We start from the raw sequence: 288,358 nt of genomic DNA, 5'->3' as shown, positions 1-288,358 counted from the left end.
GTGTATTTAGTAACTTCATGGTTAAGTCTTGTTACCTCTGTTTCCTCATTCCTTAAATGTGGATAATAATAATAACACTTGCCTTTCCAGGCTGTAGTGAGGATAAAATACCATCCATAAAGTGTTTTGAACAACTAAAAGTAATATATAAATATATAAAAGTAATATAAAAATGCTGGTAATAGCTACTAATTATAATAATTAGTAATAGCTACTATTATTATTGTTATCATTACCAACATTATTAATATCATTCTATTCAGGAGTAACACATTCTTGGGTTTCCAGAAAGATATAATTTTTTTGTATATATTTAAGCTTATACTTATTTCTGTAAGTATGAATTTTTTGACAGAGGCCTTCTCTATTCATTATTTCTACTTCTTAATTAGATAATTAGCTCTGAAAGCTCATACAAGAAACTAAGAAAGCAGACAAAATATATTTGTTTAACTTGATTCAGTACTGTATTTTAAGGAAATAACTAAGCATACTACAGTCAGTTACCAAGTCACCAGCTTCATCTTTATCCCCTTTCAGAATTTTTTGTTTGTTTTGGACTTTGTCTGTGATGATTTTAATTGGAACATGCATTCTCATGAGAAAAAAAATGGCCAGTTAACCTTTATTAAGTTAACCTTTATTAGTCTCCCTTTGGGTTTAGCCACTATATAAAATATATTGTAAAAAAATAGCTTATACTTATTATTGTTATAATTTTAAATATTTAAATTTATTTTTATACTTATTTTATCTACTTTAAGTTATAGTGATTAATTTGAAGATTTTTGGTGGTTGATTTTTCTTTCTTATATCTTTTAATTTCTTTTTGTTTCAGTTGTCTTTGTGCTCTGCTCCAACTGAGATACTTGCTGAAAATGTATATGTCCTATGCATAGGGTTGGGGGAAAGGAAAAGGAAAGAAGTTACTAGACAACCATTGATCTCTCCCAACTATAGTATCTAAAGATGACAAACCTATTAGATCCTCTTATCTTTGCCTGAATCATTCAGCGGCTCTATGGTGGAATTTGCTATTGAATGGGCTGTTCTAATTTGTGAAACTCCCTTGGTATGGTCTCTATTCACTCTATTATTCTAGTATAGGTTCCTGTTTAACCTTGCATATGGGAACACAAAGAATTATAATTTGGAAATGGTATCTTGCTATACCAGTACAGGAGATTATAAACTGCCTTTATATATAAAAGAGAGCATCCTGGCTCTCTGCTGCATGGATAATGAGTGATAGATTGTAAAACTAGATGTTAATAGGCTAAGGAACAGCCAGTATCCAGAATGACTATTGAATACTCTCCCTCTTCCCACTCTATGACTATAATGCCCAAGGTCCAAAATTCACCCTGATTATATCTGTTCCTCATTGCAGCAACTCCAATGTACAACTCCACTCTGAGAGAGCCCATGGGCTTAAACCTTAAGCCTTTTCTTACATATACTGAAAAATGCACAATGAGGGCTATTCCTTGCGACATTCACTATCTTTCCTGACCCTTTTGTGAAAATCACCTTACTCTACACAATTTTTCTGGAATTAAATGGGGCAAATTCAAACTACAGTTGGTAAGAGGTAGGAAGATTATTATTACTTGAATTCATCTAAATACTATGTGATATATGAATGCTTGAATTTAACATTGTTCAAGTAAATTATTTTTTCAATTTAAAATGGGAAAAAAAAAAGAATTATCTATTGTTTGTTTTTGTGTTGGATGTGCTTGCATCCAGTAATTTGTACATTTATAAGAATTATTTTGCCTAGCCCAGATCAGAGTGTGATTGAAAAGGAAGGAAAATTTTACAGTTTGAATTTGAATTTTAAGTTGAGGTTTTCATTCTAAAAGAAAATCATTTGATTCAGTGATCATCCATCACTGAGACAATTATTTATACTTTTCTAATCTAGTCTCTTGTAGATTAAGATCCTTTCATTAGTTGGGCAAAATGTGTTATTACAGCCTTGCAAAGAAACAGAGACTTTTCCTGCTTCCAGAATCTCCTCTCTATAGGCAATTCATCCATTGATTCAGGTCTTAAATATTTAACATTTTCTCATAGTATGTGATATGTACCCATATCTTATGTACAAAAGATTATCCTCAGGAATAGATCTTTCACCTTGCTCTTCTGACAACCTCACTTGGTACCTGGTACATAGTAAACAAAGACTTGTTGGTTTATTCCAAGCCAGGAGAAAAAGCAATAGGCAGAAAGCACAAATGGAATCCCTAAGAAATTAAAAGAACATTGGCACATAGAACTAGGGATAAGACAGGACCTGTGATTCCACTGGTCCTGGAAACTTTTTGTATCAACGTTTTTGGTACCTCTACAACTCTTAGTCCTTAAGAGATGTTTAGAGCATTAATAAGTGAAATAATTTACCTAGTCATGCAATCACTATTTGCTACCAGGCAGGTTTGATGCCAGGTCAACCTGACTCACATTATGATTCACGGGTACTCTGTGCCAGATATTTCAGCAGTCACTAAATAAAACATATATATGTGTATAGACATATACATACAGAAATGCATATATATGTCTTATATATAGAGAGAGATATGTCATATTTAATGTATATTAATTAGTAATATATGTATATATACATACATATAAAACACATACAAACATACATATATAAATGCTTTCTATAATACTGAGCAAATTTCCTTTCTGCTCATACATGTTATAAATGATATTTCTCAAATCAGGAATGTGTTGGAGTCAGCTCATCCTAATTCATAAAAGCTAATTGTTAAATTTTCTTTATGATTATTGAAATTTTAGAAATCAGCATATAAATTAAGATTTGATTTATGGTTCTGTTCATTGTCTAAATCTAAGAAAGTAACAGAGATTATGGTAATGTAAATTAAATGTAAAATATGTTGGTCGTGTGTATATCCATGAGTGTCTGCATATTCATCTCTGTTTATATGCATATATGTTATGTGCCTACATTTGGAGAGCCAGCTGCTAAATTTTAAGCAGCACAACAACAGCATCACTGGTATTTTATTGCAGCCAGATTCCACCTCCACTGTATTTGCATTGCCTTTTAGGTCATTGCAATATTCATTTTTCCGAGATCATAATATTCAGTGATTTCCAGTCAGCAGCATCAAATAAATATGAGTACTAAAGAAATATATGTTTAGGGAAGGAAGCAACTTAGGATAATTAAAAGCACTTCCAGTTTCCGAAATAATATTCAGGCTAGGCTCCTCCAGTTCATTTTTGAGCCTATTCAATTCAATATATATTGATAGAGTAACTACATGTATATATTGATGGATTTACTCAATGGATTGCCCTCCAGCATTTTCTAAAGTCATTAGGCACATAAAATTTTATTTGTCCTATGAAATTTGAACTGGCCCAAGCCAATTCAGACAACTATATTACCCCTTCTTCCCATTTCTTTAGCTATCATCCAACTTTGTTCTATTGTTCCATTAACTACTGTGGTAAGTTATCACAAGCACTGGCCTGTGGCAAATATGTCCAGAAATCACCCACAAGCTCGGCTTTCATGAAAAAATAAAGAGAAAAGGGTAAAATGTATATAAAATTTCACATCCGACTTGCTGGATGATTGTCATTCAACTTTCTGACTGAATCTATCATTGTTCTGCTCTCTAATTTCTGGTGATGAAGACCTGTCCAAATTTTCATTAATTCCCTATCTCATTTAACAATCTATCATTAAAACCACTCTATACCTTTCTGTTTCTTTCTTTAGGTGAGATTGAACTGTTCTGACTCTGAATTCTGACCCCATTTCCAAGGCCAGCTATGTAGTTCATGAGCACAGCCAATCAACTCTACAGTAATGGAAAATTTGACATTTATGCAGAAAAATATTTCCTGTCAGCTTTTTATATGGCATTCTTCTTTCAGGGAATTTATTATTTTTTTTTATGACAGTATCCATTGTGGGTAGCCCTGTGATACAGAACTGTATGTACTCTGATATGATACATGGCCATAATGGAATTAATCACATGGGCTATTATAGCATCATTAGTAATATCCTTTGCTTTTGTCAGGTTAGGCCTTAATATTATTTAATATGGTTTTTATGTGCTTTGTATGTAAGGTTTGCTTTGTAATTGGAAATAATGCACTCTACCCTCATTATAAAGGTGCCTTTAAGAATCACACATTTTGATTGTAATAAGTAGTTTGTGTTATATTATAGATAATTACTAGAGATGAATTAACACATTTAGAAGACAATGAAAAAACAGAGGTCTTGTATAATTACCAGTGTTGTAAGAAGAGAATAGATGCTCTTTAATTGATAATACAACTTGTATTTCTTTAATCTTTGATAATGCAAAGCTACCAAAAGAATAGGAAAGTAAAATTTCTTGCTATCTTTCTAAAAATACTTCCTTTTTTATGTGTCACTTATAATGCAAATTTACACACAGATGGTAACAAATTCCTTTCTCAGTGTCTTATTTATTTAATTTTTGGGGTTTTGCAACCCATGCAATGGAAAGTATTTAGTTAATGTATAAAAATTTTATTTCTCTATCAAAACAATGCACCATTAAGAAGAGTGCCCTACTTAATCACAGAGGCATGTTCATGTTTTATTTCTCTGGTGTTTGTCTGGCAGAGCTATAGAAGTTACTGAAAATGATTAATCTCCTTTATTTTCTCCAATTGCTAAATGACCCTGAATATACAATAGCATTTACTATAGACTAACCAACAGAAAGATGGTGGCATTTCACCTATGGTAGTTCTTCATTAGGTCACATCTATTAGATTGAGTATTTCTAGAGAGCAGAGTTAATAACTTATGCAAAACTTGAGCTTTGGTTCAAGAGATAGGTCTGTTATAGCGTGCCTTTTTCTTTAGAATTTCTTGGCATTGTTCTAATAGGGAAGAAACAATCACCAGATTGACTCTGAAAGACCCAATGTGAGATTAAATAAGGAATTTTCTTCCTCAATTCTCTCTCAACCCTGCCAATATGTTCCCAATGGATCCATAAGTTAGATGGATCCAAGACACTGATTAAGTCTTTTTTTTTCTTTATCTTTTCAGGGTTCTTTAGGCATCCCTTACTATTCCTTCCTCCAAAAGATGTTTGGGGATTGATCATACCAGCAAGCTAAAATTTGCTTAATCTGTATTAGGGTCCTTTGCACAGATAACAAATGGGAGCTAATAATCAGACATCAAATATAGAGAAAGTCATTTATATTTGCAATGAGCACAATCTTGTGTTATTACTTTGTATTGTATTTGTCTATTTTTAGCACTCAGTAGGAACCATCCAGACATTTTAATTCTACTCCATTTTATCTCATAAGAACATTCACCATAATAATACAATCTGCATGACCAACAAACATGGTTAAAAATTAACAGGTATGGTTTTCTCTATACAAACTCAGTTTTTGCCTCTACTGCTTCCCCAAAAAGAAAATCCTAAGTAGACTGCAACACATAATCAGAACTTATACTAAAGACAAACTTTTTTGGGGAAATATAAATAGAAATTCATTTTTCCCTAAGATTTAATACTCTCAATTATATAGTGCATTCTGAGGAGCACAGTGCAATAGCCTGTTGTTACTATACCGCCAAAAGGTTCTAATAATAAAATAGAAAACTTAATTTTGGAGTATTTGCCATCTATATGCTTAATGATATTCTTAGTAGCAGAATCTGTCTCAACCCTATATGCAAATACACTCAAACACAGGCAAGAAATTCACCAACAATTTCTCACAAAGCTATGGTCCCACATAAATGCAGACTTCAATGAAGTTATCCAAGTCTGCTTTTTAAAGAATTTAACAAACATTACCAATAGGACATGGTATTGGGTGGAAAACAGAAAGAAGTCAAACTTTCAAGTTTTTATTCACTTGACTGTTTGAAAATGTGAGTAAGAAATTTTATATGGTAAACAAATGAAGTTTGTATTTCAAATAATTGAGAAGTCTCTATTTTCTGAGCAAAATAGTATATGACATTACTTTCAACAGATTTTAGGGAAATTTTACTACTATGTTAGAAAATGAACTTATGATGCTCAGATTTGAAAACTGAAATCATATTTAAAACAAAAAGGGAGAAAATAAATAACCAATTTATTAAAATACCTTCTTGTAAAAAATGTTCTAAATTTTTCAAAATTAACTCTCCCTTAGAGAGAATTATATTAGAGTCTAAGGAACTAATTTGTTTCTGTACAAATCAATTTAATACATGTTTATGAAGTTCCTACTATGGGCTAGAAAATCTTAAGTGCTAGGGATATAAAATGAAATAGTTCCTGCCCTTGAGGAGCTTGCAGAATGCTAGACAGAAGCAATATGTACACAATAAGTAAAAACAAAAGACATATCAAATGAATAAAATAATTTTGTGAGGTTAAAAAAATGACAAGGAGAATCATTAAAGGACACTTTAAAATATACTTAAAAAACATAATTTACAGCATATTTTTTCCATTGTGGTTACTTTGTCTCCTCCAAAAATAATGAACATTACTGCCAGGAGGACAGTCCAAAAGCTGGGATGAGATCCAGGATGGGGGGGGGGGATAAGAAGACAAGATGTAGGACAAATGTCTTCTTGGGTTAATGTCATTCCAAAAACCCTACAGAATTGCCTTTTGCATTCCCATGCATCTGAGCCAAACCCCTGAAGCTGAAACCTCCGTGTCTATAATTGTTATATAATGTACAGGAATAATATGGCACTGCTTTGATTTCTTAAATGGGATTTTTTCCAAAGAACTCTACATCAAGGTTCAGTTGAAACAGCTGTGCATGAACCAAAATAGAGGCAGACCTTTGAACATACACAAACTCCAGTCCTCCCTAGGCCCCTTTGAAATAAAAAGAAGTGCTTTCTTCCTGGTTGGAATCATGCCAAGTCCTTACAAGGTCATTTTCAATACAGCCATGAATCACGTTATAGAAGCCATTTTCCACCTTTTTCTTCATGATGTGAAGAATAAATGTTCTCATTCCCAAAGCAGAATAAGGGGAAAAAAATCTCATCCTGAATATATAAGCCACACCCAAGTAAGTGTACAACAGCCAATTATTGATTTTTTTTCATTAATGAAATATTCTTGGATTTCACTTTTATATGACAACAGTAAATATTTTTGCTGCTCAGAATTTTGTTATACCCCTGAGAGTCAGTTCACCTCTGAATGTCGTTTCTCGATGTGATAGTGGAAGGCTGACCATATTTGGAAGTTTGGGCTGCTGTGTGCTTTAATTCCTATTTCTTTGTGCCATGGGAATTTGGGAGCTGCTTGCATCTCAGTGTCTTTAGATGTGGCAGCCTATGGAGCATTTTTTCAAAAAACTCAGACAGGCCTGTTGACCCCAAAATATCTCCCCTATTCTCATGCAAGTTCCTATAATCACACCTTTAGTACTTTTTTCCCTTTAGTTTAAGGCTTTGATCCCTGTTGAAATGCATATAAAATCTTAGAACTGGAAAATATTTTAAGCCATCCTTGTCCATTTACAATCAATCACACACAGCTAACTGCACTCTGGCCATCTCCAGAGGGATGAGCCATTACTATTTCTGTCTCTGACTCTGCCTCTCTATCTCTGTCCCTCTCTGCCTCCCTTTGTTTTTGTCTCTCTCATCTCATATTTCTTTGTGTTTGTTTTCTTCTCCTTTTCTCTCTGTATCTCTCTGTCTTTTGGTATGTCTGTTGTTTTTTTTTTTTTCCTCTCTGTCCCTGTCTCTTTGTCTGTATCCACATATTTATGCACACACACACCCTTACTTCCACTGTATTTCTCTCTCCTCCTTCCTCAAAAAGAAGCCTAACTCTGCTTTCTAAAGCACATCTGACCATGTCACTCTACTGCTCAGAAATCTTCAGTTGCTCTTATTACATTCAGGGTAAACTACTCAGACAGGCATTTAAAGTCTACCACAAATTGGCAAACCTTTCCAGACTTACTTAACATTGTTTCCCTTTGTGTGCTTTATATTGCAGCCAAGTCAGCCCACTAGCTTTTCTTTGAATTTAGCATTCCATTTCCTATTCCTGTTCTTACTTAGAGACAGTCCTTCCTCTGTTTGGAAAGCTAGTATGCTGAAGGGTTCCGTCCAAATCCTACATTTTAACAGAATATGTTTTTCTGCCACTGATTTCTTTCTTCTTCCCCAAATTACTTCATATTTAAATGTATACATGGTATCTCCCCTATTAGAATATAATATGCTTGAGGGTAGGAATTATTTTCATTTTTGTCTTGATACAGACAATAACTGAACTGTGTCTCAAATGAAATAACTTCCTGGTGGCCTATGGCTATGTTAATTTGACTTTCTGGTCATCTAAAGGCACAATAAATCCCATCCATGTGGAGAAAGGGCCATTTTCAATTTGGTAGAAGTCTGAAAATCCTTATTACCTTACTAAGCACATATATTTCTATATGGTTTTATCAATGGAAGTTAAGTAACCTTGTTACTTTGGAACAAAGTTTATTTTTATAACTCTTCAATGACTTACAATTGCCTCATTATATTAGTGCATTTATGTATCTCTCTCTCTCTCTCTCTCTCTCTCTCTCTCTCTCTCTCTCTCTCTCTCTCTCTCTCTCTCTCTCTCTCTCTCCATCTCTCTCTCTCTCTTTTTTCTCCTCTCTTTCCCAACATCATCTCAATCTAATATCAAGCCTAAACAAACAGGCCAGGCATCATGGCTGCCCCTTTCAAGTTGCCTGTCCCTCTTGTATACAAACTATCTTTGACTCTACCCAACTCACTTAACTTCTCAGTGCCCTAAATAACTCTCTAAGACTCTAAATTTCAGAGGAAATGATAACCTACATTGGTAGAGGAAGCTTTCCCATTCAAGAATGCCCTGTAAAAATGAAATCACATTTCTAGTCTCTATTCCTATCCCCTAAACAGAGTACTTCACCTAAGGACTTATATATATATATATGTTCTTAAATATTTGTCGAATTCACACTTGAGTAATATGAATAACTCAATGTTATTGTGAGCAGTTTATGATTAGATATATAAGGAAAAAGGCTTGAGAACATTGAATGCCTAATGAATTTTCACTACACAATGAATACTTATAAGGTCTTCACTCAAGGAGAACAAGTATTTTCCTAGAGGCAACCATGCTTAGTTAAACAAAGAACTGACCAAGGGAGGATATTTTAGTTATACAAGGGGAATTTTTTTTTTCTGCTTCCTCTTTAATAGAGAACTTCACCAGCAAAATGCTCCCAAAGGAAAGAATATCAGGAGTGGGATTGGCAACCAGAGTTCATAAATTCCCTTTGAAGTCCCCACTTTAGTTATCCATGCTGCATTTTGCAAATCAAATTTTATTCCAAAGATTCAGGATCTGCCAGAACCAGCCAGAAAGGAACTCAGTCACCATCTATTTTAACCTACATTTAAAAAAGGGATCTCCTCTACTATATACCCCTAAGTGATGACACTGACCTTGCTTAAAGACCATACATATTAACAGTCATCTTCCTGCCAAACTCTCACTCCATATCCTACTCTGTGCTTACAGTCTGATCATCCAAGATCACATTGAAGGGGGAGGGGAACTGTTCCCTTTAGGGCTATCACTGTGAGATTGTGTCTCCTTTGATCAGGATCTCCCAAGCTCCAAGGAGTCCAATAGAGCCCAAACCTTTTAGGATAAGAGAATCAACTCCCACAGAAATTCTAATTTTTCATTCAATTGAGGAATCCTGATCTGATCTGTCCCAGTATCCATCTGGTCTGACCCTTGTCAACGCTAAAGATAACCAATATAATAGCTTCCCTCCACCAAGGTCTTTGCAGATGGACCTCTGTAGCTCACTCAGCTGCCAAGACCTTCTATCCACTGAGAAAGCATTCCCAGTACAAAATTCTATTTTCCCATAGATCTGCCACTATAGAAGTCAGACTCTTGGTAAACTGATTTCTATTCAACAATAAACTTTCATTTTGCAACTAATAATTTGGGAATGAGTGAATTCTTTCACTTCTAAAACCTGTGCCCAATTTAAAGGGGATTCTTAACAATTCTCTTATTGCCACTAACCTCTAGACCACCAGGAATTGAGAGCACTCAAACTGCATCAACATGAGTAACAAGAAGGTGGACTAGACATTTTCTCTGATCATTATGATCTCTCAGACTTCTATAAAATAGAAATTATGAGCCAAAGATAATAGTTGAGATGGTTTAGGATGCTCAGAATCAGAAAAAAAAAAAAAAAGTAAACAAAAACAAAAACATTCCCCTAAAGCCATGAACTTACCCTCATTGATCATGAGCTAATTCAGCACCCCTTCCTTACCTCCCAAAGCAAGCCCATCCATTTTTTTTATTTTATTTTCTGTACCATTTACCTCAGCAGAGTGACCAGACAAATAGGAATTGAGCAGCTTTGGCTTAACTCCATCACTATCCTTTGCATTGTGTTCCCTGTTTCCTTCTTTATTTGAATTTGAAAAGTTAAAAAAAAAAAAACAAAACCCTAAACCAATTCTGTAGTCCCTAATGTTCATAATCAATATTCATTCATTACCTCAGAGTTTTAAGTATTCCTGACAATATTTACATATGATGCTCTGTGTTTTATTCATCTTCTACTACCTCTTCTTTCTTCTGAATGTCTTTATATAACCAGTTCATTGGTTATTTCTCTACGAATCTCCATTGTCTCTTTTCATATTTCCTACCTTCCTGTTCACTGGTTTGTTTCCCTCTGTTTCTTCAGAACTGTATTACTCAGAACAGTTCACATATATTTCTTTTAAAACAACTCATCTGAAGAAGTATAGTCCATGGTATTCTAGTCCATCCTTTCTCTGAACCACTTGAAGTCTTTCTTCCCAAAATCTAAGATATATGCCATACTACTCCCAGGTTTCTTTTCCATCTCTATTACAAATTCCAAGATGGAAGGGTTATTTTCTCCCCCAAATTTCCATCATTTCAGTTTCAAACACTAGTACTTTCTTGTTGCGAGAATAAGATTAAGAATAACATTTTCCTTTTCAAAAGTAAAATTTCCCATTTTTCTCTACTCTTTAAAAGAAAGTCAAGAAATTATTTTCTATTTCATTTTGGCAGGAAAAACAATCTTCATCAGATATTTGGATAACTGAATTATCCTCCCCACCCTGCTGCTAGACTATTCCCTTTTTAATAAGCAGCTAGTGGCACAGTGGAGTAGAAAGGAAGCCTACTCTATAGAAAACCACAATTCCTAGCTATGTAACCTTAGTTGTATATAAGTGTAAGTCACTTAATCTCTATTTGTTTCAGTTTCCTCAACTGTAAAATGAGACTAATAATAGCATGCTAATAATAGCAACCTTGCAGGGTTGTGAGGATAAAAATGAGATAATAGTATAAAAAATATTTAGTATGGTACCTGGCACATAGAAGGTATTATATAAATTCTTATTTCATTGCCTCAGTTCCCTCATTTATGATTTTTTCATTCAAAGAGCTTATAAGTAGCTAGCAAAAAACTGTGGAAAGAAAAGTGGTCTATCCTTTAAAAAACTAGTTCCAATTTGTAACAGATACTGTCTTTCTTTTTATTACTAACATTCTATTAAAATAGCTTTTAAATGGCATTGGATACTATACCTCAAGAGGATATCTTAGCAATAGCTATATGATGGGAGATAAATATTTGAAAAATGATGATGGAAAGAGTAGAGTTTAGAGCACATTAAATGCTTTAGAGCATATGATTCAGGACACAGCAATTAAGATGCACACAGGGGACAAATTTTATAGTAACTGAAGAGGAAAAGAAGAGTTAGAATACTTTTAGGATGCAGATATGTGGGTATGTTCAATTCTATTTAATTCAATTCAACAAACATTTATCAATGCTATGCTTTGTATCAGTACTAGACTGATTGTTAGGGGAGAACCAAAGTTTAGATAAACATAAACCAAACTTCATAGACCTTGTAGAAGAAGAAAGAAGGGCACATTACACAGATAGAAGTAAGTATGATAACTAGATATAATATAAATGAATTGCTAAGTAAGATCCTATGTGAGTATCTATATGTGAGAAAGATAAGATCAATAGCAACTGGAAGTAATCCCGACAGCTTAATGGAGAGGATACCTTGAAAGGACACATGCAATTTAACAAACACGGAAGGGAAGAGAGCATTCTATACATAGGTTAAAGCAAGAGCAAAGGCACACAAGTGGAAAAGGACAGGGCCAATGGAAAGGATAGGGGATGTCAACATGAGACAAAAAAATAAAAACAACTAGAGAAACCTAAGGCATAATCTCTGAGTTTTCTCAGATTTCCCTAAGAGAGCAGTTTTTGACAAATATATTTTTGAATGTCTCCTTTGTTCATCTCTCCAATCATTTTTCAACCCTAAATCTTTGTATAGAAAAGTTGAAAGGAAGAACCTAAGTCAACCTGATGCTTTAGCCTAAGCTCCCGATGTCACTCCTAACTTCTAACTATTCCTAACTATTCTTTAAAAAGTAAGTCACATAATACTTATTCATTCAGTCACCTTACTTAATATTCAAAGGGACACATTAGAATGTTACTCTTAGCACTGCTCTGCAAAATTGCTCCTAAAGAGGAACAAGGAACACCAAGAGGTCAGCTTTCCTCAGGTTTTCAATATAATATAATTTCCTTGGGAACAGAGATTGTTTAATTTTTGCCTTTGTGTCTTAATCAGTCAGGTACTTAATAAGTGCTTGTGGATTGACTTATTTCAATGAACTTCGCTTCTGCTATCTGAAGTATAGAACAATGAAAAGTAATTTAAATCAGAGCTCCTTAAATTTTTTTTCACTTGTGATCCCTTTTCACCTGATAAATTTTTATGTGACCCCAGATGTTTAGTATAGAAAAATAGGTATACAAATCAAATATTTACTGATAATAAATCATAATTTCTTGACCCTCACATTTAGTTATAAGACCCCAGATGGGGTTGAGAACCACAATTTTAAAAGCTAGGATTAAATAATAACAAAATTAAATAAGAACAAAAGGTCAAGAATATCAAGGGAATTAATTTAACAAAATATGAAGGATGTTGGCTTACCAATATCATACCTAAAACTATATTATAGTAATGACAATAGTCATCCAAACTATTTGGTACTGGTTAAGAAATAAAGTGGGGAATCAATGGAATAGATTAGTATGTGTTTTTTACACACGATACAATAATCAAGGCCTATAGCAATCTAATATTTGATAAACCCCCAAATTCCAAATTCTGGAATAAAAACTCACTATTTGACAAAAATTGATGGAAAAATTAGGAAAAAATATGTTAAAAACTCAATATAGACCTACATCTTACACCCTATACCAAAATAAGGTCAAAATAGGCACATTTATATGTATATATATATATATATATATATATATATATATATATATATATATATATATATATATATATATATGTACATTTGTATTGCATAAAGAAGGATATCATAAACAAATTAGAAGAACAAAGGATAATTTACTAATAAGATCTTTGGAGAAGGGAGGAATGTATAACTAAAGAATAACTAGATAACATTATAAAAGGCAAAATAGCTTTGATTACATTAAATTAAAAATGGTTTACACAAACAAAACTGACAAAAACAAGATTAAAAAGGAAGTACAAAGAAGGGAAAAAATCTTTATGGCCAATGTTTCTGATAAAGATCTCATTTCTAAAATATATAAAGAATGATGTCAAATTTATAAAAATATAAATCATTCTCCAATTGATAAATGGTCAAAGGACATGGAACAGACAATTTTCAGATGAAGAAATTAAAGCCATCTATAATTATATGAAAAAATTCTCTGAGTCACTGTTGAGTAGACAAATACAAATTAAAACAACTATGAGTTACCAACCTATTCCTCTTAGATTTCTAGGCTAAAATGACAGGAAAAGATAATGATTAATGTTGAAGGGGATGTGGGAAAACTGAAACACTAATAAATTGTTGGTGGGATTGTGAAATGATCCAACCATTCTGGAGAGCAATTTGTCTATCAAATTGTGTATACCCTTTGACCCAGGAGTTCATAACCGGGTCCATATCCCAAGGAATGAATAAAGGAAGGAAAAGGATCCACATGTGCAAAAATATTTGTAGCAGCTCTTTTTGTGGTAGCAAAGAATTAGAAAATGAGCACATGCCCATCAATTGGTGAAAGGTTGAACAACTTGTGGTATATGAAGGTAATGGAATATTATTGTTCTATAAAAAATAGTGAATAAGCTGATTTTAGAAAGACTGGGAAAGATTTATATGAACTTATGCTGAGCATAACAAGTAGAACCAGGAATGCATTGTACACAATAACAGCAAAAATGTGATGATCATCTATGAAAGATTTGATTCGTCTCAGTGCTTAGTGATCCAAAGCAATCCCACTAGACTTTGGACAGAAAATGCCAGTCTCCTCCAGAAGACTCCAGAAGTGCTATGTCCATTTCGTTTTCTGAGTTGTTTTTTTGTTTTGTTTTGTTTTGTTTTTGTTTTTGTTTTTAATCTCTCTCATGGTTTTTCTCCTTTGCTCTGATTTTTCTTTTCACATGATTTCTGTCAACATGATTTATAAAGCAATATGTATTTTAAAAAATAAATTTTAAAAAATTTATAAAGAATAAGCTGGGATTTCAATGAAGGAAAACTGGGAGTCTCAGAAATTAATAAAAGATAAAATGAAATAAAAGAAAAAGAAAAGTTTCTAGAAAACTGAAGCATCTAAAATATCTATCTTATCCAAAAACAATAAACCCTCTTCCACCCAAAGGGCCTCTTATTCAAGCTTTCTTCATACCTTCTAAACTTTTCTCTTCCTAAACTATCTTCCAAGCTACTCCTTCTGCAGTCTTCCTAATTTATCACTTTATTATTTTCATCATTTAGTCATTTTCAGTTCTGTCTGACTCTTCATGATCCATTTTGGTTCTCTTAGCAAAGATACAGAAATGATTTGCCATTTCTTTCCCCACCTCATTTTATAGATGAGGAATTGAAGTAAACAAAGTTAAATGGCTTGGCCAAAGTCACACGACTAGTTAAGTATTGAGGTTGGATTAAATTTAGTAAGTTGAATTTACTGACATCAGATCCAAAATTCTATCTAATGAGGGAAAGGAAAGGGGGAACCTGGTTTCTTGGTGCATAGGTAATCCCATGAGGCTCAGTGTCCCCTGTAAACTAATTTACAGGCCCAAAAACCTAGATTGATAAATAAAAGGTTTATTGTAGGAATTTGGAAATAAAGTTCAGTTAGAAAGATGCCAGGGCCAGAGGTGGCCACTGGGCGGGCAGGAACCCTTACATGGCCAGAAGGATACCATGTGTTGGTGGGAGGGCTCCTGCAAAGAGAGAGCTCCGGTTCGTTTCTTTTATACTTAGAAGATGATGGGCGGTACCCCCAACTTCTTGGCAGGCTTTTCAGTTAGCTCAGATCAGGTGAGGGCTGGGGGAAGCTGAGCAGATAGTGGGGCTGGGCCCGGATATTCAAAGGGTGCTTTTGACCAGCATTTGTGAATCAAGGTCAGCCATGGGCAGTCAGAGAGGAATCTTAAAGGGACCTCAACCCCCATCATATCCACTGGGCTGGCCCACAATACCCAGTCTTTTTATTCCTCTACTACAATCATTCAATGGTTCTCTATTGCCCACTGCAAAAGCTATGACTTTCTTATTCTCCATTCTTATTCTTATGGAAGGTATTCAAGACCGTCCATAATTTTGTCCCAATCTATTTTGGGGGGAAGGAGATATATTGAACAACTATTTAACAATTCCCATTGTGAATGGGTTTTCATTGATTAAGATCAGCAATCCACATGTGACTAGTCTTACTTACCTTGAGGGATTGAAGTCTAAGGGATTTAGAGACCCAAATCATGAAACTATAGACATATATGAGAAGAAGTAGTTGAAACCAGATTATCTTGGCTTCAAATCAAGACTTCTAGCAAATAAAGTTTATCCACATGCCACAAGGCCTTTCTTTATAGATGTATTTCATGACACTTCAAAATTCCTCTTTAGAAATTCAAGGTTCAGACTTCTCTTCCCCCATTCTCATCCTGTTCTACCTCTTTATAATGAAAAAAAGCCTATTTTTAAAAAATGGAAAGGGAGTAATTTAAATATATAACATTTTACTTGTAATTACAGTAGCATATATAGTTCTTAGTTAAATTCCAAGATGGTGTTGTGCCTTCCAGAGGAAGGTAATTCAATGATTTGAATATTCAGAAGAGAGAGTGCGGAATGTTATACAACAATTCCCTTTTAAGGTCCTGACCCATTTTCCCAAATTGTCCTACCTCAGTTACTCTGCCCCAAGACCTCAGGCTATAATCATTCCCTCTTAAGGTTGGATAGGATAAAGGTCTTGTATCTGAGACATCATTAGGGAGCCTCTCTGGCACTTTCCTCTATTATGTCATCCTAAGTGCCTCCCCCCATTAGGTCATCCTCATTCCAGGTACCTCCCCCATTATGTCATTGTTCCTATTACTCTATAAAAGAATCTCCTATCTGACATTCACTACTGGATTCTTGGAAATCATAGTCTCATTTAGCTTTGGGACCAAACCATGGATCCATTTGGTCCCAGTAAATCTCTCCCTTTCAAATAAAATATTAAATATTCTCTGATCTCTATCTTGCCTCGGTTTCTCAGGCATTACAATGGAAGGGATACAAATGAAGCAGATAATTCATTTGAAGAATAAAGCAAGGAATACATTTGGCCTTTAAATGCTGTTACCTTAGGTCAATAGTGAGGGGTAGGAAGGGGTTTATATAGAAGTATAGATGAAAAGAATAATAAAGAAGAAAAAAGACTGAAACACAGAAAGAAAGCCTATTTTGGTCATATTATTTAAGTTATATCTCATATGTAAAATGTGTTTCTGGGAATCTGCTAGGTCAGAGAGAAAAGAGTGGGGATAAGTGTGCTCAAATTCTAATGGGACCACAGCATGCAGAACTCCAGGACTTTAAGGCACATGCAGGAAAACCCCAGTAAGTGTATATTTATAAACATTTTATCAGATATTAAAAAAAAAAATTCTCACTGAAATTTTGGATATGGGATAGTAAAAATAATAATAATAATAAAATTTTTCAAACCATTGTGACTGGGTAAGAAGTCAGATCTCAGGTACAATAGTTTGTAGACAATTAGGAAGGAATTCCTATTTAGTCCTACACTTTTGTGAACTATATTGAGGGGTAGACAATTCTGGAGATAGCCAATTTGTCTAGCCAGAAAAATTCATATTGACTAGGAATTAGTTAATAGCAAGGTAAAGAAGGGGGGGAAAAGTATTGGGAGGAGTAACAGGGAGGAAGAATAAGAAAAGGAGAGGAGAAAAAAAGAAGAAAACAAATTAGACAGAACACAGCATAGGCGATAAAGAATCAAGACTAAACTATAAGTGTTGTGCCACAGTTCCCTGTGTCCTGACCCAGTTTCCCTAACTGTACTATTCAGTTACTCTGCCTCAGGTTATAACGATTCCCTCTTAATGTTAGGATAAAGGTCTTGTATCAGCTTATAGTCATTCCCTCTTAATGTTTGATGGGATAAAGGTCTTTATCCATTTAGATATCATTAGAATATCCTCCCTCCATTGTGCCTGCCTCCATTATGTCATCCTCATTCTATGTTCCTCCCCCCATTATTTCATTCCCAACCAGGTACCTCCTTCATTATGTCACTGTTCTTTCTTGTCACCCTATAAAAAATCCTGTATCTGATGTTCAGGGATGGATTCATTGAGAGGATAGTCTCCTTCAGCCCTGGGACCAGCCATGGATCCATTTGGTCCCAATATATCTCTCCTATTTAATAAATTCTGTATTGAATACTCTAATCCCTATCTTGAGTTTGAAGTCATATGGTCTGGGCTCAAATTCAGCTCTGTCATTTTCTATCATTCTTATCTTAGGTACATCATTTCTTTGGATCTCAGCTTTCTTATCTGTAAAATGGTGTGATTATGACAAAATAGTTAAGGTTCCTATCTGCTCAGTTATCATTTATCATTTATGTACTGTATTTTTCTAACTCAACTTCTATTATTCTATGATGCTTTCCACAAGAGATGTGGACATTGGAGACCTTTGAAAATAAGAAGCTGCAACAAAGAGAAATTTCGAAGAGATGCCTGGGCTTGCTGGTGAAAGAAAAACTGATTACAGGTTGCTGGGATAGCAGCACACTTTTCTGTGATTTTGCTCAATCTTTCCTCTCTACCTGATATCAACTCCTAGGTATCTACTTGTGTGAGAAATAACTCCACTGGATTGGGAGGAATGATGTTAAAAGACTTTAATTACAAACTGCAGAAGTTGGTATCCTATAGAATAGGAACAATTGGGATCAATAGAAATGTCTTTTTTATACCCAAAATGCAAATCCCTTTCCTGATTCCCCATTTACTGAGTACCAGAGGTCACAACCTTTGAAAAATTCCTAATCTCTCCATATGAGTATGAATCTCCACCCCTAATTACATCATTTATTCTCCCTCTCCACCCCCCCACTTGAGTATAAGTCCTTAATTATATCTTCCCTTCAAGGAGTAAAGTCCCCACCCCTGATATATTTTACAACCAATTTTCTTATTCTAAGTCCCCATCCTGATAACTTTTTATATATATATATATATTAGCTTTGTTTCCATGTGCTAGCCTTCATTTCTTACATTTCACTTTTAAATTTCTGTGGAAATTAAACCCTCATCCAATTCTCACATCTCTACCTATTGAAACCCTAAAAGTGGGCACTGCCTTCTAGTTGAAATTTTCCTTGATCACCTCAGCAGGAAGAAATCCCTTCCAATTTCTCACTAACGTTTCCATTGTACTTATCACATAGTTCCTTGAACAATTGTTTGTGTCCACCTTTTAACCTCTTAGAAAACATGCCTCTTAGCATCTTCAGCATCCAACCCATTATTCTGAATACAAAAACTGCTTAACAAAGTATCTTGTCATAGCTGCAGAGCACTAGAATTGAAGTCAAGAAGAAGTGAATTCAAACTCTGTCTCAGACACTTGCTACTTTTATGACCTTGCAAACTGTACTTAATCTTTCTCCTCATCTGTAAAATAGACAGGGAATACCCAAGGATACATAATCATCAAATGAAAATTAAAAGAACTAATCTATGAAGAATGCTTAGCAAATTTTATAAATATGAGGTATTCATAAATATCAAGTCAACTGAATCCTTCCCATTTTTGCCATATAAAACTTCAATGATCAAGTAGATCCCAAGAAATTTTCTCCTCTCTAATCCTGAGTTGCAGATAGTGATCATATTTGCATGAATTCTTGTCATTTAAAAAAAAAATCTCAAATATGTGTCTCACTTTAAAAATGAGCTACCTCAAAATCCTCTTTCAGAAAACATTAAAATTACCTAGAAGGGAAATGGTTTTAAATGTTTAGGGTTTTATTTTCTTCTCAAAGGGGGAAAAATAAAAATAAAAAAGTAATCAGTATTACTTAAGACAAATAAAAGCTTCTTGCCAGGAAATTCACAAAGAGAATATTCTTTATGAGGTAAAATTATTTCAATATCGCAACAGAAAATCAGTAGGGATAAAAACAAATTATTTTCACTTAAAAAAATCACTTTCTTTTCCTTTTGTTTCTTCCCTTGGCTATATGAGCTCCTTAAGAAAAGGGGCTATCTAGCAATCTAATCTTTGACAAACCCAAAGATCCCAAATTTTGGGATAAGAATTCATTATTTGACAAAAACTGCTGGGAAAACTGGAAATTAGTATGGCAGAAACTAGGCATGGACCCACATTTAACACCACATACTAAGATTAGATCAAAATGGGTCCAAGATTTAGACATAAAGAACAAAATCATAAATAAATTGGAGGAACATGGGATGGTTTACCTCTCAGACTTGTGGAGGAGGAAGGAGTTTGTGTCCAAGGGAGAACTAGAGACCATTATTGATCACAAAATAGAACATTTTGATTACACCAAATTAAAAAGTTTCTGCACAAACAAAACTGATGCAAACAAGATTAGAAGGGAAGTAACTGTAGCGAGCTGTCATCTCCAGAAGCTGCCGGATGGCTCTCTGGGAAGAGATCTGCTGTGTCTACTCAAATCTCTCAGACAGATTCTTCTTCCTGTAGTGAACCGTTGTCTCCAGGTAGTTGCTGTTAACTCTTGTCCAAAGAAGAGACTTCCCTTCCTGCAGAGAGCCCCGTCAAGCCTGATGCAATTCAGAGTCTTCTTCTTTCTCTGAGAGTCCTCTCTTTTATTCTCCCAGAGAATGGGCGTGGGATAATGCAAGGGCTTCTGGGAAGAACCACCCCAGCCAATGAGCTTGCCCCCTCTATCAAGTCAACCTGAGTTCTCACCTTGTAATTGTCCAGAAAACCTGAATTCTCACCTTGTCACCATTCAGACAACCTCAGTTCTCACCTAGTAATCCCAACATCTCCCCCTTTCTTTTGATTTAGAACATAGGACAGTCATGACCTTGAAACATAAATCCATCAATATGGGAAGTATTGCAGATAATTACATAAATTACATAAACATATAGTAACATAGTAACATAACACATGCTAGAAGTATATAACATAATCATAAATTGAAAATTTATAAATGTCCATAAGTCCATTGTCCATTAGTCTCATCTTGTGTGAGGAAGTCCAATGATTCCTGCTGATTTTAAAGTTCTTTAACAGTCTTTTTATTATCCATGCTCTTTCGGTGTAAGATGTTTCTTAGATCTTCTCCTTTATTTTGAGGTCTTTCTCTTTTTCTGTCTCTCTCTGATGGACAAGCCGAATATGACTCGTTGGCACCCATCTGATTCCTTCTCCTGCTGAAGAAATACAAGCAAACCCTCTCTCCCAGGCAGTTAACCTATCTAATTTCCTTCTATTTACCACTTTCTAAATCTCTTCTCATCATCTGACAATTACATTGGAGTTGTTTGCACTGGGCACAGCCCTGTTGGTTTAAAAGGCCTGTATTCTCCCCAAGTGTAATCCATTTTTGCAATCTGATTGCCTTTTGACTGACTTATCAGGTAATCCCTTTCTGCCATGTGATTGCTTCTCTGCTGATTGATTAAATCAGAATCCTGGCCTTCTAAAGGTTCTTTGGGTGTAACATCAGCTGCCATCATGCCCCAAGTCTTTTTTGCCTGGGGCCCTGGACCTGGGCCCCTCATCCCATTTCCCTGAATTAATCTACACTCTGATGCCCAATGGAGTCCTCTGTTGCATTTTGGACATGGGGTTTTAGGTCTTCTCTCACCCTGTTTCCTCACTGTATCTCCATACCTACACTGAGCTCTTAGATGTCCAATTTTTCCACATTGAAAACATCGCCGAGTTTCTCTAGAAGGCCCTTGCCAGGAGGGACCCTGTCTTTCCACATTTATCATTGTCCGGGTGTAAAAAGCATTTGTTCCCACTGTAGCACAGCATCTTATGATCTCCTCTAAAGGAGCATCTTTGTCTAATCCCCATACAATTCTTTTGCAAATCTCATTGGCATTTTCCTTAGCCAGATGTCTGGTCATTATTTCTGTAGCTGAATTTTCTCCAATAGTTCTTTTGACAGCAGTTTGCAAACGTCCCACAAAATCTGCAAAAGGTTCATTGGGACCTTGCTGTATTTTAGTGAAAGCCTCTCCACGATCTTTCTGTCCAGGAAGGACACCCCAAGCTTTTATTGCAGCCTTAGCAATTTGTTCATATATTGTCATGGTATAATTAATCTGTTCCGAATTCTCTCCATACTGACCTTCACCAGCTAAGTGCTCAAAAGTGAATTGTGTGTTAACTCCTATTTCCAAATTGCATCTGACTTGAATTTTACATAATTCATGAAATTCCGAAAGCCATAATAAATTTTCTCCAGGTTCCAGGCATATCCTTGCTATGGATTTCCAATCATTCGGGGTTAGGACTTCATAAGACAAACCATCTAGTAACATTTTGACATAAGCTGATGTAGTCCCATAAAGGGTACAACCTTTTTTCAAATCCTTAATTTTATTCAAATCTAAAGGTGCATATCTTCTCCTTTTTTTACCTACAGAGTCAGTATTTTCAATCACAGGATATGCATGTATAAAATCACTTATATCCTGTCCTTCTCTCTTAGCTTTAACCAATGCTTTTTCTAATCTTGTCATAGGCTTAGGCTGCTTCACAGGCAATTCTGTTTGTGTTTCTGCCTCTTCCTCTCCTCCTTCTTGCTCCACCCATGAAGGGTTAATTGAGGGAGGAGATGGGAGGTGCTCCTGTTGCTGTTGCTCAGAATTGTACTTAACTTCATTGTTATCTGATTCATCCTTTTCACCTAGTTTAGTTGACACCTCCCCATTTTGCTCCTTCATCTCTTCCTTTAGAATAACATTTTTTAAAGCCATTTGGATTAAATTGTAGGTATGAATTGTATCTTTGGAAACTGAGTTTGGTCTGGAACCAAAGGGCAAAATGTCACAAAGGCAATTGTAGTGTTCACCTAATTGCTCTCCTACTAATTTCCACTCATCTGGATCCAATTCTTTTTCCAGAGAAAAAGAAGGACATATAACCTTCACAGTTCTTAAAAGTTCAGTAATCTCCTCTAAAATTATAATCAATCCTTGGCTTTTCATAACCTTGATGATGCTCTCCAAACATTTTCCTTGAACAGAAGGTGTTTGCCCCATTTCACTATAAGAGATTCCTGGTTTAGCCCTTAACAAGTTAAGTTCCTTATTTATCTATTAGCACACTCACTTAATCTTTAACAAAGTTTCCTCGTTACTCACGGTTCTGGGTCAGAGAGACTGAGATCTAGATCGGAAGCTTTTCCACTGGAATCAGGACTGTGTCTGTCCCTGTTCGGGCGCCAAATTGCGAAGGTCTGGTCTAGCTTCTCTTGTCAGGATAAGCAAAAGTCCTTGCCCCACGTTGGGCGCCAAATGTAGCGAGCTGTCGTCTCCAGAAGCTGCCGGATGGCTCTCTGGGAAGAGATCTGCTGTGTCTACTCAAATCTCTCAGACAGATTCTTCTTCCTGTAGTGAACCGTTGTCTCCAGGTAGTTGCTGTTAACTCTTGTCCAAAGAAGAGACTTCCCTTCCTGCAGAGAGCCCCGTCAAGCCTGATGCAATTCAGAGTCTTCTTCTTTCTCTGAGAGTCCTCTCTTTTATTCTCCCAGAGAATGGGCGTGGGATAATGCAAGGGCTTCTGGGAAGAACCACCCCAGCCAATGAGCTTGCCCCCTCTATCAAGTCAACCTGAGTTCTCACCTTGTAATTGTCCAGAAAACCTGAATTCTCACCTTGTCACCATTCAGACAACCTCAGTTCTCACCTAGTAATCCCAACAAGTAACAAATTGGGAAAAAATTTTTACAGTTAAAGGTTCTGATAAAGGCCTCATCTCCAAAATATACAGAGAATTGACTTTAATTTATAAGAAATCAAGCCATTCTCCAATTGATAAATGGTCAAAGGATATGAACAGACAATTTTCAGATGATGAAATTAAAACTATTTCCACTCATATGAAAGAGTGTTCCAAATCACTATTGATCAGAGAAATGCAAATTAAGACAACTCTGAGGTATCATTACACACCTGTCAGATTGGCTAAGATGACAGGAACAAATAACGATGAATGTTGGAGGGGCTGTGGGAAAACTGGGACACGGATGCATTGTTGGTGGAGTTGTGAAAGAATCCAACCATTCTGGAGAGCAATCCGGAATTATGCCCAAAAAGTTATCAAAATGTGCATACCCTTTGACCCAGCCATACTACTACTGGGCTTATACCCCAAGGAACTACTAAAGAAGGGAAAGGGACCTGTATGTGCCAAAATGTTTGTGGCAGCCCTTTTCATAGTGGCTAGAAGCTGGAAGATGAATGGATGTCCATCAGTTGGAGAATGGTTGGGTAAACTATGGTATATGAATGTTATGGAATATTATTGTTCTATAAGAAATGACCAACAGGAGAAATACAGAGAGGCTTGGAGAGACTTACATCAACTGATGCTGAGTGAAACGAGCAGAACCAGAAGATCATTATACACTTCAACAATGATACTGTACGAGGATGTATGCTGATGGAAGTGGATTTCTTCAACATAGAGAAGAGCTAATCCAATTCCAATTGATTAATGATGGACAGAACCAGCTACATCCAGAAAAGGAACACTGGGAAATGAATGTAAACTGTTATTTTTACCTTCTGAATCCAATTCTTCCTGTGCAACAAAAAATTCGGTTCTACACACATATATTGTATCTAAATTATACTGTAATATATTTAACATATATAAGACTGCTTGCCATCTGGGGGAGGGGGTTGGGGGAGGACGCGAAAAAATCTGAATAGAAGTAAGTACAAGGGATAATGTTGTAAAAAATTACCCATGCATATGTACTGTCAAAAAAATGTTATAATTATAAAATAAAATTAAAATTAAAAAAAAAAAAAAAAAAAAAAAGAATAGGGGCTATCCTCTACCTTTCTTTGCATCTCCAACACTTAGCACAGTGATGGAACATAGGAAGTGCTTAATAAATGCTTACTGGTTGCTATTTTATTTAAGAATTGTTCTATGGGGGGGGGGGTAGCTAGGTGGCTCAGTGGATAGAGCACCAGCCCTGAATTCAGGAGGACCTGAGTTCAAATCTGGTCTCAGACACTTAACACTTCCTAGCTGTGTGACACTGGGCAAGTCACTTAACCCCAGCCTCAGAAAAATAAATAAATAAATAAATAAATAAATAAATAAATAAATAAATAAATAAATAAATAAATAAGAATTGTTCTATAGGACAGAGAGCAGATTATCTAACCATTCCATTTTCTTTATTTGCATATTGTCAAAACTGTAACATCACAGAAGTTCTGTTAAAACAATTGACAAGGTATTTGGAAACTTTTTTCACTTAATGAGGAAATGATAAATGTAAAAGGAGCTCATGAACAGAAAAATAAATGGGAATGTTGGGGATGAGGGAAATGAATGTCTCTTCTTTCAGTATTTACATATATATGCAAATCATAGGCTTCTGTATATAAATTTATATAAATGCACTGTTCAGAATATTCTCTCCTCACACCATGTATTGGTAAAGCTATTATAAAATTTTTTCCAGTTATTACTGATGAGAGCATTTATACAGCTCTTTCAGATTTGAAAAATCTCATTACAACTATTATCACATTTTGTTCTCACAATAACCATGCAAGGAAGATGCAATTATTATCCTTATTGTAGATAAGGAAAGTCAGTCAGAGAAAAATTAAGTGATTTTGTAGTTGTTGTTTAGTCATCTTTCAGTTATATCTAATCTCATTTGGGTTTTTCTTGGCAAAGATAGTGCAGAGATTTGCTATTTTCTTCTCCAGCTTATTTTGCAGTTGGGGAAACTGAGGCAAGCAGAATTAAGTGATATTCCCAGGGAAACATACTCAGTAAGTGTTGGAAGTCAGCTTTGACCTTGGAGTCTTCTTGACTCCAGGCCGAGTATTGTGGACCCAGGTTCAAAAAGCAATGTTTGGAGGTGAACTTTGAATTCAGGTCTTGTTGATTCCAGGTCCAAGGTGCTATTTACTGTGGCATCTGCATGGGAGCAACATTGCTTTGCCTTGTGATCCCATTTGAACCTTAGTAGCAGCCTGACATGTTAAAGATGCATCAGAAGGAAATTCAGATGATAGAATATAACCCACTCAACTCCCAGAAAGCATTCCCTCTTGGTGATGGATCAGAAAGTTCTCTGTACACAATTTCATTCAATTCAGAAAAATCTACTGCTCTAAGTGCTAAGGATGAAAAGATCCAATCTGAAACAGGCCCTGAATATAAACTTCCTCCAAGGGTTTATATTCCACATTGCAAAGAATTTCAGTACTCAATAGAGGAAAACTCTTATTCTCTAAGTGCATTACTTTCAGTGGAATTGTGTTTCTCTATTGGAGGCCAACATCCTCAGCCATATATGTTTACATAAAGGATAGCATAAGAACTGAACTTGTAATTGTATTGACATAGTGACTTTTGGTATTAGGAAACTCCCTCTTTCAATGAAGGTGAATACCTTCTCTGCAATTTATAATCTTAAAGAATTGACTAAGACATTAGGAAGGTTTAATTACTGCCCAAATATTATTGAGTATGTGCCAGAACCACGATATGAGCATCCCAACCGAGTTCCTATGTTTCTTCTCAGGTTTTAATTGGAGGAAAACCAAAACCATATTGCCATTCCAACACTAGATATTAGATATTTCATGTATGTTCACTGGCTGTCTTTCCTTATCAGTAACTTCTAGCTTCCCTTGCTTCCTTTAAGACTCAGCTGAAAACATACTATGTGCAGGAATTTTTTCCAATTCTCTTAATTCTAGTGATTTCCTCCTATGAATATCTCCAATTTATCATGTATACATTTTGTTCTACATAGTTATTTGCATGTTGTTTCCCTCATTAGACTGTGAGTTCCTTGAGAGAAGCCACTGTTCTTCTCTACCTTTGAATCTCCAAGAGTACCTGACATTCTTGTTTATTTAATATAATTAATTTATCAAGCTGCCTTAATATTGGTTCATATTATTTTTACAGGTATAGAACCTCTAGTTATGGTTTCTTTCATTGTTCTTTATATATAAGATTGAAAGACATTGCAGGAAATGAATAGTTGAACTGGCAATTTGTATTGTTAAAAAGTTCCAAGAGACTGTTCTTCTTCATGTTATAGAAAACTATTTGGCAATCCATTCTTGTACTATAATTTTAATAAATGCACATAGTACCCTGTTGTCACTCTTCAATGTGTTTCTATTAAAATTTATCTCCCATTATGAGATATTAATCTCTATCCTCAGCAATGAAATAGGAGAGAGATGAATAATCTGAATTTTTAAGATGAAAATAGCAAGGAAAAAGCTATTCTATAAGATGTCATAATACACTACATACCTAAAGAAGAGCTCTTAAGAAACCCCTTTCATCACTGTAGCAGCTGTGATTATAATCATTTTTAAATGATTTGCTCAACTTAAAAGAGCTGAACATATACTTTATGTAAAGGTGCAGTCACTAAAAATTTCTACCTGTCTTGTTTTGTGATCAAAAGAATGAAGGCCAGTCTCATGCTATTTCATGTGGTTGTAAAAATCAGGGTACAGAGTCTAAGTAAGGGCATCCCAATCACTAGAGCTGAGTCTCTATCATTTAGCAGTGATTTTATGCTTCCTCATCCAGAATGACTTTGGATTAGTAGGAGTAGAAGGCAAATTAAGAAAAATAAATTAGCAGGTTTAATGATTTTCAATTCATAGTATTCTGCTCTATGGCTAATATCTATAAATTAAAGAGGTGTATTTAGTTTTCTCTGTCTTTCAAATATTTCCTAAAGAGTCACAAGTGTTCTTTAGACACAATCACTCTTCTCAAATATTTGAAGGGTTGTCAAGTAAAAGAGAGTTTAAGTTTATTCTACTTTGTCCCAGAGATGATACCTAGAACCAAGAGGTAGTATGGAGAGGCTAACTAAACTAACTAAACACAGAATGAGGTATGAATCCTTTCTTTCCTTCCCTTTCCCCCACCACCAATAAAAAAAATCACACTCAAGGAAGACAATAAGGTATATATAAATCCTGTCATCCCCAAAATAAACATACAGAAGATGAACTTACTCATCAATACTTTTGTTCAGTTATTTTACTTAGCTTTCCATTACTCTTGTGGTTCAGTCATAAGTCATGTCTAGTTCCATCAACTTTTTTTCCCAGAGGGTTTCTTAGCAAAGATATTGAAATGGTTTGCTATTTCCTTCTACAGATAAGGAAGGGAGGCAAATAAAGGATTAAGAGGCTTCCTCAAGGTCACCCAGCTAATAAATATCTGAGATCATATTTAAACTCAGAATTTCCATTATCTAAGTCTGGTAATCTATGCATGACCTAGCTGTTCTTCCATTAGTCCAATAATGATACTAAAATATATATAATAATAATATATTAAAGAATAACTGGTTCCAAACTCATGTTAGCTGAACATCATCCAAAAGCTTAGAAATGAAATTAATGCTAACATTAATCTCATGGTTATCAATTTTAAGAAACTTGAAAAAATTGCCAAGTGTTTTAGACATTTTCACAATAATTATGAGGTAGGTGCTATTATTTATAGGTGAGGAAATTTAAGCTCAAAGAAGTTAATTTTAATGAAAGGGCAAATGATATGATAAATATGAGATGTACCACCAAGATAGAAATACATATACATGCTACAGTGTGAGGTGTGTGTGTGTGTGTGTGTGTGTGTGTGTGTGTGAGTGTGAGTGTGTGTATGTATGTGTGTGTGTATGTTTATTAAGTTCTTATTCAGGTCCATTCCAATTGCCTTTAAAGCAGGACACATGCATATTGATCATGAATTTGTTAATTCATCAACAGGCTATGGCTGACTTCTTGATTAAATCTGTCAATCTGACCACCCAGACACAATACTCTAGTTCTTCTCCCAAGGTAGGCAATATATTCTCCTCCTCATTGACCCAGAATTCTAATATCTTCTCCTTATGTTTCTCATTATCTTCTCATCCTTAACACATCTTGTTCTTCTCTACTTAGCTTACTTTCTTTCTGCATTTATTCTATTCTTTTTGAAGACAAGGCTTTTTGAGGGGATGGCTAGTCAGTGCAAGAAATAGAGTATCAGATGCATAATAAGAATGCACTTAACTGCAGTTTGCCTCATCTGTATCATGGGAATAAAAATAATATCTACCTTCCAGGGTTGTTACAAGGATCAAATGTGATAATAATTATAAAACACTTAGCACAGTGTCTCATATATAGTTCTATAAAATGTGTTTATTTATTATTGTTGTTGCTGTTGCCATTACCGAATATCTATTAACATGTTTTTTAACATTTGCTATTGCTAATTATATGTCTCAAAAGATTTACACTGCTCTTTGGGTGTGTACCAATAACTATGGAGTAGCAGTGGATACCATAGTGACAGTTGTACAAATAATGAAATAGGCATATTTTATCAGAGGGGACAGACGATGCAATGGAGTGATCCATTTTTACTTGATTCATATACCAAATTCTGAGCTTATCATTTTTTATCACAGGATTTAGTATTGAGGGTGACTTTTGGTACTCTATAATGTAATATTTTCATTTTACCAGTGAAATAACTGAGAACCAAGGATAATGAGCAAGAAAGAAATAATAGTACTAGAATTCAACCTAGATTATCTGAATCATATGCATCTGAAGTTTAGTCAATGCTTTTATTATAATTACCATTCTTAATACAATATATTGCATATGTTATACAATATTTGGGATCTCCCATGCCAACTCTTACTCATAATAAGTAAATTAGAAAAAAAAAAAAATAGTAAGCAAAACTAACTGACAAAGTTATCACTTCTGATGACAACAGGACACAGAGATAGAAAAATTCTGTCTTCTCCAGGACCAAAAATGGTCATTTACATTTAAATTAGAATTAGTTTTAATTTATAATAATATGGTGACAAGAGGGTTAGATTTGGAGACAGAAGACAGTTAAAATAAAGTTCTGCTGTAATAGCCTTGGACACTTGATCACTTAATTTTTCTGGGTCCCAATTTCCACATTTTATAAAGGAAGAATACTGTTTAATTTTCTTCCAGCTCAGATCTATAAACTATTATATTGTTATTTTGGTTCTATTTTTGTTGTTTTGAAATTTACTATGCATCATTCATACATACCTTTCCAGGTTTCTCTGAAGTCCTTGTATTCATCATTTCTTAAAATATGATACTTTAAATAATACTCTAAAACATTCATATACCACAATTTATTCAAATTTTTCATTCATTATATTATTCACATTATTTATGATATTCCCAGAGTTGAATCTGGCATCACGAAGATCCAAGATAGAAAACAGTCTCAGACATTTATTGGCTGGGTAATTCTGACCCAGCTACCTATCTTAACCTCACTTTCCTTACATGTAAAATGGATATAATATTAACATCTACCTCCCAGAGTTAATATTGTGATCAAAGATTTTATTTCCAGAGTACTTAGCAAATCTTAAAATATACATACACATTTTATGTTACTGTTGGATATTCTATGGCTAACTTTTATAATTTTGCATACAAGAGTATGTTCATGATTGCTCTTTATAGAATTTGGGAAATAAGATTGAAATATGACCTCCTCTTGCTTTCATTTTTCATTTTCCTTTTGCTATCATTTTTTTCCCCAATGTAAAAGAAATAAAAGGTTTTCTGTAAATAAAGAGTTTTCTAGGCCCTTTTATTTGGGGTTCTTATAATGACTGTTTCATACCCGTCAAATATTTCTGGGAAATTATAACAGTTAAAGTCATTGTCTTGTCTTTAAACATTTTTTCTTTCCTCCTTCCTTCCTTCCTTTCTTTCTTTCCTCCTTCCCTCCTTCCCTCCTTTCCTTCCTTCCTTCCTTCCCTTCCTCCCTTCCTTCCTTCCTTCCCTTCCTCCCTTCCTTCCTTCCTTCCCTCCTTCCCTCCTTTCCTTCCTTCCTTCCTTCCCTTCCTTCCCTTCCTCCCTCCCTTCCTTCCTTCCTTCCTTCCTTCCTTCCTTCCTTCCTTCCTTCCTTCCTTCCTTCCTTCCTTCCTTCCTTCCTTCCTTCCTTCCTTCCTTCCTTCCTTCCTTTCTCTTTTTTTTCTTTTCTTTTCTTTTCTTTTTTATCTTTTTTTTTTTTTTTTTTTTTTTTTTTGGTGAGACAAATAGAGTTAAGTAATTTACCCAGGATCAATCACACAGCTAAGTATTGAGTGTCTGAGGCCAAATTTGAACTCAGGTCCTCCTGAATTCATGGTAGGTGCTCTATCCACTGAACTAAGCCATTTTTTTCTTCCCTATTTCCTGATTTTTTATAATTAAAAAAAATTAGAATTCTATTTGTATTCTGGACCATTAAAAAGATATCACGAAAAGGAAGTTAGCTATGAATACATTAAATGACTGTCAATCCTAAAAAGAAGGAATATTTCTACAATCTTGATTTCTTCATTATCTCTACACAATATTTCAAAGACTTCTCAAAATAAATGAAAACCCTGGAGTTATATTTGACCCCCTTCTTGTCTCATTTTTCAGTCACCACCAAACCCTGTGGATTATTTTTTTCTGTAATACCTCTCAGTGACACTTTTTAATAACAGTAGAATTTTAATTCATTGACAGTAGAGATTATTCATTTTTCTTTTTATATCTCCAGGTGTTTGGTGCCTGGAACATAGTAGGTGCTTAGTAAATATTAGTGGAATTGACCTAAATCAATTTCCTTTGCTAAACTAGCCCAGTGCTTCTCCCCTTAGGCTTTGTTTTTGTAATAATCTAGTAGATCACCCAAGTTTTTCACTTTCTGATCTAGCCTGTCTTACATACTTTTTTTCCCCAATGTAAAAGAAATAAAAGGTTTTCTGTAAATAAAGAGTTTTCTAGGCCCTTTTATTTGGGGTTCTTATAATGACTGTTTCATACCCGTCAAATATTTCTGGGAAATTATAACAGTTAAAGTCATTGTCTTGTCTTTAAACATTTTTTCTTTCCTCCTTCCTTCCTTCCTTTCTTTCTTTCCTCCTTCCCTCCTTCCCTCCTTTCCTTCCTTCCTTCCTTCCCTTCCTCCCTTCCTTCCTTCCTTCCCTCCTTCCCTCCTTTCCTTCCTTCCTTCCTTCCCTTCCTTCCCTTCCTCCCTCCCTTCCTTCCTTCCTTCCTTCCTTCCTTCCTTCCTTCCTTCCTTCCTTCCTTCCTTCCTTCCTTCCTTCCTTCCTTCCTTCCTTCCTTCCTTCCTTCCTTCCTTCCTTCCTTCCTTCCTTCCTTCCTTTCTTTAGACATTACAAATACTTAGTATTCTAAATTCCTGGGGGGGAGGGAGGGAAGCTGATTTCAAAATATTTATTAGAGAATCTTCCATGAAGATAAGAAAAATTAACAAACCGACTTTCATAGAAAATTCTATACAAAGGTTCATACCTTTAGTGCAATGTGCTTTTCCTTTAATCAGTATAGATTAAACACATTCATGGATTGTCATAGTATGTAATCTCTATTCATCTCCTTTAACAGAACTTCCATAAAAAGATCTATTCAATATTCTGAAGTTCTTTGTCATAGTTTTTATATTTCTTAGGTACAAAGGCAACATTCCAGTTTGTCCCTCTATTATCCTACACTCATGTTCTATGGTCAGCATAGCTCCAATATATATATATGAATTAATAGCTTTTAATAACCTTTTGGAGGTAAAAATATAATCTATGATTTTTTTTCCATCTTTTCTTTTTTATTTTGTTTCAACATTCCAATGTAATCAGTCTAATACTACTCCTGTATGCACCTTGATCAGCTGCCCTGCTCAGCTTATTTTTCTTAAATAAAATCCCTGCTTTTTTTCATAACTCACACTGGGCTCTGAAATATTTAAAATATTCTAGGTATGGTAGTTATGATGGCAGTAATAGTGGGAATATATCATTATGCAAATTTTAGCAAATATTTTCTATTTATCATCCAGCACTTTTTTCAATGAATACTCCTATGTTGAAATGTCTCACCTGCATCTCTCTCCTACCCGATTTTTGCAAGTATACTTGTCTTTACTTCTTGCTGTTACATAAGGGAATATTGCTCATAATCTTCTAGCATCCTCTTCTGTAGTGCTTTAGAAATTAGTTTGTATTCCAAATTGGTTCTGTCCTTGGCCCAGAGCAACCATGGTTGCAAATCATGATTACAAATCCTGAGACGCCATTACTGATGGTTACAAATCATAGAACAGCATGCCCTCAAAAGAATTAAAATTAAAAATAATTCAAAGAGTGCTACCTGCTGAGTGTAAACAAACTGAAGTATAATCCTCACAGTCTGCACTTGAGATACTCCATAAATAATGTTAACAAAAGTAATGTATGATTAGAAAAAAAAAAGTACACCAGTCATGTAATAAAAATTAGAGGCAATAGATGTAGAGTATGAATAGGGCTTTGTCTTACTTGTGATCCTAAAAGAACTTGAGAAAATTCTCCAGGAAACTGAGTTAAACATAACAAAGAGTAGAATAGAATCGCACAGAATGAGAAAACATAGAGAGGTTGTGTTCTTCATTGGCTGAGAGAATGCCCACACTGATAAAATTACAGATTAGACTATCCAGATGAAGCTCTCTACTTAAAGTCACCTGATTAAACCATGAATTTTCAACTTTCTGAAAAACAATAGTATGATTTTTTTTTTTTTTTGGTAATCAAATTTCAAATAATCTTAAAAGATATTTTTGAAATAATTTTAATTGAAATAAAGATTTGGGGTACATTTTTAACACTTTCACACCAACCTTTGTTGATGGTTTGTTTTTAATTCACTGAATTTTTAACTGACAAAAGTTTTGACTTCTGCTTTAGTCTTGCCCATCTCTATGTTTTTCAACTATAATCTAATCTGTCAAATAACCACAGGAAATTCATTTTCTCTGCTTAGGTGACGCAAATAAGTTTAGGAAACTTATTAGTTTGTCTTTTGCAGTACTCTGCTCTCCAAACCTTTTTCAACAAGTTCCACAGCTTCTGAAATGGAGGAATAAATAACAGAATACTGAATCCTAGGGGAATTGTTCTGCTGAATTGGTAGCCAGGCTAAAACCACAAAGAAAAAAAAAATTTCCTCAGAGAAGGATCTTGCTTATAAGTAGGGACTGGACTATAAAGGTCTACTAGTAACTGAGCTAACCACTATTATTCCTGCAATCATAGAATATCATTTTGAATGGTTGTGAGCATGAGAGATATACATGGGGAATGAGGAAGTTTAAAAGTTTTCCTGAATAGTTTAAATCTATTCTGTGTCCCCTTGAATGGTCCACTCAGACTGATCATGCTTCCAAAGCTCATTTCAGCATTTGTGTCCCACTTGTGTCAAAAATGATAGTCAAGAACTATCATTGATCTTTATTTGTCTATGAGGAAAGTTAAAGAACAAGGGAAAATAGAACATTAATATTCGCCAAGGGAATTCACTCACACATACTTAAATTGAAGCATACCTACACCTCTATGACAGTAGGTGCAATGGACTTTTAGGTTTCTTAAAACATATAGGAAAAATAATATTTTACTCAAGCATAAAATCACTTCATCAGATGGAAATATTTTTGCATTTTATTCTTTAAAACCCTGTCTTCCAACACCAACATTCCCTATAATTTGACTGCTTTAGCTGGAGTTCAGAATAATCATGTTTAAATAATATGCAATATTTTCTCTTTTTTGCAACAGGCTAATCTTTAGTTACTAGCAATGTGTTTAACTCATCACCTGTCCATACCTTAGAAATCGCCAAAGAGCATGGTTGGGGGTGGGGAGGAGGAGGGAGGAATCTTTGCTCTTTTCATACTTAACTGATAAAAAGTAGATTTGAATTCTTCAAAAATTATATTGCTACACTGACTCAGAGGTAGGATGTTTTCACTAGTTCTTCCTTCCTTCGGAACAAGGGACAATTTTTAACTTTCAGGATCTGATTTAAATTCTTCACATCCTCAAAATCACTATGGCTCCAATAAGCTCATTCTTCCACCACATGTTCACTTAAATATCAAATTTAGATTTTGTAATACTGCTTGGGAGAGTTATATGATCATTCATGAACAACTAAATCTTTTCTTAATAAATCCCAGAAAAATATTTTTAAACTCTTCAATCAGAATTATGCCAGGTTCTAATGTAGAAAATCTACAAAACTCTCTCAATGCCATCATCTGCCCCCTACCCCCAAGTATATTCTGATCACTATTAATGACTTCCCTCCAGAAAATGGGAATGCAGTCATTTAAAAAAGAGTCCTATACACCATCATTAGCAGTGGACATAGGGTAAAGAGGATGGGAAGAGAAGAGAAATGCAGCAGGAAAAGGTGACTGGAATCTCATTTAGGCCTTTTCCTACAATCCTCCAACCACTTTATTATAATTTGGTTTGCTGTTCCATTAATCATGACCCTTAACACTTTCCAAAGGGAACCTGGTTGATTCTTTAACACATTGTTCAGTTTCTTCCAAGCTTCAATGGCCATTGGACTAGCTTCTTTCTTTGATATGCTATCTTTCTGTCTAAATCCCTATTACTCTCAGGTTTCATGCTGTCATATCTCTTACGCCAAATGTTTTCCCTGTCTTAGGCTGAAGAAATGCCTTGGGTGTGGATGGAGGGGGAGATGGAGAAGAGAAATGTCATTATTTCAAAGGTACCTAGCTATTGTTTAAACATTTGTCCCAAAGAAATACAGTGAGGAGATATCCAATGACTTTTCTAAAAATATCAGTATCTCTTTCAGAAAACAGAACCTTTTTAAAAATTTGAACAATGTTCTTGAATAAAAAATTTTAACTGAATTTATTACAACATTATTATATTTTCTTTGACTACAGCTCATATTTCTATTTCCTCTTTGGGGAGATAACTTGGAAATAATTTGTATATTTCAGAGTGTTAGATGAGAGTAAAATTAGAAAAAAAGAATTTGTAAAAAATCAACAAGAATATATCGCTGAGCTGAATTTTGTCACAAAAGATGATTACTAAATGACTATAAAACATAGGGGTTTGAATTGCCTAATTTGAAAGTAAAAATGCCATTTGGAGAATTTGTGTTCTTCACCTCCCCCTTTTATGACTCATTTTGATATTTCTTTGGAAGAGGTAAACTCATATGGAACAAAATATAGGTAGAGAATTAAAAATAAAATCTATTCCTATTGTATTTAAAAATTGTTTTGATGGGTCCATATAGAGATTTCAATAGTCAATTATTGATATTGAAAATCCTATTTTATGACATATGGAAATGACACTTTCAAAACTAGTTATTTATTTAGCAGCATTTTGAGAGCAAAGGGATCAAAAAGTAATCTTTTCATTAATGCAGAGGTAATGTTATATAATAAAATAAACAGGTAGTTTGACTATATTATTTAAATTGAGTGAAATATAAACATAAACACACACACACACACAAACTCTTATATTCTATTCTATCATTAATCTTAAAGTTATGACTTTTATTCCTAGAGGAACTCAAGTTTTAGAACTGAATCACAGCAAATGATCCAATATTTTTTTTTCCCCCTCTTTTGGTCCAGAACTATGATTTAAGTACTATAGGAGCTTTCCAGTGTGAGAAGTTCTTCCAAGGATACAGAATGAAAGCTAGCTTTACTTTCTACTTTTAGAGGATAGACTAAGGTACTGAAAGATTAGTTAAGTAACTTACTTATTGTGTATAATAATATGTCGAGGCACTGGGTATTCCTGATTCCACAACCTGTCCTTGTAATATGCTTTTATTAGTAGTAAAATTAATGTGTATTACATTTACATAGTTGCTTAACATTATTATCATATATTACATGAAGGAGTTAGGAAATAGCCTTCAGATTCCAATATTGTGTCACTACTTGACTGCTTCACTGATAATAGCGATGATTATATGATGGAGACTCAGAGCTAAGATAGTAAAGTAAGGGCAGGAACTTGCCTGAGCTCTCCCTGAAACCTCTACAAATTCCTTTAAATAATGACTCTAACCATATTCTAGAGCAGCAGAACTCACAAAAAGAAGTACAACAATTTCCAGCCCAGGACAACTTGGAAGGTCAGCAAGAAAGGTCTGTCCTACAAGGGGAGAGGGGAACACAGGCCATACCAACTTGGTACCAATATCAACAAACCAAGATCAAATCTTGGAGTGATTGACTCGGGTAGCACTGGTGAATTCCAGATCTCTCAACCCACATATGTCAAAGGCAACTGAGAAGATTGGCAGAATCTCACACCAAGGTGAGAGTGAAATACAGGAGAAGGTAAACACACCTCTCCTTAGATCATTCTACCTTGGAAAAACTGAAAACTTTCATGTTGCTAAAAGTATCTCTGAAAACAGTTGCACAAAACTCCTGAAGGTTGGAACAGTGCAGAGCCCTACTTTAACAAACAGTTAAAAATCAAGTAATAGGCTGGGTAAATGAGCAAACAATAGGAAAAAAAAAAGAAAAAAAAAAAAGATTCTGACCAAAGAAAGTTACTATGCTGACAAGGAAGATCAAAGTACACAGAGGAGATAAGGTCAAACTCCTACATCTGAAGTCTCCAAAAAAATATGAATTGGTCTTAGGCCATGAAAAAATTCACAAAGGATTTTGTAAACCAAGTAAGAAAGGTAGAAAAAAAATTGGAAAGAGCTTATGATTATGGTGATGATGATGACGGTGGTGGTAATGGTAATGGTGATGGTGGTGGTGGTAAATATGATCATTGATAATATGATAATGTATGCTTTAAGACTTTTGTACATTGGTTATCTTGTTTCATCATCATAATGATCATGTGATATAAAGGATATTATTGCCATTTTGCAAGGAAGGAAATGGAGGATAGGGTGATAAAAGAAATAATCATTACCATCTAGATATCATGTTAAGATTTGCAAAGCATTTTACATGTCACCCCGTGCTCTTCACAATAACCTTGGGCAATATGAACTATTTTACAATAGTTTTACAAATGAAAAAAACTGCTCTTTGTATCCTGTCACATCCTCTCGGTTCTAATTCATTCAGTATTCTGTTTTGATAAACTCTTAATGCCCAGTTTTAGTCTCTGGAACTGTTTTTTTTTTGTTTTGTTTTGTTTTGTTTTGTTTTGCCTCTAGACTTTTGGACTGCATCAGTTTCCTTATTGCCAACCAACTAACTAAGACCTCTGCCATTCTGAGCCCCTGACCATCTGCCATCAGTTGATGTTCCTAGATAGATGATGTTGTTTGTTTAAGATATTATAGCTGCTACCCTGGACCACTTATGGTCTTCTATGAGCCAGATCTCTCAGCTGAACAGGACACAAGTGTCTGGGGTGTACCATGATTTAGCAATAATATCTTGGGTAAATAATTTCTTGAGAGAAGATTTGCTTATTGGTAAAATAATAAATTTATGCTCTAACTACCTCATAAGGCTTGTTGGGATGTCTGTTCCCAAAGTAACTTTATAATTCAAGGAAGTCATTCTTCCCACTACAATGAGAGCTTGAATTTTTATCAGTTCTAAATAAAAGAGGAAATTGAAACATTCAGAATACATGAGCAATTAAGAACTTGTGAATTGGACAATTAGGGAAAATAATTTTTACATAAGATGTCCATACCCTCTTGCAGGACAATCTCATGTCCCAAAGAAGTCAAAAAAGAAAAAGAAAAAAAAAAAAAAAATATATATATATATAGGATGAGCTGTGCTAGTAAATGTTTAAAAATTGGCTTTATGGGGAAAAAAATCCACAGATATGCACATGCATATATAGAGAGACATTCACATATATACAATACTAAATTATTAATATTTGCTCTATAACTTTAATCCTAGACAATAAACAAAAAAATAAATCAAGCTCTAATTTCTAATATCTGTTAATTTCTGAGATGCAATTAAAATTTAGCAATAAGCTCTCCAAACTAATCTGATCTGGTCTCAGAAACCTCAATTTTTTCCTTCTTCAGAATTGCAATTTCTGTGGCAACAAAAACCAGGAATAATGAAAGTGCAAATTTAATGAAAAATTATTGCACATATTAATAATACCAAAAAAATAGCTAGATTCAGAGTAATTGCAATGATTTGAGAGTAGATTATAAAATATAATCCTTTTAGATCAAAATGTCTCATATACTATGAGAAATGAACTATTGTCCTTGACTTAACTTTTCTCTTGCTGGAGTCCCTCATGGGGCACAGTTATAATTTACTTTCCCAAGGTGTTAAAGAATAATGGACTACATTGGAATCACCAAGCCATTCACTTTAGATATCCTCTGCCACAGGCTGAATCTAATTCAGTGATATCAAACTCAAATAAAAATAAAGACCATTTAAAAAGTACATAAGAATTTCTATGGACCACATATTACTTGGGAAAACTACATATGGGATTCCACTTCTGGAGGCCAAGATGTTGGAGTAGGCATTGAATTGCTGTAACTCTCATATTTACAACAAGCCAATGATAAATTAGTGCCCCAGGACAGATCCTGGAATAGAAGAACCAAAAAGAAGACAGAGTGAAACACTTTTTTAGTCCAAGAAACTGGGAGGATTGGCAGAAGGGGTCCATCTCAATCAGATAACAAACAGAGTCTTACTCCAAGACAGAAAGCTTGCAAGTGAGCCAGATCGCAAACCCCATCTCAACAAATCAGCAAGAGATCCTGAGCCTCAGTGTGGTGGAGTTGGTGAATGCTAACCCCAAGTGAAGTCTGTGGACTAATATCTCAATAAGCATATCACTGGAAATTCAAACATCAGTTTTGATCTTGCAATTTTTAGCAATTAGTTTTACAAGATTTTGAATTCCAAATTTCTCCCCTTCCTCCTTCTTCTCCCCTCTTCTGAAGATGATAGGCAATTTCGTATAGTTTATACATATACCAATATATAAAACATATTTCCATATTAGTCACAGTTATAAAAGAAGAAACAGAGCAAAAGAAAAAAAAATACTAGAAAGAATAAGATCCATGGGGAAAAAATGTTTTGATATGCATCCAAAGTCCATAAGTTCCTTATTTAGGATATGGATAGTATTTTCCTTTGTGAGACCTTTGTAAGTGTTTTGGATTATAGTGTTGCTGGGAAGGGCTGAGTCATTCATAGTTGAACATCACATAATGTTGCTGATGCAGTGTACAATGTTTTACAATGTTTTCCTGGTTCTGCCTATTACACTTTGGATCAGTTGGTACAAGTCTTTCCAAGTTTTTCTTTTCTTTCTTTCTTTTATTTTTTTTTATTTTTTTGCTGAGGCAGTTGGGGTTAAGTGACTTGCCCACAGTTACACAGCTAGAAAATGTTAAGTGTCTGAGGCTGGATTTGAACTCAGGTCCTCCTGATTTCAGAGCTGGTACTCTATCCACTTCACCACTTAGCTGTCACTGCCTCATTTCTTATTACACAATACTATTACATTTATATACTTATTAATACTATTACATTCATATACCACAGCTTGTGCAATCATTCCCATTGGATATTCCTTTGATCTCCAATTATTTTTCACTTTGAAAAAGGGTCCTATAAATATGTTTTGCCATGTAGGTCTTATCCCCTTTTTATTATGATTTCTTTGGGAGATATAACCAAGGATAAGATTCACTAGTGGTGTTGCTGTTATATAATATAGTTGGCTATGCCAACTTCCTTTGTATTTTTTTCCCCAATAATTCATTTGACACTATGGATCTTCTGTTTTTTCCAGATGAATTATTTTATTTTTTCCTATGCTTTCTATAATTTTTAATAGGAATGCGTATGGTGTTTTATCAAAAGCTTTTCCAGAATCTATTGAGATAATTATATGATTTCTGTTGGTTTTGTTATTGATATGATCAATTATGTTGATAGTTTTCCTAATGTTGCATGAACCAGGCATTCCTGGTATAAATCTCACTTAGTCTTTGTGTATATTTCTTGTGGTATGTTGCTGTGTCTTGCTAGTATATTGTTCAAATTTTTTACATCAATATTCATTATGGAAATCGACCTATAATTTTCTTTTTCTATTTTAACTCTGCCTGGTTTAGGTATCAACACCATGTTTGCCTTATAAAAGGAATTTCTTCTTTGCCTATTTTTTCAAGTGGTTTATATAGTATTGGGATTAATTGTTCTTTAAATGTTTGGTAGATTTCACTCATGAATCAATCTGGTCCTGGAGAGTTTTTTTTTTTCCCAAGAAAGAGTTCATTTTATGTATATAGTAGAATTGTGAATTGAATCCTTTAAAATTTTCTTGGATCATTGTGTCTACTTATGCTGTTGTTATTGCCATCACTTTGTGGGTAGGCATCAGACAAACCTCCAGGATATTTTTACTTTAGTGTTAGACCTCTCATAAAGTTATCTTAAGCCAGAAAAAAATACCACTCCAACTTTTGACTGGGTTTACCTCAAATAAAGTTGACTTGTGGTATTATTTTAAAGTTGTTTAAAAGGGAATATTAGGAATGTTCAGCTGAGTGGCTACACACAATCCTTCATTTTGGTTCCAATTCCTAGTATTGTTTTATGTCCATTAGAAATATCAAGGGATTAACTTGAGCTGTCCTTCAACTTCTCCAGCCTGTATCCATTTCACTTAGATACTTGGTAACCAAGGGTAAGATTCACTAGAACTGCCATGGAACAACTTCAGAATTCCCCCAATCATCCCATCTAGAACATATATTCTAGTTCAAAAACACATGTTTCTCTTCTTTGTGAAAAGCACATTCTAATTTGAATTCATCAAACACTAATTTGATGCCTACTGGGTCCAGATAATTGTACTAGGCTTAGACTCAATCTTTGTCCTCATATAGTTTACAATATAACAAACAATATGGCATATACAAAAATAACTAAATAAGAAAGTTTCTAATAGATACAAGAGAGAAGTGTAGTGCAAGCTCTATGAGAGATAAAAGGTCAACAATAGTGAAATTATAAGGGTTGATTCCACCAATAAGTGTAGCATTTAGCTCTTTACTTATGAAGATATAATTTAAAATATAGAAACAAGATTACTAAGTGTTTCAGTCTATGGTTAAATATGATTTCTTCATCTGTTAAATGACAGATGAAAACAGATAATTTCCAATACTATTTTCTGCCTTAAAAGTTTTAAAAATTAATTTTAATTATGTGTGCATCATATAAGCATATAGTTTACAATATAAAATTTTATAAATTTTTGATAACTTTTTATTTTTCAAAATACAAAGATAGTTGTTAGCATTCACTCTTGCAAAATCTTGTGTTCCATATTTTTCTCCCTCTTTTCCCTCCTCCCTCCTCCCCTACACAGCAAGTAATCCAATACAGGCTAAACATGTGCATTTATTCTAAACATATTTTCACATTTGGCACATTGCACAAGAAAAATCTGATTAATAAGGTTTAGGTTTTGGGGTTCCCTTTAAGGGAACCAAATGATGAGGTCTAGATTTAGGGAACCAAAATGAGATTAGGGGTCCTGGTAGTCAGGAAATTAAATGATATGGTCTAGTGACAAGTTTGGGGATTCAGGGAACCAAATGGAGAGGTTTGGCTCCCCTATATCCCCTTGGGATTCAGCACAAGGATAAGGAGTTTTGGGGACTCCCTTCTGGCAGTGCATAAGTTCTCTGTAAATAATTTACAAACCTGAAAACCTAGATTGATAAAAGAGGTTTATTATAGGGATTGGGAAGTAAAGTTAGAAATCCCAACAGAGAGGCATAAAGTCTTGTTAGGAAAATAGGTGAGGATAAAGAGAAGATAGAACTGGAAAAGAATATTATCCAGTAGGTAGAGGTCTACTTGGCATAGTAAGCATGACATAGCATGGCATGTCAGGACCTCTGCAAAGAAATGAGTTTTTAATTGCCATTTTTATAAGGAGGTCTTTGGCTGATATCCAGGCCTGCTCCCCCTCCCAACGAAGCTGGTGGGTGAAGTTGAATTGAACAGAAGCTCTTTAATTGAATGGGGTTGGAATTCTTTTAGCTCAGGACTGAACCAATCCCACCTAGATAACAGAATGAAGCTATCTTGTTTCCCTCTGGCAGGGTCCCTGGCAGAGTTGAAAGAGATTTTCTCCTTCAAGGAGTTTTTGAGTTTCGGGGTGTTTTTTCAAGATCAAAAAGTGGAAAAAAAATTACAGAAAAAAACAAGCAAACAAACAACAAAAGGTGAAAATACTATGTTGTAATCCACATTCAGCCCCCTTAGTCTTCTTTCTGGATGCAGAAGGCTGTTTCTATCACAAGTCTATTGGAATTGGCCTGAAACACCTCACAATATAAAAAGTTTAAAGCAATTTATATTTATTCATTTGTAATAATAATGACCAATTGGTCCCCCAATTGGGGGACTGGGCAGAATTATGACATAATTAACAAATGGGCTTAGAATCACCAACTATAAACCTTTCAGTAAGATGGTGAAGTGGTAAAATAGGTAAATAAATTTAAATTTGGGAAATCACAATTGTAAAAGATTATTATATAAAAACAGTATAAGAGACTCAATTATAATTCAATCAATCCAAAGAAAGCAAGTCAGATATCCATCCCAGGATACAAAGATTTTGCTATTCTATAGCAAATAGAAGTTTGGGAATTTTAACAGTTCACAAAAAGATACGTTCCCTGGTAGAACTCACAATTAATCAGGAGAAAAAAGCTATTAAAGGGAAGATGTCAAGAAGTAGGAGTATGTCATTGACTAGTATGGTAAATCCATAGAGAAGTTTAGCAGACTAATCCCAAAAAATGGGTTAGCAGGGGAAGGGATTACACTATTGACTGGTGGGCTAACTCTAAAAGGAATTTAGCACCTTAAAAGTTAGCTATAACAAGGAGAAAAATGCCATGAGGCAGATATACCTCATGGCAGAATAGTTGTAAGAAGTAGTTAGCAAAGATTTATGATCAGATGAACATGGACAGAACTTTTATAGAGGAAATACAGCCTCCAAGGTTTGATGTCATTACTTGGCTTTCTGACTGGATAAGTAAAGGTGAGGTTTCTAAGAACAAAAGACTCACTTAAGATTGAGATGATCCTATCAGTGCCCTTCCCAGCTTGCAGTCAGGGAGAATTATAATCCTATCAGTGCTTCAGTGTAATGCCAGAGAAACTGAGGCAAGATAGACATTAGAGAGTATTTAATAATTTATTTAAAAGGGAGAGATTTACTGGGACCAACTGAATCCATGGTTTGGTCCCAGGGCTGAATGAGACTATCATCTCCAATAATCCAGTAAACAGTGTGAGTTCTCAATGACTTATATACCTGTGGCTCAGACTCAGAGGGTAGACTAAGGCAGGGGTGGAGCAGTGTGCTGACAGGGTAGGGTGAGCCAAGAAGAAGAGAAGGACTTAATGCTGGGGGTCACCCTGAACACTGGGAGAGGCATCTTGATAAAATGGTAACTGATATTCTGATAACTTGGGATGGGGAGAGGCAATCTGATATTCTAAAATATAAGATCTTTTATCCTTATCAAATATTCTGATAAAGAAGGAGGGGAGGTTTTGCAGCATTGAGCAGAACAATTATAAACTGAGGCAGGACAATTTAGGAAAACTGAGTCAGGATAATAAAAGAGACTGTGGCACAACATCAGGATATTTCTGCTAATGCTGCTCTATCTACCCTGGACCTCATACATGGGGTACCATTAGGCCTTGCCATTTGCTCTGGCACTATGCCCTCAAAACGCCTAAGCAATGTGATTTGACCTGTAGGTGATCCCTACCTGGCTATCAACCCAAGCACAAACCATCAGACCTTTTAGTTCTTACTAGAACTTTTTACTTCACTTCTATATATGTGTTACCTTTTTGTAAAACTCTCCTCCCCATCCTAGTTCTCTTTTCTTTCCAACAATGTAGGTGATTTATTTATTTATTTTCTCTCTCTCTCTTTTTTTTTTAATTTTATAATTATGAATTTTTTTTGACAGTATATATGTATGAGTATTTTTTATAACCTTATCCCTTGTATTTATTTTTCCAAATTTTCCCCTCCCTCCCTCTACTCCCTTCCCTAGATGACAAGCAATCCCATACATTTTACATGTGTTACAGTATAACCTAGATACAATATATGTGTGTAAATCCAATTTTCTTGTTGCACGTTAAATATTAGATTCCAAAGGTATAAGTAACCTGGGTAGATAGACAGTAGTGCTAACAATTTACATTTACTTCCCAGTGTTCCTTCTCTGGGTGTAGTTGTTTCTGTCCATCATTGATCAACTGGAAGTGAGTTGGATCTTCTTTATGTTGAAGATTTCCACTTCCATCAGAATACATCTTCATACAGCATTGAAATGTACAGCGATCTTCTGGTTCTGCTCCGTTCACTCAGCATCAGTTGATGTAAGTCTCTCCAAGCCTCTCTGTATTCCTCCTGTTGATCATTTCTTACAGAGCAATAATATCCCATAACCTTCATATACCATAATTTACCCAACTATTCTCCAATTGATAGACATCCATTCATCTTCCAGTTTCTAGCCACTACAAAAAGGGCTGCCACAAACATTTTGGCACATACAGGTCCCTTTCCCCTCTTTAGTATTTCTTTGGGATATAAGCCCAGTAGTAGCACTGCTGGATCAAAGGGATTCTTTTACAGCTCTACCAACAATGTATTAGTGTCCCAGTTTTCCCACATCCCCTCCAACATTCATCATTATTTGTTCTTGTCATCTTAGCCAATCTGACAGGTATGTAGTGGTATCTCAGAGTTTTCTTAATTTGCATTTCTCTGATCAATAGTGATTTGGAACTCTCTTTTATATGAGTGGATATAATTTCAATTTTATCATCTGAGAATTGTCTGTTTATATCCTTTGACCATTTATCAATTGGAGAATAATGTAGGTGATTTATAAGAGCAAAGATTACCTTGTTTTGTTTTGTTTTGTTTTTCCTTTTTGTATTCTCCACATTTAACACACTGCTTGGCACTTAGTAAGGATTTAATAAATCCTTTTTCTTTTGTTCAGTCAATTACAAATTACATGAAAATAGTTAGTGGTCTGGCAGTATCTGAAATCCATGTTTCCTAGTAAAGTCCCAAGAGGTGGTCTAACTTGGCTTGGTCCTACATTTAGATTCAGCTGTATACTGCAGAGAATTCCTGCATTTCCTGTCAGTTCTCAGAAAACTAGCTACTACAGAAGACCCTTCTTTCTTTCTTTCATCTCTTCTCTTCTCTGTTCCTTTGTTGTTCATCTTTAACTCTCAACCTTATGAGCTCTTCATCATAGTCTAATCCAAATTCACACTGAGACATCTTCATCAATTGCTTTGCCCTGGCTGTGTATCCCTGAAGCTAGAATGTAACCAGAGCCTCTTCTGAACTGGAAAAAGTTGGGCATCCCTGTGTAGCTAGGTCCAGATTAGTGTGAATAATGAATTCCCTGAAGCAGTCGTTATTCAAATTCACTCTGCATATTTTCATTGGGCTAGAACAAATGACCATATTTTACATAATTATAACTTTGAATAGTATAAATTTGAATACATGCTACCACTTTTGGGGATTCATTGGGACCTAGAAAAAAAATAGCAATGCAAGGAATAAGAAGACTTAAGTTTGAATTCAGGATAGGACTACATGTGTGGCTTTGGGGAAGAAACTTATCCTTTTTAAATCTCAGTAACCTCATTTGTAAATAATCCTACTTGCACTACAATACAAAGTAGTAAACTGCAAAGCCCATTTAGATCTAAGTTATTAACATTCTACTTATTGGGATAGAGGAGAGAGGGAAGCTAAGTAGAAGTGACTAAAATAAGTTACAAGATCAGTAATCTTCTCTTATATATAACCTGGTCACAACAGTCTGCCCTTTGTGTCCTCTAAACTGAATTTCTGCAAGGAATTCTAATCAAGTAATTCTTTAAGAATCATTCTCCCTTGGTCAGAGCTACATTTTTTTAAAAGGAAAAAAAAAAAAGAAAGGCAGCAGCTCCCTGCTTAACTTTTCAGATTGCTAACAACCAAGATCCTTTGGGAACCCAGAGAGGTTCCTTCTTTGAAATATGCCTCCAGCTATGTAAACCTCTCAAGGTGTGTCATTTGATATTAATGCTTGAATTAAAACTTTTATTTACTGTAAATCCTCCTCTTAAAGATGGAGATAAAGTTAATCTTTGTAAAATATCTTATTTTACCTGAGGCCACTGTCAGTTTCAATTCACTATTCTTAGCAAATCAGGGTCAAGTCAGAAAGAAAAGAAAAAAAAAAATCAACTTAGTAATGGATTTCACAGGAGACTGTGAGCTCTCTTTGAAGGAATCTTGGGATAGGAGAAGAGTTCTTGTCGCCAGTGTTACTCTGCCACTAACCTTGTGCCTTTGGTCAATGAGCTTTCAGTCTTTGCTTATGACTCCCTGAGCTGGAAGATTTTGTGATTCCAATTTCAAAAGCTAAAAGTTTTTGCAAGTTCCTTCTTCCTATTGTTTGAGAATGAAATTAATTCTAAACACCAAAGTTTTTGAGATATATATATATAGAGAGAGAGATATAGATATATATACATATATTTATATCTATATATCTATATATCCATATTAAACAAAATAGCAATTATCCTTAAAAATTAAAAAAAAAAAAAAAAAAAAAAAGGAAAAAAGAAACCCTCTAAATGGCACATATAGTAGTACTGATGAGGTCCTGGGTAATAGGTGGGGTTGGCAAAGAAAGCCTAAAGTACTGATAATGATGAGAATTAGATAAGGAGTATCTAAACGAAATTAGGGTTAATTGAGATCTAGTGGCAGGTTTGGGCTACAAGGAGTCAAACAGCGCTTCCCTGCAACCCCTTTGGATGCAGTGCAAAGATACAGAGTTAATTGAGGTGTAGTAGCGGCGCAAGAGTTCTTTGTAAAGGAATTTACAGACCCAAAAACCTAGATTGATAAAAGAGGTTTATTGTGGGGTTTGGAAGTTTAGTTAGTAAAGTTGAGGGTAGAGATAAGAGGACACTGGAGCTACAAGTCCAGTGGGCAGAAACCCTTGACATGGCTGGGGTAAGGATGCCATTTTGGGATCTCTGCAAATAGTGGACTCCAGTTTTCCCCTTTTATAACAGGGGACTTTTGGTAATCTGAAGGGGCTCTTGGGTGGAGTCCCAGGTTGACCTCTGTTTTGAGCTTCAGCCAGGGTTAGAATCTGAATAGAATTCAATGGGTTTTTAGATAAGGAAGAAGCTATTTGTGCTTGGGGTGGGGGTTGGGAAACATGAGCAGATCATTAGAATGGGGGCTGGGACAGCCCAAGGGAGAGCCTGGATATCTCCCATTGGAATTCAAAAGGGTGCTTTTGACCAGGATTTGTGAATCAAAGATCAGTCATGGAGGTTGGGAATCAGAAAGGAATCTTAAAGGGGCTATAACCCACATCAATAAGATTACTCCTTGAAACAAGCAGGGAAAGACACTGATGGGGATCAGCTTTACCTTAAAGTCCCAACTCCTGGAGGTCCTGGTACTGTATCCAATAAGAAAGCCAAGTTATGTCAAATCCCTGGGGGTAAACTCCTTTATAAATCTCTTCCTGGCTCTTGCCACCTTGGCTCAGTCCCTTTTAGGGTAGCCCACCACATCCCTCATGGTATCTTTTTCCTAACCCCTCCCCCTCATAGTATTTTTCCTCTCACTGCCTCCCTCATGCCTCATGGTGTCTTTTCCCTTCTTATAGCTAACTATTTTAGGCTGCTAAACTCCTCTATGGATTCAGCCTGCCAATGGATGACATCCTCCTACCTCATGGAGTTTTTCCTGGTTAATTGTGAGTTTCAGTGGGGAATTTGTCTTTTCCATTGTTAATTGTTACACACTCTCCCAAATCGATTTCATATTTGCCTGTGTATCGTATCTCTTCATTTTTTTCTGTAAGCTCTTCTCCTAAATTAAACCTACCTTTTGCCAAAGAGAATGGTCATTGTGACTGCCTCACATGAGAAAACCCGAATATTTAGTGTCAAAATCCAACATTTGGTGCCAATTGCTCTCTTAAATCTCATTATTTGATTTGACTGAACATTAACCTCATCATTTGGTGCTGAATCTCAAACACATCAGTGCCAGTGGAATATTTTCATTTTGAAAGAATGTAATCTCATAGTTCACAAACTAATGCTATTGCACTTCCCTTCTGGTCCTTCCCATCTTTGTGCTAGGTCAAATCATTTAATCCTTCGCACTCCCAGTTTCCTCATCTGTACAATGGGGAAGAGCATAAATGTGAAGAGTGAATGAAAAGTCCCCCTGTAAGTCAGATAGAACTGGGGTGTACAAATCCCACTCTGATAATAATTAGGTACAAAACCAAAGGCAAGTCAGTCACAGACTCTAGGTGTTCAGGATAATTTTTATGACTAGAATTTGTAGACAATCAAAAACTGCCTACTAGTGTCAGCACAAAGGATTCCTTCAATGAGATTTCTCTCCATTGTTGAAACCACATGTCTAGAAAATAAAAATGGAAATAATTATACTTGTATCTAATTCAGGCTTGTATTGGTTCAATTGATCTATTCTATGTAAAGTACTTGGCACTCTAAAGGGCTTCTAGATTATTGATTATTATTATTAATTTTATTATAGTTGACATGTATAACTGTGTTTGTTTACTTTGTAAATTTCCATATATGTATATATTTGTCGTATATTAAATAGAATCCAATCTATAGTGATACTGTTCAGTGAAGGAAATAACAATTTATAATCAGAGAATATAAGCTCTGTGAGGGCAGATACTATTTCTGTTCTTATCAGGTTGTGTGGGTCCCCCTTCCCTAAATTAACCAGTCAGAGATATCTTCACCTGTGAAGCATCTCAGCTCCCAACAAGTACCTGATCTGACAAGCCGGAAACAGTACAGCTGGTGAAATAGCAAAAGACCCAAGTCTTTTCATTGGATAGACTAAAAGGAAGTAACCATCATTGACCAATAGTCACTTTGTTGTCTGCTTTCTGTGGCTCACATCCCTTCCTGTCACTTCCTGTCACTTCTTCTCACTTCCTGTAGTTGACTCAGGGTCTGATCTTTAGAGACTGCTAGGTCTAGAGGTCATGTGACTTCCTATGAGTTCAAGACCTGATCTTCCCATCATTGACCAATGGTCACAATGTTGTCTGTTTCCTATGGGTCATGTCATTTCCTGTCACTTCCTGTCACTTCCTATAGCTGACTCAGGGTCTGATCTTTAGAGACTGCTAGGTCTAGAGATCATGTGACTTCCTGTAACATGAGTCCAAGACCTGATCTTCCCAGCATTGACCAATGGTCACAATGTTGTCTGCTTCCTGTGGCTCACATCCCTTCCTGTCACTTCCTGTCACTTCCTGTCTCTTCCTGTCACTTCCTGTTACTTTCTGTAGCTAACTCAGGGTCTGATCTTTAGAGACTCCTAGGTTTAGAAATCATGTGATTTCCTGTAACATGAGTCCAAGACCTGATCTTCCCAGCATTGACCAATGGTCACAATGTTGTCTGCTTCCTGTGGCTCACATCTCTTCCTGTCACTTCCTGTAGCTGACTCAGGGTCTGATCTTTAGAGACTACTAGGTCTAGAGATCATGTGACTTCCTGTATCATGAATCCAAGACCTGATCTTCCTACTCTGTGACTTGGGCCTAGTCTGACCTACCTTATCTCATCAGACTTTTTGAGAAAGTTTCACCTGGTCTCACTCAAGGTTTCTGTGTCTAGCCTCAGATGTTTTACTGCCTTGAATTGAATTGATGAAACTGATCTTCACATTAGCCCTCCTAGATAGTAAGAAGAGATTAAGAATTAATAAAGTGCCTTCCTTTCTGTTTATTCAAGTTGCTGTAAGAAGAGAGTAGACAAACAAAGACATTAGTTCATTTCCAGCCCTCTTCACCCCCTCATTCTCATGCTGGACTGCTAACAAGAAGCTGTATTTCTGAATCTAGTTCCAGCTTCCTCACTTCCATAGCCCAACCTCATACTAATGAGCTGCACGAGGGCCAAATGGTCAGCAGCAGAAGGGAGGTGAAAAGAAACCAGGGACCTGGATAATGCACGATTTAGATAATTAGTCCCTGATTAATCAAGTCCTCTGTCTGTATGAAATGATCACCACTGACCCACAGCAGAAAGATGTCCACTTACCCCAAGGATGGGGCTCAAACTAACAAGTGCCTTATTTCTCCAGATTCAGTCATATAGAAACGTGTGAACCCGGTCAGAAAATGGCTCCTCCATGATTACTGGGCAGACCGCTGGCTAAATGAATAGTAACCTGTCTGCAGCAAGAGTTCTTGAACTTTGGGGGGTGGGGGGTCATGATCCTTTCTGACAGGCTGACAGACGCTTTCTCAGAATGATGTTACAAAATGCATAAAATGACCACAAAGGAAACTAATTATAATGAAATATACTTATCCAACTAGTTAAAAGTTCCAAGTTCAGGTATTCCAAGGATTTTCCTGTCCTTGGCTCTTTTGGTGGTAAACCCAGGTAAAGAATATCTAGTCTACATGAAATCCAAAATACTTGAAAGGGGAAATGGTTAGTAATAGAGATATCTAAAACATTTCCAGGGGAAAATTGGAGGAAAATTTGTCACATTCATAGAATGAGAGATTAATTTGGAAACACAGGACCTGGGTTAAAGTCCAGCGCTGTTATTAACCTGTAGGACTTTGGAGAAGTCATTTCAGATCTCTGGGCCTCAGCTTTCTCATCATAATTAGAGAAGATGTCCTTGGAGGTGACTTCATATTCTGAAACCAAACCCTCCACATTACCTTAGTTTCTTCTACTTGTTACCTGGCTGAGGCTGGGAAGGTTACCTAATCATGGTAAGAATTTGATTGGGACGATCATACTTCCTTTGTACTGTTTTTAAATCATGTTCAAACTATTGAATTAAACTTAATAAATGACTCTAAATAAATGAATTAAAATTAAAATTAAAAAAATAAAAAACAAATGACTTTATGTTGAAGTAGAGAGGACAATTGATTCAGAGAATCAAAGAGAATCATAGACATAGTCCCATAGCTGCAATGGGACCTCCGAGCTCATCCACTCAATCCCTGTCATCATAGGGGTACACAATGAATTTATCTTTTTATCTTAAAAAAACAAAACACAAAAAAAAACTCTGAAAAATGAAGTGATTTATATGAGGAGACAAAGAAACGTAAATGAAAAATATTCAAATACATTCATCAATGGAGTAAGGTCCATCTACCCAATACTACCACCATCCCAAAACACATCTATATCACTTGTCTCTGAAAATCTGGTGCCTTGTATTTTGATAGATGCCAAATAACTTTTTAAAATGGAACTTTGAATTAGTAGCTCTGTAAAGAAATCAGTAATTACTACCAATCTAATTAATTATTAAAACAATGGAATGGGTTAAAGTTAGATTCTGATTAATTACCAATAAATCATTGGTCATGGTATTTGATTTTGGCACTACATATTTCCATTAAGCTGGAACCAATATGCCATATTTCACATGATTATGATTTTAAATACTGTGAATTTGAATGCATGTGACCATTTGCATTAATGGGACCTAGCTATATTTATTTATTTTTAAACTTATAGACTTAGAACTCTAGTCATGCAAGGAACATATATAAGGAAATAAGGAAACAAAAACCGGAGAGTTTAAGAGCTTTCTAGAAGCAGAACTTTGCAAAGTAGAACGGACTGTTTTTGTAAGTTAGAAAGTTCCTTATCACACATTATTCAAGAAGAGTTTGAGTGATCATCATAGATATTACTTCAATGTAGAGGGGTTTAGGTCAGATAACCTCTAAGTTCATGTCCAAATTCAAGAGACTATGACTTGTCCAGAGGCCCAAAAGTTCACTTTTTTTGTTTTTCTGTTTTTCTGTAAAATAAGAGAATTGATGCCGTCTATCTCTAGATCATTCATAAATATGATAAGATACACTTCAAGGATTTGTGATTTCATTGATGTGGAAACTTCTTGCCAAGCTATCATAATCCTTCCATCCCTTAGTAAATTGTTTTAATGTGCTTTTGTGACGAAAAAACAAACAAACCCCATTTGTTATCTATCTATCTAGTAAGTACCATAACGTGAGCATCATTCTGGCTAGTCTAGGCTAGTGAGATAGAATCTATCACCTGCTCTTTCCTCAGACCTGTTCAGCCTATCAGGATTCAGTAGAACTTATACTATGCCTCTATAGCTTTAGAATGCCCAACATCACCATCAGGCTATGATAAGGGATTACAATAAGACTTTAGTAGAGAATAATAAGAAAAAAAATAAGCTAGTCACAATCTGGGTTACTTAGAGAATCAATCCATGGCAGGATGGTATAGTAGATAGAAAGTCGACTTAGAGACCAAGAAGTTCTAGGTTAGAGTAAGATATCAGGGAAAATTATTTAAACTATTTAACCTAATTAATCTTTCAGTTCAGAGGAAATTAAGATGGTAAATTTCTGAGAAAGTGCTGAATTGTATTCATAGAAGTAGTTTTCTTATTTGGAATTTTCTATTTATATTTCAGTGAAAGCACAGTTTTACTCCCTAACCTTTTATACTATACTAATAGTTTTTAAATTTTTTGGTCTCAAGACACCTTTATGCTCTTAAAAATTATTCAGGACACCAAAGATATTTTGTTAATATTGGTTTTATGTATTAGTGTTTACTGTAAAAATTAAGACAAATTTTATATACACATACACACATGTATTTCTAAAATAATCATAGCCCTATAATGTTAATACAATTAATATATTTATTTAAAAAACTATATTTCCCCCTCCAAATAAATGAGAAGAATGGCATTGCTTTACATATTTTTGCAAATCTTTTTTAATACCTGCTTTAAGGGAGATACTTAGATTCACATTATCTGCTTCAATATTCTAGATTTTTTTCTTTGTTTTAGTTGAAATCTTTACAAAGAAAATCTGTGCTCACATATATAATTCGGGGGAACAGGAGTATTTTAATAAGTGAATAACATATTAATATAATTTTAAAAGGGGGTTGACCTTTAAAATTGTTTTAAAAAGTCTTGGGGACTTCTAACAATTCATAGATGATATTCATAGAACCTATACCATAGCAGAAAACATTTTTTGAGTGATTGTACAAGAAGCTGGGGTTTCAATCAATTTTAAGCAGATATAATTCAAGATTTAAGGTTTAATTTCCTGAATCATTTCTTCTACATTTCAAAAAAACAAGTCTAATTTTCCTCCTAGTATCACAGATCTATAGCTGAAAAACACTTGAGTGGTTTTCATCATCTTCATCATCATCATCATCAATCAATCAACAAACATATTAAATTTCTATAATGTGTAATCATACTACTATAAAAACAATAAACATTTGCTGAATTTCTTCTATAGCTAAGGATTGAAAACAGGGATTTGAAATTTAGTTGGAGAGTCAGAAATAGAGGAGAAATCACTGGAAATTTTCCAGCAAAGGGACTTAAGTAAAAAAAAAAAAAAAAAATCTGCTATGGAAAGAATGATTTGGCTAGCAGGATGTAGGACATATAGGAAGAGCAGAAGCTAGATTTAGAGCTATCAGTGACCAGAAAATTTAAGTGGACAGCCCATGAAGAAGTAGCAGTAAGAAAAAAAAAAATGATGAGTGCCAGGACCATTAGTCACCAAGACTCCCTGTCTCCTTCCTTCTTTCCCCTCCCTCCTTCTTTCTCTCTCCCCCTCCTTCCTTCCCTTCCTTTCTTCCCTCCTTTTCTTTCCTTTCCTCTCTCTATCCCCATAGGGTATCATACTCTTACCTTCAGATGCTCTTAAAAGCATTCTTTTCTTTTCTTTTGCATTTCTGAACTCTCTCAAGATATTTTATGGTTTACTTGCTAGATTTCTTTCTTAAGCACCATGCCTCAAATCAAAACCGATCTGATTCTCATTGCCCACCAATAGGTGCTTGGCCAAGCCCCATTTGGGCATAGTTTGGGTCCTGATGGATTCAGATTAAATGTAAATAGAATCATTTTTGCTTTGGCCAGAGACACTGAGGGTCTTCCCCTCCCAGATTCATTTATTTGTTTGTTTATTTAGAATTTTTTTGGACTGGGTTAAAAAAGAGCTCCTTTGCCTCAATCATAGAATGAGTTGCCTCAGTCAAAATAAGACGTGTTGAGGACCTTAGCCTAGAAAAGGCCAAGCTCTCCCATTGCATCCAGGGCCATCTCCAATTATCCTAATCAGTATCTTTCCATTGGAACCAGATGGCTCTGGAGGGGAAAGTGAGACAGATGACCTTTCACAGAACTCACTTAAATCCAATTCACTTGCTTGTCATGGCATCTCCTCCCTAATGTCATGGTCCCCTTCAAAAAAAAAGGACAAACAACAAGAAGAATTAACAGGATTTGGTTACTGGCTGACTAGATAGGAGTTTGGGGGGAAAAGTTCTTGCTAAAATTCTTTTTATAACATCTTTTTTTCTATAATTTAATAAACTCTTAAAATTGGCAGGCTTTATAGATTCTTAGGAACCTTAGAGAACATCTATCAAATTGAGACTAAGATGAAAAAATCCAAATTTAGACTTAGAGAACTTGGGCTCAAAAAGCAGTTTTCCTAATCTAGATTCCAACATAATGGGATTTCTCCAATTAGGCCTCAGTTTTCTCATCTGTAAAATGATCAAGTAGCTTAGATAATTTCTAAAGTCCTTTTAAGCTCAGTTCTATGATTCTGTGATCCATTCCTTCCATTCACTCAAAAATGCTCTTTTTTTTTTTTTTTTTTGGTCTTTGTCATTACTGGGAAGGAAGATATTTCCTAAGAGAAGATTCATATATTCAAACTAACCTCTAAGGTCATCTTCAAGTTCTGAATCCTCTGATTCTACAATTTATGATTCTTCTCCACTGAGAAATTATTGTTATTGTTTTTGTTTTTGCCTTGTGACTGTTGAGAAGGAATGTACTTCCTTCAAATCATAAAACATGCATTCAAATCCTGCTTTGCCATGGTAGGCCAAACTATAATCTGCCTTCACTGACCTGAGGACCTTATGAAGTTTCAAGGTTATCATTAAATACATCAATTAGCTTTTTATTCCCATAAGTACTAGGAGTTAGAGCTGCTCAGTTACCCAATTGCTACAAAATGAAATGAGAGAGAGAGAGAGAGAGAGAGAGAGAGAGAGAGAGAGAGAGAGAGAGAGAGAGAGAGAGAGAGAGAGAGAGGTGACAGATATATTTCTTTATCATTGTATATTTGAAAGAAACTCCTACTTTTTCTACATACTTTATACATCTATTTTCTGTTCATAAATCTTGCACATTTACAAATGTTCATTATGAATTGTAAATAAAGACTGAAGAAGAGACAGGCAGAAGCATCTTGCAAGTTACAACAGATGGCATAAACCATGTGGGAATGCCCAAAACTCATCTGTAAGATGCAGAAAAATAAATCGCCCTATGGTGTAAGCTCCATCTTATGCAGACACTTGGCAGAATGGAAATCAGCTGTTCTATGAAGCAATTTTGAGCAAAAATACAGTGAAAAATATGTCCATTAAGAATTAGAGCAAAATGCAATATAGATGGAGAAAAACTGGTAAAAAATTAGGTATTTATTCCAGGTACAAGTAAATGACTAGGGTTTATTAAAATTTTCAACATCTAAATATTTCTAGTAATAAGTGAGAGAAAGCAATGTGACATTCATTATGTCAGCAATGCAATGTGGCAACCAAAACAACTAATGCAATTTTGAGCTGCCTAAAAAGAATTGTGAAAGCTAGAGAGAGGAAAGGGAGAGAGAAAGGCAGAGGGAGAAGGAGAGGGGAAGAGGGAGAGAGGAAGAAAAGGGGAGAGGGGAAGAGGAGGAGTAGCAGAGGGATAGAGGGGGAGAAGGAGAGAGTTGGAAAGAGGGAGAGGGAAAGGGGGAGAGAAGAACAAAGGGGAGAGGGGGAGAGAGAGAAGAGGAGAAGGGGAGAGCTAAAAAAGGAGAGGGGAAGAAGGAGAGAGGGGGAGAAGAGTGAAAGGGAAAGAGAAAGAGGAAGAGGGAGAGAGGGAGAGTGAGGGAGGAGAGGAGAAGTAGAGGGGCAGAAGAGAAGTAGAGAGGGGGAGAAAGGGAAAGGGGGAGGGGGCAGAGGAGGAGGAGGGGAGAATTGAGAGAGGGAAAGGGAGACAGAAAGGGGGAGGGAGAGGGAGAGGGGAAGAAGAGGGAAAGGGAAAGGAAAAGAGGGAGAGAGAGAGGGAGAGGAGGAAAGTAAGGGAGGAGAAGTAAAGGGTTAGAGGAGAAGTAGAGGGGTAGAGGAGAAGTAGAGAGGGGGAGAGAAGGAAAGGGGGAAGGGGGAAAAGGGGAAAAGAAGGAGAAAAGGGGAGAGAGGGAGAGGGAAAGAGGGAGAGGCTGAACCTTACATGGATGAATGAATATCTGAAGAATTTATCCCTAGATATGAAGGTTGGGCATGTGGAAGAATGATTTTCTTTTTACACTTGGCTTCAAATTATTGAATTATGACCACTGAATAAATATTCCAGGAACATAGAATTTCCTTCAACACAAACAAAAACTTTCTAATAATTGTTGTTGAGTAGTTTCAGTTATATCTGACTCTTTGTAATCTCATTTTCTTGGCAAAGATATTGGAATATTTTTCATTCCCTTCTCCAATCCATTTTACAGGTGAGGAAGCTGAAGCAAGCAGTGTTAAGTGACATACTTAAGGTCACATAACTAATAAATGTCTAACAAACAAATTTGTGCTCATGAAGATGAGTTTTTCTGATTCCAAGTTCAGTGCTCTATCCATTGCACTTACCTAGCACCCTCCTAATAATTAAAGCTACTCAAAATTTGAAGAAATTGCTTTATTACTGGAAATCCAGAAGTCTGAGAGTTCTAGTTCTATGACTATGATGTGATTTTATGGTTCTCAGAAAGATAAAGGTAAGTTTCCAAACAATAAAATAAGTGCAACTCTTGGGATACATATCAATTGAAATATATAATCTATCAGGGCAACCACTCTTGTGAATGGGCATGCAAAGTCATTGAAACAATCACTACCTTTCTTGGAACAAGAATTATATGTAGGCAGGCTACAAAAAGTGTCCCTTGCTTTTGGATTTCTGATCATGTTGTCTGAGCTGTAAATAGTGAGAGCTGACAGTGTCTTTGCTAATTGGAAAAATAAAGAAATATCCAGGGAAGTAAAGCTACAGGAATTTCAAAAATGCTTATGTAGAAATTTATGTTACTTTTCTGGAGAATGCAAAAATGCTCATTTAACACAGACCTGGAAGGTTCCTTTAGGGTGAACACTGGAAGATGACAGTCACCAAGAGCTACTCTATGAAAAGGCAGTTATCCTTGGCTACATCTTTTCATGAACTCATGTCACCTAAGCATATGGAAGCCTGATTCAAGATTCTGCAACAGGAGACAAAAATGGATCAACAAAAGGGCCATAGATAGATAACATAGAGGGCAGCTTCTAGATAGTAGGTACATCTTGGCACCATTCCCTGATTCAATTCAATTCATCTTGTTTGATAAGGAACTATTATATGTAAGGAACCATGCCAACTTTTAGATATTTCAAAAAGGAATATCAACAGTCTTTACCCTCAACTAGTTCAAAATCTCATAATAGGATTATGATAAAGACCCAATTAGTTATAATTCAAAATAAAATGTGATGTCAGGGAAATATCCAGATAAAATGTAATAAGGAATAAAGAGAGAGGTTATTTTCATCTGAAGAGATCTAGGAAGACTTTATACAGGAAATAGAACTGAGCTTCAGTCAATAAACATTTCCTAAACATGTAAGGAGGATAGGAAGAAAAGGAGAGGAGGAGAGGGAAAGAAAGAGGAGAGAGAGAAAGAGGAAGAGGGAAAAGGGGAGAGGGAAAAGGAGAGAGGCAAAGGGAGAGAAGAAAAGAGGGAGAAGGAAAAGGAAAGGGATAGGGGGAGAGGGAGAGAAAGACAAAAAGAAATAATAGTCTCTACCCACAAGGTACCAATAATTAAGGGGGTTAATTAATTAAGATTATTAATTAATTAAAATAATTAAGAGACAGAACAGAGACCAATTAGACTATTACAAAGGTCCAATTGAAGATAATGACTGAATAGCCTGAATAGCAATACAAATGGAAAGGAGATACATCGATATAATACTATGGATATAGATTTGTTAGGACTTTCCAACTGATTGAATGCTCTTCATCATTTATGCCAAGAAATTGGAAAGTTAGGGCCTTTGAGAAAGAACTGAAGAGAATCAAACTGAAGGGATTGCCAGGAAGCCCACAATTTTTAGTAGTCCTCAACATATGAAACAATAAGAATAGAGAATTTTAGGATTGAAAGAGGCCTTAGAGAGTTAAATAATCACCACTCTTGTAGATAAATGTAATTTAAAGCTAAAATCGTAAGTATTATTTACCCCCAAACTTCCATTTGTAGATTTTAAAAGATGGAGGTTTCAGGACATTAAATGAATTGTTCAAGGTTCTACAATGAATAGATGGCAGACCTGAAGTTAGAACAGAGGTCTTCCAGCTCCTTGTTCTCTGCTCACATTATCTATAAGGAGAGAATAAAACCATTTAGTTGGATACATGTTAATCCCTTCAAAGCCTACAATGTTATGTAGTGCCCAAAATGAGAGAATTTATAAAAAGTACTCTAGTGGCCTGAAAGTTAATGAACCTTCAAAATTAAACAATTTTCACCTGTCTTAATTAGAAAGATCAGACCTCTTGTGTTTTACCCTGATCCTCTTTATATAAAATTAATCAGACATTGCAAAGACACTTATCTGATATTAGAAACTGGACTATGTAGATGAAGTAATTGTGTAAGGAAGTGTTTTTAACTGAATCTTGAAAATATCATGAAATATATATATATTTTAAAATTTAAAAGAATTAAGAGTATAGTTTGAAATGAGATTAAATATCTCTTTAGTTATAGAACACTGGAGTTTGAAATTGGTGGTATGATGCCATGGAAAGAGTTTCATATTTGGAGTCTACTGACAAGAATGAAAATATTAGATCATACATTTGTGAGATGTGTGAGACCTTGACCAAGGTATTCAGCCTCTCCAGAACTCAACTTTCACGTTTGTAAAATGTGGGTTAGATAGCTTCTGAGTTGCTATAGGCACTAAATTTAAGATCTTCACAATTGCTACTGCTGACCATTCCATGCTACCCCTTCTCTTCAAACTTAATGGTTGAAGACATTTAATATCAGGACATTCCCTCCAGAATGTTGCAGTTGTCCTTATAAAACACTTCAAGCACTCTGCAAATATGAATGGGTTTGGGGTTTTTTTGGTTTTTTGCTTATTTGTTTTGCTATTGTTCAGATCTGTGCTTTGATTGATGTGAAGAACTCTTAAGAAACTCCTTTTAACAAGATCAGCAAATGTTTTGTACCTGAAAGTCTTAGACTTGCTCAATCATTCAGTCAGTATATGTCAGAGGTAAGAATAGAACACAAATCTCTTGTACTTCAAAAATGACTACATGTGAATTGTAGTAAGCTTCCTACTATACCTGTGTATCTCTGAGTGTACATATACATTGGTGTATATGTAAAACCATAAGTTCAAAGCTAACAAGTCTATGTGCAATGGGAGAGGGTAACTTTTAATGAAATTATCAAAAGAAAGGAAAATCATTGGTACATTAAAAATAAAATGCACTTAAGAGAATGAAATGAAGGACAGAGGAAGATAAACACAGCAGCTTTGAAAATTACATATTGAATTTATCATATATTTAGCAGGAAAAGCCAGTTGTTATGTAATATTTATAGTTTCATGTATTATTCTTTTTATGTTTTATTTTGTTGCCAGCAATGCTCTTATATTTCAGATGGCTACATTCAAAATTTAAAATAATTGTTGAATTAGGATATGAAGCAGAAAAAATTCGCTTTTTAGTTTGAAGTTATGATTTAGCCCAAATATCCCTTATCTTTGTTGATAATCTGTGCAAACCATGGTTAACATTATTAGGTATTTTCTCTGAACATCAATACCTCCAATCTTATAATTTCTGAATAATGTTGAGAAATATAGCTATCTGGAAAACAAAAATTATTCATAAAGAAATAGTCAAATTAATGCTCCTTTATAAAAATCAGTGAGTACTGTTAAATGTGTATCAAAATTTGTGGATTTTACATGTAAGCAACAATGTCAAATATCCAAAGAATTGGTCCTAAAATATATCAAGAACAACAAAAGTGGCAAAAATCCAAACCTAAGCATTGGGCTATCAAAGTAGAATGGAGCAAATGATGAGGACTTTAAACTAATAACTTGGAGAAAGGAATGGTAAACCACTTCATTACTTCTACCAAGAAAGCTGCAAATGATGTCACAAAGATTTGGACTTGATGGAAAAATAACTGAACAAAAAAGTAATACCTGCTTAAGAAGAAAGTCTATCTTGAACATAGAATCACATGTTAAAAGGGATCCAATTAGAATTAAGTCTAATTCATATGGGAAAAAGAATTTTTGCTGCAACAAGTACAAGTAGTTATCCAGGTTTTTATTGAAGTCCTTCAGTGTGGAAGAACCTGCTTCCTCCCAAGGTAACTCATGTTACTTTTGTATAAATATGATCAAACATAAATCTAATATTTACTCTTCTAAAGGAAGAAGCTCTAGCATGGTATCTAAAACAAGAGGTCTATAACTCAGCATGAAATTAACTTGTTTCAATCTTTGCTTCTGGAATTTTGGGCAATGAAAGTGATATTTTTCACATCTCACTCAGGGAATCATGGAACAAAACCCTCCACATTTTGTTGATCACTGGCAAAAGTTGTGAGTGGATAATAGGCTGAGTATTTTTTAATGCTTTCTCTCTTAGATAAGTAGAGAATCAATATCCTGAGTTAGATACAAAACTATACTAAAATAGGATACTAACGAATAAAATACTGCACTTAAATTTAGGTCAAGACTTAAGTTCAAATCCTTCCTCAAACATTTAATAGCTGTGTAACTTTGAATATTGTTTGTATTTTAGCTTATTTTACAATATAAAGAGGGAGTTGAACTCTTCTTGTTGGTCCGCTCTAGTCCTAATCTTGATGTTATAATACTACTGTTTTAATTTCAGATATGAAAAGAAAATCTTTTGTTCATAAAAGCTGAAGATATAGTGCCTTGAATTTTTAGAAAAAGCAGAGTCAAGATGACTGAGAGAAGGCAGAGATTCATCTGAGCTATTCCAAATTCTCCTTAAAATAACTTTAAATAATGCTTCAAAACAAATTCTAGAGTGGCAAAACCCACAAAATGGTGGGGTAAATAATTTTTCAGCCCAAGACAATTTATAAGGAAAGCAAGATAGGTAAATTACACTGGGATGAGGGTGAAATACAGACCAATGCAGGCTATGCCAACATAGACCACAGACCATAGCAAAATAAGACCAGCAAATCAGGTCTTTAGAGTAACTGGCAATGGTGCTTTCAGGACTCTCAGCCCACAGAAGGTAAGGAGATTATACAACTGAGAAGATGGAGATTATAGTAATCTCTTTGCTGGCACTAAAGACAGAACTCTTCTGCATTGTCCATTTTCACATCTGAGTTGTAAATCTCAATGGCAGTTCCAGAGAGCATAACTAAGCTTGGGGACTCAAGAGATCAAGGAACCTAGTTACAATACAGGTCAGAACAGAGAGCTTGTGGTCATTTATAAACCAGAGCACAGCCTAGGAGAATAGTAAATATACCTTTCCTTAGATCATATCAGAAGAACTGAAAATTTCCAGGTGATCAGAAGTATCTCTAAAAATAGAACCCCACACAGAACCCCAGAAGCTTGGAACAATGGACCCTCCAAACCAGAAGCTGAATCCCACTTTAGAAAAGAGTTAAAAGTGAAGAAATAGCTTGGGGAAAAATGAGCAGACAAAAGAAAAATATTCTGACTATAGAAAGTTACTATGATGACATGAAAAATCAAAACCTACTCAAAAAAGACAACAAAGTCAAACTTTCTGCATCCAAAGCCTCTAAGAAATATTACAAATTGGTCTCAAGCCATGGAAGGACTCAAAAAGACTTTAGAAATCTAGTAAGGGAAATAAAGGAAAATTTGGGAAGAGAAATAAAACCTATAAAAGTCAAGAACTTGGTATAAAAGCACACGCAAACACACACAAATACTAAAGAAAATAACACCTTAAAAAACAAAATAGGACAAATCATAAATAAGATACAAAAACCCAATGAGGGAAAAAGTACTTTGAAAAGCAGAACTGACCAAATGGACAAAGATGTGAAAATATTCAAGAGAAGAATTCTTTTAAAAGTACAAATGGTCAAATGGAAAAGGAGTTACCTAAAAGATCATTGAAAAAAATCCTTAAAAATTAGAATTGGACATCAAGAGGATTTTATGAGACATCAATAGATAATAAAACAAAATCAAAAGAATGAAAAAATAAAATAAAATATAAAATGTCCCATTGGGAGGAAAATTGACATGAAAAATAGATCCTGGAAAGATAATTTAAAAACTATTGGAATATCTGGAAGCCCTACTCAACAAAAAAAGAGCCTATATATAATCTTTGAAGAAATTATCAAGGAAAACTGATCTGATATTCTAGACTTAGAGGATAAAACAGAAATTGAAAGAATTCACTACTCACTTCCTGAAACAGATCCCCAAATGGAAACTCCCAAGAATATTATGCCCAAATTTCAGAGCTGCTAGGTTGAGGAAAAAATATTCTAAGCAGTCAGAAAGAAACAATTTAAGTATCAGGGAGTATAGTCAAGCTGACACAAGAATTAGCAGCTTCTACATTGAAGGGCTAAGGGGCTTGGAATATAATATTCTTAAGGGCAAAGAAGCTAGAATTACAACAAAGAATCACCTATCCAGCAAAACACAGTATAATCCTTTAGGAAGAAAGATGAATATTTCATGAAATACAGCACTTTCAAGTATTCTTTTTATATATTTTATTTTTAATACTTTTTTATTTTTCAAAAAAACATGCAAAGATAGTTTTCAATATTCACTTTTGCAAAACCTTGTGCTCCAAATTTTTCCCTCCCTGCCCTCCTCCACTAGACAGCAAGCAAGCAATCCAAAATAGGTTAAATACATGTAATTCTTCTAACTATATTTTCATATTCATCAAGCTATCCATAAAAAAAATTAGATCAAAATGGGGAAAAATAAAAGAAAGAAAGAAAAACAAACAAACAACAACAAAAAAGTAGAAAATAACATTCTGTGATCCACAGTTATCTGGACGAGGATGGCTTTTTCCACCACAAGTATATTGGAGTTGCTTTGAATCACCTTATTGTTGAAAAGTCCAGTCCATTACAGTTGATAATCACAAAGTTTAATTACTGTATACAATGTTCTCTTGGTTATGCTCAATTCACTTAGCATCAGTTATGTAAATATTTCCAGGCTTTTCTGAAATCAGTCTGTTCATCATTTCTTATAGGAAAATAATATTCCAATATATTTATATACCATAACTTATTTAGCTATTCCCCAATTGATGAGCATCCATTTAATTTCCAGTTTTTTGCCACTACAAAAAGGGCTGCTACAAATATTTTTGCACATGAGGGTCCTTTTCCTTTTTATATGATCTCTTTGGGACAGACAATGGTGGATAAAATGGTATGCACAGTTTTATAACCCTTTGGACATAATTCCATATTACTCTCCAGAATGATTGGATCAATTCATAACTGCAATGTATTAGTGTCCCAGTTTTCCCACATCCTCTCCAACATTCTTCATCATCTTTTCCTGTTATCTTGCCAATCTTAGAAGTGTGCCTTTCAAGAATTCTTAATGAAAAGATTATAGTTGAATTGAACTTTCAAATAGAAGACTCAAAAGGGAAACCCTAAAAGACTCAATAAAGTGACACTCTTTTTATTCCTACATGGGACGATGATACTTATAACTCATAAGAACTTTCTCATATTACCACAGTTAGAATGAGTATACATAAGCAAAAGGCATGGGAATGGTTTGAATATAATGGGCTGACAGCTAAAAAAATAAAATTGAGGAATGAAAAAGAGGAATGCATTTGGTAGAAATGGAGAGGTAGAACTAGGTAAATTATCTAATGATAGGTGACTATAAACTTTTACAATAAAGGGAGAGATGGAGAAGGTGACAGAGGATGCTTAAACTTTATTCTTATTTGAAATGGCTCAAAAAAAAGAATGATACACTCATGCAGCTGAATATAGAAATCTTTCTAACCCTACAGGAATTCTCCACATTTTTCAACTTAATGCTTTTTTCATCCTATGATGTAAATGGCAGCCTATCATCTTTCCCCATGATGGTACAAAGCTCACTATGACCTAGGAGCCCTTGTTGACCTATTCCAGAGTAGAGCCCCTAAAGATTTGAACTAGGGCCAAGACTCAGTCCTTCCAGCTATATGAGAAGAAAGAATTTGGACATTCACTAGACTGCTATGAAGTAAAACATCTAACTCCAGCTACATCTGTAGCAAATCCTTTAAAGCAAAGCTTGGACAAGTCCCTGCTTGGAGTGTAGCTAAGTTTCCTGGTACTCTGGTTCATTTGCTAACAAAACACAATGATTCAAATCTTCAGCTCAATAGGAACTGAAAAGGAGCAAATAATTCTCTATTGTCTTATTTGGACATAGGTGTTTGGGTAACTGGGAGTGTGTGCTTTGCTGGGCAAAAATGTTTAGAAATCATTACTAGGTGAAGATAAGAGGCTTGAGGAAATGCTATAGAAGACATAGTACAATCATAATATTATATACGAGTTAAATCAGCATTAATTGAGTACACAAATATTGATATTTAGGCATGAATCATAAAAGAGGGATAAGAACTGTAGGCCCAGGTCAGTGGGAGGTCAGCACATTATATATAAGATTAAAAAAGGAAGAACAGAAAGTTACTGGTGAGTAACAATTTGCCTCAAGTAAAGTCACTGAGGAGACAGAGCAATTTATTATTGTGACATACTAGTCAAATCCTTTCTAAGATTATTTGAATCTATATAAAGCTGAACCTGATCATTTGGAAACTTGCATAATTTTTAAGAGAAAGAACGGTTTACTCTGAAGAAAGATGTTTTTACTCATGTTTATCTTATAATAATCCTCTGATGTAAGACAACATCATTTTACAAATGAAGACACGTAAAGATGTCAAGTAATAATCATGAAATACTAAGGAATAACAAAGCAGAGATTAGAAACAATAGCTCTTAGCTCCCAGGTCTATTGCTTTTTCCTCTTAATTTATATTAAACTGTTCAGCGACCTAAAGCTCCAACTCAACCAATGAACTAAAGAACCTTTAAGACAACCCAGAATGCCACAGAAAAAAGCAAAGAATAGGCTCTTAAGAAATACTTCAAAGACCTTTTGCAACTTAATGGTATTTTACTGTGTTATCCCTGTTTTAATTCTGAGACTCATGCACTGAAACATCTAACACCTGCATAACAACCAGAACCTTCATTTTTAAAATAAGTATATTTATATTCTAATAATGCTGTTATCAGGAAGAGGAAACCCAATCTTTTGGTACTAATGCATCATTCAGATAGATGCACTACTACATCAGTGATTCATAGGGAACTCTCCCAAGTGCTGATGCTAATTACCATCCTCATATAATAAGATGAAAACTCCATTTCCTGCACTGACTTCCTCAGACTATGATGTTCCTAAACTTCAGTGCTCTGAATTGTATCCTTTATAAGTGACTATGAATCTGTATATGTCTTTTCTTTGATTTTGCTTATTCTCAATCACCACTCCCAGTTAAACAGGTCCTATTTATGGTGATTATACGCCCAGTTTCTACCAAGAATGTATAAGATTGTGCTCTTTTATTTAAAAACTCAACAGGCATTTATTTTATTTTACTTTATTTTTTTAAGCTTTTTATTTTCAAAATATATGCATGGATAATTTTTCAACATTGACCCTTGGACAGCCTTGTGTTTCAGATTTTCCCCTCCTTCCCTTCACCCCCCTCCCCTAGATGGCAAGCAATCCAATATATGTTATACATGTTAAAATATATGTTAAATCCAATATGTGTAAACATATTTATCCAATTCTCTTGTTATGTGCTAACTCAAGCGAAGATCAGATACAATATAATATATTTACTTCTTATTGAATGAACTCATAACCTTTCAATTTCCAGTTTTATTATTCTTAGCTGGCAATATTAGAATAGATGAAGGAAAAACAGAATTTGAATAATTCATTTAATTGGAGCAAAGAAAAAATTTATATAATGGAAAATATGAGGAAAAAATCGAGGCTTTCAATGCTCTTCACTAACCACTAGTCTCCACTACTACTTTTGTGAAGTTGCAGCATCTGATAATGTGGTCTATGAAAATACCCAGTGCACTCATTGAAAGAGAATTAGGCCCTACATTCATTTAATTTCCTTTAAAATTTATCATTGCCTATAAAGTATTTATTTTAATTTCCCATGCCATTTGAAAAATAGTGTCCTGACCATCATTGCTATAGCACTCCAATAGAGCTGTCTTTATATTATCACACTATGATAGCCCTATTATTGGGTCCACTTCATAGCTCTTCATCGTAGGAAAAAAAATGTGACTGGATTACACTCATAAAGGCACCGTGAGTGACAATCCTAAATTGCTGTGGCTCTATAAATAATTTGATTGTAACAGATTCTCTATCATTAAACCCCACCAGATGCTCAATCTTAGTCATCTATTGATATTGTGCATCTAACTAAAGAAATATAATGAACAACTTATTCTCTGTCTAGTTGTTTTCAAACACTACTTAAGCCTTGTAGCTGCTTATAGATATATGAGAACATTAGTTCATAGAAATGGTACTTCTCAGAGACTGTTCACTTTCATAATGAAATAAAAGCAAACTGCTTTTAAGTAAGAATTATTTTTAAAAAGGTTCTTAGCTATTTAAAGTTCTTAGTGAAGCAAAAGAACTTGTGGGTTCATATATGATTAATTTCTAACTAATATTTTTTCAATATTTCAATGTTCAACATTTCAATATCCAATATTTCTTATATCATTCAATAATAATGAATGTCAGGAATTTATATAACAATATGATTAATTACTTATATGGTAAAAGTTTTGTGATTACTGACAGAACTTCTGGCTTAACTTTATATTAGAGAAGAGACAAGAACTTAGAAGGTTATAGATGTTATGATATTCTGCTTGAAACATATGAACTCTTATATTGATAAGAATTTGGAACATTTTTTCACACAAAACTTCCTCAAGGACATACAGAACAGTGGGAAACATGAAGATACAAAGGAATAGCCACTCAAGAACATCAATTCATTTAAAATATATCAACTAAGACATTAAAAGTAAGAAACCACTAAATCCAAGTGGAGAGGAATTTTGGTTTTGGTTTAGGGAATACAGATTTTGCATGAAAGAGAAGAAAGCCTAATTATAGATCCTTATTAAGACACATATTGGTTACATGGCCCTGGACTACCTAACATACCTTGGGATTGCACATTTTTTAGTGTGCCTCAAAAAACCTGACTTTAAGTTGTAGTACACTATAGTAGTGCCACACTTTGTATTAGTAGAAGTTTTCCCACTAGGAATTTCTTACTAATGAAATCACAGATCCCATCCAAATAAATTTTAAAACTAGCAAACAAGTGAATACATAAATCAATTTAAAATGAATAAATAAATTTAGAGGAAGGAAGGGAGGGAGCAAGAAAAAGGAAGGGAATGAAGGAGGGAAAGATGAAGGGAAGAAGGGAAGGAAGGAGGGAGGAGAAAAGGAAAAGGAAGGGAGGGGAGAGATAAATAGAGGGGGAGTAAGGAAGGGAAGAAACAAGGAAGGGAAGAAGGAAAAGAAAAAGGCATTGTGTCCTTCCCTGAGTGTTCTTTATCAAGGAAAAAAGCAAATTTCAGCATTTACAAAAATGACAATAACACTAACAAGAACATCATTATACTTTAATAAGGCTTGAAAAATTCTTCAATTTTCTATTTTAGTTGATTCTTACAATGCTATGTGAAAATATTATAGTTGCTAATATCCCAAATTAACATGTTTATGGGAAGACACTAAACAAACCCTGGAGGAGGGCTTGATCTCTCCAAATTCAGAAGCATTTTAGAAGAAAGATGGCTTGATCTCTCCAAATTAAGTAAGCTTTTTAGAAGAAAGACAGACTAAGCCAAGAATGCAAAGAAGACCACTGAACTAGAGCTGATATAAATTTGAAGGCATTGGAGGATCAGTTTTCAAGATGTTTGAAAGGAGCTACACATATTCAATTATCATATCCATGTGGGTGATTTGCAAAAGGTCTCATTCAGTCTTAATCTCTTTCCTGATCTCCATATTCATATCTTCAATTGCTCATTGGACATTTCTAAGTTGGATAGGCATTTTCAACACAATATAATCCAAGTTGAACTTATCTTTTCCATAAAACTCTTCCATTTTCCTAACTTTACTTTCATTGTCCTCAAAGACACCACCATCCTCCCAGGCACCCAGGTTCTTAACTTAAGTAACATCTCCAAATTCTCACTTTATCTCATCTTTAATATGCAGTCTTCTGCCAAGACCTATTGATTCTATCTTTGTAATTTTCTGGGATATTTCTTCTCTCTTCTGGCACCTCATTCCTAGAGTATAATAATAATCTGTATAAAAATTGCCTGTTGTCTACCATATGCAATAGGATGGTCAACCCGTAGAGATGATCAATGAATGGAAGTTGAACACTTCAAATTAAAAGTAGTTTAATATAGGCATTTTTTGGTTATCTAAGATCCATGAACTTCAATAGGAAACAAATCATATCTTAATTTCAATATATTTAATTTCCTTTTAATCACATGAAATCTATTTTATATATTTAAAAATATTTTCAAGGGGGCAGCTAGGTGGCGCAGTGGATAGAGCACCAGCCCTGAATTCAGGAGGACCCGAGTTCAAATCTGGCCTCAGACACTTAACACTTCCTAGCTGTGTGACCCTGGGCAAGTCACTTAACCCCAGCCTCAGAGAAAAATAAATAAATAAATAATACAAATATTTTCAAAAGAGATCCAAAATCTTCATCAATCTGCCAAAGGGGTCAAGGGAATTAGAAATATCAGGAAATTTTAGAGTAGGGCAAACATTTCATACAATTATATTGTAACTGGATTGAATATTAAAATGAATTTATGTTGACTTTATTAAACTGGACCATGATTTAAATTACTCCTCAGTTTCTTCTTATTTTTGGTATTCTTCTATTGATACTGTGTGGCTGACTTAAAAATACTACATACTCCAAAGAATGAAAGTTATGGATTATCCAAAGGGCAAAGGCAAGTCCATGGTACACACTGTAGAATAGGATATAATTCCAATGAAGAATTAAAAAGGATAAACTGGCTAAAGTATAACATAAGAGAGATAGATAACTGGAAACAAAAGATAAGTTGGTTATGAACAGAAAGGCTAGGAAAATCAATGAACAATTTCTATTGAGAGATAGTGACTTTTTAAGTGCTTGTCTTTTGGAGGCCTTTTTTTTTCATTTAAAGCATTTTCTTTAAAAAAAAAAAAAAAGAAAGCTTTTGATTTTCAAAATATCTACATGGATAATTTTCAATATTCACCTTTACAAAACCTTGTGGTTCTTATTTTTTCCTTCCCTTCCTCTCACCCCCTCTGCAGAGGGCAAGTGATCCAATAGATGTTAAATATGTACAATTGTTCTATTCATATTTCCACAAATATCATGCTGTACAAGAAAAATCAGATTTAAAAGGGAAAAAATGAGAAAGAAAACAAAATGTAAGCAAGCTACAACAAAAAAGAGTGAAAATGCTATGTTATGGTCTACATTCAGTTCTCACCATCCTCTTTCTGGGTACAGATGGCTTTCTTCATCACAAGATCATTGGAACTGACCTGAATCATCTCACTGTTGACAAGAGCCAGGTCCATCAGAACTTATCATCATATAATATTGTTATTGCCATATGTAATGAAATCCTGGTCCTGCTCATTTCACTCAGCATCAGTTCATGTAAGTCTCTCCAGGCCTTTCTGATATCATCCCGTTGATCATTTCTTACAGAACAATAATATTCTATAGCATTCATACCATAACTTATTCAGCCATTTTCCAATTGATGGACATCCACTCAGTTTTCCAGTTTCTTTCCAGTACAATAAAGGGCTGCTATAAACATTTTTGCATATGTGGATCCCTTTCCCTTAGAGGCCTTTTAAGAGAAATTTTGAACAAGAAGGCATGAATGCCTTTGTCATAGACATGAATAACTAAATAAGAATAAAGATATATCAAAATATTTTCAGATGAGATATAAAAATGACAGTAACTCATTTGTATAGTAAAGTTTTGCAGTGAAATTTAGATTTCTCATCTTGTTTGGTCTTCATAAAAATACAGTGAGGTTATGCTTATAGCTCCATTTTATAGAAAATAATAAAGAGACTCAGAGAGGTGAAACAACTTGCCACATAAGTGACAGAACTGAGATTTGACACTAGCTTTCTTCTTATTCTAGTCCCCTTTCCTACTGTACCTTTCTAGATGTTAAATCTTGGTAAGTAATCATATTGACATATATTATATGTCTTCCAACAATAGGAAATATGTTATCATCTTAATATTCATTTGATAACATAATTCTTTTCTTTCTCTTAGCAAAATTTTCTTCTACTTCCTAACTCAAAAGTTGTGTTTTCCCTATTATGTTCAGGAAAATGTCAATAATGTGTCCTTTGGGTTGCAAAGCAAAGAGAAAACTTCCATCTCTTTCTAATTTCCTCCCTTCTAGGAAGGGTAAAGAATAGAAGAAAAAACACATCAAGAGGAGCCATGCTCTTGTACCAAAAGGCCAATTGTACGTTAGGCAGAATTATTGCCCATAGATATATGTTGGCTTTCCAGATTCCATCGCTGACCATTTTCTCCTTAGCAGTGTGAATTCATTGCAGCAAGGTACAGCACTAAAGCATCTATCCTAGGAGACTGGGGACCAATTCTCACCTCATTATTTCATTCCTTCAGCCATACCCACCACATAAAACTCAAACATGGATACTAAAGATGTTCCTGCATAGTTTTAAGGAAGTAGAGTTTCCAAGAAAATATGATTCTTTCTCTTAAATAATTACAAAATTTATACTAATCGAGTGTGAGAAAATAAAACATTTTATACTTTGAAAAATAATTTGTATAATGCATAAATGGATTTACTTTTTAAAAAAGTATTTGAAATGGACCATATTAAGCCTGATTCTCTGGTCAATAGTTCAAAGGTCAAATTGCGGTGAACTTAAAAAATTGTGTAAACTTATAGAGGCAGAAAGTATGATCAGTTTATAGATGAGAGAACCAAAATCCAGAGAAGCAAAATTATTTCTCCAACATTATTCAGAGAGTTTGTGGAGGAAATTGCATTAGAACTCAAGTTTCTTAATTTCCCATCTAGTGTGTATCTCATAACATACATGACATCAAAGATATAACCCTGCACTTGGAGTTCTAAAAAATCCAGACATAATGAAAAATATGCTGCCACTGGAGTAAAAGGATGTAGGTTTAAAAATCTGGCTATGCATCTCATAATAATAGTATTTTTACCTTGTCCGTACCTTGGGATATTTCCTCAAATGAGGATATTTATTAGATAACCTTGAAGTTGCTTCTTTCTATGTCTAAATAACTCAAACCCAGCTGGGCTACAGTTTGCAATTCACTTAAACTTTTTGAGCTATAGATTTCTCATCTGTAAAATAGTGATGATAATATATGTGACATTCACTTCACAATACTATTCTGGAGAACAAAGGAGATAATGGTATAAAGTACGTTGCAAATCCTCAAGAATTGTAGAAATATTGTTGCTTTTATTATATATATATATATATATATATATATATATATATATATATATATATTGTTGTTGATATTTGATATACATAAAAGAACAGGGCAGAGGATGTAGTGGATAGAGTGCCTATCAGGAAAACTCTTCCTGAATTCAAATTCAGTCTCAGACACTGACTACCCATGTGATCCCAGGCAAGTCATTTAACCCCGCTTGCCTCAGTTTCCTCATCTGTAAAAATGAACTGGAAAAGATGACAAAAATCTCCACTATTTTTACTAAGAAAACCCCAAAAGTAGCCCAGAAAATTACTACTGAAAAAACAACCGAACTGTTAGATTTGTTTTTCCAAGATTTATGTGGATATGGAAGGTAGAAGTGAATTATGAGAAATAGTTTTCCAAGGAGAAGATATTCTTTCTCTCTCTCTTTTTTTTTTTTTTTGTACTCTCCTCTAATTTCTAAGCTTCCCAGATTCCTATAGACACTATTGAGAGAAGAAGATGTTTTTAAATTGTCACTGAATTAGGAGTAAGCAATTTCAATTTGGTGCAAAATTTTCATGTCTAGATGGTCTACTTTGGCCTCAATGCATGGGCTATGAGTGCAAATGGTGCTGTCTATGATGGCTAAGACATCATGAGAATAATTATGCATATTTAATAAGGATTCCCAGAGTTATTTTCTTTATAAATTTCAGTGTACAGTTTGCCTGGAAGTCTTATCACCATTAACTTGTTGTGCTCCTGACATGTTTTTGTTTTTGTTTTTGTTTTTTTTTCTGTGAATAACAGTTGCTACACTAATTTAGGGTTCTGTCATAAAGCAAACACCCATTATTGCTAATAAGAGTTATAAAGTAAGAAGAGTAAGTTCCAAGGTCATATGGTTTTCTTTCATAAGCATAAAGCATAATCTCGAGATTGTAGACTCATTTTTGATGCTATGGAATTTCAATTTGACCCACATTTCTATAGGGCAAGTCTTTTATTTGTCTGTTTACTCTCTATCAGCCATCCTATAATGGCCCTTTTAAACCTTCTGTTCTCTGAAGACCCTTTCTCCAATCCTCTCCCATCACTCTTCACAAATGATCTCACTGCCTTCATTGTTACAAAGATAGAAAACATCCAGTCAGAATTCCTTCAACTCTGTTTTTCTCTTCCTCTAAAACTTTCTATGCCCTTATTTATATTCTCTTTAGTCTGTGATGGACAAGTGGGCCTCTTTTTTGATAAAACTAACCACTGCATACTTATATTTTATTTTTTCTTTTCATTTCTATGACATTGATTTATCTATCAATCCTTTTGTCAGATATCACACCAGTCTGTTTTTGACTGATCAGTCCTCTCAGTCTAAAAACATTTTTAAGTCTCTCCTAACCTAAAAATAACAACAAACTTTCTCATGATCCTACCAGTGCCTCAAGTTATTTTTTTTTTCCATTTCTCTCCAGTCACTTTTTTTTTCCTACTGGCCTTTTAGAATATTCTACATTTGTTATCTCCAGGTCCTCATCACCCACTTTTCTCCTCAATCACTTTTATTTTAGCTTCCATTGCTGAGACTCTACTGAAACAAAGTAAGCATTAAATACAAATATATTATTTCAGTTTTTATACTTTTTTGACTTTGTGAAATTTGAAATCCATTCAATTAATCACTACTTCCTTCTTCATCCCATTTCCTTATTCCATTTTTGTGACTTTGTACTTTAGTCTTCTCCCAAATCTCTGGCCTTCTTTATCTGATTCTTCTTTGGGTCCCTCATCTTTCTTATCATACTGTTAAGTCTGATTATCCCTGAAGAGTTCTTGGGTTTCTTTTTCTTTTTACTCTCATCCTCAGTGATCCATCCACTTAGATTCTTTTAATTACCACCTATTCAAAAGTATTTTATATGGATTACCTCAAAAGTTTTTGAAGCAGATCACCATAATTTAGTGCAATCATTACAAGTCAAAATGACATATTTTGGGCTTGGTGCTCGGGCCATGAATACAAATAGGTATTTTATACATAACAAGAAAGGAAACGTGTGTGAATGTATGAATGAATGAATACAAAGCTTTTCTCAACAAAAGAAAACATCTCTGTAAGTCCTTCTATATGATGAGCAGATATGATACAGTAGCACAGAGCTCATTTAGTAGCCTCTGAGCTGGGAAAGCTATGAAGTCTGGGCATAGATAAAATTTAGCTTTTGACAGTTAGTAAAAGAACTCTATTTACTAAGCACATTAGGGAATGCTGTTTAAGAAGAGCTTCTCCGAGAGGTTTTCAGAGTGTTTGTCTCTATGTTGACGTGCTTGTCAATCAGACTCACAGCTACCAGAGACTAGAAATGGAGTTTTATTTTCTAATAATGATGACAGTATGACCAAATCAAGTAACAAACTTGGTCAACACAAACCAGAGGGGAGAAAATGCACATATATACTAATTGCTTTAAATGTTGAAATTTTTACTGAAAATGCAAGGGTTTTATCCAGGTTGAAGCTAAACATTTTGTCCTGTTCTTACTATTTATAACCTAGTGAAGGGTGTTATCCCATACATGTGATAATATTATAGCTTTTGCTGTCTCTGACAACGTCTTCCTTGACTATTCATGGATAATGGCCTGGACTGATACAAATTTCTTCTCTTTCCTATGAAACTCTCACTTTGACTCCAACCTTACATCTCCATTGACTTTTTGGAGATTATATCATCCTTTCATAATTAACATTTTCAAAAACTAAATCGTCATTGTGGTCTCTAAACCACTTATCTCTCCTGTTATTGTCAGAGGCACTAATGTCCTTTCACTTGGGCATAAAACCAGTGGTTTCCTTTATTTATCACTTTATTGATCCTATTAATTAGCCATCAAGACCTATATCAATTTTCCTTTAAAATATATATGACAAAAGGCATATATATGACTTAGTGCAAGAAAAAAGTAGATTATGAATTGGAAGATCGATATGCTTTGTGTGAACACTTTATTTTACAAACTCTTGAAAAAGGTCAGCCTCTGGACTTCCAGACTTTTATTCCTATTCATTAGCCAAGCCTTTGCTTTTTTAGTGAACTATGTATTCTTCCTCATGCTGTCTGTAGCCTCATCCTATTGCTCAGCTTCTTGGCATTAAATGATATGATCACCACTGCTCAATTAAGTTTACATGATCACATGGACCAGTTTGTGAGACCTGTGACATATGACCTTAACACTTGGAGTAGCTCTACTAGGTGTGTAAATAAAAATGACTCCTGGATTTGCAATTCAAATTAACTGGATCATGTTGATTCAGATATAGTGGCAATGTCATAAAATGATGTTATCCTTCCAGAGGCATTTTGATAACAGCAGTATCTTTATCTTATATTTGGACAAGCAGTAGTTCAAAGCTGATAGACTTAGGAGGTAGCCTTTGACCACTTCAATAAGCACGATTTATTAAAAATCATCTATCCTTGTTTCAGAAGCCTGTTTACCCACCAAAATTAACTAATAGGATTTAGCAAAAATCAATCATTATGTCTTTAATACAATGAGAGTGAAATTTTTAAAACTGTATGTAAACTATGTAAAGGTGAAAACCTGAAGGGATTTCACAAACAACCTGGAGAAAATTAGGACTAGAAAAGAAAAGTGATTTGCCCTAAATTAAACATAAAAATGATAGGAAATGGCCATCTTCATGTCAGCTTAGTTTTTACCTCATATTATTTTGCCACGGTCTCAGTTAAAAGAAAAACCAAAAATAGGATTTGAATTATTTTTAATGAACCATATTTCATCTTACAAACTTTGAAATAAGCAGAGAATGGAAAAATCAGTTGGGCACAAAAGATGAACACAAAGGCTCACTTGCATCCAGGAGGTTAAGAGCAGATATTTAAACTAGTTTGACATACCTTTAATACTGGTGGATCCAGGTTTGACTGACCCAATTCTGGTATGCCTTACAGAGGGATGTATAAGACAATGAAGAATTAGCAAGAGGCAAAGAATCTACCAGTGACTTGTCTGTGGTCTGGTTTTTTCCGTCTTATCTTCCTCTTTATGTGGTCCTGAGTTTTGTATCTTTGAGGATGAAAAGCAATCATTTACTCATGTGCCGTGCCTTTCCATTCCCTAAAGGTCTTCAATAGGCCACATTTGGGTCCTATATTTTTAGTATTTGTCTATTATCCATCCATCTATCTATCTATCTATCAGATATATCCAAGAAATAAGATTAATGGTAATGATAAGCCTTATATTTTTAGCCCCAGTATTCATATATCATTTTCATGAATGTGCTCAATTGCCCATCATTGGGAAAGACTGCCTAGCGGAGTATGCCTTTGTGACTCATAAAAATAGTCACAACATTAAAAGAGTCAACTCTTCTCCCATACACTCTAGAAGAGGTAGTATAGGTGATAAACATGTTTTAAGAAATTTTGTCAGTACAAAAGTATAAGTGAAAAGAACAACAAAAACAACAAAGTGACCATGAATATTCTGTAAACATAATGGCCAACCTTGGATCCAAAAATTGGGGAGAAAAAGTTCATTTTCTTCCCTTCCTGGTACAAAGAATAAAACTGAAAGAGAAAGAAAATTAATTAAAGCAGAACTAACAAAGCAGCTATATATGAAAGAATTTATTATATTTATACCTATATTTCTCCACCTTTCAGAGAAGGAAAGGAAATGAACTATGTGAGAAGGGAATTTCTTTGTAAGTTAGCAATGATACCAAAATAAAAATAAATTTTAGTATCATAATAAATTTTGGCTGTAATCATGTGAAGGAAAATATTATCACCTTCATTTGGAATGTTAAATCAAGGGAATATACTAAATTGGGTACATACATACATACATATATTGGAGATTTTATCATATTTGGAAGAAGAATCAGCATTAATTGAAATTTCAGGAGAGGACCAAATGATAAACTCTAGGTTCAAAATGAAGACATACAGGACCACAGGATTTGATTTGATAATAAGATTTATCATAAATCTTAGTCAAACATGTATAACCTATATTGAAGTGCTTGGTATGAGGGAGGAGGGTGGAAGGAGGAAGAAAAAAATTGGAATTAAAAATTTTGAAGAGTGAATGTTGAAAACTATCTTTGCATGTATTTTGAAAAATAAAAAGCTATTATTATTATTAAAAAAAACTTAGTGGAAGACGGAAAGCATGAAAGAAGCTTTACAATTTTGACAGATGTCAAGATACAGGGAGAGAAAAAATTAGAAAAATCTAGTATAAGAAGACCATCCTACTTGCCCTTATTAATAAAATGTTGACAAAAGTGGGGGATTAAATATGTGTAATTCAAATCATTTTTTCTGAATAATGTAGGTCAAGTTCATGTGGGCATTTGAAACTACAAGAGGGATGAGAGAATAAATTCTGTAAGAATTAGATAAAACATCTTTGTATAGGGGAAAGAGCTCACCAGAAATGTAGTGGGGAACTTGGAAATCATTAGGAACTTGCTTGCCTCATTTAGATTTGAATTGAAAAGGCTTTATGGCCCTAGAATGAAACAGAAAAGAAAAGACAAGTTTTTAACAAACTTTGGGGCTCTGGACAGTTATATATTCTGCAGCTTATTGGAAAAACTGGGAGAGTCTCTCCACTAAAAGAGGAGTACCAAAATACTAATTAGCTATAGAGGACAGATCTTTGGCAATGCAGCCAGTATTGTATGAAAACATGTCCCTCCATGGGGAACAGATATCTGTATTGCTGGTAATCCTGGTAAATCACTCATTCAGGTAACTATAACAAAGATTAGGTTGCCCAGATTACAATACTTAAAACACCCTTCTCCTGAATAAGATATTTGTGACAGTTTCCCAGAACAAAGATCTCTCCAAATAGAGTCAGGAACCTCCTAAGGTTTTCTCCATGGTTGATATTTACAATTTAGAGCCAGGGACTAGAAACTATTGGAAAAGGAGAAACTTACTAGATAGATGGAAGTTGAGTAACATTATGCATAAATTGCTTGACTGAAAATTAGGATCTAATGTCAAATTTTGCTTCAGACATTGCCTTAACTATGGAATTTTTGGCCAGACATCTTATAGCTGCAGATTCCTCAAGGTTGTTTTTGAGATCAAGTTAAATAGCATAATTTCACAAATATTAACGTTCTATGTAAATCTTAGTTATAGTAATTAATAATGATAATAATAATTATTTTTATTTTTAAAGAGAGATAATGAAATATAATGCTTTAAACTCCTTTATCTTTGGGATTTATGTCCTAAATAAGTAAGAAAAGGAAATATATGTAGACACACACACACATATGTAAATAAAACCTGGCTCCAATACCTTTATTCAAATTCTAGAATGAATTATCTTTTCATTATACCATCACAAGAAAATTATTAAACTATGTTGAAAAATAAAGAAGTCCAGTGATGCTATTCATTCATTTCATGCATTTATTGTTCACTCAACATTTATTGTACTTAAGCATAAACTCACTAATAGGGGATCTAAGAGCTGGAAGGAAACTTAGAATCATTCATTAGTATCTGAGGATTTTTAAAAAGAAATTCAGGATTTTGAATATGGTTAAAAAGAGATCAAGGGGCAGGTAGGTGGTACAGTGGATAAAGCATCAGCTCTGAAGTCAAGAGAACCTGAGTTCAAATCTGATCTCACACACTTAACACTTCCTAGTTGTGTGACTCTGGGCAAGTCACTTAACCCCAATTGCCTCAGCAAAAAGAGAGAGAGAGAGAAAGAGACAGACAGAGACAGAGACAGAGAGAGATCAAGAACGTGAGACCTTAGCTTATGAAATATTTTCTCCAGTGTCACATAGGTAGCAAATGCACAGTAAGCCTAAAGCCCAAGCCCCCAACTGCTGATCTACTGGTCTACTCTACCATACTACATCCCCATACTACATCCACTGCTAATTCCATCAGGCGACACAAAAGTGAATAATATGCAAGCTCTCAAAGCATTGCAATTTACTAATGGGAAGGGGGAAGTAGATTTTGTTTTTAAAAAATCTTGTATAAATCAGCTATAGAACGAGCTTGCTGCAGGCATAACAAGTATAACAGCAATATTGTTTTAAAAACAATTTTGAGAGGCTAAATTATAATTTAGATATTATATCTCTATATATAATATAAAGATTATTTTATATTAAATATAACACCATATTTATATAATGTATAAATATAATACAAAATAAATAATAATAAATATAAGCATGTAATATAAATTAGATATTATAAATATTCAAATTAATTTAAAAAGATATATGAAAGAAAATGCTATCTACATCTAGACAAAGAACTGATAAATATAATTATTTTATGTGTACATATAACATATATTATACATATATGTTTTATATAAATATACATATATATATACACACATATACATGCAGACACACTCACATTTGTGTCTAATAGTAGTCTTCTTGGGAGGGAGGGTAGAAAAAACGGAAAGAAAAAATACATGATAACTTTATTATATATTTAGAAGGAATAATGAGTTGTTCATAATAGATTTGCAGTTTAATGTACAATCTTAAAATTTTTACAATCTTTTAAAAATTCTATTATTTTATGGAATTGCTAGTGTTATTTCATAAATTACAAATGAAATTTTTTAAAAAATTGAATTCATTTCAAGAATATTTAACTGAGAACCTACTATGAGCAATGCATAATCAATGTCTTGGGATTACAAAGGCAAAAGCAATATAAGCAAAATTACTCTGAAGTTTACATTTTATTGATGTACTAATTATCATGTAATCTGTCATGTCAAGAGAATTTAGTGAGGTCCATAATCAGTCAATTCATAAATATTTATGAACAAGCAAAGAAATATGAACAAATGGACTATATAGAGGTTATATAGGATAAATAGGACACAATCAAAGTAGCTAAATAGTGTAGTAGAGTCAGACAGACGAGTAATCTAGCCTCAAATATTTATTAGTTGTTTGATCATGAACATTATGTGTGTGTATCTGTGTGTGTGTATATATATATATATATATATATATATATATACACACACAGATACACACACATACATATATATATGTATATTTGTGTATGTTTACACACATACCCTTTGCCTATATTCTTTGACCCACAAATATCACTACTAGACCTTTTTCCAAAGATAATTACAGAACAATGAAGAAAACCTTGTTCTAACATATCTGTCACTGCTCACTTTGTGGTGGTCAAGAATTAGAAATTGTAGGGATCTCCATCAATTGAAAAATGAACAGTTATGATATATGATTGTTTTGGAATACTACTGTGTGATAAGAAATGACAAGTTCAATGATCTTGCATGAAATAATGAAGAGCATAATGAACAGAAGCAAGAGAACAATGTACACAGTAAAAGCTATAATATTTTAAGAACAACATTGAGTAACCAATTCATTTTGATTATTTTAAATATCCAAATTAACTATAAAGAACATTTGAAGACTCTATCTGCATACAGAGAAATAACTAACAAATAGAAGTTTGTATAAGTTTGTATAGAAGTGTGTAAAAAGATATACATATATATGTACAAACATTTGTTTCTAATAATAGACTTTTAGTATGAGAGAGGGAAATTAAAAAGAAATTTACATGATAATTTTATAATATTTTTAAAGAATAATAAGTTATATATAATAGATTTGCAGTTTCATATTTTATAATTATGTTAAAATGATATATTCATGTATATATCTGTATAATTGATAAATTTTGTTTTCCCGTTGTCTGAATTTCCCTTATATCCCTCCCTATTTCCATTCCAAGGGAGTAAGTCCACATAAATAAATCATAAGAACTAAATAAGAAAACAAAAAGGAAAGGGGAAGAAAGGGAATTAGAAAACAGAATATTTCATCAAAGAATTTGACAAAATATACAATTCTTTAATCCCATGTGCCACACACCTCTGTGATGGAATAGGGAAGGGTATTTTTTATCTCTCTTCTTTAGGGACAAAACTTGTTTTTTGTCATTTTGTAACATTTATTTTCATTTGTTTTGCCACCGTTCTTCCTGTTTGTCAGTCTTTATGCATTCTGTTTTCTTGGACCTGCTCATTTCATTTTGTGATAGTTCATATAGATCTTTCCATGCTTTTCTTGGTTCATTATTTTTTTACAAGTCTAATTATATTTTTGTATCACAGTTTTATGTGTATTTCTGTAACACTGTTTTTAACAATTCACCAGTCAATAGGTATCTATCTTGTTTCTAACTAATCTTTGCTATCCAAAACACACTTGCTTTAGATTTTAATAGAATAAATGAATGTGAGAAAAATATGGCAGATTACAAGCCATCTAAATACATTCCTGAAGATAGATTTCTCTGCCAGTCTATAAAGTGAATTAGGACAGCATTGGCATATATATATATATATATATATATATATATATATATATATATATATATATATATATATCTGAAGCTCAGAACAACTAATAGGGGCAGAAGTAGCACTCAAAACTTGGCCTTTCGATTCCAAATATATTGTTCCTCAGCCATTTTTTTTATATTTGATGCTCTGGTCCCATTTGTTTTTTGGGATTTTTGTTTTGGCAAAGATACTGGAGTGGTTTGACATTTCTTCCTCCAAACTATTTTACAGATGAAGAAACTGAGGCAGACAGGGTTAAATGAATTTGCCAGGGCCACATAGCTACTTGTATCTGAAGCAAAGCTTGAATTCACAGAGATAAGTCTTCATAATTTTAGGCAGGGAAGGAGAGAAGACCCAGAAGTCATGGGTCTTAAATCTCTACTTATTGCTACTATGTCAATTGTAAATGCTAGCAATCTTATTCAAAAAGTTTCTTATAGGGGCAGCTAGGTGGCGCAGTGGACAGAGCACCAGCCCTGAATTCAGGAGGACCTGAGTTCAAATCTGGTCTCAGACACTTAACACTTCCTAGCTGTGACCCTGGGCAAGTCACTTAACCCCAGCCTCAGGAAAAAAAAAAAAAAAAAAAAAAAAAAAAAAAAAAAAAAAAAAAAAAAGTTTCCTATGCATCAACATCAGCCTCATTAAACAACCCTTCTCTCCTCACTGAAATTGTCTTCCTCTGTATTTACATTTCTAGATCCAAACCTAGATTTGGACATTAGAGCAATAAATGACCAAACTAAATTTTTCCTTGGATCATAATTGAAAAAAAAAAAAAGTATGTTTCATTTGTATGATACTTTGCTGTTGGAAGATATACTTTTTTTTTCCCTTAAAGAAATGGAGTTAGAAATAAGTTAAGGGGTTTCAAGTTCTGCTCTTTGAGATTTCTCTTGTCAGCTGCTTCCATTGTGCAAGGGGATTTGATTTGATTTGATTTGATTTTTTTTAGTGGGCTGAGAAATGAGGACTTCATTTTAAGGTCAAAGTGTGAACTCTAGCTCCATTCTCTGTTTGACAGTGTATGTACGCACCTAACTTTTTCCCAACTGGGTTGGAGATTGAATGATATTTCAGTGCAATTATCAGACAATGGGAAAGGAAGTGTAACTGTCTGATTCAGCAATGAGACATATTGGAGAAAGTGAAAAGTGACATTTGGGATTTCCCCCATCAACTCTAGCTTTCTAGAGATGCTGCCTTACCTGAGACTGTGCAGTTCTTTTTTTTTTTTTTTTTTTTTTTTTTTTTTTTTTTTTTTTTTTTTTTTTTTTTTTTTTCTGTAAGCCACCAAATTACTGCAGAATAAGGGCTATATACATAATTAGAAAAACAAAATATGAAAGTAGAAAATTATGATTTAAATATCCCAGTGGTTCATGGTAGAAATGAGTTTAATTTATATTTTGCAGAGAACAGAAATGTATTTTCCCCACTTTTATTGAGATAACCTACCTTAATTAAAGTTTGAAACATATAATACTCCCCTAATTGCCATAAATTAGAACAAATTGTCTAAATTTTTCATGTGCTCAGCAAATACTTCTAAAGTGCTAATCTTATAGAAGTGACCCCAAATTGTAGTACATTAAGTTTGCTTTTTGCTCTCTTCATTATAATTGCAATTCTAATTGTCAGAAATAATAGAGTATGTGGTGGCAAAGAAGCATGTCTTGGTTAATGTTTAGATTACAAGAAACCTATCTTAAAAGTCTTTTTCACGGAGACTTTAGGTTTCAGAATTAGATACTGAAAGGTGTTTTCTACTTGACCCTTACAAGTCACCTAACAGTTGAATGGCATGTAAACCCAATACATTCTAATTTTAAGAAGATTCAAATCTTAATTCATTTCCAATCTCACAATTTCTTCTGTTTTGAGGGAAGGAGTGTAGTAATGAATTACAGGACTACACCGATGGAGGAATTAATTGATTCATATTAGCCAAGTTAACAAGGTGCTTTAAACTAGAATTCTATTTATTATTTTGCAAAGGAAAATATGCCTGGACAGATAATTAGGATAGTACCTGATCAGGTCACTCTCTTTCTGAATAGGGATCGAAACTCATTCAGGAAACAAAATTATATATTCAAAGATAACATGGTGATTATAATCAGAGAGAACAGCAGTTGAATGTTAAGGGATATTTCTATGATGCTTGATTAATTCTTTTTTACTCCAAATAAATCTTTTGTTTAAAAAAAAAACAAAATCAGAGTAAATGGATTATTTGGATATATAATAAGAAAGAAGTGCTGTATAATTTCTATTCCCTAGCTTTCTACTTTCTAGATTTTATGTTGAATCCTATGCATTTAAAAGGACTCGGCACAAATATAGGTAGGAGCCCACAGCTCAAAAACATATTAGAAAAGCTATTTTAGAAGAAAACCTCTCAAAAAAAGAAATTCTGAAGATACTTAGGGAGACAAGTTTAATGAGTAGGGAAGAGCTGTCTAAAGAGACTGATGTTGATGAATAGGAAACTCATTGAACAACAGTGTTTAAGATTGTTAACTAACCACTCACTGAGGAGTAGCAAGTCTGGGATCTCTTTTTCTGTGTGTCTCTGTTTCTGTCTCTGCTGCTCCTTGTCTCTGTTTCTCTCATCTGTTGTCTTTTAGTGTATGTCTCTGTTTCTCTTCTCTCTGTCTTTATTTCTTTGACTCTATCTTTGTATGTTTCTCTCTCTTTGTCTCTAACTCTGTCTCTGTCTTGCTGAATATGAATAATATGAAAATAGCAATGTACAGACAAAATATATATATATATATATATATATATATATATATATATATATGAAGATGATCTACAGAGAGGGAAGGTACAAGAATTCAGAGAGATCAAGATAGATTTTCATAGAAGGTGGGACATGAATCAAAAATTTTGCTTGATATTCCACTTGGCTTGATTTTTTTCAACTCATATTGACTTTATAAGGCCATCATTTTCCCTTTTGTCAAGGTGCCTTATAGTTTCTATTTAATAATACTGTCAAACATTTTTTTCTTTACTTTGTAGAATTCATTTTCCAGACATTCACATGTTCAGTGCCTAGATGATCTAGATGACACAGAACTCATAATGCTAGATTTTGCTTTAAGAGAATACAAAGTTATAAACCTCCTATGCCTTAGGGAAAGGAAGCTGAAATTTCATCAATGGCATTAGTAATAACTATTTATCTTTGTTTTAGAAATTTATTATTTCATGCATGTTATTTCAAGGATAAGAGAGAAAAGCACAGATTTTCCTTACCTGAATGGGGCAAAGCAACCATAACCATGGAAAGAAGATATAATTAAAAGAAGAAACCCCAGCTATTATGGGATGTTCTAATAGAGAATATGAAGTTGTTAGAGACTACTGGGTACATCAAAATGAAATCAGATATCTGGGGTTACATGTGACTTCTCTCGAGGAAGAGTGTCATAATGCATATTATGGGCACATGCATTTCAGTGTCATTGTTCACATTATTAAGTAAGGTAAATCCATAGAATAATAAAGTACTTATACTAATGTGGACAGCAAGGTTATCTTCAATGTATTTATTAGACTTATTGGTTTAACCAATAGTACAGGAAGGGTAAGGAAGGTTATATAATAACCCAAACTTTAAGAAACATTACACAATAGATACAATAAAGAGGAGAATATGAGCCTTTGTGGGCTGCTTGACTTAGGAGCAAATAAGGGAATAAGGCACTTAGGAGATTAAAGAAGATAAAATCCTAAATTTAAAAGAGATATAGGATTTGGTGTTTGTATGTATATATGGATTTTCAAAAAGACATTCAGATAAATCTTGCTTATTTCTATATTAATGCATGGCCCTTGTAAGGCCATTATGGAAGGGAATTTCCATGTTGCAAATGGATGTGGACAGATCAATGATAACAGCTTACAAAAAAGATAATTGCTCAGTTTTTGCATTGTTTATGTATACTCTATGAAGAGGACAATTTTTTAGATAGAAAAAAAGAACAAAAATAGGGAACTAAAACCCCAGCTACACAAGAAGATAGGGTGACAGCAATTAACTACAGTCAGAGAAGCCTGAATAAACTCTATTCCAGGTTTAAAAAAATAATAAGAAAATGTGATTGTTGAGGTCCTGTCAATGATGTCTAAAATATTATGGAGAAAAGACTGTAGAGCTATTTAAATAATAACAAATTTATAAAGAAAAACAACTCAGAAAGACCTGAAAATTCTGAACAATGAAATGTCCAAGTATTCCAGAAGATTGTAGATGAAGTATGCTATTGACCTTTTGAAAGAGAAGTAAAGAACTTAAGATGGGAAAATAGACATATTTTTGAAACATCAGTGTGGGAATTGTTTTGCTTAACTACATGAATTTTGCATAAGGGATTTGTTGTTTCTTCTTTTTTTTTTTTCTTTTTTCTCCAGGATGAGAGTGTAGAAGAATAAGATAGAAAAAGACAATGCAAAGAAATAAAAAAGAAAATAAGGTCAATAATGCATCTTTTTAATAAGATAGAAAATAATAAAAGGAAGACTAAAAAAGCAGGACAATGTTGAAAATTATGGGTTGGTCTCATCTACTTTAAAAGAAAAGGAAGCTATAATTAATTAGACACCTGCACTTTCATATATAATCTTTTTTTTCTTCTGCTATATACATTTAAATATCCCTTCTCTTTGATGCTAAATTTCATAACAAAAATGAATATTTATTTCCAGAAAAGAAAAAAGAGTATTTGCTCAAGTATAATTGGTGTAAAAAAATCACTGCTCCACAGTCTGTGACACATTCTCTCATCAGTGTGTATAGTGTTCAAAAGAACAGAGATCATGTATAAACAAAAAAGTGTAACTCATACATGAGATCTTTTTTACTGAGTTTAAGATGGGAGGTCTGAAAAAGTATCTAGTCTATCCTTATTTTTCAATGAGTAAATGTCCATCTGTTATTTCAAGGATTTTGTTAAAGACCCTAAGTTCTCTGGTAATGGTGGAATTGGGGAGGACTAAGGGCAATAACAAAATGCTATTTTCCTCCATGCAACTCCTTGGGAGAGGGATGGAAGCGTGAATATTCTCACTTGATTATTTAGTGGCAAAAATAACACTTTTTGGCTTTATACTGATCAACTTTATAGAAAATTACAGAACATCACTAAGTGTGTTAAAATAATATGACCACTTTTCCTGTACAAATTCCTCCATTTGACAGTTAGGTCTTAAGAAGAAAGACTATCTTTTGCCTTTCACCATCTGCCCAGTATTTAGCACAGTGCCTGGAACATGGTAGGCACTTAATAAATGTTAACTGATAGTTCGTCCAATGATTCCTCAGAGACATTTAAATTGATCATGGCCCTTTCGTATTAGTTGGAAAGTTGTTGATTGATTCGATACAATGAGACATTTTACCATCTGCTTAAAGCATCAGGGTGCAGTTTTTTGTCCATTGTTTTTAGGTGGTATAGAATTATTTGATTAATTTACTCAAACAATCCCATCCTTAAAACAGCAAGACATTTTAAGAAATCTTCATGACATTCTTGTACACAAGATAAAAATCTTTAGAGCTAATGGAACACAGTGTTATATGGTATCTCCCTTTGTGTTCTTCAGTCCCAGGCATCCGGTCTCAATGTCTTAACTTCAGAATGCATGTCTATATTACCTCCTTGAAAATATTATCTTGTCTTCAAATCATCTTTCTTCCTTTTCAGATCCATCCCAATATAGTTTGTCTGTTTCCTAGCAAAGTAAAGCTTGCCCTACAAAATGAATGAATAAAGAAAGCATTTATTTATCACTTAAAAAAAAATTTAGCAATGTGCTAAATGCTGGGACTCACAGTTAAGACAATCCCTAATTTTGAGGTGTTCACATTCTAATAGAAGATACAAAACATGAAAGGTTAGAGCTCAAAGTGAAATGGAAAATCCCCATGATCTTTATGATCTGTGGCAAAGTAGACAGTAACATGTTTTGTTTTGTTTTGCTTTAACTCCTTTGACAATATTTTCACTGAGAATGTCCTATTAGTTTTGAATATTAAACAATTTGACAATGCTAAGGACTTTGGGGATAAGAACATTCTTTTCTGGATCTTCAATAGTTATGACTGTAGTTTCACTTCTAGGAGCAGGTACCAGGCTGGCTCCAGAGGGAATACTTCACAGGATGATAGTTAAGGGTACCAGGCTGGCTCCAGAGGGAATACTTCACAGGATGATAGTTAAGGGTACCAGGCTGGAAGCATTGCTATTCCCAAGGCTTTGGGGTTTAGAGTCTTGGGCAGTATCTATTAGAATCTGAGGAGAAATGATGGTCAAGAGACACTTTGGTCATATACTGCTTCCTGTATTACCCTAAAGGTTCCTTGCTGCTTCAACTAGGCTGGTCTTTGATAAGTATAGCTGTTCCTTTCTCCACAGAAATTGCTTCCTTGGATAATGGTTTTGATAGCTGGGCTAGGCTGGAAGTAATACCAATTGTTGGACTGAAGAAGGGAAAATTAGGGATGGGGCTTTCATCCTCATGGCTCTTATGCTTATTTACCTGTTGGTATCATTCAGCAGATATTGCTAGTGATGGTAAAGAAAGTAGACCCCCTCTTTCACAATGATTTCTCCCTTCCATGATGGCTATGGGGACTGGACAAGTAACACAATATGAACATCTCACTTATCAGTTTTATGTTCTAACACTCCAACCACTCTAAGTTCTAGGCAAATTGAACATCCTTTGTTACCTTGCTTTTTTCTTTGCTAGTCCTATAGTCTATATCTAAATTATTTAGATATAGCTATAGATATTGTCTATATCTAATTATTTAAATTTTAATTTTTGTCTGCTAAATTCCTACAAAGCCATTAGAACTCAAGTACCACTTCACAAATTCTCAGACTGGTTACGATAACAGGAAAAGATAATGATAACTGTTGGAGAAGATGGGGGAAACTGGGATACTAATACATTCTTGGTAGAACTGTGAAATGATCCAACCATTCTGTAGAACATTTTGGAACTATGCCCAAAGAGCTATAAAATTATGTATACTCTTTGATCCAGCAGTTTTACTATTGCATTTCTATACTAAAGAGATTACAAAATGCAAAATAAACCACATGTGCAAAAATGTTAATAGCAACCCTTTTTTGTTGTGTCAAAGAACTAGAAATTGAGTGGATGTACATGAGTTGAGGAATGGCTGAGCAAATTATGGTGTCTGAATGTAATGGAATATTATTGTTTTGTTTTGTTTTATGCCATTTAATTTAATTTTAAAAAATTTTTATTAATTTTATAATTATAACATTTTGATAATACATATGCATACATATATGATTTTTACAACATTATCCCTTATACTCCCTTCTGTTCCGAATTATCCCCTCCTTCCTTCTACCCCTTTCCCTAGATGGCAGGCATTCCCATACTTATTAAATATGTTGGAATATTATTGTTTCATAAGAAATGATGAGCAGGCTGATTTCAGCAAAGCCTGGAAAAATTTACATGAACTAAAGCTGAATGAAGTGAGTCGAACCAAAAGAACACCATACATAGCAACAAAATTATATGATGATCAACTGTAATGGACTCGGCTCTTCTCAGCAAAGCAGTCATTCAAGGCAATTACAATAGGAAAATGTCTTTCCCATCTAGAGACAGAACTGTGGACACTAAATATATATCAAAGCATAGTATTTTCACTTTTTTTGTTTCTTTGATTTTTTTCTTTCTCATGGCTTTTTTTTCCTTTTGGTCTAATTTTTCCTGCACAACATGACAAATGTTAAAAAGAATTATACATATTTAACCTATATTAGATTACTTACATGCTTGGGGAGAGAGGAGGTAAGGGAAGTTGGGAGAACAATTTGGAACAAAAAGCATTACAAAAATGAAAGTTAAAAACTATTTTTGCATGTATTTGAAAAAATAGAATATTACTGAGGAATAAAAGAAAAATTCAAATGCTACCTTTTTCACAAAGTCATCATTGATCTTATCCTCCTAACAAAAGCAGTTTGTAGTACAATATATAGACTACTGGGCTTAGAATCAGAAGGTTTGAAATCACTTTTGGCTGCTGATCCTTACTTGTCATGTGACTCTGGGTAAGTAATTGAACTTCTATTTGCTTCAGTTTTCTAAAATATAAAATAGGCACAAAAATAGCATCTACCTTGCAGGGTAGCTATGAGGATCAAGTGAGATTATATTTGTAAAAAGGACTTAGGACAATGCCTGTAATATAGCAGTTTTTTCCTTCACTTCTGTCCCCATCCCCCACTGGTAACATTCTTCCCCTTTTCACCTTATATAGCACTTGATATAGAATATAGAAATATTATATAATATGAGAGTGATATATTTGAAATCAAAGGATCTGCATTTTAATATTCACTATCTGTGTGACTTCAGATAAAAATGCAATCATAAAGTTTTTTGATGCTAGTGATCTTGAGACTAGTTATTTTGGTTTGAAGGAATTCAAAGAGACTACATAACACCATTATATAGTATATAACTAATTTAAAGAGGTCATGGAGCCTTGGGGACTCCTGAGATCATGATGTAAATTGGGATCCTTCTGGCATATTGCCATGTGTGGGTTGATAAGATATTTATGCTTACTTTCTGTAGGACTCAAATGGGGTTGGTTGTATCTCAATATATTCAAACAAAACAGGTACTATTGGTCTTACTTATTAATGTAGAAGGAGCAAGTTAAACTCTTGATCCAGTCTTGGCAAGGTCATAACCAAAATTACACTTTGATGATATCTAGTTCTGGGTTCTGGTGATAATTAGAGAAACAGAACTGTAAGAGTTTCTATTCTATTGTAGTTAAAGTATAGTGTTGAGCAAGAATGGTTTTCTTTGATAATGGATAAATTGCCCTGTATTTATAATGTGGAGAGACTTTTTTTTTCCTGTATGATAGTAAGTACCCAGTCTCCTGTTGCATAAATCAGAATCTGGAAAGTAAACAGCATTTTTCCTACATGACTGACCTCCTGAATTTCATGATCTCCATAAAATCATTCTGCAAGATAAACCCAATTCTGAAATTTATACTTCTGGAGAACTCCCAGATACCCCTAGGATTCTTCCTTTGCTCTGTTTGAAGAAGATGAGTCTAGAAATTTGGGAGCTACTCAGTCCTCTCAGTTTGGGGAAAGCATCTAGGGCATTCACCTCATCATTTCCTATCCGATGAATCTTCAAGATTTTAGTAAATCCTTCTGAAAGTTCAGAAATTTCTTTCTACACGATGAATAAAACTTAGACATCTTCAGGTCATTTCTTATCTTAGTTACAGAACTATGTCATGTCGTTGGTGTGGGTAAACTACCTCCCTCTAATTTTCCTTTTTAACTTCTTTTTATATGTTATTTTCCCTCAGTAGATTATTTTTTTTCAGGTTAGGGATCATCTTCTGCCTTTCTTTATATCTCTAGTATAATGTCTGGCACATAGTAGGTGCTTAACAAAAAATTTGCTGACTGAAACATAAAATTGCCACTATCTCACCTCATATATCCCTCCTCTTTCCACCCAAAATTCTGGATAATTCTATTGTCACTATTTTTGTTGTTTGTTTTAGTACAGACCTGTAATTTCATTGGTGTAGAAATTTTCTAATTGACAAACTCCATATATGAGGACAGATTAGTAGGTTATAGGCAATTTAGACCTAAAGGATCCCAGGAAATTGTGGGTGTCAGTAACATGCCCAATGACCATATACTAAGCATATAGATCAAAAAACAAATTTGAACCTAGTTCTTTTTGACCCGGTAGCAGGCTTTTTAGCTATGAAATGATGCTCTTCCATTCTGAAATTACTATCATGAAACATCAGTGTTTCTCCCTTGCATCACAAATAATTGAATTAAGCAATACAGAATAAGATGTGTTTTGCAGTGAGGAAAATTAAAGCTGTAGGCTGAGAGACAATGAATAAATGAAGTGCTATAATAATAGAGAGAAATAAAACACACAGATCAATGCTGTCATTGCATCTAATGATGAGCTCTAAATTTCTTCCCATGTAAATATGTTTCTCAGCTTTATTTTCTATCTTTTTTTTTTTTTCCTTTGGGTTTAACAAGGATGTCTGGCATGCAACAGTAATTTGTATGCAATAACCTGAAATGTGTGTCAGGGCATCCCTGGAATTGTTATAAAATGGTCAGTGTTCCATGGTATTTATCCTATTTATTTTTTACTGCTATGAATTGTTTTCTCCAGAGTCATTTGGAAGGAGCCATTTTTCACAGCTGAACCTTAATGAAATCAAGGCAAAGGAAGAGTTCCCACTAAGAATTAATTCCACTGATCTTTATCCTCAGGAGAGAAAGTAGGTAGGAGTTACATTTGATTGGAGCATACACAGGAAAGGGAAAGGGATGGAAGGGATTTTCACATAGGTTAAAAAAAGATTGAAAATACAATAAAATCTATTAGATATGACCCTTGCATTTCCTTTTTTGAAAATTTATACCAACTGCCAAAGCCTTTTAAATCATTCTCTAATATTGTATTACTATTCAGCAACTCCTTTGTCCCTCTCTAGACTCCACTTTTAATTCTCTAGACTTCTTTCTCCACCCTCCCATTTTCTCCTCCCTCTCCCCATTTCAGCTATTATCCTGCTAGTTCCCTGCAGGCAAGAACCATCTTTTTGTTTGCTTATATTTGTAGGTTCAATGCTTGACAAAGAATCTAACACCAAAAATGTTACCAATTTTAGCATTGTCATAATAGAAATCAATATTCCTCCTTATTTAAAATATCAAGAAACTTACAAAACACTTAATATTGCAAAAGCAGAATGCCAATAATATTTAAGTAAAACGTATTTTACATAAGAAGTGAATTGTGAATATCTATTGAATGATTAGGTGAATTTAAATAAATCTCTGGACTTTCTTAAAACAGACAGTAGAAAACTGAATTTTTTTCTCAAAATTGCGTCAATGTTGATAAATAGCTGCTTTATCAGATGTGATTTCAGGGAGGAGAGGAAGGGTACTGGTGATGGGGGTTGAGGTCCCTTTAAGATTCCTTTCTAATTGCCCAACCCATGGCTGACCTTGATTTCCAAATCCTGGTCAAAAGCACCCTTTGAATAACTGGGCCCAGCCCCACTTTCAGCTCAGCTTCCCCCAGCCCTCACCTGATCTGAGCTAACTGAAAAACCTGCCAAGAACTTGGAACTGCCCACAATCCTTTGGGTATAAAAGAGGTGAGCCAGAACTCCCTCTTGGTAGGAGCCCTCCCAGCCAACACATGGTATCCTATCGACCATGTAAGGGTTCCTGCCTACTCAGCGGCCACCTTCGGCCCTGGCGTCTTTCTAACTTAACTTACTTCCAAATTCCTACAATAAAACTTTTATTTATCAATATAGGTTTTCAGGCCTGTAAATTCATTTTACGGGGGCACTGCACCTCATAGGATCTTTGCGCCGAGAAATGGGGTTCCCCCTTTCCTTTCCCTCATTACTAGTACAGAACACCAATTCCAGAATTTAGATGACTAAAACTGGATTTGAATGAAGTCTATGTCCTTTCCCCCCTGTCATTGGCAATGATACTCAGTTGTAAAAACCTTACAAGGAGCTTTGCATCCAGCATAAACTCTGAATTTGTTGTCAGAAAGCTTATCTTCTAATCCTGGTCCTGCTGTCACCTGGGGCAAGTCATTTAATTTCAATTAAGTGACTCATTTTCTTCACCTGCAAAACAAGGTTAATCATACTATTGTTTACCTATCTCTTGATCTTGTTTAAAAATGAGATTATATACACACACATACATATATACATATAAACACATGGGTCTTTTTCAGAGTGTCAAATAGATGTTACAATCATACACATAAACATTTATATACTTCTATATACTCATGTGAATGCATACTTAGAGAGGTTTTATATATGCATATAGATGATACATGGATCTATCTACATCTGTATGCTTTTCAACAACGTTGAATAAATTTGATTAAGCATCTCCAAAAAATTAAGCACTAATGCTGGAAAATACAAAGAAAAAAAAAAAAAGTCTGTCCTCAGGAAGCTTTCATTCTATTGGTAAGAAAATACATACATACAAAAGGAAATATAAAATAAATTCAATAGGACTCTAGAATGGAAGACACTAATAACTGGAAGAAATTGGAGATGATTTTTATTTCTTTTTATTCTAAATTTATCAAATATCAAATTTATTGGCTATTATCCTATAGAAAATAAAAAAGAAAAGAGAATTATATAAGAAACTGCTGGGTCTATTACATGCAACTTGAATTTCTTCTTCAAATAATAAATTTATCATATAACTCAGTCTCTAATTCTGTCTGACTAGCTTTCTGTTCTTTCCTCTGTGCATTAAAAGAAATGATTCTATGATATTTTCATTTAATTTCTTGTCTTTCTTTTTCTTTTTTTTTTTTTTTTTCTTGTTTGGATTTTTGGCTACTCTATCCACTTTCCTGTATGCTATTTCTCTTGAGAAAAAAAGAAACAAAAACAAAATTCTTGTAACAATTCAAAATTGATGAAAACAAATTCTCACATTAGATGTGAGGGAAAGTTCATATTGAATCCATCCTCCTTGTGAAGAAGTGAGTACAAACTTCATCATTTGTCCTCTGGAACCAGGGTTGTTCATTTTACTTATCTGAATTCTTGCTGCTGCTCTTGTTGTTTTTATATTATTATTATATAAATTGTTTTCCTGCTTATGTTCACCTTATTCTGCATCATAACCGCATAAGTCTTCCTAGCTTGTTTGAAAATTTCCCTTTATTTCTTAGCAAATACTCATGTATTGTTAATTTGCATGCCCTAATTTGTTAATCATTTCCACAATTGGTCTATCCCCCTTCCAATTCTAATTCTTAAATATAACTACAACAAAGAAAGTTGTTATAAAGAATTTAATACATATAGGAACTTTAACTCTTTCTTTGATCTTCTTAGGGTATTATTTCAGAAGTGGTACCTCTAGGTCAAAGTGTTTATATGGTTTATCATAGCTTCAACTTGCTTTCCAAAGTGACTAGACCAATTCAAAATTGCTTCCACTGGGTATTGCTATACTTGTTCTGGCCCAATCTTTCCAAAATGAAGGATTAGCAATTTAGAAAACCTTCTAAAAATCTTAAAAGAGAGATATTTATAGGTTCTATAAGTGGGTAATGAAGACAATGCATTACAAGTTTTTTAGAGAGGAGCCTGGTAAAAAGTATACTAATGGGAGATGGAATGTTTGTTACAAATGGATAAAAGTGAGTAGTCCAGTTTGGATGGGATGTAGAGGTCATGAAGGCATAGATAATCAGTATGTGTAAAGATAGGCTGGACCAAAATTATGAAAAAAAATTAAAAAGAAAGCAGGGGAGCTTTTATGTATGTTTTAGCAATATCAATTGGCCATGAGGAGGGAAGATAAGAAAGAAGAGAGATTGGTAGCAGGAGACAATTAAAATAGCTGTTTCAATAGTTCATGTAAGTGATGATGAATAACTCAACTAGAGGGATGATAAAAGTATTCTAAATTGTATGTATATCCACCTATATGATGGAGCTAAACTTTCACAATTTTAGCTTAAGTTCTTAAGTGCGATCTCAGACCCTTGCATTTTGGTGTCAGTCTTATAAATGAAATTTTTTTTTAAGATTGAGACAAATTTCTAAGAAATATGAAATGTCTTTATGAAAAAGTACAAAACTACAGAAGAAAAATAAACAAAAAAAACAAAAAACAAAAAACAAAAATAACCCTAAGCCCATAAATTGCTCAGTATGGAATCCAGTGAAGCCAGATCATTCAAAGGCTCTAAAAAATGAAAATGTAATTAACAAAATAGGAACAAGGAAGACATAAATTTACCACACTTTCTATAGAAATGGCAATAATTATATTTATAGAGTACTTCAAGGTTTTTAAAGTGGTTTAAATGTGGTTATCTCATTTGCTCCTCAAAACAAGCAAGTAAATTAGGAAGTATTATTTGCCTTCATGTTACAGATGAGGAAATTGAGTCTAAGAGAAGTTAAGTGACATGCCCAACATTAACCAACCAAGAAACCACCTAATCTAAAAGTTCAATATGTTTTTCAGACAAATACAATGTTTTATTTACTAATCTTTGCTTTGTCCTTTCATCAATGACAACGAAATCACCACATTTTAAAGGAAATGGACCTAACAATGGACCATGAAAGTGCAGTAAAGTGTGATTTGACTTGACAAAATACTCACAGATCTGTGCTAGGAATTTTATAATTTTGAAACAATTGAGATGAGTTAATCAGATTCTTTATTTTTTTAAAAAAATATTTCTTCCCTCACTTAATAGTGTTTTTCCCCAATTACTTATAAAAATTTTTTTCAACATTTACTTTCATAAGATTTTGATTTCCATTTCCTTCCTTTGCCTCCCTCCTGCTGGAGATAGAAAGCAATGTGATAAAGGTTATACATGTACAATCATATTAAACATTTTTCAACATTAGACATGTTGTGAAATAATCAAAACAAAAGGAAAAACCATGAGAAAGGGAAAAAAGTGAAAATAGTGCATTCAGCATCCTTAGTTCTTTCTCTGGATATGGGTAACATTTTCCTTCTGAGTCACTTGGAATTGTCTTAGATCATTGTATTGCTGAGAACTATCAAAGTAGGACATCGTACAACATCGTACAATGTTGATGTCCTGGTTTTCACTTCACTCAGCATTAGTTTATGTTTTTCCAAGTTTTTTTTTGACATCTGCCTGCTCATCATTTCTTAAAGAGTAATAGTATTCTATTACATTAATGTAACAATTTATTTAGCCATTCCCAAATTGATGATCATTCGCTCAGTTTCCAAACTTTGTCAGCACAAAGAGGGCTATTATAAGCATTTTTGCATATGTGTGCTTTTTCTCACTTTTTATGATTTCTTTGAGATACAAACATAGTTGTGGTATTTATAGCACTTTGAGCATAATTTCAAATTGCTCTCCAGAATGGTAAGACCAGTCCTCAATTCTACTAACAATGCATTAATGTCCCATTTTTCCCACATCTTTTCTAACATTTATTATTTTTCTATTAGCCAATATGATAGATGTGAGGTGATACATCACAGTTGTATAACCTTTATCACATTGCTTTCTATCTCCAGCAGGAGGGAGGCAAAGGAAGGAAATGGAAATCAAAATCTTATGAAAGTAAATGTTGAAAAGTATCTTTATAAATAATTGGGGAAAAAACACTATTAAGTGAGGGAAGAAATATTTTTTTAAAAAATAAAGAATCTGATTAACTCATCTCAATTGTTTTTAAAATTATAAAATTCCTAGCACAGATCTGTGAGTATTTTGTCAAGTCAAATCACACTTTACTGCACTTTCATGGTCCATTGTTAGGTCCATTTCCTTTGGTGTCAGTTGGTTTAATTTGCATTTCTTTAATCAATAGTGATTTAGATCATTCTTTTCTGATATGATTACAGATAGCTTTGATTTCTTCATCTGAAAACTATTTGGTCAGAGCATTTGACTATCTAATAATTGGGGAATGACTTATATTTTGACAAATTTGACTCAATTCTCTATAAATTTTAGAAATGAGATCTTTATCAGAAATACTGAATGTAAAAATTGTCTCCCAGCTTTCTGCTTCCTTTCTAATCTTGGTTCTATTGGCTTTGTTAGTGCAAAACTTTTTTTTATTTAATGTAATCAATAATATCCATTTTATATTTTATAATGTTTTCTATCTCCTATTTGGTCACAAATGCTTACCTTCTCCATAGAGCTGATAGGTAAACTATTCCTTGCTCTTCTTATTTGCTTATGGTATCATTCTTTATGTCTAAATCATGTACCTAGTTTGACCTTCTTTTGGTATATGTTCTGAAATGTTGCTCAGTGACTAATTTCCAGCATACTATTTTCCAGTTTTCCCAGAAGTTTTTGTCAAATAATGAATTCTTATCCTAGCAGCAGAAGTCTTTGGGTTTATCAAATAGTAGATTGTTACAGTCAATGACTATTATGTCTTGTGTATCTAAGCAATTCTACTGATCCACCTATATATTTATAAGCTAGTACCAATTATCTTTAATGATTGCTACTTTATAATATAATTTTAGATTTGGAATTGTTAGTCTCCTTCCTTTCCATTTTCCCCCATTCCTTTCCTTGATAACCTTGAACTTTTGTCCTTCCAGATGGATTTTGATATTGTTTTCTAAATTTATAAAATGATTTTTGGTAGTTTGATTGATATTGCATTGAATAAGCAAATTGATTATATATTTTAAAAAACCATATTAGCTCAGTCTACTAATGATCAATAGATATTTTTTTCCAATTTATATCTGACTCTGGAAAAAGTGTTTTGTAATTGTATTTGTATAGTTTCTAGGTTTGTCCTAGCAGATAGACTTCTAAATATGTTATATTGTCTATAGTTATTTCCAATGGAATTTTTCTTTTTATCTCTTGCTGCTGGGTTTTATTAGTAATATATAGAAATGCTTATGATTTATATGAGTTTATTTTATATCCTGCAACTTAAAATAAAGTTGTTAATTATTTCACGTAGCTTTTTTGTCAATTATCTAAGGTTCTCTAAGTATAACATTATATCATCTACATAGAGTGATAGTTTTATTTCTTCTTTGCTTATTCTAATTTATTTGATTTTTTTCTTTTCTTATTGCTATAGCTAACATTTGTAATACTATCTTGAAAAACACTACTGATGATGAACATCCTTTCTTCACCCCTGATCTTATTAGGAAGTCTTCTAGCTTATCACCTTATTGATGGTTTTAGACACATTCTGCTTATCATGTTAAGAAAAATTCCATTTATTCCTATGTTCTCTCATGCTTTTAATAGAACTAGATGCTTTATTTTGTCAAAGATTTTTCTGCACCCATTGAGATGATCATATGGTTTCTGCTAGTTTTGTTACTGATATGATCCATTATGCTAATTGTTTTCCTAATATGGAACCAGTCCTGCAGTCCTTGAATGAATCTGATGAGATTAAGTTTAAGCAATGCTTTTCTCCCTTCTCCCTGTCTCCCCCCCCCCCCCCCGCCCCGTAATAGGTCTTTTCTGTCTCTTCACATGATATAATTTACCTCATTTTGTCTCCTCTTTCTTCTTCTCCCATTACAGGTATTTTTCAACCCCTTATTTTCTTTTTCATGTTATCAAATCAAAGACAATTTATATTCACATGCTGTCTATGTAAGCCCTTCTAACTGCCTTAGTAAAGATACAGTTCTCAAGAGTTACAAGTATCATCTTCCCATATACAGATGTAAACAGTTTATCCTTTGAATAATATGTGGTTGGTCTTTCCCCCCCCCCCAATTTATATTTGGAGATCTAATTTTCTGTTTAGTTCTGATCTTTTAATCAGACATGACTGAAAGACTCCTATTTCATTGAATATATTTTCCCCTGAAAGATTATGCTTAATTTTTCTTAGTAGTTGATTCTTGGCTGTAATCCAAGCTCCTTTGCCTTCCAGAATATCATATTCCAGACCTTCTCATCCTTTAATGTAGATACTGATAAATCCCTTGTAATCCTGACTGTGATTCTTTGATATTTGAATTTTTTTTCAGGCTGCTTGCAAATTTTTCTCCTTGACCTGATGATTCTAAAATTTGGCTACAATATTCCTTGGAGTTTTCATTTGGGAACCTCTTTCAAGAAGTAATCAGTGGATTCTTTCAATTATTATTTTACTCCTTGATTCTAGGCTATCAGAGCAGTTTTCTTGGATGATTTCTTGAAAGATGCTTTCAAGACTCTTCTTCTGATCATAGCTTTCAGGTAGTCCAATAATCCATAAATTATCTGCCCTATATCTATTTTAAAGGACAGTTGTTTTTACAATGAGGTATTTTATGTTTTCTTTTTTCTTCTTTTGATTTTGTTTGACTGAATCTTGATGTGTCATAGACTCTTTAACTTCTATTTGCCTAATTCTAATGTTTAAAGAATGATTTTCTTCAGTTGGCATTTGTACCTCCTTTTCCATTGCCAAATTAGACTTTTAAAGTAGTTATTTCTTCCAGTGGATCTTTCCCCATTTGTTCAATTCTATTTTTAAAAAGAATTGTTTTCTTTAGTCAATTTTTGTCCTTTTCCAAGTTGTTGATTCTCTCTTGCATATCTCTCATTTAATTTCCCAGTTTTTCTTATATCTCTCTTGATTGACTTTTAAAATACTTTTTGAATTTTTCCAAGAAGTCTTTTTGTGCTTGGGATCAATTTATATCCCACTTTGAGGTTTGCATGTAGGTATTTTGTCCTCTTCTAAGATGGTGTTTTGATCTTCCCTGTCACCATAATACTTTTTAGGCTATAAATTCTTTTTTGTTTCTTATTCATTTTTTTTTGTTTTTTTGGTCTGTTTCTTGGCTTTTAAAATTGAGCTCAGCTTCTGGAGAAGAGAGGGTGCTATCCAAGTTTTGTGTGCTGGGGACCATTGGCAGGGTCACTTAATTTGAGTGCTAGATATTCTGGAGCTTGATGATTTGCTTGCTGTGTTGGGGTAGCTCAATCTTACAACTGTGACTGGTTTCTGTTACTGGCAATTTGCCTTTTGTATTGGGGCTACAAACTCCACAATTGGCATCCTATGCCACTGGCTTGTTAAGACAGGATAGAGTGACCTTGTCTGCTAGTTTGTGCTGAGGCTAATACTCTCCTGCTTCTTTACCCAGATATTGTCATTTCTGGCTTTTCTCCCTTTTTATCCAAATGATACTGATCTTTCCTGAAGTTCTTCCAATCTATCTTAAGGTGGAAAATTATTTCACTTCATCTCTTTGCAAGTTCTGTCACTCTAGAATCTATTCATATGCTTGATTTAACATCATTTCTAACAGAAACTGGGGAGACCTCAGACTTCTTGACTTCTCTCTGACAGCTTTGCTCTGCCCCTTACAAATTTTTATAAAGTAATTTTCTTTACTTTATGTGGGCTGGTGGTGCATTAACCATTCTGGGTCAGGAGTTCATATTAATGAACATGGTGGAGGGAAGGGGAGTCACCAGTTGTCTTGACCTATGTCTTGTCACTGGACTTTAATGACTCTGGAAGAGAGAGTAAGGCTGACAACTCTGAGCAGCTGTGCCTCACTTAAAATCCAATTCACTTGCAAGTCAACACATCACCCTCCTGATGTTATTAGTCTTCTTCCAAAAGGAAGGACAAACAACAATAATCCACATTGACATTGTCATGTGATCTATTTTTTATCTGGGTTGCTTTGTTCCTCTTTAGGCATCCTTTCACTCTAAGGGATTCACCTGAACTGTGAAAGCTACTAGATTTAGGTCCCTGGAGCTGAAGTCCAGAGCTCAAGAGATCTTCTTATCCCAGTCTCTATTGTTGCAGGGATAAATTTGTGATATCCCATGCATTCAGATTCTTTCTTCAAAGTATGTTTTTGTGGAAAGTATGTGTGTTGTGGAGTAAGAAAGAATGACTGTACCATATGCTTAGAGAAAGTTGAGAATCAAAAAGAACTAAAAATGAAATAGCTGGGAATATGAATAAAAAGGCTATGTCTTCACCATGTTGATGCAGCAAAAATAATAGTTGGATAAGAATCTTATGCTTTATCATTTTTGAAACCTTGCATTAATTAATCTATTTTGCTCATATAACAACATTATAAGACAATTAGTACAAATAATAATATTGTACCCCTTTTAAAAGTGACCCAATTGAGGCAGAGAATGGAGTGAAGTTACTTATCATCACATATCTAGTGAATGAAAACATTGGGATTCTAATCTAAGTCTTTCAATACAAAGTCCAGTTTTATTTCTAAAACATGGAAGAAGAGGTGCTTCTTATTTACAATTTTGTCTAGCACTGGCCTTACGTGGAACTAATTATTGTGTTCCATAAATGTGTTTGTTCCTGGAATGAGGACTTTAAGAAATTGAAATAAACAAAAAATCTTACTAAGCCTGACACTGAATTTAGAATAGATTCCTAAATTACTTTTTCCCATTTGTTCCCATCATCTGAAAATATCTAAGGTAGCACAATTTCTTACAATTTAAAAACAAATGACTTTGATTCAGCTGGCTCATATTTTCTGCCTTTTAAAAAATTAACTGTTATCACACACAATGTGCCAAGTATCAACCTTATCAAATCCTCTAGTGCCCAAGCAATGAATGTAATTGCTTCCTCTCTATAATATTGTACATAATTGGCTTCCTATCACAAAGCAGCTGGAAAATATCCACAAATTCTGAAAGAAATTATATATTTACAAGTAGATCAAATGTTCTAAATGTGTTATTTCACTTGATAAGAAGTTGAACCAAAATTCTGAAACCCTGTTGGTACCAGGCACCTAACAAGAAAAACAAATACAAAAGGCTATCAAGATGATCCAAGGGCTTTCTTTTGTCTCTTCTCCTTTTCATTATTTTAAGAAGTGGCAATTCATCCAGAAACCCACTCATAAAATCTTGGCACTGGTATTCAGGCTCTCCTTTTTACTCTAGCAGAGTAATCACAAGAGCCAACAGAACAATCTCAAGAAACCAGATAAGATGTTTACAATGGCAAAAAAAAAAAAAAAAAAAAAAAAAAAGACTTTTGTTCAGGAAGATATTAAGGCAGTACATGTATGTTTAAATTCCAGTGCATGGAATTTGAATTCCTCTTCTCCAATAGAGGCCTGGATTTTCTCATCTCAGGAGAAACATATTTGTCTGCTCTCTCACCGTTAGACAATAAGGTGGTCACTAACTTTTTTTTTTTTTTTTTTCATATCTTTGCCAGTTTTTATCACCAGAGCAGAGACTGTCTTTCACCTTTCTTTGTAACCTCTGCATTTTGCATTGTGCTTGGCACATAATAGGTCTTCATTAATGTTTATTGACTATTTAATTACTTGACAAGATTAACTATGATGAGGTAAAAATTAGTGTTCTGGGTGATACTTTTAGGAATCAATTTAACTTAATAATTTCCTCAGTTAAGCAACGATTACAAGCCATAACAGCTAGGTAATATAATAGATAGATGGTCTGGTCCAGAATTCGGAAGAGATAAGTTCAAATCTTTCCTCAGACACTTACTAGCTGCGTGATGCTGGACAAGTCATTTGTGCATATATTCTTACATACATACATACAAACTTTTTGACAATCTGCTGAGTCCTCTATTTCTATACCCTTTAGAGTCTCATTATACCACCCCAAGGATTACACTTCTTCTGGGGAATAAATGTACATATATATGCATACACTCTAACCCTAAATTCAATTCCACTTTTTTCTTTTTTTTTCCCTAAGGAAAATAAAGATTTTGAAAAATTATTTATTTAATATTTTCCCAAGTTATATTCAAAACAAAAGTTTATACATTTTAAAGATATTTGAGTTCCTCTTTATCCTGGGGTAGCTGCGAAGAGTGGATGGATAGCCAAGAGAGGTAAGAAGCTTGATAGTGAACCCGTGGGGGTCTTCTGACCAGGTATTCACTAGGAAGTTAAGTCAGGGCATTATGTGAGCATATATAATAATGTCTTTAAGTCATTAAAAAAAAAAAAAAGATATTTGAGTTCTAGTTTCTCTCCCTTATCCCCACCCACAATTAAGAAATCACATGTGAAGTTATTCAAAACATTTCCATAAAAGTCAGGTTGTGAAAGAAAGCATAGCTTTCCTACCCTAATGAACATAAAAATCATCAAAAAAAAAAAATAAGTTAAAGATAGAGAGAGCAATAAAGAATGCTTTGGTCTCAGATTAGATCAATTCCTTCTTTGGGTATGAATAGGATTTTTAGAACAAGTTTTAGAACAATGGATGTTACTGAGAATAATAGTCATCCCAGAACATTGCTATTACTTTGTATACAGTATATTTCACTTTGTTCAAACTTTCCAGTTTTTTTTTTCCTGAGACATCCTGCTCATCATTTTCCGGAGAAAAATAACATTCCATCAGAGAAACTTGTTTCAAATTTTTTTAAACAATTATTATTGCTAATTGTATTTCCCCCTCCCATTTATTCTCTCCTTTTACTCTGGCCTTTCTCAAAACTGTTTTGATATTAACCATTCCCTCCCTCAATATGCCCTCCCTTTCATCATAGTCCCTCCACTTCTCATATCCCATTCCCCACCTATTTTTTTTTTTTTTTTGGATGTTAGATTTCTACTCTTCTCCAGTTATTTCCTAGTTGAGGAAATTCTGATGAGAGTAAGGTTCATTCACTTTCTTTCTCTTCCCTCTCTTTCCCTCCTCTTCCCCTCCACTATAAAAATTTCTCTTGCCTCTTTTTTGTTAAATGGCAGATAATTTTCACCATTCCATTTCTCCCTTTCCTTTTCTCCCAGTACATTCTCCTCGCCCTTCTTAATTTCATCATTTAAAAAAATGATATTATCCCTTTATATTCAATTGGCATTCATGCTCTCTGTCTATATATACTTCTAACTGCCATAATAATGATAATGTTCTAATGAGTTACAAGTATCATTCTCCCAAGTAGGAATGTAAACCTTATTAAGTCTCTTATGATATCACTTCCCTGATTACTTCCTTATTCTTCTTGAGAGTCTTGTATTTGAAAATCAAATTTTCCATTCAGCCTGGTCTTTTCATTACAGATGCTTGAGAATCCTCTGTTTCATGGGCACATTTTCCTTTTTATTATATAGGAGATTCTTTGTAGCAATACTAGCTCAATTGCTCTTTGGAATATCATATTTCAAGCCCTCTAGCCCCTTAATGTAGAAGCTGCTAATCTTATATTATCCTGATTGTGGCTATACTATATTTGAATTGTTTCTTTCTGGATTCTTGCAATATCTTCCCTTTTACCTGGAAGTTCCAGAATTTAGTTACAATATTCCTGAAAGTTTTTATTTTAGGATTTCTTTCAGGAGGTAATCAGGGGATTCTTTTAATTTCTATTTTACTCTCTGGTTCTATGATATCAGAACAATTTTCCTTGGTAATTTCTTGATAGCCATTTTTTTTTATCAAGACTTTAAAATAGATCAATAATTTTAAAATTATCTCTCTGGGTTCTATTTTCCAGGTCAGTTGTTTTTCCAATGAGATATTTCACATTGTTTCCTATTTTGTTTTCATTCTTTTGTATTTGCTTTATTGTATTTTGATTTCTCATAAAGTCATTAACTTCCATTTTCTCAAATCTAATTTTTAATGAATTATTTTCCTCAGTGAGCTTTTGTACCTCCTTTTTCATTTGACCAATTTTGCTTTTTAAGGCATTCTTCTCCTCATTAACTTTTTTATATTTCCTTTTGTACCTCTTTCAATTTTTTCCCTATTTTTTCTCTGTTTCTCTTACTTGATTTTCAAAGTCCCTTTTGAGTTCTTTCATGGCCTGAGTCCAGTTCTTATTTTTCTTGGAGGTTTTGGATGTAAGAGCTTCAATTTTGTTATCTTCTTCTGAGTGTGTGTTTTGATCTTCCTTATCACCATAATAACCTTCAATGTTCAGAAATGGGGGGGGGGGCGTTTGTTTGTTTTGTTTTGTTTTGTTTTTGTTTTTGTTTTTTGCTTTCTGCTCATTTCACTAGCCTATTATCAGGCTTTTAACTGCTTGTTAAACTAGGGCTCTGTTTCCAGGCTGGAGGATGTTCCAAACTTCAGGGGGTTTGTGCAGCTGTTTTCAGGGGTCCTTCTGGGAATCTGAGCACAGCACTCTTTTCTGCTATGAGGCTTGTCTCTGCTCCATTTATCAGAGTGTAGAGCTCTGCTGATCTGGGCTACTCTGGGACTGCACACCAGACCCTACCCCATTGCTACAGATCTTATCTACTGACTTTCCAGCTCTTCTTAGTTTCTCTGGGCTGAGAGGTCTGGAAGACCCCAGGACTGCTGCTGATTCAGAGGCTGGACCTGGGCTAGGGCTACATAGAAGCTCCCACCCTGGAATCACAGACCTTTTCTGCTGAGCTTCTAAGTTTCCTTTGACTGGAAATCATTCTATTCTGTCTTTCTGATGCTCTAAGAAATGTTTAGAGTCTTTATTTAAAGAAATTTGGAGAAGTTTTAGGGAGAGATTAGGCAAGTTTCTGCCTTTACTCTTACACATTGAATCTGCCCTCAAAATTTCATTTTAAAAAAATGAATGTCAAAAATTGTCTTTACATGTGATTAAAAAAATACAATGGCATATGAAAGGGAAAATGAAAGAATATTCAGGAAAAAATCTCACAAAGCTTACTCCAAGGCCATGAAAGTAGGCTTCCATTACTACAGGTAGCATATTCTCTCCCCTCCCCAATTTCTCATTACTCCCAATGTGGGTCATATCCCCATACAAGTATCAGAAGTGTCAAAGACATATTTGGAATAGGACAATTTATTTTTTATCTCAGAGGAAATTTAGCAGTTATAAAATTGTACTGGAAAAAAAGTATAATTGAGGCAGAATCTGTTAGGTTCTTACTAAGTGCTAATGGGATAATGAGATATTAGGTTCTTACTAAGTGCTAAGTCGGTACTTAACAATTCTCTAGTTCTGGCCTTTAGGGGAGTTTTACTCCTGTGAACTCCTGGGGAGGAGCTTGCATGCTTAGGAGGAGCAAGTTCATTGGTTGAAATAATTTTTCCCAGAAGCCCTTGCGTTATTCCACGCCCACTCTCTGGGAGGATAAAAGAGGGCAGCACTCCAGAGATTGGAAAGCAGAGCTATTGGACTCCTGGACCTCTATTTAAGGATTTTCAGTATTTTTTCTTTATTTCGCATAAGCTACCATGTTTTTTGGACTTCTTTGGACTTTTCTATCATATCTTCTTTCCCCCAGAAACCTATCATTAGGAAATCTCCTCCTTAATGTTAGTACCTTTCCTTAGACATTGGATCCAATTTATTATGGACATATTTTGCTTAGTGGTTTGCATGGTTTAGTAGTCTACCAAATGATAGTTACTTAATAGCATAAACTATTTTTGCCTTTCTTTATATTTCTAGTAGTTAGCATCATGCCTGGGACATAATAGATATTTAATAAATATCTATTGACTTAATTTGACATTAGAAAACCACACTGAATAAGTTAGAAAAATGTATAAATGAGAACAATCAGGTTGTTTAAGGTTTCATATTCACAGCATATGGGGATCAGTTGAAGGATACCTGTGATATTGAGAAAAAAGAAGGGGAGACTTGGAAGAAAAAATCATAGAAGTCTTTAAATATTTGAAAGGCTGGCCTACTTCGTCCATAAAGCACACTTGGAGTAATAAATGAAAGTTGCAAAGGGGCATATTTAAATTATCATTTAGATATCTCTAGATTTTATTATTCACTGAACATGAGGCAAAAGAATTCTTGTTTAAATATATTTTGATTTACATGGTCCCTGAGCTTTTTACAGCTCTAAGATTGTGATATTTTTGCCTTTAATCAAGATTTGAAGATTATGTTTCCCTACATTTAAGTATTCTGCTCCCCTGTGCATTACTGACAGTGACAACATTGAGTTTTCCCTACAACACAAGCAACTTGTCCTAATATTTGTGCATATGCACACACATATGTGTGGATATATTTATATACACATACACATGTGTGCATGTATGCATATTCCATATATGAACATGTAGAAATTTACAGCTACAAAATTTTATATTATTGTAAATTAATTTTTCAAAAGTATTGCATTCTAGATGATTGCTTGTTTTGTTCTATCACAATTCTGTCTTCTGCTTAATCCCATAAAAGATATAATAAAGGCTATTTTGGATATAAAGGATACTCAATAACTTTTGGCTAAAACTGTTTTTTATACAATTCCTTAAAGAAAAAATTATAACAAGATCATTATGAATTTTACTAATTATCTGGGGAAAATAGTCAAATCAATTTTATCTACACAGGAAAGAAAAAAGAAACAGTGATTTGAAGTTTAAAAAATATCAGAAGTATCTTGTCCAAATCACTAATTTTATAGATGTGAAAAGTGAGACTAAGAGGAAATTTTAAGACAGAGAACAAACAGAGGTGGTGGTATGGTGTGGTGATGTAGTTCTTAATTTAGAAATCATATTTAAATGAGTCCCCAGAAATAGAATGTTCATATAATCTTATGATTGGTGATCTTCAGTCTTTGACTTGATATGTCCTTCCCCTATAACCTATTAACTTTATTGAAAGTCCTTCATAAAACAGTGAAATTTAGAGTAATTGCTAATTAAATCTTTTAAATGGAAATCTCCCCATCAAATGACAAATTGATTGGAAACAAGTGTTTCACTGGAATATTTCATGGACAGATTTTGTTTCCTTGTTAAGAAACTAATACCACATCCATATGCAACAATTCATTACTTCACAATCAATAAAGTAAGTCAATAAGATGGATCAAATACTCACTTTTGCAAAATATTTTCCTAGAAATGATATAGATTTTTTTGTTTATTTGCTTCTTTTTTTAATGAAATTATTATTCCTTATTAGCTGGCAAAGTGGAAAGAATGATGGGTTTGAGCTCAGCAGAACTGGATTCAAAATTTAACTTTGTCACTTATTATATAAGAACTTGGATAAATCACTTAATTTTGCCCAACCTCAGTTTCCATACCTATAAAATGAGTAAGTTGGAATACATGGTTCCTAAAATCCTTTTCCACTCTACCTGATCATCAGGATTTTTAATATTTAATTGGAAAAGATAAAATAAAAAATGAAAATCTTTATAAAAATATACAAAAACTAAAAAGTTAATTAAGATATAAGTTGAGTTAATAAATATAAATGTATGTATTAATGTGCATATATACAGATAAAAACATTAAAAAATACATAAAGAAGTGAGCCAAAGCCAACATCATCCAAAAGGAAGATGACTATCTCTGGATCTAGATTCAAAGCCAACCTTTGATGCTTACTAGATATATGAGCTAAGATTAATCATAATCTTCTAAAGACTCAGATTTCTCATCTGTAAAATGTGACTGGATCCTAATATCCCTCTAGCTCTATATCTGTGATCTTATGAAGGAAGTTTTGAACTGCATTTTGAAAAGTACATAATTTGTCAGGAAAAGGGATAGGATATTTACAAGGAGGTCAAAAAAGATAATAGACAGGTTAATTGTGGTTGAAGTAGACAATGTACATAAAGTATAAAAAATTTGATTTGATATGATAGATGGTTTTGAGTACAAAGCTGAAGCATCTGCTTTTGATTTAATCATCTAGTTTAATTCAACAAAGTTACTAAATACCAATTAAGTTTGTGAAAAAATTATAAAAGTTTATGATGTTGCTTCATTCTTGAAAAGGATCATGGCACATGAAGGTGATGTCATAGCTTGCAAGTGAATTGGATTTAAGTGATATAGGGCTGTGCAAAGTCATCAGCCTCACTCAACAAATAGTTATTAAATAGTGCAGTTTAAAACGCTGGGCTGGGTACCATAAGTAAGGTAAGAGGAAAGAGATATGAACCCTTGCTAATAAAAATTTATACTCTAGAAGGAAATGGAAAGATAAGAAAAATTAACATGAAAAAGAATACTGTTTAGTATAGTAGAAAAAGAACATCACTTGAATCCTGTGTCTGCTATATACCTATGACTTCTGATAATTGATTTCTTTAAGTCACAATTTCTTCATCTTTCAAATGAGAATATAGGACTGGAAAACTTTAATGAAATATCTAGTTTTAAGTCATTAGTTCCACAGTAAGTGTCATGTGAGAAGTACAAAATCTCATCATAGGTATTCATAGAAGAGAGAGATCATGTCTAGTTGGAATGACAAAGTAAAGTTTAATGAAAATAGTGTCATTTGATGTGGTTCATAAATGAAGTATTGACTGGACAGGGAATACTGGTAAAGAGAAAGGCAAGAGCAAAGGCCAAGCAATAGTGATAACTGAAGTTTTGAGCCTGGATTATGATAAGATTGATTGTTCTGTGAAGAGACAAATTAGGAGAAACTGATTTTTGAGAGACATGATGATGTTAGTTTGCATCATCCACAATAATAATTTCTTAAAGTACCTTTTTATTGAGGATATCGTATGAAATAATGGAGAAATAGAGAGTTCTGGTACTGGCATAAAAATAAGACTTCTATTCATATAATAAGAGGGTCTCAATTTTGAACTTTTAAGATTCTATTTATTCAACTTCTAACCAAGTAGAAATACTTCCCCTACTGTTTAAGCTTCCCTGGTTAATCCTTTCACAGAAAGCCCATCTTACTCATAAATAGGTAAAATTGTTAGAAAGTTTCCATCATATTGAATCAGAATCTTTGCAATTTCTGACCACTGCTCTCAGTTTTGTCCTTGGTGACCTAACAGAATAAGAAGCATGATAAAATAGAAAAGACAATGGATTAAAATCTTGGTTAGAATCTTAGTTTTGTCATTTGTTACCTATGGGCCTTGATAGAAAACCAATTAAATTCTACGATCTGAATTCCTCATCTAAAAAAATAAGATAAGTGGACTAGATTATATCAGTGGCTTCTTTAAGCTCTATATCTATTAAATCCTATGATTCATGTATCAGTCCTTCAAATAATTAAATATAAAAAGATTCTAAATTTGAAGCAAGAAACTATTTTATCCAGTGTTTACAGATGAAAAAACTGAGACCCAGAGAGCTAAATTGACCTGCCTAAAGTTGCATAAGTAGCAAATGACAGGTTTGAATTTATGTCTCCTAACTCCAGAGATGCTCTTCTCTAGGCTAAATTTCTTCTGTCCCTATCCTAATCTGTAGAAGTGATTTCTACTAATATAGAGCTAACGTCATTTAACAATATTTTTCCTGAAATGTGTAATATGAAACTGAACATAGAATCTCAGATGTGGTGCAAATAGGGGCCAGAATACAACAGAACTCATCAGATCCTATGTGTCCATTAATGAAGCCTAAGATCACATTGACTTTCTTAGCTACCATGATACACAGTAGAATTACATTAAGTTCACAGTCCATTATAACGCTCAGATTTTTTTCTTTAGATGAACTGTCGCCAAAACTATTCTTCTCCAATCTTGTATTTTGTACAATTGCTTGATATTTAAACCCATCTTATATTTCTCCCAATTAAATTTTATCATATTAAATATAGTTCATAATTCTATAATATCAAAAGTTTCAAAATTCTAGATCTTAGGGACAGCTGGCCCTAGAGTCAGGAGGACCCGAGTTCAAATCCTATCTCAGGTACTTACTAGTTACTAGCTGTGTGACCCTGGACAAGTCACTTATCCCCAATTGTCACATGCTTGTGTGTGCTTGTGTGTGTGTGTGTGTGTGTGTGTGTGTGTGTGTGTGTGTGTGTATGTGTCTATGTAGAGGTGGACAGTCATCTATGTTAGACAATCATGGTTTTCTATTTTTTAATTTAATTTAATTTTAATTATTTAATTTTGATACTATCTATGGACTTTATCTATACTATAAGCAAAAGAAATGTTGACAATAACAGGACCAAGGACAGATCTCTACAGCACTTTAAAGAAGCTCTATGACCTTGATAAAAGTCGTTTAAATTCTTTAGCATTTAGGTTCCTCTTCTGTAGAATGGAAGAATTAGAGAGAACTTTTAAAAATGGATCAATCCGAGGGGCGGAGCCAAGATGGCGGAGAAGAAACACACGATTCAGTGAACGTCCTCACTCCCTCACAACCAATTAGATAAATTAAGTCTCAGAATTAGCTCAGGACTGATAGATACCACAAGGACTGGAAGCACGACTTACCAGCTGAAGAGAATCTGGAGTTTCAACAGGAAAGGTCAGTTCTCAGGGGAGGAATAAGAAAGACCAGCACAGACGGTGGGGTAGGGGCACACTGCGCCCATTGCGCTGGGAAGGGCTCTGGGATCAGAGAAGCCACTGAGGTAAAGGAATCTGGCACAGGCTGTTAGCTCTTCTCTGCTAATTATTTAGCAGTTCAGAAGAGAAAGCCAAAATATTTTAAAACTCAGATTAGATTTTCCCCGATCCTGGGGGGTGACTCAGCAGAGAATCGGCACCAGGGGGTGTGGCCTCAGCTACCTCCTGAGAATAGTTAAGAGACTGACAAGTGGTTGGATACAGCCCAAAGCAACACACACTGCCTAGCTTAGCTGGAGGGAGTGGAACTCAGCTCCAGGAAGTCCCAGAGAAGCGGAACCTTTGAACTAGGGACCACAGTTTCTGGCAGACACTTCCAGTTTGAGCGCAGGGGCTTCTCACGTCACCTGCTGCAGACATCCACTCCCCACCTGGACACATAGGCTGGGCTTCCTGCAGTCTTCACTATTCTACGCCCTCGAAGCACAGTAGTGCTAATCACCTCTGAGGCACTTCCAGGGAGGGGGTGGGGAACTCTCTCCCAGAGCTCTCTCTTAGCGCAGGCGCAGGGGCCGCTGCATCCATCCGGTCTGGGAGGAAGCTGGTAAAGAAGTAAATAATTTCCTACCCCAGGGACAGACCCCAAAACATTTTTTAAGTATGAGCAAAAAAGCTAGAAAAACTATAGATTCCTTCTATACAGAGAAAGAGCGGGTATCCAACCCCGAGGAAGTTAACAGCAAAGATTCAGAAGATAACAACCTAAAGGGGAACGATTCCTGCCCCCCATCACATAACTCTCTCCTAGAAGAAGCTCTTAAAAAATTGAGGGAGATCGAAGAAAAATGGGGAAAAGAAAGGGAAGTTATGATAGAGAATAACAACGTCCTGAAATTGGAGTTGGAAAAAATAAAGAATTCACAGGAGATGCAGGGAAACAAAATTAGTGAATTAGAAAAGGTTAAAAAAACACAGGAAAGTAGGATTTCTGAATTGGAAAAGATAAAAAAGTCTCAAGAAAATAGAATTTCTGAATTGGAAAAAGAAAATAATCTCTCAAAAAAAAAAAATTAGGGAAATGGAAAAAAATTCAATAGAGCAAAATAATTCATTTAAAAACGAAATTGGGCATTTACAAAAAGAACTAAAAACTGTGAAAGAAGAAAATAACTCCTTAAAAGTCAGGATGGAACAAATAGAAATGAATGATTCACAGAGAACCCAAGAATCAGTCAAACAAAACAAAAAAAATGAGAAGCTGGAGAACAACGTCAAATACTTACTGGGAAAATCTATAGACCTGGAAAATAGATCTAGGAGAGATAATCTGCGGATTATTGGACTTCCAGAAAACTATGACCAAAAAAAGAGCCTAGATTCTATTTTACAGGAAATTATCAAAGAGAACTGTCCAGAGATAATAGAAACAGAAGGGAAAGTAGATGTGGAAAGAATTCATCGAACTCCTTCTGAAATAGACCCTAAAAAAAGAACACCACGGAATATTGTGGCTAAGCTGCAGAATTACCACACAAAGGAGAAAATCCTGCAAGCAGCTAGAAAAAAACAATTTAAATACCAAGGTGCCACAATAAGGGTCACCCAAGATCTGGCTGCCTCCACATTAAAAGATAGAAGGGCCTGGAACCTGATATTCCATAAGGCAAAAGATCAAGGACTGCAACCAAGAATGAACTACCCAGCTAAGTTTAGCATCTTTTTCCATGGAAAAAGATGGTCATTCAATGAAACAGAGGAATTCTATATGTTTCTAAGAAAAAAACCAGACTTAAACAAAAAATTTGATCTACATCCACAAGACTGAAGAGAAACAGAAAAAGGTACACAGAACCCTTGAGAACTGTAACTCTGTTGTGGGTATATAAAAAATACTCAAGGATAATTTGATTTTACTGATATAAAAGAAAAAAAGGGGGGTGTATTAAAGGGAAGGAGGTCGGTTCAGAAAAAGGGGAAGGAGTGATAAAAAGAGGGAAACTACATCCCAGGAAGAGACATAGAAAATACACCATATCTGAGGGAACTTAGTGAGGGGGAGAATCATTGTGTGAATCTTACTCTCATCAGAAGAGGCTCAAAGAGTAAATAATTAACATATTTGTTTTTGAGAGAATTTTCTCTCACCTCATTAAAAGGGGGGAGAGGAAAAGGGAAAAGGAAAAGGAGAATAAGTGAAGGGACTTGGAGGGAGGGGGGAGGGATCCTAAAAAAAAAAAAAAAAAGAGGGAGGGTTGCGCGTCACAAGGGGGATCTGTAAATTAAATATCGGGGAGGGGGATCAGGGGGGTCAAGGGAAAAAAGCATAATCTGGGGATAATACGATGGCAGGAAATACAGAATTAGTAATTTTAACTGTAAATGTAAATGGGATGAACGATCCCATCAAATGGAGACGGATAGTAGATTGGATCAAAAAGCAGAACCCTACAATATGTTGCCTACAGGAAACACACTTAAAGCAGGGAGATACATACAGAGTAAAGTTAAAAGGTTGGAACAGAGCCTATTATGCTTCAGGTAAAGCCAAAAAAGCAGGGGTAGCTATCCTTATCTCAGATCAAGCAAAAGCAGAAGTAGATCTCATTAAAAAAGATAAGGAAGGAAACTATATCCTGCTGAAAGGTAGCATAAATAATGAAGCCATATCAATACTAAACATATATGCACCAAGTGGTATAGCATCTAACTTTCTAAAGGAAAAGTTAAGAGAACTGCAAGAAGAAATAGACAGTAAAACTATAATAGTGGGAGATCTCAACCTTGCACTCTCAGATTTAGACAAATCAAACCACAAAACAAACAAGAAAGAAATTAAAAAAGTAAATAGAACATTAGAAAAACTAGGTATGATAGACCTTTGGAGAAAACTGAATGGCAATAGGAAGGAATATACTTTCTTCTCAGCAGTTCATGGATCCTATACAAAAATTGACCATATACTAGGACATAAAGATCTCAAAATTAAATGTAGGAAGGCAGAAATAATAAATGCCTTCTTCTCAGATCACAATGCAATAAAAGCTACATTCAGTAAAAAGTTAGGGGTAAATAGACCAAAAAGTAATTGGAAACTGAATAATCTCATCTTAAAGAATGACTGGGTGAAAGAGCAAATTATAGAAACAATTAACAATTTCACCCAAGATAATGATAATGATGAGACATCATATCAAAATCTTTGGGATGCAGCTAAAGCGGTAATAAGGGGAAATTTTATATCTTTAGAGGCTTATTTGAAGAAAATTGAGAAAGAGAAGATTAACGAATTGGGCTTACAACTTAAAAGGCTAGAAAAAGACCAAATTATAAACCCCCAACCAAAAATTAAACTCGAAATACAAAAATTAAAAGGAGAAATCAATAAAATTGAAAGTAAAAAAACTATTGAATTAATAAATAAAACCAAGAGTTGGTTTTATGAAAAAGCCAATAAAATAGATAAACCTTTGGTAAATTTGATCAAAAAAAAAGAAAGAGGAAAATCAAATTGATAGTCTTACAAATGAAAAGGGGGATCTTTCCACCAATGAAGAGGAAATTAGAGAAATAATAAGGAGTTACTTTGCCCAACTTTATGCCAATAAATTTGATAACTTAAGTGAAATGGATGACTTCCTCCAAAAATATAGGCTCCCTAGATTAACAGAGGAGGAGATAAATTGCTTAAATAGTCCCATTTCAGAAAAAGAAATAGAACAAGCTATTAATCAACTCCCCAGGAAAAAATCCCCAGGGCCAGATGCATTCACATGTGAATTCTACCAAACATTTAAAGAACAATTAGCCCCAATGTTATATAAATTATTTGAAAAAATAGGGGATGAAGGAGTACTACCAAATTCCTTTTATGACACAGACATGGTACTGATACCTAAACCTGGTAGATCGAAAACTGAGAAAGAAAATTATAGACCAATCTCCTTAATGAATATTGATGCTAAAATCTTAAATAAGATATTAGCAAAAAGACTTCAGAAAATCATCTCCAAGATAATACACTATGATCAAGTAGGATTTATTCCAGGAATGCAGGGCTGGTTTAATATTAGGAAAACTATTAATATAATTGACCATATTAATAATCAAATTAATAAGAACCATATGATCATCTCAATAGATGCAGAAAAAGCATTTGACAAAATCCAACATCCATTCCTACTAAAAACTCTTGAGAGTATAGGAATAAATGGATTATTCCTTAGAATAATCAGGAGTATATATTTAAGACCGTCAGTAAGCATAATATGCAATAGAAATAAACTGCAACCTTTCCCAGTAAGATAAGGAGTGAAACAAGGTTGCCCACTATCACCATTACTATTCAATATAGTACTAGAAACGCTAGCCTCGGCAATAAGAGCCGAGAAAGAGATTCAAGGAATTAGAGTAGGAAATGAGGAAATTAAACTATCACTTTTTGCAGATGACATGATGGTATACTTAGAGAACCCCAAAGACTCTGCTAAAAAGCTACTAGAAATAATTCAAAATTTCAGCAAAGTGGCAGGATACAAAATAAATCCACATAAATCCTCGGCATTTTTATATATCACTAACAAAATGCAACAGCAAGAGATACAAAGAGAAATTCCATTCCAAACAAATGTTGAGAGTATAAAATATTTGGGAATCCATCTACCAAAGAAAAGTCAGGAATTATATGAGAAAAATTACAAAACACTTGCCACAAAAATAAAATCAGATTTAAATAATTGGAAAGACATTCAGTGCTCTTGGATAGGCCGAGCGAATATAATAAAGATGACAATACTCCCCAAACTAATCTATTTATTTAGTGCTATACCAATCAGACTCCCAAGAAACTATTTTAATGACCTAGAAAAAATAACAACAAAATTCATATGGAAGAATAAAAGGTCAAGAATTGCAAGGGAACTAATGAAAAAAAACTCAGAGGAAGGTGGTCTAAGTGTACCTGATCTAAAGCTATATTATATAGCAGCAGTCACCAAAACCATTTGGTATTGGCTAAGAAATAGACCGGTAGATCAGTGGAACAGATTAGATACAAAGGACAAAAAAGGGTACATCTATAGCAATCTAATCTTTGACAAACCCAAAGATTCCAACATTAGGGATAAAAATTCATTATTCGGAAAAAACTGTTGGGAAAACTGGAAATTAGTATGGCAGAAATTAGATATGGATCCACACTTAACACCATATACCAAGATAAGATCAAAATGGGTCCATGATTTAGGCATAAAGAGGGAGATAATAAATAGATTAGAGGAAGAGAGGATAATCTACCTCTCAGACTTGTGGAGGAGGAAGGAATTTATGACCAGAGGAGAACTAGAGATCATTATTGATCACAAAATAGAAGATTTTGATTACATCAAACTAAAAAGTTTCTGTACAAATAATACTAATGCAAACAAGATTAGAAGGGAAGTAACAAATTGGGAAAATATTTTTAAAAACAAAGGTTCTGACAAAGGTCTCATTTCCAAAATATATAGAGAACTGACCATAATTTATAAGAAACCGAACCATTCTCCAATTGATAAATGGTCAAAGGATATGAACAGACAATTCTCAGAGGAAGAAATTGAAACTATATCCACTCACATGAAAGAGTGTTCCAAATCACTACTGATCAGAGAAATGCAAATTAAGACCACTCTGAGATACCACTACACACCTGTCAGATTGGCTAAGATGACAGGAACAAATAATGACAAATGTTGGAGGGGATGTGGGGAAACTGGGACACTAATACATTGCTGGTGGAGTTGTGAAAGAATCCAGCCATTCTGGAGAGCAATCTGGAATTATGCCCAAAAAGTTATCAAACTGTGCATACCCTTTGACCCAGCAGCGCTACTACTGGGATTATATCCCAAAGAAATACTAAAGAGCGGAAAGAGACATATATGTGCCAAAATGTTTGTGGCAGCTCTTTTTGTTGTAGCTAGAAACTGGAGGATGAATGGATGTCCATCAGTTGGAGAATGGTTGGGTAAATTGTGGTATATGAAGGTTATGGAATATTATTGCTCGGTAAGAAATGACCAGCAGGAGGAATATAGAGAGGCCTGGAGAGACTTAAATCAACTGATGCTGAGTGAAATGAGCAGAACCAGAAGATCACTGTACACTTCAACAACAATGCTGTATGAGGATGTATTCTGATGGAAGTGGAAATCTTCAACATAAAGAAGATCCAACTCACTTCCAGTTGATCAATGATGGACAGAGGTAGCTACACCCAGAGAAGAAACACTGGGAGGGGAATGTAAATTGTTAGCACTAATATCTGTCTGCCCAGGTTGCATGTACCTTCGGATTCTAATGTTTATTGTGCAACAAGAAAATGATATTCACACACATGTATTGTACTTAGACTACATTGTAACACATGTAAAATGTATGGTATTGCCTGTCGTCGGGGGGAGGGAATAGAGGGAGGGGGGGTAATTTGGAAAAATGAATACAAGGGATAATATTATAAAATATATATATATATATATATAATAAAAAAAAAGGATCAATCCAATCTCCTCATTTTATATCTATAATAAATTCAAAATTCATAATTTGAGTTTAAAGATTAATGCATAGTAGATAGATCACTGGAATTGGAATCAAGAAGACTCATCTTCATGAGTTCAAATTTGGCCTCAGATACAAGTTGTGTGATCCTAAGCAAGTCACAACCCCATTTACCTCACAGTTCCTCATCTGTAGAATGAGTTAGATAAAGAAATAATAAACTGCTTTAGTTTTTCTGCAAAGCAAATCCTAAAATGGAGTCATACAGAGTTAGAAAACCCTCAAATGACTGAACAACAACAAGAGGGAATACAAAGTGGCAGATAAAAAGAACTTTATATAGCTAATAAAAAAATAATAGTTCAGACAATTACAGCTTTTATTAATAAACCTCATCAAATTCTCAGATATGGTTATAACCTTCCCTAGAACTTCACTTTCTAATTGAGAGGGTATTAAATGTCAATGATTAGTTTGATAGAGGGGTCAGTATTAGTCATAAGTATATTAGGTTGTAATGCTGAGAGAGAAGGAAGGAAGGAAGGAAGGAAGGAAGGAAGGAAGGAAGGAAGGAAGGAAGGAAGGAAGGAAGGAAGGAAGGAAGGAAGGAAGGAAGGAAGGAAGGAAGGAAGGAAGGAAGGAAAGAAGGAAGGAAGGGAGGAAGGGAGGGAGGGAGGGAGGGAGGGAGGGAGGAAGGAAGGAAGGAAGGGAGGGAGGGAGGGAGGAAGGAAGGAAGGAAGGAAGGAAGGAAGGAAGGAAGGAAGGAAGGAAGGAAGGAAGGAAGGAAGGAAGGGGAGAGGGGATTATTGAGATTAAGACAATAGTTAAAATTGCATTAATACATCATGAGGAAAACAGGATAAATCCCCAAATATTGAAAAAAAATTAAAAATTAAATAAAAATGTGTGTATTCAGTTTTGGAGAGTACAATCTTTATGTCATTTCCAAACTAGAGGAGCTTCAATAATGTCTGTCTGTCTGTCTGTCTCTGTCTCTTTGTCTCTTTTCTGAAAAATGCAAAAAGAAATTATTCTGAGAGTGATCACTGAAGAGAAAAAACAGGCCAGAGAATTGTTGCAGAAATTGAAGATGGTATGAGTTTAGAGCAGATTTTGTCCTGAAGGCAAAAGAGGAAGCTGTGGGAAGCTCTTCTACTCTGACCAAAGGGTTAGACTGAGTTGGACAGGAAAACATCAACTGAGGCACAGGAAAGTCCAAAAGAGAGCTTGGGACAAAGTAAAGCAGAAGTACTGAATGGGACCACTGGTGTTTGGAATTCTAAACAGAAACAAGGATCAGCAGGGCCTAGGGAAAGCACAGGACTAGAGTAGATGGAGTAGAAAGGGTCACTTGAGAAGGTTGGTGATGATATATTTATGTTATTGCAGAAGGTCCTTGGAGAGGCCACTTTATAAAGGTATGTCTGTACCAATAAAGGTGACTTACTACCTACCCTGCAGGGATAGAGCTATTGGAGTATCTATTTGCACTGACAGCTTCAAAACTCAAAGCTAAAACAACTTCTGTTTAAACAGCATGGCTACTGAAAGAGTCTGTGGATTCCTTTTATTAAACTAATTCTAGGATGTTACCTATTTCATACTCAAATTTTTACCTTCTAACGTTATTCGTTTCTGATTTAAAGATACACTGTATTTTCTGGCTCATCCATTCTGCATCTGCTACTTTACCTAATTTCAATTCCATGTAATAAGATATATAATAGTCAGTACCCTCTCTTCTCCTTCCTCCCACTATATCCTTGATCTTTCATATACTCTCTCTCCCAAAATACCATAAGCTTTTTGAAATCAAGAACTGTCTTTTTAAAAAAAATTAAATATACATATGTGTGTGTGTGTATATATATATATATATATATATATATATAAAAAAAATATATATATATATATATATAAATATTTAAATATATATATATATTCATATGTATAATATTAAAAAATTGTTTCCTTAGTGCTTGACATAATAAATGCTGATTTGGCTGGATTATTTGCTATAAGAGTATTGAGATGGTTTTTGATTAGAACTATGAATGCTAATTTGTACATAGTAATCCTTATCTTCCTCATCACCATGGATAGGACAAACTCGTCCTAGAGGGAAAAAAAATAAATTTCACTTCATTGTCTTCCCACCTCCCTGTTATAGTCTTTATTTCCCCAGAGTCTTATTCTTGCTCTCCGGGACCCACCACCCTAAGGCTGACATCTCCCTTATTCCTTTGCCAAATATTACCTCATATTATGATTGCTCACTATCTCCCCTAACATAAATTGCCTTCATATAATACTTTGTAGCTATCACATACATTTCATTGTGTGCTTCAGAACAACTCTGTAAAGTGAGCACTACAATTATCATTTTACAGGTGAGTCTGCATTGACAAATATTTTTTAATTCTCAAGTTTGTATCACTTTTAAAAATTCCACGTTACTTATTAAAACATTTCTGTGTCATTTAATTTCTCCAAGATTACAGATTTAGAACTAGAAGGAACCTTGGAGAGCATCTTGCTTGTGTGTGTGTGTGTGTGTGTGTGTGTGTTAGGATTACCAGGAGAGAACTCAGGTTGTCTGGACAGTGACAAGATGAACTCAGGTTGTCTGCACAATTACAAGGTGAGAACTCAGGTTGACTTGGCAGCTCTCTGGCTCAGACCTTTGGTTCAGGCCTTTAAAGAGAGTTTATATCTTAGGAATTCTAAGAGGAGTAAGTTCATTGGTGGAAGTTTTTCCCCATGCCCCACTGAGTTCTCACCTGCCTATTCTCTGGGAGGATAAAAGAAGGGCAGCATTGGGTCTGAGAGAATCGACTGTGGGATAGACTTTTGACGCCAGGCAGGCTGAAAGGAGACCAGTCTGATCTGAGGAAGGACAAGAGTTGGAGGAGATTCAGAGCTCCAAAGAAACCTGCGCACAGAGGAAAAGATTGTACAGATCTCCCAGAGGAGGATTATAATTGAGCAGATGACCAGTCTCTCACAATTCAAGAACATTACATATTGGCGTCCACAACGTGGGGCAAAGACTTATGCTTATCCTGACAAGGACTTATTCTGAGCCCTTCAGAGGAGCTAGACCGGACCATGGCAATTTGGCGCCCAAACAGGGAGTTGAGTTCTCACCTGGTAATCCTAACATCTTTGTGTTTTACAAATGAGAAAACTGACGTCAAAAGAAACAAAATAACTGGTTCAAGATCACAAAATTGGCAGTAATAGAACCTGGGTTTAACTATGTCTCTTTGATATGGTAGCCAGTGTTCTTGTTATTATATCCTAAAAAATGTGAATTAAGCAATTAATGAAAAGATGTGAATAGTAGATAGTAACTTCACAACTAGAATATTTATAGATTAATAGAAAATACCTGGAGAGATGATATTTTAATCTAAAATAATACTAGTTCTTGTGATGAAATTTCAGGGAGCAAACTTGGGAGTGGGAGGTTTTTATTGCTGCTGCCAGCCAGACCCAACACAAATTATTTTAAAAAGGATGATTCCTTTAAAAGTAAACATCCAACCTATAGTTCCCTAAAGGCATGGACTATCATTGTTACCAAGACATAATGTCTTGCATATAGTATATCCTTAATAATTGTTTAATTGAACTGACTTTTAAAAATTCCTTAAATTTCACTCACACAATATTAAAACAGAAATATTATGTTTTTCCACAAACTCGTATGATACTCTGTATGCAGCAGGTCTTTAATAAATGTAGACTTAATTTCAACCTTGAATGCTCAGACTTCCCCACTTGGAATAAGTGTTGAAGCCCAGTATGGTGCAAAAAAAAAAAAAAAAAAAAAAAAGAAAAAAAGAAAGCTATATCTATCAGTAAGGCTGTAAAAATAGATTGTTCATTGAAAGAGCTAGTGCTATCAGCTGGAAATGTTTCAACCATTGCAAAAATCTGCAGTTCTCTCCATCAACAGTGTAAATCTATTTGGGAAAAAGGCCTAGTTGAAGATGAATTTAAAGAGAAGGGAAGACTGGGAGGAAGAAGGCTATGGAAGAATTATATACTATTTCCCCCAAAAAAAAACATATACATCCCCGGTATACACTCACACAAACAGGATATCATTTAAACGGCTACTTCTTGAACATGAAGAGCAGTATAAAGCAAAAAATACTTGAGGGCAGGAAGAATGTATCATAAAAGGAGGAAAAGTCTTATCAAGTCACAGAATAAAATTATGGATTCTTTATGTCTGTGACTGGCTATTGTCCTAACTTAGAGCCCAGTATTAATGAAGCCAAAATCATTGCCTTCAATTCCCAGAAGGCCAGTTAATTTTACTCTTTCCTTAGCTACTGACTGCTTTCCTAACCCTGGGCAGTTATCACTCAAATGCATGCACTTGATTTGAAGGAGAGCCAGAAGAGGTGGTGGTTTTCATTTTTGTTTTGTTTTTATTTTTTAACTCAGGAAAAATAAATACATACTTCTTGTCAGAACAGTAAAACCATTATTTTTATATAAGAATTAAGAGACTGGTTTTGCAAGGGCTAATGTTGCAGAATTATCTATGCATATGTTTTGAAAAATAAAAAGTTTTAATTAAAAAAAATTAAAGGACCTTAGAGGAAGAGGAGGAGGAGGAGGAAGAAAAAAAGAAGAGTCAACTGATTCAAAACACTTGTTTATTTTTACTTAATTTTAGGTTTATAAGATACACATATACACACACACATATATGTTTGTATATATATATATATGCATATGCATATATACGTATTTGTAGATATATATGCATATGCATATATATGTATTGTGTATATATATATATATATACACACACACATATATACACACACACACATATACATATATATTTAAATCTCCAATTTAAGCAGCAAAAATCTTGAAGGACCAGAAACATTCTAGCCTTGAAAGTTAATTAAGAATATTCAGATAAGCTCATATAAATATCTATGACTATAAGAATCCTTCAAAGCATCTAAGATATTTGTAAAATAGGGTAATTTAGGTTTTGATTGAACTGTACAAAAGTTTTAGCACTTTATATGCATAGCTAAATTCATCCACCATCAAAGAAAGGACTCCAACAAAATCATATTGAAGTCTAGAAGTTTTAGATTTTAACCCTTATCCCCATTTCTGCCCGTTCTTTCTTCTTTCTTTTTTTTTAAATCTCAATTTTTTTAGACCAGTAGGGTCAAATTTGCATATGCTGTATTGTTTTATGACCTTTGGCATTACATTTATGTATTTTGTAATTAACAGCAAATAAATTGAAAAAGAGAGGTACTATCTGTTCAGTTTACTTTGTCCACACAGATCCCTTTCTCTGCCTTTCTTTTGTATGTATTTCTTATAGATCTATATGTGTACAGATTGTGCTTTCTTCCTCTAGCTTCTGCCCAAACCCTACCATGAATCACCTTGAGTCCATGAAAGTCTCATTTTTGCCCTTGCAGCACAAAGCCTAATTTATGGTGTCTACCACATGGTGTTCAATAAATGCTTGTTAGTTGACTGACTGGTTGGTTGGGCTTTGTTCCTTAAAACAAATTTTTCATGCCCTCTAAGTTAGCTGATGTTCTTGATGCAGCTGACAGGAGTTTGATAATCTTTCCACAAATATTTTTAGTTCCATATTTTTAAAATATGTAAATACTTTTACAATCACTTTAAATTGCTTTTTGGACTGCTGTGGGCTATTGAGACAGTTATTTAATTAGACAAACTCATCTCTCTTTGAAAGAGGAGTGAAATGCTAGGTCTTGAGATACAGAGCAACCACTATGAAGTTTGAAATCTAGGATGGACATTTCTCAGTGTTGCTAGGTATTATTTGACTGAGATTGATACAGAGCCAACTTCAGAGCCAAACAAAATGCCCTTGGACTCAGAGTTGCCTGACTTTCTTAATTCCCCATGCTAAGGTGGTTTTTTCTCTAAATGAACAACAAATAGAGTGCTCAATAAAATTAGCATAATAGAAGCCTGCAGACATCCATAAAACTGATATGAACATTGATAATTATGGGTTTGGGACTCAGGAGGAACATATGAATCTAAATATATTGGAATATATAAATGAAGTTAAAAATTTTAACCCTGAGAACGCAATGGCAGTTACTTTTGAGGTATTTCTTTTTGATACATTTTTTGGTTAAAATGTCTTCTGCCTTAAATAGTTAACCTTGTGCAATTATTAGACGAAAGAGAAGAACAATTTTTAAAGGCTAGTAGAGTCCCTTCAACCCAAACTGAGCATTTAATACAATTTAGTTCAAATGATTTATCCTATCTATTCTCTGAAGCATTAAATTCCAAATTGGGGGAGAGGGAGTAGAAAAGGAAGGTAGGAGAATGGAAAACTTTTGCACAGAGATTCACAAAGGTATGAAGGTTAGGGAAAATAAAGTTGTTACAAGAAGGCAAGCTGAGGGAGAATAGGTTTTCTGCTCTTCAAGGGTAGAGGAATAATGTAGTATCTATAAAAGAGAGAGGTGACAATAAGACATACTAGATTAAAAGCCAGACTATAGCTTTTATTTTATTTTATTTTGGTCTTGAATTGTTATTACATAGAAAGAGAAGAAACATTTATTAAGTACTTACTATGTGTCAGCCACTTTCCTTGGGAACTTAAAAAGTGAGCAAACTTCTTTTTTCCTATTGAGACTGGCAATTATTCTTAAATATATAGTTTCTGAGAGCTGCCTGGAGCACCAGAAATTAAATGCCATGTTGCCAGTGGGTCTTAGGGGACACTTGAACCCAGGACTTCCAGAGCCTTAGATAAGCTTTTTCTTCATTGTATCAGGTTGCTTCTTAAAGTTGTATATGCCCTCCAACAATTGAGAGGTAAAAGTATTCTCCCAGATCTCAGAGAAGTTGGGCAATCTTTCAGATATTTTTATTTAGGCAATTTTTTGTTATATCTTCCCTTCTATGGGACTTCCAGTGAACTCATCCTGGTTGATACACCAAAAAATATTTAGTGTGTAAGTACTTCTTAGGAAACTAGCCTTGACCTGATGAGAATTAGGCCTAAACAGTCCTAAAGGGCTTGGTGTTTTTCTTACTTTTGTCACTTTTTAAAATACATTTACTAAGAACTGGAGAAATTAGCCACAGCATCACCCATTTTACATATCAGATCATTCAGATCTAGGACTTGGGTCTTTCCCAAGGAAGAGAAAAAAGGCAAAACCTGGGATTTTCAGGCTTTGTTACTCAGTCATTCTTTCAAGGAGTTTTTATTTTGTTGGGTATTTTTTGTGACTTTTTTTGCTCCCTTTTTATTTCAGTTTTCCTTTTCCTCCTTCAGTTCAGTCCTCTAAAATTCAACCTAGTTACCATTCATTAAGTGCTTACTATGTCCCAGCGACTATGCAGATAACTGGGAATATGATTAATAAAAAGATAATCCCTTCCCTCAAGTAGCTTACACTCTAAAAGGGAAACAGCATACAAAATGAAGCAGAAAAGTGGGTAAAGATGGTACTTCTTGTTCAATAGAACTGAAGCCATACAGAGCAGATGTTGCCCTTGTCATTTTTCTTGCATCCCCAAGATCAGGATTGATCAGCTAAACCCAAAAATAATTTAAGAGATGGAAAGTCTTTTGCAAGGACCTGACAGCAAGGGATGGGATATGTTTAATGGGAGAAATACCCAGCCTCCCTTAAACTCATGCAACTTTTTTTTTTCTTCATAAAGGTAAAAAAATCATATTCTATTTAGAGACTTAATTGGTTTAGAGAACTATACGTTCAGATATCGTTTTCTTATTATCCTGATTACAAATCAGCATTAGGCACTTCAGTATCTCATAGACACTTGGCTAGTGAAAAACTATTAGCAATTCAGAAAAGGGGGAGATTTGCTCAGTTGAACCAATTTGTAGCAGCATTGTATGTCCTTATTTGATCAATAAACTTTTATTAAATTAAATTAAATGAATACTATGCTAATACCTAGGAATAAAAAAAAAAAGAAAATAATTGCTCTCAAAAAGCTTACACTTTAATGGGACAGGTAATGCAAACAAATATTTGCAAAACAAGCTATTGGTCCTATAGCTTAATAATTAACAGAGGGAAGGTACTAAAATTAAGAGGGGTTGGGGAAGCTTTCCCATAAAATATAGGATTTTAATTGGGATTAAATGAAGCCAGAAAGATCAGTAAGCAGAAGGAAGGATGGAAAGCATTCCAGACATAGGAGACAGCCAGAAAGAAGGCCCAGAAGTGAATGATGGAGAGTCTTATTAATGGAAGAGCCAGGAGACCAGTGTCACTGGATGGAAGAAAATGTACTGGGGAATAAGGTATAAGAAGACTGGAAAGGAAGGAAGGAAGGAAGGGATGAGGTTAAAATGGGTCATTTAATATCCTTTCCTGCCATAACTAGGAAAATCTCTCTTTGCTAAAAACTGAATAATATATGAGCTTCTCATATCATTCCAATAGTTGACTTAAACTACCAAATGATTGAGTCAGGCCCAGTCCACAACAAATGAGGATTTAGAAAATATGAGTTTTCAGTTCTAAACTTGACAATTATTATGGGGCCATAGAACATTTACCCAACCTCTCTCTGAGACTTATTTTCCTCATGTGTAAAAGGGAGATGAACACTTATTTTACAACTTCACAAGAATGTTTAATCACTTTGTAAATCTTAAAATGATATACAAATGTCAATAATTCCTGTATAATTGGGCAATGGAGATAGAGTCTGGACTTGTGATTTTAAAGGTATAAACCTGTGTTGGAATGAAGAAGTTTATTTTTACCAATGCAGGCTAATATCTTCTCATAGTCTTAGTGGATTGCTTAGATACTGATACATTAAATGACTTGCCCCAAACAGAGGCAAGATGTTTGCCAAAAAAGTCTTTTTAGCTTCACCCTGCTATATTTCCTTTAGATATTGGCTAATATTATTTTAAAATATTAACATTTTATTAATTAATATTAATTAAAATCCCTTGAAAAGTCTGTTCATTGTCATACAAATGTAGGTATGATCAGTTTCCTGAAACAGCTACATGTGAAAAAAGCCTGATATAGCATGCTTAGTCGCAAATGTGAGGATTGGGACTCCTACATGATACCAGCTTTCTGAAAGATACCAATTTTTGAATTTCTCCAAGAAATGTTCAACAGCACGTAAATGCTTAAATGATAATTTAATGCACTTTAAAATCCACAACCAAAATATCTATCACTAAATATACAGGATGGCATTATTGTGCGTCTTGAACTGAATAATCAGGGAGCGTTGATTCCCTGTGGCAAACTATAAAAGGTCAGTGACCATGTTCTGCTTTGAGTAGAAGGAATGTATGTGGTTTAGAAGTCAGCCATCAATGACTGACTTGATTTACATTCTCATGGGGTTGTCAATTAAACAAGATCAATACTGTTTTCCTAATATGCTAATGTAGCTGAATTACACATACTCCATAAGGAAGCATTTCTGGTAGGAAGAAGGATATGAATATGCCAATTGGAAATCATCATTAGAATGACTCATGCTTTGGGGATTTATCACCATTGACAGAAAACATTTCAGAAGTCAGAGGAAGACTGAGGGGGGTGGGAGGGTTATTTTTATACTTATAGGAGGACTATTAAATGTTGCCATTTTTTTAGGAAGTCATTTTTTTTAGCCTACAGTTGCATTGGATCCCTGAAATATGCTAATGTGCAAAAGATAAATAAAAGAGGATCAAGGGCTTAAGTATGTCTTTTAGAACCCCTGAATAATCTAATAATTACATCAAGTGATATTTATTCATTTAATAAATTTGGAGATTTTTTTGTTTGATTTTTAGGAGAGGAAGCTTATAGAGATGAGGTATAAGAAATATAGATTCATTAAAACAAGAATGCAAATGAGACACATATTTTCTTGAAAAAAATCTGGTATAAAAAAAAATTCTGGTATTCGGAGAGTAAAAGAATATAGAGAGGTTAGGGGGTATAATAGATAGGAAGACGAAAGGACCTGAGTTCAAATCTCAATTCAGATAATTATTAATTGTGAGATCCTGGGAAAATCATTTAACCTTGTTAGCCTCAGGTTTCTCATCTATAAAATAAGTAGAAAAAGAAATGGCAAATCATTCTAGTGTCTTTGCAAAGAAAACATTGATAGCGTCATGAAGTTAGACATGTCTGAAAATTATTGAACAGCACCAAAGTAGAATGTGATCATCTAATCCAAAATCCATTTTGATTTAAGTTCTGCACACTCCTTAGAAATATCAGTTTTTTAAAGCATAAAAAGTAAGTAACCTTACTTGCTTACAATCCTAGCAATAAATGCTTAGAAATAAAGGAAAAATATTACAAGCTTAAAAAAATAGAGCATTACACCAACTTATTTTTGTTTACCTCTAACTTAAATCTTTTGCAATTATTTCTAGAGTCACAATGTACTTCTAAGACTATCTTATATTCAATGATTAAAACAGATGATTTATGTAAAAAGTGGTTTAATTTTCACTAATTATGTTGTTTAATGTTTCACAGGTCAAAACTACTTGACAGAGACTAATGATTGCAGTCATATTGTGGTCTTTAAAATTATTTCACCATTTTGAGCCTTTGGAAACATTAACAGATCCCACCTCAAGCTGTCATAATATTCCTTTAAAACATTAAAGAAGGGATTCATGCTATTGCATTGAATGGATGTCTTCTAAATTTTTGAAGATACAAACAAATGTGAAATCTGATATTATTACTTCACATCAATTTTAGCTTTAAAGTTCAAAACTGTTTTTGCCTCTAAAATTTTAAATACCATCTTCTAAACCTGTAGAAAACATGATTGGAATATGTATGGTAGCACTTTTTTTTTAAATAGAAAATAATTGGAAACAAAGAAAATGACCACTGCTTGAGACGTAGCTCAATAAGGTGTATAATTGGCCATTGTTGCTACCAGGCAAGATTTGGAGGTTTAGGTGAAAATGAAAGTGAATGAAAGGATTCATTTTCCTCCCATTTGGTGGTCCAAGAGGCATAAATTTCCAAATGATCTATGCCTCTACTTATACAATATTTCAGAGACCAGAACTTCACCTTAACTCTTCTTTGCTTATTTAGAAATCCATCTTTTTATTCGTAAATGTAACAGCATATCCCTGTACTGGAAGAAATGAATAAAGAAAAGGATGGGAAGACATAATCTAATGATCCATATGAAGTAAGCAGAGTTAATAAAATAATATAAACAATGACTAAAACAAAATAAATGGAACTATAACATAACAGTCAAAATGAATACTATAAAAACATAATAACAGTTTGAATCCAAAGAAATGTAAGAAGTCCCTTCCCTATCCCTCATTTCTTCACAGAAGTAGGGGACTATGAATGTGGAACACTATATATGCCATCCTTAAAATGTTTATAATTAAACTTTCATCCCTTTTTTTTTTATTCTTCCTTATAAGCAGTGACTCTCTGGGAGGGCAAATAGAAAGAAATATATTGGGAAATGTAATTTTTAAAAAAATGTCAATAAAATATAAATTAAAATAAAAGCATTGTCATGAGTTAACTCTATGAGGCCATTCCAAATCCCCTTTATTCCTATCTCATATCTTGTATGGAATCTTCTCTTGGCTCTCCTCAAAATAAGCAATAATATGGTGCTTCACACTTTGATTCTGGAGTTTCCTTGGCATTTAGCAGTAGAAGTTGCAATGCTCAGCAGCAAAAAAGCATTCTTGGTAAGAGTTAGCCCATCTACCATTGATCAGGAAATGTCTTTTTGAAGAAAAAAAGGCAAGAGTGGCAAAAGTGCCCAAAGTTAATGCTGGTCTGGTCAATATCGATCTTTTTGACCTTGCAAAATTAGGGGAGACTTTCTTAACTAAATGACCTAGCATTTCAGACTATAGAAGAATAAAATGCACAATGATTTCATGTGAATAAAATCAAAGGAAGGACTATATTTATAGGTGTAATTTTGCTATGTAAGCTCTCAAGTTAGAAAGTATTGAAGATGAGTGAATTTCCCAGCTTTAATTATAGGAGGGATAAAGACTTTCACTGACGATTAAATAGCAACTAAGAGCTAGCATCCATATCTCTTCTGAAGTGATCCCTGGGGAGCTTACCACCTTAAAATTCATTTCAGTCACATTATGGAAGTCTAGGGCAGATTGGCTTCAGGTATATGTGAGACTGTCTTCTTCCTTCCATTCCCAAAATAGGGAAAAGGAGTGGGAGGAGAAGGAATGACCACTAAATGCAGCATAGATTGTCCCAGGCACTGTGTTAAACGTTTTCATAATTGTATTTAATTTATTCTTTTTTTCTGAGGCAATTGGAGTTAAGTGAATCTCATTTATTCTTTACAACTTCCCTGTGAAGTAGATACTATTATCTTCATTTTATAATTTGAGGAAACTGAGGGAAAAAGATGTTAAGTGGCTTCCTCAGATTGACAGGAGTAGTAAGTGTCTGAGGCCTGTTTTGATTTCAGGTCTTCTTGACTCCAGGAAACACTCAACATAAAACATATTTCTTGTACCTGCAGCTGCATGTCAGTCACCCACTACATGGACTGGACTAATTTTTTCCTTGCAAGTTATTGAACGGATCTTGGAAGTTAAATATGTTCAGAGAACTAAAGTCTTATGCCCTTAGTATCAATAACTGGACACCTAGTTAAAAAAAAAAAAAACAAAGTCATGGCAAGATTTAACTACTTTTGGGTGCTTGTTTGTTGAACCCACACAGAACAGGCAAGGAAAATATATTCAGCTGAATCAACAGAGAATGTCTTGGGTATCTTTATTCATATCTTTATTGAGTCTCCCATTCTGACTAATCAAGTCTTTGTTGTCATTGGCTTTTTAATGACTTATAGTATCATTTCGCTTGGATCTAAAAGATGAGGTAACCTCATTCAGTCAAGCAAGTTCTGAAGACAGGCCAGGTCTGCTCCCTGTGCCCTCCTGGAATATAAGATCCCCTAAGGAGGTGCTGTACTTGCTTAATCTCTGTCTTCTGATAAATGTCTCTAAGCAGGTCAAGCAAATTAACTTTGGAAAAGTCACTCAATCTCTCTGGGAGTCAGTTTCCTCATCTGTAAAATGAGGAGTTTAGATTAAATTAAATCTAAACCTCCTTCCATCAATCTCTCTATATAAGTGTGCTTGTCAAGCCTCTAAGCTAAATTTCTGAGAAAAAGATGTTTCTACAGCAAATTTCACTGGAATACTCTAGTCTGTAAAAAAAAAAAAAAAAGTGATAAAATATATGAGAATAGCCTTCAGCACTAACCCAAAAAATGAGAACATTTTAGATGTGTGAGTCACAGAATTTACATAACAATATATGATTCATCCTTCTAAAAACATACAAAGTGCGTACAAAAATAAAAGATAATGCTACACCTTAATTAGTAGCTAAGTGGCTTTTTGAAATAGCATTACATGAATGATCTGAGATGCTTTTTTTTGGTTTTTGTTTAAAAATATATCCTTTATATAAAAAAATAACTTTGGTGTAAATCTAGTTTCTTGGTTTACTTTAATTCATCAAATAATTAATTTCTCCTCTGGGAATATTTTATTATTTTGTTTAGATGTTGTCCAATATGATCTTGCATAGAATGCTAGACTTGCAGCTGGATTCAAATCCCATCTCTAATCTTTGTGGCTATGAGAAAGCTCTTTTTTAATCTAATCCCCTCCTAAACTTCCAGAATTCTTATAGCTTATAGCCCACCTTGGCATAGTTTTTGATCCAGTCATATCGGTTTGAGATATTTTTGCTGGCTATCATTCATGCTTATAACGCTTCCTTTCTTCATCTTGCCTTCCTAGCCCCTAAACTCAGATGATTATTTAAGAAAGAATATGACCATGCAGCTCTGACTCACTTAAATCCAATTCATGGGTAAGATAAGGCATCACCTTCATGGCATCTGTCATTGGTCCTCTTGGAGAATGAAGTATGAACAACATCAATAACTCCTTCTTAGCTTCCCTAACTTCCTTCAAGTTCTATCTAAAATTTTACCTTCTATAGGATACCTTTCCCAATATCTCTTAATTATAGTGCTTTCCTCTTTTGATTCTTTCTTATTTTCCTTCTAATAGTTTATTTGTACATACTCATATGGTGACTCCTCCACTAGAATGTGAACATCTTGAGGAAAAGTATGGTCTTTTTCCTTTCTTTGCATCCCTAAGGTGTATGTAGTAGGCTGATTGACTTATTTACCTTTTGAGAACACCTGTAATGTATTTTGTATCAATAATTAAAAGTAATGTTTTGGTGGAAGGAATTCTCATACCTAGGAAATTAAAGGTCCTTCACATTGTGGCATATGTTGATTTTTCTATAGGTTTATGTGGTAAAAGATATTTAGATATCATCTATTCTGATACTCTCATTTTACAAATGAGGAAAGTGAGTAAGTCATGTTATTTCTCCATGGATAACAAAAGAGCTACATGTCAAATTAGTTCCTCTATTCTATATTCCTTGTAACTTAAGCATCTATTTAAGGAAGTGGGGACAGACACACTACAAGAGACTATTATAGTTGTTACTACGTATGTAAAGGGATATTATGTAGGAAATGGATTAGACTTGTTCTGATTAATTCCAGAAGAAAAAAAACTAAAAAAAAAATTGTAGCAAAGTATCCAATCACTGTTATCCTAGCATATGAGCCTCAAGGATCCAAATTAGGGTAAAGTGCGTAGAAATGACAAGAAAGTACATTTTAATACAGCATAAGAAAGAGTTTTATAATAATTTGCTCTTTTAAAAGTTGTATTAGGGTACCTCATGAGATTCTAAGCATCTTACTCATTACTGAAGAACTTAAAGCAATCCTGAATAGCCACATGGCAAGGATTTTGAAGATAGTATTCATGACTTGGGTGGGATTAATATAGATCACCTTGAAGGACTTTTCCAATTTTTAATTCAACAATTCTTCTATCATGTATTGAGCATCTATTTTTATAAATAGTATTTTATTGTTTTGGGTGGATGGGAGAGCACAAAAAATATATAAAACATCACCACTTGGCCATTCAAAGCATAAAATCTTTTTTAAAAAATTTTAATAATTTTTATTTACCAGATATATGCATGGGTAATTTTACAACATTGACAATTGCCAAAACTTTTGTTCTAATTTTTCTTCTCTCCTCCCCCAGATGGCAGGTTGACCAATACATGTTCAATATGTTAAAGTACAAATTAAATACAATGTATGTATACATGTCCAACAGTTGTTTTGCTGTACAAAAAGAATCAGATTTTGAAATAGTATACAATTAATCTGTGAAGGAAATCCAAAATGCAGGTGGACAAAATTAGAGGGATTGGGAATTCTATGTAGTGGTTCATAGTCATCTCCCAGAGTTCTTTCGCTGGGTGTGGCTAGTTCAGTTCATTACTGCTCTATTGGAACTGATTTGGTTCATCTCATTGTTGAATAGGGCCTCATCCATCAGAATTGATCATCATAGAGTATTGTTGTTGAAGTGTACAATGATCTCCTGGTCCTGCTCATTTCACTCAGCATCAGCTCATGTAAGTCTCTCCAAACCTTTCTGAAATCATCCTGCTGGTCATTTCTTACAGAACAATAATATTCCATAACATTCATATACCACAATTTATTCAGACAATCTCCAATTGATGGACATCCACTCAGTTTCCAGTTTCTGGCCACTACAAAGAGGGCTGCCACAAACATTCTTGCACATACAGGTCCCTTTCCCTTCTTTAAGATCTCTTTGGAATATAAGCCCAGTAGTAACCCTTCTGGGTCAAAGGGTATGCACAGTTTGGTAATTTTTTGAGCATAGTTCCAAATTGAAAGCTTAAAATCTAATGAGACAGCAAGTAATTATGAAGCACTTATTTGTATTCCAAGAATTGTATTAAGTATTAGCAATACCAAGAAAGGTAAAAACAATTCCTGTACCTAAGGAGCTTATATTCTAAAGGGGGGAGGTGTAAAGGATATGTAAAAAACTATGTACAGAGAAGACAAATCATCGAATATCTTGCCAAACTTTTGAAAATACATTCTTAGTTTTAGCCCCTCATACTTGTATAGAAAGTCAATAAAAGAACACTAAGTAGCCTCAACAGAGGTGGATCCACGACTGTAGAGGTGGAAAAGTAGTTACCAATTTGGAGCCCAGCATGAATGAGACTACAGATTCCCATGTGACTATGACAGCCAAGTATAGTTAAACAGTGACTAAAGCAGATAAGTCATTTGAATCCATGTCTGTCTCATAGAATCTCATACATTTCAGGGATTCAATACAGGTCTATTTTCTCAGCCTTGCAGTTCTAGTACTCAAATAGTTTATCCTAGGGCAATAAGGCATACCTTTAATCTTACAGAAGAATAATTTACATCTGAAAGGAATCATATAAAACCAGCTAGCTCACCAGATATTTAAGATGGCTAGTATGTTCCCTTTTTTAGTGGAAAATTTGAAGATCACAGGTTTGCTCTGTGTATGTAGAATTAAAATAAAGGAAACTGAATGGCTTTAATTGCTATGTAACTTAGAGATCCACTTTTCTCCACTAAATATGTCTACATCTAAAGCATATGATATTCAGATTTAACAAATTCAGTTAACATATATTAGAAAAATTATTTACTCTAGGCAAACACTCTGAAAAGCAGTGGTGAAAGATGCAAAGTTAAAAAAAGGCAAGAATATTATCCTGAGGGAATTTGCAATCTTATAAATGTGAACTCTCTGTATAATCTCTGCATATATATATATATATATATACAGAGAGTTCACATTTATATAGCACTTCAAGATTTTCAAAGCATAATCCTAATCAATACAACAACTCTATGAAGTAGGTGCCATGCTTATTCCCATTTTTTTATTAGAAAACCGAGTCTCAACTCTATGGGCTTTAGGTAGTAGTAGTTATGGTAGTGGTGGTGGTGGTAATAGTAATAGTAGTAGCTGTTGTTGTTTGCTGCTGCTGCTGTTCAGTTGTGGCTAATCCTTCATGGCCCTATTTGGAGTTTTCTTGGTAAAATTACTGAAATTGTTTACTATTTCTTTAAGCTAATTTTCAGATGAGGAAGTAAAGTAAATTGAGCCAAACAACTTGTCCAGGATCACATATCTTGAGTCTGAAGTCAAATTTGAACTCACAAAGATGTCTTCCTCCCTTCAGATCCAGCTCTATCCACTGTACCATCTCTGCCCTAACAATCTCCTCTTAAGTGACTTGCCAATAATTATTCAATTAGTAAATATCTAAAGTGAGATTTTAATAAGACCACCTAACTTCAAATCCAGTGTCCTGTGCCTTTGCATAGCATCCCTCTGCCTTATATTTTTGCATCAAACAATAAAATCATTAAAGCAGAATTAGAATTAAGTGCTACTTGAAGTAGGGAATGAGAGTGGGTAATTACAGATAGAAGCTGTGGCAATGGAAGACTCGATAGCAAAGGGAGCTCTTCAGATGAGTTTTAAATGGATAAGGACTGTAAGGTAAATAGAGTGGGAAAGATATTCCAGACTTAATGCAGATGTGAGAAAAGGCACAATTGTTGGGACAGAGAAATAAGGATAAGGGTAAGAATGTAGTTAGTTTTGAATAGAGAATAAAGTGTGCAGCAAGCAATATCATGAGATCAATCCATCAAAATCACATGAACTTTTAGAGTTTGGCCAAGCATAAGCATGCAAAAATTCGAGGCCATCCCTATACCTAATTCCTAGTATCCTACTCTTAAGAAAAAGGATTATGGAAATAGCACAAGGCTAGTGCACAAGGAAGTTGTCAATAGGGGAGGGGGTGTTCTTAAATGTCAACACTGGCATCCAATCTAGTGAGAGTGACCTCTCTAGTCACTCTAGTGAGGTCACTCTCTGTCCTGGTTAGAGTTGAAAGCACATTTATTTATAACTTTTCACTCCTCAACTCTCCTTTTTTCAATATCACTGTCTCCTTATTTCAACAGAGCACTCATATACTTGTGATTCCAAGATTACAGATTATCTTTTATTAATTATTGATCTGATTTGGCTAGGGAGTTAGGGGAAAGAAATACTTCATTCTCAATAGATGTACCTACCCATAAATTATTGATACAGAAACAGAGGATTCAGTAAAATGCATGTGTCTATTACAAGTGTAAGTCACTACTGGGTCCTAGTCACCGACCTGATTATAGGATGAGCTGGAAGTGCTTGATCAGTATACTAACCCCAGTGACTTCAAACACTGCAATATTTGGCACTCAGCATAAGCTACTCAGAAATGTCTTATAAACATACCAGCCTAAGGCATCCAAATCCATCATATTAGATTAAAAATTCATACCTAGGTTGGCACAATTTCTTCCATGCCTTATAATTACATGTATGACTTCACCAGTATTTTTGTCTATTTCTGTCCACATTGACCTCCTCCTTGGTAAGTAGAAGAGAGTGATTATGGGTACAAATATGACTAGCCAGCTTTTTCCTTATTTTTTTATTTATTGAAAATCTTCAAAATTTCACTATAAGAAAAGAAGACTCCCAACAAGCAGCCAAATACATTAAAGCTATAGACTCCTCTGAGTTTTTCTTCCCCTCCCCCAGCTTTTCCCTCCCTCTTTATGCCATTCTTAAGAATCTATAGACCTTATCCCAAATCCATTAGTCTAAATACCTTACTATGTTCCATCTTCTATTCCATTTTTTCTCTCCCTCTTTATCCCTTCTCATTACTCTACACACCTTATTCCACTGCCATAAATCTACATGCCCTTCTATATCCCATTTTATCCTACCCCCCTCCCCAATTTTTTTTCCTGAGGCAATTAGGGTTAAATGACTTGCCCAGGGTCACACAGCTAGGAAGTGTTAAGTGTCTGACATCAAATTTGAACTCAGATCCTGACTTAAAGGCTGGTGCTCTATCTACTGCATTACGTAGCTGCCTCCCCTTCCTTCCTCCCTCCCTTCCTTCCTTCCTTCCTTCCTTCCTTCCTTCCTTCCTTCCTTCCTTCCTTCCTTCCTTCCTTCCTTCCTTCCTTCCTTCCTTCCTTCCTTCCTTCCTTCCTTCCTTCCTTCCTTCCTTCCTTCCTTCCTTCCTTCCTTCCTTTCTTTCTTTCTTTTTTTTAAATAGCTTTTTATTGATAGAACATGTGCATGGACAATTTTTCAACATTGACCCTTGAAAACACTTCTGTTCCAACTTTTTTCCTTCCTTCACTCCACCCTCTCCCCTAGATGGCATGCAATCCAATTAAACATGGTAAAGTATATGTTAATACAATATATATATACATATTTATACAGTTCTCTTCTTGTACAAGAAAAATCACATTTAGAAAGGTAACTATAACCTGAGAAGGAAAACAAAAATGCAAGCAACAACAACAGAAAAAGTGCAAATGGTATGTTCCCCATATTATTTCTTTACAGATTTTTGAGGATGTTATACCCTTCATGATATTGTTTTTTATTTAATCGATTCCCCGTGTGAGTATGCTTTCAGAATTACCCATCCTTCCCCCCTCCTCTAATTCCTATGTGTCCGTTTTTTCTTCTGTACCTCATTCATATAGCATAATTACTAGTTTTACTTTTTTCTTAGACAATTTTGCTTTTTAGAGTCAGGTCACCCTTAAATCACCCTCAACTCTGCCCCAGTCTTTCTTTTGTATTATCCAATTAATGATGTCAATATTAGACATATGGTATAGATTTCTATCTTAAAAAAACAATTTGTCCTTATTAAGTGACTTGAAATTTATCTTTGATGTTGACTCTGATACATCAAATTTTCTATTAAGTTCAAGTTTGGTTAATATGGTCCTGAAAACTTACAAGTTCACTGAATGTCCATTTTTTTAATTTTAATTTTTTAAAATTAATTTTATAATTATAACTTTTTTATGACAGTACACATGCATGGGTAATTTTTTACAACATTATCCCTTGCACTCACTTCTGTTCCAAATTATCCTCTCCTTCCCTCCACCCCTTCCCCTAGATGGCAGGCAATCCCAAACATGTTAAATATGTTATAATATATACTAGATACAATATAAGTGTGCAGAACTGAATTTCTTGTTGTACAGGAAGAATTGGATTCAGAAAGTAAGAATAACCTGGGAAGAAAATCAAAAATGCAAACAGTTACACTCATTTCCCAGTGTTCCTTCTCTGGGTATAGCTGATTCTGTCCATCGTTGATCAATTGGAACTGAATTAGATCCTCTCTTTGTTAAAGATAACCACTTCCATCAGAATAGAATGTCCATTTTTTAAAATTCAATATTATGGCTGGTTTTGCTGGATGTTTTTGGTCACAGGACTAATTCCTTTGGTAGTCAATATATATAATATATTACTCCAGGACTTGAAGTCTTTTCTAGTAGCTGCTGATAAATCCTGTGCAATCCTATTCGCAGCTCCAGCACATTTGGGTTGGTTGGTTTGTTTCTTATAGACTTTTCTCTTTGATCTGGAGGTTTCAAAATTTGTGAATTATATCCCTGTTTTCCACTTAGGATCTCTTTGAGATGGTTGATGGGTGAATTTTTTCCATTTCTACTTTACCCTCATGTTCTATAATTCTAGGACAATTTTATTTGATTATTTCTTGCATTGTTGTATCAAAGTCCTTTTCTTGGTCATAGCTTTCAAGTAGACCAATTTTCTTATATTTTCTGTTCTTGATCTGTTCTCCAGATCTGTTGTGTTCTATTTTTTTTTCATTCTTTAATAGTCTCTTATAAATTAGCTTGCTTCTCCTTGCTTAATTCCAATCTTCAAAATTCTTTTAAACAAGTGTTTTTCAATGGTCTATGTTTTGCCTGAAGTGTAGCTTTGTTCTGTTTGTGGGGGAAGTCTGGAGAGCTTGAATTTTTCTCACTTACTCTGACATCCTCTCAGAATCCTCCCCTATTGTTTTGAGTTTTAATCATAAATGCTGTCACTTCTTCACTTCAATGGTTTATCCTGACCATCCTCCTACGTTTCAGGGCCTTTCTTTCTGTTGGGCATATTGTTTTAATCCTCTGCCTATAGTGAGTATTTTTCCATCTGGAATGAATGAATTACCTCTTTATTTAATCTGATCTGGGTTAGGGAAATTTAAAAACTCAATTTGGAGCTCAGATTATGGCCACATTGTCCCACTTAATCACTGTATGATGTCCACCAGATGTGAACTAAGAATCAAATAGTATGAAACAATGTTGTTAGAGAAATTGCACATGATTAGACTTGTTTTTTTCTCTATTTTCCCTTAAATACAATTTTACCTAGTTTTTCTTTCTACTGGGGAAACCCTAAAATTAATTTCTTTTCTTAGGCACCTGATAGTTTCTGCAGGAGGCCTATCTAATGCAGTAATTTGTATTCCTATTTTAAAACCACATATAACTGACACTTAGGTGATTTCTATTAATAGATGTTTCCAGGTGCAAGAACAAAGAGCTCATCCTTGCTTATTTGCAGAGCATACCTGTTGCTCTTAGGTTATTAAAACACTCATAGAAAGGCCCTACTACTTTGGATTCTTCCTCTCTGGAACACTTATGAAAAAATATGAACAAAAGATTCATGACACAGAAGGAGACACCCTTTTGTACATGGACAATGTGGGAATTTGTTTTACTTGACTTCATGTTTATTTGGTAGGTTTTCCTTTTTTTTTTTTTTTTTTTTTTTTTTTTGATATAGGGGAAGTGAGGTGGCAAAGAGAAGTAAACTCTTACAAATTTGAAAAAATAAAAAAAATTAAAGAAAAATAAAGTTCACAGATAAAAATCACGTAGAGTGTAGAAATATAGTTTGGATGTAATCAAACCTAGGGAACAAAGACTTTTAAGGGTAAGGCAATTGGTTTATATGACCTTCACCCCCATTTTCAGTAAATGATGCAGTGCCCATTAATATTGAAGTGGAAAATCACCTCAGATGGGACCATGAGAAAAATAATCTTGAAACACTGTAGTTAGAAGTTTGTTACTAGCTCTTCATGCCCTAATGTAGATAGTATTTTTATACCCCCAGATGCGCTGCCCTAAAAAACATAAGACCTTGACAACTTGATAAACATAAAGAAATACTTTCTTATTGCCTGTCTGGGAATGGCACCCTTAGTGGGACAATTGTTGCCTTCTGTCTAAAATAGAAATTCCTTTTATTATGAAAAATGTATCAATAAACATTTTGATGTCTCTATCTTCTTTCTATAAATATGTGGCCCTGAGACCACTCGTTCGCTGACTCCCCTGTTCTGGTGGGGTTCAGTTGCTAGCTAGTAATAAATGCTCTTAAATTTTCATTATTTTGCCTGCCCTATATTTTATCTCAATTAGGCACTTCAGTATCATTAGTAAGATTTAGAATAAAATGTAAATGTACTTAGAATAAATGTGAAAAAAAAAGTCTTGAAAGCCTTTTGATAATGAAATGATGTCATATAGGAAGTATGTTCCCAATGGTTGAGGAATTTCATCACATCAACAGTCAATTGTAAACATTTATTAAGCATCCACTACGTACTAAGCCCTGTGCTAATAATTGAAGATAAAGAGAAAGAAAAAAATATTCCCTTCTCTCAAAGAGCTCATATTCTAATGGAGGTATCGATATACTATTATTTATAGATTAGCAACATCCTGGATAAATTGTAAATAATCTCAAGTATTAGGGAAAGGTGTCACAGAGAAAAGATGATACCATTAAAAGGGATCAAGAAAGAATTATTTTAGATGGGGGTTTAGACTAAATTTGAAGGAAGTCAAGAGACAGCGATGAGAAAGGAGAAAATTACAGGAATCTGAAACAATCAAAATTCCAGAGTTTGGAGATAAGGTATGCTTGTGCCACTGGATTACACAGTACTTGGAAGGCAGTAAAGTGGGAAAAGATTGAACAAGTAGGAAGAAAGCAGGTTATGAAGGACTTTGAATGACAAACATAATATATTTAATCCTTTGAGGAAATAGGGAGTCATGAAGTTTATGGGATTTGGTAAAGGGGAGCAGACAGTGACATCATCAAACCTGTGCTTTGGGAAGAGTGATTTGAAGGTTGAATGGACCAATGAGCTGGAAATGAAGGAGACCTGGAGCAGGGAATCAAAATATTATTGCAATGATCCTGGTCCTATGAATCCTATGTAAAGCATCAAATTAACTTTAATCTAGGAATTCCAAAGTGATAAACCAAAACAATCCCAAGGAGTAAAATTGGATGGAAGGTGTGCAAGAAAAGGGAGTTACAAAGGGATATCAGAGTAGAAGATCTGGGTAGAGGGAAGTCCTGAGAAATTACTAACTCTAGAACTTCCCTTCTATATTTCTAATTCTCCAAACAACATAATCTAACCTGCTTTTTGATATTTAGTCACTCCTGCTTAAACTGTTTTTAATCAGTTACATAGAATCTAGTAGTTAGCTAGAAATAATATAAATAAAAATTTAGACATAAATGTGAGGAATTTTCCTTACTAGGATCAACTTTTGATCAAAAATAGTCTTCTCAAAGCTAAAAGGAGGAAACCATGGAGGCCTTAAGGACCAATATATTTCCTTAATTTTAAAATAAACTAATTACTATAATTGGTCACTAAATGTCCATGCTGAAGAGATCAAAGCCTCAGTGTAAGAAAACCAACTACTTCTTTCCCTATTCCTATACTTTTTCTCAGTTTACCTTTCCTTAGTTTTATTCTCTTAAACTGTCTGCTAGTTAAGCAGAAAAACCTGCAACTAAGTGTGGTATAGTAGAGAATTCAATGAATTTAGAGTTCAAAAATCTGGTGTACAAGCCCTATCTAAGAGAGATAGAGGCTTACTCTGTAACTTGGAATAAGCTACTTTAAAGCTCTGTGCCTTAGATGCCTTATCTTTGAAACGAGGGGGCTAGAATAAAGGGTTGCTAAGGCCCTTTTCAGCTCTAAATCTCTAATCCTATAAGTCTAATAAATAGCATGAATTTACTATTACCACAGTCAGCACATACTGTAGTCACCACAGAGAAAGGACACCTTCTGCCTCAAGACATCCCTGCCTATCATAATTCTGTCCTGTCTACACTATTCTAATGAACCCCTAGGGGCTGAGAGCCCCTCCTTTGGATATGGGGCTTAGCTATTTGGGACAAGATAGTCCTTGAGCAATATGTTGGCTTCTGGACAGTGTCTGAAACTTTGACAGTAACACACAGTGGCAGTTGATGCTGCTATTGCTGATACTGTTACTCTCCCCGCTTACTCTCAATCGCCATGGAGCAGGAAACATTTTCCCAAGTGGCATTGATCCTTTCAGGCAGTCTCAGTGCATGGAAACAGAAAAAATGTTGCTGTATAGCCTCTAATTAGAGTACAGTGTCATGGCTAGTGTTAATGAGCAGAAATATGCAATAAGTTTAATTTTTCCATTCATGGAAAAGGAGCAAGTGAGGCTAAGCAGAGGAATAGGAAATGCATGCTGCCTAGGATGTTTATTGCTATGAATTTTAATGAGCATTTGGCTTTTCAACTTAAACAGTTTTTTTTTTCTTTAAAGAGAGCAATTTTCTTGATTTATAAATCAAATGAAATGCTGCAAATTTGTTGGTAAGAAAACTGAAATTTGATGTGTCTCCCTTTGCCCCCCCAAGATAATTTCCTGCATAGCAGAACTCTTATAAGTCTACTTTTAACCAGTCTGTCTTAATTCTACTTCATCAAGGTTCAGAGTGAACTTCTTCCTCAGACTAATTGATATCAAGAGAAAAAACAAAAACAAAAACAAAAACAAAAAAACACATTTTTTTCTCCTTACTTCCCAAAATCATCAGTGATGGGAAATGACATTAAGGTCTTATAAAAAATCTAGGGAAGTTCATGTGGATTATTTTAATTTATCTATTGACTAGAGCATCAGTGATTGCCATACCAGCTAGCACACCAGCTACACACTTTAATACTTCTTTCTTCTGCCTTCAAGTTTGACTTAATTTTCTTCTGTGGTGCCTTGATTACAACCCCCAGGGATCTTCCCAGCAAATCTAGTATTTTTGTTTTCTTTACATTTCTTTTTACTAAAAACTTCCTGTATCTTCTATATTTCTGCATTCCCTGTCTCTCAATGCTCAAGCTTTCTTCTGAAATCTAGGCAGAGGGTTTTCAATCATTTGTAGTCTGTATCAGTCTCTATTCATTGGCTTTTCTCAATGGACACCTCCTCGGTGCAAGAACTTGGATCAGACATATTCTAATTGCTTCCACTTGATTTCTATGTTGCCCTGACATTCACTCTCTTGGGTATTCTGATGTTTTTTTTTTTTTTTTTTTTTTTTTTTTTTTTGTAAAACTGTTGTTGAACAGATCTGAACCTATCAAGGGTTTTTGTTTTGTTTTGTTTTGTTTTATTTTGTTTTTTTTATTTATTTTTTTTTTGTGGTATTTTCTTTAATCCAAAGACACAACAATACAACAATTACTACATATTGGATAGTTCTTCCTTTTCCTCCTTTTCTCATTTTATCTAAGTTGTACACTTCTGACCTTTGCTACTTTGCATCCACCTTCCCTATACCTCATAGAGCTCTTATTATAGGTTACCTAACTAAATATTCTCTGAACAGTTTGCTAAAAGAAGATATAAAGGTTAAAATACGCTGAACTCTGACATAGCATTTTTTTTCCCTCTGGAGGTTTTTCTTTAGCAGAATTCTACATTCAGAAAGGATATGAGAGCCAAATCTTTTCCTTTTATAGCTATGTAAACCAACCTCCAGAGATGTGACTTATTTAAGGTCATACAGCTATTTAATTTTAACTAGGAACTGAAGACTGAAACTAATACCAGAACTGAAGTACTATTCTGTTATTTACTAGGTTACTACTGAATTTTTTCATAATTTTTATTTATTCATAATATTTATTCATGACAGTATAGTGTAGCAAATAGAAAACTGACTTCAGAGTATGGAAAATCTGGGCTGAAGAACTGCTTTTGACATACTGTCTATATGACCCTGGGCAAGTTAATTAAATCTCTCAGGGCCCAGGCAATTCTCCAAGACTCTAAGGGTAGGATCTGAATTCCATTGGCAGAGGAAACAGTTCCCTGGCAATTCCCTGTAATAATAAAATCACATATCTAGTCCAAAAATTAGCCAAAATACACAAAAATGAAAATAGATGAACTGGAGTCCCAAGGTCATTCTCTGTTTTGTATTTTATTTTCTTTGACTAAAATGTAGACAGTAAAATGGTTTTCTGGTGATAATCTTTACACCAATTTTACTATACAACTTTTCATATGCTACAATATAATCATATTTGCCAATACTCATTGAGTGCCTTTTGAGTAATCCACAACATCAGTTTTTAGGAACCTGTGGCACTGAATAAGTTACAGTCATAAACAACTGGGAGGTTGTATCTTCTCTTCTCTTCTCCTGTTCTCTTCCCACTTTGAAGAAATCTTGAAGCTCAGACATGCTCTCCTGATTGATGATAGACTGCTTGCCAGGATTACTATTTCAGAAGAGGTTCTAGTTGTGCCTTGTTTCACTCATGACTCCATTATCTGGATTTCTTGTCCTGGGATCCCTTCCTCCTTATTAGATAGGATGAAGGATAGACTTTGAAGAAATCCTCCCAGAATCTCCAACATTTAAGTAGGGCACTCACTGAATTCACATGTCTAATTTCCCACTAGGCTGTTCTTCCATACTTTTATGATCTCCAGAAATTCATCATTCCGCAAAATGAAATAGCTCCATAACTCACACTTCCTCAGATCATTTTCCTCCCAGTTACAAGACTTTACCGTTCCCCCCTCCTCCAGCTTTTCAGCATCTTTTTTATGAGTTGTGTTCCCTCTTAGATTAATAGCTCCTTCAGGAGGGCACTATTACTTTTATTTGAATTCAACTGTGACTGATAAGACCAGTATGAGCTTGAAATGTACTGCCATAGGTTGGACAAAAAAATAGTTTCGATGAACATTTGGGATGGACTCTCCAACTTTGCATATTTCACATTTCTTTTGAGATAATTCAATTCTGCTTTGCTCATAGAACACAGCATCTTCTCTGATGAGAGCAGCATGCTGGGAGGTAAAATGCTAGTGTCTCCCATGTGATACAATTAGTTCTACAGTGCTTAAGAGAGACCTTGAGAATGTCTATGTATCACTTTTTCTGACTCCCTTGTGAGTACTTCCCCTGTGTGAGTTCTCCATGAAATAATCTTTTTGCCAAGAATACATTTGGCATTCAAACAATGTAGCCATCCCAAAAGAGTTGTGTTCTCTGCAACAGAGTTTGGATGCTTGGCAGGTTAGTTCAAGAAAGGACCTCAGTGTCTGGGATCTTCTCCTGTCAGGTGATCTTCAGAATCTTCCAAAGACAATTCAGATTAAAGAGATTCAATTTCCTAGCATGATGCTGGTTCACTGTCCAGCAGGCGTACAACAATGAAGTCAACACAACAGCTTTGAAGCCCTTCAGTTTGATAATCATTCGAATACCTCTCCTTTTCCACACTTTTTTTTGGAGCCTCTCAAATAATGAGCTAGCTCTGGCAATACATTGTCAATCTCGTTATCAATGTGGATGACCCTAGAAAGTATACTGGTAAGTTAATTTATCCATAGCACTCAAAATTTCATCATTTGCTCTTAACTGATGGTTCCACATGTGGATGGTGTGGTGCTGGCTGATAGAGGATTTTTGTTTTCTTGATGTTCATTGTTAGGTCAAAATTAACACAAGCAGAAGAAAATAGATTCATACTTGGTTGCATCTCAATTTTGAGGATGCACTGAATATACAATCATCTGCAAACAAAAAATCCTTCACCAACCCTCCCTCCACTTTAATTTTGGCTCATAACTTTTCAAATTGAAGAATCTATCCTCAGCATGGTAGCTGACTTTGATTCCATATTTGTCCTCATTGAAGGCATTTGACAACATGGCTAAGATCATCATTCTAAAAAGGATGGGAGAAAGCACACAGCTTTGTTTCACTCCATTTGTAACTGGCAAAGCTTGAGAACATTGTCCATTGTCCACAGTGGCTCGTGGGTAGATGATCTTTTACATCTACCTAAGTAGTAGGTAAGGTCACTTGAAAGTGTCTTTGTATAATTTTTTTTCTGATCACCTTGTGAGTACTTGCCCTGTGTGAGTTCTCACGAATGATCTTTTTGGGAAGCATACGTTTGGCATTCAAACTGTGGCCAATGTAGGGTCAGCCTATTAAGGAAGACTCTGGCAAGAATCTTATTAGCAAAATATATAATAGAGAGATCTCTAGCCTATCTTCCCCTACCCCATAATTGTCACAGAATAAGCTATTCAATTTGTTTTTATAATGTATAGTGGAAACATCCTTGAATTCTTGGGGTATAACCTCCTCTTGACATATAATCTAGAAAAGTTCACCCAGCTTTTGTATGAGAAATGGACTCCCAACCTTGTAAATCTCAGCTGGAATAGAATTAGCACCCAGTGCTTTACCTCAAAAAAGTAGCCTAATGGCATATTTTTGTACACATAGACCTTTTCATTTTTTTTAAAATCTCTTTGAGATACAGACCTAGTAGTGGAATTGCTTAGTCAAAGGATATATAGATATATCTATATCTATATCTATATATAGATATTTATAGCCCCTTAGGCATAGTTCCAAATTGCCCTACAGAATGTTTTAATAACTACACAACTTTACTAACAGTACATTAATGTTTTAATTTTCCCACATCCCCTCCACCATTTATTATTCTTCTATTCTGTCATATTAGTCTATCTGACGGGTGTGCGGTAGTAGCTTAGAGTTGTTTTAATTTGCATTTCTCTCATTAATAGTGATTGAGAACATTTTTATATGACTTTAGATGGTTTTGATTACTTTGTTTAAAAATTATTCACATCTTTTGAACATTTATTAATTGAGAAACATTTTTTTAATTCTAAAAAAAGACATTTTTCTATAGTTTGAGAGATGAAACTTACTGTAATTTTCACAGTAATGATTACCAAATATGTATTTCCTTCCATACTATTCCCCCCTATTTATCCTACTCTTTTTTATGCTAATGATTCTCAAAAACATTTTGTTTCTGTCATTTACCTTTCCAAACTTCCCTCTCTTGTATCATTTCTCCCTGACTCTTGTCTTATCCCCTTTCCTTCCTATTTTCCTGTATAGTAAAGTAAAGTAGATTTCTACACCCAAATATATGAAATTCCTCTTTGAGCCAATTTTGATAAGACACATCCCATTCATATGTAACACACCCTGCTTTCCCCATTTTCCCATCTGGTAAATTTAGGGCTCTTTTATGTCAGATAATTGATCCCATTCTTCCTCTCCCTTTCCCCTTCTCCTAGTGCATTCTTCTTTCTCATTCCTCAATTTTGTTCTTTAGATAATCATATCACATGCAACTCTTAATCTGCTTTCTGTCTAGACATATTCCTGTCTCAACAATGAGAAAGTTTTTAGGGGTTAGAAATATCATTTATTTATGTAGGGAATATAAAAAGTTTAACCTTATTGAATCACTTATTATTTCTTTTTCCTGTTTTACCTTTTTATGCTTCTTTTGAATCTTGTATTTGAAAGTAAAAAATTTTATTCAGCTCTGGTCTTTTCATGGAGAATACTTGGAAAATCTTTTATTTAACTAAATATCCATTTCCCCATGAAGGACTATATTCAGTTTTTCTAGATAGGTAATTCTTGGTTGTAATCATAGCTTTGTGCCCTCTCCCCCTGCAACCCTTCCCCCTCTATATCATATTCCAAGTTCTCTCATCCTTTAATGTTTAAGTTGCTATATCTTGTGTTTTCTCACTACAACAGTGATATTTTAATTGTGTTTTTTTTAGATGCTTGTAGTATTTGATTTAGGAGGTCTAGAATTTGGCTAAATATTCCTGGAAGTTTTCATTTTGGCATCTCTTTCAGAAGATGATCAATGGGATTTTTTTCCATTTCTATTTTACCTTCTGCTTCAGGGCAGTTTTCTTTGATGATTTCTTGAAAGATGATATCTAGGCTCTTTTTCTTTTCTTTTTTTTTCCCAAATCATGACTTTCAGTAATCTAATAATTCTTGAATTCTTTCTCCTAAAATGATTTTCCAGGTCAGTTTTTTTTTTCCAATGAGCTATTTCATATTTTGTTTTATTTTTTTTTTCATTCTTTTGATTTTATTTAATTGTTTCTTTATGTCTCACGCATTCATTAGCTTCCACTTACCCAATTCTAACTTTTAAGGATTTTTTCCCTTTAGGGAGATTTTGTACCTCCTTTTCCATTTGATCAGTTCTGCTTTTCAAGGCATTCTTCTCTTCATTGGATTCTTGTGTCTCTTATCATTGGATCTAATCTGTTATTTAAAGTGTTATTTTCTTCAATATTTTTTTTGCTTTCTTTATCAAACTATTGATTCTTTATTTTTCCCCAAAATGTTCTTGCATCACTTTTCATTTATCTTCCCAAATTTTGAAATATTTTTGAGTACTTTCATGGCCTGAGGACAATTCATATTTTTTGGAGGCTCTAGATGCAAGAATTTTAACTTTTAACTCATACTTTTCTGAGTATGTGTTTTTATCTTCCTTTTCACCATGAGTAACTTCTTATGGTTAGAATTTTTTTACTGTTTTTTTATTTTTTTTATTTTCCAGTCTATTTCTTGACTTTTAAATCTATGTCTCAATGAAATTTTGATTCCCAGGTTTAGAAGGAACTGACCCCAAGCTTCATTGGTTTTATGAAACTATTTTCAGAAGTTATTCTGGGCATTTGTAAGTTTTGGGTTCTTCCAAGGTGGTATGACTTAGGGAGAAATACATTTACTACTCTCCTGGCCTATATACTAATCTGTGAGTGACCACAAATATTCTTTTCAACCCTGGAATTGTGATCAGGTTCCAGCTCCCCTGTGGCCATTAGCTTTATGGTGCTAAAGCTTCTCCTTGTCCTGGAATTAAGACCAAAGACAGTGACCAAAAAATATAGTATAGTCATGAAACAGAGCCCTGAACCTGCAAAGGGCCCTACATATATCTTCTGATCCATTGTCCGAATTGTCTTGTTTCACTCCATCTTTTTGTGGGTTCTGCCAGTCAAGAAGTGGTTTAGAGTTATTATTTAAAGGTATTTGAAGAGGTTTGGAGGAGAGTTCAGAGAATCCTTGCATTTACTCTGCCAACTCCTCGTTTTTCAAGAAGCAACTGGACATCCATAGAAATACACTTGCCCAAAGTTGTATAGCTAACAGGAAGTATAAGTGGGATATAAACCCAGGTCCTTGATTCAGTTATATGCCATCTCACTACAGCAATTATATAATTGCAAATTCTCATGATAAAGGGGTTCAAGTGTTTCTCTGATCTAGTTCCAAGACCAGAATATTTCAAGGTAATGCAGACAACCTGACAGTTCTAATTTCCTCTGTTTTGCTGATTCCTGATATCTATTGAAATGTGTCTGGCATCATTTCATTACCTCTTAGCAACGCCTACATGGAACATAATCTTGAAAAGGTCAACAGCAATACATGCAAATAAGTGTCTTTATGATCATTCATCCCAACTAATAACAGGTTAAATATCACTTAAAGCATTAATTTTGCATATTATTAAGCAATTCACATTTATAGAGTATCAATTTTTTAAAGTGTTTGTCTTAACCCCATGAATAGTGCAGTGTAAACAACTCTATGTGTATGTGTGTTGCACCAAGTGAATTAAGACAAACTCTCACCAGTTAAATAAACTATACATCTTACTGTGGTAACCACCATTACCTTTATTATTTCAGGATATGCTTCTCTAATGCTTTCTACTAAATCCCCATTTTAAAGCTCTCAAGAGAGTCTAGATCATAAAGTCTAGGTCCTAAAGATATCCATTGATACTGAGGCAGAACATATAGAATATTGGAAAAAGCTTTAATTGCAAACCACAAAAGAAGTTGGGTTTCACATCATTATTATGTGATTGATTATTTGAGTGTCCTCACTCAAAAAATTAGTAATTAAGCTCAACAAAACCTTTTCACAAATCTACTCTCTTTTAAACACAGTGCTAGACTCAGAGGAGTGTAAAAATAGGAAAATAGCAAGTACTTGAATACTGCTTCCAGGAACCAAAATGGCAGTATAAGCTATGAATTGCTGTAGCTCTCCCATGTTCTCCTCCAGGCAACCATAAAATAGTATCACAAGGCAGAATCATTAAGGAAAGCATGTTAAATAATATTAGCCCTAGAAACTAGGAAGATTGGCAGGAGGGGTCTGTCTCAGTCAAGTAAAGAAGGGGGCATTGTCCAGAATAGCACAACAGCAGGAAATTCTGAACCCCTATGTAGTAGAGCTGGTAAAAGTCAACACTAGGACCCCACATATGTCTTAGCATAGCCCAGGGAGCCAGTAGACGCCAGCTCTGGGAACCATAACATTTTTTAGCATAGCTCTGGGCAAACAAGTATCCTCTAGCAGTCAGATTTCCACAAGCTTTAGGGTAGCCACAGGGAAATGTGAAAACAATCTATAAGTCCTCAGCAAATCTCAGACACCACCAGCTCAGTACCAGATAAACTGGCATATCATTATAGCTTCTAGCATTGTCAATTATCTCCCACCCCATGCTATGCCACAAATAAGTCTCCCCCTCACCCCCTCTACCAGAGCAATAGTAATACAACATTAGGAAAACAACCAGAGCCTTCAACTGGCACAAGAAGCATGGGAATAGTATTCCTTCCACCTGAAGAGCAGACCTTAAAAAAAAAGAAAAATGATTTCAAAAAGGGGGGCAAAAAAAGAAGCTGACCTTGGAAAGTTATTGTGGTGACAGGAAAAACCAAGGCACAAACTTAGAACAAAACAACAGTATCAAAATTCCTATGAGCAGAACTCCAAAGAAAAATGGAAAGTGTTCTCAGATGCAGAAAGAATTTATAGAAGAGATTAAAAAGAAGCTTTAACATGACATAAGAAAGGTAGAAGAAAATTGGATAAAGAAATGAAAGTAATGCAAGAGATTTTCAGAAAAGAGTCAACAGCTTAGAAAAAAGCTTTAAAAGTAGAACTGGCAATGGGGCAGCTAGGTTACACAGTGGATAGAGCACCAGCCCTGAAGTCAGGAGTACCTGAGTTCAAATCTGTCCTCAGACACTTAACACTTAACACTTACTAGCTGTGTGACCCTGGGCAAGTCACTTAACCCCAATTGCCTCAGGGGAAAAAAGTAGAACTGGCAAAATGGAAAAGAAAATACAAAAACTAATTGAGAGGGAAAATATCTTGAAAGGTAGAATTAGGCAAATGGGAACTATTGACTTTATAAGACTTCAAGAATCAATCAAAGAAATTCAAAATAATGAAAAAAAAGAAAGAAAGAAAGAAAAGAAAGCAAAAAATACATCTTGAGGAAAAACAACTGCCTTAAAAAAATAGATCCAGGAGAGACTTATTCGAATTAGACTACCTGAAAGTCATAATCTAAAGGAGGAGCTGGACAGTATCTTCCAAGAAATTATCTGGGAAAACTGCCCTTTCTTACTGGAATTAGAGGATTAAAAAAGCAACGAAAGAATTCACAGATCTCAGAAAAGAGATCGCAAATAAAAAATTCCAAGGAATGTTATAAACAAAGTTTAGAACTATCAGATCAAGGAAAAAATACAAAAATACAAGGAAAAAATGTCAGGGAATAATAATCAGGATTATATAGAACTTGACAGTTGCATTTAAAGATTATAGAACTGATATTCCAGAAGGAAAAGGAGTTAGGACTAGAACCAAAAATCATTTATATGGGACAATTAAGCATAATGCATCAAGAGGAAAAATGGACATTCAATGAAATAGAAAGATTTCACACTTTCATAAGAAGATTAAAAAATTGACCTATACTAAACACTCAAAAGAAATATGAAAAGGTAAAAAGGGGAAAGAAAACACAAGGGATTCAATAGAGCAAAATTATTTGCATCACTACATGGGAAGATAATATTTGGAATTCATAAAATTGTATCATTAATAGTGCAGCTAGAAGGAATATACATAAATAGAAGATATAGACATAAAATAAATTTGAGGAAATTATATTAAAAAAAACTAAGGGATAATAAAGAGAAAATATACTGGGTGCAAAATGAAGGAAGAAGTACAATGGGATAAATTACTTCACATGAAAAGATACGAAATATCTAATATAGTAGAGGGGAGATGGGAGAGTATGCAATGAGCATTGTTTGAAGATTACTCTCAGCAATATTGGCTCAAAAAGGAAATAATATACATAATCAATTGAATATAGAAACCTATCTTACCAGACAGGGAAGGAATAGAGAAAGAAATTAAGTAAAGAGAGTGAGGTGGGGACTGATAGAAGGGAGGGGAGGTCAAGGGAGAGAGGGAAAGAGTGAAAGGAGAAAGAGAGGATAAATAGGAGGAAGAATAGTTTGGAGAGCAATACATAGGTAGAAATTATAACTGTGAAAATGAAGCCGATGAATTCTCCCATGAAATTGAATTATATAACGCAATGATTGAAAATTTAAAATCCTATAAATGTTGTTTATAGGAAACACACTTGAAACAAGGTAAGACACTGGAGCAGAATCTATTATGCTTTAGCTGAAGTTTAAAAACAAAAGCAAGGGCAGCAACCCTGATTTAAAACAAAGTAAAAGCAGAAATAGACCTAATTAAAAGAGAAAAAGAAGGAAATTATGTTTTGCTCAAAACACCACAGCCAATGAATCAATAACAATACTAAACATATATGTACCAAGTGATATACCATGCAAATTCTTAAAGGTAAAGTTAGGTGAGTTACAAGAAGAAATAGGCAGATCCAGTTCAGGACTTCAACCATCCCCTCTCAGAACTTGATAAATTCAACCAAAAAATAAAAGAAATTTGAAAAAATTAGGCGGCAAATAGAATTATAGAAGAGTTAAGATGATAGACCTTTGGAGAAAAGTGAATGGGAACAAAAAAAGAATTTTTCATCAGCACATGCAACCTATATAAACATATACCATATAATAGGGTGATATAAATACAAATGTAAATCAAAAGCAAATATAAAAAAGCAAAAATATTAAATATGTTCTTTTCAGATTTCAGATAATAATGTAATAAAATTACATTCAATAAATGGCAGTGGAGAATTAAATGAATAAGAAACAAAATAATCAAATCATAAAAAAATAAGTGAGTCAAATAACAAATTGTAGAAAAACATCAATAACTTCTCTAAAGAGAAAAAGACAACAAAGACAATAATGAGATAATACATCATAATAATGAGATGCAGCTAAGCCAGTACATAGTGGAAAATGTATTTCTCTAAATTCTTACTCAACAAAATAGGAAAAGAACAGATCAAGGAATTGGGCAAACAACAATAAATATAACAAAATTGAAAAGTAATAAATTAAAAATGCCCAACTATCACCAAATTCGAACTCTTGAAAATGAAGATGAGATTAATAATATTGAAATAATTGTAAATAATATAAAATACTTAGGAGTCTATTTACAAAGACTATATAAACACAATTACAAAACACTTTTTATGAATGAAGTTATACCTAAACAACTGGAAAAATATCAACTGTTTATGGTAAGGTCGAGCTAATATAATAAAAAATATCAATTTTGCATAAGCTAATCTGCTTACTCAGTGTCATACTAATCAACCTGCCCAAAAATTATCTGATAGCATGAGAAAAAATAACAACAAAGTTCATCTGGAAGAAGCAATGGTCAACAGTATCAAGGGAATTAATGGGTGGGAAAATGGAAGGTGTCCTAGTAATACCAGATCTTAAACCATATTATAAAATAGTAATCATCAAAATCATTTGGTGTTAGCTAAGAAGCAAAGTGGTGGATCAGCTTAGTCTTGGTACAAAAGACACAGTAATCAATGCCAAAAGTAACCTAGTTTTTGATAAACCTAATAACTTCACCTTTTGGGATAAGTACTCACTATTTGACAAAAACTGCTGGGAAAACTGGAAAATAATAACACACATACTGGGTATAGATTAACATCTCTCATGTGTATCAAGGTAAGGTCAAAATAGACTTATGACTAGACAAAAAAGGATGACACTATGAACAATTTAGAAGAACAAGAATATACTACCTGTCAGATATATGAGGAGGAGCAGAATTCATGGACAAATAAGAGATAGGTAGCATTACAAAATGCAAAATAGATAATTTGGATTATATTAAATGAAAAAGGTTTTATATAAACAAAATCAATGTAACAAATATTATAAGGAAAGCAGAAAGCTATGGAAATATAAAAGTCTCATTTCTCAAATATATAAAATATTATCAGATTTATAGAAATATAAGCCATTCTCCAGTTGACAAGTGGTCAAAGGATTTGTATAGGAAGTTTTCAAGTGAAAAAATTTAAAGCTTTCTATAAGCAAATAAAGAAATACAAATTAAAATAACCCTGAGACACAACCAATACCAAATGATTTTGATGACTGCTGCTTTATAATATAGTTTTAGATCAAGTTCAGCTAGACCACCTTCATCTGAATTTTTTTTTTCATTAATTCCCTTGAAATTCTCGACCTTTTGTTCTTCCATATGAATTTTGTTGTTATTTTTTCTAGGTCATTAAAATAGTTTCTTGGAAGTCTGATTGGTATAGCACTAGATAAATAGATTAGTTTAGGGAGTATTGTCATCTTTATTATATTGCTCGGCCTATCCAAGAGCACTTAATATCTTTCCAATTATTTAAATCTGATTTTATTTTTGTGGCAAGTGTTTTGCAATTTTGTTCATATAATTCCTGACTTTTCTTTGGTAGATGGATTCCCAAATATTTTATACTCTCGACAGTTGTTTTGAATGGAATTTCTCTTTTTATCTCTTGTTGTTGCATTTTGTTGGTGATGTATAAAAATGCTGAGGATTTATGGGGATTTATTTTGTATCCAGCAACTTTGCTAAAGTTGTGAATTATTTCTAATAACTTTTTATTAGAATCTCTGGGTTCTCTAAGTATACCATCATATCATCTGCAAAGAGTGATAGTTTGATTTCTTCATTACCTACTCTTATTCCTTTAATCTCTTTCTCAACTCTTATTACCGAGGCTAACATTTCTAATACAATATTGAATAGTAATGGTGATAGTGAGCAACCTTGTTTCACACCTGATTTTACTGGGAAAGGTTCCAGTTTATCCCCATTACATATGATGCTTACTGATGATTTTAAAGATATGCTCCTGACTATTTTAAGGAATAATCCATTTATTCCTATACTCTCAAGCGTCTTTAATAGGAATGGATGTTGTATTTTATCAAATGCTTTTTCTGCATCTATTGAGATGATCATATGGTTTTTGTTAATTTGATTATTAATATGGTCAATTATACTAATCGTTTTCCTAATATTAAACCAGCCCTGCATTCCTGGTATAAATCCTACTTGATTGTAGTGTATTATTCTGGGGATGATTTTCTGACGTCTTTTTGCTAATACCTTATTTAAGATTTTAGCATCAATATTCATTAAGGAGATTGGTCTATAGTTTTCTTTCTCAGTTTTCAACCCACCTGGTTTAGGTATCAGTACCATGTCTGTGTCATAAAAGGAGTTTGGTAGGACTCCTTCATTCCCTATTTTTTCAAATAGTTTACAACTTTACATCTAATTTGCAAATATAGCAAAAAGGGAAAGTGATACATGTTGGAAGATATATGAGAAAATTGTATTATTGATGGAATTGTGAATTGCTCCAACCATTCTGGAGAAAATTTGGAACAAAACCCAAAGAACAACCAAACTGTGCATCCCTTTTGGTACAACAATACCATTACTAGCTATATCCCAAGGAGATATTTTTTTTTTTAAAAGAAAAGGACCTATATATGGAAAGATATTTATAGTAACCCTTTTTGTGGTGACAAAATAGGGATTTAGGGGATTTCTATCAATTGGTGAATGACTGAACTAACTAGTATATGAATGTAATGGAATACTATTGTGCAATAAAAAAATTATGAATAGGCAGATTTCAGAAAAACCTGGAAAAACTTATATGAATTTATACAAAGTAAAATGAACAGAGCCAGGAATATATTATATACTTTATCAGCAACACTATATGATTATTAACTATGAATGACTCAACTTTTCTTAGCAATCCAATGATTCAAGACAAGTAGAAAGGACTCATGAAGGAAAATGCTATTTATGTCCAAATAAAAAAGTGATAGACTCTCAATGCAAATCAAAGTATATTTTTTCACTTTCTTCTTTCTCATATTTTTTCCCTTTTGATCAGTTTTTCCTTTCCCAACTGTGACTAATATGAAAATGTGTTTTACATGAAAATACCTGCATATAGGAGGGGGAATTGAGTCAAGATATCAGAGTAAAGCCAGGAAGTTTTTTTTTTTGTTTTGTTTTGTTTTGTTTTGTTTTGTTTTGTTTTTTAACTTGCCCAGTTTCCTTCAAAAAAAAAGCCAAACTTCTGAACAGAGTCTGATTGAATGAAACCATTTCCAGCTCAAAATAGATTAGAAGGACTTCAAGAAAGGTCAGTCTCAGTGGGGTGAAAGGAATGCTCAGTCCAGCTTAGATGGCATCCAGGCAAGCCAGTGAAAGGATCTTAATCAGAGAATATCAGCACTGAGACCCTTGGTCTTGGGTTCAGTAGCAAAGCAAAACAATAGATCAGTCTCAAGTCCCAGTTCAGGAATCAAAGTGCCAGCATAGTGAACCAGGCTACTGCATGGAGAAACTAGGTAGAGTCACATCCTACTCTGAATAAGACACCAAACACAAAGGATCCCTGTGTTCAAAACCAAGGCTCAGAGAGACACAAGGAGTTTGGAATGATATCTCTTGTATTCCTGGGGCAGAACTAGGCACAAAAAAAGAAAAAAGGAATAAAGAAATTGAGCAAAAAAAGAAAAAAAGAATCTTAACTATAGATAGCTACTGTGGTGATGGGAAGACTCACAAAAGATTTTAAAAGACAAAAAAAAAAAAAAAAGGGCAGAAGAAAAATTGGGAAAAGAAAATGACCTGTAGGCAAAAGAGAATCCACAACTTGGAAAAAAAGGACAAAAACTGCATGGAAAAAAATTCTTAAATAATACAATTGGCCAAATTAAAAAAAATCCACTGAAGAAATCAATTCATTTAAAAAATACAATTGGCCAAATGAAAAAACAAATCCACTGAAGAAAACACCACCTTGAAAAATAGAATTAATCAAGTGGAAAAAATGAGATACAAAAGCTAACTGAGGAAAATCATACATTAAAAACTAGAACTGGGGAAATGAAAGCTCGTGACTCTTTGAGACATCAAGAATCAGTAAAAGAGCATAAAAAGAATGAAAAAAGTGAAAGAAAATATAAAATTCCTCATTAGGAAAATAGATGCAGGGGAAACAATTTATTTGTCTACCTGAAGGCTACAACTATAAAAAGAACCTAGATGGCATTCTTAAAGAGATCATCAGAAAACCCTCATGATGTATTAGAACCAGAGGGCAGAATGGTTTTGAAAGAGTTCAATGATTACCTCTAGAAAGAGATGCTACAAAAAGACCCCAAAAAACATTTTTATAAAACTCCAGAAGTATAATCTCAAGGGAAAAAAAATCGAGTATTAAGAAGTCACAGTCAGGATTACCCAGGATCTGGCACTTCTATAATAAATGACTGGGGGTCCTAGAACACCATACTCCAGTGGGCAAAGACCTGGGATTTCAAAGAAGAATCAACCCAGTGAAGCTGAGCATCATCTTTCAGGGAAGAAGATGGATCTTCAATGAAGTAAAGCTCTTTCAATCATTTCTATTGAAAAGACCAGAATTAAAAAGAAAATTTGGCCTTTAAATACAGGACACAAGAGAAGTATAGAAAGATAAGCAGGAAAGAAAAAAAATTATTTAAAAGTTAAACTATTTATATCCCTAGATAAAAAAATGGTACTTGTAACTGTATCTTTTATAAGAGCAATTATATAGATAGAAGATGTGGAAATAAATTGATTCTAATGTGATAATATTAAAGAAAAAACTTAAAGGGATTTAAAAAATGTACTGGGAGAAAAAGAACAGGGAGTAAAAATGAAATAAATTAAATCATATGAGCGCACAAAAGACCTATTACAATAAAGAAGGGAGATGAGGATGGCCTGAAGTTTAATCTCATCAGTATTGGTTCAAAGAGAGAATAACAAATTCACTCAGTGGGCATAGAAATGTATCTTACCTTATAAGGAAGTAGGAGGAGAAAGTAGAAAGTAAATGGAGGGACCACATATAAGGGAGGGCAGAAACATGGTGAAAATCATAAGAAAAGAGTGGAGGGGATGATAGAAGGAAAGGAATGTTGATCATGGAGTGGATCAGAAACAAACTACTAAGGAGGAGCAGGGAAAGAGAAAATAGAAGTATATACAGGGGAGAAAATAGGATGGAGGGAAATACACACTTAGTAATCTTTTAGTATCATAATGAAATAAAAATTACACATATAAGGGAAGGGAAAGATAGACTAAAAGCCAATTGGAAATTAAATAATTTAATTCTAAAGAGAGTGAATCAAACAACAAATTACAGAAATAATGTACAATTTCATTCAAGAAAATGACAATAAAGATACTATCAAAATCCATGGGATGCAATCAAAGCAGTTCTTAGGGGAAATTTTATATCCCTAAATAATTACATGCATAAAAAAGAGAAAGAGAAGATAAATGAATTGGACATGTAACTAAAAAAGATAGAAAAAGAATAAATTTTAAATTATCAATTAAATACCTTATTAGAAATTCTGAAAATGAAAAGACAGATTAATAAAATTGGAAGTAAGAAAAACTAATTAATAAATTAATACAACTAATTAATAAAAGTAAAAGTTAGTTTTATAAAGAAACCAACAAAATATAGATTAATCATTAGTTAATTTGATTAGAAAAAGAAAAGGAAGAAAAACAAATTACCAGAATTAAAAATGAAAAGAATGAATTTACCATCAATGAAGATGACATTAAAGCAATGATTAGAAGCTATTTTAGCCAACTGTATGTCAACAAATCTAACAATCTAATTGAATAGATAAATATTTACAAAAATATAAATTGCTCAGATTAACAGAAGAGAAAATAAATTGTGACTCCATTTTAGAAAAAAAAATAACCAAGCCATAAATGAACTCCCTAAGAAAAAAATCTCCAGGGAAAGATAAATTAATAAGTGAATTCTTATTCATTTTTAACATTTAAAAGAACAATTAATTCCAATACCACATAAACTATTTGGAAAAATAGGCAAAGAAGGATTTTCAAAAAATTCCTTTTATGACATAAATATGGTAGTGATACCTAAATCAGGAAGAACCCAAATAGAGAAAGAAAATTATAGACCAATCTCACTAATAAATATTTATGCAAGAATTTGAAATAAAACATTAACAAAGAGATTACAATAATTTACCAGCAAGATATACACTATAACCAAGTGTGATTTATAACAGGGATGCAATACTGTTTCCATATACAGAAAACTACTGGTATAATTGACCATATCAATAACAAAACTGAAAAATCATATGATAACCTCAATAGATAAAAAAAAGCTTTTGACAAAATACAGCACACATTTCTATTAAAAACACATAGCATAGGAACAAAAGAAGTTTGCCTTTAAATAATAAGTGGCATCTATCTAAAACCATTAGCAAGCATTATTTGTAAAGGGGAGAAGCTAGAAGCATTCCCAATAAGTTCAGTAGTGAAACAAGCATGCCCATTATCACCACTATTATTCAACATTATACTAGAAGTGTTGGCTTTTGCAATAAGAAAATAAAAGAAATTAGAGTCCTCAATGAAAATAAAACTCTCATTCTTTGCAGATAATATGATGATATACTTTGGGAATCCTAGAGAATCATCCAAAAACCTAATTAAAACAATTTAAAAGCTTTAGCAAAGTTGCAAGCCATAAAATAAACCCATACAATTCTTCAGCATTATGTTACTACCAATGTCCAGCAGCAAGAGATCCAAACATTAATTCCATTTTTAAAAATGTAGACAAAATAAGATTGACAAAGACAAGACAAGACAAAACCAGGAACCATATGAATACAATTACAAGCCATTTTTCCTACAAACAAAGACAGATCTAAACAATTGAAAAAAATATTAATTGCTTTTGGATAGGCCAATATAATAAAAAATGATAATTCCACCTAAATTAGTCTACCTATTCAGTGCCATACCAGTCAAACTATCAAAAAATTATTTTATAATCCTAGAAAAACTGATAAAATTCATTTGGAAGAAAAAAAAAAGGTAAGAATATAAGGGGAATTAATGAAAAAAAAATACAAAACATGGTAGTACCAGATTTTAAACTCTTTTATAAAGCAGCAGTCATCAAAATTATTTGGTACTGGCTAAGAAATAGAGTGGTAGATCAGTGGAATAGGTTTAATATACATGACACAATAATCAGTGAATACAGTAATCTCCTGTTTTATAAACCCAAAGACTCTAGTTTATATGATAAAAAAAAAATATTTGGCAGAAATTGCTGAAAAACCTGAAAAACGATGTGTCAGAAACTTGGTAGACACTTACATCTAAAACCATATACTAAAATAAAGTGAACATGAGTTCATGATATAGACATAAAATGTAATACTATAAGCAAATTATGATAGAAGAGAGGAATTTATGGCCAAAAAAGAACTAGAAAACATTACAAAATGCAAAATGGACAACTCTTTTTATATTAAATTAAAAGGGGGTTGCAAAAACAAAATCAATGCAGCCAAAATTAGAAAAGCAGAAAGCTAGGGATTTTTCTTTTACAACCAGTGTTTTTGATAAAAGTTTCATTTCTAAAATATATAAAGAACTGAGTCAAATTTATAAGAATATAAGTCATTCCCCAATTGATATATGGTCAAAGGATATGAGCAATTTTCAGATGAAGAAATTAAATCTAACTATAGTTTATGAAAAAATTCTCTAAATCTCTATTTATGACAGAAATGTAAATTAAAACAACTTTGAGGTACCACCTCATACCTCTCAGATTGGTTAAGATGAAAGGAAAAAATAATGATAAATGTTGGAGAGGATGTGGGGACAATAATGTTTTATTGGTGGAGTTGTGAAATGCTCCAACCATTCTGAGTATCAATTTGTAACTATGCCCAAAAGGCTATAAAACCATGTATACCCTTTGATCCAGCACTGACACTAATGGATCTACTGGGTATGTATCCCAAAAAAATCAGGAAAGAGGTAAAGAGATCCATTTGTACAAATATTTTTATAGGAGTTCTTTTGGTGGTAGCAAATAATTGAAAAATTATTAGATGCCTCTCAGTCAAGGAATGGCTGAATAAGTTATGGAACATGAAAGAATGCAATATTATTGTTGTACAAAAAATGACCAACAAGCTGATTTTAGAAAGGCCTGGAGAGATTAACATGAACTGATGCTGAGCAAAACAAGTAGAGCCAGAACAACATTGTACATAAGTACAGTAAGTTTGTGCAATGGTCAACTGACAGACTTGATTCTTCTCAGTGGTTCAATAATCCAAGGTAATCCCAATAATCTTTGGATGGAAAGTATAATTATTTTCCTCAGCCACCATCATTCTTGTTCTTTATCTAGAACTATTAATGCTGACAATTCCATTCTTCTTCACACTCGCAACTTCCTTGGCTTATCATATGAAATTGCTCTCTTATGGTTCTCCTTTCTATGCAATCTTTCTTCAGTGTCCTTCACTGGTTCATCTTCTTTGATATACCTACTTAGATATGTGTTGAGAGATCTTTTTCTGTCTTAACTCTTTCCTTTCATAGGCTTAACCATTCTCAAGTTTTTAATTATTTCCCTTTAGATGACTCCCCTTTCCAACCTTGACCTTTTTCTTAAATTCCAGTCATACATTTCCCATGGCCTGATGAATACATCTATCTGAATGTTTTCCAGGCACAACAAATTTTCAGGTTCCAAATACAGCTAAACACATTTGCCCCAAACCTGTGTTTTATGCAACTTATTTACTTTTCTTGGATGATGAGACTGTTCTTCCCATTCTTTGAATTTAATCCTTAGAATCATTTGTGACTTTTACCTATATCAAATCATTTAGCAAAATCCTTTTAATTCTACTTCCTTTACAACATTTCCTCCATTTATCTTTTATTTATTTATATAGTCACCACCTTGTATTCAGGGAGGAACTGGGAGAAGCAAGTATGTATTGTTTTTTGTTTTGTTTTGTTTTTAATTAAAATCTGACAGTTAAGAAATGGAGAGATATAATAATCATTTGATGTGATGCCATTATCAAGATATAAATCTCTGTCTGTATGTCTATCTCTCTTTCTCTCCTCTCTATCATTCCCTCCTTCCCTTCTTGTTCCCTCTCTCTGTCTCTGTGTGTCTCTATCTCCATCGCCCTGTCTCTTTCTCTTTGTCTTTGTCTCTGTTTCTCTCTCTATTTCTTTGTCTCATAAAAGATAGCAGAACTGAACTCATTCATATAGAGGGAAGAAAAGAACCAAGAAAGGATAGACTTAAAATGAATTAATGGGAGAGAAGGGAAAAACAATTGTTGGAGGAAGAATGTGATCAAGGATAATTGAAAGGGATTATGCTTAACAAGAAAGAATGTTATTGCATTTTCTAGGAATGACAGAGATGGGTGATAATCCAGAAATTTTACCTTGAATTAACGAAATCTTCTTATGATTATGATCTGATGGAAAATATTTGCACAGCTAAAAGTATGAATTATGAAAATCAAGATAAAATCACATGGAAAATTTTAGAAAAAATTACAAAAATACACATGGACCATTGTCCAGCTTTCTTTGTTCCTGCTTATTCTTAACTTCTTACATGATTTATTTGATCTCAGTTTTTTACTTAATTTTCCATAGCTACCTTACATATTCACAGTAAGCTTGGGATGAAGTTAGCATAAAATGAATATAAATACAAAATAGAATATATATGGATATGTACATATGCATAGATGAATTGTATATGATTTAGACTATTTAAGTGTGCAAGTTTTTATGCTAATATGCCTGAAAAAGCTTTCAGATATGAATCAGACCTAATTATACATATTACTTTGAACATGTAACCAAGAAATTTCCTTTGATCCATATCTAAATTGCCACATGTGTAAACAGCTCAGATTTATTTCTCATGCTATGGAGTTTGTCACAACTCCTTTCTAATCCCCCCAACTTCATCCTCCCACCACTTCTCATCTTTTTGAGGCCTATTTCTTTTAGTTGAGCCAAAATTTTTGTAAATAATACTTGTTCAGAATCTGTCTCTTTGCCTCTGTCTCTGTCTAAATATATCTGTATCTCTATCTATCTATCTATCTATCTATCTATCTATCTATCTATATGGGGGCATCTTTGTCCCTCTCTCTTTCTCCTAAACAGAAAAATACGTATTGTTTTAAGGGAAGTTACCTTTATCCCTATGTTCTCTCGTGTTTTTAATAGGAATGGATGCTGTATTTTGTCAAAAGTTCTTTCTGCATCTATTGAGATTATCATATGAATTCAGTTGGTTTTGTTACTGACATGGTTGATTATGAAAATAGTTTTCCTAATATTGAAACATCCCTGCATACTTGATAAAAATTCCACTTGGTCATAGTATACTATCCTGCTGATAAATTGCTATAATCTCTTTGTTAATATTTTATTTAAAATTTTTGCATTAAAATTCATTAGGAAGATTGGTCTGTAATTTTTTTCTCTGTTTTGGCTCTTCTTGATTTAGGGATCAGTACCATTTTTTTGTGTCAGAGAAGGAATTTTGCAATACTCCTTCTTTATCCATTTCCCCAAATAGTTTACATAGGATTGGAATTAATTGTTTGAATGTTCTTATGAATCTATCTGGCCTTGGAGATTTTTTCTTAAGGAGTTCATTAATTACTTGATCAAATTCTTTCTCTAAAATGGGAGTATTTAAGTATTGTATTTCCTCTTCTATTAACCTGAGCAATTTTTATTTTTGTAAATATTCATCCATTTCAGTTAGATTGTCAGACTTGCTGCCATACAGTTGGGCAAAATAGCTCCTATTTTTTGGCTTTAATTTGTTTGTCATTGGTGATAAGTTCATAGTTTTTGTTTATAGTGCTGGTGATTTAGTTTCTTTTTTTTTTAATTTTTCTGATCAAGTTAACCAAAGGTTTATCTAATTTGTTAAACCAACTCTTAGTTTTATTTATTAGTTCAATAGCTTTCTAATCCAAGTAGACAAAAAACTTCAAGAAAGGTCCATCTCATTGAGGTGAAAAGAGTGTTCAACCCAGGTCAGACAAACTCTGGGAAAGCCGGTGAGAAGGCCTTAAACACAAGAACTAACACCCTCAGTCCTAAGTTCAGTAAAGAAGCAAATTAGTGGGGCAGACCCTAGGAAACCAAGTTGTTTCCTGAAAAGAGTAGGCAAAGTTATGTCCTATAAACACAAGGTACCCCTGTGCATGAAGCCAAGGCTCAGAGCTGCAAAAAAAGCTTGGAACATCACTGGTTTATTCCAGAAGCAGAGGTAGGCCTTAAAAGTTTTTTAAAAAGAGGAAATAACAAAAGAAAAAAAAAAGAAAAAAAAAAGAAAATGAGCAAGAAACAGAGAAACACCTTAACCACAGAAAAATACCATGATAACAGGGCAGAGTAAAACACAAAACATGTCCACAGAAGAAATCTCAAAGAGTAATATGAATTGGTCTCAAGCCCAAAGAGGCTACAAAGAAATGCTCATAAAAGATTCCAAAAGCCAAATAAAAGAGATAGAAGAAAAAAAATAAGAAAGGAAATGAGAGGTAGGCATGAGAGAGTCAACAGACTGGAAAAGGAAGGAAAAATTGTCTGAAGAAAAAATATCTGAATTGTCTACTTAAACAGTAGAATAAGCCAAATGGAAATAGAAATACAAAAGATAATTGAAGAAAATCACACATTAAAAACTAAAACAGGGCAAATGGAACCTAATGACTTTGTGAGACAGCAAGAATGAATCTAACTAAAAGAATGAAAAAATGGAGGAAAATGTGAAATACCTCATTGGAAAAACAGCTGACATGGAAAATAGACCCACAAGAGACAATTTAAAAATTATTGGCCTACCTGAAAGCCATGACCAAAAAAAAGCACCTGGGTAGCATTCTACAAGAGATCATTAAGGAAAATTGCCTCAATATTCTAGAAACTGAGGGGGAAATATGCATTAAAAAATCCACCATCATCTTTGGAAAGACAACCTAAAAGGAAAACCCCAAGGAACATTGTTGTAAAACTCCATAACTACAAGCTCAAGGAAAAAAAAATACTGCAAGCTGCCAGATAAAAACAATTCAAATATCAAAGACCAACATTCAAGAATATCCAGAATCTGTCAGTTTCTACCATAAAGGATCAGAAGGTCTAGAATACCATATTCCATGAGGGCAAAGGACCTAGGATTACAACCAAAAATTAACTACCTAGGGAAACTCAGCATCATCATTCAGGAGAGGAGATGGAGCTTCAATGAAATAAGAGACTTTCCATCATTTCTATTGGGAAAAAAAAAAAACAACCAAAAACAGAACTAAATAGACATTTTAATCTTCAAATACAAGACTCAAGAGAACCATAGAAAGGTAAACAGGGGGAAAACATATTTAAAAGTTAAATTGTTTACATCCCTAAATGTGAAAATGACATCTGTAACTCTTGAGAACTGGATCTGTCACTAGGGCAGACAGAGTAGGGCATCATATAGACTGAAGGTGTGTTTGTGAATGGTCCCTGATGTGATGACATCAAAGAAAAAGACTTTGAGGGGAGGAAGATAAGAATTGGAAAATGAATCACTCCATAGTATAATTTATTTTTGTGGATGTAATATTTTTGTCACACCCCTAGCTTTTTTTAAAATTATTAATATATAGTATTATAAGACCAACTATTTTTTTATAGTAGCTGCTGATAAATCCTGTGAAATTCTTATTGTACTTCCAACATACCTGAATTATTTGTTGTTTTGGGGCAGTTGTTTTGTTTGATTTTACAATAAAATTTTCTTTTATCTGGCAGTTTCAAAATTTAGCAATGATATTTTTATATGTTTTCCTGTGTAGGATTTCTTTGAGGTGGTAATTGGTCTATTTCTACTTTCCCCTCCTGTTCTATCACACCAAAACAAGTTTCTTTAATTATTTCTTATATTATTGTATCATACTTCTTTTCTTGGTCATAGATTTCAGATAGTCCAATTACTCTTATATTTTCTCTTCTTGATCTGTTTTCCAGATCTATTATTTTTCTTATAAAATGTTTCATATTATCTTCTATTTTTTTTCAGTCTTCATATTTTGTTTTATTACTTCTTGGTCTCATAATTTTACCAGTCTCCCCTAGCCCAATTCTAAATTTCAGAGTTATTCTGTTTTGTAAAATCTTAGATCTCCTTTTCTAGTTGGTTGACTTTCTTTTTCATATTTTCTTTGTTATTGTTGTTGTTGTTGTTGTTTTTTAGTTTAGTTTAGTTTAGTTTTCAATTTCTCTCATTTGATTTGTAAAGTTTTTTTTTGGGGGGGAGTTCTAAAAATTATTTTTGAACAGGTCACTATTTAACACTACTCTTTATGTTAAGGGTACTTTTTAAAAAACTTCAATATCAATTGAAAATGAGCCCTTATTTACCCTATGTCCATAACAGCATTTTATAGTTAAGTTTTTTCTCCTAAAGAAAAAAAAAATCTTAATAGTGTAACCTCTTCTAATCCTGGGGTGGAGCAATGGTGCCTCTGGCTTCAGGTGTTCCTTCAGTTTTTCCCTCTGGCCTAGAATTCAGAACCAAGAACTCCACCCTCTTGTAAGTGCCCATAGTTAGCAATTACTTTGCCCTACTGCTTCTGTAGGCACCTGGTATGTGCTGGTTCTTTCTCACCCAGAGCCATGATTTAGCAGCCTAACTGGATATGACATTCCTTATCAGCAAAGGTTCCCTCAATCTATCTAGACTCAGACCCCTAATTTCTCACACTGTCTGGAGAGTAAAAGCCCATGTTATTTGGGCTGAACCCAGCTAGTCCATTCTGGAGTCTTTCTTTAGGTTCTTCTCAAGTTGTCCCAGAACAGGTGTTCTAATGTCCTAAGTCTACATTTTCCCTCAGATATAATTTTTTTTCATTTGTGGGGGGAATTTAGGGAGCTTGGAATTTTCTGACCTACTCTACCACCTTCCCGCAATTGTCCTTAATATAACAAACATGTTTCAAAAGCAAAAATGAGAAAAAATCATTAGCTAAAAAGAATCAAGTGGTTGACTAATTTAGATGACTGTGTTATGATAAAGAAATATTAGTTACTTTATCCCCTCAAATACTTATTTTGAATGCCACTGAATCAAGATCTTCTTCCTAATTAATATAAAGATCACAACCTATCCATTTCTACTCCTCCTATGTGAGTTTTATTCATTTTCATCTAAAATCCCAACATAGGGAGCTGACTCAATATAAAAAAAGTCTTCCTCAACTTCTCCTGTTGTTGCTAGGAATGTCCTCTCCCTACTCTGGCTGCCCATCCACTGTTCTTGTCTTATGGCCAGAGTGTCTTCCCTTCCTGTTATATAATCACATTATTCTTCTTTCCTTATTGTATACATACTTTGACCTACTTATATTCATGGTGCATCTTTTCGTTGCCCTCTGTTATGACATTTCTTAGTTCTTTGGATACAGTAATATTCCAGTTCTCATTGCTTAATAACAACACTAGAATAATATTAGTTTGAAAAGATGAACTTCTGTTTTCATGGAGAAATCGAAAGTTGGTTTTAAAAAAAAAAAGCTTTGTATTTTTTAATGAAGCAAGTCAGACAATTTACCTCATTTTTAACTCTGGACCCATGCATTGTCCAACTATACTGTTCTCCTAGATATACAAACTACTGGACACATTTTCTAGGGGATTTATTCAAAAGAAGGTTGAAAATTAGGCTTTATACATTTATCTTTATAATATTAAATATTTATTTTCTATAAAAGTTTCACGTTAAGGAAAGGCTTTAAATTTAAAAACTGATATCTTTATTTTCTTATATTTATAGAAATGTTAAAGTCTAGAATTTGTTTCCTCTCCTATTTAATAGTGTGTGCTGAAGATGTACTGGAAGCCAATGGGTATAGAAACCAAAAGAGGAGGGGAACCCCTAATTTAGATTTTATTCAGTTCTGGCGTTATGTTTCATAAAGAACAGTGATAAACTAGAAACTACCCAGGAGACAGAAACCATAAGGGTGAAGGACCTTGAAACAATGCCATGCAAGTATCAGTTTAAAGAATTGAGAATGATTTTTTCCAAGAAAAAGAATACAATAAAATCATGATAGCAGTCTTAAAATATTGGAAGCAAATAGAAGCAAGGCTTTTTTTTTTTTTTTTGTCTTGTATTCTAGGTTTATTATAGAGTGTTATAAAATGTTCATTGAATTGAAGATAGGAACAAGATATAGAAGTTACATTGATGTTGCATGATCCTTGATAAAAGAAATATATTCCAAACAATTTGAACTATCCAAAAGTGGATTGTGCTGTCTTAAATAGCATGTTCTCTCTCACAGGAATATTCACGGACAGTCTGGAAATCATGAGGAAGATAGGAGAGGAGAAAAGCTAGAATGAAAATAGATTCTTGTGGACACCTACATTGGATTTGATGTCTCTTTAGATTCTCTATGGAACAATCTGAACCAATAGTTTCAGATTTCAAAGTTGACTTAATTTTCCCTGGAGAAAAATGTGATTAGAAGTTATATTACCAGGTTACCACCATTATTAACTCTAGTTATATGCTATTTATGGCCTGATCTGTGTATTAGATCAGAGACTTTGATTCTAAATAGTGAGACAGTCTACAAGTATCTGATATGTGTTTACACAGCATACTTTATGTATGTATGCACATATATGCATGCATATATCTGTATACATACATATACATATATAGTTGTCTATCTAGAGAGAGATAAATTTGCCTGGCACAATGAGACATATAGACACATAAAAGGCAACAGCTACCACCCTGAAGGAAAATACACTAAACTAAAGAAATGAAAATTTTAATAGTGGCAAACTCCTTGGATAGTGAAGTGTCTCTTAACCTTTTCCATATGAAGTAATAAATATAATATCACAAAATTTCATATACCTTCATAAGATGGAATTTATACTATTAATGTCAATTTAGGAAACAGGAGTACAAAAAGCTATTCTGAATTTAATACTTTTGAATGAATATTATTTTATAAATCAAAATACCATCTACATGCCTTTAAAATAATAATACATATTTGAATGAAATATATTATTGATTCTACTTATAAGAAAGTATAACCCCAAATGGGAGTCAGTCCACTGTTTTGGAATTCTGTCCTGGTGCTAAACTATTCTTAATCCACTATATCTAGCCAAATAGGAAATCAGTACTTATTAATCACCTACTAGACCTAGACCATATCCCCTGATGACATATCCCCTGATGTCATCTACTAGAACACTAGGACTTTCTCAGTGTGTTCATCATGCCATTTGTCCCGCCACCATGTGAACATTTCCAAATCCTTCTTCAATCTCTTGTTCTGGGATCAATGATCAAATCAATTTTAGATTGCTACTAGAAAAGACATGTGACAATCTACTGTCTTCTATTTCCACTCCACATTACTTCCACTGTAATTACATCACTATCCCATGTAAGCTATTGCCATCTACTTGAAGATAAGATCTTGGACAGCAGGGTTGCTTAATTTGTGTTTGTAACTAGGTAACTAGGTAACTAGGTACCTTCCATAGTACCTAGTATATATTAGGCAATTAATGAATGCTTCAATGAATAAATCACTTATTATGTGCAAAGTTATATGCTAAGATCAGGGCTACAAATGAAAAAGTATGACAGTATATATATATATATATATATATATATATATATATATATATATATATATATATATATATATATATATATATATATATATATATATAAAAGGATACAATATACGGAAGGATGGAGTTGTGAGGAAGATGGAAAGGTCCCATTATCTTTAGAGTAAAGCAGCAAAGTAGGTGGCAATGCTTCTTCTTTAATGTTATTTATACAATTAAAATCAGATCAGTTTCTATTGAACCACTTAATAATACAAGAATTTTGGTGACAAAAGCTTTCTTACTATGTGTAGATTTATGCATAAATATTCAAAACCTTTACAATATATTTAGGTTCTCCTACAGATACACATGGCCAACAAAAAATCATGGGATTATTTCTTTCTTTTCTTATCATAAGACAACCAATGGCCATTTTGAGGAATGCTTCATTGAACTTACTGTTTATTTCAATACACTGCCTATTATTTTTATGTTGCACCAATACAATGTTATATGCTTTGTATGCTCTGCTTGTTTCAGCAAAAGTTTAAATAAGGTCTTCAATACCCCAGGGACATTTTAGAGCCAGATTTTTTTTTCTCAATAATAATCTGATATTCATACATTGTTCTATGGAACTCTATTTTATATACACATGTATATTTATATAAATATATACATATATATATGCACATATATACATATAAATATGTATGTACATGCACATATGCACATGTTGTATAAGAAATGTGAGATATACAAATTTAGAGACATTTCCTTCTCAAAAGTTATCATGATCTATTTGTGCCTGATCTGTGGTGGAGCTCCTGAGGTCATATTGGTTTAATCAGTCATACTCAAGCATTGCATCATAATGTCATTTTGGTCCTCTTTGATTATGAAAGATATCAAAAAATAAATGAATATCTATATGTAAATACATAACATTTTTCATTTTATGAAGCACTGTTATGAACATTTTTCTCATTTTTAAGCCCTATGAAATAAGAATGAATAATATTAATATTATTCTTATTTTACAGGTGAATAAACAGAAACTCAGAGAAAGTCAATAACTTACCCAGGATAGTGATAAAAGCAAGGTCCAAGATTTTTTACTCCAAGTCAAATTTTTAATCTACTAACACTGCCATTTTCAATAGAAAGTATTCCTTTTCAAGAAAGTCAGACCATGCACAGAAAGATTACATGTTACAGAAGAAAACTGAATGAATTTGTCATGAGGATTAGGATTCAATTCATAGCTTTTATATTTGCCAACTGTGTGATTATTCACATTTCTCTTGATGTCTCTGGTCCTCAATTTTTTCATTTGGAAAATAAAAGGATAGAACTAACTAACCTTTTGATTTCTTGCTTAGATAGGGTGCCCAACTCAAAGGTCTACTTTCCCCAACATATCCACTGAAGATTTTTTTCTGAAAGATGCCATTCAATTTTAATAAATCACCCATTTTAAAATCACTTACTCCCAAATTAACTTTCAAAGCTTATTACTACTTCTTTTACCAAAACTGACTGATCTAACTCCTAAGGGCATTACTTGTACCCAAAAGGAATAATTGATCGTCTCCTTTACTGATTTCTGGCAGAAATAATTTATCTTAACTGGTTGGCAAATAAATATTATAGGTGATCAGTTTCTCATTTAGTCCTCTTCTACCATAAAATCAATCTTTCTCTTAAAGACCATGAAACTTATTGTAAAAGCATGGTACTGTGGAAAGTATGTGAAATTTGGAGTTAAATTATCTCTATTCTAGCCCAAACTCTGCCACTTCCTTCATAAATGCAAATTTCTTACCTAGAATTCAGTTTTACATTTCTGTGTCCCACTTTTCTCATTTGTAAAATGAAAGTTAAAAAAAAAAGATAGCTTTGAATAATCCTTCCTTTTTTCCTTTAAAGTTAAGATCTTATGATCCCACAAATAAAGTTCTTTAAAGCTTCACTATGTAGTGGAATTAATCTAGCAAGATTTTGGCCATGGAATGTAAAATCTGTCTCAAACAATCTGGGTTTTGATAACTCAGCGTGGGCTTAAATAGCAATTATTTCTGTACTAGTCAAAAACTCTAAGGGTTTTCCCCTCCCAGATTAAATATTTTGGAAAGGTAAACTAAATCATCATTTCCCCTTAATTCTTACATATACATTAATCACTAAATGGGTGTTGTTTTGGACAAACTGAGACTTGGAAAAAACCTTAGTTTAAAAAGGTCATGGTCTTCCACTGAATGCGGGATTATTGTTAGTCATTTTGACCTGTGTTTTAGGATTGGGCTCCAGTGATGCTGTAGGAAAATATGAGATCGATGATTTTGCAAAGCCCTGCCTCACTTAAATCCAATTCACTTTTAAGTTAAAACATCATCCTCTCAATGACATTGGTCCTTTTTGAAAAGGAAGGACAAATAAAGTTCTGTTAATACCTTGAAAAGTGAAAGTCCAATAGGGCTACAATGAGTGTCCAAGTGACTGAGGAAGGTTAAGAGGTTCCATGTCCCAGGACTAGCTCCCAGAAGCTTTATTGTTTTGTCTACAGTAATTTATGAAAGTATCTTCTAAGGTATGTATAGGATATCATATGAGATAACTGAAGTATAAATACAGGGCAATCCCTCTGGAATGCTAACAGTAGGGTTAAATTCTTCTTTCTAGACTAACTGCTTCAGAATTTTTACCAAAGACATGCAGCTTTATTGGGGTGCACGACTAATCTTACTCCCTGGGCAATCTTAATCTTATTAATAAATTTGGACAGTGACAAAATGCCTTACAATTCTATTGTAATACTACTAAATTATAGTCAGAAACAAATGGGAAGCCTGTCATGGAAGGACCAATATCCATGTTACCTATGCTCCATTTCACTACAAATGAGGAGCTTTATGAACTAAATGCTCTGGAGAGTCTTCAAATTGGAATTTAATTAGAAAGCATTAGAGAAACCTATCTTGAAATAACAAAGGTAGTGGTGGTGACCACAACAAGATGTACAGTTCATTACACTGGTGAGAGCTGGTGTTAATCCAATCTGTATATTATAAAGAAGAATATGAGCAACAGTTTTCAATTCATTGTATTTTGTGGCATAAATTTTTCATTCCATAAGAAGTCTTGGAAGAGAATGCTAATATTATCCATGGAAAAATATTCATTTTCATTTTGAAAACTAATTTTTTTTACCAATTTTTAAAATTTGCATCTCCTAAATTTACCTCTACAGTCCTCTACCTTTTCTTTCTTAAAGAATGATCTCCTGTAATAAAAAAGTTCAAAACAAAAAGAAAATACTACTACTATCACTGTATAAAGGAAATGTGACAAAAAATCTAATACTTTTGTATGTGAAGCTTCCTAAAACTCTAGAAAAGGAATAGGGTAAGGTACATAATCATTTTTTCTCTTTGTATTCTAGGATATCCTTTATAATATTGCAACAATTAATTTCCAAGTTTTTCTAATTTTTCTTTCCATTCACAATGGTGTAGTCATTGTATATATTCTTTTCTTGGCTTGCTTACTTTTATCAGAATAGTTCATATATATATTTTCATCACATGTCATTTCTTGTAGGATAGTAATATTCTAATGCACTTATATAACACAATTTGTTCCAATCAACAGGCATATATTTTGCTTCCATTTCCTTGTTCCCACAATAAGTTCTGCTATAAATATTTTGTTACATATTTAGCAACAGAATCTCAGTGTCAAAGGATTATGAACATGCTAGTCATTTTATTTTAAAAATTTCAAATTGTAAAGATTTGTTTTCTTTCTTTAAAATTATTATTGTTTACTTTATCATTCTTTTTTTAAATTGAGTCACAGTTTCTTTCCCTCCCTCTAGACTCTTCCCATACATTGAGAAGGCAAGCAATTTAATATCGAAAGCCTGTTCTGATTCTTACCACTACCTCCCTTAATGTTCCATCCATCTTATTGCTCACTCCCTTTTTTTTTCTTATCTCCTTCCTATTTCTCTGTTGAGTAAGATAAGTTTTTATATCCAAATGAGTGTGTGTATATCTGAATTTGTGTGTGTGTTTACTCTTCCCTTTTTGAACCTGTTCAAAAGAGATGAAAATTGAAGCATTGTTCACCCTATTTATTTCATCCCTCAGCATAAAAATCTCTTTTTAGATTACCTCTTCTATGTGAGATAATTTTCCCCATGCTTCATATTTCTTCTTTCAATGTATCCTTATTTCTCATCTCTTCATTTTTGGGAGATTATTTCAATATAATCAACTAACTTTCATGTCCTCTGTCTATGTAGATTCTAACTGCCTTAAAAATTCTAATATTCTTTTTAAATTATTTATTTATTTAATATTTTCCCTTTATATTCAACAACAACAAAAAAATCTTCTTTACATTTGTTTCTAAAATTTCTGAGTTCCAGACTCTATGCCATCCCCACCTACAATCAAGAAACCATCATTTCCAAAAATCTCAAGCTGTGAAGAAAAACAAACAAACAAACAAAAAAAAACATAACTCTCCTACCCCAGTGAAAATTTTAAAAACCCAAGAAAAATCAAGTTTAAAAAAGGAGAGGGTAATGGAGACAAGGTAGTGGAGTAAAGCCAGAAAGTTGCATGACCTCTACAATTTCCCTCAAAAACCTCATGAAACTAAGCCTCTGAACAGTCTAACAAAAAGAAACTACTCTCCAGTTCAAGATAAATTGGAAAAACTTCAAGAAAAGTCAATGTCACTGGGGTGATAGAGGTGCTCAGAGTAGCTCAGTCAGACTCTGGGAAAGCTGGTGAAAGGGTTTTAGTCACAGCAAATCAGCCATTAAGACTTTCAGTCCTGGTTCAGTAGAGGAGCAAACCAGTTGGGCAACTTCTAATTACAGCTCAGAACACAGACTCTAAGGAAAATCAGGTTGTTTCCTGGAAAGAGCAGGCAAAATTATCCCTGCAAAGACAAGGTGTCCCTTGTGCTCGAAATCAAGGCTCAGAGCTGCATAGGAAGCTTGGAATAGCACCCTCTTTACCCCAAAAGCCTAGCTTAACCATAAAAGTAAAAAAGAGAAAATACCAAAAGGAAAGAAAATGATCAAGAAACAGAAAAGAACCTTGACCACAGAAAGCTACAAGGTGACAGGGTAGACCAAAATACAAACTCCGATTGTAATGCTGGAGAAACTGAGGCAAGATAGAGATTAGAAAGTTTTAAATATTTTATTTGAATTTCTGAGAGGGATAGATTGTCTGGGGGCAGAGTCAAATCCATTTTGCTCCAGGGCTGAATTTGTCTCAAAGAATCCAGCATTGAATGTGAAATTCCAAGGATTTTTATGGGGTTTTAGAGATCAGGAGACACAAAGGCATAGAATGAGGGAAGAGTGAGCATTGGTGAGTGGAAATTTCCAGGAATGGACCTTCAGTCTGGTTTTGACAAGTTGGAGGTGAGGACCATAAATTCTTGATAACTTAGGAGGACTTAGAAGCCAGAATGTCTGAAATAGAAGATCTCCTTATCTGAGATTAAACATTTACAGTTTATGAGCCTAGAGTAGCCAGTCCTAAATTATACCAATCCTAATAATCAGGAAGGGGGGATTGGAACCGGGTGGATTGAGGCAGAACAATTCAGGTAAACTGAGGCTTAACAATAAAAGGAAACTGTGGCACAACAAAATGAAGATAGAATATCCACAGAATTTCAAAAAAAATGATATGAATTGGTCTCAAGCCCCAAAAGGCTTCTTGAAAATCCTCATAAAAGATTTTAAAAGGCAAATAAGAGAAGTAGAAGAATAAATGAGAATGAAAATAATAGAGTCAACAGCTTGGAAAAGAAAGGAGAAAAATGACTGAAGCAAACAACTTCTTAAAAAATACTATTGGCTAAATGCAAAAAAAAAAAAAAAAAAGAAAAAGAAAAAGAAAAAGAAAAAAGAAAAAAGAAAACAACTTTCAAAAGTAGAATTAACCAAATGGGAAAAGAGATGCAAAAGCTAACTGAAGAAAATTACACAATAAAAACTAGAATGGGAAAATGGAAGCTAATGACTCTGTGAGAGAGCAAGAATAAATTCAAAAAATAGAATGAAAAAATGAAAGAAACTGTGAAATATCTCATTAAAAAAACAGTTGACCTAGAAAATATATCCAGAAGAGAGAATTTTAAAATGATTGGTCTACCTGAAGGAAATGATAAAAAAATAAATAAATAAAAAGAGCCTGGATAGCATTCTTCAAGAGATAATTAAGGAAAACTGACCCAATATTCTCGAAACAGAGAGAAAATATTCATTAAAATAATGCACTGATCACCTTTGGAAAGAGATCCCACAAACTTCACCCAAAGGGTTTTCAAATTGTACATACTTTTTGACCCAGCAGTGTTTCTACTGGGCTTATATTCCAAAGCTTTAATTAAAAGAAAGAAAGAGATCCCACAATGAAAATCCCAAGGAGCATTGTTGTTAAACTCCAGGACAATAATCTCAAGGAAAAAGTACTGCAAGCTGCTAGGCAAAAACAATTCCAATATCAAGAAGCAACAGTAAGGATTACCCAGGGTCTGGCAGCTTCTACAATAAAGGATTGGAGGGCCTTCTGGAAGGCAAAGGATTAACTAATCAACAAAACTCAGGATCATATTTCAGGAGAGTCAATGGATCTCTTGAAAAAAAAATAGAAGGAAATAGAAAATTTAATCTATAAGCACAAGACTCCATAACAGCATAGAAAGGTAAACAGGGGGAAAATATATATTATTTAAAGGTTACACTGTTTACATCCCTAGATGGGTAAATGATATCTATACTCTTTAGAACTATATCTGTTACTAGAGCAGACAGAGGGAGGCATCACATGGACTGATGGTGTGGTTGTGAATGGACTCTGATTGATGATATCAATGAAAAGACATTAAGGAATGGAAAAATTACATCTTATGAAAAGACACAAAAGACCTATTACAATAGAGAGAAAGAAGGAATAGTGATGAGCATTGCTTAAACTAGATCTCATCAGTATTGACTTTAAAAGGGAATAACTTAATCATTCAGTTGGGTATAGAAATTTATATAACTCAATAAAGAAAAAGGAAAGAAAAGTGAGGGCAAGTCAAAAAGGAGGGCAGAACACTAGGGAAAAAGGTAAGAGAGGGGGAAAAGGTGTGATAAAAGATAAGGTATTGGTTGGACTGGGTTAAAAAACTACTGTTAAGGAGAGGGTGGAAAGAGAGAATAAAAGTATACAGTGGGGGAAAAAGAAGATAGAGGGAATACACAGCTGATAATCATAACTGTGAATGTGAATGGGATGAACTAGCCCATAAAATGGCAGTGAATAGCAGAGCACATTAAAAAACATAATCCTATCATATGTTCTTTACAAGAAATATATTTGACACAGGGAGACACAGAGTAAAGGTAAAATGCCTTTTACATTCACATTATTTTTCTATTAGTTTGAAATATTTTCTCCTTGACCTGGGATTTCTGGAATTTGCCTATAATCCTGGAAGTTTTCATTTTGGAATCTATTTTAGGAAGTGATTGGTAGATTTTTTTACAATTTCTATTTTGCCCTCTGAACCTAGAATATCAGGACAGTTTTCCTTGATTATCTTTTCACTCTTTTCTTTTTTACAATTCTTCCAGGAATTCTTGTTGAAGTTGTGTTCTTTGAGGCTTTGTTTATAACTGTTTTTATGTTGTCTTCTGGGTTTGTGCTTTTTATCCTTCTTGCGATCATAATAACTTTTCCTGGTTACCATTTGTTGTTGGTGGTGTTTTTTATTCATTTTTCCAATCTATTTCTAGATTTTGAACTTTATGTTAAAGTTGGACTCTGTTCACCTAGGATAGGGAGGCATTATCTCAAACTTCACACTTTTTCTCACTAATTTTTTCAGGGGTAGTTCTTGGAGTTCACTAATTATCAGTACTTCCAAAGTGGTGTTATCCTGGGAGAAATATGGTCACTGCACTCCTGGTCTCTTCTCTTGTCTTTACCCTGTTCCTCTGCAGCCATGAGTGATAATGCTCCTCTCAGCCCTTGAACTGTGTATTCAGTATCCTTGTTCCTCCATAGCTGTAAGCACTAGTGCTCTTCTCAACCCTACCTGATTGGTCAGTTACCTGAGAATTTCCAAAGCTGCTCTTATTGTTATTATAGCTGTTTCCAGGCTCATTACTTGTTTTGCCACATGTTTCCGTGCTGGTCCCCAGCATGGTGTCACAGACATTTCCTTCCAACCACTTAATTTGTTTTGGGCTAGAAACTTGTCTAACCCTGATCTGTTGATGGTTCTGATAACCCAGAAATCACATGGATGAATTATTTCTAAGGTGATTGGGGTGAATGTTGGAAAAGTTTGAAAGTATTATGGACTCTATACTGGTAAACCTCCTTCTGTATTTTCAATATACTAAGTGACTTACATAAAGTCTACAATTAGTAAATATTTGTTGAACTGGATATCTTCAATGTATCATAACTTATCTGTCATTATAACAATAGTTGCTTACTTGGGATTGTCTTTAGAAAACAAGCAGTAAGAGGTATAATTAAAAAAAAATTTAAGGATAATTATATGGATTGAATCCACGATCTCATTGTTATAAGGAACTTTCAAGTGAGGAAACTACTTCTTCCAGTTCTATTTTATTGTCATTATTATTTTGTTCTAATTATTTTACATTGCCAGTATTTAATATCACTGTCAATTTGTTAAATGATTGATTAATTTTTCTCTTTAAAGAGAAGTTATATCATCTAAAGGGTTTTGTTTTTAATGGGGGAGTGTCTGATTTAACCCTATGATTTAATAAGTATAGAGAAAATCCAAGGTGGAAATCTTCCTCATCAAAACAGATTAGTAATTCAGTACTAATTTATAGTCTTAGAGACTTATAAGGCGGTTTGGGGATATTAAATGGCCAAGACTTGAACACAAACCTTGCTAATTCCCAAGCCAGAATTCTATCTACTGTACTAAATTACCTATTACAGATTTTAAAATAATAGCTCATCTTTATGCAATCTATGACCCAATCTATTAAAACTTGGAGTTCATATGAATTGGGTTTATTCTTGATATACTACCTAGTTTTATAATAGGTAAATGTCACTTTTAAGCTTGTTGCCTCCTGCTGAACTTTCGGTACAAAAGAAATCTTCAAGCTTAGATATAATTTGTGTTTAGGTTTCTCTAAATGTGCATAATAAGGTTCCCAAATTCTCACACCAGTGCTTAAAATATAATATACATGTTGGTTATGAGGCATCATTTATTTTACTCCTACAGAATATGCACAAAATGTAAACTACTTGCTAGGAATCCATACTCTGAAATGGAAACACATAAAGCATTTGAATAGTCTACCAATGGTCCTCAAACTTTTTAAATAGGGGGCCAGTTCACTGTCCCTCAGACTGTTGGAGGGCTGGACTATAGTGAAGACATCAACTCACACTCTGCCCATTTGCCATAATCCGGCAGGCAGTATAAACGATCTCAGCTAGCGGCATCTGGCCAGCAGGCCTTGGTTTGGGAACCCCTGGACTTTATGCAATTATGCATAAAAGGTAAATACAATTTGGGGGGATGCTAAGTACATGATGCTTGCTTCACATTGAAACTATATTGGCTAATCAACACATGGAAATAGTGAGAAGGGTTATAAAGGTTCAGATATTCTCCCACTTCCCTTTTCTGCTGTGACATGGTCTAGTCATCAAGATGTTGAGTCAGATAGGCAATTCTTTTCCTTTTCCAAAAAAAAGTGTATTATATATATTATATATATGTATATGTGTGTATTTTATAAATACATATATATGCATGTTTTTATATTATTTATGTATAAGTATTCTGTATGTGTGTATGTGTATATATAAAATATTTCTAAGAAAACTTCCCTTTAGGAGACTTATCCCTCAAACTTAGTATTATTCATGAGGTAGCCTCCCTGAAACTGGAAAAGTCCACTCTTAGGGTCTCTCCATTCAGACTGCATATAAATATATGTGTACTTTTATACCACATGTTTCTTTAGGAACATAGACAATATTTTTATTGCTTTGCTGGAGAAAATCCATTCACAGGAAATCTAGTCTCAAACCTGTGCTCAGAAAGCACAACACAAAGGCAATTGGCATAAAGAGGCCTTGACCAGTGCTTGTTAATCTAAAGCCTTTCCTCAAAGAAGATCTCTGATTTATCCTGTCTATATCTTATTTCTACAAAGTTGTTTCCGTTTTGTCTTCCTTATAATATGGTGAACTCCTCTTGGAGAATTAGAACTACTTGTTTGTTTTGTTTTGTTTTGGGTAGCGGTGATGGTTTTGTTAGGTTTTTTTTTCCATTTCTTTGTGTCCTTAGTGCTTAGTATAGTGCCTTTTACATAGTAGAGAAAATTGAGAGAAATCCTTTCCCCCCTCTAGAATGAAGATCTTTGTATTTGTGCTTGGCTCTATCCAAAACTAAGGAAGAGAGCATGGGAAAAGGTCAAGTTGAACTTTCAGCTCACATTTTTTACTTTTCTGTCAGGAGCAGATGTTCTAGCTAGAGTCTAGTTTCCTAAATTTCAATCAATCAATCAAGAAGGAACCCTAATCAGTCAGATGGTAGTAGAAAAGTATGATGAATGATCTCTTCCAAAACTCCCATTACTTTTATATAATACTTTACAAATTTTCACAGAATAATAAATTTTGCAGTAGTGGAAGGGATTTCTGGGATCATCTAGTCCAAATCATAGCTGAAAAATAATTCTGTTGAAAACATATTGGAGACATGGTCACCTAGAAGTTACATTAAGACCTATAAATTAATGAGAACCTATTACCTTGACAAGCAACTCATTGTGTCTGTGGATAGCTTTACTTAGCAATAAGCTTTTCCTTATACCAAGTTTAAGTTTATTTCTTTTCAATTACTCCCTTTTACTGCTGGTTCTAACCTCTAGGTAAATAGTCTGCAGTTTCATTTTATGTCTAAGAAAACTGAGGATCAGTGAGGATAATTGACCTGTCAAGGGTCACAGATGTAGTTATTTGTGGAGACAGATCAGGACCACAAATATTGTGGTGTTACTATACCAACCATCTATGATGACAAGAACTTTCTTATTGACATGTCAACCTTGTAATATCCCACATTAATAATTCTTGATGTATAAAAATTCTAACTGAACAACAGATACATTAAAAGGATGATTTTTTTTTATCAAAAACTGATTATCCTGTTTTAGAAATAGGTTCTTTTAAATAATTCTTCTAGTCCATCATCTAGTACATTAGGAAATTTATAATGAAGCTCAGGCCTTATTATTATTTTCAAAATATATCTATCATTAGACATATCTGTAAATTAAATTTATTACAATAAAGACAGATAGCTATATCATTTATGATGTATATACATGTCTGAACTTACAATTGTTGTCTAAGCTTGTTTAAATATTAAACCACATGATTTTCAAAATAAGCATTTTATTACTTGAAATGTTTAGGGATTAAAATAACTAGTAAAAGACAGTTATACACTCTGTCTACCATTAAATTCAACTGAACTGCACATATCACCTTTATGCACACATGTGTGTGCACATACACACACAGACACACACCTGTAGTTTTAGAAGCTTCTTTTTACTCAAATCTGAGGATATGTTATCCATATATAATTTATATTCCTCCATAGCAAGCAACAAAATTGCCCAGAACATTAGAAACTAACAAAACTTTTCTTTATTAAACAATAGTATTTCAAAACAATTTTTAAGCTCCAAAACTATCATCATTTGAGAAATGACATAAGTGAGACCAAGATCAGTTACTTTCACAGTTTCACTTAAAAACTGCCTTGAAGACATAATTGTCTCCCAGGCTTAAATACCAACATATATGAACCCAAGTATGTTTTTGCATTTATCTTACAGGATAACTGTTTTTATCCTTGTCCTTTAACTTTAAGGCTAGTACTGTATTTAGATACACTTTCTATAAAAATCATTAGAAATTCTTCAATCTCCCACTGTTTTAATTCTGTGATAGCCAAAAAAAGCACATTGCAAAACTCATTCAAGGACAGTGTAGATGGCATAAAACCTTGACAAAGATGAACAGAAATGACCTTGTTTCCTAGTTTTTAAAGCTATTGTTATCTGTTCTAACTGCAAAGATGGGTTAGAATCATCAGGGCTTTATTTTGTTTTTCTTTACTTTTTTTGAGGGGGTTGTAAAAATGGATACTTTTTTCACAAGAAAAGTAGTTTCTCAAAAGTCTCTCAAATTTGTAATGATATAGGAAGAAAGAGGGGGAAAAAAGAAGAAAGAAGAACTTTCAAGATATTCTTCTTTTAGGATATTAAAGGACAAAATCCACATTTGAAGCAAAAGATGACGTAAGGACACTATACTCTCATTTATTTTTATTGGTAGGAGAGCTTATAATAATTGAATTTGAAATTTTATAATTTATAAAATATAAATAACTTTTCTGATAATTCAGTGGCAAAGAAGATGTGGTTTTGTTTGTTTAGGTTTATGTGTGTTATACACACAATATTATGTACATATATGCATGTGTATATATATATATATATATATATATATATATATGTGTGTGTGTGTGTGTGTGTGTATGTGTGATACACACATGATAAATATTATACATGCCCAAATTATTTATATTTCTAATCATATGTACATTTAAAAGAAAATATTTAAAGCAACTCTTTTATGGCAGCAAAGAAATGGAAAACTAAGAAAAGGTTAAGGTATATGAATGTACTGGATTACTATTGTTCTATAAAAAACAAAACTTATTTGAAAGAAACCAGAGGGAAATTATGTAAACTGATGCTCAGTAAAGTGAGCAAAATCAGGAGAAATATTTATGCTATAACAAAACACCATAAAAGCAAACATTTGGAAATTTTTTAATCCATTCTAATAAAAAACTGATAAATTCAATGATTAATCATGATTGCAAAACCTTATGATAAAAATTATTATCCATTATCTAAAAGTATTGACAAATCGATATGTAAAAAATATACATTTTGGACAAGTCTAAACAGGAATTTTTTTATTATGATTATTTGTAACAGAGGCTTTATCTTTTTTTTTCTCATGGAGGGAGGAAATAGAAGAGAGAAAACAATTAATATTGAAATAATATGATTTGGTTTTTAAAATTAAAAAAAAGATTATGGTGATATTTTCATAAATCCTAAATTGTTTCTTGTATCTTTTCTCTTTCCTTTTCTGGAAGAGACAGATGTTATGACAAATAAATTTCTTTAAAGAAGAAAAAGGGAAGAGGAAAAAGTCAGGAATATAAAAAATAGAAAATACATTCAATAATTCATATTTTAGACCTTCTGTTTCTACAAAGGCATGAGGATGTGTCTTTTCATAGATCTTCATTAGAGACATATTCATTGCTTCTAAATTTGCAATAATCACTTTCAATTGTTTTATATATATAATTATTGAAAGAAAACCTATACAAGGACTGGAGTGTTTGTAATGAGTCTTACTCAATACTTGTTTACCTTTTGAGAACAATTTGGAAAAATTGCCTTCTAGAATATGGAAGACCTCAGAAAGTGTCTGAAAAATTATTTCAATTCTTTACTTAGGTAACTATAATGTTCAGCATGGATTTTCAAGGTAGATAGTACCATGTACCAATGGAAAAAAAGGAAATAATACAGCTTTCATCTTATCATCTGAATTTTGCCAATTTGAATTAATGATGGTTGACTGAAACAAAAATTAACTGGAAGTATTGGTCTATCTAAGAGATGTCATTCCTATTAGAAAGGCTTTAAAGAATGTAAAGACTAATGAAAGTATCAGATCCTCTAGAACTCATTCTGAAGCTGTCAGTTGGGAAGTGCCAATGCAAAGCCAAGCACACATCAAAAGTAGCAGAAAGTCTTCCTTCTAGCTCCTATGAGAAACTAAGGTCACTCTTCTTGCTCAATATGATGGGAAAATTAAGTGGGTAATTAGGAATTGATGGCATTGTCTTTTTTATTTTTTATTTTTTTTTATGGCATTGCCTTTTGTCTCTCTATCTGAGGTAAAGAGGAGATGGAGAAATGCAGATTCACAAACTACAAGTTTAAAGAAAGATTTCTTAGAGTTGTATGAAAGCATTTAAAATAGTTATTTTCCTGTTATCTATGTTAGAGGTCAATTTAAGTACATTGGTCCTTAAAATATTGTCATTACCACCCAAGCCCTGTGTATAAACTTCAGAATTCTGGGACTGGGATAAGATAGAATATAATGGAGGCTCATGAGTAATAGAATTCTATATAAAACTCTTTCCCATACATTAAATAAGTGGTCCCCTCTGAATATTCAGTCTCAGGCTCATCCAAAGCAGAAGGCAAATTTCCATTTCACAGTTGTTCAGCAAACAAAAAGCCCAAATATAGACATCCTATTGATTTCATGGGTGTTAGGAGAGGAAGAGATACTTGCCTATAACACAAATGGGCTAAATTTTATATTTGATTTATTTCTTAAATCCACAATTACCTTTCCTACATTCCTACAAAAAGATTCAAAAGTCACATTTTCTATTAAGCTCTGGTATTTTCATCAATAATGCTTGAAAGACTTCTATCTAACTAATTTTTTTTCCTGAAGAATTATACTTTTCTGGGTAAGTTATTCTTGGTTATAATACCAAGTTTTTTGCCTTCTAGAATATCATATTTCAAACCTCTACATTCCTTTAATATAGTAGCTAGAAAATCTTATGTGATCCTTATTGAGGCCCCTCAATATCTGAATCTTTCTGTCTGCTTTAAGTATGCTTCTCTTCAACCAGGAATTAAGCTACAATATTTTTGGAAGTTTTCATTTTAGGATCCCTTTTTGGAGTTAATTGGTGGATTCTTTGGATTTTTATTTTCCCCCTCTAGTTTGAAGATATAAGGATAGTTTTCTTGGATAATTTATTCAAATATGATGTCTGGGATCTTTCTTTGATTATGGCTTTCAGGTAATCCAATTATTCTTAAATTATCTTTCCCTTCTCTATTTTCTAGATAAGTTTCCCCCCCCATGAGATATTTCACATTTCCTGATATTTTATTTTTTATTGTTTCTTGATATTTAATAAAATCATTGCCTCCAATTTTAATTGCTCAATTTTAATATTTGAATAATTAATTTCTTTGGTGAACTTTTGTACCTCTTTTTCCTATTTTGTCAATTCTGATTTTTAATGTTTTGTTTTCTTCATTACCTTTGTGCTTCTTTTACTAAGCTAATAATTGTTTTTTTCATATTTTTCTTCCTTAGTTTTAATTCCTTTGCCTAATATTTTTACTACTACTGTTACTTGATTTTGAAGAGCATTTATTAGTTTTTTTTCTAAGAATTTTTCTTGGGCTCATGCCTTCAATCACAGTTTTCTTTGAGGCTTTGCTTGTAATTGTTTTTGATTTCATTGTCGTCTTCTGAATTTTTGTCTTGATCTTCCCTGTTACCATGGCAGCTTTATAAAGTCAACTTCTTTTATTGTGTTTGCTTATTTTTCCACCTCATTTCTTCATTTGGAACAATATGTTAATGTTCATCTCTTTCTAAAGTGTGTTTTGGGGAGGGGCACTGTTTCAAGCTTCTGGAATCTTTGCACTGGTGCTTTCAGAACAAGTTCTTGGGAGTTTCCAAGTTTTGGTGTTTCCATGTTTTTGATGTTTTCAAGGAGGTATGATCTGGGGAGAGGTGAGACCACTGTTTTCTTGGTCTACAATCTGTTCCTTACCCATTAAGAACTCCTGATCTCTTTGGATTATAATCAGCTCTGCTCTTCAAGGCTCCTATTTCCTTGGGGCCAGATATAATACTGATCATCAGAATCTTTAGTCCTTTGTAGCTTGAAGTAATACTCTATCCCTCAGGATTTCTTCTTTGAGAAGAGTGATCCTCGCTGTTCTAGAGAAGTGGGTATAGACAAATGGAGCTGACAAATAGCACCTGATACTATATTTAGTACAAGCATTGTCTGTAATTTCTTTCTGACCAGTTATCTGCTCCCTTTGCCATTTCTGACTTGAGACCTCCCAAAGCTGCTATCACTACTATTTTTCTTGCTGCCATCTAGTCCCAAGTATTTCACCCACATGGGCTCTGGGTAAATCTCTTTCCTGTGTTACAGATATCTTCTGACCCCCTGCGTTTTCTTGGGCTGAACGAATCTTTTAGTCTGGCCTTCACTGGCTCTGCTGCTTCACAATTCAACTTGAGTTTTCATTTTAAATTTGTTTGGAGGGGAGAGTCGGGAGAGCTCAGCTGAGCACTTTCCCTACTCTACCATCTTTTCCCATTGCACTGTTAAAAAGATCTAACTGGTACAAAGATTTTCCTTACAAATCTAAATTTGTCTTTGTGTAACATCAAACCATGATTCCTAGTTCTGACTTTGGGGACAAAGCAGAGAAAATTATTCCTTTTTTCCAGATAATAGTCCTTCAAATTCTTAAAAACAGATTTCCTAAATTATTTTAACTAGAGTATTTAACATTTTCTTCAGTCGTTTCTCTACTTATCTTAGTTATGAGCTCCCTCTTATTTTCATTCTATCTTTTCCAATGTAAAAAATCATTTTCTATGGCAGAGAAACTAAAAGCAAAATAAGCTTTATTTTTCTGTCTCCTTCATACACAACTTTATACTCTTTCCTAACAATGTACACATATGTGTATACCTACAGATATGCATACAAATGCAAACCCACACACATGCACAATTTCTTCAGATTGTCTCATTTTTCATCTTGAGACCTTATTTCTAACAATGACTTATGGATAGTGAAGCTTATTGAATTTGAAAAAAAAAAGGTTTATTGAATTTAAATGAGGGGGAGAGATAAGGAAACTAACCTGATAAAACCCAAATACCATGTTAAAAAATAATGGAAGCAATTTTTGAAGGCAAAAATGTGTCAAATAAATAGTAGGTTTTGAATGTCATACTGTGTAACTTCAAATCACTGATTCTCAAATTATGAAGTGAACTTCAAGTCAAATAAATGAAATCTTAACTGAGTAGGAGTTCCTTCAACAATATAGTTAAGAAGTTGATTGTTTTGCAGTCACAGAAAACTTGGTACCTTCTGAGGTAGTATCTTTCTGCCTTGGATCAGTGTGATCAATTTGAAAAGATTTCCTCCCTTATAACAAGTTAAAATCTGCCATCTCTGCAACTTCCATGAATTGCCTCTACTCAGCTAGAATTTAATCTATTAGATTAATAACCATAATGATAATAAAAATCAAAGTTATCTTAAAATTTGGAGCCGAAGAAATCATTTTCTAAGACAGTCAATATGCGCTGAGATAGCCTGAAGGACAGAGGACAACCTTTGGTGGGAAATACATTAGGAAATTGGGAAATTGTAATCTGAGTCTGGAAACAATGCCTGTAACAGGTTCCAATTCTATGATTTGCAAATACATGCATGCATGTGCAATGAACAGACTCCATACAAAGTATAATCTATAAAACAGGGGTTGGGAATGGAGTGGGAAATAGATTCAGACCTGTGATTTCATTAGGCTAGAAAATGTCTAGGTGAAGAAATCCCCTCAACAGGCACAGAGCAGAAACTTGTCTGCAATTTATAGTCTGAGAGGGTTGACAGTGGTACCGAGAAGTTGGTTTGACTTCGTCAGACACATAAACAGTGTCTACCAGAAGCAAAGCTTGACTCTAGTTCATTTTAACTATTCATTATGCAACACTACCTCTAGAATGTAATTTATTGTTACAATTTGTTAATTGGGTGGCAGTAATACTTTAATTCAGAGAAGTCACAACCTCAATTGACCTCAGTTTTTTCATTTGTAATAATAGTACTTATGTCACAAGATTGCCATGATGACAACATAAGCAACAAATATAAATCTCATTGTAAATCTTAAAGCACAATAGAAATGCAATTATTATTATTATTTATTGTTGTTGTTGTTGTTGTTGTTGTTTTTGTTATTCTTATTATAAAGCCCTATAATGATAGCAGTTTTGAAGACAAGAGTTTCAGACTCCATAGCACCTTTTCTGGCAAAGAATTACATTATCATGGATAGGGAGCATATATGTATCCCTGAAATACAGTCCAATCAAGGGCTTAGTGAGGTGTTTTATTTTGGGATGTTGCTATATGTCTTTCAGCATTTCCCCTAGGCAATCTTAATGTGCTCATGTGCTCCTATTAGAGCAAATCCTCAGAGATTTTTACTTTGTGCACTTCCCCAGATGCCTTCCTTTAGTGCTGTAATAAGAGATTCCATTTCCCCAAGCACTGCCAGTGAATTATACAAGCCTCATTCAAAGTGCACAGCCAGATATGGAATGTGTGAATCACACTGACACATCTTAATCATTCACTTTCCTAAATCATTATGAAGGTTAATAAATACTGCAACATAAATCCCAGCTAAACAATGGGCAATATTTAAACTAACAGCATGTAACTTAAAGTTCAGGATTTTTCTGTACTACAATTCATTTGTAAAAGAAACTAATTAAAGCTTTGTATTTGGATTTGCATGATTTAAAACTTTATCTTTTGAAATTCATGTGAATAGGAAATACACATGGGTAACTCAAAAGTAGATATATTTATGTATATATTTAATATTTATTATTAAATAACATTCATTTATATATTTATATATGATCATGCGTGCATATATGAACACATATACAATATACATACATGCACACATACATGCACATGTATTCTAAAAATCTTAAGCTTAAAACTTTTAGGATACCCTGAATAATATATGTAAACACACATTTATACATGTGTGTGATTTCACATATTTTATATATATATATATATATATTACATATATATATATGTGGTTTCATTTATACATAATGTATGCATATGTATATATCCACACATATGTATATGTGTGTATTTTGATCCAGGATATGTAAAGTAATATTGATCAGAGACCAATAAATATTTTTGCTTGAAGGGAGGATAGGCTATAATAATCTTCACCTCAGAAGGTTTAGCATACTTTAACTATCTAATGGCCCAAAGTGTTAGACATCACCAAAAGGCACTGTCACTGAGAACGACAAAGGCTAAAGAAAAACTTACATTTGTAAGTGCTTTGGAACACAAAGTAGTTTTGTCCTTGAAAGCCCCAGAAGACTAGGGACTCAATTCTGTGGCAGACTAACCTCGTTAGCTGCTTGATAGAGAGGTCACAATCCTTACCCAATCTACCATTAACTTTTGCTTTCACCATGACAACGCAACTCAGTGCTAGTTAACAGGGCTCAGAAGCCCTGTTAGCAGCAAATTAAGCTAATGAGTTCTTCATCTTCCATGTTGAAGTATTTCCTATTCAGTTCTTTCAACCATGACCACTCAATCATAATATAATTCTAAGATAGATTGGCCTCCTGCCTCACCAGCAAATGGGAGATCAAATGGGCCAGATCCATGTTTGGACCATTAATAACAATAAAAATAATACTGTTGCAATGCTTTGATGTTATAAAGCACCCTGTGCTAAGAAGCTCAGGGAACATTATAGCTATTACATCACTTATCCTTAGCAAATTATTCAGCAGTAACTACAAGGCCAATGCTGTCATCCCCAATTGGCAGATAAGAAGGTTAAGATAGATAGAACAGATAGAATTACCCTTTATCCATGAACTTTTTGTTTTCTGCATTACTTTGCAAACTTTGAAATGACATATAAATATTAACTATTATTAACACCATTATTTTCTTCTTTAATTTCTAGGTTCCATAAATCCATTCTCTTTTTCTATCATCTTGAATTTTTCCTCCACCTCTTTTATCACCATACAGCAATTTAACACAAGCTTTTTATTATAAGATAAAGCTAGTCATTGTTGATACAAAGACAGAAATGAACCCATCCCTGATTTGAAAGAGATTATTTCTCCTAGGGAGAGGAAGGAAATCAAGTAAATACATAGGTAGCTATTAAATATATACATAGTAGTACCAAATAAAACTAAAGTTAGAAAGGATGTCAATACTGGGAAAATGGGAAATAACTTATGTGGGAAATGCTTGCTGAGTTATGTTCTGAAAGAAGCTAAGGACTCTATGAGTAAAGGTAAGGAGAAATAGAGTCACGGACTGAAGATCTTCAATAACTTTCTTATAATTAAAGCTTTAATTTTATTCCCATAAGATAATACAGAGATGGGAAGTAAACAATAATTGAGATAAGAAAAATAAGATACCAAAATAAGAAGGATAAAAAGATAGGAAATTGATGAGGAAATATTAGAAGAGAATAAAGTTTTAAATTAGTTGAGTGAACCTCTTGCTCTTTTAAATATGTTTATTTTTATGAGTTGATCCCTCCAACCCTGGAAGTACATCCTTGAATTCTATGAATTTTTCTCCTTTATGGATCTTCCTTAATATTTTCCTTTCCACTTCCTACACATTACCCATTCTAAGTTAGAAATACTTGTTCTTCATCAGGAACAGAAATGTTGCTTTCCAGTCTTTTCCCCCTGGAGTTAATGGAGAAATGAGTTCCCCCTCAAGGTGCAAAAGCAAGGTAACCACTTTTTTAATATCTTCTGGTAAGGATTCTTTTTGATATATAATGGAAGTAACTAGCCATGTAGGTCTCTTCCAGTTCTAAAATACTGTTTTTCTGTGCTTTTAATGCCCATAAATTTTCAAGGTGCCAGATTTAGCAGATTATCCTATTTCCTTCACATCCTCTCTGACTTTATCCAGATCCCCTAAGTATTGCATTTCATCAGCCCAACACCTATTTCCCATTTCTCCCATCTTGGACTTACATACCTACCTCCTGAGAGTCCCATAACATGTCATTTCCGTCAGCTTTCTTAGCCTTCCTTTCAGATAATTCCCACTCTCTAGTGGTCATTAGGCCAGTGGCCATATCGATTTGGGGCTATTTCATCTTAGTTCTAAACATTTTTTTTCCTATTTCAAGTCTTGCTACTGTCAGGCAAGCAATCATTTCTCCAAAGAGACCTTTGGGGATAACCTTCTAAGGAATAATAAGAAAAGGGAAGAAGAAAAAGAAACAGGTCTACTGGTGTGGTTATGGATTGATGACTTCAACAATAATAGCAGCAAAAAACTTCCTATTTCAGGTGCTCTATACCACTTCCATGCTCTGAAGTAACAATTTACACATACATCTAGTCTCTCTCTAAATCTAAATATGATCCTAGGAATTTACACCTGAATATAAAACCCTTTTCACAGCTATTTATTTTTTAACATAAAGTAGGAGAGCACATGACTAAAAACTTCAGATATATTTACAGGCTACCTGCTAAACTAACAGTTGCCTTTGGCACAGACAATATGCTTTTTTTTTTTCTTAAATCAATGCACACATCATACATGTGCATATATTTGAATATGTGTATCTGTACATATATTTGCATGTGTGTATATGTATGTGTGTGTGAGAGAGAGAAAGAGAGACAGACAGACAGAACCAAGTAATAAATAATTCTTTCAAGACTCCTTTTAGAAGAGGCTCATAGATCAAAAGGTGGAAGGACCTCAAATGCCTTCTTATCCAGACTTCTCATATCACAGATGAGGAAACTGAGAACCATGGAGGCTAAATGACTTGTCTAAAGTATTCAAAAACTATTAAACATTAGAACTAGAGTTTATAACTTGATTTTCTAATGTTAAAAATATGCTCCATGTCTCCCACATTTAAGATATATTTTTAATTTAGTAAATACTGTTTTAGTTCACTGTTCTCTTCCCCTACCCCCTCATCACTCTCTCTTTTGGTTTCTATTTCTCTGTCTCTCTGTCTTTGTCTATATGTCTGTCTCTCTCTTTCATTTCCCCTCTAAGTTTCTATATAGTCACAATTAATTGAGAATCAACTTCTTTAAGGGGAAGTGGAGTATATCTGTCTCTGGAATGCAGATAAATATTTTGGTAGTCAGCATAAGCCAAATGGTTTTAATATACTAAATCACTGATACCCCATTAGCAATGTTCTAGATTTCAATTAAAGTAAAACTAGTTTAGAGCCAATTAAAGGATATTTAGTTGCTTAGAAAGCCTTATTATGAAACCAACTTTAGACAACATTTGAATGTAGCTTAATTTTGACTTTGTCATAATTATTTTCTACCCTCCTCATTCCATGCCTTTTCTCATCCTTGTTAGTTCTTATCTCTTTCCTCTGAATGCTGTCTCCTATTTCCTTTGCCAGTTCTTCTATCAATGCAACTTTAAAAAGCATTTAGCTATGCACAAGATGGGACTACCCACCTCTGACACATACTATGTTGACCATGAGCAGGTCTCAGTGCTTGAAGGAACAAAGTATTAGCCTACACTGCTACACGGAGTGTTTCTATCTGGGAATCTTTCTACCAATAAAAAAAAATTACAGTCACAGGTCCTGCCTCTATGTGTAAAGCATATTTCTAATTGCTGGGGATAACAAAACATAAAAGAAAGTTTGCTTTTTACATGATATAGCAGTTTAAATCCACTATAAAAACTAAACAGGAAAAAAATTACTTGAAGTTACTCTCTCTCCCCCCCATTTTTCTGACAAGCTGCTGCATTCCAACTGCCAGATGTCATCCAGAGGCCTATTTTACACACTATAATCATCTCCTGACATAGTACCAGTATTCTTTTAACATTAGGCAATAATTATTGACAGATTTTTCTTTTCAATCTTGATTGATTTCTCTTACCATCTTGTTTAAGAGGATCCTTTAAATATAGCCCAGACTCTCTAACTATTGTCTTTTAATTTCCAAGGAGTTTGTTATTTCTTGAGAGTGGCCATTCCATTTTTGGACAATTCAAACCAGTAGAAACTTTGTCTTCATTGAGTTAAAATTGACCATATAGACATAGTGGCCTTAGGTTCTTCTCACTTAGACCAAAGAAAACATATCTAAACCTCTTTGCAAATCATAGACCTTTACATAGCTCAAGAAGATTACTATGTCCATCCCAAGCCATTTTCTTTTCCCAGACTCTTTATTCAGTCATGGTTTCCTATGTCATGTTTCCAATACTCATTGTCTGGGTCACCCATCCACCTTATGGATGAGCTGCTTCTTAAAGCCCATTCTAAAATGGTGATGTCCATAATCGCCCATAACAGTGATATTAAACATAATATATCAAGCTATTGTCTGACAAGGTCAGAGAACAGTCTACCACATCCTTCACTGAAGATTTTATATAAATGCAATAAAGGTTGTGTTAATGTCCTGGGCTGCCATGTCACACAGTTAGTGTATTTTGACCTTGGAATTCATCCAAAATATTAGCTGTCTAAACACAATGTATATCTAAATGTCTAAAAGTTTCAGCCTTTCTATCTTCTCCATTTTTCCATGTCCACAGATCTGTAGCTCTAGAAAACAAAGTACATTTTGTTGAACTTCTCCATGCCAACCATGAAGGATGAATGATTCATTAAAGAATAGTCCAGGTATATAAATATGTCCAACCTTCAATCAGTCTAATTGTGTAGTTAACTAATTAGTTAATGAGCCATATTAATTGCTATTTGTCATGATGGCATAGAAGAACAACTTTTGCCCCTTTTTATTTTTTCAATATCTCTATTGCTTCCTTGAAGCTTATTACAGTTTCATGGCCATTTATAAGACTGGGGCTAAGTACCACAAAGATGATAACAATTAGAAATACAAGATAATATCAATATTTATTTTCTAACCCATAAAAACAGAAGGAGGTGTTGACCATGTGGCAGTCACACTCCTGTATCAAAGGCAGGAAAGAGATGAATGGAACTCAATTTCATGACTCAAGTAAAGTTGAGAACCTTCCACAAAGAAGTGGGAATCTATAAATCCTATAACTGCCTAAGCAATATTTTGGTGTAACATTAAAGCAGGAATATGAACCTAATAACAAGGTCAATTTGAGTTGACTAACCCCTAAGCATATTGGCCCTGGTATCTTACTCTAAACAAATGATCCTCTAAGCATCATCTGTAGCAACCGGAGGATGGCAGTTTAAAAAGATGTAGATTAACTTCATTTAAAGCAGAGATTGGATTATCATCAGATAGTAGCTACAGAAAGAAGGTGAAATACTAGAATTTTAGCAAAAATGGAAGTGGGATACACCACCACCAGTAAAGGGAGTTCTCAAACCATGCTGAATAACTTTGGGAGACAGAAACAGGAACTAAAATATATCTCCTCCCAGGTATTGAAATTATGTGGATTCAGGCAGGAAAAAAAGAAAGCATTCTGAAGGCCTTTCCTAAGAGAGCAGAGTAAGATCTCAAAGTTCTAGAGGTCACTTAGCCATTTAGTTAGGGATTCTCTTAAAGTACTCTTTGCTGTCAGGAGGGATTATACTCTAAATAAATATTTGTTTTTCCTTAGAAAAGCTTAAATGAAATCCAGGGTCAAGTTTCCTAAACATTAAATTTACACAAACCTAACCCCCATATCATAATCTCTGCTTCATTTTTCCTCAGTCAGTGTCATGTCTTGGATATCTCCAAATGTAGCTTGAATATATATCCACAGATGCAGATAAAACAGCTCCTAATCAAGCATTCTGAGAAACAATGTATATCAAGTATGGGTCAGCCTATATTTAATCCCATGAAATTAAAAATTAAAACCACATACATAAACATCTCCCAAATGCTAACACTGATTACTAAAGAAACTCACATTGGCCAGGAATATCCATTTTTCTCACTAGAAGTCTTATTCCCCACTCTCAAACTTGTGGTTGCCAGAGATATAACCTTAAAGAAGATAATGTTTGGAGACCAGGCATGGGGAAATAAGAGTAATGGTTTTAAAATCAATACATCTTAGTCCTATTCTTAGTTTTGCTATTTTCTACCTGTATGGCTTTGGGTAAATCACTGTCTTACTTTTAGTTTTCTAATCTATGAAATGAGAGGTTTGGATTTTATGGACTTCAATCCACTTTAGTTCTAAACTTCTGACACTATTATCCTATGAACCTTTTCTTGTTAGAGAAGGACTTCCAAAACTCTTTAGAACACTGATATCTAAGAAGTTCCCCTTTCTCTATTAAAAAGGGGGCTTGATTTCAAGAATTGAGAATCCAATGTATTTATTTCTTATGTCTTATAGGTGACACTACTTCAATCTATTCTTTAGATTCTCTTTTTCCAAGACATCCATAAATATTTCTATCACCTGGACTATACTCTAAAAATAAAGAAAATTCACCTTTATTATTAATCTCCAACCACTATATATGATCTCCTTTTTAAAGGTTAGTACTAAGTGTGGCCCCACTCAAATAATTCAAGATAATAAGTCCCTTTCCAAGTGATCAATAATAACCTAAGTGACAATTCTATTTTCAATTGATAAGGGCAATCAAAGTTCCAGACAAAGTTCTCAATACTCTTAACTCCTTACATAAAAAGTGTAGAAAAGATGGAAAGTTATATATGCTTTTTTAAAATTAAAATGTATTGTTACACATTTTGAATTCTCCCTGATAGTTTTCTGGGCACATAACAATATTTCTGCTTGTCTTCTTTTTCTGTCTTTTTTTTTTCTATTTTATTTGTTTTCTTATTTCCATTTGAGTTTTAAATAAATAAAAATTACATATGTATGTATACATACATATATGTGAAAAGAAAAAGTATATATATATATATACATATATATATATACAAATATGTATGTGTGCTTGTGTATGTAGACAAATACATATGAAAAGAAAACCAATGACAATAGGTAGGATGCTTGAGTTAGAATTAGAGAAAGAAAAACCCTTATTTTTTTCTTATAAAAGCTGTTACTGAAACTAGGCATTTGATACTGTTCTTCACCAAAATATTAGTGATTTTTTAAAGGTTAATCATAAAAGAGAAGGAGAATAAATCTTCAAGGCACCAGTCTCCTCTCTGCCTCTTTGTAACTGAGAGGCTACAAGCTTGATCCAGTCTAGCTTAAAGAAAAAAGTACTAGATTTGGAGTTAAAAAACCTGGGATCAAATCTCAATTCTCCTAATCACAGTCTTCAAAAACTGGACTAATTCACTGTCTCCTTGAAAGTTATTTTCCAATTTTTGTAAAATAAAAATGTTGAGCTACATCAGGTCTATTCTAAGACCCTTATACAAAAATAATTAAGTTTTTGGATATCAGAGGGTCATTATTACAATTGCTACAGAGGACATTGCGATATTTTTTTTTTGTAAAAAAAAAAAAAAGAAGCAAAAAAGAAGTAAAAGTTTTAAGTTATGACTCAGGAATATTTATAGAAAACTATTGCCTTTGTAGCTTTTCTATGGGCTATCCATAGACAGCAAACAGACAACATGCCAAATAGTGAGTTGATTCTTTCTATGAAACAGAAAGTATACTTCTCAGTGTATAGCTAAGACCCAGGAGTTGTGAAAAAAGAAAAAGGGATTTATTCTTCCTTATGTGACATGCTCTTTGATCTTCAAGTCCCAGAGTACCGTGAATGAAGAGAAGGGGAAAAAAAAACGCATAAACCAGAGACAATAACATTGGAAGTCACAATGTTGCTTTAACTATAGGGTTTGTGGGATCCAAAGTGAGCAGTGAATTAGGTCTGATGGTTTAAACATGGCAAGAAAAACTGAAACAGGAGGGATATGGGGTTAGTGCCTGGGGACAGGAAAGAACATAAAGAATGACAGAGTCAATCCCCACCCCACTTTCACCCACCCCAGTCTTAATCTGTTTCTATCTCCCTCTTTCTGTCTCTGCCTCTCTGACTTCATCCTCTCCTCCCCAATTTCTTTCTCCTGTTTTTCCTTCTATCTTTCCCCCATCTCAATGGTCTCCTTCTTTCTTCCCACAAATAAGTATACAAACCAAGTTCAAATCCAGGAAGCCATAAACCCAAGGCCAAGTGAAAGAAGCTAAGAAATAGAAGGCTAGCAATCAAGCTTCTATCTCCTCACATATGAATGGAATGTTGACTTCAGTAATCTCATTCTTTCATCACCACAAGTTGATCAGGCGACATCACCACTAACAGAAGAGCTCTTTAAGAATAAAATAAAATATTGAAAATTGTCAGTGTAACCTCTCTGGTTCATGATGCTTCAAAGGTGGCAACTTATGGACAAAGCAGAAACTGTATTCCTGTCACCAAAAGCATGTTCTACTTTGTGTCTGACTCTAGAAGAAATGCTATAATTAACAAACAAGTAGCTAATCTGAAAGATTTTTGAAGCTAAAACAGCTCATTATAACAAAATAAGTTTTAACATTAACTAAATAATATGTAAACTGAGAATACAAACTCCAAAGTTATATAAGAACAAAGATACAATTTCTGATTTTTTTTCCCCTCTTTTCAATTTTTTTTTTTTTTTTTTTTTTTTTTTTTTTGCTGAGGCAATTGGGGTTAAGTGACTTGCCCGGGTCACACATTTAGTAAGTGTTAAACTTCTGGGAACATATTTGAACTCAGGTCCTGCTGACTTCAGGGCTGGTGCTCTAATTACCACACCAATGGCTTCCCCACCTCTTTTCAATTTTTAAATTTTTTTAAGGTTAAGAATGAATGGCAAAATATATTGGGAAATTTGTGAGGGAAATTTCTTAAGTAATAACTTATAATATGAAATTTTAGAAGAAAAAATTTAATTAAATAGAAGCTCTGAAAATCTCTTCTTCCAGAAGAAAGGTGATAAGCTTAGGGTGAGGAATGTTTGATAATTTGCTTTAATAATTTTTCTTTGTTATAAGAAAAAATTCTGAGAGTATATTTGTTTTAAGAGTTGTTGGTATGAGGCAGTTATGTTTTTTTTAAAGCATTAATGAACTTTATTTTTTCAAAGAATAATAGTAATTCTACTTTCTACTTTGTTGACCTTCACAAGTGATATCATTTTTCTGGGGTTCAGTTTCTTAATCTGTAACAAAAGGAATAAATAAATGTCCCTTTTAATTTTGATTATTGATTTGATTAAAATTTATATAGGGCAAGACAAAAATGTTCTTTGGGTCTGGTTAATTTGTTGTACAAATATATTATAGTATCACATAAATGATAACTTGAGTACTAGTTATATGAATGGTTCTAAAGGTGCCAGATTAATTTTGAGAATTAATTTAGAGAAAATCCATAGTATTCTCAGGTAGCTCAGAACTCAACTTCCAAATCACAAAGGTTTTAGAAACAAGGAACCTATGGCCACCTATTTCCAGAAGTCTTGAAGACTAGAATTAATTAAAATAGAATTAATTAAAACTTAGAAAGGGATGGAAAAAAGGAAAAATGTTATTGTAGTTAAAGAATTCTCATGACTATTCTAGACCAAATTCAAACTCCGAGATTATCCTTTGAATCCCAAATCCACTTGGACCTCCAAATTGTAGGGCAGGTGGATCCAAAAATCAGATGTGCCAAGGAACTTACTTTGAGTATGGCTAAATTAATTGAGCACTTAAAAAAATCAGTGAGAAAGAATCATCTTTTTTTTTCCCCAGTCTTACACAACTTGTACATTATTATTGTTCATTTATATTACAAGAGGGGAAAAGGAGTACAGGTGATAAATGTTTAAGATTTTAAAGTGGAACCAGCTCCCTAGATATTAAATTTTTTGAGGTTACAAAGACAATTAATGGGCTCAACTTTGAGGATGAATCTAGACTAGTCAGTTAAAGTATACTGTGATTCATGTAGTAGTGCCTATTTTGCTCTGTGGCTATACGCTATTATTTTAGTGATGGCCATTTCCTCTGGAAATAAAACTACAAGTAATACTAAGGAACAGCACAGCTAAAACTCCTCTAGGAAAAGCAAAGCAACTTTTTCACATGGCCTTATAACTGCACTCCCATACAATACAATATAAATTGTGACCACCATGGACTACCAGTCTCCAACCTAGCCTCTTGCCTTATACCTTTATTTTATCGTTCCATTTGTTTTGTTAGAATCACTCTGCTGAAAAAAATGTTTGTGGCGGCCCTTTTTGTAGTGGCCAGAAACTGGAAACTGAGTGGATGCCCATCAATTGGATAATGGCCGAATAAGTTATAGTATATGAATGTTATGGAATATTATTGTTCTGTAAGAAATGACTAACAGGATGATTTCGGAGAGGCCTAGAGAGACTTACAGGAACTGATGCTGAGTGAAGTGAGCAGAACCAGGAGATCATGACACATTGCAACAGCAAGATTATATGATGAAAAATTCTAATACATGTGGCTCTTTTCAACAATGAAATGATTTAGGCCAGTTCCATGGTCTTATGATGGAGACAGCCATCTATATCCAGAGAAAGAACTGTGGGGATTGAGTGTGGATCACAACATAGAATTTTCACTTTTTGTTGTTGTTTGCTTGCATTTTATTTTCTTTTTCATTTTTTCTGGTTTAATTTGATTTTTCTTGTTCAGCAAGAGAATTGTATAAATATGTATACTTCTATTGGAATTAACAAGTATTTTAATCATGTTTAACATATATTGGACTACTCGCCAACTAGAGGAGGGAGTGTCGGAAGGGGAGTAAATTTGGAACACAAGGTCTTGCAAGGGTTAATATAGAAAAATTATCCATGCATATGCTTTGAAATTTTCTTTAAAAAAGCTTTAACTTAAAAAAAAAAAGAATTACTTTGCTGATTTAGATTAGAATTTACATATTTTATATGTGCCCCCTGATTTTCACCTTTACAACCTTAACATGGCTTAGCACTGTTCTTTGGAACAACATTCTTCTAGCTGTAGATCATCAGCTTAATGCTTGTGGTACTTCCTTGTATAAAAATCATGCAACTATAGTCTTTTCTAGCTTCCTGGCTCCAGAAATCTTAACTTGTATTATAGGAAACCAATATCCATAGATCATGTCCCTTTCCATATTGGGCAACCAGGGGTACTCAGAATACTAGGCCTGGGGTCAGAATACCTGAGCTCAAATTTGGCTTCAAAAACTCAATAGCTGTGTGAACCCAGGTAAGTAATTTCTGAGGTAGTTATCTATATCAGGGCTTCTTAAACTTTTTTCATTCATGACTTCTCTTCATCCAAGAAATATTTATGTGACTCTGGGTATATAGATATATCAAATAGGTATACAAATCAAACATTTACTGATAATAAATCATAATTTCTCAACCTACAACTGCAGATAAAAGACTCCATATGGGGTCATGAATCACAGTTTAAGAAGCTAGGATGCATACAGTGGAGATAATGGCACTTACCCTCACAGAGCTGCAGTGAGGATCAAAAGAACTCACATTTGTAAGATGCTTAGTACAATGCCTGTGATAATAAGAGCTGAATGATTTTTCTTCTCTTCCCTCCCTTTCTCTCTGTCTCTGTTGTTTCTTTTGCTCTAATGTTGAGTGGGAGAATTAATATTAAGATATTTTGTTTAAATGTTATATGGCAAGTACTTGTATTTTGATCATGTTTTTTAAAAAAATAGATATTTTCCCCCAATCACAAATTTTAAAAGTGTTTCTTACTTTGAAAATAAAACTAAACATACATCTAGCCATGACCTACAGGAAAGGAGGAAAAAATTGATTTTTGATGCCTGGAAGCTATATTGGTATGATTTGAGAAAGCAAAATAATGATTAAAAATGCTCTCTAAAAAACAGAATGATATTAAAATGGTTACCAAAGGGAAGCAAAGCTGCTAAATTATGAAAGAATAGTGCTAACATACTTATAAAAATTGTTTCAAGGAATGCACATTCAAGACACTCTTTAAGAATATAACACCTAAAGAGAAAATCAGATAAAGCCATAGTAAAATACAAAAAGATTGCAGGGAATAATCAAATGCTGCTAGAGAATAAAAAAAAATAACTACTGAGAACATTTCCTTTATCCTTACTCCCACCTACAAAGATCCATCAAAATGCCAATTCTTTGTCTTATTTTGTTAAATACTATAGCAGTAAAACCCCTTTCGAGTTTGGGAACACAGTCATTCAAACTCAAAATGTCCCTGCTGTAGCATACATAGGAAGGGCACTAAGGAACAATGTCTAATTGAAAATGTCTTGTCTTAGCCTCTGCTGCTTTTAAACAAATCAAAATCTTTACTGAGAGCAGAGTCCCTAATGGCAATGAGTCAGATTTGCTGATAATGCAGAACCAAAAGGGACTGAGGGAATCCAGAAATTATATGTGGAATTCATGAGGATTTGCATTTGTTCTAAAAATGGGCTGATGCGGCAAATCACATTTAACCCTGACAAGTGAAAAGCAATGGTAAAGCTGGTGAGAAAAACAAATAGATTCCCACAATCATTTCTGTACTTGATTAGAAGCTCTTGTGTGGAATAAACCACTTTGAGTAGTAGAGGTAGGGAAAAAGAAAGGATTTCCAAAGTTGAGAGAGAACCCTGGATGCACCACCTTCAAAACAATCTGTAATCTTCAATTAAAAATATGTTGCAGAAGTAATGCACAGTTATGTCCTCCTTCATAATTTTCTTTGACTACCTCTTCCAAAGTCATTCAGGAACACAGAAAGTTAACATCAATTACAAGGGATTTTAGCACTTATATTGATGCTATTCATGGTTTATTTCTAGTTGCTAAGGGAATGTGTACATATAATTTACAAGGCATGGTTAGAAAAATAATTATAAGCTGAAGATCATTCAGAGGAAAGCCACTACTGTGGGAAAGAGATCTAAGATCATGTCATTAGAGGATGAGCTAAAAGCATGGGGAATGTCTAACTAAGATATTTTAATGAAGACTTAGGAGACAAGTCAGCATAAGTGTTATGTGGAAGAATTAGACTTGTTCTTCTTGATAAAAGGAAGAACTAGAAATTGTTCCCATTTGAGTAGATTTTAAGATATTCATTAGCCACTAATTTAATAATATATTTTGGTAGACTAATTAAAGGATATGAAGAAGCAGTTTTTAGATGAAGAAATAGAAGCCATCCATAGACATAAGAAGTGCTCTAAATCACTTTTGATCACTTTATACCTTTCATATGACATATAATATGACAAAAAGGGAAAATGTTGGATAAATGTTGGAGAAGTTGTCAGGAAATTGAAATATTAGTGCACTGGTAGAGTCATGAACTGATCCAACCAATCTGGAGAGTTATTTGGAACTATACCACAGTACAACAATGCATACCCTTTTGTACAGTAATATCACTATTAGGTCTGTTCCCAAAGAAATCATAAAATGGGGGAATGAACCTATATGCACAAAAATATTTATAGATTTATAGCAGCCCTTTTCATGGAGCCAAAATATATCAATATAATGGAATATTATAGTATAATAAGAAATAATGAACAAGAAGATTTCAGAAAAACCTGGTAAGTCTTATATGAACTTATACAAAGTAAAATGAGCAAAACGCTAAAACATTGTACACAATATCAATAACATTGTGTGATGATAATTACAAATGACTTAGTTCTCAGCAACACTATGATCTAAGACAAGTACAAAGGACTCATGAAGGAAAATGTTATGCATATCTAGATAAAGAAGTAATGAACTTTTGAAGCAGATTAAAACAGTTTTGTTTTTTTTTACATATTTTATTCTTTCTCATTATTTTTCCCTTTTAAACTGTTTCTTTTTTCATAACTGTGACTAACATAGAAATATGTTTACATGATAGCACACGTATGATGGATATTAAACTGTCTACCATCTTTTGGAGAGTGGAGGGAGAAAAATTTGAAACTCAGAATCTTGTAAAAATGAATGCTAAAAATATTATATATTATGTATATGCTAAAAATACATATTCTTGATATGTAACTAAAGAAAAAATAAAGCAATATTAAAAATTCTAATAGTCCAAATGAGTTTATTATATCTAACAGATAAATCAATGTTTCAGTAATAGATTTTGCATTTTTTATGAAAATCAGGACATTTTATTTATCAGTTTTATGATACTTTTCCCATTTTCAATCAATATTCCAAAGATCATTGATAATGATTTAGCAACCACTTCTTTCAGTATTTAATCATTAAGTTCATTGCAGGAACATGCTCATAGAGGGTAGCTTGGTAACATCTTCCTATCTCCCTACTTATCCTAGATATTAATTATCAATTGGCCATGTTTGTTCTAGTTTCCATTCTAAAGATATTTTTCTTGGTAAAGAAAACATGTAATCTTTCATTATCAAAGTCCTGGTAACTCAAATCAGGAGTCCAATGCTTTCTTTATTCTCTTTTTTTCCTCAACATTGATTCTAGTTGTTGTTATTAAAACTTTCATTCCCTTTTTTTCTCATTGAGAGCTTTTGTACTAATAGGACCATATTGTTGTTCAGTTAATGTTATCTGACTCTCTGTGAATCCATGGACCATAGCACAAGAGGTCCTTCTATCCATACTATCTGTTCAAGCTTGTCCAAATTCATCTTCATTGTTTCCACTGTTATCTGTCTCATCCTCTGCTTTCCTCTTTTCCTTTTAACTTCAATTTTTTTTTCCAATACAAAAGTCATTTACATTGAGTTCTGTATTCTCATTATGTAGTTAAAATATTTAAGCTTCTGTTTTATCACTTGAACTTCCAGTGAACAGCCTGATCTATCTCTTTTTTCTTTTTTTTCTTTCTTTCTTTTTTCTTTTTTTTCTTTCCTTCTTTCTTTCCTTCTTTCTTTCTTCCTTTCCTTCTTTCTTGCTTTTTCTTTCTTTCTTTCTTTTTCTTTCTTTCTTTCTTTCTTTTTCTTTCTTCTTTTCTTTCTTTCTTTCTTTTTTCTCTTTCTTTCTTTCTTTCTTTCTTTCTTTCTTTCTTCCTTCCTTCCTTCCTTCCTTCCTTCCTTCCTTCCTTCCTTCCTTCCTTCCTTTCTTTCTTTCTTTCCTTCTTTCTTTCTTTCCTTCTTTCTTCCTTTCCTTCTTTCTTCCTTTCCTTCTTTCTTCCTTTCCTTCTTTCTTGCTTTCTTTCTTGCTTGCTTTCTTGCTTTCTTTCTTTCTTGGGTTTAATGACTTGTCCAGAGTTACACCACTAGGAAGTATTAAGTGACTAAGCACAAATTTGAACTCAGGTCCTCCTGACTTCAGGGCTGGTGCTCTATCCACTGTGCCACCTACCTGCCCCTGAATCTATTTTTTTAAATATAGATTTAATTTATCTCCCTATTGTCCAAGGGACTCTCAAAAGTCTTCTCTAGAGCCATTGGACCATATCATGTTTTCATAATTAATCTCCATTGCCTCTCCTTGTTCATATCTTCTCTGCACATCCTTTTGAAATTCTAAGTTGATAAATTAATTTCCTGTGCATCCACATTGTATCTTTAGAGATTCATGCTTTTTTCTTCTCTTATTTTTTTCATTTCTTCAAAATTCAATTCTTTAAAATGTCACATATTTTTGTACATGTAACCCTACCTGCTTTCATGTGAAGTCTTTAAAATCTGCTATTCCAAGGAGGGTACTTTCAAGATTATTTCTTACATGAAACTATCAATTAGAAATTCTATTATTTTATTGTTCCATTTTCAAACAATCTCAGTATTGTCCTGGAGACACAGATTAAACTTTAGAAAAGAAATAGGAAATCACTGATATACATATTTTATATGCCTCTGTCTTCTTCCTTGTGACCCAGGGCTTGATTATGTTGATCTTTTTTGACATAGTATCTGTTACTCTAAAATTTAATTTAGGAAAAAAAAAGTTTCATTACTTTGTAAGCAGCAACACACAAAATCCCAAAATCTTAGAGTTAGCAGAGATCTCCAAGGGTTTTATTGTTGTTTTTGTTTTAATATTTACCATTTACCATTATACTAAGATGGTATAATGTTAGGGACAACCATTAATATAATTAACCAAAAATGCCCAGAGCCATATGATATTGATTCATTCTGAAAAAACTCTTGGACAAAATACAACACTTTTATGCTTAAGGAAAAAAAATTACCCATAAAGGATAAGAATAGAAAGATCACGTATGTGCCAAAATGTTTGTGGCAGCCCTTTTTGTAGTGGCTAGAAACTGGAAAATGAATGGATGCCCATCAATTGGAGAATGGTTAGGTAAATTATAGTATATGAATGTTATGGAATATTATTGCCCTGTAAGAAATGACCAGCAGGATGATTTCAGAAAGACCTGTTGAGTGAAATGAGCAGGACCAGGAGATCATTGTACACTTCAACAACAATACTATATGAATGATCAATTCTGATGGATGAGGCCATTTTCAATAATCAGCATTATTAGGAATTTAAATGCACCAAAATTTCCTAATAAATATCAGTTATTGTTATATGATTTGACATCATTCTAAAAATGATTTTGATGTAATAAAAAGAGCTATATAGCTCTATCTATATATCTATATCTATATCTATATATCTTTAATATAAAGATAAGCAAAGAAATTGGAAGCCTAAGGAATTGGGAAGATAGTGTTGTCCTCTACAGTAAGAAGGAAGATAAGGAGTCTATGGGGAAAGATAATGAATTCTACATTAGAATTAACTGAAATTAAAATGGCTACTGAATATCCAGTCAAGATGTCTGAAAGTCAGTTGCAGTTGTGAGATTGGAGGTCAACAGAAACATAAGGGCAGGAAAGATAGATTTTAGAATCATTAACATAGAAATTATTATTCTATGTTTTCTGATGAGATCACCAAATGAAGTACCAATAGAGAGATAAGAGAAGAGACCTGGGGATAGACCCCTGAGGGACACTTATAATGATCTGAGGAAGATCTAAAAAAGAAGATGGACAAGGAGCAGTCAAATAGGTGGTAGGTAAGGCAGGAGAGAGTAATATCCCTACAAACAAAGGAGAAGAGAGTATCAAGAAGCAGAGAGTGACCAATGCTATAAAAAATGCAGAAAAGTCGAAGAGAATGAGGAATGAGAAAAGGCCATTAGATTTGGAAAATTTTGGAGAGAGCTGATCAATAGAGTGATTAATATAAGTTTGACTTGATTTCCAGGATGGTGAAAAAAAAATAAGTAATCAGTAGTACTCTAAGAAAGTTGAATAAGTCCTAAGTAGATGCCCAAAATTATCTTTCCCTCAAATCATAGTTGTCTGACTCTGAGGTCTAAAGTCCCATCTTTAGAGATTCAACTTTTTAGTCTATAAAGTTAACTTTACTTTGAATGATTTCTTTTACTTCTTCATTTTTATTTGAGTATGAAAATGCTATTCATTCTTTAAGACCCCACCCAGATCTTTTTTTTCCCCTAGATTCTTAGGATGTTGGAGCTAAGTGGACCAGCTAGATCCTTCAATTGGATACTTTTATTAAATGAAGAAAGAGGATCAATAAAATCAATTTTATAAAAGGTGCAAAATTAGCTTTTAAGCAGGTCTTGGCTGTCTACTATTGTAAAAATTGAAAACAACTTTGTTATGTTTTGTTTGTTGAATCTAACAGAAGGGAAATGGGCACTCAAAAGGGAAAAAAGAAGGATGTGAAGAGAATATTGTTGGACCACCCCAATTCAACAATCACTTTCACTACATGTTTTTTACTTTCAAAATTTTCATCTCAGTTTAAATTTCCTAGTTGTTGGTTACTGCAGGGAGATGTTTCCTTAGGTTATATTAGATTTATCACTTTGTTCCTCTTCCAAATTAAAAGACTTGAGCTATCGAGAAAAGTGATTTTTTTTTTCTTTTTTTAAGTCTTTGAAGCACAATACCAGACAATTTTACAAAAACCTGAATGAAAGTTTACAGAGAAAGGAAGGGCTGTGGGCCTTTAAGTTTGCTTATAACCTTGATAAGGTTTAATTAATTATCGCTTTCATTGTGATGATATGAGAATACAATAGAAGGTAATCCCTCTGAGGAAGCTAGGATTTACTTTTGGTAATTGTGCAATTGTGTATGTGGATATTTTTATGACACTTGTCATCTTGGCCTCTCCTTAAACAACAGTACCACATTAGCTTAAAGTAGGCAAAAAGAAAGAAATATATGATTATTCTTATCCAATCATCAGCAAACAATCAGAAGATTGCACTGTTATAAGGACTAAGGGAGATGCAAAAGTCTAGGCACAATTTTATCTCAGTACTCCTGACTTTTTATATCTTTTCCTTTAGATTCTTCCTTTAGGTATTCTCTCTAGGATCCTTACAAGGTGCTAAGTTGGTACTTAACAATTCTCTAGCTCAGAGTTCACACCTTTAAAGGAGTTCAAACCTTTAAAGGAGTTTAACCTTTAAAGGAGTTTGCTCATTGGTTCTGTAAGGAGTTCCCACAAGCCCAGGGAGTACCCACAAGCCCATTCTCTGGGAGGATATAAGGAGCCAACATTGAGTGGGGGAGTCTGTCTGATGTGAGTCAAGGAGAGAACTTCAGGGAAGGAAGGAGATTCAGAGCCAGGATTCAGTGGATTTGCAAGTCCAGCATATTTACAAGTCTAGAGGAAAAGCCTGCTCATGGACTTCCGGGAGATTCACATCTAGGATTGAATTCTGGGAAACCCACAATCCCACACTCTTGGAGGCAGAGTCTGATTTATTCCCACATCTATCTTCGTGCTGGCTGGAGGCTTTGGATTCAGAGGAAGCTAGAGATTGAAGCTGGCTGGAGACATTCTGACAGGAAAAGATTCAAGACTTTGAAGGACACAATATAGGATCTGGACTTTAACTCCTGGCTGCATTTTGGGATTATTAAACTGAAACTAAAACTAAGGCTGGCTCCAGAAGCTGCCAGAGAAGGATCATCATGATTTAAAGAAAAGAGAACATTACATTTTGGCACCCCACATTGGGCACCTTGACTCACATCAGAATGACTCCCCCACTCAATGTTGGCTCATTATATCCTCCCAGAGAATGGGCTTGTGGAAACTCCTTACAGAACCAATGAGCAAACTCCTTTAAAGGTTTAAACTCCTTTAAAGATGTGAACTCTGAGCTAGAGAATTGTTAAGTACCAACTTAGCACCTTGTAAGGATCCTAACACTCTACCACTTGCAAAATTTCTCAAAACCATCCCTTAGATAAATGCAAATAAGGATGTTAAGTATCATCTCTCCCATGTGTACTTGCTTTTTTAATACACATTACTTTATGAATCATGTTAGGAGGGAAAAATCAAAGCAAAAGGAAAAACCATGGAAGAGATGAAAAAACAGAAAAAAAGAAGTGAATTTAGCATTTGATTTACATTGAGTTGAGATTACAAATGAGTTGATTTACATTCAGTGTCCTTAGCTCTTTTTCTAATTGCAGATGGCATTTTCTGGCCAAAGTCTATTGGGATTATATTGGATCACTGAACCACTGAGAAGAACCAAGTCATTCATAGTTGATCATCTCACATTCTTGCTATTATTGTGTACAATATATTGCTGGTTCTGCTTATTTCCCTCAGTATCAGTTCACATAAATCTTTTTTTTTTTAAACAGTCACTTTATTTTAAAATTTTTTGACAGTATATGTGCATGAGTAATTTTTTTATATAACATTATCCCTTGTAATAATTTTTCCAAATTATCCCCTCCCTCCCTCCACTCCCTCCCCCCAATGGCAGGTAATCACATACATTTTACATGTGTTACAATATAACCTAGATACAATATATGTGTGTAAATACCATTTTCTTGTTGCACATTAAGTATTAGATTCCGAAGGTATAAGTAACCTGGGTAGTAGACAGTAGTGCTAACAATTTACATTCACTTCCCAGTATTCCTTCTCTGGGTGTAGTTGTTTCTGTCCATCATTGATCAACTGGAAGTGAGTTGGATTTTCTTTATCACATAAATCTTTCTAAGCATTTCTAAAATAATCTTATCATTTTTTATAGAACAGTCATACTCCATTATCTTCATACACCACAACTTGCTTACTCTTTCCCTAATTGATGGGCATTTACTCATTTTCCAATTCTTTACTACCACAAAAAGAGCTGCTACAAACATTTTTGTACATACCGGTCTTTTTCCCTCCTTTAAGATTTCCTAGGGATATAGACCTAGTAATGGCACTTCTGGGTTAAAGGATGTGCATAGTTTTATAGCCCTTTGGGCATGGTTCCAGATTGCTCTCCAAAATGGTTGGATCATTTCATAATTCCACCAACAATGCATTAGTGGTGTATTTCCTTTTGAAAAAGTAACATCTTTATTTTTGCTTTAAAGAAAGTTTTATTGTTGCTTTTCACCTTTATATGCAGTGATTTCTGTATATATACCTCCTCCCAAAATTACTTCAACTACTTGTTTTACAAAAGACAAAGGAATTTCTGTCATATTTATGGGTATACACATATACATATATTCTAAATGTAAACATTAGATCAAATGATCATTTCCATGACCAATAATGAAACATAATTACATGATAACATAATAATATGATAACATAATAACATGAGTCCCTGACTATACATCATAGTTCATCTAAGTATAAAACAAATTTAACGTTATTTTTATTTTCAAAGCTATCCTGCTTGTCTGTGCTTCAAAGCAAAGGAATTTCAATAGCTCTTATCTAATTCTTCCTTGATTATCAGAGCAGAGAGTATTCTTTTTACTGGCTAAAACTGACATCTAACTATATCCTTGGAGCAAAATTTCACTTTCTTTGACCTTTTTTTCCTGAATCAGTTTCTACCGTTCTGGTCTTCTCTTCCTAACAAGGATTCCCATTTGGGCTGCTCTTTTATATTCCAGGGATTGTGCTCATACTACCTCAGAGGGCTGCAGTTAACCCTTCTCTCAGTTCCAACATGACAGAATCAGCAACTTGATTTTTAAAAGGAATCCAGATTCCATGCATACTCAACAAATATATTCTAAAACATTAAGCTAACACGTAGTTGGTATAGGTTAAGCAAACAGATATCTTTAAACAAGGGATTATGATGCAATAATAATTATTGACACTTTATAATACCACAAGTTTACATAGTACTTAGGAGTTCTCAAGCCTTGGGCTATAACTTTTAAAAAATTACTATGTTAAATCTAAAGACATCCAGCTTTGCAAATTTAACTCAATGCAGGAAGGAATAGGAAGAATCTATTTCTAAAACACAGCTTTAGGATTAAGGACTGCATCTTCATTTACATGCTATCCTTAACTAATTTTTCTCCCCACCATTTAATATTGGCTAGAAGGCAAATTAATAGCAGTCTATATAAGTTTCAACCACTCTATCCCAGGTCCAAGCATACTATATAACAATAGCCACCTTTGGATATAATCAATATATTTATCCAAATGACCTTAAAGAGATCAAAATCCCATTCAACACCTAAAATTTTCAGAGACAAAGAATTCTAAAAACTTTTCTCATACTTTACTTCCGCCTCCCCTTTTATAAAAGCATAGATGGTGTTTATTAAGAATTATTGTAGCTTCAGAATTAATGCTAATTTCATTATTTTATTGAAAGACAAGATCATTTTTGGTCCTAAATTAAAGCTTCATCAATATAGCAAATTGTCAAGGAAAAAACCCTCTCTACCAATGCAGATCCATAACCATTATGAAATTTATAGTTTTTGAATTAGAGGGAAGAGGAAGGGGAGGGCTTTAAGGACTGCATATCCACTACCTACTTCCTATTTACTTTAATGACCCTTCTTGGATGATACTGAACAAGGTGGCACAGTGGATAAAGCATAGGCCCTGGGATCAGGAGGACCTAAGTTTAAATCCTACCTCAGAGACTTTCTAGTTACCTGACCCAAGTCAAGTCATTTAACCTGGCTGCCTCAGTTTCCTCAGCTGTAAAATGAGCTGGAGAAGGAAACACTAAATCACTCCACCATCTTTGTCAAGAAAATATCAAATGAAGTCAGGAAGAGTCAGACATAAATGAAATAACTAAACAGCAACAACAATCCCTTAATACATGGATTGTCAAAATAATCCCCATGTCTCTTCTCTGCCATCCAATTCATCCTACACATTCCTCTCAAATAAATCTTCTTAAAAACATACACACACACACACACACACACACACACACACACATTCGTATGTAAAGAACTTGTTTCTTTATTAAATTATAAGCCTTTTGAGAATGGGAACTCCATCACCTAGCCTCACATACACTATATCTATATCTATATATCTATATCTATATCTATATCTATATCTATCTATCTCTATATATCTATATTTATATAGATATAGATAGATAGATAGATATACACACATATATGTGTATGTGTGTATGTGTGTACAATGTAGACATACTACTGACTCAATATTGCTTTATGATGGTCATAATGCTTATGATAGAGATGGGAACAGTGACAACTATAAACAAACATGAACACAATGACAACTAGCAGCCTCAGTTAATTATTATTAACAGTTCAAGGCATAATTCAAACCTCTGACAATTTTTACATTGTCTAGACAAGCTCTCATCAGTGAAATGAAAGTTTTTAGACTCAGAAACATTCTTAGAAGCTTTCTTTGAATCTATTCACAGACTATTGGGTTAAGTGTTTTTCATATTGTTTTCTGTTCTCAACTTTTTCCTTCCATTTAATCTCTATCTTGTGTTAGTACTTAAAACTTAGTAATATCTTTTTATGTAAAGTTTTTTATTCTTAAAATGGTGCCATAATATGGAAAATTTCACATCCCTTTGCTTCAGTACTCTACAGGGGATGGATAGTTTTTTTCTCCATTTTAATGCTTAATTTATAAGAGAAAATAGGGAACATTCAAAATATCCATGGCTTGAGAAAGTTTGATAACCCAAGATTGAAGTCATTTATTATTCTTTTTCTGGGACATACTGAAATGCCTACTACAAGCTAACATGCAAACTTGACTCTTCTCAATGCATTCCAGCCCATACTTGCAGAATTCATTGATATTAATCATTTAATTTCAAATCATATTTCAGGCTGAAAAAAACTTATTGTGCCAACTCAAAATTCACAGTCCATTTAGAAGTAGTAGAATTGCATTTGGGCAATTCTCTCCTTAATTTGGGAGCATGATATTTTCAATGTAATAAATTCAGTGTAATTAAGATGCAATTCTTATTGAGAGTAAGCTGCCTGTGTTTTCATATATGCAACAGATCACAATGATCAATCTTATTTCTACTAATGAGGTAATGGGTAGAACTGGTCTTAATAATAGGGGAAAAGGACACAGATGTATTTTTATTTGAGGAGTGTTGGGAAAGACCTCTTAGTCCCAAATATTTTCTTCTCAAACACATATTTTAATCATTTCAGATTTATTCTTATTGATTTTTAAAAGCTTTTTTACATGTTTAAGAATCATCTTATAATTTATAAGCATTTTGAAAGAGATATAATTCAGTTAGACTTTACCCCTTATCCCCAAGAAGGGTAGTGGTAGTGGCCATGACATTTAAATCTATCAGAGTGACTGGTGATTTCCGAAAGGGAAAAGCAAAAAATAAGAGACCAAAGAAATTGTACCAAACCAGAAATGCATTTTATCTAGTTTATTTGTAATAGCTTCATTCATAAATGCCCTAGGGTCTTTTCACCCTAGGTGAGTACATCAGTAGAGGCATCTGAGTAGCTTGTTTACTTCATATGCCACGTCAAATCCCAAGAAAAAGCTCAATGCCTTGGGCCCAAGCTAACTGTGACCTAGAAGGCTACATGTCTTGGCATTTGTACTTGTTTTTACATCAACAAACTAAAGTTAGTTAAAATACCTTAAACCAAGTCATATCATGATTTTGCAATTAGAGGAACAAAAGGTTATTTCTTTTTAAGCCTCATTAGCCAATATTATCTAATATTATGGTCAAGATCAAAGTTCTAGTGGAATAAGTAGAGAGGAAAGGGGGAAAGAATGGAGAGGAACAGAATAAAGAAGTACTTGGAGATGAATAGGTCTTAGAAAAATTTTGGGGAGATAGCCAAGCCAAGCTTTGCCTAACTCAAACTTTGTTTAGTTTCAGTCACTGAAAAGGAATTGTAGTTTAGTTTAAAGTTAGACACAAATTTCCTGACACTAAAATTTATTTCTTAAGTGGACATATTTTAGGACATTATCATTAAAATATGATGATATGATGATATATTAAAAGGTATAATTACATTTTGAAGAGGGCTTGTATTATGTTGTCACCTTATTTAATTTTTCCTCTTTTTCTTGATTCAGTTCTATAAGTTAGAAAGGGTAGATGTTATCTTCCTTTAATAGATTGCAAAATCAGGATTAAGAAGTGGAAAAAGCAATGATTTTGCATTTAGAATTTGAATTCCACCTCCAACATTTGCTTGCTGTGTGAACTTAGAAAAGCCAGCTAAAGTTTGTTTCAGTTTCCCCAAAGTGCTAAATAGTGCCAATTAACATAAGAACTAACTCACAAAGTTATTATGATAATTGTGATTTACAAAAGATATTAATATACTAATGTATGTCATTATTTTTATAATTATAAAGAGATGTGAGCCAAATGATAATGTAATTCTGTAGGCTGAGAATTTGGAACTAGCTCCAAAGAGTAGTTATTAATGATTTTTTATCTAATTTTTGAAAGAGGTTTCTATTACAGTGCCACAGAGATATGTGCTCAGTATTGTGTGTGTGTTTAATTTATCAAAACCTTAGATATTTGTTACGGGCCAAAACTTTGAACTTGAAACAAAGGATTCTTACAAGGTGCTAAGTCAGTGGAATTGATAGAGACAATGGTTATCTAGTTTAGCATGGTTCAGTATGATTGATTTAATATTACAACAAAAAATGGTTTCCTAGTAATATAATGATTGATTTAGATTCAGTGTAAAACATATAAGGTAGGAGCCTTAGCCAGGATTCATTCAGAGAGATTCAGAGGGTAGAGAAGGCAAGCAAGAGCTCAAGCTCTCGGAAGCAAGGAGAGAGAAAGTTAACCGGGCCCCAGAAAAGGAGACAAGACTTTGAAAGAGATAAAGGATTTGGGCTTTAACCCCTGGCTACTTGTGTGGTGATTAGTGAACTGAAACAAAGGATGCCTCCAGAGACCCTAAGAAAACCAAAACAAGAGAACATTACAGATATTGGCATAGATGCATATTTATCATATTTTCAGATGACACAAAATAGGAATGATATATATATATATATGCATATATATAAGTTGAATGATATATTTAGGATCCCTAAAGTTATGAACAGAATATTAAAATGAATCTAATAAGATAAAATATAACCATAGCAAATGAGGGCATTCGTCATTATCTCACTGTGAAGATTGTTCAGCAATAAGTTACTGAAGCTTCTACATTGTTGACCAGAGCCAGCAGTGGCTATTTTCTGCATGGTCAATTCGGGGATAGATAAACCTTGTTTAATAAACATATGACCAGACAGGTACATCTTGCTACATAAATATATCTATACAGGTTTCTATGCACTTCCTCTATATGTTTTGTATTGTACTAAGAACTTTATAAATTCATTCATTTGATCTTCACAACCACTCTGGGAGATAGATGCTATTATTATCTTGATTTTACAGTTAAGGAAATTAAGGGAAACAGTGGTTACCTGACTTATCCAGAGTCACATATCTATCAAGTGTCTAAAGTTAAATTTGAACTGACTGCAAGCCCAGTGCTCTCTACCCACTATACAATCTAGGTACAGTGGGACAACAGAAGTGATGGAGTCCAACCCCTTATTTATACATATTAGAATACTGAAGTCTTAAAAAGTTAAATGGCATGTCCAAAGTCACAAAAAAATGTGGCAAATATGGAATTTCATTCTATAACTCTGATGTTATAACTTACATTTTCCCATTATACCACCATTCCTATTATTGAAAAGATCTTCTGTTATTGGAAAAGTCATCAATTTAGATACATCCTGAATGGATTCCAACTGTACTGCCACTGGTTTTTCTGCCTCCATTATTTCCCCGCTAAGATCCACATTCCCTAGAAATGGAAAAATAGTCTCCTGAATTCATTAGTCTGACCATGTCACTTGCCCACCAATAGCTATAATGTTTCCCTAATGCCTAGAGTAGAATGTCAAATCCAAATAGAAATGAAGGCCAGTAATGCATACAGAAGGATGCCTGTGGACTACAGATTGACTAGAAAACAACCTATTAATAGTAGATATGTTCTTTGGCATTTTCATTTATTTTGTTAAATATTTCCCAAATTCATTTAAATATGGTTCTGCCTGTATGACAGAGTGAGTATTTTGACTATGGATCTGACACTTCTAGCTTAAAGGATGAAGAATAACCTCCTCAAATAGACATTTAAATTAAATTCTCAATTCAAACTAATGTCATAATACTACCTTCTTTCTCAATGTCTTTCTTGAGAATAAAGACAAGAGAAACTTTAGAACCATATTCTAGGGGAAATTTCGTTAATTGTCCAACTCTGACACCAGTTATCAGGAGCACCTCTGACTTCTCTTAATATATCTAACTTCAGCCAGTTCTGAATTCTTTCCTACTGTCCATGAATTTCTCTTCTTCTAGGAACAAAGGGAGGATATACTTTGCTTGAGATGATATCGGATGGGTATAATCAAAAGAAAGCACACAAGGTTATCAAGGGATTAGAAACACTGGGAAGGGGGTCATATTTCTACATTTAATAAAGCCCCATGGGATGATCTAATCTGATTATACAGGCAGATGCTTTCACAGTAAAGTGCTTAAACTAAGGTCAGTAAGAATTTCTGTGTCCTTTGACCTTGAATGGACTACTTAATCTCTTTTGGATCATAGAATCAAGAGGTTTTAGAGAGATTAGCTCATCCTTTTCATTTAACAGTTGAGGTAACAGATTCAGCAAGAATAAATCATAAAATTAAGATTAGTTAATGGCAAAACTGGGATTTGAAGTCACTTCCTTTGGCTCTAAATATGACACTCCTCATCTGTGCAGTGAAGGGCTCCAATAGAAGGGCAAATTGATAGTGGATGGTGTGGGACTTTGAAACAAACAAAAAGAAATGAGTCTAAATCCTTCTTCATGCCCTTATTAATTGTAGAACTTGAGGTAATTCAGTCACCAAGTATTCATTAAGCATCTCACACTATCTGGGCACTATTCTAAGCTACTCTCTGTGAAATTTAGTTTATTTCTCTATAAAAGAAGAAGAATATCTGTTTCATAGGTGAGATTCAAATGCTGTCCATTTACTTCACATTCCCTAAACATCCTTCCTGGCTCTTATCTGAAGATCAGAGACATAGGTAAGATTAATCTTTTTAAGATTAATTTATCTCATAACTGAATAAGGACTGAACATCTCTCAAGTTTTCTGCTTGATTGGTTACTTTTATAGCGTCCCTCAATATTTCTCCTCTCCTTTTTTTCCTTTTTCCTGTCTCTCTTTTTATATCCCTTCCGTCCTTTTCACTTCTTCCTTTTCTTTCTCTTCTACTTCTTTTTCTCTCCCTCTTTTCATCTCATTCTTTCTCCCACCTATCCCTCTCTTTCCCCTTCTCTGTCCATTTTTTCTTTATCTCTCCTCATTTTAAGTGCATGAAAGTGACTGCTTCATATCTTTAAATTAGTCTGTATAGATTTGCTTATTTCCTGCCTAATGAGGAATGCAATGACATTTCTGCAAACTTCTTTAACATGTTAATATGTATATACAAATACCTTCGTTGATATGCCAAAGAAAGGTGGATTTGTAGAGTCTCCAGTTTTGGCCATTCTCTCCTTATGGATGCCATGAGTGAGTAGTTGTTGATAAATAGCAATAGTGGAAGGTAGATTGCACTCCCAGAAATCTTATTAGGTATTACCTTCTCAAAATTTAATAATAATAGCTGACATTTATGTGGTAAGTTCAGTGTTGACAGAGGACTTTGTAGAACACCATATCATTTGAGTTATGTGTTATGCAGATGGGATATTCTCATCCTCAATCCCAGATGAGAAAATTCCAGTTTAGAGAAGTATACCACTTATCTAGGATCATACAGCCAATAACCATCAGAGACAGAATTCAAACTGAGATATCCTTAAACTCCAGATCCAGCAGTGTTTCCCTAAATGGACCTACCTCCTAAAAGTCAGTGTTTCCTCATCTTCTTTTAGTGGGTTAATTTCTAAGTTATGTTTTTCTAGCCATGTTATGGAATGGAAAATAAGGAAAGTTACTTCTTTAAATAATTGCATTTTGTATGCATATCTCAAAGTAGAATCCTGTAACTTACATCACATAATAAATAATGGATATCCGGTTTTGCTACTGATATTAGATCTTTTTTTATGCTATTCCTCCAGGCTACAGATTTTCATTGACACCAGCTGTATCATTTCTATGTCACTAGAAATTATAGAAAGGACTGCGGAAATTCTAGTAAGTTGAGAGACATTTAAAACTTATCCCTAAGGCCTTACTAGGTACTATATAACTGCACTATTTTTGTCTCTTCTCATCAAAGGAATAAAATTTTGTTTGATCATATTCTTCAGATCCCATTATTTAGAAGATAATGCTCCAAGTCTAAAATGGTCATTATTGCGTGAGGGAGGGAAAAGCAGGAATTACATTGTAATTCCATACAGAGTGTCAGGTTTTAGATCAAAGACTAGTTTGTAGCAAAAATCTTAATTAGAAAAAATCTCTATTCATATGATGTAGGAAATTATTCATTTAAATTTACCAGATGAAACCCTTTCTCCTTATGTGTTAAGAAATATTTTCATTATTCTTTTTTTTAAAAATTACTCATTTGTGAAAAAAAGACTTCAAAAGTCTTTTTTGTTGTTATTCAGGTATGTCTCACCATGACCCCATTTTGAGTTTTCTTGGCAAAAGAAAAAAAATTCATTTTACAGATAAAGAAACTGAGAAAAAAGGGTTGTGATTTGCCAGGCTAGAAAATGACTGAGGCCAAATTTGCCTCCAGGGCCAGTGCTCTATCCACTGAACCTCATCAAAAACCTTAAATACTACATAATTGTTAGGACTATTATAATTCATAATCCTTTAATATTTTAAGATTCATTATTAGTTGCTGTGACCTTCCTCCATTGATGCTGAGTATAAACAATAGCTTGACAAGTAGTCATTCATTAATACTACTGTAGTCCAAACAGTTTTAATTCTAAAGTCCATTTGGTGATGCTGTTCTTTGAATGTAGATGGGATGACACAGAGGCTATGGCCAGGCCTGTGTATATAAAGTTTTTCCAGTTTTCACAGCCCTGTCGGGGAGCTTGTGTTCTTCTAGCCTGGGAGAGCTTTGAGAGCAGGAGTGCTCTTGTGTCTTTCTTTGTATCCCTAGCAATGTACACATACCTGACACATAATTGGCACTAAATAAAATACTAGCTGACTAAATACCAGCTGACTGGCAAACCTTTGAAAACTCAAGATGATCTCCATGCTGACCATGATGAGCTATCAGATTGGCAATTATTTACAGCAGCAGCAGCAATGGTTATTAATTAGTAATACTGTGTTCAATTACTTAGCTGCTTTTAAACTCTGACAAATAATCTCAGTTGACATTCAGTATGAAAGTAATTGCCCATAAGTAACTAAGATAGCTTTTTTCTATCCTATGGACAGAATGCTCAACTCCTCAAACTCAGATAACTATATTCATGTTGTTCTTATTTTTTTTAATTTGTTTTATTTTAAACAAAAGAATAATAAGACGAAAAACAGAATACCAATGTCAAACAAAACAACAAGAACCATGTCATCGTGATCAAATCGATCAGGGAAAATTCAAAATATATAACAACAAATTACTAGATATATATATATATATATATATATACATATATATAATTTATTTTTACTAATATATATATATATGTGTGTGTCTACCTCTCCTTTACATTCTTGTAAATTTTTTTTTGTTCTTTGTTACATATATTCTTTATTCTTTTTCCCCCTTTCATCCTCCCCACCACACCTAAGCAGGCTAGTTAAGAAAGGATGCTCTTATGTTTACATCTATAGATATATACATATACATACATAGATACACACATGCACATACATATGTTTCCTATTCCTGCTGATTATTTGCTTTAATTCTGCTCCTAACTTGCCTTTGCTATCCCCCACCCATTGATCCTTCCCTTGTTTCTTCCTTCACCCTTTGCTTCCCACTCTACCATTCCTCCCCCTTTATTTCTATTTAGTATTGGGAGGGTATTATCTGTTCTGAGTATATAATATGTATATATGATATAGATATATAGATATATAGATATAGATATAGATATAGATATATATAGATATATGTACATATATCTATATATATATGTATATGCAGTTTTGCCTATTTAACCCATTCCCAATGTGAGTAGGTTTTCAGAACTACAAGAACAACTTTATCCATCCTCTAATGTTTCTGTCTTCCTCTGCACCTCATTTGTATGACTTAATTACTATTTTTACCTTAACTCTCCCCCAATCTTTCTTTCAAGCTGTCATATTGTTAATGTCAATCTTAGAAATAAGCTATTAATTTTCCAAGGGAAAAAAATTATCCATGTTGAATTCCTTGAAATTGATCTTTGATATTGGCTCTCATATGTTAAATTTTCTATTAAGTTCAGGTTTGTGATAAAAGTACTGATAATCTGCAAGTTCTATGAATGTCCATTTTTCTTGTCCAATATTATAGATAATTTTGCTGGATATGATATTTTTGACTACTGATTGTTGGGATATATGATTTTAGGACCTGTGATCTTTTATTTTGGCTGTTGCTAAGTCCTATACAATTCTAATTATAGCTCTAGCATATTTTAATTGTTTTTCCTTGTTTCTTGAAAATTTTTTTCTTTAATCTGGGGGTTTCAAAAATTGGCAATTATGTCCCAATGTGTTTTCCACAAAGAATCTCTTGGAGGTAGTGATTGATGATTTTATTTTAATTTCAATTTTCCCCTCCTGTTGTATCACTTCAGGATAATTGTCTTGAATTATTTCTTGCATTATTCTTGTGTCAAGGTCCTTTTTTTGGTCACAACTTTCAGGCTATCCAATTATTCTTTCACTTTCTTTTGTTGATCTGTTCTCTATATCTATTTTTCCTATAAGATGTTTCACATTCTGTTCTATTTTTTCATTTTTTATGTTTTGTGATTTCTTGGTCTCTCATTATTTCACTGGCTTCCCCTTGCCCAATTCTAATTTTCAAAGAGTTATTTTCATATTTGAGACTCCATCTCCTTTTGTAGTTGGTTAACTTTCTTTTCACAATCTTGGTTTTTTTTGGATAGTTTCTGTTTGTTTGTTTTTAATTTTTTTTTTTGTTTGTTTTGTTTTTAGTTTTTCCTTAAGGTCTCTCATTTGATTTTTATAAATTTATTTTGGGCAGGGAGCCATTTCATGTTACTCTTTAGGGTAGACACTTTTTTTTTTACTTCAATATTCTCCTCTGAAGATGAACCCCAGTCTTCCCTGTTTCCATAGTATGTTTCTGAGGTGGGGTTCTTTCTTCTTTTCTGGTTAATTTTTTTTTAAATAAGAGGTATTAGTGTAAGCATCTCTCATTGTGGGGTGAGGAGATGGTGCCTCTCACTTCACTTAAGCTCTTCCCTCTGATCAGGAACAGCAAATTAAGAGTTCTCCCCTCCTGCAAGTGCCCACAGCCTTCATTGTCCCTGCCCCCCTGCCTCTGCATTCATGGGGGTGCTGGCTCTTTCTCACTCAGGGCTGTCTCTGCAGCACAGCTGGGCCTAACCTTCCTAATCAGCCAGGCTCAACAGTTTTCCAGGACTCAGACCCTACTCCACACAATGACAAGGTGGTGAAAGTTTCTGTGGTTCCTGCTGAGGCTCCAGCCAAACTCCAGGGTTTCCCCACTTGGTGATTCTGTGGAGCTAGCCCAGAGGTGTTTGCACTTCACACAGGTTAATCCCCAAACTTAGGTCTTTCAGATCTTCTAGGGTTGTATCAGGAGGACCACGTTCTGCCCCAAGTCTTCTTGATTTTTCCCCAGTCTATGTTCACCTTGAAGTACCAATTTGTTCTATTTGTAGGGGAAATTTGGGGAACTTGAAATTTACCAACTTACTTTATTTACCATCTCAAAATTGTGTTGTGCAATAGGAAGGTCAACTATGGGAGTCAGATAATTAATAGAAAGCAACTCCAAACTTTAATGTGAGGGGAAAGAAGTAATGGAAGCAGTATTGCCTTCATACAAATAACTTATTGATATATCAAAGAACTCTACACTATTAGAGCTGGAGGAATCTCTGAAATTATCCATATTATTCCTCCCATTTAGCAAATAAGGAAACTGAGGTCTCAGGGAGAGGGGAAATAAGCATTTATTAAGTATGGACTGTGTGCTAGGCACTGAGCTAAGAACTTTATAATCTCATTTGATCCTCTGGCTGGGCATCTTACTTTAGTCCCAGTGTTCAATGTTCTGAATTAACTAACTGGTCCTGGGCAGATACAAGGAGCTGAAGAGTAACACAGGCTCACATAGATTTTAAGTGACTGAGGCAGAATTTGAATTCAGGTCTTCCTGATTCTTAAATCCCACACTCTATTCAATACACTTATACATAAGTGCATTGAACCTAAGCAGATGAAATGAGTTCCATTTAATTAATAAGTCAATTAATTTCTTTAAGTTTTGTTATTCCTGTGCTTTAAAAATGCCAGTAGCAAAATCTTGCATAACAGTAGCCTGGTTTAAATATTATATTTAAATATTGATCTATTTATTCCTTGTGAATTCCCAAATTGAGAGATTTTTTTCTCTTATCAGTGTCCCATATTATAATAACTTTGTTACAAAAGAGCTATTTCTGAATTGATAGAAGTTTCCAATCTTAAATTTGTCCACGAAGATGAAATTACAAATCCAAATCCAATAAAAATGTTTAAAAGTCTGTGAACTTATATATCATACTTTGCTGTTTTATCCAAATAATACATAAAACACTGCCCTTGGTAGTAGAACTACTGATCCTAGGATTTTAAAAATAAATACAAATAAGGTCTAATAAGTAAGAATCTAACATTAATTTCCTCTCTTCCTGCTTTCTTTGGCCATACATAAGCCTATATAGGCTGTAGCCTGGAATAGAATAGTAAGTGGGGTTTAATTGAAGTATATAGAATCTTCAATGGTATCGACCATGTCCAAAGTTCTCATTTCAGGCCTCCCAGTAATACTAGGACAAAGCTACAGATGGAAATTAAAAAACAACAAAGCAAATGTGGGGGAAGCACTTTTTCATAAAAAGGATTAGAAATGCATAAAAAACCCAAACTACCAAGCAAGATAGTTAAACAAAATCACTAGAGCTATTCAGAAAACAATTATAGTAGATAGCATCCTGAGGGGACTGCAAAACTAAAAGAGAAATAAATTCCTATAGGCTAAATAATCCTCACATCTTAAGCCTTTTCGTGTTGCTACAAAGCTTCATTTATGCTAAGGTACTGGCTAGTGTGTGGCAATCTATAGATAAGGAAAAGAGATTTTTGATTGAGTTCTAAAAATAAAACAAAAACAACCATAAGTTACTGAGACAGAAGAATCAACTAATACATATCATGATTCAAAGAAAACCTTGATTACTCATAAGTACTTAAAAATCCAGAAAGGAGATTTGGTGTGATGGAAGTGATCTAGTCTATAATTTGGCACCATATCTTTGCTATGAAATGTCTGCCATCAATTTAATCATTTTACTATTTACTGATTTTACTACTTAATTGTAGCACTTTTATGGGGGTTTATTTTTTAGGTTTTTCCACTTTATCTCTATTTTAGTTCCTAAACATTGTACAATTCTTGAAGGTTATGCTGGTGAAACTTAATGGCTAAAAGATCTTGTCATGTGGGAAAATCTTTGATTATGCATACATCAACAGATATTGCTATCAAAAGACTTGTCTAGGTACACTAGGAGATGCCATTTCATAAGATTGAATGAAAGGTGATTTTTTTTTGTCAAAACAACATATGAGATAGTCTAACTAGTAGTTCTAGCAGGAGTAGAAAAGTGGAGAAATGCATTAGTGGATAAAATAGCTGCATAAGTAGGATCTTGGCATTTTAATAGGTCTGCAGGAGATGTCTATAACCCTGGGATGCTCAGCAAAAGCAACAGTAATAAGCTTTGTAATTAGCTACAATAATAGCACCAGGAATTTTAGGAGTTCTCAGCCTGGATATGGTATGGGATAGGACAACTGGTCAAAAAGAAATTATAAGGGATCTTTTTCTGTCATTCAATATAGCAGGCAATGATTGGAAGTTCTATTGTCCATAAGTTGCAGTTCTAAAGCAAAGAGGAACATTTGTGATTGGCCACAAGGGACCAGGGACTTGATTATGGTTTCAGGGCCAAAAAAAAAAAAAAATGTGCTAGCACTTTCAGCTGCAGGGGAAGAGGAAGCATTCCTGGCTAAAGAGCACAGCACAGACCAGGAGAGTAGTGACCATACCTGTTCCAGAATAAAAACTACTCTGAAAACACCAAAAGCTTAAAGACCTACAAAATTAGCTCTGAAAATATTAGTGGGAAAAAGTCTGAAGCTTAAAATAGTCTCACCCCAGACCCAGATAAAAAGAGTCCAATTTTAACATTTGTTGGGAGTAAACAATGAAAAAGAACTTAAGTTAAAAAGCTACTCTGATGGCAAAGATATAAACTCACAAGTAAAGAATGTGAAGCCATTTATAAGCAAAGATCCAAAGACAAATTCTAATTATACTCAAGGAAAGCAAGTATTTCTGGAAGAGTTTATGAAAGACATAAAAGTAATAGAGGGAATTTTTTAATAATAGATTTTTATTTTTCAAAATACATGCAAATATAATTTTCTACATTCACCCTTGCAAAAAATATGTTCCATATTTTTCCTCCTCCCTCACTCCTCTCATCCCTAGACAGCAAGTAATTCAAAACAGGTTAAAGATGTGCAATTCTTCTATATTTATATTTCTATATTTCTATATTTATCATGCTGCACAAGAAAAATCAAATCAAAAAGGTAAAAAGAGGAGAAAGAAAAAATAAACAAGCAAGCAAACAATAACTACAACAAAAGGTGCAAATACTATGTTGTAATCCGCATTTAGTCCTATAGACCTCTCTCTGGATGTGGATGACTCAGAATTGGTCTGAATCATCTAATTGTTGAAAAGATCCAAGTGTAGGGGAGGATTCTAGGAAGATGGTGGAGTAGGTTGGTAAATTTCAAACTCTACCAATTTCCCCCCAAACAGAACAAATTTGTGCCTCAGGGTGTATCATATCTACTGACAATCAAAAGAACTAGGCCTGTGGTCAGAAATATCATATCTAATAAAAATTATCTATAATATTAAAAGAGAAAAAATGGACATTCAATGAACTCGCTGATTTTCAGGACTGTCTATCAACTAAATTTGAACTTGATAGAAAATTTAACATATAAGATCCAAAATCAAAAATAAATTTCAAGGAACTCAACATGGACAAATTGTTTATGTTTTTTTTTTTTTTAATGTGGGAAATAAATACCATATGTTTGACAAGAACAATAGGGCAGCTGAAAAGAAAGTTTGGGGCAAAGTTAAGGTAAATATAGTAATTATGTTATATAAATGAGATGCAGAGGAAAAATACACCCGGGGCATTAGAGGATTCTAGAAAGATGGCAGAGTGGGTCAGAAAATTCCAAGCACTTCAGATTTTCCCCCACAAACAAAACAAAATTGTACCTCAGAGCAAACAGAGCAAACAGACTAAATAACACTTGGGAAAGAATATGGATCCTCCTGGGAGAATTTAAGAAGGCTGCAAACAAAACCCACCAACTGTTCTGGAGCTACATTTAGAATCACAAAGGATCTATCCACAGCTACAATAAACAATCACAGTTTCTGAAATACAATATATGAACAATCAAAAAAACTAGGGTCATGGGTGAAAAACTGTATATCCAATAAAATTAAATACAATATTGAATGAAAAAATGGACCTTCAACAAACTATCAGACTTTCAGTATTTTGTCTCAAACAAACCTGAAGTCAATAGAAAATTTTACATATAAGAGCCAATATCAAAGGCTAACTTCAAGGGATTCAAGAAGAATAAACTTTATATTCCATATGTGGAAATGTAAAACATATGTGTAAGATTTTCAACAGTAATTTGGTGGTTCAAAACAAAAATCGGGGTAGAATAGAGTATAATGTGATTCTAGGAAGTAAAACTATGTAGAAAAAACGGTTATGCTATATGAATGAATTGCAAGAACCATACAGAGGAATTAGATGGGAAGGAATAGAGAGGACTAATAATTCTGAAATCCTATTCACATTGATGAATGTGATGAAAGAATGTATATGTATATATATGTACATGTGTATATATGTATATATGTATGTATATATATATATATATATATACATATATATATATATATATAAAACCAAGTCTGTAATTGCATATTTCACTTCTTTCCTTGACTATCACCCCAAAAGCTCCCATTCTACTTTTATCAGAAACCAAGTCCAGTGTATGTAATAGTTTCTTGCTGGGAATATATACCTTGGGGTCTACTATCCTGATTAGTGATTGTGCGTTACTCATCAAGTACACCTTGTACTGATGTCCCATCTTGTCCCCACAGCCAGGATAAAAAAAAAATCCAAGATGCAAATCAATAACCTTTCTTGGCCTCATTTGCTCAATTTCAGATGAGATGGTTGGGTAAGATTATTTTTAAAGACTTTTTTCAGATCTCATGTGGTTAGCACTATATTAATTTGATTTATTATTATAATTATAAAATTAAAGTACATAAATTACTATTTAAGATAGTCTTTCCTGGGTTTTGAAGGCATGTGAATTATACAAATTTACAATATAATATCATAAATTAATCTCATAAGTGCCTTTGGACAAGATTATTGCCAAAATGTCCATTAAAAACAGCTATATGAACATATCTTTAATGTCAATATGTAATTTTTACTAACTCTGCCCCCTTCAGCTTATTCTTGTTTTTTCCCCTCTATTGGTCCTTGGACTCTCCAAGAGCAGAAAGAAATATCACTATCCTTTGTGCTAGGGACATCTGACTCATGCTTACTTAAAATAGCCCTGTTATCCACCTCTTGTCCGAGTCACAGAGAACACTGAAAAAGATGAACTTAACTGAAGAAACTAGAGGATAATTATGATATATGTATACCCAATGTGAGCAAAAGTTTTATGAGAGTAATAAGGATGTGGGACTTAAAGTAGGTAAAGTCAAGGGTATGGCCACAACATGGTTACCATCTTATTTATTTTAGAGAGATAAGGCAAATAAAGTGGAAACCTCCACTAATTGAAATAATATATCATTTACAGAAAAAAAAAATCACTTTTAAAGTATATCCTCTGGGTGACCTTTATTGGTCTTAAGGCAATGGTGAAAAAGGAATAGAGTAATATTCAAAGAGACAAGTCAGGAAGGACAAGACTGTAGACATACAGGGAAAGAAATTGGAGGGTTAAAAAAGTTATCTGAATAATTCCAATCAACCAATTTGATGCTGGAGGATAAGAAAAGGACAAATGACCTCACTTAATTTTCTTGATTGTCTGTCTGAATTAATCTGATTCACTGGATCTACTCTTCTCTTACCTTTGTCCATGCCAGAACAAACCTTATGTCCTGAGAAGATCTGTATTTTATAGATGCTGAAGGGGAGGGCTCTGGGTAATGTCTGCCCTGACCCTCATCCCACCAAATCTTAAAATGGAGTTGTGGTAAGGTATTTATTTTGCTCTAAGACTTTGTATTTTGAGATATTAAATTGTGTAAACATATCTTCAGGAAAATTTAAATAAGAGGCAAATAAGGAAACATGACATGTTTTAGACAGTGCCTGACAGAGTGGGTGCTTAATGTTTATTGATCAATTTATTGAAAACAGACAAATAAGTCAACTATAGAAAAAAAAAAACTTAGAAGTCATTCAGTTTAAAGTTTCATTATAAAGATAAGGAATAGATCTAGAGAAATGAAACAACTGCTTTGTAATTAGGCAGCCAGGGATAACATTGCAGCAAATTGAACTCAAGTCATCTGATGGCAATGCGATGTTATTAATCTTCAAATACATGAAAAAATTGAAACTAGTCAATTCTATTAAGCATCATGAAATAATTTTTGTTTACCTTTAATGAATATAGGTTCCTGTTCAATTCATTCACTCGTTGTTTTGAAAATAACTGGTTAAATACTGCTTAAGAGGCCACTAGCTAGTTCTCCATCAGCTGTTTTCAAAATAAATAATGGGATGAATGAATTCAACTGATTATTTTCAAATCAATTTACTTTGCTATTTCCAAAATACATGAATTAAAAAAAAAAACTTATCTGAGTTTTGTGGATATATGTTGGCACTATCTCATGCATTAGCATGTGCAAATGTAGAGTCCTAATCAAAATGCAAAATAAATGCAAAATAAATAACATCACTGGTTCCTTACTGCCTTCCTATAAACACAGATCCTTTCTAAATAAAAAGAAAAACAACTTTCAGTTTCCCCTAGTTATAATTTATTTCTTTCCCCATTCTATGCTAAACTCCAAGAAAAACCCATCTAACACTTGGTAGCTAAACTTCTAAACCTTCTGCAACCTGTATGTAACTACAGTGATCACAAGAAATCACTCCAAAATTGCAAATGATCTTTTTTCATTGCCAGATCTAGTGATTATTTTTTTTTTCTTTTCTCTTGATCTCTTTGCAACATTCAATGCTGCTGATAACATTTTTTTCCCCAGGATGCCTCTCTCTTCTCTGGATTTTCACCACCCAGAGTTCTCTTGGTTCTCTTACCAATTTACCTAACTTTGTTTCCTTTGGTCAGCCTTCTCGATCTTTATATCATTCTCACTACACATGAATATACCTCAAAGTTCTCTTTAGCATCTTTAGCACAGTGCTTTACCCATAGTGGGTGCTAATGAGTTTTTGTTCTCTTGACTCTTTTCTATCCATACTTGAGGTCACTTGGTGATCTCATTAAGCTCCAAGAATTCAGTTTCTATCCTTTGTAGAGAGCAGCTAGGACTTGAAGTTGGAACATTGTTGCCAAGTGTTGGCTATGACATTTAAGGACTGTGACATTAAAAAAGTCATTTAGCTCCTCGTAACACTAATTTCATACTACCCTATAAAATGGGAAAAATCTAAATATGCAGCTTTAGTATCACTCTTCTGAGGTACAGTTTCATAACACAAATTGTCTATTAGACATTTCTTATTTTACTTGTTAAATGCTCTTTTATATATATTTTAAAGACAAATTATTTTTTATTTAGACAAGCATTTATTTTCTTTTACTCCTATTCTTAAACACATAACTGAACAATTAAAAAAAAAAAACCTTCACAAAAAATATATGTAAATTTTGGGACATTTCAAGATTATTCTACAGAGCTTCAAACTCCACACTTTCAAAACACAAGTCATTATCCTTTACTTCAAATCCATTCTCTCTGACTCCTGAGGACACTTTCAGTCCAAGTTGCCAAGTTCGTAATCTCTTTGTTCATATAGATAATCAATTTCCAAATCTTTTGTTTTATATCTACCGCTACAATATTTTTCACATCTCTTATCTTCTCAATTAAACAGCCTCTAAACTCTAGTCTAGATTGTTGCAAGAATCTCCTGATCCCTAATTCAAAATATTTTTTCCAGTCCACCCGCCATTTAGCTACCAAAGCAAATCTCAAAAAGAATAAATCTGTTTTAGTTCTGTACTCAGCAAAATGCGATGGGCTCCTTATTACCTATAAGATCAAAAATTCTGAAAATTAAAGGTATTTACAACCTAGTCTTTTCCTATTTTAAAAATTTTCTCACATATTATTCCCCTCCATACTCTGAATGGTACAGCTATACTGCCATACTTGATGTTCCCATCACCAAGAGAACTCTGTCTTCATTTCAATACCTTGCTAGTATCTGGCCTTTATTACTGGAATGCTCTGCCTCTTCACCTCTCCATCTTAGAATCCAGTATTATTCCTCAAGAAGCAGTTTAAGTACCACATTCTGAAGATCTTTCCTGGTCCCATCAGCTGTTAGTACTTTCTCCTTAATTTGCAAGTATATTATATTTGTCTACAGTTGTTTATTCCATTTATGTACATTATTTATACACACATACATATGTATGTATGTGTGTATATACAGTCAATCAACATCAAGTGTTTAACTTTTGCAATGTTAAACATTCAAGTTATTACATTGGTAATTTCATTTTCCTTTTCCTTTTGCATTAGCAATATGCACATTCATCACAATGAATGATAGAGGGAAAAAAACAATAGGTATGATATATGCAAGTTTGTCAACTGCTGGTATCTTACTATCATATCATTTACTGGTCTTGTTTATCCTAACTTTATAAAGATCTTCTTATGCATTCACTGAATATCTTCTTTGCTTTTAAAACTCAAGTTTTGTGTTACAATTATATCTCCAAAGCATAGTGCAAGTCCTTTGTATTCTAGACACAAATATGCAAAGTCCATGATGGAGTTTAGTAAGAAAATATATGTTGGATAAACTTTTCACTGGAATGTCTGCAGCTTTAATGTTAACAAATCAACTATATATCATATCAACAAAAATAATGGAAGTATTTATGGTACTAAAGATTATACACATTAGAAAAAGTAAATGAAGTCTGTAATGAATGTGTTTTTATTGAGATGTTAGTGTAAAAGGTCACAAAATTCAAAAGAATTAGTCCAAGGAAAAATATTTTTCATGTTACCAATTTTATTTTGTGTTCTGCATTTCATGGTCCCTGTGTTAGAAAAAGTGCATATTATCAAAAAGAAAAGCTTTCTTATAAAGAATTGTATGCAAAAAAGTGAATTATCAGCAATTTATGGTGAAAGATTTGTTTTTGGTAGTCACAGGAATGTAACTCTCTATTTCCCATAGGTTCAGTGGTATCAATATTCATTTTTTTTGTTCTTATTTTTGTTTTAAATTTTGTGTCATTTTCTAGGAACATTACTCCTATAAAAGTTTAGGATTGACTGTACCTGCTTTCTTTTCTTGTTGGAATGTAAGCTCCTTGAGAGCAAGACTTGTTTTGCCTTTGTCTTTGTATTCTTTAGTGATTATCATCATCATTGGCACATAATAAAATTGAAATAAGTGCTTACTGACTGATGGACAAAATCCCTTGGGATAATTAAAATTGGATCATCCAAAGAGCAATAAGATTCTTAAAAATATATTCTTACTTTCAAATTATTGTACTATATGGGACCTTAAATAAATAAAACAAATCAGGACAGGGACATCTTGAGCCAAGGAATAAAAGGAAATTAAAGGAAAAGACAAGGGCAAATTTCCTCCTCTGCTAAGGAAAAAAGAAAGGGAATGTTTTCTCTGATCTCATTCTCAGTCATCTTTGGAAAAGAGCCTATATTTCTTAAGCTCTTTCTTTAAATTAACAACCATTCTACTCAAAATTAAATTCTGTAATTTACATGAAAATGAAGTATAGATTATTTTGTGAGTAAAAGGCAAAGTTTAATTGGGTTGAGGCTTTTAAAAAGAGGTACAAAATGTTGAGAAATTGGGAAAAATCTTGCAATGAAGTTCTCATATATCAGTTCAGATGTATTGGCAAGGCTTTCCAAATACCAAAACCAAGTAAGCATATTGATCAAAAAGTTTTACACTCTATAGATAATAAGATAGGCTGTGTTGATAAAACTTCATTTATAGCAGCATCACATACCATTGATGGTTTTAATATTCACACTATAAAATATTTATTAATAATGAAAGGATTCTGTAGAAATTTTGTTTTGTCTTATTTTTGGTGCAGAAGACAGTATTTTATCTTTGAGTTCATGAGTTTGGGGAACATCAAGTGTAAAGACTCCCTACTAAAACAGCCTGGGAAGTCTCATGAAAAATAATATTAAATATTAAATATAAAGAATTGCAATGAAAGTTTAAATGACTTTTGTGGTCATGGGATCATCAGTTTACAGTCAGAAGGATAGTTGGAGGGCATGGAAGTAATTGTGTCATTTTACAGATAAAGAGATTGAGTCATAAAGATGTTAATTGACTTGTATATGGTCATATAGCTAATAAGCACACAGCTTGAGATTTGAATCCAGGTGTTCTTTTTTTAATATAGTATTTTATTATTCCAAATATATGCAAAAAATTAGTTTGCCATGCTCATTTTTGCAAACCTTTGTATTCCAAATTTTTCTTTCTTTCTTCCCTCTTCCCTTGTCCCCAAGACAGCAAGCAATCTGATATGGTTTAAACATGTGCAATTCTTCTAAACATATTTCCATTTTCATCATAATGCACAAGAAAAATCAGATCAAAAGGGAAAAAACAAAGAAAAAAAAGAAGCAAACAACAATAAAAGGTGAAAATACTATCTTTTGATCTACATTCAGTCTCTATAGTTCTTTCTCTGGATGCAGATGTACCTATGTACTTTTTAATCCCAAGGCTACTCTTTTAAACCATGTTAAAGGAGCATATGCTAAGAAAGGGAAGATTAAAAAAACTGAAAGTTTAGGGCTATGTCTACATGTACAAACCAATCAATCTGGGGTTTTTTGGAGGTATTTAAATTTCAATTCAATAAAACATCCATCTGTTTTGGAAATAGTCCTTTATCAGACACTTAGAAAGAAATCTTTTAAAATTCCGATGAAAATTATTTTTAAGATTAAAAACAAAGCAAAAACAAAACAAAACTGAATTTAATTTAGAAGATCACGTGTTGGGAAAACAGATATTTTTCTCATAGAGGTGAGGGTTGTATTGTCCTTAGCACATAGTGGTCAATCACTTATTCAACAAATATTTACCAGGTGAAGATTGTGAATAAGATTGTGCCATGTATTGAAGTGCTGAGGCTACAAGAAATGGAAAAACAAACTGTCTCTCTTTTCAAGAGCCTCACTGTGTGTGTATGGGGAGAGACCACATGTCGACAATCATATTTGTACAAATAATAGACAAACAAATCACATGCAGGATAAACTAGAAATAATTAACAGAAGCATGATAAATGTGGAACTATGAAGAGAAGTGCAGATGTTTGACATAGATTACTTGCTGTCTAGGGGAAGGGGTGAAGGAAGAGAGGGAGAAAAATCTGGACACAAGGTTGTGCAAGAATAAATATTAAAAAGTATCTTTGCATGTATTTTGAAAATAAAAAGCTATTATTAAAAAAGAAGCATGATCCAAAATAATAATGGTAAATTAGCAGAAATATGGGATTATAATTAAGAGGGATTGGGAAAGACTTCTCGTAGAAGGTAGTATTTTAGCTATAACTTGAAAAAAGTCAGGAAGTAGGGAAAGACTTGCAGGCACAGAAGAGAATCAATGAAAATGCCTGACGATAGGAGATGGCGTGTCTTATTGAGGGAACAACAAGAAAACTAGTGTCATTACAGCATAGTATATATGGTGGGACTGTCTTTAAAAAAAATTCTTCCAGTGAAGAGATTTATAAAGGTAGTTTACATGCAAGGAGGCCTTATATAAGAAAAGTATTCTACTGCAAAATAAAGACCCAGTTGTAATCTTTGTAAATACTTTAAATTTTTATTTTTACTCTGAGACAATTAGCTAGTTAAGTTTTATTTTTAATTATAAAATTAAAATTTGAATTTTAAATTAAAGACAAATTTGATGCTTTAAATATATAAACAATTTCATTTGAAAGTGGTATGGATGAGAACATAATGAAACAGAAGAATGGAAATTTGGAGACTTAGATCATGTTTTTGGTTCTGCAATTATCTGTCACTAGATATTATATAAATCATTTCTCTTGGACTAATTGATTGATAAGATCTCACCTCTCATTTTCTAGAAATCTATGATTGAACTAGAATGTAATGTTACAAAAATTAAAAAAAAAAACACATACCATAGAATCTAAAGTTCATTTGGAAATATTCCCCATGAAGAATAAAATCAAACAGGGATTATAGAGAGGAGATTTGCCTTATACAAGTCTGAGCACAGTAACTTGCAAGGCATTCAATGATTCAATATCAGATATTCAATGGTTGTTTGTTAAATGAATAAATGAAGAGATAAAAGAATGAGCAAATGGTAAAATATTCAAAGATATATAACAAAAATACTTTAGAAAATCCAAAATAATAATTATGTTAAAATGTAAATGTTGCTTTCCAATCACTACCATATCCCAGAAAGATAAAGCTTGCTGAATCCAAAGGCATAAACAATACTTTTCATGCAGAATGACTTTAGAATGCTATAGTATAAATTTTGAACTCAGGTTGATTTTATGAAGTAATGCTTTTTAAAGCATTTATAATTAGATGATGTTTATGTACTTCTATAGATTTTTATCAGTGCATTCCCCTAAACCCACTCATGCCTTTATACTGTTTAATTCCCTCATAGACTATCTCAAACCATAAAATCCCTTCTTTCTCTGTCTCCTTCATATCCTATTAGTGGTCAAATATGATCATTTCTAGCTGTCTAACATCTCAGAGCAAAATTCCCTTTCTTACCTCTGAAACTATAAGCACTCTGGTTCAGCCTTTATCATTTCATGTATGGACTACTGCAGTAGTCCATGATCATAAAGTAGACCTGATTCAACTCTCTCCCCATTTCAGTTATTCCTCCACTTAGTTGTCAAACTGATACCCCAAAAGGGCAGATCTGACCATATTACATCCTTCACACACATACCATTCAATAAACTCCACTGCCTCCCTGTTATCTCCAGAATTAAATTAAAATTCTTTTTAGCATTCAAAAACTTTATAACTCAACTCCTTCCTCCTTTTCAATCTTATTCCTCTCCATGATCTTGTAACCCAGACCTCTTTGCTGTTCCTCACAATCAATATTACATTTCAGTACTTTGAACATTTCTACTAGTTGTCCCCCAATCACTAAATGCTCTACAACTCTCACATTCCCTGGCTTCTTCAAGTTTCAGCTAAAGCTTCATTATCTACAATATGCTCTTCCTTATCTTTACTCTTAGTGTCTTTCCTCTGATATTGTCTTCATCGTGTATGTGCATGGCAGTTTTCTATATTATACTTTGAATTACTTCAGAGCTGGGACTAGTTTTTGCTTTTCTATGTTTCCCCAGCACTTAGAATACCTAATAAATTTTAGCTGACTGATACTTGAATGATTGACATAAGACAATTGGAATATAGCAAGATTAAAAAGACAGGGGTAGGGGAGCCAAATGACAAAAGAAGTGAAAAGATAATTACAACTGTCATTTTAGCATTTAATATAACAATAGAAGTTTTGAAAAAGTGAAATGTTAGTAAATTCCTAACAAAAATGTTCTTTTAACATCTTCCTCAACAAATGTGTTTTGAGAACCCATTGTGTACTCACTTGACTGTGCCCAGTCACCTTTGTTGACTTCTTTTGGTCTTGGTTTCCTCAACTATGAAAGAGTTGGATTAATGATCTTTAAGATTTCTTCCATCTTTAAACTATATTATTATAGTCCTAAAATCCCTGTGAACTTGGTCAAATCACTTAACTTGACTGTACCTTCATTTCTTTCTCTGGAACACAAGGAAATTGGCATAGATTCCAGCTTCTTAAATCATGGGTCACCACTTCATATGCATGAATAGTAGTAACAAAATATTCTCTCAACTACACTTAATTTTATTTGGAAGACTAGGCAACCATGTAGAAGACTCTAAGTAGAGAATACTTAGGAAAGACATTGTATACAACAAATCTTGCCTTCTATCTTGCAGCACCCCAATGTATTTTATCTTCTTGGAGTACTCTTATACTGATCTGCATTAGGAATGATATCTGCTTAGTGAATTGCTTAGCCATTGGACTTGGACCTTTTCCTCTTCCCAGATGAAGTTTCAACTACCAGGGCTAGCTCCTGATAACCCAAGTGCACTATCCCAACTTACAATTGGACCTGCTGAATACTGTGAAAGGTAGGGGAGAAGAAGATTGAACTTTTCTGAATTTTGCTAGAAATGATTCTATGAAATGACTGATTCCACTGACTCCCTGATGAGGCCATAATTATTATTATCATTTTGGAGACTCCCCATTTCACCTTAAACTCAGACTTAAAATTCTGTGACCAGTTACAGATCTGATCCCACCACTGATCATTTTAGAGGCTTTGACCTGCTCCACTTCACACCCCTGCTTAGGAAAGATGGTCTCTTCCCTTTCTACAAAAGGGTTCAGTAGACCTCTGTTCATCTTTATTTCTATTATATCTCAGAACTGGCGAGCTCAAGAGACCCACCAATCTTAATCCTCACAGGAGCAGGAATTATGCATCACTGCAGTAATCAAGCATATTTCCTTTATAAAGAGCTGATCCTTTAGCAAGCAAGTAATTAGCTATCCTATAATTTCAATGAAATAGTTTATTGAAAAATTTCTTACTCCACCTACAAGGGTTTTAAAAAAGTATATATCTTTATATTTCCACCAAGATATTAACAATCATTTTCTGTTACTTTTCTCTTAAATGATATAATAGCTAGCATTTATATAGCATTTGAAGATTTGCAAATATTATCTAATTTTATCCTTAACACAATTCCATGACAAAATTGAGGAATCTCAGTCACACAATGGTATAATGACATCAAAAAATCAAACAGCCAGCTAGTGTTTCAGATTATATGTGGATTCAGGTCTTTCCTCATTCCAGGCCCATCACTCCTTCCATTATGATGTTTAGTATTCATCATATTCATCAAATTGACTGGGGAGGTGGATCCCCTAATTTACTCTTCCATCTTCATTGCACAACTGTCAAAAACCATCAGGTATCTACAACATGTCATGTAGGGTGCAAAGCACATACAAGCCATTTTACAAGTAAAATCAACATTGAGTATCAGAGTGGGATAGGATAGCTAAACTTTACAAATGTAAAAGGCAATCATGTGCAAAATAGATTAAATCTATTACACTTGACCTCAGAAGCAGAATTAAAAGTAATGGGCAGAAGAACATTTATATTTCATATAAAACAGCAGCAGCAACAATAACAACAATAGTTTCCTAATCATGAGAATCATTCAGTGAAGGAATGACATAGAACAAATTGGAATATAGCAAGATTAAAAAGATAGGGGTAGGGGAGCCAAATGACAGAAGAAGTGAAAAGATAATTGCAACTGTCATTTTAGCATTTAATATAACAATAGAAGTTTTTAAAAATTGAAATATTAGTAAATTCCTAACAAAAATGTTCTTTTAACATCTTCCTTAACATATGTGTTTTGAGAACCCATGTGTTCTCAATTGACTATGCTCAATCATCTGTAACCTTTTGATAAAGTCTATCTCAAAAACTGCATGATCTCTTCATGATGAGGGGAGATTTTATTCAAGTTTTAGATGGATTTGATTGCTAATTGTACTCCAACTCTGAAATTCTTTGATTTTATGAGTTAGGTTTCAAAAAGCAAAGGGCTAAATGGTAAGTATCGATATTTTATTTTTTAAAACAGAAGATAGTGTTGGATATATTTGATTTATTTATAGGGATTCATTTTGTTATGTTTTATTTTGAGTTGGTCTTTTTATGGATGCCTCTTCATGTTGCAATTTTGCCATCAACAAGAAGTAGTTAATTTTCTTAAGGGTTGGATTCTAAAAGGCTGTCATTCTCTAAATTATCTCCCACATATATTCATTATTTTTTTTTAGTTTTAGTAAACAATATTTTCCATTAAATATAAAGATGGTTTAAACATTCATTTTATAAGATTTTGAGTTTCAATTTTTTTCTTCTTCCTTCCCTCTTATCCTTCCAAGTCCAAGTCCAATGCCTTGTGGCAAACAATCTGATATATATATTCATGTAATTAGCCCTGTTGCAAAAGAATTAACAAAATGAAAGGGAAATGGTATCAAGTAAAAGTGAAAATAGGAGATTCAAGTGCATTCAGACTTCTTAATTCTTTCTTTGAATATGGAAAGCATTTTCCATCATAAGTCTCTTAGTATTGTCTTGGTTCATTGTATTGCTGATGAGAACTGAGTCTATCAAAATTTATCATCATACACTATTGCTGTTACAATGTATATGTTCTTCTGGTTCTGCTCATTTTATTCTGCTCCATTTCAAGTAAGTCTTTCCAGATTTTTCTGAAATTTTTCTATTTAGTATTTCTTGTAGCACAATGTATTCCAACATTTGTATATACTACAACTTGTTTAGCCATTCCCCAATTATGGTCATTGCCTCAATTTCCAATTCTTTGCTATCACAAAAAACACTGATAAAAATATTTTTGTACATGTGGGTCCTTTTCCTTTTTTATGATCTCTTTGGGATGCATACTTAGAAGTGCTGTTTCTGAATCAAAGGGTATGAATAGTGAAACATACTTTTAAGGCATCATTCCTAGGTATTTCTTGGAGCTTTAGAAACCACCAGCAAGCCCTGCCATTTGGAGTAATCACATTTTCCTCTTTGTTATTTTATCTCACAAATTGTGCGCTCTCTAGCTGCCATTCAAAGAAAAATACCCCAAATTTTAGATAAAACTAATCATTCTGTCAGGGCCTGTTCTGTGTCATAGTGGAGATGATGGTGACAGATGAAAATTCTCCCAAGGAATGATAACCTCTGTATATCAATCCAAATGCAGCTTGTTTTGCCTTGTCAGATAACAGTGCTGACTATGGCAATGAAAAAATAAACATGAACTGGGGCATCAGTGGAAAAGTCCATCACTCAATTTCTACCAATAATAAACAAATGGAGAAAAAATATATGTTCATTACATGGTTGAAAGACCAGAAGCCCATAACATTTAGAAATGCAATTTCAAAACATCCTCTGTATTTTTCCTCCACAAGCTCTAGCTGAATATCAATGGGATATTTTGCTCATCTCCCAAAGTCTTGATTTTTCAGGTTTTCCCCTTCACTGTGTTTTGGTCCAAGGTATTCTCTTTAAGATCCAGCCAAGTTTTCATTGAACTGTATCAAGGTTGTAGTTCAAAGAGAGAGCCCATGATTTTCAAGCCTATTTGGGAAAATCAGAAGGCAAAGGAACAGCTAGATTTGTCAGTGAACAATTGCTCTATCAGCAGTTTGGTCAAACAATTTTTAGATCTGCTGTGAAAAAAAGGAATTTTTATAATTCCTAACAGCAGTTTATACTTCTATCTTTCAAGGAACTATGACTTTTTTTTTTTTTTTTTTTTTTTTTTTTTTAGTCCCTCATACATTCTTTTGGAATTCTAGTGCCAAATAAAACATTTCCTAGATCTAGTCTTCTAGGGACAGGATTCTGAATGAGGACTCAGTTGAAACCATCCATTATTCATGAAGTTTCTACTCATACAAAGGAGTATACTGGATACCAGGGAACACACCAATAAAGAACAATCCTTGATCTTAAGGAATTTACACTTTATTATTTAACATTATGCTGGGTGGGTTGAATATAAGAATAAGTTTTTGGGGGGGGCTTTTGTTTTGTTTGGTTTCATTTTTGTTTAGAGATTTAGATTTCATTGGTATGGAGAATTCCTGGTATGAAAATTTTCCTTTGTTTATGATTATGATTAAAAATCAACATAATAATCATAAGTATAAGGAGAAGGAAAAATAAGGAAATTACTTAGATGGAAGCATCCTACTCTGAGGAAGAGTATCCATTCCAGTTCAATAAACATTAAATACCTACTATGGGTATTTCAACTATTTCAATTAATTGAAAGAAAGACAATCAAAGATCTCAAGGAGTTTACATTCTAATGGGTAGAGACAATACACAAAAGGAAAAAGGAAAGTGAGGGTGGGGGCAAAAGAGACTAAGGGCTATCCCTATAGTTGAGATAGAGAAAACAGCAAATGCCTAGGGCAGTGAGTTTAGCTTCTGCCTTCTATAAAGAAAGCCACTGGTATGAGTTTGGTAGACTGTTCTTTAGCCCTCTGATCAGAACAAAGAGGAGGCATAGTGAGATTCCTTAGTCTTCCTGGATCCACAGCCAGTCCTCTACATAATCAGCCACACTAGCACTCATGAGAAAATTACAAGGAAAATTGAAGAGGGAAAAGATATTGATAATTGATGGAATTTGGGAAGGATGAATTCAGAAGATTGCAGACATATCAGTGGAGACTATTTGAGATAATTTGATAGTATGCTGGGTGATTTGAATATAATAAGTTTGAGGAGTCTTTTATTTGGTTTGGTTTCATTTTTGCTTAGGGATTTAGATTTCATTGGCATGGAAAACTTCTGATATGGAAATTTTCCTTTATTTATGATTATGCTTAATAATCAGCATAATTATCATAAGTAGATGGAGGAGAAGAAATAAGGAAATTATTTATATGGAAGTATCCTACTCTAAGGAAGAATATCTATTCCAGTTCAATAAACATTAAAAATCAGATATGAACAGAGAGATCTGTCCATAAATCTGAATATTACTATTTGCATAACTACAGGAATATTTGGTTTAAGTTTCTGGATATCAGTTTTCTCTTTTATAAAAGTAAATTAATCAAAAACTAAGGTCTTTTTGGCTATGAATTGAATGACTAAATGAAACCAAAATGATTAACACACTCCTTTTCACTCTTAAAATTTCTTGTATATAGAGATATAACTTATAAAGGCACATAAGTCCACAACTACCACCATCCACTGGTTTGCATTAATCATAATCATTTTCCTCAGTACTAGAATCCTCTGTGAGATATCAAATTTCTTGAAAGTATTAACTAGTTTTTCTATGTTTGCTGGTTACTATTCTGGAGTCTGACTCTGTCACATCATACCACTAAAACAGAAATGGCAACAACTTAGTGCTGTAATTTGGCCTGCTACTCCATTTTCCTGAGGTGTAAAATATTATTTTAATCACAGATTAGACTCATATATGTATTAATTCTGTTGATTTTAAGGTACATTATAGCATAATAGAAAATAGAATATAAGAATTAAGTAAAAGTTCTCTCTCACTAGCTTGACTGGGTTTTAAATGAGGTAATTGGTTAACTTTAATGAGGAAGGAATTCTATTTCTCTAAGTGTTTTGAAAATAAAACATATACATTTTCTTTCTAAAATTTTGTTATTTGTTTTTACCATTCAATCTTTTAAAAATTTGAGTTCCAAAATTTGTCCCTCTCTGCTCCCCCTCACTGTGAAAATAAGAAATATATCATTCATACATGTGAAATCATGCAAAACATATTTCCATATCTGACATTTTATAAAATAAAAAAGTAAGAAAAATAAAGAAATTGAAAAAAATATATACTTCAATCTGCATTAAGACATTATCAATTCTTTCTCTGAAGTTGGATAGCATTTTTCATTAAAAATCCTTAAGAACTGTCTTACATTTCTTTGGGAAATAGTGAGGGCCATTTCTCTTTACTTTCTTACCTAATTCTAAAGTCCAGGACAGTGTCCTGCAAGTAGTATTTAATAAATACATGTTAAATTAGATAATGTCCAAGGTCAAAGAGGTAGTAAGAAGGAGAATTGGTAAATTATTTCAGATTAAATGATAGATCATTTTGATATGCTAATGAATGTTTAAGTCACTGATGTTTTCTTGTGCTTTTATTTTGAAAGCATACATTTGTCACATGATATTTGTCAAATTAACACTTGATCTTTGAATTTTATATTTGTACCTGTATCATGTTAATATCTATATAATAGCTCATTGAAAATAAAATTTAAGACTTATTTAAATTTCAAAAGAAATAAAATCAATTCCTGATTGGAAAATGAATAAGAAGAAGGGGAAAGGAGGAATGATTTGTTGAAGGTAACCCCTTCATGGGGTCACTGGACAATAGAAAAATAAGCAGGGATTATGACAAAAACTACTTTCAAAACTGCAGTAGTGAGAGTGCTTAGAACACAAAAGAGACAGAAAAAGGGCCACTGTATTCAAGAAAACTCAGTAAACTGGAGAAATCATTGACAATAAGCCCAAGACAGCAGCTCAGAATAAAAGAATAGCTCAATAACTATTATAAATAGCGCCTTGGAGAAAACAGTAGCTTGATCACAAAGATATCAAAAGTTTCTAGGAGAAATGAAGAAAGTAATAAAGAATGAAATTAAGGCTCTTAAAAGAAAAAAAAAAAAGTGGCTTAGAACGATATATTGAAAATCTTACCCAAATAATGGACTCTGAAAATAGAATAAAGCAAAATCAGTGATTCCATGAGACAATGGGAAATATTAGAACAATTTCATAAGAATGAATAACGTAAACAACATTTTTATTTACAATCCAAAACAATGGACACAGAAAACAGATTTAGGAGAGAACACTTTATCGAATTTCTTGAAAATCATGATCAAATGACAAATCTGGATGCCGTACTTCAAGAAATCATAAAACTGCTAGCAGACCTTGGGAAGTCAGAGCAAAATAGAAAGAGGCTCTACCATTAACCTCCTTATAGAAATTTTGAATGAAAAATATCTATGAATGTTATAGGCAAAATTCAAAACTTCTAGATAAAAGAAAATGGGGTGGGAGGGGAAACTTTTTATAAGTATAAAGATGACTGGAAACATACTTAATATCCATAAGAGATGAAGAATTTATAGCTGTAATTTACAGCTCTAAAGATTAGAATCATCTAATCTTATACTGTTATTTTACATGTGTAAAATCTGTGAACCTTAAAAGTTAAGTGATTGATCTGATACAGCAGCTGCTAAGGGATAAACTAAAGATTTTTGAATCATACTTCAGCCTTTTCCTACTACACAATTATGACTACTTAATTATTTGTATGCAAATACATTATGTTATGTACAAGACAAAGAATTATGCACATTATAGATAATAACAGTAATTGTAGTTATAGTGGTGGTGGTGGTGGTGATGGTAATAGGTGTCACTTTAAGGTTGACAAAGCACTTTTAAAAATATTATCTCATTTTATTCTCCCAATAGCCCTGGCAGTCAAGTCTTTATTATTAACCTTAACTTACAGATGAAGACATTCATGCAGACATTGTTTAAATGACTTGTTCAGATTCACACAGCAAAATGTTTGGAGTCAAAAGAGGATGCCAATTTTTCTGACTTCAGATTCAGTGCTCTATTCACTATACAACCTATCACATACATTCTTACAAGTATGTATATATGTATACAAACACATACAAATATATGCATGTATATGTATACATATGTACACATATGTATCTATACATACATGTACCTATACACATATGTATAGATATAAAGATACATATAGTATATAGATATATATTCATGGGACATAGGATACCCTTAGGCCATTTAAGTCAAGTTGCTCACTTTACAGATGAGATAACTGAGACCCCTTTAGTTTAAATAACATAGGAAAAGTGTAGATCAAGATTTGCACTTAAAACATATAATTCTAGAGCCAGTGGTCTTTCCAGTGTACCATACCATTTATAACTAAAAGGAATTTCAAGAATAGGTCTTAGAGTCTTACCTTTAGATGGGCAAAATATAATAATCCCTATTTGATAGCATCATATCTATTGCCATAGGAACACATTAATCTGTCTACCAGGCCAGAGAAATTGTGATTTGCATTCATGGAGAAGGCATCCAAACATAAAATCCCAGTTCCACAATTAGGATATCATATTTGTTCACTAAAGGACTCCAGGAAGTATGTCAGAATATTTTTTAACAGAAATTTTGTATTATTGGATAGACATGAAAATAGAAAAATTACATCCTTTATAAAAATAGTGTGTTTCTCAGAACTTGTCACTAATTTAGAATGTGCTAAACCTCAATTATAGCTGACATTTATAGAAGCTTTAAGGTTTGAGAAGTGGACTCTTGGGCCTTATCTCATTTGATCCTCAATTAGTCCAAGAAATTGGAGTTGGGCTTTTACATTACATTGTTATATGGTGCTGGTTTTCTTTCTTCCCTTAAGAAAAAAAAAAGCAAAGAAAAAAAGAAATATTACCTTTGGAACCTCACTTATGAAAGTGTATTATTATTGCTTTTTTTTTCCAGTTTTCTTTTTGAACTTGTATTTTTTTTCACTTCTCTTTTTGAACTGGTATGTGTTTTGTTGTTTGCTTTTTTGGTGGGAGAGGATATTTCTGTTTTTGTAAAGCAGAACAGAACATTTCCATATTTTCCTCGTGGAAATAAGGAACTTACTTTATTCAGGAATCAACATGTGCTAATCATGGGAATAAATAATTAAATAAGTTTAATCAGGCTTTTTTTTTTTTTCTTTAAACTAGGTGTGACCATAAAGTAACAAGACAATATTTGCATACCTGGTTTGGGATTGTATTACTCTATGGTCACACCTCATAAATTTATAGATTATCACAGTGCCCAAGAGGAGTAAACATTTGCATGGAAAACAATATCATTTTATCCTCTCAAAACAAATTGACTCAAAGAATTGAACAATAGAATATTTCATCATGCTCCCAGAGATCCTCTGGGAGAGGATCCTGTAAATTGAACTGGACTGAGTTTGAGCCATATAAGTTTTCTAAGAAAAAATTGGGGACCCTAATGGGGCAGCATCTGGGATTTTCCAAATAGTATTTCCTTCATTATCCTCTACACCAAATCAATTCATCTCCATCTTATCCATGTTAATGGAGCCCTAATAGAAAACAATGATTATCTGCCAGAGGCTCTTTTATCCAGTGAAGAGAAAAAGACATAGGAGGCAATCATTCAAAGAATCTGTAAGGTATAGGTACTGAATTCAGACATTTCCCAATCTGCTCTTTAATTCCTTCCTTCCAAATGGATCCCTTTCATAATGTATTATCTTGAAGCATCAAGAAATAATGGACTGGCTAAAATGACAGATTGAAAAGTGCTTAATTTTACTAAAGCAATTTTGCAAGAAAGGGGAGCATGGGGTAATGGCTGCTGGGAACTCACAGAAGGAGAATGGAAAGGAAAGAATTTGAAGGAATAGCAACAATATACCAGAGGGACAAAAGGCACTGACTTTAGAGCCATAGGATTATTGAAATTTGCTCTGAGTGACTCCATTGTTTCATTCTTTCTTTATCTTCCGGGTATATGTGTGTCAATCTATTGTGAGAAGTCCTATTTATTTTCATCTCATCCCATAGTACTATGATCCCATAGTAGTTCCAGCTAGTCAGCCCTGAGCCCCACACCTTCCATCCAATCTCCTTATTTTCAATCTCATTTCCTTATGATATTGCCATAAAGTAGGAGCTGGAAAACACTAGCCTATGTTTTTTTTAGAAAAGTTCACTGACCAGGATTGCCTTTCCCTTGTGAAATATCTATAAAAATAGTATACTTTGAGTTTGGTTTCTGGCAGCATTCAATACACATTTGTCTTGGGTGCTACAATTAACTTTAAATTTTCTCTTCCTGGATTTGGTTCATCACTGAGGAGAAGGCTCAAACAAAAATTTTATTTGAACAAGACATGGATTCAAATTCTAAAATCGTTGAACACTTTTGGTTTTCAAATTCCTCACCTTTAAAGTGAAGGAAGGGAATAGATTCTATTAAAGATAAATTTTTATGTGTCACAAATCCCCTTTGACAGTCTGGTGAAACCCATGGACCCTCTTCCCCTAAATTTTATTAGACACATACAAATATAAATCTACAAAGAAACCAAATGTTTTGAAACAGTTATCAGAATATTAAGACAGATATATAGAGTGAGTATAGTGAGTATATATAGATATAGTTATATATATATATATATATAGAGAGAGAGACGAGAGGAGCGAGAGAGACGAGAGAGAGAGAGAGAGAGAGAGAGAGAGAGAGAGAGACAAACAGTTGAACTATATCTGGTTCTCCTACATGGTTCTATACCTATGATACCCATCCAAATCATGATTCACACATGACTTCTTTATTGATCTTATACATAACCTATTTTTAAACTATTTCTCCATTCTACATCTTTTTAAAATCAATTTTATTTTAATTTCAACTCTGATTTATCTCCTTTCCTCTCCACTCCCTTCACTGAGAAGGCAAGAAAATACAAATTCATTACAAATATATAGTGAAAAAAATTTTCTGCATCAGCCATATCTCAAAACAACAAACCCAACTCAAACTGTACTAAGTACAACACTTCTATATCTGTAACCCTTTTTCTTTTTCTTTGTTGTCAATAATTCAAGTATTTCCCTGGAGGATCTTATGTACACTTCTCATCTTTGTTTCTAAGCTACCTGTTTAGGATAGTGGGGGTAGGGTGGGAGAGGAAGCAGAAAGGGAAGCATGTTCTAATGGCAACAACAATTGAGAAAGCTGGTACTGACAGGACCTTGTTTAAGTCACAATCTTTCTGTATCTATTGAGGGAAGCCTTTATGGCTAGTACTTTATTAACGCTATGACTCATCCCTTACAATAAAGAAATATTTGTAAATTGAGATTTTTCTGTGTGTATACATATATATGTGTATATGTATGTATACATATATATATGTTATTTATGCACACACATACATATGTGTGTATTCTTTGTCCCTTTAAACTTTTAGCTGTTTCTGCATTACCAGATGGCTTATTGCCTTTACCAAGTATGCGTAAGCCTGCTGTGTTAGCAAATTGCCCATACCACCATCCAAACTGCCTTAATGTCTGAAACTACAAAATGAGAAGAGGAAGGTTTTAATCCTCTTGTTGAATAGCTCCTTTGGGCTCTGATTCTCTTTGCCTGTTTTTCTTTTGAGAAGAGACACTTGTAACCGAAACATACATAACCTCACCTGATATGCAAACAAAGAGATAGAAGAAACACTATTGGACTAAGCCAGAAATCATATTAATTAAATGGAATATAGCCATTGAGAATCTATCTCATGTGGATTTAATGATAAATCTACTTGTGTCAAAATCTGTCAGTGAAAATGGCAAGTCATTTACTTTGTGATCCTGTTTAACTTATAAATATCTTCGGATAAATTTTCCAAGGAAGCTCTATCCACCATTTTGGCACCTTTCACTAGAACTCTTGACATTGTATGGATACCAGGGAAGATGTGAGCCATTCATATGAATTGTCAGCCAACAATCTGTTTTTCTTTCATTTCCCCCATAAGACATAGGGGGAAAGTAGTCTTGAGCATATATGATGGAGAGAGAGAAACTGAGATAATATTAAGATACTTCTTTACTGGCTTGTTCTTTAGTCACTCATTTCTGACTGTTCCTGACTCCAAAGACTATACTGTTCATGGAGTTTTCTTGGCAGAGTGATTTCCCATTTCTTTCTTTAGTGGTTTTAGGCAGAGATTAAATGACTTACCCAGAACCACAAAACTAGAAAGTGCCTTGAGGCCTGATTTGAATTTAGGACTTCCTATGTTCCTGACTCTGGATCCAGCAATTAATTGCTTTATTTTCTAGAGTGTTGTTAAACTGGATTCCTAACCAAATTTCTTCTTTGGTTCTTTGGGGTAGAGAGAGTAAAGTTAAAGTGAAGACTAAAAAGATTGGAGTAAGAAAGTATATAACCAGTAGACCATTCAAAATTGCAGTGAAAAATGATGGAATATATTAGCCAACCTTGGCCAGTTTAAAATATTTTTGAAATATAGTGGTGTTAGTGTATTATAAGCAAACTCTACTCACAATGAAATCTTGATCAGCAAATTTCCCCATTTTGGCTCTACTGAAGGGCAGCAATGGGCAAGACTAATAAAATAGAAATGAAAAAAATCTGGCCCTTGCATTACCATTGGAATCCTTAAGATAATTAGAAATAGTTAAAATCTATAAACTCTTTTCATGAAGTACAATAAAAATTTCTAAATACTATCTAAAATAGATACTATGTAGTGTTACCTAGTAGCACTATAATAAACTAATGCTACAAAGTAATTCATAAAATTATACATTTTATAGATTATCTTAAATCAATTTTAACCTTAGATAATTATAGTCTATCTATTCAAAGGAATTTTCTTTTGTTGTAATATGTTTTCTTGTTATTATCTAAATCACTGTAACACTGGTAGAACACATTTTATCTGTCTAACAACTGACCTCTAGGGAGTTCCACACACTATAGTACTATTTATAATTAATTCTCAAAAAAAAAAAACTCAGAAGTAGATAACATTATTAATTACATTTCTAAGATAGGGGATCCTAAGATTAAATTACTGGTCCACAATCACATAGAGGTTATAAAAAGTGATCATAGGTCATATAAGTCTCACTTCAGTTATGTCAGATCTGGATAATAAACTTGAATGTATAAAATCTTTATAATTTACTATTCTAAATTAGCATAATATCTCCTTTGAGCTAATTCTCCCATTTTCCATTCATTTTGTCAGATTGGGTCTCTAGAGACAAATAGCTGACTACTTGTCCCCTCAGGATTTGATTGTCAGGGTTATCTGACTTTTCCAACAAGCAAGTTTCAACAATTGCTGAATTTTGCAGAATTTTGAGAGATGGTTACTAATCTGAAACTTAACAGTACTCTGTAACAGCAAAAGCAAGACCATCAATGCTATAGAATTCTTAGACTTGACAGCTCACAAAAGAAGGGCCACTACCAGTGACTGAAGAAAACCAATGTTGAGTCAGGGTTACATGATGATTGAAGCCTGAGGGGTTAGGGATTTCTGCTACTATCACTCACAAGGCTCTCTCCAGTGTACTCTTAGAATATCAATTAACAATTGGTATCCCCTCAAAAATCACCCAGAAAGCAAACAAACAAATAAATAAATAACCTGACATCAATTAAGAAGGAAAGAAGGAGGGAAAGAAAGAAGGAAGAAATAAGAAAACAAGTGTATGTTAAATGCTTCATATGTGCCAAGCACTGTTAACACTTTATAAATTTAATACAACAGTGCAAAGAGATGGTGCAATTATCCCCATTCTACCATTGAGGAAACCAAAGAGAAAAAAGCAGTCAAATGACTTTTTCAGAGTCACAGAGTTTTGAAGTATCTGAGAGCCATATTTGAACAATGGTCTTTCTGATTCCAGGTTCAGTACAGTCGTTCCACTGTTGCCACCTTGGCATATACTGAGAAAGTATAGCAAAATCAAAAGTTATCCCCGCAAATTCCCTTAATTAATAATAAACTCTTCCCCCTTGGGAATATAAGTTCCTTGAGGAGAGAGTAGACTCAAACTTCAATATAAAGATACTAAGAAATACATTCAGGGAAGATAGAAAATTTCAAGGTACTCTGCAACTATTTTTCCATTTTCAAAATCTATACCAAGTTTTCTTTTGGATTTGTTAAGTATGGATGGTGGAGCTATTCCCATGTTCTGCTAAATCAGTTGTTACCAAGATTCTGTGTTTCAGCAGGCAGAACAATACAAAATTAGAATGAACCAACCATCTCTATTTTCAGAACTTGTCCCTCACTGGACTTAGCTTTTGCTGCTACTAACTTGATAGAATCTAAAGACTCCTACTGGGCAGCCATATTGCACATATTGCTTTTTTTTTTAAATTGTCATTTATTCCCTCATATTCTTGTGAAAGGGAATGCATGAAGGTAAAATGGACCAGACTACAATTTTGTGAGCTATAAAAGATCAGAAGAGATACCTGTAATACCTGTTATAACTGGCATCCATAGTAGAGAGCATCAGAACCAGTCATAATTGTAGCTAAGTCTTAGTGAGGTAACCCTCAGAGATACTACACTATAAATTGAACATGGTAAAGATTCAGTAAAGGATTTTCACCACTATAGCAGCAGTGAGTTTACCCCTTTGGTACAGAAATATACTTTACACATAGGACCCCATTCACCTATATTTGTGTCAGGCAGTCAATTATGTCACAAGCAAATCCAATTTTTTTATGTTCAAGCAGATTTATTCACTGGATCTTTTAAATGATGGCTAACAATAATTATACAAGAAATGCAGATCCTTAGGGTTATTAAATTGTTGGACCCTAAGAAGGGATGTATTCAATTGGCCTTTGTGGACCCAATTTTCCTTTCTAAAAGGAACTTGAGAGAATTTGTACAGAGAGAAATTTTCATATTAAATGAAGTAGGACTGAATTTGTGACAAATTGTGCTTAATTTATGAAAAGAGAATATAGGTCTCTTTTTCCTCTTCTTTTCTTATGTGTGAATATAGGCATAATAATTCTTAATATGAAGAGGTAAAAGTACTAATCTGTGTTAATTTAATGAAAGCAATCTTTTTTGGAGATTGGCAGAAAGGGCATGAGACCTGGAAAAGGAGTCTTTGTACAAGAGTACTTAGCAATTGTTTGTAATATAATTCCATATATTCCATGTGTTTATGTACATGTATGTATATATATATATATATGGAGAGAGAGAGAGAGAGAGAGAGAGAGAGAGAGAGAGAGAGAGAGAGAGAGAGAGAGAGAGAGAGAGAGAGTCATCACATATTACCCACATAAGTCTATGCTATTATTTCAAAGAGAATTTGAAGATTGTATGTGTGTGCATTTTGGGGGGAAAAAAAAGAGAAAAGTGAAAATTGAAATGCTCATCCTTTTTTGTTTTTGCTCAATAAAGATGTGTTCATTCATGCAGAAATTATGTAGAATATTCAAGTTATTTCCTTTTCTTCTATATTTCCCATCCTATCTAGTATTGTGTATGTGTCTACATATGGCATATACACATGTCTAAAAACAAATATATTCATGTGTACATATGTAATTTTGAATGGATTAATATATGAGAAATATAATATACCTTATATAATATATAAAACACTTTTTTTGGTCCTCAAAAATAATATGCAACTCAAAAATTCACTCAACATAAGAGGATAGGAGGTTTCAAATCTTGCAACTTCATTTTTAGAATGTAATCATGAGATGGAAATTCAAATCCCTCCCACAAAATTTTCAGGCTTTATACAGATGATGAAACAGACTGGATCCCTCCTACAAACATATAATATATATGTGGATCAGTTTCTTAAACTGTTTTCATTAATGAATTATCTGACCTTATTTTAATCATGTGCCATAATAGGTTTTTCTATCATAGTGTAGTTACATTTCCATTTCTATCCATTTGTATGTGCTACAATTATAGAATACTAGACTTGAAAATGCCCTTTTAAGAAGTCTACCTAGTAGTTTAAACTAGACAGATTCTGGAGGTAGTTCAGTGACTAAGCATAGAGAAATTAGATTTGGCTACATTTTTGAAAGGGCTGTATAGCCTTCTTTAGTTACCCCTTCCATTGCCAGAGTGCTGAAAGACTTTCCTCTCATGTGTGGACAAAATAACTCCTATTTCCGGTAGTTACATCTCTTTCCTTGGTTCTCCATGGACTTGGGAACTTAGAATAACAATTAGACTACTTGGCATCACAGAGAATTTGGCTCAAGTTCTTAAATGAGTTTGAAGTGCTAGAAATAATATTGTCTTTGCTGTTGCACAAGGACATTTTACTGAATGTTCTATGAGTTGCTTATTACAATAAAGGACCTTATAAGAGGTCTAGAATCATCTTCCATCCCAATGAAGAATCTCTTATAGTATCCTTAGTAAGTGGCTGATTGATCACATTCCATAGAGGAGAAAGTTTCCTCTTTGCAACAACACTGCATGAGGTAGTACATTTTACTTTTGGCCATTACAAATTGTAGAGAAATTCTTAAAGTCTGAACTCTGCCACTTACTATCTTAGACCTATGTGATCTTAGATCTGACATTGAATCTTTTTTGCTCTTATTTCCTCTTTTATGAAGTGAGAAAGCTGGGCAAGATGAATTCTGGCATTCCTTATAGTCTTGTATCTATGATCCCAAGATATGAATTCCAGCCAAGGATAATATTTTACATCCCTTAATTTTAGTTCTGCTTTCTGAAGTATTGTAGAAAAAAGGCTAATCCTTCTCCTACATGATGATTTATTAGACATTCTAAAATCGTGCTGTCCCCCAAGACTAGTATTATACAAGCTAAATATCCTTAGTTACTTAATTCATAATTTTATACCACATATTTTTGAATATTCTTACAAACTGAGTCTCTTTTTCCCTAAATACTCCCCAGTTTGTCATTTTTTTTGCTTAAAATGTGGCTCTTATTGTGGAATGAATAACATAAGCTACTTCAGCAAAATTTCCTTTTTTTTTTCTTAATGCATTCTAAGATTGAATGAAAGCTCAAAGTCCTGATTTTCCACTATAAGCATGGAGTAATACCTTAAGAAATGCATATAAAGTCAAGGAGATAAGTTCAAATATACACCTTTGAAACTTCACTAGATACGTGACAATAAGCAAGTTATTAACCTCTCAGTTTCCATTTTCCTATCTGTAAAACAGGGGTGATAACATCTGTAGTATCTATTTGATAGAATTGTTGTGTGGATCTAATTAGATAACATATATAAAGAATCTAGTCTATGCTTTAAAACACACAAATGTTCATTATTGCTAACGTGCAAAAAATTCACTCTCAGTTTTTATGAAAAGAAAACAACATCAGAAAGGTTGTCTGGCATACTGCAGAGAATGTTGGGCTTGCAGTCAGAAGACTTGCCTTCATGTCCTGCCTTTGACAGGTGCTATTTCTGTAACTACAGACAGATGACTGTGTCATTCTAAGCCTCAGTTTCCTCATCTGAAAACTTGTGATAAAAATCCCAAATTTAGTTCAAGTCTCAACTGAGATATAGATACAAAGTGTTTTGTAGATTTTAAAGTGCTAACAAGGATTGTTTATTGTCATGCCCTCTATTAATAATTGTCATATAAGCTTTCCAGTGATACCCAACAATATAACTGAAGGAGATATGGAATTGATGAGGTCAGGAATTAGTCTCCCAAAGACTAAGGTTTTTGATTGTCTGCCTGTTCCATTTGCAACCCAAAAATGTACAATACTGGAAAAAAATGACATCATGATTACATATGCTCTTTTATTTATGCAAAACTAAATTCCATAGACTTTAAAAAGAATGAAAAGACACCAGATTTGGTAACATGACTCAGAATCATGGATTGAGAAAGTAAGAAATACCAAGCTTCAGTTTGTACATAAGTCAACATTCTGAGCACTATTGGAAAAAAAATGTTGTAATTGATTTTCTACAGGCAAGAGTCCACTTCTAGAAGGTGTTATATAGTGTTATTAAATTTTTAATATAGTATACATGCCATATTCACCCCTAAAAATCATGGCATGATGCACCATGTATATTTAATGTCTGTTTCTTAATTTGATATGCCAGAGTAGAATATTGAAGAGAGGGACACTATTTATATACATCTTTTATTATTTATAAATGTTACCCCTAATTTTTAGATTCTCACAGGAAAATCTCCTTATATATAGTAGACTAGTAAGTAATGGACTCAGAACTTAACTTAATTGTGAAAGACTAGATATTAACAATCAATGGAAGACTAGAAATGTGTAGGTTAGATGAAAAAAAAATAAACAAATCATTTAGAAACACATAGGAACTGAAAATTATGTATATACATTGCAATTCCCTTACTATAAATCTAGTTAGTAAAAATCTTTCACATGCTTACAAATACAGGTATACCTCTACCTAACTTGTTAATTCCTTATAAAATAATATATTGTGAAATCAAAATGTTACATGAGGCAGTGGATTATTTAGAACAACATTTTATCAGAGTTCTGCTGTATAACAATGGATGTTCATTGTAATATGTCAGTAGTGTTATCATAAAGTACAATTTCAAGAGGATGCTATGCAAATAATACTAAACTTGATCAAAAAACTCATAGTTTTTGAGGTAAAAGCAATCTATGATGAAAATAGTCAAATTAAGAATCCGGCAAAGAATGTACTCACTACATTTTGGCCTCTTTACATGCAGGAATCATCCTCCCAGGTTTCTCTCTCTCTTCCATGTAATCTACCTGTGGTCCTATAACTCTGTCCTCATTGGCATCAGGAAGGTTTTATCATTATTAACTGTAGTCTTGAAAAAAAAACTTACTTTTACTTGGATTCTGGGAAGGGGTCACAAACCTGAATATAGAGAAATGGATAGAGCAAAAGCCCAGGCCATGGAAAGAATCAATTGTTCATTGGCTTCAGATAGCTGTTATTTCAGGCTTACCAGGGAGCTTGGAGCCCAAAAAACTATATTAAGGAGTTTGGAGATAGGGTATGTATGTAAGTTTGCACAGGAGAAAACAATTTTGTTTTAGGAACTGGTGTTGAGAGTAAATCAGGTGAAGAAAATCCTAAAAGATTATGGTTAACCTTGTGATCTTTTATTAACCTTATGATAGCTTCCAAGAGTAGGATATATCAGATTCTTAAGTGAACTTTCTATTTTAATATTTCAAAAACTATATTTTAATATAATTGATTTATTTTATAATTCTATAAATTTTATTTTTATCCTTTAATAATATTACTCTGAAGTTAAAACTTTACCATAAGCCTCCTTGTCCTGGCTAATGATTTTGTTTCAGGCAAACACAGAAAGACAGAAGGAAAGAAATCAAGGGTAAAAGGCCAAGATTCTACCAGTTGTAGTCATTGAGATCTAACACATCTGAAGCAGGCAACTGTCAAAAATAAGGCTCAGATAAGGAAAGATCTTTATCTCCAAATCTCTGAAATGTTAAGGGAAAGGCTTCAACTCCAAGGTGTGTAAAACGTTGAAGAGGAGTTGGATGTCAAAGAGCACTGGATTATGAGTCAGCAGGACTGAGTTCAAATAGCTACACAATCTAAAACATGTTATTAACCGCTTTAGACCCCAGGTTCCTCTTTTGTAAAATGAGGGGCTTAGATGAAATAACACTTTAAGTCCCTTGTACATCTACTTCCTAATGAATATAAGCCTCAAAGTCCTATACCCAAGAAAAATGAGAAGTTGGGTTGAAACAAGTAAGAGTTTTGCCAAATTTAATTTATCTAAATTAGAAATTTGGAGCTAGTTCTCTCTAAGGACAAGACCAAGAAAGGTTCCTTTACATTAAGGGAAGATGAAGGGAAATGGACTACAAAAAATCAAGGTTTCATTTCAATTACATTCATGGATACGATTCAGATCAGTGGACAAAATGTTTGTAAATTTGTAAACTTGTATAATATAATTGTATATTATTCCCATTTGTCTAAATGTACCTATAGTATTTGGTAATATAAACCTTAAAAAAAAACTTTTAAAAATCACCAGCCTCCTATGAGGAAGATAACATGCTATTTTCAAGGACTAGAGTGAGACCAGAAAAGACAGAGGCCTCTTCCAATTACACACTAAAAGTAGCAGAACCAAAAAGGAGCACGAGTCATCAAAGCTTTAGAGTATATTGAAGGATTTGAACAAAGCGGACCTGGATTCAAATCCTTACTCTGCTACTCAGTATGTTGGGCAGTATATTTTCCTTTTTGAAGTCTCAGTTTCTTCATCTGTAAAATGAAGATATTATACTAAATGATCTATAAATTCCCTTCTGGTTGAATATTTGATGCTCTTAGGGAGGAAGCAAAGAACTTGTAGAATTTTTCATTTTCATTCCTGTTCATCACTTTTTATAGAACAATAATATTCCATTATCTTTATGTAACACTTGTTCAGCCATTTCCCAGGTGAAGGTTATCTATTCATTTTCTAATTCTTTGCTACCACAAAAAGAGCTGCTACCAACATATTTTGCACATAAAAGTCCTTTTCTCTTCTTTATAATTTCCTAGAGATACAGACCCAGTGATGGCACTGCTGGGTCAAAGGGTAAGCACAGTTTTATAATCCTTTGGGCATAGTTCCAAATTATTCTCCAAAATGGTTGGATCATTTCACAACTCTACCAGCAATGAATTAGTGTTCCAGTTTTCCCATATCTGCTTTAACATTTATCATTATCTTTTTCTGTCATCTTGGCCAATCTGAGAGGTGTGAAGTTGTACCTTAGAATTGTTTTAATTTGTATTTCTCTAATCAATAATTATTTAGAGCATTTTTTCATATGTCTCTTGATGGCTTTAATTTTCTTATCTGAAAATCATTTGTTTGTATTTCTTGACCATTTGTCAAATAGGAAAATTTTCATTCTTACACTAAAACTGTTTCTCAGTGAACCCCACCATGATATCTTTCCACTGTGACAATGAAAAACTAGTAATCATAACCAAGCAAAATCATGTCCACTGCACATTTCATACCTGTAATCTAGCACTTCTCAATCAAGATGAGAAAATAACTAATAAACTATTGAAACAAGAAGGAAACTGAGAGATGTCAGTGTTCAACAAGTTCATTTTACCAATAAGGATCAAATCCAGAAAATTTCAGTAACTATTAGCCCATCATCAGGAGTTTCTGACATTCTTAAATTCTGAAATTCTTAAATTCTTCCATGGATTCTTTTACAGAGCAAAGAAGAAAAGTAGATGAATAGAATGAAAGCAAGTTCAAATGTTCCTTCTTTCCTTTCATATTTGCTTACTATGACAATGATAGACTCAAAGTCAATTAAGCTAGAGAAAATGAAAATAAGGTAAAGGAAAAATTGGTGGGGAAAGAATCAACTGCAAATATATATATAATTTCCTCTTTTTCTACTTTATTCCCAAGAAAGAATATATATTTATTTTAACTTATATCAGCTTCATTTAGTTTAAGCTTTTGAATTAAAAAAAAAGGCCATTCACTGTGCACACAAATTTAGTATGACATAGCTCATTTCCTTTGTGCTTAAAATAATAATTTGGTCAGCTTGATGAATTATGAGGCCTAACAGTGAAAAATACACAGTGTAAGCTAAAAAGACTTTCAATGCTCTTAGAGATGTCTAATATTTGCAGTGAAGAATAGTGCCCATACTATAAAATAACTTCATTTTTTTGTATTCAGGAAGTAAAAACTTAAAAAAAAAATCCTGAATTTGATCATGTATTTTCACAATGTTTATGCTACCATTTAGAAAAAGGGGGGAAGCAATGTATTCTGAAGTATGTCAAGACTGAATTTTGCCATGTATTTTTGCTCCATAAAATTAATATGCTTTTAACTTTCTCCACTATAAGATGCTTTCTGGCTTTTAATTGGCATTTCCATTGAATGGTGGAAGCAGTAGGGCATATTAATGCATAAAATAATGTTTAAAGGAATCATATAAGATATATAGATTTCTGAAGGTGAATACAATGAAAAATTGTTACAAAGGTATTTTCTCTTATGCACCATATTTAGTTAGCTGCTTTTATATTTTGCAAGCAGAAAGAGATCCATAAACATAACAGTTTGAATTTTTTATACTCACTATATTTATAAACTATAAAACTGGAAGGAGCAAAATGTCTTCTCTTGTTGCTTAGCAGAAAAAAAGATGAAATCCTTATCTTGGAAGATGTCAGTCACTTCAGGGTAAAAAGCCCCACTGCGTAAAATAGCATTTAGGCACTTTTGGAAAAGTAGGGTTTGGATATAATAATCTGTTATGGCTTCTCAGAACAGTTAAAATCTATTATATAAATCTTCCTAATTTTCTGGTTCACTAACCTTCACTGAGTTACTATAGTTTATTGTGTGTCTAGCAGTCATAATGTCCCATTATTAAGGAGATAGTTTTGATCTTAAATATTTGCTGATACAAGATGCATGTTCTCAAGTACTATATCAGCTGCTATGCACGAATGAGTCTAAAAACTTCAAAATTGAAATTTTGTAGAATGGGAACTGGGTCCTATGGTTTCATTATTTATAGTGCATCTTTTATCATAGGTGTGCAAGTTGCTTACAAAGGTTTTCTTCTTATTCAAATCACCTCATGACAGTGAGCTCTTTGCTCTGATCATATTTTTGTGTACAAGTTTCCACTTTGGTAACAAGGGCATAAATAGCATCTTGGGGCATGGGAAGTGATTATTATAGTGTCCTTCAGACTGAGAGATCAAGACCTTGGGATTTTAAAAAATTCAACATTGCAGAGTTCCCTAGTCATTAAGTTAGAAATAGAAACTTGCATTTTCTTTTCTCACATTTTATGTGATAGTGAGAAAGAGAAATATAGGAAAGAGGTGAAGAAATAGTCTGCCCTTTCAAACATTAGAAAAACAATTTGGGACTTGTGAAAAATTAGGTATTCTAGTCACTATGAATTCATTGGAGTAGTCTATAGGCATATCATCTATAATTTATAATCTTAGCAAGTTGCCTCGAGCTCTCTATATGACTTTGCTCATGGTCATTCCGCCAACAAAATCAGAAGAAGGACTTGGAACTAGGTCTTCCTGACTCTGAATCAGCCTTCTACCCACTATTCCCTGTGGCTTTTTCAAGTCATTAAGAAAAAAAATTATTAAGTGCTGTGACATGAGTATGGTCCACTAAATATTAGGGAAGATCCCTCACCTATCTAGAATGGGGTTGCTTCTTTGGCTTTCTCCTGAGCTAGGATTTAGCCTAGAAATGCAACTGTATTTTGGTTTCTATGTCAATTCAACCTTTCTGCTCTGCTGAAATTTTTCCATTGTGAGAGACTTCAGTGATGCAGACAACTTTCTGCTGACAATGGTACAAAGGTTATATGGACCAATAAATAGTCATTAGGTGATAACAGCGTTCTGTATGGGATGATTATGGTCAGGGTCAATGCAGCCCAGCAGTGAGGCAGCTGAGGTTCCATTTCTGACTTAATGACTGGAGAGTTCTATCACAATGAATTTTTTAAATTCCCGGGGTCTTGATCTCTCTGTCTGAAGGACATGGTAATAATCACTTCCTGTGCCCCAAGATGCTATTCATGCATTGTTTACCAAAGTGGAAACTAGTACACAAAGACCTGATTTCATCGAAGAACCCACTGTCATCAGATGATTTGAATAATAAGGAAACTTTTGTAAGCAAATTACACACCCATTATGAAAGATGCATTGTAAATATAAAATAAGAGAATTATATCATTTCAGGGGAAATAAATTTAAAGATTCCCTAAATACCTTATAGGATTTTTTGAATGATATTAGGATTTTTTTTTGGCAGTATCTAGTAAACCAAAAATGTAGTTCATGGGCAGTTAGGAAAAAAATGTGACATATTCAACTTTGAATATTGATAATTATAAAATTCAAGTTGGAATGATTTAATTCCATCCCTTCATTTTAAACACTTGAAAATAGGCCCAGTTTTCGAGCCTTAGGTTTGATTCCTTGACTTGCCACTTCAATCACCTGTGTGACCTCTCTGATCTTCAGTTTAATCATTTATAAAACACAAGAGTTTGTTAAAAAGTCTTATGATTCTTTCTAGCTCCAAATCCTATAGTACCATATTGCTCAGAAATGTAGCCCAGAACCAGAGAATCTCAGAGCTAGAAGTGATTTCAAAAGTCATTTAGTTCATCCTATACCTGAACAGAAATCCCTTCTTTATCTCCTACGAATAATAGTCATTCAATCTCTTCTTTATTACCTCCTATAATAGGAATTTTCTTTTTGCTCCAAGGCAGCACATTCTACTTTTGAACAGCTTTGATTATTATAAATTTCCTTATTATTGAGACTCAATTTACCTTTCTCTTATTTCTATCCATTAATCCTATTTCTGACCAGAAAAAGTCTATCTTCTATATATTAGATCTTCACCTATTTAAAGATAGCTCTCATATCTTCCCAAGGCCTTTTTTATAGCTTCAGAAACCCAGTTGCTTTAGCAAATCCTAATGTGACATGGTTGTATATTTCTGAACTATTCTAGTTCCCCTATTCTGGCCTTTTTCCAGATTTTCAATATATATCACAAAACATGGTGCCTCCAAATTAACAAAATACTCTTTATTTAGTTGCTCTTAAATATCCTTAAGTCAGGGGAATTGAATAGTGTCTATTTAATCAGACTTCCTTGTCCACAATACAAAGTCACTTTATCTTAGAAATCCTAATAGTATAGGATCCTATTTTATCCAATGAATGTGGAAATTAAGGAGGGCTATACAGATGATATTCTATGTAATAGCATCATCCTGCTACCTAACTACTGGTCTGTGTGTAACATTGCTTCTGTTTTTTTTTTTTTTTCCCCAGGTTTCTAGGGAATTATTAAAAGATTATGAAATTACGTATTTAGACCTGGAAGGAACCTAGGAGGCCATCAAATATACCCCCACTTATTTTACAGATGAGAAAACTGAAGCCCAGAGTGACTGACTTGTCTACCTCATAAATGGCAAGGCCCTGATTTTAATATAGACCTTCTGATTCCAAATTCAGCATATTTTTCACTCTGCCATGACAGTGTAACTGAACATAAACAAAAGACTACAGAGAATGTGATTTGTACAGAGTCAGTGATTAATACATGTCTGATGAATAAATATATATATATGTATGTATGTATGTATTTATATGTATAAATACATACATACATATTTATATACATATTATATTTATATGTAAATTGAGGAAGAGGGTAAAGGCCAGAAAAGAAGGGCTGTAAGATCTGTTGTCTAAAAAGCATTTTTAGGTCCTTTTAAAGGAATGGAAGAAGAGGGAGAAAAGAAAAATCTGTGTTTCCTTTAAAAAAAAAAGTGATACCCCAAGAAAACAAGAAAACCAAACCACACATATTCTCTTGTCTCATAAAACCTGGAATTCTACTAATTAGAGACTTGTTTTCTAAAATTTGATTACTCCTAAGAATTAAAATGAAAGGGAAGTCCTCCAAATGTTAGTGTGATTAGTTTACTTTGATTGCTTTCTTTCTAATAGCTAAATTCTTTGACATAGAAAGAATGAAAACTCTAATGAAATAGAGTAGGGGAAGGGAGAAATGAGGAAGAAAAAGTTGTAGGAAAAATATTTTAAATGTCAATCAACTGCATGAAGAGCAGATTAGTTGAACAGGAAACTGGAAGGCTTTATGCATCCAAAGGTCATCATGAAGGCACTGGACACTTTAAGAAAGAGGAAAGGATAAAAGAGAGGGATAGAGAAGGGGAAATAGAAAATCAATGAAAACAAACTTATCTATTTAAGAATTTTGTCCAAGGATATCTCTGCTCCCTCCTCTTCACCCAAAGATGAGAAGAGCCTCAGAAAAGGTCTGAGAGAGCTTCATCCTATCACCAGTTCTCTCTTCAGAAAATATAACCAACAAATGAGGGTGATGCTTATATTTAACATATTGTTTTCTTCCCTGGAAAGAATGTGTCAGGAAGAAAGGGGGATACATAAGCTGTCTTCTCTAATCCTAGGATGGAAACCTTTAACCCTAGAATGGGCCCCTTCCTCTCAGATGTGATTACAGTTGTAATTTCCCCTCCCTCAAATGCCAAAGGTAAAATCAGAATCCTGGAGAAAGCAGAAGCAGACCTGGGGCAAAAGCACACAGAAGTCTTATATGACAACATTTTAAGTTATTCAAAGCCCCACAAATGTGGAAGAAGAACTATTGAACTCATTTTTCACTGTTCCAAAGGATTAAAATGTAAAGAGGGAGTCATGCATAGGTGAAGGAAGTGCTCTTTAGTGTAAAGGATTGGTCACGTGATCTGGATTTTAATTCCAGCTCTGTCATTTACTGTGTGATCTTGAGAATTTTACTTGATCTCTCTGGACCTCATTTTTCTCACCTACAAAAATAATTAATAATGAAGTTTCTTCTGGGTTTTTATCTATTATCTCATTATTATTGCTAAAATGTTACAAGGCCTCTAGAACATAAAGTGAAAAAAGAACTAATTGTTTCTAAGACTATTTGATCAATGAGTGTTTACACAATAGAAGTGTCTATTTTGGGGATTTCAGCCAACAGACCAACAAAAGGATAAAGAACTACTTATTCTATATCTTCCTTAGGTCAATTTCCTGATTTCCTCCAACTGAAGTATATAAAAAAGGGAAAAATTATATTTCTTTGTACCTACAAGTCTCACTTCACTCTTTTATCAATGGGCTGTTAAATAAAATTCAAGTTAAAATCTGGTTTTCCCACAGTGACCAGTTTGTTTGGCATTTAATCCCCAGTCTCTGATTTTTTTTTTTTTTTTTTTTTTTTTTTTTTTTTTTTTTTTTTTTAATGGACAATCTGGCTCTTGGCCAATTTTAGTACAAATCCCTGCATTGCAGCAAGCAGTTATAGTAAACATTTAATGGGTCAATTTAAAAATCAATTATTTTTCTTATCACTGTAAAAGCAGACACATCAAAAAAGTTACAGCATTTGGCACTAACATTGGACTGAGTTCATCAGTGAGAATAATAATCTGCAAGTCTTCAGAAGGAGTAAATTAAACAAAAAATAATTATACTACTTAAGGGACTCATGCTATCATTTCATTAAAGGTTATGTCATATAACAAAGCAGGATTATAGAAAAAAATAATTCCTTAAATAGCACTACCTTTTAGCAACTAATGAACAAGATGTTGGCTACTTAATAGAAAGTTTCCAAATAACCTATGCATGGAGTATTCTAAAAATATTGCCCCCAAAAAGCCTTCTAAAATAATTCTTTATTTCTAGCTGCTGCCAATTGTCCTTTCCTTCTAAATTTTTTATTGAAAGAACTCAATCTGGAGACAGTAAAAATGAATTATCCCTAAAGGATTATATCTGATTAGTGTTTCTTTCACTCTGGGATTATACTCATCACTCTCCCCCTTCTATATCTTATTATTATTATTATTATTATTATTATTATTATTATTATTATTATTATTAGCCACTTACTTTAAAAGATGGGTGAGTGATCAATCTGTAATTATAATAAACAGAATAAATACAATGATAAAAAGTAAACAAAACAGAATAATCTCTTCTCAATTATGCTTTGATGTTTATGCATAGCAGTAAAATTATTGTTTGATGAAGACAATAATCTGTTTAGGTACCATTAAATAATCAGTAAGTCCTAGTAAAGACTAAAATGATTTTAGACCATCTATTGCTTAAGAGGACCCATGCACAAATTCCGTCTGACTTAAAAAAATGATTTTTTAGAGATAAAAGATACTTTAATGGTGAACACTTCATTTTACAGATGAGTAAAATGAAATCTAGAAATTTTAAGTGACTCAATCAAGGAAACAAAACAGTTGCCAAAGAAGTTCTATATACCTAATTTTCTCAGTGTAGATCTAGAGCCTATTTCACAGCATTCTGATTTTGCTAAATATTAAAGCTTAGAGAAGAATCTTTAGCATTTTTTGCTACTATGCTGAAATAATTTAATTTCATTATCAGAATAAAACACAAGATCATTGCCAAGCAATACTTTGGTAAGCTTTTGTCTTACAATTCTGCTTGCTGTTAATTATGCATAAAGGCAATTCCTAACAAATGACTGAACTGCTAGCTATACATACCTTCCCCCACCAATATCATCAGTGGAAAACTAATCTTTGTTTTCTAATCCTCTGCTATCTGCAGAATGCCTACAGTTATATCCTTAAGACCTACAATACATTCAAAGGAAACAAGACACTCTTTATTTCCAGTGTGAGAAGTAAAAGGAAAGAGTACTTATCATTTTCTAGGGTTGGAGAATTGTGTTCCTAGAATCCAAAGTTTCAATCAAGATAGCATTTCCCTAGGGAAACAATAAATTATGGTTGCCAATTTAGACAACTATACATCAGTAATCACTGTCTTTGGAGTGCCTTGCTAGGAACTAAATCATTAACTCTTCAACAATTAACATTTGAAATACTTTACACTGGCACTCAATATATTCCCAAACCTGCCACAACAAAATTTTGAGTCAATAACTGATTTTGCCTTTCCATGATTACGCCAATATATCTGCATCCATTATTTTAAAAATTATTAAAAAAGAAGTGGAAATTTGTTTGTGGTGGTGAAAAACAAGACCTAAGAAATTCAGACTATTTGGTGCTATAAACACATATTACTGTTCAACTACTCTTGAGTCAAAAGGTTTTTCTTAAGTTGATGTACAATTATTTTGAGGAAGTAGAATTTGATAACAAAATTTTTGCTTATTTTTTAAAGATATTAGCCAGTGTTTGATTCTGAGGACATGAATACTACACATAGATATGTTAAAATATGAGTGGGTTTACTTTTTTTTTTTTTTTTTTTTTTTGGTCTACCCTGTCAGTTTAGTATGCTCAACTAATTATTCAAAATTTGAAAGGGAATCTTTTAAATCTTTGGTTTACAAACAGGATAGAAACAGGTATGTATGTTCCCAGGTAAAAAGTAATTGTCAATAAAAGCTAATTTCAAGGCAGGTGATCCTTCTGGCAGTCAAGGGATTGAGAAAATGATACTGTCTGAATTTAAGCTTTGACTACTTTAAGTTTAGAGCATTAAATAAAGTAACAGCATTGTTTCTAATATCTGGGTTGAGGAAATGTTGCACAGATAACTCTTTATAACTATAAGAAGACCAATGAGCCATCCAAGCTAATTCAGCAGAGAGAACAATTACTTACAAAATGATTGTGGAGACCCATTGACTTGATGGATGGTTGAAACATTATGGAATAGAGAAGCCCAAGACAGAAATGGTAACAGAGTTGAAAACCTCTAGCAGTCTTCTTTTAACTGGCTTGGTATGCTTTATTAGCATGACAAATATTTACTTTGCTTCCATGTTTTCTCTTTCTAATGGTGCTGTTCTATGAACCAATGCATGTTTTCATTGGGAAAATTAGAAAGCACTGACATACAATGTGAACCATGATTGCTTTAATCATTCTGGAGGAATAAATAAAGTAACTCTGTGTTCATGGATAATGTACCAGTTAGGGCCCATTACTTCATTGATTTCCGTAAGGCTTCTATGAAAACAAATGGTTTTGTTTTCTCAGATAGGAAATGGTTAATCAGTACTGCTCAGTTTTCATATATTCTATTACACAAAGGTGTTTTGCACTTAGATAAAGGGGAATTTTCACTAAAATTCAACCTTGTTCAGAATTAGATTATCACAATAGTAAAAATATTCTCAAAATAAAAGTTTCTGAGTCATTATTTATTGGTTGGAATAAGTACCTTGAGCATTCTGCCTTGAGCTATTTCTTGAATTCTCATTTAAAAAAAAAATGAAATTAACTATGAAAAACTACTTTGGGGATCTTGAAATATTCACGAGTTCTTATACAAATAACTTCTCTTGGTATAGTAATAAAATACAAATTCTCTCATTCACACATACACCAACACACCAACAATACATTCTTCAAGGACCCTTGAACACACCAGGCCTTTTATAGCAGGAGTTAAACAATAGTGGGAATAGGGCCAGTTGCAAAGAGAAGGGTTCCCCTGCCTTTAAAACTGCAACGAAACAAGTCTCAACATTTGCAAAACATTCCTTTATTATTAGAAATAAATTATTTGTATAAAAATGTGCATGCTTCAACCATTGCATTAATTTGTAGCACAACCCAGGGCTTCAATCCAGTCAGCCATTAACAAGAAACAGACTCATTGTCTTATACAAGTTGAACAATGTAGGACAGGAATGGGAGTTCTCACAATCACAAAAAATTACTTACAAGAATAACATCAGACATGGTTTATTTCAACAGCATTTTTTTCACAAGCTAACATTAGTTTTCCTTTTGTGATTTTTTTTAAAAAACTTCTCATGAGTAAGCAATTCTTGAGCTTTAAACTCATTGGTTGTATTTTTTAAAACAGATTTCTTTCCTCCCCATTACCGATACTTTTGGCTCATGATTAATTTTTGCTCTTTAAGAGACTGACTATTGATTGATTGTAGTCTACAGAGATTTCCAAGAGTGAGTTTTTGGTGGTGTCATATTCGTTGTTAAGATCACATACCGCAGTTCTTCAGATTGATTTCATTTCTCTCTTCAGATTGATTTCATTTCTCTCTTCAGATTGCATGATTGCTGTAGCTGACATATGTTGTCTTGGTGGAGGAAGCTATTAAGACAAATTGAAAGCATTTTTGGTTAGTTTGATTTTCAGAACCCAAATAAGCAACAATACTTACTAGTATTGTTATTTTTCTTGTTTGTTTTCCGCCTTTATTTTAAAACATTATGGTATGTAATATATATGCTGAGACTCACAAATATTATAATGTATGCTTTTTGAGCAATTGTAATAGATTAAGATTAAAAATAGAGAAATATTTATGAAAGGCCCAAGTGACTCTTTCTAAAATATTTCTATAATATTTATATCATTGTTCAAATATTGCACCATTATATCTCTCTCCATTTTAAAGTGAAATAATATCTGTGGGGTTTTTTTGCAGGTTGAAAGAAATGAAGGGATTTAAACAAAGTGACCTTATTAAAATTCAGGTATTAAACACTCCTACAGGATCATTCATGATCCCCTATGTGCTCTTTAAGCTAATCTCAAATTATTTGGTAATTCTTTTGCAGAGTTTTTATTTATTTATTACTGAATATTATAATTCTCCAGTAGCATATAAGCTTTATGAAGGCAGATACCGTTCCATTTTTTGTGTTTGTATCTCCAGCATCTAACATAGTGTTTCCCATATAGTAGACACTTAACAAAACAATGATGGGTGACTTGAATTTTACTCAGAGATGTTTTATTTTTTTTTTCATTTCATAAAGTTTTAAACACTTGTGTAATAGCATACATACTTAAGCACAATTTCATATAGCCTTCATGAAAAACTAATAACATGGGATAGCTAGGTAGTGTTGTAGATAGAGTACCAGTTCTGAAGTCAGGAGGACTTGAATTCAAATCTGGCCTTAGACATTTAACACTTCCTGGCGGTGTGACCCTGAGCAAGTCACTTAACCCCAATTATCTCAGCATAAAAGAAAGAAAGAAAAAGTGATAACATCTCTCACATCCATATGGCATTATACAACTCAATTATATTGAGTCAACCTACTACCTTAATTGAAAATCAAGGCATCTTTGTATACTTAAGTTGCATGGCCTATGTTTCTGAGTGTAATATAATTACTGAGAGATTGGTTAGTTAATTATGACTGGTGGGATTTTAAAGAATATGATTCATTGTCTAATTTTCATTTTAATCATATTAAGTTACTAAATATGAATGGATAAGTATGTCCATTATGAGGAAATGCTTTAACTTTCAAGTTACATATCTCATAGTATCTATCAACATAGAGATATTACATGAAATTACTATTTTAACATTTCAAATTAAAATATACTTAATTTTTCACTGAAAGGGATGTAAATGGTTTTCTTTAGAAAATAAATATAGATTAGGATAGAAAAACAAAGTGTTTAATTACTATATTATATTAAGTATGTTATTGTAAGGTAACTAGATAGATAAAACAGCAAGATGTACTATGTCAAATTCATATTTATGTTTGGATATCTTTTTAATTTTTCATGTATTTATTTGACTTTCCAAGAAATTAAAATCTAAAACTTTCCTTTGGTTTTATAAGATTCAAAGGAGTAAATCCAAACTGATTTGTTATTTTATCTTCCTGGGAGAATTTGGGAATGAATAGTCACAAAAACAAAGAAATGAAAGAAAGGTACGAAATAACTTTTATTATTGGTTTCATCCCTTAATTTCTATTTCCTAATAGAACAAATATTCTGGGAGAGCTAAGTTTGAGAACATTAAAAAAAGTCTAAAGACAAAATTCTAAAGGTATAAGTGAGCAAAACTATCTACTATACTGAGAAAATTGATTATTATTAATAATAATAATACAATAGCATAATGTCATCAGTAATATTAATTATTATATAGATATATCATCATGTTACTTATGAGCCCTAAAACAAAATATTTCAGAAAGGTCACTTATCTATTTTCTATCCAAGAGGCCTTTCTTTCACTATAAATATAAGTTGGCTATTTGAAAAAGTTGTGTTGAAGTAGTGCTAATAGTAGTCTAGTCATAGCAACAACAGTGGTAGTAGTAGTGGCAGGAAGAATAGTAAGAGCAGTAGAAGTGGTAGTGGTGGTAGCAGAAGTAAAAGTAATAGTCTGTAGTAGCAATAATAAGTCACAGTATTAAACACTAGTAGTTAATAGTAACAATAATTAGTAATAGTTAAAGTTCTTAGATGCTGGGCTTTCTCAAGATTATCAAACTAACCAAGTTATATGGAACCAACTTTGGAGATGATAGGTATTTCACTAGTAGTAGTAGTAGCAGTTTATCAGTGCTAGTAGTAATACTGGTGGTAGTGGTAGTAGTAGTAGTAGTAGTAGCAGCAGCAGCAGCAGCTGAAGTAAAGAATAGTAAGAAATAATAATAGTAGTTTTAGTAGGAGTAGTAGGAGGAGGAGTTATACTAATAAAAGGCTTTCTGAAGGTCTATTCATGTGAGACCTGTATTGAAACAAGCAAATATAGGTTCTTTTGGCCCAGATTGAAACTGAAAGGTCTTTTACTAGCATAAAGGGAATCATCTCTAAATCTAAAGAAGATCAAGTTGGCTTAGGGCTGCTTTAGGAGATAAATAAGAGTCCAGTTTAGCTTAAAGCCCAAAGATTTATTCCATTAACTCCTGCTATTAGTCAATGTCTTAGCCAGAGCCCAAAACAGGATACTGATTATTTTATAACTAATTAATAATTTAAGTAGATTAAATTTTGTTTTAATTTAACAAATTTTATATTTCATATTTGAAAATCAGATTCTGCAAACATTTCTATAGTATTTTAAAATTTATCAATCACTTTACATTTGTCATATTATTTAAATATTACCCCAAAACCATGTCTGGTAGATGCTAGTGTAATTATTTTACAGATAAGAAATTAAGGCTGAGGAATGGTAGATGACCTGCCTAGGTTCATACATATTAAAGTATCTGAGGCATAATATGAATCCAGGTTTTTTTGACTCCAAGTCTAGCTTTTGAAGATTAGGAACATGATTTTTCAAGTTTTTGATTAACATCAGCCAGGGTTTGGAGTTTAAATTGGTGAAGGAGTGAAATACAATAGAAAGGATGCTAAACCATAAAATCAGGACCTTGGTCATGATACTTAATGATTTAAAGTATCCTTTTCAACATATGTAAAATGAAATTAGACTAGATGGACATTTTTAGGTAAACGTTTCTGTTATTTCATAGATAAATCTGAATAATCCAATCAAAGTTTTCTTTCCCCCTAGTACCCATGATTTGCAGAGGGGAAAAAAATCTAAAATTTATTGAGAACTGAATAATTAGTACAAAAATGTTTCTGCAGAAAAGAAAAGGCAAATAAATAAATCAAGTGAGCAAAAGATGGTTTGAAAAGTTTAAAGTCTGGAATTTTTCAAGGATTACCAATATAACCAATAAATGTGGGACCATCTTTGGAGATGACAGATATTTTATGCCTACTGAGACTTTACATTACACATTTCAGGGAAGAAACGTAGCAGATCTGTAAGGATGAGCTATCAAGGAGATTTTCAACAGTGGAGATGCATATGCTAATAGGAAAATCAGTTTTTGAGTATAGCAAATATGTATTTCCTTGTGTGCACCACACTGTGTTCACAAGCTAGAGAGAACAAATCAACTTCCAGAAGCAGCTGTTTTCATGAATTATACATGAACATAGCTTCAGGAATGCCATACACTGCATTTGTTAATTAAGCACTGTTAATACAATTTCTACACACAGAACTTTGTTTCTACCTCCCCTCTGACCCTGGCCATGAAACCATATATGACCTTTTCTTGTCTCAGGTAGAATACTGCAAATTCAGCAAGTAATACACTTTCCCTCCCTGCCTCCAATTTCCTTAAATGTATTTTTTGTGACTTGAGAAGGATTATATTTGGGGTCTTTGCCTGGGCATTGTTTACATGATCTTAAAGTCATTTTTAAAGAGTAGAGGTGGGGAAAAGAGAGAATTTAAGTATGATTAACTTCTAGCCATTCGTACTAATATAGGATCATTTAAATTCAAAGAATTTAAAAATAATAGAGAAGAAAAAAATCATCTACTAAAGAGGATTATTCTCCATTTCTCTTCTCTAAAAACTCACATAGGAACTGCAAATAGGTAAGATATGTTTACCCTTGAGAAAGATGGGAGAGGCAGAGACAGAGACAGAGAGAAAGAGACCCAGACAGAAAGAGATAGAGACAGACAGGAGGGAGAGAGAAAGGGAAAGAAAGGAAAGAAAAAGGGAAAGGAAAGGCAAAGCTCTCTACATTTCTTAAATGGAAACACATCAGACAGTGAATTGGCAAACATCAGGAAGCTAAAGGAAGATGAATAAAGGGGCAAGGATAATTACAAATTATATTATTAAGATTTGACTGTGAGTGTTTAGGGTTATGTGGAAAATTATTTCCTTCACTTTATCACAACAGGGAGCTACATACTTTAAAGTCACTAAGGTATTCAAGATAATCAATTATATTTTCATATCCATAAGATACATTACTGGTATAAAAGCAAAGTAAAGTTCTGGAATATTAATGACATAGAAGTTTCAGAAAATCTGATGTTTGGGGAAAAGTTTTATGAAGTCAATTTAAAGAGGAAAGGGGGAAAAACTATAAAGATAGCACAGGAAAAATTCACAAAGATACTTTGTTTCTAATATCGGTTTCCAAATGCAGGCAACAAATAGTCAACCTCTCTTTATATAGAAGGAAAAGCCTCTTTGCTTCATAGATGAAAGGTCCTGCCTAAAGTGTTTAAAGGATCAAATGTTTCACTATGCTATCTCTTGCCCATTTTAAATAGAAATTGCCTGGAATTTTTATGTCCAAGCCAATTGTTTCACTGGAAGGTGAATGAACTTTTTAATCACTTGTGTGTTACTTAGAGATGCCTCAGACAGTATTTGTTTTTTAATTTTGTGCACCTTTTCTATCTTTGATTCACCTTCCGAAGGTAAGAAATTGATTCTTCCAGAGATTTGCTCACTTGTCCTCCATCCAAGTCCAGCATTTGCCAGCTTTCCAAGAAAATGAACAAACACATTCATGCTGCATAATTTCCCTTCCATATAACCAGAAAATAATAGGAAAATCATAAAACCCATAAGGCTTGTTTTCATCAAAGGGAATTTACCTCAGATAATAATGGGAATTTTCCACTTCAGTGAGTAATTTATGCTTTTGAAAAATAAATAACAATTGATATTTCATTTTCTACTGCATCTCATAGGGGAGGTAGAGAGAGATGATGCTGACATCCACTGAAACTTAGTCTGACTCTCATTCTTAAGGCTTTTTTTATGAAGTTTTATGAAATGATACTGTAAGGAAGACACCATCATCGACTCCAGTGAGTCATATAGAGAAGCACCAGGAATCAAAAGAAAATAACCTGCCAGATGTGGTTTACTGGCTTCCTACGAATAGCTTTAACTTCCCACACTAAAGCTTTCAAGATATAAAAACACCAGACCAGATTCTTTCCTAAGACATAAGAATGTAGCACCAATAACTCTAACAGAAGTAAATTGTCACACAAGAAGCTAGGAACCAAAATGGATCCATTAGTGGTAAATTGTTCACCTGTAATCATGGGACTAATGAACTCTTTTATTGTGGCTGCTTACTACACAAAATCATCTTCCTCCCAAGCATTGAACTCTCACCCCTCAAAACTCTCTCATTACTTACAATTTGAAACTAAGAGAATTCTTTGTGGTAATCTGGGTAAAATTCATTTGCTGACTGAATTTTCTGGTAATATTAGTCTATATATAGTGAGAAAACAGAGAGAAATTGGCCTCTCATTCTGAGAGGTCTAATACAATAGACATCAGAATAGTTAGTAAAATTATAGTTACAAATAAGTTATGTTCCTTAATAGGAAATCAGATTAAGGAATTGGTCATTATCTTTAAGTGTGCATCAAAATGAGACTCAGAAGTGCTTTGCAAATTGCCAATGGCTCCATAAATGGATGATATTGTCATTATCAAATATCACATGAGCAGATTTGGTTAACAAATATTTGATGGTTATGCTAGCTAAAGAAAGTGCATTCCTCATTGTTATGTCAAAGAGCTAGAGAAGGATCCAAAATAACTTAGAGAATGTCAGAGATGCAAGAGTATTTGCCATAAGAATTGATCTTAATTAAGAGAAACTTATTTCCCTATCAAGACTGTAAACTACTTAGAGGCAAAGAACATGATTGTTATTTCCTTTATATTAACTTATTGAGTATAGAATAACAGAAGGTATAGCATTTCATGCTTTACTAAAAATGAACAACTTTGATATTTTTGAATACAAATTAATTAGCCCAAAAGCATAAGCAGAAATTAATTGCAATAGAGGAGTTAAAACACATTCTATCAGATTCAGGGTTGTAGCTGGTCCTTTTTGCTATCTGAACTGAGTAGCTGGCTTTCAGAGGAAGTAAGTGGGTTGTGGGGATGGCTATAGCAGACAGATTTACCTTTTTGTCTTATAGAGCTTTTCTATTATGGTGATTTAAATGTTGACAACAATTAATTAATCCTAGCATGTCACTTAATTTAACTTTGGTACAACAAAAAAGAAAGCCCAAAACAGGAGACCACTATGGGCAACATGGACGAACAGTTACATTAAACAAAATTATCGATCAGGTAACAATCATTATTCCCCAGAAGTCCTGTTAACAAAAACCTTTTACTGAATACTAAAGTCAATAGAGCTAAAAAAATTCTGGTTATTTTTATTATTTTATCATTTTTTTAAATTAAAATTGGCTATGGGATACTACACAAGTGAAAGCTATAGTTGGGATTATGCACAGTTGTGAAATATTCTTTAAAAGACTCTAACTGCATGTTCTTGGTTTTTTTTTTTTTTTTTTTTTTTTTTTTTTTTTGAGATTCTAAAATGCTTCCCCCGCCCCCTTTAATCATACATATTTGTTATGAAAGTAATTCCACTGTTGGTTGAGGGAGTCAAATAGGGGTAATAGTGGATAGTAACTGACATGGTTAAAAAAGAAAAAAAAGTTATATATATTGAAATTAGATAGAAAAAATATTTAAAAGTATATATGGTTGTGTTGGTATTCAATATTAAGTTTTCAATAAAACATTTAATTGGTTTAAGATTTTTTTTTTTTTTTTTTTTTTTTTTTTTTTTTTTATATATCTCAAGCTTTACAGTGGTCCAAATTAGCAAAAGCATAGTAAGATATGGTAAGTGTATGACAAAGGAAAGTATATGCTTCCTAGCTTTAGAGGCCTCTGGAGAATATCCCCTAGTCATAGAGTCATTTGGATTTAGCTGAACTAAAGCAAAGAGTATTGGATTGGAGGATTGGAAATTCAGGTTGTAGTCCTAAATCTACTTTTAAATAATCAAGTATCTTTGGATATGTTACTATATCTTTATGAACTTTGTTTTCCTTATTTGTTAAGAATGGGCTAAATGATCTTTAAATTCCCTTCCAGTTCAGGCCTTCCATCACACTAAACTAACTGCCCTCCAAATGTGACATATAAAATTTGCATTCCACCACCCCATGTCCCGAATCCCCAGGGGATTTTGAGAAAGAAACAGGATTGCCATGAAACGTACATCTATTAGGAAGTGCTCCCGCTCTTGACCATCTGAAAGTCTACAGATGACTTACTGTTGGTTTCTAGACTTTCACAGAGCTCACTTTTCACTTCGCCATTTGGACGACCATTTCCCTTTTGGATCAGTTTACTTTGCATGGTGGCAGCTGTCACCACAGCCTTGAAGCTCCGCTTCCGTTTCTGAACATTCTGTTCAGGGTGAAAAATTATAATATAAACCTTGGGCATGTAGAGCATGCCCAGAGATACCGAAGCACTTAAACTCATGGAGACGGTAAGTGTTGTTGTCTGGATGTACATCTGAGGGGAGAAAAAAAAGAACATTACAAGATATGTTAGCAAGCTTTATTGGCAGACAAGCAAATCACACTACAGTTTTCTCAAGTGCATACTGCACAGCAATATCCACTAAAGGTGAAAACACTATGCTATATTCTTCTGTTGCATGCTCATCAGGAGTCTGTCTCTCTTCAATTTTCCTTAATTATAGTCAAGTACTCCTTTTTTTTTTCTTGTTTCCTGAAAATGAGGGTTAGAAAAGCAGTAATAATGTTTGTTTGACAAAGTTTCTATAAAAACAATTAAACTTCTGTACCTTATTTCATTTTTGGATTATAAACAAACTTCTAAAAAAAAAGGAATAAAAAAGTAGCTTGACCAACAAACCTCTTTGTAAGACAGAGCATCTACAATGAGAAAGATGTGACACCAGAGGATTCCCTTGCTGTCTATCCTCCTTCCTCACCGCTCTTTTGAATACAGAAACAAAAAGCTTTCAAGTTGTGGCGAAATGAAATATTTCAAATAATCAACTCTTGTCACCAATATTCTAATGATCCTGAGGTTCACGGTGCTGGATGATAGATCTGGAGGTAAATCTAAGTTCTACCTTGTACTATGTGTGATACCTTGAGAAAGTCACTTAACCTCTCTAAGTCTTAGCTGACTTCTAAGATACTTCTGTCTTCTAAAGCTATGATTCCATAAAATGACTCAGAGAATAGAAAGCTGTGACTTATTACCTATGAGACTCTGAGAAAATCATTTAGGCTCTCTGAGCCTCAATTTTCTCACTTTTTAAGGGTAAGAAAGTTTACATACACACATATAATAGATGTAAATAGTTAACATAAATGTAGAGATAGATGGATAGATATAAAAATATGTATAAGGAGTTTTGGTGAAGAGGTGATAATTATTGTAGCTGAGATTCAAACTCACATCATATAATTATATAGAGATTTAGGTAGTTCTAGAACTATATCTATACCCATAGACATCTATAGATCTATAGATATCTACTTATATGTTTCTATATGATTATTGATGTGGATTTGAATCTTAGCTATGACAATTATTACCACCCCTCCACCAAAGCTCCTTATGTAGCACTGTAAGGTTTATAAAATAGTTTACCTACTACCTTCATCACCTCAGTCAAATAACTTGATCTCACTTGTCCTCAGTTTTATTGTAAGAGATTTACCCTAGAGGGTCTCTTAGATCTCTTCTAACTCTAAATCCAATGATTCCATTCAAAAAATTAGCATTGCATGCTAATTAAAATTCATTTCAAAAAATACACATTAAGCACATTATGTCAGATGATGAGTGAAATATAAACTTTGACAAAAGTATGTGCCCTGTCCCATGTAGTTTAGAGTCAAAATCAATATGTTATGGATCTCATTTACTGTTTCTTAAAATAGTACTTCCAGAGGGATATGTACAAAAAAAAAATCAGGGGATGGGGAGGGGAAATGTCTGGATTTTACTCTTGAAAGTCTCTTTGGGAGAGTTTTGTCTCATTGTAATGGGTAAGTACTTTAAAAGTTTTTGTTTTCATTTTTTAGATTAAATCCAATAATATTGTAATGCTCTCATTGAAAATAAGGACTACCCAATTTTGCTTTTGTTTGTTTTTTTTAACTGTATATTCCCAGTGTCTTATATACTATCCTGTGAACCAAAAAAAAAAAAATCTGTTGAATTGAATAAAAAGGACAAGTTTTGGGTTCTTGCAAAGGAAATGCACAAGATCTTCTGACTAGGATGCTATTACACGGACTTTTATTCAGATAGCACACACCATTTTCAGTCAACAAGTAATTAGCAATCATTTACTATGTACAAATCATCATGTTAAAAAAAAAGGCCCTCCCCCAATGATATTAAACTCTCTACCCTATAAATAATATAAGCATCCACATATATGTATATATGCATATATACACACAGATATGTGTATGTGTATATATGTATATATATATATATATATATATATATATATATACACAAAAAAAATATGCACATACACACTTCTCTCTCTCTCTCTTTTTCTCTATCCCATATATTCATTTGTGGTATTTTTCATGAAAGGTTTCCTGGAATTGAACTTGGAGAATTAAATGTTCAATATCTTTGAGAGAAGGAAGTTATTATATTAATTATCTCAACTCAAAGCAGTCATTTGCTAAAGTGCCCCCTTAGGAAAAGGCACCCTTTGTGAATATGTGAAGTAGACAATTACCTACTTTTGTCACTTTTAAAGTATTAGGAAACATGTGTGTGTTTGTGTATGTGTTTCTTAATGGGTAGTTGGGTGTAAGAGTATTCCACCCCTGTTCACTGATGTCTGAAATTTAACCATAAGCACTGTCTTCACTTGAGTTTAATGGTTTTGACTCATATTAAAATAAAAATGCCCTTGGGAAAGATAATCCTATTTTAAGCTTTATTCAGTCTAAAACCTGGCTCCAAAATACACTTCTTCTATTCCCCTAAGAACTATTTACTTTTGATAAGTTGATTTTTTAAAAATTTCCTGAGTACAGAACTCAATTTTCTATTGCATGCCTTTGTTTTCTGTTTGAATATTCTTGACCCATCCTTCAGACAAGAGATTAGAGATGCATGAGACAAAAAGAAAATAATTCCTGACTTCAAGATGCTCACATCTGGGGAGTCAACATATATGAATATAAATATAAACAAAATTTAATAATGGGCAATTTTGTCAGAGGAGGTAGCAACAGTGGAATCCTTGAGAAAGGAATTTTTTAAAAACTTCATATAGAAGATACTGATTTGAATTTTTAAAGAAATAAAGGATTCTAAAAGGAAGAAGTGTATTTTTGCATTCATTTTATTGTTATTCCTCCTAGTTATAGTTCTAATATGAAGATTTTCTGTCTCAGATTTGATTATAAAATCAATAAGTTCAAGAATCATGTTTTTGGTATTGAATCCTCCTTCAGAAATGAGTACAGAATTCCAAACATAGAAGATGTTCCTTTTCAGTCTCCTTTGCTGGCTCTTCAGAGTCATGTCACATCCAGGAATTGGTATAAAGACAATGCCTTGGGTGTTCTTTTATCTATAAACTTTCTCATTTGTTAATTATTATATCCCATGTGTTCAGCTATAATATTATCTGCAGATGAGTCCCAGATCTTTATATCCAGTCATAAACAATCTACTGAGCTCCATCCCAACTACCTCCTGACTCCTCCAGTTTCTGTTTCATAAGCTTCTCAAATCTAACATGATACAAAATAAAACAGTTACCTTTCCCTACTAAATCTCTCCCATTAGTGTTTGAGGCATCAGTTACCTTGTTTACCTTGGTTCCAATCTTAGTGTTATCCTTGATTCTTCTCACTCACTACAGATATCCAATAAATTCTCTAATATTGTTGTTTCTATGTTCCTAAGATCCCTCAATTACACAATCTAATACTACAAATCAGCCCTTCATCATCTCTTGCTTAAACTATTAAAACAGCCTTCTCACTAATCTCTGTCTCAAATTTCTCCCCAGTATAATCCACTATATAGCAAAAGAAATGATTTTCTTAAAGCTTTACCTTAAGAAAAGGTTGTTCTCGGGCAGCTAGATGGTGCAGTGGATAGAGCACCAGCCCTGAAATCAGGAGGACCTGTGTTCAAATTTGGCATCAGACACTTAATACTTCCTGGCTGTGTGACCCTGGGCAAGTCACTTAACCCTTACTGCCTCATCAAAAGAAAAAAAAAAAAAGAAGAAAGAAAGAAAAGTTGTTCTTATTCTTTCTTTGTTCTTTTTACTACTTCTTACCATTATCTCTTTGTTCCCACAGTTTCTTTCAGATCTCAGATAAAATGTCACGGGGGGCAGCTAGGTGGGGCAGTGGATAGAGCACCAGCCTTGAATTCAAAAGGACCCGAGTTCAAATTTGGTCTCAGAAACTTAATACTTCCTAGCTCTGTGACCCTGGGCAAGTCACTTAACCCCAGCCTCAGAAAAAAATAAAATAAAATAAAATAAAATATCACTCTATTCAGTTCCTGGTACTTCCATATATTAGCAACTTCACTTCTGAGATTACTTTCCACATAAATGTATGTATCTCATATGTACTCAATATTCTCTCCTGTAAGGTTCATGAGAGTAGAACTTGTTTTTGGCTGATCTTTGTATCCCTAAAACTTAGCATAAGGCCTGGCACAAAGCAGGCATGTAAATGGTTACTGGTAATTGTTTATAGCTGGTTCATTAAGGTTAATAGTTATTCTGAACTCTAGGAGAAAATGTTATATATCTAATTAAAAAATAGCTAAAGGGGCACAAATATATGGGGATATATAGCCAATTTCTTCCTAGGCCTATGTGAATTGTATCATCTATTCGAAGTCAAAATATTACTATAAATGTGCCTGCAAAGATATATCAGTGATTTAGGATTCTATATTAAAAATCTTTAACAGATAAGATTCAAAAAGGCAAACAAGTACAGAATAGATGTTCTGGAAATTCAGAAGACCTATGTTTGAATATTTGTCTCTGGAACTTGGTCTAAATCACTAAATTACTATGATAATGATGATGATGATGATGATATTTTATGATGATGAAAATAATACTTTACGTACACACAGAGTTATAGCAGAGCTAAGGACCATGGAATAATACCTTACTGGGGTTTAAAAGGCTGAATTTTATCTCAGGCAAGAAGAACCTTAACTTATTGGACCTTCAAATAAAAGGAAGAGGTTGAGATAAATAAATTCTATGGTTCCATCTAATTTTCAGTCTATCTTCTCTGAATGGAAAAATCAGAAAATGTCCCACTAAGCCTTAGTTTGGGAAATAATGGTCTATGTTTTATTCAAACACCTTAGCAAAAAGCATAGACACAATGTAGACTCAATTATGTATTTTAAATGGCAAATTGCATTTTGATGTTATGTAGAAAAAAGGTTAATGAATTTATTTCTTTCAACTTTTCAATTTGCATTTTTGTTGTTATATATCCATTCAACCACTCTGATAATTGTACCTTTCTCATAAAGTTACTTGAGAGTGTTCTTTTCTTGTATGATATAATTTCTATACAATATAGAAGATACATTGCTAAGATTCTAGAATGCCAATTTCCCCAGCAAATGTATTACTGCAGCCTATCCTTTCAGCAAACTAGTTCAATTAAAGATTCAATAAACAAGAAAATTAGAGTTATAACAAAGTAGATTTAATGTGCATTATCTCATGCACCACATTCTTCATGAAATATCATACCTTAGGATGAAAGAACTTATTTTAAGTACTAAAGATCTAATTTTAAGATGCTACTTACAAGGTATAAGACAGTTCTTTTTAAATGTTCCTTAATATTTTCATAATGAGCTCAAAATGGTGGCAATAGCGTAAACACCAATAACAAGTTTAAAAATTCCAGGAATTATCTACAAAGATAGAAACCTGGTACTGATACTGTTCTAGTGGTAGAGAATTGATGTGAGAATCCCCTCGTTGGTCAGAGGTACAAGTCCAACATGAAAAAAATTCACAAACCCAAAAAGTTTTGAATAGCAAAAGGGGATTTTATTGGCACTGAGAAGTCAGCTTTGCTAGGAAGTCAGACTTCTAAGTGGCAAAGTCCTGGTAGAGAAATAACAAAAGGTTATCAGTGAGAAGAAGGTCTCATCACAGCAGGCAGGAGTCCCTGGTAGGCAGCTGTTCCAAGAGGAGAGGTCCTTTGGCAAAGCATACTATTTTGGATTTTTGTAAAGATATGAGTTTTAAATTGTCTTTTTATAACAGTCTGAGCTTAAGGCTCCCAGTTGAAAAGAGAGCCAATGCCCCCAAGCCTAGATACTTACCTTGGAGTTTCAAGCCACTCAATATCAGACCCAGATCTCCAATTGAATGAAATTCCTGAAGATCCAGCTACCCAAAAAATCAATGGGGAGTGATTTGCCCGAGATCTCCAGTTGAATGAAGCCACTTATCTTAGAAAAAGTTTGTCTGGAAAATATGCTTCTTTCCAAACTTTTTGGAGTCAGGAACCACGAATCTCCCTTCTTTTACAGATCAAAGGGGACACAGTTTCACCCCCCTCAATTCTATCAAGTTATCAAGGAGTTCAACTTTTAGTATTAATGAAAAAGTGATATGAAAAATCTTGCTCTTGGAAAATAAGCATAATCAACAATTCAATGATTCACTACAATTCTGTGGACACTGGAGCCCATGAATTAAGTTTGCTGCCTTTGAGGTCCATTTATTATTTAAGATGAAATGGAGTACTGAGTCATGAGAAATGGAAATCAGCATTTTTTTTTTTTTACAATCAAATAACACCCTAATATATGATATGGGTTTGAGGTATCCATGGTATATTGTTACTACCTGATGATCCTGATTTTTTTTTCTTTTAGGAAAGATTTTTCTGGAAACATACTTCCCCAGATATACTAGACCCTACTTTACCACTTTTTCTTACTGAGCAAATACAATTTTTTAATATGTTGAAATTTTTGCTCAGTCAACTAAGTTTTTTTTCCAGTAACTTTGATCTGGGACCTATTGGTGTCCAATCCATGAAAATCAGAGTTTAAGTCATGGTCCTTAAGAAGATGTCTATCCTTTAACTTCCAAAATATCTTAGGAGGGTTCCCTGATGTCATTGTCTTCGTTGCGAATGAAGTATAAACAACAAAATGACGTGAGAACCCTGAAAGAAGGGGGGACCCCAAAACTCTCTCTCTCTGATACTCCTTCAAGAGTAGTCTCCTTGAATTCTTGCCTCTGTAAAAGAACTGCCTGAGGGAAACAGGATAAGTAGCTTCATTCTGTTATCCTGAAAGACCAGCACCACCCCCAATGATAACATTCACTACAAATTATATTCTCTGTTAAGTTGAAAATTAGTTTAGGACTTCTCATTCAATTCCAAGATTATTTATTTTGATTTCAACTTAAACTGCTCCCAGCCCCCACCAAGAACTGCCCATATAACAAGTTTCCTTCAACCCAATTCCTGGCTGAGGACCTAACATGCCATACCAAGGATCCTCTCTTTTCCCTTGGCATAGCTGCAATCCTCTGCATGCTAAAATGATATTCTCTTTCAGCATTACTCCCTCTCCTATTTTCCTAACAAGAACTCATTCACCTCTCTGTCGAGATTTCTCTGCTAGAAACTTTCTTTGCTAGAGGATTTTTCTGGTAGATCTTTAATAATAAACTTCTTTTGCCAGTTTAACTTTTCAGGTTTATAAATTCATTTATGAAGGACCTGGTGCCACCAAAAGGGGATTCCCCCAACTCCCTGCCTTGTGCCAAACCTCATCATTTGGTTCCCTGACCAGGAATCGAGGAGAGTCAAACCTCATCAAAACTCTTCAGTAACAAAGGAGTAGATTTTTGATCTGCCAGCTGAAAGTGATATGATATGAGTATGGGAGCCATAATTCTTCCATGACTTCTTTGAGGATTAAACAATTGTAGCAATATATCAGCACTGAGCACACATGCTCAGTTGTGGCACAGACAGTTAAATCATGAATTTATTTTCTGATGTCTAAGTGTACTTAAAATATTTTTGAAGACTATATTCAATATGATAGAGCAATTTCTATGTAATCTTATGTATTTTGTTTTATGAACTTAAAATCATGACCCTAAGAAGCTTTATCATGTTTCCAAAAAGGTTCATGATGCAAGAAAAGGTTAATAATCTCAAGGAGTGAGGAAGAAAATAATTCTTAACATCAGAGCATCTTATCTCTAAAGCTGGAAAAGACCTCAGGAGTCATATATCTAAACTCCTTACTGATGAAACTGAAGTTCAAGGAATTTAAGGTTCTTGTCCAAGGTTTCTGGAGAGATGTTTCATTAGCCCCACTTGTTGTATCACAATAAAGCATCAATGCTAAAGAGAAAGAAGTATTATATCTACCCCCTTTCCCTTGTATTCTATCACCAATAGACACTGTGGTCCTGCATAGCATATATGTGCTTATTTGTGTTTGAATTATGCATGATTTTATATTTCTCGCTCCTGAACAGAAATGAGGGACACATTTACTTAGCAGTTTATCTGGAATATCCTTGCATATTTCTCTCCTTTCACCTTGAAAGGCTAGCTATGTATACTTCAAGTTTATGACCTATGTGCATATTTGAAGTATATGTCCACTATGATATTGGGCTTTAGCAGTGAAGAATATGGATGTGGAGAATTATTTTCTGTCTTTTGAATAAAAAATTAATATTACTGACTCAATATTTGTTCATATACTTAAAAATTATTAATATTTTATTGAAAATAGAATGCCAACCACCATGAAAACTACAAAGATAGTAAAGGGATGATGCTCACTATTAAAGAGCTTACAATATACTACAGATATGCAATAGTAATGGAATTATATTTTTCCATTCACTTACTCTCACTTTGTCTCTTACGTGTTTCTTGGTATATGCTTGTCAGAAGATTGGCCAGTTTGAAAGATAAAAATAATAGGGCAATAGTAATAAGATAAAGAACAAAATGTTTCTGGTATTCAGAAGTGGTTTATTGCACATTATTTTACACATTCAAATATAAATTTATCATGTTATTGGTTGATACCATCAGTCAAGATTAAAGACTCAAAATTTGTGTTGACCTATGACATTAACCATATATATATATATATAGATATAGAGAGAGAGAGAGAGTAATAAAACCTGGGGGCAGTTAAATGGTACAGTGGATAAAATACCAGCCCTGAAATCAGGAGGATCTAAGTTCAAATGTAGCCTAAGACACAATACCTCCTAGCTGTGTGACTCAAGGCAAATCAGTTCACCCCAATTGCCTCAGCAAAAATAAATAAATAAATGAAACCTCTTTGAATGTGCAAAATAAAATCCAATAAATCTGTTCTGAAGATTTCAGTCTTCACTATGCTGAATTGTATGAGTTGAGGATCTGTGGATTAATTTCCTTTTTGTGCATATCAATGCCAAAGAAAAAGTTTGTACCAAACAGGTATTCCTTAAACATTTGTTGACTACTTGTTTGGCCAAGAATAAGAACTTAAAGGAGTCTCTAAGAATTTTTTTTGATGAAGGGCAATAAGAGATATCCTAGCTAGAGTTAATAATTAAACATTTAAAAAACTGCATAATAAGACTGACAATATCTTTCCTTTGTTATTAAAAACAGATGAGATATAAATGAGGCAGAAGTTAAATCCACACTAATACTAAATAAAACGTGATCATTAATTTTCAATGACCTTATTGAGCACATTCATAGAAAGATAATCAAATATTTATTTAGCAAACAGTGGTCCTGAAAATTTTTCTATACTTTTCTATACTTTTCTGTCAGTTACTTCATTGCTATCTTATTTGATGTTTTATTCTTTACTGGCATCCTTCCATCAGCTCTATTTTGCCCCATCACACTTTTTCTTTTCTGAATGTGGACAATTTATCTATAAAGGATTCTGAAGAAAGAAATCTGATAGCTTAGAATTATCATAATATAATGTTAAAATAAAATCAGTTTTATTATTTTTATATATGGTAAATATTTTGGACCCATGTAGATACTATGACCATCAGTCATCTAATCCTCCCTATTTAATGGATCTGGTGGTCCTCTTCTTATAAACTTCTGATGTATGTTTTTCTCAAAGATAAAAAGACTTCACTGCAATCACCTTGTATCCTGAAGCCATTCCAACCCAAAATCTAATGGTCTTTAGCCAGTGATGTTACTTCATGTCTAAAAAGGGGAATTCTGTATACCACCTTTTTTCCCTACTAACTATTCCCTCTTTAGCAGAATACCACACTATTTCTTTTTTCTTGTTTTACATCATTCTAGTTCAACCAATTTGTTTCTTTTCATTTAAATGTTTCATTGATTCTAGTTTATATATCACAATAATTTCTGAGTATTGTTTCACCAGCCCTGCCATATTAAAGATATCTCCATTGTTTCAAATAAAAAGTTTTTTGTTGTTGTTCAGTCATTTTCAGTTATTTTCTGATTCTTTGTGATCCCAGTTGGGGTTTGCTTGGCAAATATACTAGAATGGCTTGCCATTTCCTTCTCCAGTTCATTTTTAACAATGAGGAAATAGAGACAAACAAGGGAAAGTAACTTGCCCAGAGTTATATAGCTAATAAATATCTGAGAACAAATTTGAACTCAGGAAGAAAAGTGTTCCAAACTCTGGGCCCAGCATTTTTTTTTTAATTTTTTATTATATATATATTTTTATAATATTATCCCTTGTATTCATTTTTCCAAATTATCCCCCCCTCCCTCTATTCCCTCCCCCAGATGACAGGCAATCCCATACATTTTACATGTGTTACAATATAGTCTAGGTACAATACATGTGTGTGAATATCATTTTCTTGTTGCACAATAAACATTAGAATCCGAAGGTACATGTAACCTGGGCAGACAGATATTATTGCTAACAATTTACATTCACTTCCCAGTGTTTCTTCTCTGGGTGTAGCTACCTCTGTCCATCATTGATCAACTGGAAGTGAGTTGGATCTTCTTTATGTTGAAGATTTCCACTTCCATCAGAATACATCCTCATACAGTATTGTTGTTGAAGTGTACAGTGATCTTCTGGTTCTGCTCATTTCACTCAGCATCAGTTGATTTAAGTCTCTCCAAGCCTCTCTGTATTCCTCCTGCTGGTCATTTCTTACAGAGCAATAATATTCCATAACCTTCATATACCACAATTTACCCAACCATTCTCCAACTGATGGACATCCATTCATCTTCCAGTTTCTAGCTACAACAAAAAGAGCTGCCACAAACATTTTGGCACATATATGTCTCTTTCTGCTCTTTAGTATTTCTTTGGGATATAATCCCAGTAGTAGCGCTGCTGGGTCAAAGGGTATGCACAGTTTGATAACTTTTTGGGCATAATTCCAGATTGCTCTCCAGAATGGCTGGATTCTTTCACAACTCCACCAGCAATGTATTAGTGTCCCAGTTTCCCCACATCCCCTCCAACATTTATCATTATTTGTTCCTGTCATCTTAGCCAATCTGACAGGTGTGTAGTGGTATCTCAGAGTGGTCTTAATTTGCATTTCTCTGATCAGTAGTGATTTGGAACACTCTTTCATGTGAGTGGATATAGTTTCAATTTCTTCCTCTGAGAATTGTCTGTTCATATCCTTTGACCATTTATCAATTGGAGAATGGTTCGGTTTCTTATAAATTAGGGTCAGTTCTCTATATATTTTGGAAATGAGACCTTTGTCGGAACCTTTGTTTTTAAAAATATTTTCCCAATTTGTTACTTCCCTTCTAATCTTGTTTGCATTAGTATTATTTGTACAGAAACTTTTTAGTTTTGTAATCAAAATCTTCTATTTTGTGATCAATAATGATCTCTAGTTCTCCTCTGGTCATAAATTCCTTCCTCCTCCATGATTTAGGCATAAAGAGGGAGATAATAAATAGATTAGAGGAACAGAGGATAATCTACCTCTCAGACTTGTGGAGGAGGAAGGAATTTATGACCAGAGGAGAACTAGAGATCATTATTGATCACAAAATAGAAGATTTTGATTACATCAAACTAAAAAGTTTCTGTACAAATAATCTAATGCAAACAAGATTAGAAGGGAAGTAACAAATTGGGAAAATATTTTTAAAAACAAAGGTTCTGACAAAGGTCTCATTTCCAAAATATATAGAGAACTGACCCAAATTTATAAGAAACCGAACCATTCTCCAATTGATAAATGGTCAAAGGATATGAACAGACAATTCTCAGAGGAAGAAATTGAAACTATATCCACTCACATGAAAGAGTGTTCCAAATCACTACTGATCAGAGAAATGCAAATTAAGACCACTCTGAGATACCACTACACACCTGTCAGATTGGCTAAGATGACAGGAACAAATAATGACAAATGTTGGAGGGGATGTGGGAAAACTGGGACACTAATACATTGCTGGTGGAGTTGTGAAAGAATCCAGCCATTCTGGAGAGCAATCTGGAATTATGCCCAAAAAGTTATCAAACTGTGCATACCCTTTGACCCAGCAGCGCTACTACTGGGATTATATCCCAAAGAAATACTAAAGAGCGGAAAGAGACATATATGTGCCAAAATGTTTGTGGCAGCTCTTTTTGTTGTAGCTAGAAACTGGAGGATGAATGGATGTCCATCAGTTGGAGAATGGTTGGGTAAATTGTGGTATATGAAGGTTATGGAATATTATTGCTCGGTAAGAAATGACCAGCAGGAGGAATATAGAGAGGCCTGGAGAGACTTAAATCAACTGATGCTGAGTGAAATGAGCAGAACCAGAAGATCACTGTACACTTCAACAACAATGCTGTATGAGGATGTATTCTGATGGAAGTGGAAATCTTCAACATAAAGAAGATCCAACTCACTTCCAGTTGATCAATGATGGACAGAGGTAGCTGCACCCAGAGAAGAAACACTGGGAGGGGAATGAAAATTGTTAGCACTAATATCTGTCTGCCCAGGTTGCATGTACCTTCGGATTCTAATGTTTATTGTGCAACAAGAAAGTGATATTCGCACACATGTATTGTACCTAGACTATATTGTAACACATGTAAAATGTATGGTATTGCCTGTCGTCGGGGGGAGGGAATAGAGGGAGGGGGGGTAAATTGGAAAAATGAATACAAGGGATAATATTATAAAATATATATATATATATATAATAAAAAAAAAATAAAAAAAAAAAATAAAAAAATAAAAAACAAGTCTGAGAGGTAGATTATCCTCTGTTCCTCTAATCTATTTATTATCTCCCTCTTTATGCCTAAATCATGGACCCATTTTGATCTTATCTTGGTATATGGTGTTAAGTGTGGATCCATATCTAATTTCTGCCATACTAATTTCCAGTTTTCCCAACAGTTTTTTCCGAATAATGAATTTTTATCCCTAATGTTGGTATCTTTGGGTTTGTCAAAGATTAGGTTGCTGTATCCTTTTTTGTCCTTTGTATCTAATCTGTTCCACTGATCTACCGGTCTATTTCTTAGCCAATACCAAATGGTTTTGGTGACTGCTGCTATATAATATAGCTTTAGATCAGGTACACTTAGACCACCTTCCTCTGAGATTTTTTTCATTAGTTCCCTTGCAATTCTCGACCTTTTATTCTTCCATATGAATTTTGTTGTTATTTTTTCTAGGTCATTAAAATAGTTTCTTGGGAGTCTGATTGGTATAGCACTAAATAAATAGATTAGTTTGGGGAGTATTGTCATCTTTATTATATTCGCTCGGCCTATCCAAGAGCACTGAATGTCTTTCCAATTATTTAAATCTGATTTTATTTTTGTGGCAAGTGTTTTGTAATTTTTCTCATATAATTCCTGACTTTTCTTTGGTAGATGGATTCCCAAATACTTTATACTCTCAACATTTGTTTGGAATGGAATTTCTCTTTGTATCTCTTGCTGTTGCATTTTGTTAGTGATATATAAAAATGCCGAGGATTTATGTGGATTTATTTTGTATCCTGCCACTTTGCTGAAATTTTGAATTATTTCTAGTAGCTTTTTAGCAGAGTCTTTGGGGTTCTCTAAGTATACCATCATGTCATCTGCAAAAAGTGATAGTTTAATTTCCTCATTTCCTACTCTAATTCCTTGAATCTCTTTCTCGGCTCTTATTGCAGAGGCTAGCGTTTCTAGTACTATATTGAATAGTAATGGTGATAGTGGGCAACCTTGTTTCACTCCTGATCTTACTGTGGGCCCAGCATTTTTATCTGCTTTAATCTGCCCTAAAAAGGTCAGGCAGATCCAATCCATATAGTAATTCAACCTGATGATGTATATGGTTCCATTTTTCATGATCTCCATCATGTTTTCCTTTTCCCTTTCCAATTTGTGAGCCCTGAACCAATCTTAATCATGTTTCATAAGAAACAGGAAAACTCACAATATCAAGGTTGTTAGAAATAATTTAGAAGAAGCAACTTCAAGGTATCAAGTACCCCTTGGAAGATACCCCAAAAAAGTCCTTTTAAAAGCAACAATAACATAAAGAGCATTGGATTTGTGTTCAGAGTAGCTACACATTCACTACTTATTTGACTTATAGATAAGCCACTTAACCTCTTTGAACTTCAGTTTACAAATCTGTAAAATAAGGAGGAGGGAAGTGTGTTGACTGAGTAACAAGGTCCATTCTAGTTCCAATTCTATGACTTTGTGATCTACCCTCCAATTACACATAGTCTATATAATAGAATTTAGTATATTATACTCAATCTTTTGTTTACTTATTTCACATACTTTAAAAGTTTTCTGCTCACCAAGAAGCATAGAGATGTGAGTCTAGAGGTTAATGCTGGATAAGTAGATTTAAGACTCATCTCCAACTGTCCAGTAGACATAAAACTTTTGCATTCAATAAATCTAACATTGAACTCATTGTTTTTTCTCTCTAAACTTTCTTCCTTTGGAAGTTTCTGACTACTATCTTCCCAATAATGCATAAATTAAGTATTCTTGACTCCTTACTCTTTCACACTCCCCATAAATTCAATCCATTATTAAGTCCTGTCAATTTTACCAAAATACAATATCAATACCCTAGTTCAAAACCCCATAACCACACACCTGGATTATTACAACAGCCTGCTTATCGGTGGTCTTGTCTTAAATCTATTTTCATCCCAATCCATTTCCCACTCAGTTCTCAAACTGATCTTCCTAAAGCATCGTGTAAAGCATCGTGTCACTCAATACCTTCCTTACTCTCATTAAAAAAAAAAAAAAAAAAAAAAAAAAAAAAAAAAAAAAAAAAAAAAAAAAAACTCAGGGGCTCATTATTACTTCTAGGATTAAATCTTAAATTATCTGTCTGACTTGGAAAGCCTTTCAAAATGTTGACCTTTCCTGACTTTTCAGTTTTCTTATTCCTTTTACACAACATGTTCTCTTGTTGTTAGTGATACAGGCATTCTTGTTTTTCTTGAATAAAACATTTTTGTTATGGGCCAGAACTTGAAACAAAGTACTATGTGGAATTGAGGAGACAATGGTTAAATCTAGTTTAGCATTGATTTAATCCTACAACAAATAATGGTTTCCTAGTGATATAATGATTGGTTTATGCT

The 288,358-nt window shown here is 33.6% G+C and overlaps 1 protein-coding gene across 3 annotated transcripts in view; it reads right to left on the bottom strand.

Annotated features, from left to right (window-relative positions):
- Positions 1-264,767: 264,767 nt before the first annotated feature.
- Positions 264,768-288,358, bottom strand: part of GRM8 (glutamate metabotropic receptor 8) — a 953,266-nt gene continuing 929,675 nt past the window's right edge. For 2 of the 3 annotated variants that reach the window (XM_074268051.1, XM_074268050.1), the window contains exons 10-11: positions 272,926-273,227; positions 264,768-265,359 (exon numbers count right to left, since the gene is read on the bottom strand). In XM_074268051.1, the coding sequence (XP_074124152.1) occupies positions 272,931-273,227 (297 nt within the window). In that variant the 3' untranslated portion in view covers positions 264,768-265,359; positions 272,926-272,930. The remainder of the gene's footprint in view (positions 265,360-272,925; positions 273,228-288,358) is intronic. The other variant, XM_074268052.1, reaches the window with a different exon arrangement.

This window comes from Sminthopsis crassicaudata, chromosome 5, assembly GCF_048593235.1.
Source record: "Sminthopsis crassicaudata isolate SCR6 chromosome 5, ASM4859323v1, whole genome shotgun sequence".
NCBI lineage: Eukaryota > Metazoa > Chordata > Mammalia > Dasyuromorphia > Dasyuridae > Sminthopsis > Sminthopsis crassicaudata.
The sequence above is the reverse complement of the archived record's forward strand: the minus strand, read 5'-3'. Positions and strand labels throughout refer to the sequence as shown.